Raw genomic sequence first — 288,358 nt, forward strand, 5'->3', positions numbered from 1 at the left:
AGCTGGGTGGCAGTATGAACTGTGAGGAGGATGCTATGAGAATGCAGGGTGACATGGACAGGTTGGGGGAGTGGGCAGATGCATGGCAGATGCAGTTTGATGTGGATAAATGTGAGGTTATCCACTTTGGTAGCAAAAACAGGAAGGCAGATTATTATCTAAATGGTGTCAAGTTGGGAAAAGGGGAAGTACAACGGGATCTGGGGACCCTTGTTCATCAGTCAATGAAAGGTGCAGGTGCAGGAGGCAGTGAAGAAAGCGAATGGCATGTTGGCCTTCATAACAAGAGGAGTTGAGTATAGGAGCAAAGAGGTCCTTCTGCAGTTGTACAGGGCCCTAGTGAGACCACACCTGAAGTATTGTTTGCAGTTTTGGTCCCCTAATTTGAGGAAGGACATTCTTGCTATTGAAGGAGTGCAGCATAGGTTTACAAGGTTAATTCCCGGGATGGTGGGACTGTCATATACTGAGAGAATGGAGCGGCTGGGCTTGTACATTCTGAAATTTAGAAGGATGAGAGGATATCTTATTGAAACATATGATTATTAAAGGGCCTGTCCCACTTTCCCGAGTTACTCACAAATTCTCCCGAGTTTTCCTCTTGCTTCAAACTTGGAGAATGTCCGTAGCGAGTCCGTAGGAGGCTGTAGGCGTCGTAGATATTTTGCAGCGGCTCGTAATGCCAGCCGTAGGTACTTGGGGCATCAGGTAAGTCGGGACGTTTTATCAGCATGTTGAAAAATGTCCACGAGTAAAATAAATAGCCCCGAGTACCTATGGCTGGCTATTGCCATAATTTTCCGAATTTGAATCAAGGGGAAAAATCGGGAGAATTCGTGAGTAACTCGGGAAAGTGGGACAGGGGCTTAAGGGTTTGGACAAGCTAGAGGCAGGAAACATGTTCCCGATGTTGGGGGAGTCCAGAACCAGGGGCCACAGTTTAAGAATAAGGGGTGAGCCATTTAGAACGGAGATGAGGAAACATTTTTTCACACAGAGTTGTGAGTCTGTGGAATTCTCTGCCTCAGAGGGTGGTGGAGGCCGGTTCTCTGGATACTTTCAAGAGAGAGCGAGATAGGGCTCTTAAAGATAGCGGGGTCAGGGAATATGGGGAGAAGGCAGGAACGGGGTACTGATTGGGGATGATCAGTCATGATCACATTGAATGGCGGTGCTTGCTCGAACGGCCGAATGGCCTACTCCTGCACCTATAGTCTATCTCGGAGAAACTCTACGCAATCACGGGGAGAACGTATAAACTCTGTACAGGCAGCCCCCGTAGTTGGGATTGAACCCGGGTCTCTGGCGCTGCAAGCGCTGTAATGCCCCTGTCTCACTTAGTAAACCTGAACGGAAACCTCTGGTGACCTTGCGCCCCACCCAAGGTTTCCATGAGTCGCCAGAGGTTTTGGTCACTTGCCTGGAAAGCCTCGACCGAAGCGTGAGCTGCATCTACTGACCAAAGATCCTACAGGATCTTTGCTACCGACTGCACACACACACACACATCGCAAAGGTGGGGGCCAGGGACAGCGGAGGAGCACTATCTGCACGATGAAGAGGAAGCCACAATGGCTGCCACAGAGCACGGTAAGTCCTTTAGAGAGCGCGGGAGGGAGGGAGAGAAGTGGAAAGAAGGGGAGAGAAGGACAGAGAAGGGGCGAGAGACGGGGAGAGAAGGGGAGAGGAGGGGGGAGAAGGAGAGAAGGGGAGAGAAGGGGGAGAGAAGGAGAGAAAAGGGGGGGGGAGAGAGAAGGAGTTGAGACAGTTTTAAGAAGTTTAATAAAGTTAGCGGGCATTTTACCTTCCGGCGGATCTTCTAGATCCTGAAAACCAAGGATCCTACAGGATCTTTGCTGAAAACTCCAATGAGCCAATCAAAATGGCCGGTCAGTGAAGGAGATTGCCTTAGACTGCCTGTAAGTAAATAGCGACCCCACTCCACTGGCTTCGACCAAACGGCAACCTATTTTAATTCGAGGCCGGTTTTGAATTTGTTGAAATAATCTCAGGAACAGAAGAAGCCTCGACTACGCGGAAACCATTTTCGACCATTAGGAAGAGTGACCAAATCCTCTGGGAACCTCACGGAAACCTTGGGTGGGGCGCAAGGTCACCAGAGGTTTCCGTTCAGGTTCCCTAAGTGGGACAGGGGCTTAAGGCAGCAACTCTACCGCTGCTCCACTTTGCCGCCCTTGTTAGGAGTGGACAAGAGGCAGCCATTCTAGAAAGGGCCCATTTCCTAATACATTCTGTTCATTCCTCTTAACACGTCTGATTTTTGGTTCAGTTAAATATTTGGAGTCGTGCAATGTAAGGATAAACTACTGCTCACGTTTCCTGCCTAATGCTCCTACACTTCATTCGCAAATTAAACTGTTCTTTTAAAAAAATTAATTATGCTGTTAAATTAATGATTGGAACAGAACATTCCTACTGAAGGATCTTCACATGTTCTGGTGCCCATCTCCGTCTCTCGTGCTACCTCAACCTTATGTTAGAACTTCTTTTTAGATTACGGATTGTAGTTAGTATATTCAGAGAATAATTATCACTGAAAGGAATTAGAATGGAGAGGCTGCAATTGCAACTTTAATTTAGATACTGGATCTTGTGGCCAAGTAAACTGCCTTGTATTGTAAATATAGAATGAAACTTGTAGTCATTCCAGAAATTCTGGGATAGTGATCCATCTTGGGTACCACGAAGTCTTGGAGCAACACAGCACAGAAACAGGCCATTCGACCCATCTTGTCCATGCTAACCAAATTGGCATACTAGTCAGTCTGATGAAGGGCCCGGACCCGAAGCGTCACCTATGCATGTTCTCCAGGGATGCTGCCTGACCCGCTGAGTTACTCCAGCAATTTGTGTCTATTTGGTAAGCCAGCATCTGCATTTCCTCATTTCTACAGACTGGTGTAGTCCCGTTTGTCTGCATTTGGCCCATAGCCCTCTAAACCTTTCCAATACGTATATCTGACCCAATGTCTTTTTAAAGTCGTAATTGTACCTGCTTCTATAACTTCCCCTGTCAGCTCATTTCAAAAATGCACTGAATTGCACCTGAGGTTCCTCTTAAATCCCTGCCTTCTCACCTTAAGCTAAACCCTCTAGTTTTAGACTTCTCTACTGTGGGGAAAAAACTGGGATCGTTCACTTTATCCGTGCCCTTTATGATCTTGTACACCTCAATAAAATTACCCCTCAGCCTATCCAACCTCTTCATACAACTCCAGGGCTGCCAACATTGGGTGAGAGTTGGGAGTGAGAAATTGCAAGAGACCAAGCCCAAGGGAGCATAGCGACCGGGGGGAGGAGGGTGTGGGAGGAGGGTGTCCCCCCTCCCATTGGTATAGAACTTTTGCATTGTTCAGCTAGAAATTGTGCAATATGGTATATACTGTGGCGAGTCTTTTAACTTACACTTGAATGCAATATATATGCTTTAAATTGGATTAGCTATGAACAAGGTTAGGCTAAATTACATTCCACAGTGGAGCCCAGGCTCTGATCAACTCGTGCAGCCCATGAATGATCCTAGTATATTCATGTATGGAAATCAGGTTATAATCAAACACTTGGCCCATGTTGACTAACCTGGGTATCACTGCACACCTGGTACTACTGGCCCTGACTCCAGCTGCATACCTTCTCTCATTCCTGACCCTGAGTCCAGCCTTACACCTGGCCCCCTATTCTACCCTGATCATAGCTGCTTACCTGCTTAGGTTCCCAGTGCTGAACACTCCCCTGGTCCCAGCTTTGACTTTACACCTAGTACTATTCCAGACCTTGACTCTGGATGCACACTTGGCCTTGCTCCTAGCCACTTTGCACTTTCTCTCCTCTCTCTCTCCTCCTCTCCCATCCTCTCTCTCCACTCTCTCTCCCCCATTTCTCCCTCCCACCTCACTCTCCCCCTTGCTCTCTCTCCCCTCTCTCTTTCTCATCTGTCTCTCTCCTCTTTCTCTTTGCCCCCACTCTCTCTCTTGTTCTCCCGTTTCTCCCATTCTCCCTCTCCCCCCTCTCTCCCTCGTCCCCCTCTCTATTTTACCACCCCTCTCTCTTCCCCCTCTCTTCCATTCTCTCCTACCCTCTCTCCTCCCTCTCCACCCCTCTCTTCCCCCTCTCTCTCTTCCCTCTTTCTTCCCTCTCTCTCCTCTCTCTCCTCTCTCTCTTCCTCTTTCCCCCTCTCTTCCCCCTCTCTCTCTCCCCTCTCTCCCACCTCACTCTTCCCCCCTCGCCTCTCTCTCTCTCCCCTCTCCCTATCTCTCTCCCCTACCTCTCTCTCCCCCTCTCTCCCCTACCTCTCTCCCCCCCTCTCCCTCTTCTCTTTCCCCATTCTCTCCCCCTCTGTCTCCCCTCTCTCTCCTCTCACCCCCTCTCTCTCTCTCCCCCCCTGTCTCCCTGTCTCCTTTCCCTCTTTCTGCCCCTCCTTCGGCACAGAGACTCTCACGGCAGCGGTGCAACGCTTCCGACATCTCCGACGGCCCGGGACCCTTGCATTGCTCCATGGCCGGAGCTGCAGCGAGCGACTCGCCAGCCCCGCAAACACTTGCCAGCCCCGTAAACACTCGCCAGCCCCGGCTCCCCGTCCACATCTGTCCCCGCCGCTGCTTCTGCTTCCATCCCTCCCTCAGCCCTGGCTCTCCAACACCTGCGGCCCATGCAGTTTATCTGAGTTTTGAAATTTTCGTTAATCACAGAATTTCTCACGATGGAGTGTGATCAGCGTGAGAGCGTGAGAATTTGTTCAAATGCGTGATTCTCACGCTCAAAGCGTGAAAGTTGGCAGCCCTGCAACTCAAACCCACAAGCCCAGATTACATACATCATGGTGAATCTCTTCTGCACCCATTCCAACTGAATGACATCCTTCTTATATGGTGCTGCCACCTAGCGAGGAAACAAGGGAAATGCGCAGGGCTGCAAGTCCCCAGCATACCATAGAAACATAGAAACATAGAAAATAGGTGCAGGAGTAGGCCATTCGGCCCTTCGAGCCTGCATCGCCATTCAATATGATCATGGCTGATCATCCAACTCAGTATCCCGTACCTGCCTTCTCTCCATACCCCCTGATCCCTTTAGCCACAAGGGCCACATCTAACTCCCTCTTAAATATAGCCAATGAACTGGCCTCAACTACCTTCTGCGGGAGAGAATTCCACAGATTCACCACTCTCTGTGTGAAAAAAGTTTTCCTCATCTCGGTCCTAAAAGATTTCCCCTTTATCCTTAAACTGTGACCCCTTGTTCTGGACTTCCCCAACATCGGGAACAATCTTCCTGCATCTAGCCTGTCCAACCCCTTAAGAATTTTGTAAGTTTCTATAAGATCCCCCCTCAATCTTCTAAATTCTAGCGAATACAAGCCGAGTCTATCCAGTCTTTCTTCATATGAAAGTCCTGACATCCCAGGAATCAGTCTGGTGAACCTTCTCTGTACTCCCTCTATGGCAAGAATGTCTTTCCTCAGATTAGGAGACCAAAACTGTACGCAATACTCCAGGTGTGGTCTCACCAAGACCCTGTACAACTGCAGTAGAACCTCCCTGCTCCTATTTAAAATGATGAGAGGGATAGACAGAGTTGATGTGGATCAGCTTTTCCCTTTGAGAAAAGGGAAGATTCAAACAAGAGGACATGACTTCAGAATTAAGGGACAGAAGTTTAGGGGTAACATGAGGGGGAACTTCTTTACTCAGAGAGTGGTAGCGGTGTGGAATGAGCTTCCAGTGGAAGTGGTGGAGGCAGGTTCGTTGGTATCATTTAAAAATAAATTGGATAGGCATATGGATGAGAAGGGAATGGAGGGTTATGGTATGAGTGCAGGCAGGTGGGACTAAGGGAAAAAAGTTGTTCGGCACGGACTTGTAGGGCCGAGATGGCCTGTTTCCGTGCTGTAATTGTTATATGGTTATATGGTTATACGCAAATCCTTTTGCTATGAATGCTAACATACCATTCGCCTTCTTCACTGCCTGCTGCACCTGCATGCCTACTTTTAATGACTGGTGTACCATGACACCCAGGTCTCGTTGCATCTCCCCCTTTCCTAATCGGCCACCATTCAGATAATAATCTACTTTCCTGTTTTTGCCACCAAAGTGGATAACCTCACATTTATCCACATTATACTGCATCTGCCATGCATTTGCCCACTCACCCAGCCTATCCAAGTCACCTTGCAGCCTCCTAGCATCCTCCTCACAGCTAACACTGCCCCCCAGCTTCGTGTCATCCGCAAACTTGGAGATGTTGCATTCAATTCCCTCGTCCAAATCATTAATATATATCGTAAATAGCTGGGGTCCCAGAACTGAGCCTTGCGGTACCCCACTAGTCACTGCCTGCCATTGTGAAAAGGACCCGTTTACTCCTACTCTTTGCTTCCTCTGCCAGCCAGTTCTCTGTCCACATCAATACTGAACCCCCAATACCGTGTGCTTTAAGTTTGTATACTAATCTCTTATGTGGGACCTTGTCGAAAGCCTTCTGAAAGTCCAGATATAACACATCCACTGGTTCTCCCTTATCCACTCTACTAGTTACATCCACTGGCTAATGTGCAGAATGTAGAGAACAGGCAAGATTAACTTAAAGTCAGTGACCTACCTTGCAGAACTGATAGACCGTTGTATGTTCAGTTTCACAGCGACATGGCTCACCCCTGATATACCTGACTGCCATCCATTCCGAGGGCGTCTCCCTTCACTGGATGGACCGCACGGTGTCCTCGGTCAAGGTTAAACACTGAGGTTGCACCAATTACAGCCTGGCAAGATAGACAAAAAAGGAAAGGGCAGTGAATTTAACATTTCAGAACAACAAGAGATAAAATAGAAATGCGGACAGTCAGGGTCGGAGTCGGAATAGTCGGAGGTTTCCCAGTTCTCTGACCAGTCTGTCGGTCCTCGTTTACATTTTACCTGTTTGCTTTGTTGTTACTTTCTCCTTGCTGCCCAGCGAGGCAGATGCCAAACTCTTGGTTTTTCATTACTGACGAGGATTTTCAAAGCTTTCCTGTGGTATTTCACACTCAACCCCACGTTTCCTGACCTATAAAACAGCTGCACTGAGTTGGTCTTGATTTTACATTTCTTATTCTTGTTATCAAATTTCTCCATGAGTTGAGACCTTCCTATTTCTGCAACTCCCACTGACACCACATCCTGCTGAAATCCCTGCACTATTCCCATTCTTATACATATCTCCAATTGTCATCATCACCATTATTTGTTATGCTTTGCAGCTCCAGTCTCTTAATCTCCCTCTTTGAATCACTTCTTTTCCAGCTCTCTCACCGTCTGTAAGAGCCTCCTTAAAATATAGCTGTGACCCAGTTTCAAGTCGCCTATCTAATATGCCTTTATATGTTGCTATGCCAAGTTTTGTTTGATGATGAGCTTAGTTTCATTTATCTTATCTTAACTTAGCTTAGTTTAGCATAGTTTAGTTTAGTTTACTTTAGTTTAGTTATACAGCATGGAAACAGGTGCCTTGAGATGTTTCAGTATGTTAAAGATTTTATATAATTACTTTCAATGAACTGCTTGTGTCTTACAGTAGCTTCCAACTTTCCTTTTGACTATCACTATTCTCTCAAATTTTCTTACACTGCAAATGTACAGGTACAACCCATGCTGGATGTCAACTCTCACTGTTCCTATAATAAATACATTTTTCATAAACATATATTAAAAACAACATGGCTGATCTGCTGAGAAATATTTTAGGAGCATGTATAATTTTCATACTAATTGACTTTTACGTGCTGCTAAAAATCAGGGTGTATTTTTGGTAACATGAAAATCCTGGTACTGTACTGATAATTATTAATGCAATGACAGTGAATCTCTTCAGAGATCAAAAATTACTTTGTGATGATTATTGTTTGAGCTCAGATGTCATTGGAGACAATGCAGGACTCCACAAACAGAATCTTCTCTGCAGGTGTATGTCGAACGAGCATCTGATATTTGCCTCATAAACAGAAAATGCTGCAAATACTCAGCAAGTCAAGTCACATCTTGAATTGGAAAGAAAAATAGTTAACATTTCAGGTCTTCAACTCTTCTGCACAACTAAAAAAATCAGACAAAATGTCATTTTTATTTACGCACTGTTGAATTCACTGCCACTTCTCTTTCGGGTCCAGCATTTGCAGTTTTTCTGATTTTCATTCACTGATGTTCACACCTTTCATAACACAGCCGGTACTACAAGTTCCAAGAGTGAAAATAAAACTATTGAGAATGCAAGTCTGAATAAAAGAGGATGTCAGAAATGTTGGTTTGATCAAACAATGTTTATGGAGAGAGAATCAGTTTTTAGTTGATGACCTTTCATTAAAAGTGTAAGAGAAAATTTAAGAAAAGGTGGAAGAGGACATTTAAGAAAAGGTGGAAGGAACAAGAAGGAACGGTCTGTGAGGGGTGGAAGGCCAAAGAGACTGAACAACAAAAACTCATGATGTTCGTACAGATTACTGTAACATTTTATCGCTTCCTCCAATCTTATGTTCTTACTGTTTCTCTCTCCATCAAATTTAATTAAATATCGCTCATCTCTCCACTTTCTATTTCTTTCTCATCTTTAAATCTCAATAATTAAAGTGCAACTACATTGCATACACCCCATTGACATCCTGGATGTCCTTTTGACCTCACCAAACTATTATTGTCGTGCATTCTCAGCAAGTTACGATGCAAGTTATTGCATTTAATTGTTTACTGCAGTTAGTGAGAAGAGAATGTTTACTCTCCAGTTTTAAAAGTTGAAATTACTGACGGTGTTTGCAAAAAAGTAGGGGTTCACATAAATGCTTGTAGCAATTCATCATGAACTGGTGTGAATGATGAACTCTTTTTACAGACACCAATCCTTTCGAAGTTGCAGCACACTAATGATTAAATAGGCCCTTATTCACCTTTCTCTCCCTCTCTCCCTCTCTCCCTCTCTCCCTCATCCCAACCCAAAATGTCACCTATCCATTTTGTCCAGAAATTCTGCCTGATCCATTGAGTTACTCCAGCATTTTGTACAGTGTCTATCTGGGATAAACCAGCATCTACAGTTCCTTTTCATCCGTTTCTGCTGAGATCTCCATAGCCACAGAACAGGCTATCGTTCCAGGGAATATCCCATTTGTGACACTGAAGAACTGTGTTTCAGAACTAGCTGTAGATATAACCAACTGTTCCAGTATAGTTACTACACTAGCATTTTACTTAATATTGGGAATTTTGTCCAGTTATGTCTTATTCAAAATGACTACCCTATCAGTCTGCTTTCGATCATCAGCAATGTAATGGTACGTACTTTCAAGTGGCACTAAATTCTGGAGTAACTCAGCAGGACAGGCAACATCTCTGGATAGAATGAATGGGTGACGTTTCTGGTCAAGACCAGTCTGAGGTTGAAGAAAACCTCAGTTTGAAGAAGAGTCTTGACCTGAAAAATCACCCAATGCTTCTTTCCAGTGATGCTGCCTGTTCCGTTGAGTTACTCCAGCATCTTGTGTCTATCTTCGGTGTAAACCAGCATCTGTAGTTCCTTCCTACAATTTCAAGTGGCATCTACTCACATAATCTATTTACCAGGGGGCAGACGGGCTTAGCTGAGCCCATGGAGCTCCAAACCTCATCACAGTTTTTGCCTAAAGATGGACCAGAGCGAAGAGTTACAAAAGTGAGCTAGAGTAACTGTCCTTGACATCAAGGCAGCATTTGTCCAGATGTGGCATCAAAAAAATGGGAAACCTATACTGTAGAAAACATTCCAATGGCTGTGGTCATAACTCATATAATGAACGATAGGTGTGGTTTTTGGAGATCAGAAACTCCGGCCCCAGGATGTCACTGTAGGCATTTGTTGGTATTCCCCTAACTGCATCTACTAAACTTGTGATCTCAACCACCAAGATGGGCAAGGGCAGCAGGCGTATTGGAGCAGCACAACCTGCCGGTTACACGTCTAGGCAGACATCATCCACACTTAGAAAAGTATAATTATTCCTTGATCATCACCGGCTCTAGATCTGGAACACTCTACTAAGTGTGGCAGCACTTTCACCTGAACGACTGCCGTGGTTCACGGAAGCAGCTCACCACCTCCATCTCAAGTTCAACATGATGGGGAATAAATGTGATAGATTTCCAAGCACACCCAGTATCAGAGCTCATTTAAACAAATGAGATGCTCAGAAATGATTCCTGTTTGAGCACCTTGCTGAAGGAAAATTACGTTCATAGAAATTGGTTGACAGATGAAATGGTAACAGTATTACAGGATCATTTTAAAAACGAGAATTACTTTCTCGTTTTCAAAATTGACAACATTTTAGAGGTGAATTGTCTTGAGATGTGGCAGCTTTCTAGCTTGATGAAGAAAGAATATTTGTTCTCAATCAGAATTATGGAAAGGCATTAATCATGGGAGTGGTATCCTATTTGTCAAGTATCAGGCCATCTTTCTAAAATGCCTATTAGGAAGAGTCTGGACCTCTCTGAAGATTAGGGTGGGTAGTATTGAGAAGATCTGAGCACATGTCCTCTTTATCTAGTGGGTCACTTGGATGGCCGAAGGAGTTTAATCCTATGCAATATCTAACTTAAAGAATAGCTGTGAAAATATTCGCCGTTTAATTAAATGTTCACTTCAACTTAATGGTAAAAAAAACAAGGACCACAATGAACAAGATGCAGTGATCTCCTCAGAGCTGGATTCTCAAATCATTCTGTCAAACTAGTGAACATTGAAAATTTTCATTAATTTGACAGAATAATTTGAGAATTCTGCTGAGATCATTGCATCCTGTTCATTGTGATCCTTGATTTTTTTTTACCATTAAGTTCAAAAGTCAGAATTGTCTCATAATCAAGAATATTAGATAGCAAGCTAACCTCCATTCCTGATTCCGTCACAATGGTAGGGCATCCTACGGCAAATTAATATTACAATTTTGTGATTTGTGCTGTACATAAATGTTTTGCACATTGCAAATTTTGTCCATACCTTTATTGGTGAGGTTATTTGCTTCTTTCCAGAGCTCGAGCTCCAGGAATGTTAATTGCTGTCTTGACCTAATCGTTACTCTTCATGAATGAGCCTCAGCAGAAGTTTGGCAGGTTTGGCAGGAGATTAAACCTAAAGCTAATAATTTATTGGCAGCAGGTATTGTCTTTCTAGGAAGTGAAACTTGATTGTGAACAGGCATGGGCGCTCTGTGCCTGATATTTCTGTAAAAGGATATGTGAATGCTAAAGCTAAATGTCAAATGCCTGGTATCAATCCAGATGAGATGAACCAATCTGGAAAAAGATCTATGCTCAGTTTAGATGTACATTGCCTTTACCAACTAAATGAAAAGAAAAGCAAGAAAAAAAGCAGTCAGAACTGGGGCGGCATGGTGGCGTAGTGGTAGAGTTGCTGCTATACAGCGTCAGAGACCCGGATTCGATCCTGACTACGGGCAATGTCTGTATGGAGTTTGAACGTTCTCCCTGCGACCACTTGGGTTTTTCCCCGGGTGGTCTGGTTTCCTCCCACACTCCTACACACTGGTTTGTAGGTTAATTGGCTTCGGTAACTATTGTAAATTGTCCCTAGTGTGTAGGGTAGTGTTAGTGTACAGGGAATGCCAGTCGGCGCTGACTCGGTGTGCTGAATGGCCTGTTTCCACTCGGTTCCTATATTAAACTAAACATGCTTAAATATTTATGTTATTCCCACAAGGTGGCGTGATTTGGGAGCATGTGTTCACATGATTCATATTTCCAAGAATTCTGGACAAACACTTTTCTATTCATATCCTTGATGATTCATCATTAATTGATTATTATTTTAACCATGTTAAGTACTGAATTAATTTTGAATAAATAATTCCCATTTCTTACCAAATTCACATTTGATCTGGAGGGCCAATATGTGCTGTTTTACTAATTATGGTGATTTCTTATTGCTGTAAGCTTGCTTGTTATATTTCTTAGGTGAAATGATTATACACTTAAATTCTGTGGGTTAATTAAATCAAACTATTGAAATTTCAATGGAAAGATCATTACAGAATTGCTCATATACATCCTTTAGACATTTGAGAATGCATGCCAAGTATCTGATGTGAAGAATTTAAAACAAAATGAAATGGTGGAAATGTACAGCAGATTTGTTGGATTTGCAAAATATGATAAATCAATGAGCTTTCCATATTTGCAAATGCTTCTAAAGGATTCTGGTTAATCTCTTTTCCATTGGCTGCTTGCAGTATCCTGAGAAGATTGTGATTCTTAAGTGGAAGTGGAGGTCATTTTCAGCATCTTTCTTCCTTTTTTTCACCCGACATACATAAAACCAGTTAAATAAGTTTATTTCAAATATTGGTGTATAGTGGTCTACTGTGGACCTCCATTGCCCCATCTGCATTGTTTTGGTGTTCAATGGGAGAAAGAAGACAATTTAATAGAGGTGGATCTATGAATAAAGAAAGTGAAAGTGAAAGTTTGAGCATCTGGAAAAGCGGCGGAAGGCTGTGAAGATTCCAAACCATTGATCATTTCCTGTGTGTTTTGCGACAAACACCTTTGCTGTTTTTAATCCTGAGTGTATTTTTCATGGTTACAAATCTCAACTCTGTTTTAATTGTAAGTGGAGCTCGCATGGCCAGTTTGAAAGACAATTTTCATTCGGATGAAGGAAACACAATGTGAAGAGAAACCCCAAAACTGCCGTTTTGCTATTTATGATAACAATTTCCGTGATATTAAGCATTTTCAACATCATAAACATCCCAAGATGTTTTAGAGGACTATCAGTAAATCGCTTTGAATCACATTATTAATATATTGAAAAAAATGTCAAGGTTGTGTTGACTCGCCAAAGTAAAATACCTCCAACGACCTCCTACGACTATGTCTATGACCTATGACTATGTCTACGACCTGCTATGATGTCTACGACCTCCAACAACCCCCCCCCCCCCCCCCGACCTCAGTCTTCCACACCTAAGACCAACTACGACTAGCTACAAGTGGAAATGATCACATGATAAAATGATGTAATGTTTGCATTTTATTCTTGGACCAGTTACCGACCTACGACTATCTACCACTACCTACGACTACTATCAAGACCTCCTATGACCTACCTATGACCTACCTATGAGTAAAAAGTATCAATTTTTTCCATGCCAACCTTTTTTTTACTCGTGGACATTTTTTATCAGGCTGGAAAAAACGCCGCAACCTACTTGAGGCCACGAGTATGCGGAGACCACTCACGAGCATGAGGAAGAGTTACGAAGACCTCCTACGACCTCCTAAGACCTCATGGCGACCATGCTGCGTGTATGAGTCAAGGGCAAACTCGGCAGAGGTCACCAATTAGGTCATGAAAGTGGGACAGGGGCTTAACCCAGCAGGACAGGTAGCATTGCTGTCTGACTCGCTGAGATACTCCAGCAGTTTTTGTCTATCTTCAGTGTAACCAGCATCTGCAGCTCCTTTCTACAAATTTAAAGACGGCATTGGAGCTGTGTCTGGCTGCACGGCCATTTAATAAGATAATGACAAAATATTGGAACTTTCGCATCAACAGCTCAACACACTTTTGGGCTTTAAAGGTAGGTGATGTAACATAAAGTGACATTTTACAGAATTTCAATTAGTTAAGATAATAAACAACAAAATAGAAAATGCTCGAAGCATTCAGCAAGTCAGGAAGCCTCTATGCAGAGCGAAAGTGAGTAAATATTTCAGCATTTCCAGTTTGGCGAGTCGAGACAGTCGGGTATAACAAAGTTCTTTATTTTAAACGAAAATAAAGCGATTACCCGAGTCGACATAGACAGCCAAAATAAACGATGCTCACTCCAACCGTGTGGAGCTCGAATGAATGGTTTTACAGAAAACCCGCTCCCCCGCTTGCGTGACCCGCGTTAGCCAATTGCGAGGGTTCGACATTACCAGGGCCACCACTAGGTGCCGCTACACCAGCACTTTTTGTTTCTATTTCAGATTTCCAGCATTTTCCTTTTGATTTTCAATATAATCGACTGCTATGTTCGAAAGAAACAACACCCAGCACAAACAATTTCTAACGGGTATGTTTGAGGTTCTGACAGGTTTCAGATTTTTTTAAATGGATGCTATTGATATTATAATGTATATGACACATATTGGAATAGAAAGAACAAGCTGATCTTGGTCAGACTGACACATTTTCTAAGGCATGCAAGGCAGATTAAATTATATTTTGATTCCAGTGATGAAGATAAATATTCAAGAGGTGTAGGAGTGGAATATTCATGTTAACATTAAAATATTTGGTACACAAAAATGCTGGAGAAACTCAGCGGGTGCAGCAGCATCTATGGAGCGAAGGAAATAGGTAACGTTTCGGGCCAAAAGCCTTCTTCAGACTGATAGGGGGTGGTGGGGAGAAGGAAGGAAAAAGGAGGAGGAGGAGCCCGAGGGCTGGGGGATGGGAGGAGACAGCCCGAGGGCTGAGGAAGGGGAGGAGACAGCAAGGGCTAACAAAATTGGGTGAATTCAATGTTCATGCCCGCAGGATGCAGACTCCCCAAGCGGAATATGAGGTGCTGTTCCTCCAATTTCCGGTGTTGCTTACTCTGGCAATGGAGGAGACCCAGGACAGAGAGGTCGGATTGGGAATGGGAGGGGGAGTTGAAGTGCTGAGCCACAAAAAATATTTGGTGTTGTTGTGTGGAAAATGTAGCTGAGCCATCATCGTAGACCATAGAAAAGTGCAGCATAGGAACAGGCCCTTCAGCCCACAATGTATGTGCTGAACATAATGCTACAATAAACTAAATTCATCTGTCTGCATTTGATCCATACCCCTCCTTTCCCTGCATATCTATGTGCCTATCGGAAAGCCCTTATTGCAACTATTGTATTTGCCTCCACCACCACCCCTGACAGTGAGTTCCAGACACCTGCCACCTCTCTGTGTAATATTCAAGTTGTTGATTTGTAATTCAAATTACATCATACAATTAAAATGATTAGGGACATGGTAAAAGGAGCAGGAGAAGAGCGGCACGGTGGCGTAGCGGTAGAGCTCCTGCCTTACAGCGCCAGAGACCCGGGTTCGATCCTGACTACGGGTGTTGTCTGTACGGAATTTGTAAGTTCTCCCTGTGACCTGCGTGGGCTTTCTCCGAGATCTTCACTTTCTTCCCACACTCCAAAGACATACAGGTTTATAGGTTAATTGGCTTGGTATAAATGCAAATTGTCCCTAGTGTGTGTAGGATAGTTAGTGTGTGGGGATCGCTGGTCGGTGCGGACTCGGTGGGCCAAAGGGCATGTTTCTGCACTGTATCCTAAACTAAACTAAGAAGGCCATTCAGTCCTTCAAACTTGCTGCCCTAATCAATGATCATCCAAGTTCAGTACCCATTCCCTGCTTCTTCCTCCTCCTCTCCATTGACTGGTTTCCCAGTGCTGTGCCAGGACAATTAAATTCTTGCTTGCTGCAGCACAACAGAATATGTAAACATAGTACATAACGGGAGAAAAAAAGTTCAGTGTGTATATTTAAAAATAAATTGGATAGGTATATGGACGGGAAAGGAATGGAGGGTTATGGTCTGAGTGCAGGTAGATGGGACTAGGGGAAAATAAGTGTTCGGCACGGACTTGAAGGGCCGAGATGGCCTGTTTTCCGTGCTGTAATTGTTATATGGTTATATATACACATGAACACATACTCAATAAATAAACAAATGTAGTGCAATAATAATAATAATAATAGTCTGTTGTAGTTCAGAGCTTATTCTTTGTCTTTATTTCTTAGTCTTTATTTCAGATTTCCAGCATCTGTATTAACGTCTTTTGAGATAATCAGTCAGAATGCATAGCCTTCATTCCTGTTCTTTCCTCACACTCTGCTGACTGTTGCAGCCTAAATCCACATCCGTGGCCTGCATATACTGAAGACTAGCTTATTACAATAACCACAGCACCTACGCATCTTGCATGGCCCTTACCATTTATTTATTGTTTCAACTTGCAATTCTTGGCATATGTACAGAAATACGGCTGGTTTTTTTTAGCGCGTATATTGCGGTCTAACAATTTTTTTCAAGAGTTTGTCACATGATTTACCATTGAGGCGCCTGTAGCTGGGCTAGCAAGTTCAATTTCAAGTTGTAAACCTGACAACCACTGTTATTTTTTGTGATTTTTATCATCAACTAATCGTACCTGTATTTGGTATGCATTTGAAAGTGCATGTCTCCATTCAAACTGAAGGTTGAAAGGTGCCAAGTGGAGACATAAGTGGTTGCCATCCATTTTCCCCTTCTCCTGCCCCCCACTTGACTCCATCTGCCTTCTTATTCCTCTTTCATTATATGTCATTACCTAACACCTTCCTTTCAGTTTGTTTTGAATTGAATTGAATTGAATATTTTATTGTCACATGGGACAACTCGCAGTGAAATTCTTTGCATGCATGTCCAAGGTATGCAAATAATCACCACATAAAGGGCGTTTACAAAGTTTCAAAGTGCTCCCACGCCAGGTCCCCCTTTGTTCTCCCCCCCCCCCTCCTCACGGTGCCCTCCCCATTGTCCATTGTTGCACCTGATTACTGCATCTGCAGTCGCTTGTGCCTCCAGATGCAGCTGCATGCCTCTCAGGAGATTTACTTCAGAAACTGACTGGGCAAACTCTTAAGTGTCCCACCCTCCCTCCATCCCCCTTCCCCTCTTCGATCCCAGCTGCAGTACTATCAGTACTATCATTACTGCTGAGAGAAAAACATCCTGAAAGAACTCACCTCCACTTATAACACGGGATTCAATGGGAAAGAGAGATTCACATTACTGAGAATCATGATATGGATGCTTTTCCTGTGTAATGTGGGGGTCACCTAGACCTTTATACTCACGTCTCTGATCTGGGACTTGTGACTTAGATTGAAACTACCAATTAATAATCTTATTATTTTTCTTAGCAATTGCTATCCCGGTTCTCCTTTCCTTCACGCTTTTTGGGCACGAGGTTGCCACACATTCTCTGGCCAGATGCTGCCTTGAGAGTTGGCTGGAAGTTGGACTGCAAAAGCCAACCTGTCCAAGTCCTGCTTTGTCCTCAGTTTTATTGCTGCAAACACACTACCACCACGCACCACTGGCAATCAGATGGGCATAGATATTGACCACCTTCTCCTTATCTATGGGCGGCCACAGTGGTGCAGCGGTAGAGTTGCTGCCTTGCAGCACCGGAGACCCGGGTTCGATCCCAAATACGGGTGCTGTCTGTACAGAGTTTGTACGGTCTACCCGTGACCGCATGGGTTTTCTCCGAGATCTTCGGTTTCCTCCCACACTCTAAAGACGTACAGGTATGTAGGTTAATTGGCATGGTGTATGTGCAAATTGTCCCTAGTTGTAGGATAGTGTTAAAGTGCGGGGATCGCTGGTCGGTGCGGACTCGGTGGGCTGAAAGGCCTGTTTCCGCGCTGTATCTCTAAACTGTACTAAACTAAACTAAACTAAACTAAAGCGAAAGCATTATAAGCCCTGCATTATTGCTGCACAGGATCACAAGAAAATACTAATAGGCCACCTCTGGAACATTGGAGGGTGAGGGGAGATTTGATAAAAGTACATTAAATTTCTTCGAGGCATAGATAGGGTGGGCTGTCAAATGTTCAACACCAGAGGGCATAGCTATAAGATGAGAAGAGGAACGTTTAGAGGAGAAGTGATTTTTACACTGAGATTGTGTACTGTAGATATCTGGAATGCACTACCAGGGCTGATGGTGGTGGCAGATATGACAGTGGCATTTAAGAGGTTTTTATGTAGGCACATGGACGTGCAAGGATTAGAGGGATATGAATCATGTACAGGCAGATGAGATTAATTTAACAATGCATCATGTTCGGCACAAATATTGTGGGCCGAAGGACCTGTTCCTATGCTGTGCTATTCAATGTTCCATGTTCTATCTGGTCCTTCAAGCTTGCCCTGCCATTCAGTTTGTTCATGGTTGATCTACCTTAGGCCTCAACTCCTTTCTGCCAGATCCCCATTGCCTCCAGTTCCCTGATTTAAAAACAATCTTCCTCCTCTTTAAATACTTCAAACCTTCTAACCTCCATTACTCCACTTGCAAAAATATTTTTTTACGCTCCTTGATTTTAAATTTGGCCCCTTCGCCTGAAACCTTGTCTCCTCATTCAAGATCCTCCCTTGTTGAAAACATCTGAACTTCTACCTCGTCATATGCCTTTACAATCTTATGAACTTCGCTCCATGGAACTCTATGGGTCTATGAGCATTGGACAGTACTGGGCCTCTACTCGCTGGAGTTTACAGGTTGAGAGGGGATCCTCATTGAAACGTACTGAATAATGAAAGGCATAGATAGAGTGGATGTGGAAAGGATGTTTCCACTGGTGGAAGAGTCTGTGACCAGAGGTCATAGCCTCAGAATTAAAGGGCGTGCTTTTAGAAAGGAGGTGAGGAGGAACTTCTTCAGTCAGAGGGTAGTTAATCTGTGAAACTCATTGCCACAGAGGGCTGTAGATTTCAAGTCATGGATATTTTAAGGCAGGGAGACAAATTCTTGATTAGAACGGGTGTCAAGGTTTACTGGGAGAAGGCAAGAAAATGGGATTAGGAGGCAGATCTGCAATGATTGAATGGCGGAGTAGACTCGATGGGCCGAATGGCCTAATTCTACTCCTAGAACCTGTGAACTGATGCACTACAATGTGCTACAATGCGCTATATTCTGCTTTGTATCTTCCCTTTGGTCTATCTATTGTAATTGAGTTTGAGTTGATTGTATTTATGTATGGTAAATATGATCTGTTCGGATAACATGCAAAATAAAGCTTTTCACTGTACCTCGGTACATGTGACAATAATAAACCTAAACCTAAGATCACTTCTCATTCTTCTAAACGTCAAGGAATGCAGGACCAACTTATTTAACATCTCATGACAGAGCAACTCTCTCGTCCCAGGAATTGGCTTGCTGATTGGTCTTTTGGATTGGTTTGACTGCTGCAGTATTCTTTCTTAGCCAAGGGGACCAATACTGTGCACCGTGTCGAAGATGAGACTCACCAACCACTTGTACTATAGTAATACATTCCACAGTAAAGGAGATAATGCATAATGGATTTGTCATTATTACATGATATTAATGTGCTAATAAAACATTAATTACACACAAGAGTAGGGGGAAGCTTTCACAAATGGTCTGTTATGTGCAATCTATAATGAAGTGTTGCCCAGAACTTTGTCTTATGAAAGTACAGCTTAGTTATCTCATGTAAAGAATGCACAGCTGGAACATTGGTTTCCTCACTACCCTGAATGTACTCGAAAAACCAAGTGTCAGTTCCTTTCACCTACTTAACGCTGCTGTTACAACATGTTTGAGGACATATTTTGAGGAGACTAAAATTCGTGCCTGAAAACTGTTCAAGTTGAGGTCAACTGACAACATTACAACATTCATGTCATCGTATTGCCAGTGTGTCGTTCTAAATATGGTTGGTACAGAGCTATGTGATGGCTGTTTATATTGTAGTTGGAATCCTACTCTGGTGAGAGGAGGAATAAAAGGAGAAAGGAGAATTCTGGTTGGAAGGGCAGCAAATGGTGGCAGGCTTGGATGTGAGGGACTCTCTTGTCAAGACCCTGATTCTCTGAGGATCAATGAAAGAAGATGACAAATAACCAGGAAGGTTTCAATAGTGGCTTGTTGGTCAAAGCTCTTTGAAGACACCATAATTTGGTGAGGTGGACACAAAATTCCGGAGTAACTCAGCGGAGCAGGCAGCATCTCTGGAGAGAAGGAATGGGTGACGCTTTGGGTCAAGACCCTTCTTCAGTCTGAAGAAGAGTCTCGACTCGAAGCGTCACCCATTCCTTCTCTCCGGAGATGTTGCCTGCCCCTCTTAGTTACTCCAGCATTTTGTGTCCACCTTCGATTTAAACCAGCATCTGCAGTTCTTTCCTACACATAATCTGGTGAGGGGTTGGTAGTGGTGAGGAAAGAGGGGGTTCCAGGAACCGATGCCAGGAATCCAATTCATGGCTGAAGATATCAAAGATTGGGCTCAGAGCATGGGATGGAATATCTTAATTTAACAAAGACAAGTGATGCCCTGGAGAGAGGTGAGGAGGGTGGGAGGCCTGGGAGGTAAATGGGCAAGTGATGAGCGGGCGGTCAATGGGGTTGCATCTATGGGGAGAGGCCCTGTGCAGTGGGGCAAAGGAGAAAGGTGCACAATGAAAATGGACACAGGGCAGAGTAATAGGACCACAGGTGTCCGAAGGCCATAAGTGATAGGAGCAGAATTGGGCTATTTGGCTCATAGAAACATAGAAAGTAGGTGCGAGAGTAGACCACCAGGTCCGTCGAGCCCGCACCGCCATTCGCTCATGGCTGAACACTAAACAGACACACTTACCCACAAACAGTAGACACAAGACACAGAACACAAGACACTACCCTCCCCTTTATACCGCTATCACCCCTCTCCACCCCAAGAACCTCGTGATCTCCTGGGGGAGGCAAAAAACCGGATAAAAACCCAGGTCCAATTCGGGAAAAAAATCCGGGAAATTCCTCTCCGACCCCAATCCAGGCGATCGACACTTGTCCAGGAGATCACTCAGGTCTTACTATACTAACCATACCTAGGTCCATATCCCTGCCCTCTCCCCGTAGCCCCTTATCCCCTTGGCAGCTAAAAAACCATCTATTTTAGTCTTAAATATATTTAAAGTTTCTGCTTCCACTGCTCCCTGGGGCAGTGAATTCCATAAATTAACCACCCTCTGGGTGAAGAAGTTCTTCCTCATCTCAGTTTTAAAAGAGCCACCCCTTATTCTGCAACTATGTCCCCTAGTTCTAGTTTCCCCGATCATTGGGAACATCCTCGGTGCATCCACCCGATCAAGGCCCCTCACGATCTTATATGTTTCAATGAGATCGCCTCTCATTCTTCTAAACTCCAAAGAGTAGAGTTCCAGCCTACTTAACCTTTCCTCATATGTCAATCCCCTCATTGCAGGAATTAATCTTGTAAACCTTCGCTGCACTGCCTCCAGGGCTAGTACATCCTTTCTTAAGTATGGACCCCAGAATTGTACACAGTATTCCAAATGTGGTCTCACTAATACTGTGTACAGCTGCAGCAAGACCTCCGTGTTTTTATACTCAATCCCCCTAGCAATAAAGGCCAAAACTCCATTGGCCTTCCTGATTGCTTGCTGCACCTGCATACTAACTTTTAGTGGTTCATGTACTAATACCCCTAGATCCCTTTGCGTTGCATTACAACGCAGCTCCTCCTCATTTAGAAAATAACTTGCCCTATCATTTTTTTTCCCAAAGTGAATGACTTCACATTTATTAGTATTAAATTTCATCTGCCAAGTTGTTGCCCACTCACCTAGCTTATCTATATCCTTTTGCAGACTCTTCCTATCCTCCTCATCCCCTACTTTTCCTCCCATTTTTGTATTGTCCGCAAATTTTGATATATTACACTTGGTTCCCTCCTCCAAATCATTTATATAAATTGTGAACAACTGGGGTCCCAGCACCGACCCTTGCGGAACCCCGCTAGTTACCGGTTGCCATCCGAGTATGAACCATTTATCCCCACTCTCTGCTTCCTATTTGTTAGCCAATCCTCTACCCATGCTAATATATTACCCCCAATCCCATAATTTTTTATTTTTAGCAATAGTCTCTTATGTGGCACCTTGTCAAAAGCCTTTTGGAAGTCCAAGTATACCACATCCACCGGTTCCCCTTTATCCACCCGGGTTGTTACTTCCTCAAAGAATTCGAGCAGATTCGTTAAACAGGACTTCCCCTTCACAAAACCATGCTGGTTCTGTCCGATGAAGTCATGTTTATCCAAGTGCCCCGTTAGTGTTTCTTTAATAATTGTCTCTAACATTTTACCCACCACCGATGTTAGACTAACCGGTCTATAGTTACCCGCCTTCTGTTTACTTCCTTTTTTAAATATAGGTGTTACATTGGCCATTTTCCAATCCACTGGGACCGTTCCTGCCTCCAGGGAGTTTTGGAAAATTATCACCAATGCATCCACAATCCCCACCGCTATCTCCCTCAAGACCCTTGGATGTAATCCATCAGGCCCAGGGGATTTATCCTCCTTCAGTCTCATTAATTTCCCTAATACCACCTCCTTGGTGATCTTAATAGTATTTAGCTCCTCCATTCCTACCGCCCCCTGTTTATCCAGCGTTGGAATATTTTTTGTGTCTTCTATGGTGAAGACTGATACAAAATACTCGTTTAATGCCTTTGCCATTTCCATGTTCCCCACCAACAACTCTCCAGTCTCACCCTCCAATGGACCAACGTTCACCTTAGCCACCCTTTTTCTTTTTATATAGCTATAAAAACTCTTACTATTAGTTTTTATGTTGTTCGCTAAATTCCTTTTATAGTCTATTTTCCCCGTCTTAATTAATCTCTTAGTTATTTTTTGCTGACCTTTAAATGCTTCCCAATCCTCTACCCTCCCACTATCTCTGGCTACCTTATATGCCCTTGCCTTCAGCCGAATACTATCCTTTATAGTTTTACTATATCTCATCATGGCTAATCTATCTTTCGCTCCTAACCCCATTCTCCTGTCTTCTCCCCGTAACCCATAACACCCATACTAATCAAGAATCTATCTATCTCTGCCTTAAAAATATACATTGACTTGACTTCCACAGCCTTCTGTGTGGCAAAGAATTTCACAGATTCACCACCTTCTGACTAAAGTCAGGTGTAGAGTGGGATATATACAGAGGAAGAAGGTGCACAAGGATGGGAGGTGGCTTGTTGGAAGGGGTGTGTAAATGTGCAACTGTGTTTATGGGGAAGGTGCACCTAGCTAGGACAGGGGATAAGGCACTAAAGGAAGGTGCACAGCGGAGGTGCACAGGGGAAGGGTACCTGATTGATGCAGAGATTCACAAAAAAGATGTATAGGAAGAGGGTGGACAGGTTAGTAAAGCCTGATTATGCTGCACAAATTTCAAATTTATCACTTTAATACATTTCTATATCGAGGTTTAGTGTTTCTAAATTATGCAGATAATGTGATGCTTGCTGAGGGATGCAATTTGAAATCAACTCTTTGGAGGACGAATGCAGAAATGGAATTTGGAATTGCAATGATTAATGTCAGGACATTTCAATGGTCCTGCATTGAATTTACTGTTAGCATCTGCAAGCAGAAGGAAGGGAATAAATCCTAATGGTGTCACGGCGAAGGTGTGGTGGGAATGGCTGTGGGGCTTATCAGTGTCCTTGCAATAAATGGCTGTGGAGCTTATCAGTGTACTTGCAATAAATGATTGGTTAGCCCTTAATGAAAATGAAATGAGTTGTTTGGCCTGGTCTGTGCTTGAAACTGCAATGGCAATGGAAAGGAAATGAAAATGCAATGAACTGTTTGGCTTGGCCTGCCCTGTGCTTGAAACTGCAATGGCAATGAAAATGTAATGAGCTGTTTGGCTTTGACTGCCCTTGCTTGAAACTGCAATGGCAATGGAAATGAAAATGCAATCAGCTGTTTGGCTTGGCCTGCCCTGTGCCTCAAACTGCAATGGAAATGAAATGAAAATGCAATCAGCTATTTGGCTTGGCCTACCCTGTGCTTGAACTTGCAATGGCAATGGAAATGAAAAAACATGCAATCAGCTGTTTGGCTTGGCCTGCCCCGTGCTTGAAACTGCAGTGGCAATGGAAATGAAATGAAAATGCAATGAGCTGTTTGGTTTGGCATGCCCTGTGCTTGAAACTGCAATGGCAATGGAAAGTAAATGAGAATACAATGAGCTGTTTGGCTTGGCCTGCCCTGCCCTGTGCTTGAAACTGCAATGGCAATGGAAAGGAAATTAAACTGCAATGAGCTGTTTGGCTTGGCCTGCCCTGTGCTTGTAACTGCAATGGAAATGAAAATGCAGTCAGCTGTTTATCTTGGCCTGCCCTGTGCTTGAAAGTGCAATGGCAATGGAAATGAAATGAAAATGCAATCAGCTGTTGGGCCTGCCTTGTGCTTGAAACTGCAATGGCAATGGAAATGAAATGAAAATGCGATCGGCTGTTTGGCTTGCCCTGTGCTTGAAACTGCAATGTGTGGAGTCAGAAAAGCCGGCTGTGTGGAGTCGGAAAAGCCGGCTGTGTGGAGTCGGAAAAGCCGGCTGTGTTGAGTCGGAAAAGCCGACTGTGTTGAGTCGGAAAAGCCGTCTGTGTGGAGTCTGGAAAGCCGCTGTGTGGAGTCAGGAAAGCCACTGCGTGAGGTCGGCAAAGCCGCTGTGTGGGGTCGGGAGGTGCTATGTGGAGTCGGGTAAGCAGCTGGTTGGAGTCGGGAGGTGCTGTGTGGTGCCAGGCCAGTGTCGCTGAGTGGAGTTACTTCACCCTCCCTCCACCCCCTCCAGGCATAGAGCATGCTTGCCTTCACCAGCCAAGGTACCGAATACAAGGGTTAGGATGTCGTGTTACAGTTTACAAAACATTGATTTGTCTGCACTTGGAGTATTGTGGGCGGTTCTGATTACCATACTACAGGAAGGATGTGATTATGGTAGAAAAGGTGAAGAGAAGATTCACAAGTATGTTGATGAGACTGAAGGGCTTGAGATGCACAGAGAGACCGGATTGACTAGGAAAGCGTCTTGCCTGGAGAGGAGGCACTGGACTAAGTTTTTCGAGGTTTATAAAGTCACAAGGGGCATAGATAAGATGGATTGACGCAGTCTTTTTCCCAGGATCGGGGAATCTAAAACTAGAGAGCATAGATTTAAGGTGAAAGGGGAAAGATTTAAAGGTGACCTGAGGGCAATCTTTTCATACAGAAGATGGTAGGCATATGGAATAAGCTGCACATCAGTCTGATGAAGGGTCTCGACCAGAAACGTCACCTATTCCTTCGATCCATAGATGCTGCCTAACCCGCTGAGTTTCTCTAGCATTTTTGTCTACCAAAGCACTTAATTCACTCACAAAATGGTAAATAAACACGCTGTTCTTTCTAAAATTACACTCATTGGGAAAAATGTCCTGCTATCTTCTCATTAATCAGAGGTCAGCTGAAAGATGACTTTTCCCAGGGGGACATTTTCCCTTTCCTCAAGGGCAGTGACCTGCAGGAAGATTTAATATCTCCGCTGAACAAAATAGGAAGAGGACAAGCCTTCTTCTTAATTAGAAAACATAAAATGCTAAACAAAACATTTCCTCTATTTCCTATCTAGTTCTCTGCATTGAATTATATACTGTGGTTTGTAGTTGTACTGTGTAGTATGTGGTTTCTCAAGAGTCTGGAAATATTTATTGCTTCAGTGAATTATGGTGAATAATGCAACCATTTGTATTCTCGTGAGACACGTTGATGAGTTATATTGTTACTATTATAAGTGGAATATAAACATTTTAACAGATGGCGATGAAGTATTACTTTAAAAAATAGATAAAATAAGGAAAGACTACTTGTCATTAGTAGGTTTCACATCATCCCCGAATGCTTTACAGCCAATGAAACAATTTTAAAGTGTGGGGGGATTGATGAAAAAAAAAATGTGCTCGCCAGATTGTGTACAGTGACTCCCACAAACAGCACCATGATAAGAGCTGGGTTAAACCCCTGTCCCACGGTACGAGTTCATTCCAAGAGTTCTCCCGAGTTTGCCCTGATTCGAACTCGGAGATTTACGATAATGGCCACTCATCGGTACTCGGGGCTCTCGTGGACATTTTTCATCATGCTGAAAAATCTTCACGAGTCTTCCCGTGCTTACCTGCCGTTAGCGAGTCTTCCCGAGTACCTGCCGTTAGCGAGTCTTCCCGAGTACCTGCCGTTAGCGCTAAGAGACGTCCCCGAGCTCCGACGTACCCGCTACGTTCATTCTCCGTGCTTACCACGAGCTTGATTTTTTTTTAACTCGGGAGAGCTCTTGGAATGAACTCGTACCGTGGGACAGGGCTATCACCATTAGAGATGTTAATTGATGGATTGATAAGGTACAAGCTCCCTGCTCTTAATCAATTAAGTTTTATAGGATCTTTGAAGTCCAACTGAGAACAGTCAAAATCTTAGCTTTGCATTTCATTTGAAAGACAGTAACTTGAACAGCAAAGTGCTTTCTCAGCAGGGTCGAATGTGTTGTGTTCAAGTTCCTGTGACTTGAAACAAAAACCTTCTGATTATGAGGAATGCTTTAGTCCAAATGTGGATGAACTAACAGTTCCTGTTTTCTTTTAAAATTATGTTTATATGATGATGCCTTGTCAAATGGAAAAGGGGGTTCATCTTAAGATGCATCAGAACAGATGCGGAGATTGAAAAAATAGAATGGATTCTCTGTAAGAAGCAGGAAGGAGGGGCATAGTCTAGATAGCTGTGGAAGTCTGACGGCTTGCAGTGGATATTAGTTACCAACATACTTGTCCCTTATAATGAAGCTAGAAAAATCAAGAGGAGAAAGGAACCTAACTACTACTCCCCAAATCATTGTGCACTTCAGAAAATACATCTTTTTAACTGTGGCTTTCGTCTCCTAATTGAATAATTTCCTCGCCATGCAGGTTCCTGATGTGTGAAGAAAATATGAAACACATTAGAGAAAAACCAATCACAATGGAAATTGAGGTAGTCTTTCTCCAGACTGTTAAACAACCAATCTGACTTCTTGAATGCCAAGGAAATGTAAAATAGATTGTGTGCTTAATAAAATTCTGATCCACCGAAGCAGACCTGATTGCAACTGCCAGCCGTACATGCGGACGATTATTTTGTGTAACTTGCTGCAAAAGGTGACTGTAGCTTAACCTTGAATCGTGGTGCAGTTGTGGTTAAACTCATATAATACAAGTCTTTTAGATACACTCTGTAGGCACTGATAAGTGACAACCTTCACCCGGGAACAGAGGATAAGTTAACAGTTAATTTAACTCCTGGTTTTCAGTTGGGAGATTGTTGGGATGCAGAGAATAGTTGTGCGGCCCAGAGTTTATTCACTAAGATAATGTGTATGAGTAGATTCATTGCTGAGGTAGTCCCACAAGGCTCTGAAATGGGGTTGGGAAGGTTGGGTGGATAGCTTGTATGGGGTGATCTTAGCTCAGAACACTGTTGGTCCCATGAGGAAAGTTGAAAAAGAGATAGTCACGGCATTCCTCCTTTTTTTATTGTTTAACCTATCGGGCTACCTAGGAGGAAACTAACAGCAGCTTCCTATTCAGGCTGCCTAGTTAAATCTGCCATGACAGTGCCTGGCAAGATCATCATAAACTGAAAAAATGGTGTTGGAAGGAACTGCAGATGCCGGTTTATACCAGAGAGGGACACAAAATGCTGGAGTAACTTAAAGGGTCATGCTGCATCTTTGGAGAAAAGAAATAGGTGACGTTTAGGGTCGAAACCCTTCTTCAGCTATCAAAATGGTGTTTCCTTGTTTGGGACAATCTCTGAAATCTCCAAGGTAGGTGAGCAATCAGTGTGAAGATAAGTTCCCAAACAAATGGGTTTTGTCCAGGGATGGTTTTTAAATTGTACCAGCAATTTGTATTTCATCTGATTAGCTGCATTATGAAAAATGTCATTTTATTTTTTCTCTCCATGATTCTAAAGGTATTTTGAAGTTGGATTTGATTATTATTTTGAGGATGCACTTTTGTCATGTTTACAAGAATCTGAAAATTATGAGAACAAACTGGAACAGTAATTATTTGATAAAAAATAATTGAAAACCATCTTTAAGCAAAATACAATAGACGGCATATTTTAATCAGTTCCTAACTCTAATATCTTTCAGTTTTGTCTTAGTGTCTCATAAACAGAACATCAACTGTAGTTCTTTTGGCAAATACCATTCGATGTCTTGAGTGTTTTCAAAGCTTTGTTATTAGATTTCACCGTCCTTCTTAGAATTTCCTTCATTTTACACCTTTTATTTTCCATCTAGGGAAGTAAATAAAGCCTAGTAACAAAAAAATAATTCATACCAGCGTCTTGGTAGTGGCCAAATTCTTATCCGCCTACTGTTAATGATTATTTTACAGTATCTGATATTGACTGCCTTTTATGGCAGCAAAATTAGCTGAAGATTTGTGAGAAAATGTGTGTCTATGGAGAAGTTAGATAATCTGAGTTAGATAATCTTCTTTGAACTCTTCTTGACTCAGTTAATTTGTGAAGAATACATGCTTGTGTGCATTTGTGAACAGGCAATATTTGCATTGTGGAGTCTTGTTTTCTGAACTCTCCTCATCAAAGAGTGGAACTTAAGTCACAAATGTAATTAACTTCTTGGAATTCCCAGAATTATAGCTAAGCTTTCCATATATATTCCATTTGTCAGGAATAAAACAGTTTAAAGCAACAGTTCACAACCTAGGGTGCCTAAGCCCATTACCCTGACAGAGATGGAGGTGGGTGGTAGATAAATGAGTGGTGGGGGAGGTAATTTAGTTAAAAGATTCACAGAATAGTAAAAATATCCGGCATGCAATTGCCATGGTGATGGGGCAGCTAGAAGTCTCTAGACACCCTTATCTCAGCCTCAACCCCATAAAAGGAGTATACTATGACCACATTAGACATTTATGGGGGTGGTACAAACTGAACATGGTACGAATATGAGCAGATTTCAATCAGATTTGTGGGGAACTGCTGATTTAAGATAAAGTGCCGAATATGAGTTGATTTCCAAGAATTGGCTTGTTTTGCTACAAACCAATGAGACATTAACAGACACTCTACATTAAATTTTAATTTTTATGGGCCACTTGTAGTCAAAATATAATTGTCTGCCAGATCGGGGATAAATGTGTCATTTATTTGTTGACCAAGCTTGGTGAGCTGTCCAGCTTTAAGAGACAGATTCATTTAACACATAATTTGCACTACCCATGCTCCACTCACTGCATTTTTCAGGGGAATTATCTCTCAGTAATTGGTAGAAATTACTGTAGTTTCTTTCTTTGTACTGAACATAGACGGTTTCTGAGTGAATTGTCTTTGAATTACAATAGATAATTTCTTGAGAGTTATATTGCCGTATTGTCAACAGTGCTCTGCTTGCTTAGTGACTTGTCCAGTGCATATGTGAATGTCAGACTATTTGAAGATTGTATGGAATGATTAGCCTGTTATTAGAATAAGTTTACGGAACAAAGATGTAACCATTTTGTTACTATATTCCTTTTTTTGGTATGCTGACTTTTTTCAAGTAATCTACTTTATTTTATTCAGCTATGGCAACTTTAAGGTACGTAAGGTGATGTTTGTTTCTCCTTATTGTTTAGTTTAGTTTAGAGATACAGCATGGAATCAGGCTCTTAGGCCCACCGTGTCCACACCGATCAGCGATTCCAGCACATTGACACTACCCTACACACACTAAGGACAATTTACACTTGTACCAAGCCAATTAACCTACATACCTGTACATCATTGGAGTGTGGGAGGAGGCAGTTGCCTGCAATCACAATGTTTACAAACATATGGACAGGGACATTGCAGGATATGATTAGAAGGAAATTGACCAAACGCAGTAAGGTGGACTAGCGCAGATGGGACATGTTGGTTGGCGTGGGCAAGTAGCATCAAAGGGCCTGTTTCTATGCCGTATGACTTTATGAATCTCTATGACTCTAAACAGGAAAAAAAACACAAGAAGTAAAAAGAATTGAGAAAAGAAATGCAAAACAAAACTTCTGCAGGACATCAGAATATACTCAAGACTGGCCCATTTTTGATTAAAGGCAAGCGTGTAGAGTAGACAGTAATAAGAAAATAATGACATTGAAAACTAGCATTGAGGATTTTCTTGGAAGTGATGATTTTCACTCCAGTGTGTAGGCGACAAGATTGTAGACGCCATAACTTTCAATGCTCTCTTCCTTCAACCAGCAAATACAACGTTATTGCTTAAGAAACGTTAGAGGGAAAACAGGTCATTAATGTGTGAGCTTTGTACTTTTTTTTAATGAGTAGGGTATTGGAAAATGCAATTGATGAGCAGGGAAAGACATATTTTTCATTGATTGGAAAGTTAAAGCAAGGTGACACAAGAGACTATGGACAGTGCAGATGACACCTGTAACATTTCCCCTTCAAAACAGTTACATCCTTTTGGATACTGTGGGGGTGGGATGAGCCATCAGGGGTGAGAAGCAATAGAAGTAAGGGCTGTGATAATGAGCCTGGCATCGAGGTGCAACAGAGAAGAGTAATAGCTACATAGCCATAGTGGTAGGAGACTCATTAGTTAGGGGGGGTTTGGAGACAGGAGATTCTGTGGCAGCGATTGAGGCTCTGGGATGGCGTATTGCCTCCATGGAGCCAGGGTCCAGGATGTCTCGGAGTGGCTGCAAGACATTCTCAAGGGAGAGGGTGAGCAACCTGAGATTGTTGACGGTGGTCGGAAAGGGATGATGTCCTGGTAAATGAAATAGGGTGACAAGCAATAGGTTAAAAAGCAGGATGTCCAGGATAGTGTTCTGCAGATCACTCCTGGTGCCACATACTAGTGATGGTGGGAACAGGAAGATAAGAGAGATGAATGTTTGGCTGAGGAGTTGGTGCAGGAGCAGAGATTCAGATTTTTGTTGACTTTTAGGCGAATGAACGGTAAATCAGCAGTGATCTAATTTAATGCCATAACAGCCAGGATGGGCTGAATGGCTTGGTATTGTACAAATGCTAAGAGTCGTGGCATCAAGGAGCTGTACAGCTTAGAGAAGACCCTTCTGCCCATCACAGCCATGCTGACCTTTTGTCCAATTACACTCATCAAATTTGCCCGCAGTAGGACCTTATCCTTCTATGTCTTGCTTGTTTAAATGTCTGTCAAAATGTCTCTTAAACAACGTAATTGTGTTTGATTCCTTTTTATCTCCTCTGGCAGTATGTTTCAGATATCAATCACATTCAATGAATACATTGTCAACTAGAAACAAAGTTTTGTCAATATTTTTTTTCTAAATATAAACTTTACTCAAATAAAATCTACAGTATGCAAAACAAAAACTGTGCAGAAACTCTATACGTTTTTAATGTCTATCCATTCAATAGTGTCATAGTTATATTCACATCTATCTTAAAGCACTAGATCCTGATCATTCTTGTGGACCCGGGGATGGCTTGCCTTGTTTTTCTGGTGTCCCTGACCCTCAATGTCCAGCAGCAGAAGGACCCTAGACTGTGGTCCTCCCCCACAGAGCCTTGGCGTTGGCTGAATCAAGCTTCAGTGCATCCCTCAGCACGTACTCCTGCAGTCGGAATGGCCCAGTCCTCCACATTCCCTGATGGACATCTTACTTTGCTGGGAGACCCATAGGTTTTGGGCAGACCAAATTGTGTTTTTCTCTGAGTTGATGTCTGTTCCAGCAGCTCTTAGTGTTCGTCCCTGAAGGTGTCCATAGGAACAGCTCATAAACCAGAGAGTCTTTGTTACTGAGCTGTTTGGGATGAACTTTGACAAGGACCCTTGCATCCTTCTCCAGATCCTCTTCGTAAGACTCTACAAGGTGGTGGGCAAACGTCTCCTCACCATAGCAGCTGTGCTGATGTCAGCATGTATCGGTAGTAAGACTCCGATGGTATAGGAAGGATCTGATTGGAAAGGTCCCTCCTACTGCTAGCCAAGTGCCATCTTGGTGTTCGCTGCTGAGTTCTGGTGAGTCATTTTACCAGAGACACTGGGCAGTCAGCTCATGGAACTGCATCAGAGGATCAATGAGTCCTTGTCCTGCAGTGCCTGCAGGATGTTCTGCGCTGGTCACTGCCTGATGGACATGATCAGCTCGGTCTGAAAGACCTTTTCCACAAAGGGCAGGCAGTGCAGCAATGTCCAGCTGAATGGCACATTGTGCGAGATTTGGTGCCAGGCACTTTCTTTTCAAAACTGGGGACAGGTAGAACCTAAGCAGGTAATGACACTTGGTGCCCATGTGTGCCGGTACTTTGTACAGCCTGATGAAACCACACACAAAGGTAGCCATCAGGATGAGGGTGACGTTGGGTGTGCTTTTGCCCCTTTGTCTGTGGACGTGCATCATGATGCATCCACCTTTGATCCACATGATCTGGAAGATGGCCCAGGTGATCGCAAGGACAGAAGAGTGGGTGATGGGCCACACCTGTGCCAGGCACAACAGCCCCAAGAGTATCTCACACTGGCTCACCAAATTCCTCCCGTTATCCAGTGGGACATTGCTTCCACATTCCCAATTTTGTTTGACCTTGTCTATCTAGCCTATTTTTGTGCCATACCTCAGCCCCTTCTGGACCTTCAGGTAGTCAGACCTGATAGTAAATGGGATGGAAGATGCGTTGGGGCCCGTTGCCAAAGAATCTCGTCAATGTTCTGAGAACTCTATAGGCAGGTTCTGCTCAATGTTCTGCCACAGACAACTTGTCCTGGCAGTTACTTCGCGTTTGTTACGGCTAAGGACGGGTGCGACTTTGGAACATCCTATCCTGACTCGAGTTCGGAGCAAACCACAGTCACAACAGCTATTAAACATGAATAGACTGTTAATATTTGTTATTACGCTGCATGATTCAGTAGTTTAGCTGCAAATCTTTCTCCATAAAACAAATTAGATAACATAAGATTATTTGCCAGCGAATCTGGCAGCAGGGATACAAAACCGACTGCGGTGTATGTACATTTGTTTCAGGCTCATGTATATTGGCTGTTAAATCCAAATAGTAATTTAATGTCAGTGATGTTAATTCTACCATGTGGATCTCATGAGGTTAACTATTGTAAAGTATGTAGCACACATCAGTTCAATTTTAAGTTGAATGCACAATAAACAGGTGAGTTTCCCTTGATGCTCCCAGTGTATATATGTTATTCTCAACTGTTAATGGAAGAAAATAAAAAACAATAAATGACATGTTCCAAGTTCAGACGTCAAATCTAACTTTGACTGGATTTATCAAGATTAACTTTGGATTTCAATTGATAACAAAATTAATGTCAGCAAATATTGATTAAGAGCATTGTACATAAGAGCCGTCGCTACACAATTAATAGTCACTTTATGGAAAGGTTAAACAAAAGACACCAAGCACAGGAATAACTCAGCGGGTCAGGCAGCATCTTTGGAGAACACGAATAGGCAACATTTCGGGTCAGGACTCTTGTTCGTCTCCTCCAGAGATGCCGTCTGACCCAATGAGTTACCCCAGCATTGAATGTATTTTTTTTATAAACTACAGTTTGCAGTCCCTTGTATCTACATTCTTTGGTAAGGTAAGGTATACCTGACACTTCTGACCATTGGTGATTCAGTGGCGGTCTAGGGAGATTTTGTTAGTTCACTCTCTGGTGGACAAATAATCTACTGCCAACAACACAACTTCATAAGAACATATAAAGACGGAGGACAGTGAAAGACCCAGTGGTCTATCTCAGCTGTTCTCCATATTTGTGATTCTAATTCCCTTTTGTCGAGAGACTCCTTACTCCATTAGCAGTGAGTGGAATCCCAGATTGGTTGAAGAATCACATCAGAAACAAAGTCAATTGAAGTGGCCTAAAGTGGTGGAAAGGAGTCATATTTTCCAAAAAATACGTCATTGATACAAGTAACCAGTAATCAGAGATGTTATCGATAACACAACATATAGCTCAGCTTGTCAATTGGATACTGGTTGTGTAGAAAGGGGCAAATGGTGATAGAAGGAGGTTGTTTTTCAGATTGGAGGCCTTGACCAGTGGTGTGTCACAGAGATCAGTGCTGAGTCTTTTCTTATTTTATCCTAAATATCAATAATTTGAATAAGAACGTGGAGTAGATGGCACGATTAGTACATTTGCAGATGGTAAACAACATTTGTGGTATAGTGGACAGTGAAGAAGTTTATCGGGTTACGATAGGATATATTACAACTGAGAAAGTGGTCAAGGGAATTGGCTGATGGAGTTTAATTCAGGCAAGTATAGGGCATGATGTACATAATGAATGACATGCCTCAAGGGATGTTGTTGAACTGGGAGATCGTTTGGTTCAAGCACATAGTTTCCTGAAAATAATAACAGAGGGCAAAGTATTCTTTCTGTCAAAGTATGCATCACTTCCCTGCATTAAATGTCACCTGCCATTTGCCTGCCCGGCAGTCTATGATTTGCAGTCAATTAATATTCTCCTCCATTTTTTAATCACACTTCCATATTTACTATTATCTGTTTTTAAGCAGACAATTACCATTTGAAAATAAGGTCCAAGAACTGCATGCATGGATTCACTTCTCTGAGAACTAGATGTTTTTTGAAACTCTCATGCTTGTTAACTGACAACAAGGATTTGTGTTAAACATTATTGTGGTAAAGGAGATTGTACTCTTGTGCATAATAACTACCTGGAACATGTCGAGTGGCGAGATGATGGTAATTAATGCTGATCTGAAGCCATTACTGGCAATTTGCAACTTCATACTTTAGCCAACTGAGCACGATTTTAAATGGAATGGGCAAGTTGCGCTGAACGGCTTGCTTCTGTGCGGCATAACGCGATCAATGAAGGGATACTACATAATTTATAAGAAATAAGGATTCTTGAACTGTTGCACAGATAGGAAAGATTTAGAGAGATATAGGCAAATGGGACTAGCGTAGGTGGGGCATTTTGGCCAGCATGGACAGATTGGGGAGAAGAGCCTGTTTCTGTCCTGTATTACTCTGTGACTCCAACAGTTTATTTGATAAATTCTTTCTATTTTCAGATTGCAGCTGTATTTGGTCAGCTATTCTTTTCTATTTTATAGCACAGATTATTTTCTGAAGGCCTCTCATATCTTGCAGCTATACTTTATCTCTCCCTGTGCTGTTGTGGAAATGAGAAGGCAGTATCAATTTACCACTTAGTAAAGAAGCATGACTTAATTAAATACTTTGGATCCTTACAAGATTTGTATGATTATCCAATTTAAATCTTTGTTACACAATTATAATAATGTAACCTGAGCTTGGACAGTTACTTCATAACAAGTTTTCATCCTTCCATAGAAAAATATTGGAAATTATAACAAAATGAAACAGGAAAATTAGCTGTTGATAACTAATTTGGCTGACATACCTGATCATCCTATGTATAACTAAACAATCCTGGAATTGTTTTAAATTAATGTGCATTTACATTTTTGCTGAAAAACAGTCAGTTCCAAAAATATATTTCTCTTTAAAAGAACCAAACCAGAAATAATGTGACCATGTCCCTTCCCACCCAAATCCCTGGTCAATTTGTCCCTTCCCACCCAAAACACCCCGTCCCCGGGTACTTTCCCCTGCAACCACAGGAAATGCAACACTTGTCCCTTTACCTCCCCCATCGACTCCATCCAAGGACCCAATCAGTCTTTCCAGGTGAGGCAGAGGTTCACCTGCACCTCCTCCAACCTCAACTACTGCATCCGCTGTTCCAGGTGTCAACTTCTCTACATCGGCGAGACCAAGAGCAGGCTCGGCGATCGCTTCGCCCAACACCTCCGCTCAGTCTGTCTTAACCAACCTGATCGCCCAGTTGTTCAGCACGTCAACTCCCCCTCCCATTCCGAATCTGACCTTTCTGTCCTGGGCCTCCTCCATTGCCAGAGTGAGACACAGTGCAAATTGGAGGAACAGCACCTCATATTTCGCTTGGGTAGTTTGCACCCCAGCTATATGAACATTTACTTCTCTAATTTTAGATAGCCCTTGCTATCTCCATCCTTCCCTCCCCCCCCCCCCTCCTTCCCAGTTCACCCATGTCCTACTGTCTCCGTCTACTTCCTTTCTTTTTCCCACACCCCCCCGACATCAGTCTGAAGAAGGGTCTCGGCCCAAAATGTAGCCAATTCCTCTCTCCATAGATGCTGCCTCACCCGCTTAGTTTCTCCAGGATTTTTTTTCTACCTTCGATTTTATCAGCATCTGCAGTTTCTTAACCATTGTGTGAATGGAAGCTGCATGTTTTGTAGCTCTGTAAAATGTTTCTGAAAGGTTTCAATACTTGGATATCCATTGGGAAAGAAGATTTTACTATTTTGATACTTTTTCAAGTGAAATGTAAGAATTAGTATTGGCACAGAAATATCTCATGTTCAGCTGGTAGATTCATTTAAGACAGACAAATCATTTTCCCATGCCTGTGTTTGTCACATTTCTTATGACTTTCAGTTCTCTGTACTTCTCAAAATATGCTTCCCATTAACCAAAGTAATTTGCTCTGCAGAATTGTAAATCAAGTTTCCGTGGAAGTCTATTTTATAATTCACTTAAAATCATTAATCATTAATCAAAATATTATTTCCTGAAAATATACACATGCTAAAATTAATGATGTTCAATTCTTCATTTGCATGTTTCCATTTTAAGGTGAATGGAATTAAAGTGACCAATTGAAACAAGTTATAAAATCGACTGTATTATCAAGTGCTGGCAAATTCAGTTAAATACTTGGATGTCTCTTGGTTCTTGAGAGAGAGAAACGTTGAAATTACATCCATTGTAATAAGGATATAAAATCCATTGCAATTTTTTGTTTCCAGGTTTCATTCCCTGTGGATCCATAAGAACATACCACAATTAATTACAATAGCGCTGTTATAATTGACTTGGTCTTAGATAGTTTGAGTGACTTTGCATCGCTATGGTGAGAGGTTGAGTAGATTTTGTGTTTACATTTTCTATCAGATTATTCCAAATTTGCCTCTTCTAATGCTGGTTTACACAAACCTCTCCAAATATTTTCTATATAATTTATGAATAATGTATGCTCTGTGTGCTGTCTGATTTTGAGGTGTAGTGATTCTCAACAACTAAACAAGGTGTTTAGGCTGGCACTGTATGCAAGCTGTGAATAGTAGCGGCGAGGCTTGCAGCAATGGGTGGAGTGTTCAATGTTGGGGAAAGTGCTGATAAATAGAGATTGCTGGGTGCTAAATCATGAGTATGCGGTACCTTGAGCAGGTTTTCAGCTCAATGTTGGAGGAGATGGTTGGCATTGTTTAAAGGTGTGATCTCAGCCACGCATAAGCCATGCCATTGGATTCCGACCCAGATCAGACAAGGACCATGTGGTGGCAGTCTGTGCGCCAGTCTCCTCACGTTAAGCAAAGTCACGCACAGGCGTCCACCATGAGAGGACTGTCATACTCGTTTTGAGTGACCGCCGATGATGATAACATATGAAATTATTGCATTCTCTTGCTCCATCCAAATCCTTGTGTCCTGAATGCTATTGATTACCTCCAGGATCCTACTGCCCCGTGTGTGGAGGCCTCCCTTGTCCATGCAGATACAGATATCCATCCTCTCAGCTTCTTCATCAGCACCAAAAATCCACAGGCTGCACCCTTGTTGTGTTCTTCTTAGCAATGTTTCCACATCAGCTTCAGCTGTAGGCTCCTCTCAGAAGATGTTCCTTTCATATTATGAGATGCAGTCTGGATTTAAGCAGCAATGCTAGCTGTTTAATGTAGCTACTTTCTGTTAAAGTGGCTAACTTATGAACAGGTCTAATGAATAGGAAAGATTAAAATGTGGTCAGAGTTCGAGAGCAGAAGGAATCATAGAGGGGGAATTTAAAACGTGGTCGTAGAGTTGGTATCTGAAGAAGGGTTTCAACCCGAAATGTCACCCATTCCTTCTCTCCAGAGATGCAGCCTGTCCCGCTGAGTTACTCCAGATTTTTGTGTTGATCAACAGGTCTAATGAGGTCACTGAACTTCAAGGTAATTAGACATGGCCAATATGGTAAAAACACAAAGTGCTGGAGGAACTCAGCGTGTCAGGAAGCATCTGTGGAGGCAATGGACAAACAACGTTTCAATGGACAATAGAAAATAGGTGCAGGAGTAGGCCATTCGGCCCTTCGAGCCAGCACTGCCATTCAATGTGATCATGGCTGATCATACACAATTAGTACCCCATTCCGGCCTTCTCTCCATATCCCTTAACTCCACTATCCCTAAGAGCTCAATCTAACTCTCTCTTGAAAGCATCCAGAAAACCAGCCTCCACTGCCCTCTGAGGCAGAGAATCCCACACACTCACAACTCTCTGTGTGAAAATGTTTTTCCTCATCTCCGTTCTAAATGGCTTACCACTTATTCTGAAACTATGGCCCCTGGTTCTGGACACCCCCAACATTGGGAACATATTTCCTGCCTCTAGTGTGTCCAAACCCTTAATAATCTAATATGTTTCAATAAGATGCCCTCTCATCCTTCTAAATTCCAGAGTATGCAAGCCCAGCCACTCCAATCTATCAACATATGAAAGTCCCGTCATCCCGGGAATTAACCTCGTGAACGTACGCTGCCTCAATAGCAAGAATGTCCTTCCTCAAGTTTGGAGACCAAAACTGCACACAATACTCCAGGTGTGGCCTCACTCGAGCCCTGTACAACTGCAGGAGGACCTCTTTGCTCCTATACTCAACTCCTCGTGTTATGAAGGCCAGCATGCCATTCGCTTTCTTCACTGCCTGCTGTACCTGCATGCCGATGTTTCAGTTTGGGACCCTTCCTGAGACTTATTGTAGTGTGTGGAGAAAGCTAGAAAAGGGAGGTGGGGGCGGGGGTGGGGGGGGGGGGGGGGGGGGGGGGGGCAAAGCCTGGCAAGTTGAGGGGGTTTGATTGGAAGATCGGTGGAGTAAGTGATGAAGAATAGAAATGCCTCCATGGTCAACGTGGTGTGAAAATAAAATTATGTTTGAGCAATATATTGAGGTAGCGGTAAGGTTGCTACCTTACATTGCCAAAGAACCAGGTTTGATCCTGACTGCAGATGCTGTTTGTGCAGAGTTTCTACAGTCTCCCTGTGATTGCATGGGTTTTCTCCGGGTGTTCTCCTGTTTCCTCCCACATTCCAAAGACATGCAGGGATGCAGGTTAATTGGCTTCTGTAAATTGTCTCTAATCTGTACGGGTGACTGTTGGCCGGCGCGGGATTGGTGAGCCGAAGGGCCTGATTCCATGCAGTATCTCTTAAAAATAAAAATAAAACTAAATGAAATGTAATGTGGATAAAGAAGACTCCAGTGGATATATTATACTTAAATTTCCAGAAGATATTTGAAAAGGTGGTGTATCAAAAGTTACTGCATAAGATAAAAGCTCATTGTTTAGGAGGTAGCTTATTGGCACCATTAGAGGATTAATTGGCTAACAGAAAACAGAGTCTTCTTCTGGTTGGCAAGATTCCACAAATTGTTCAGCGCTGAGATCTCAATGTTTTATAATTGATATAAACAATTTGGATGGAGGCATTGAAGGAAAGATTGCTAAACATTATGCAAAGGCAGTCAGGATGTTAAATTGTAAAGAGGGCATAAGGCTTCAATGAATATATGTATATACTGTATATATGTATATATAAGTTAAGAGAGTGGCCAAAGATCTGGCAAATGGAATATACAGCAAATTCTAAATTGAAACAAATGTTTATCTAGAGAAGAAAAGTAAAATAGCATATTATCTAAATGGAGATTGATACCAAACTCTGGGATGTAGAGGGACCCTGGTCATTTGCAAAGGGTTAAAGGGCTAGTATGCAGATAAGTAGTTAGGAAAGCTGAGAATATATTAATGTTAATCTATCGTGTATAGTGTTCTTTTTATATGTAGGGCTGTATGATAACTCAAATCTCATTGTACCAATTGGTGCATGTGACAATAAATGTAACTTGAACTTGAATATGGAATTAAGGTAACGGTCAGATCAGCCATGATCTTATTGGATAGTGGAGCCTTAACTGTGTCCCCCCTCCTCCTGATTCATATGCTTATATGATTTTATTTGAATTTGAGAATATGGACTCAGCAACATATTGCAGTAGGAGTCACAGAGATCAAGAATAGTTGAATGTCTTGGATGATCTTCAAGTGTCAAGAGACAAGAGCAAGAGTGTCTAATTGACACATAAACTGGGGACAGAACACTGACATTCTTACTTTCTGCTGCTTTGCAGGCACATTAAGACAACAACACAACAAATAAATATACAATAAACGATAAATTATCAAATTATACTATGTAACCAGACGATAACAGTGTAAGCTGAAGTACAAGCTGTAGTGCAATTCATAACATGTCTATAAACTGTAGTTAAGGTTGTGTAGTGTGGTTCAATAGCCTAATTGTTGATGGGAAGAAGCTGCCCGAGGTAATGGTTCTCAGACCTTTGCACCTTCTCCCTGTGGTTGTAGCAATCACAAACGATCAATGAAGGTCTTGATTGAAGTGATTATTTTTGAAAATCATTGATTCATCCATTATCCCCGCAGCCACCTCTTTAAAAACACTGGGATGCAAACTATCCAAGCCAGAGGATGTGACCATCTTCAGCCTTTTTTAATGTTGAGAGGATCTCTGTGCACTTCTCCCAGTAATACATCAGGCCATCGGTCTCAACTTAGACTGAAGTATACTCTGAAGTTACAAGGTCACACTTCTGTCATTGCTTACTGTAGTTACAGACACATTCCCAAGAATAAGTTAAATCTTTTAAATACTGTACATCTTACATTTTAACATGGAACGTTTGCCCGTAATTTTTACTTAGCTCTATTGAGGGAGTTTGTGGAATTTGTATAAATTAACTTGGTGCTTGGATTCTCAGTACAGTTTTATCTGTGTCTCCTCTTCAAATAATCATGACTTAAGTGGAAGTCAGATTAATTTTCAGTTAATTTTGGCTTCTAACCCAGACTCTATTATCCTGGTGGTGCCAGGATTTGAGTAGCTCAGTTGACGCCGTTAAGTTTAATGATACAGTGTACTTCTTTTTTTCATGGTTAGTCTTCCTCAACACTCTGCTAGAAGGTGGAAAGACCTTTGACATGGTAGATATTTGCAGGTGGTATCTCCTACAAGATAAAAGCAACGAGCTTAGTAAAGGTGTGGCTAAGATGCTGGAAGTAGGAGTGCAAACCTAAAACTGTGTCCATAGGCAGATTAAAACAAGCTAATAAACAGGAAAAGTGAACTAACTGCATGGGTTATACTCACTTTAATTCATGGACGTGACAGTTAGCTGCAGACTCCGCCCAGGACAGGAAGGCTCTGCAGGAACGGAAGGGACGTCACGATCGCGGTGCCACAGGTGCTGTCGCCGAGGGAGGACGGACGGAGCCGCGGCTCGAGAGACTCGAGAGACTAACAGAGACTAACAGAGGCAAAGAGGTTTGCCACGCACTGCAAGGGAGCAGTGGACCAGACAGGAAAGCGGAAGGAATTTAACTAGACAGCCAAACCAGTAGGTAATTTACAGCTGGGGTGAGTACTTTCCCATTTATAGGAGGTAGGATTATATAAATAAGGGGTGTATCAATACAGTAGGGGATTCTTAAATAGGACCAGTTAATTACTTATATAAGATGGGCGGTCAGGAGATGTGCCAATACTGCGAGATGTGGGAATTTGTCGACACCATTGATGTAGAAGATCCCTACAGCTGCAGTAAGTGTTTGAGGCTAGAGGAACTCCAGCTCCGCATTGATGAGCTGGAGACCCAACTTCATATGCTGCGGTACATCAGGGAGGGGGAGTATTACCTGGATGTTTTGTGCCAGGGGATGGTCACACCGACCAGTTTAACTAATTCAGTAGGCAGTGAGCAAGGAAAGGAAGGTGTGGCCATAAGCGAGGCAGGTAGGGGGAACCAGGAGGAGATGCGGCAGGAGCCACAGCCCTTGTCCCTGACGAGCATGACCGAGGCTCTTACTCAATGTAAGGACGGGATCAGGGGCTGTGGGAGGGATGAGCAACCTGGCTGCAGCACCGTGGATCAGGAGGCCATTCAAGAGGGGGGAGTTAGAAGAAATGCCGTAGTGATAGGGGATAGTATTATTCGGGGGGTAGATAAGGTTCTCTGCGGCCAGCAGAACATGTCCCGAAGGCTGTGTTGCCTACCCGGTGCTAGGGTTAAGGATATCTCTGCGATGCTGGAGAGAAATTTGCAGTGGGAGGGGGAGGATCCAGTGGTCGTGGTCCATGTGGGGACCAATGACATAGGAAGGACGAGGAAGGAGGATCTGCTGAAGGAGTTTGAGCAGTTAGGGAATAAATTAAAAAGCAGAACCTCGAGGGTACTGATCTCCGGATTGCTACCTGAGCCACGGGCCTAATCGGCGAGGGTACGTAAAATTAAAAAGCTAAATGCGTGGCTCAAAGACTGGTGTGGGAATAATGGGTTTGGTTTCTTGGGCCACTGGCACCAGTACTGGGACAGGGGGGATCTGTTCTGTAAGGACGGACTTCACCTGAACGGTGCTGGGACTGGGGTCCTGGCAAATCATATAACTAGGGCAGTAGAGAGGTCTTTAAACTAAGTAGCGGGGGGGAGGTATCAAGGGGGGTAATAACGGCAGGGGTAGAGGAAATAGAGCAGGGTATCAGTGGGGAAGCGGAAAGTCAAAATGAGACAGGAGACAGAATGTGTGAAGATAAAGCTCTAGATGTAAAAGGGGCAAAAACGGAAAGGAAGGGTAGTAAAAATCATCTGAAAGTGCTTTATCTAAATGCACGGAGTATTCGTAATAAGATAAATGAATTAACGGTGCAATTAAGTATATATAGTTATGATATCGTGGCCATTACGGAGACATGGCTGCAAGGGGATCAGGACTGGGAGTTAAATATAGAGGGGTACTCGACAATTAGGAAATATAGACAGGAAAGAAAGGGAGGAGGGGTGGCCCTTTTAACAAGGGAGGGAATAACGGCAATAGAGAGGAAGGATATTGCGTTGAAGGATCAGGATAGTGAAACAGTTTGGGTACAGATAGAGAATAATAAGGGGAAAAAAACACTAGTGGGTGTAATTTATAGACCTCCAAATAGCTGTGACGCTGTTAGTCAGAACATAAATCTGCAAATAGTTGACGCATGTAAAAAGGGAACTGCTGTAATCATGGGGGACTTCAATTTTCATATTAATTGGGCAAACCAAACTGGGCAGGGTAGACTAGAGGAAGAGTTTATAGAATGTATTAGAGACGGGTTCCTAGAACAGTATGTCACAGAACCGACAAGGGGAGAGGCAATCTTGGATCTGGTCCTGTGTAATGAAGCAGGATTAATTAAAAATGTCATAGTTAGGGACTCGTTGGGAACAAGTGACCACAATATGGTCGAATTCCATATTCAAATAGAAGGGGAGCAGGTTGAAACTCAGGCTAGGGTGCTTAGTCTAAATAAGGGGGATTATGAAGGTATGAGGACTGAGCTGATCAAAGTTGACTGGGATAGCAGACTCAAGAATAAGACGGTACATGAGCAGTGGTGTACGTTTAAGGGTATACTGTATAACCTTCAAGAAAAATTTATTCCTATGAAGAAAAAAAGGGGTAAGGGTAAGAACAGTCAGCCATGGCTCAGTAAAACTATAAAGGATAGTATTCGGCTGAAGGCAAGGGCATATAAGGTAGCCAGAGATAGTGGGAGGGTAGAGGATTGGGAAGCATTTAAAGGTCAGCAAAAAATAACTAAGAGATTAATTAAGACGGGGAAAATAGACTATGAAAGGAATTTAGCGAACAACATAAAAACTAATAGTAAGAGTTTTTATAGCTATATAAAAAGAAAAAGGGTGGCTAAGGTGAACGTTGGTCCAGTGGAGGGTGAGACTGGAGAGTTGTTGGTGGGGAACATGGAAATGGCAAAGGCATTAAACGAGTATTTTGTATCAGTCTTCACCATAGAAGACACAAAAAATATTCCAACGCTGGATAAACAGGGGGCGGTAGGAATGGAGGAGCTAAATACTATTAAGATCACCAAGGAGGTGGTATTAGGGAAATTAATGAGACTGAAGGAGGATAAATCCCCTGGGCCTGATGGATTACATCCAAGGGTCTTGAGGGAGATAGCGGTGGGGATTGTGGATGCATTGGTGATAATTTTCCAAAACTCCCTGGAGGCAGGAACGGTCCCAGTGGATTGGAAAATGGCCAATGTAACACCTATATTTAAAAAAGGAAGTAAACAGAAGGCGGGTAACTATAGACCGGTTAGTCTAACATCGGTGGTGGGTAAAATGTTAGAGACAATTATTAAAGAAACACTAACGGGGCACTTGGATAAACATGACTTCATCGGACAAAACCATGCTGGTTCTGTGAAGGGGAAGTCCTGTTTAACGAATCTGCTCGAATTCTTTGAGGAAGTAACAACCCGGGTGGATAAAGGGGAACCGGTGGATGTGGTATACTTGGACTTCCAAAAGGCTTTTGACAAGGTGCCACATAAGAGACTATTGCTAAAAATAAAAAATTATGGGATTGGGGGTAATATATTAGCATGGGTAGAGGATTGGCTAACAAATAGGAAGCAGAGAGTGGGGATAAATGGTTCATACTCGGGATGGCAACCGGTAACTAGCGGGGTTCCGCAAGGGTCGGTGCTGGGACCCCAGTTGTTCACAATTTATATAAATGATTTGGAGGAGGGAACCAAGTGTAATATATCAAAATTTGCGGACGATACAAAAATGGGAGGAAAAGTAGGGGATGAGGAGGATAGGAAGAGTCTGCAAAAGGATATAGATAAGCTAGGTGAGTGGGCAACAACTTGGCAGATGAAATTTAATACTAATAAATGTGAAGTCATTCACTTTGGGAAAAAAAATGATAGGGCAAGTTATTTTCTAAATGAGGAGGAGCTGCGTTGTAATGCAACGCAAAGGGATCTAGGGGTATTAGTACATGAATCACTAAAAGTTAGTATGCAGGTGCAGCAAGCAATCAGGAAGGCCAATGGAGTTTTGGCCTTTATTGCTAGGGGGATTGAGTATAAAAACACGGAGGTCTTGCTGCAGCTGTACACAGTATTAGTGAGACCACATTTGGAATACTGTGTACAGTTCTGGGGTCCATACTTAAGAAAGGATGTACTAGCCCTGGAGGCAGTGCAGCGAAGGTTTACAAGATTAATTCCTGCAATGAGGGGATTGACATATGAGGAAAGGTTAAGTAGGCTGGAACTCTACTCTTTGGAGTTTAGAAGAATGAGAGGCGATCTCATTGAAACATATAAGATCGTGAGGGGCCTTGATCGGGTGGATGCACCGAGGATGTTCCCAATGATCGGGGAAACTAGAACTAGGGGACATAGTTGCAGAATAAGGGGGGGCTCTTTTAAAACTGAGATGAGGAAGAACTTCTTCACCCAGAGGGTGGTTAATTTATGGAATTCACTGCCCCAGGGAGCAGTGGAAGCAGAAACTTTAAATATATTTAAGACTAAAATAGATGGTTTTTTAGCTGCCAAGGGGATAAGGGGCTACGGGGAGAGGGCAGGGATATGGACCTAGGTATGGTTAGTATAGTAAGACCTGAGTGATCTCCTGGACAAGTGTCGATCGCCTGGATTGGGGTCGGAGAGGAATTTCCCGGATTTTTTTCCCGAATTGGACCTGGGTTTTTATCCGTTTTTTTGCCTCCCCCAGGAGATCACGAGGTTCTTGGGGTGGAGAGGGGTGATAGCGGTATAAAGGGGAGGGTAGTGTCTTGTGTTCTGTGTCTTGTGTCTACTGTTTGTGGGTAAGTGTGTCTGTTTAGTGTTCAGCCATGAGCGAATGGCGGTGCGGGCTCGACGGACCTGGTGGTCTACTCTCGCACCTACTTTCTATGTTTCTATGTTTCTAATCCTCAGCCAATTTTCTGGAACCTCCATTGATCAGTACTTGTGACTCCATCCTGCTCACTTCAAGAGCCTCTGATAATTTAAAACCTTGTTCTGTAAAACAAAGGAAAAAGTGAACATTAATGTTTTGTGGCAATCTGATGGTTATTGTGAATTTGCATGTGCTTCTCTTTTGCAGAAGATACATCCCTCATATTTTCCTCCTGTAAAGTGGTAACCATGAGACAAGTTCACATCATCCTTTTCCAACCATCCATGCTTGATGTGTTTGTTTCCTTGACTTTACAGCTCTTCCAAGGTTTTTAGGTTGTAAGGCATAGTTGTGCTTTGATGAAACATGCACCTTCTCCTTCAGGTGTACCTATGCTTCCACTTTGTGAATGCTTTCCAATTCATTACGAAACACCTCAGGGTACTGGTTTAGCAAGCTAATTAAGGCAGAACAGCACAATCTTCATAGGGTGGCACATCGGTAGAGTTGCTGCCTTACGGCGCCAGAGATCCGGGTTTGATCCTGACTGAGGGTGATGTCTATACGGAGTTTGTACGTTCTCCCCCAAGACCTGCATGGGTTTTCCCCAGGAGCTCCAGTTTCCTCCCACACTCCAAAGGTTTGTAGGTTAATTTGCTTGGTAAAATTGTCCCTAGTGTGTGTAGGACAGTGGTAATGTACAGAGACCGATGGTCAGCACGGGCTCATTGGGACAAAGGGCCCATTTCCATGCTGTATCTCTAAACTGAACTAATCTCTCCCTGATTTGCTTGTATCTTTGGAAAGCCTGTCCTTGTCTAACAAATTTGATTCTTGATCTGGAACCATCAGAAGATGGAGTTTTGATTCCCTTTCACATTCTAACTTCACACATCCTTGTCACATTGATTCTTTCACCAGTGTAGTATGAAGGATGGGTTCAATGTAACATGTGGCCAAAGTTGCTTAAACGCCTGCTCACACATCACCTTTACTGCTTCATCAGTTTAGATTTCCATGAAAGACTGTCTTGTCTTCCATATACTTTCTAGGACACTAATTTCTTCATCTTGTTGTGCTCCTTACTATTTTTTCAAGCTGGCTTTGCATTGTGTTGTTGCTTAATGTTGCCATGGCCTTGATTTTCTTTCAAGCAAATTGTTGACAATGTCTCTTGATACGGCAAACAGACTCTGCGCATTAATATTTATAGTCTTAACACCTTTCCACATGATGCTCTTCCTTTTTCTTGAAGATATCATGGATCAAGACTCCGTTGTGTACATTCTGAGCCTGGCTGGGCAGGGTGGCAAAACTGGAGGTTGTTTTGGCTATTGGCTCTACTATCAAATGCCAGCTGGAAATTCATTCCTTCAAAAATGTGTTTTACAGATTCATCTCTGAAATTTTCCAAACATGTTGAAAATTCATATTTCTGTAATCTGTCCCAAATCTACTGCAAAACGTGCATTCATTTCAGGCAGATGCTGATTCAGGCTGGTAAAACTGTACTGATGTACTTTAGGATTTGAGGTAGGGCAGTCATTCTGTTCGACAAATTTTACCAACCATCCACATCTCTGGTTGCGTGGTTTGGTTGGAGCGTGGAAAATCTTCATCAACATCTGACTTAGCAACTACACCTGAGAGCTCGACAAAATTCTTTTTTTCCCCCTCCATAGTGTGACTTGCAGCAAAAATATGTCCCATCTTTTCCATATTCCACAACTTGATTGAAAAAATCTAAAGTAACAGTTGTGGTCATCTTGACATGTCGTATGCTACAGTTAAACTGATTAGACAACTCCAAGAAAAAAGTAGAAAGTACAGGGAGGGATCATCTGTTAGTACATATCCTACTTAAACCTTACCAACATGTTTTGGTTCTCATAGATTCCAGTATCTACAGTGGATAAGCATTTAAATTGTGTTATATTCAAGCTCTATTCTCTGTCTGTTACATGATGGAAGGCAACTGTAATTCAAATCAAAAGGTCCACCACAGACCCGATCACTGTGCAGACTGGGATCAAACAAAGTTGCAATATTGCTCTCAATCCTTGTCATTATAATAAAATGGGAAATTGTCATACCTATGTTCCCTCCATTCCAAAACCAAGGTTACTCCAATCTCAGACATTATGCTCCATATTGGAACTACTGCTTGCTTTATAAGCAAGCTCAGAAACTGAACTCTAACTCAGAATTGTTTGCTGAAGAATTTGAGAAAATAGGTCTTGCAAATAACCTCCTACAACCCACCACACTGTAAAACACTGCCCCCAACATAAAATGCCCTTGTTAAGACTTCAGAAAATTTGGGCCGATTTCCATTCCACAGGAACCACCTATCAACATAAACAAAACACAAAAGTCAATGGGTCAGACAGAATCATGGATAATCAATGTTTTGGGTCAGGACATTTCTTCATTGAACCAGGGTTCAGACCAAACACGTCACCAATTCATTCTCCCCACAGATGCTGTCTGAGCCTTGGGGAGTTACTCTAGCACTTTTGCTCAGGATTTCAGTATCTGTAGTTCCTGTGTCCCCTACCAACAAAGGTAGTTATTGATACTGAATGCACTATTGTATCCTGTGTACCCAATGGATGTTGATACAATCACCATTGTCTCCAGTGGGCCCAGTCATTGATGATGAAATCATCATGGTTTCAATGATCCTTGTAATCTCCAGATGATACAGTCATTGGTGATCCAGCCTCATTTGGGTCTGGTCATTGATGATAATAAAATCATCAATGACTAGATGATTGGTGCTGATGATAAAATCATTGTTATCTCCAGATTACTGGCATTGGCTTCCCAAGTTCCCAGTATCTAATGACGGTCCTGACCCAAACGCTACCTGTTCATATCCTCCTGAGATGCTGTCTGACCTGCTCAGTTACCCCTGCGTTTTGTGTCTTTTGTTGCAAACTAGCAACTGCAGTTTATTGTGTCAGCATCGATTTTAATTTGGGAAGCTTTCCTGGCGCCACTAATATGCTGGATGCCCCTGCCGCTTTCCACCTCATCTACAAGGAAACTCAGGTTGCAATTAATGAATAGTTAATTACTCCCTGTCCAATTGAACTTTCCTTGCAACGGATTGTAACACGATGATCTTAAAGCAACTTCCAGAAGCCACAGGCTTGAGTGGTTGAGATGACCTTTATGAATTGGAGCTTGGAGGTCAATTAGTACAAGGCATGGTTCTTGTGCTAAGAGGGGAAATGTGTTTGTCTACCAAGAAGGAATTCCTTTAGTCAGAAGGTGGTGAATCTGTGGAGTTAATTGTCACAGTCGCTGTGGAGGCCAAGTCAATGGTTATTTTTAAGGTGGAGATCGACAGATTTTTAATTTGTAAGGATATCAGGGGTTGTGGTGTGAAGGCAGAAGAATGGGGTTGAGAGGGAAAGATAGATCAGCCATGATTGAATGGCGGAGTAGACTTGATGGGCTGAATGGTCTAATTCTGCTCCTATCACATGATCTAATAAATAGTTATCTGCATGACACAGTTTAATGCAACTATTTAAGGGCAGTGGGATTCTTTACTTTCTCTAATTCAATGTGAAGCTGCAAGGCGTTCCAAAACTGAAATGCACATTTTCATCATATGAGAAAGCTATGTATTTATTATTACCAGAACAAAACTTTGTTTTTTTAAAGATTTTTCTGTCATGGTGGTACAAGCCAGAAGGAGATAAAAGGAAAATATTGGCATTGTAGCACATAACGCAAATTCTGATGTTAGGACTTAAATAGGCAAACTTAGAATGAGGAGAAAATAAAAAGTTGGATAAGGATAATCAGCTTTAGTCTATACTTTAATTCAATTTTTTTAAGTGCACTGTAATTTTGGACCAAACTTTAGATGTGTTTTCCTCTGTAGTGTTTGGGAAAATGGGCCTAAGACCTGTAAAATACTTGGACATTTTAGCTGTAATTTTATAGTACTTGTTGTCAAGAACGGAACTCACTATCAAAACATGGAGGGGACGGGGGACACAATTTTTTGGTGGCCGCGCGCGCATGCGCACACTCACACACGCGCGCGAGGCTTCGGAGGCTCAATCCAGCGCTAAATGCAGCCTAACTGCCTGTCTCACCGGGTTAACTACAGCCCTGTCTGGACTGACAGGACACCAGCGCTGCTTCTCCGCGCTGGCCATATTTCCCGCAAGCCCAGGCAGGTTAACCTGGCGGGGATGTCGCCCACCTCTCAAAACATGGGGGGGACGTGTCCCCTCTGGCCCCCCCGGGTTTTCCGCCCCTGCTTGTTGTTAACTATTGATCCAGAGAAAGGACTGACCTGAGTTTTCAGATCTCTATTAGTGCCCCATACATTCTGTTGAAGAATTGAACAAAGAAAAGAGAATATTTCAAATCATCAGCGCATTGAGGAAACTGACAACGAACCATCAAAAAACATTGTATCGGAACAATGTTAAAATACATGCACAATAGCAAATATTTTCTCAATAGATAGTTCAATCTCAATGAAGAATTTAACAGTGATTTCATCCTCACTGTAGATTGTGTGCTATGTTCATTTATTTTCCAATGCACAGCCACATTGCACTTTGTGCCTTTTTAAAAAAAATCATGAATTAGAATGCCTTTTATTGTCATTCAAACAGCTTGGTTTGAACAAAATTGCATTTTCTACAGTCTTAACAATTACACAAAAAACCAAGACCCACACCTAACACACTTTACACAGACATCCATCACAGTGAATCTCCAACACCTCCTCACAATTAGCTGTGATTCTGCATTTGCACTGACAGAAATACTGCTCTATCATTGCCACAGGTCCTTATTATTATCTTTATTATTAGTATTATTAGTTTTATTCATTCTCTTTGCACTCAGCGTTGGTTCCTCGTCTACTCTTTGGATGTATATAGTTGTACTTACAGTATGCAGTAAAATGTTGCCTACACTTCCATTGGGCTACAGTGTCAGAATGGGGACATGGTTCAAATACTAGTTGGCAGACAGTATCCCCACTGTCGATCAAAAAGGCAACCAGAAGCATTGGGGACCCACACCATCATGACCACACACTCACTCTCCTGTCATCAGAAAGAAGGCATACAAGCCTGAAAACGACAACATCCAGGTTCAGGAGTGGCTGGAATGGAGTTTGCCATGCAATGTTTGTCAGTGATAATCAAAGATCATAAAGTGGATGATCTTTGGTGATAATTGTGTGATGCTTTCACAGATCAATACACATTCAGATGTTTTGAGCTGCTGATAGGGATGAGTTTCTATATCAATGATTATTGATGTGTGGGGCTTTTTTCTGTGTAGGGATACTGAAAGAGCTGGGAATGTTCCCCTTTGAAAAGGTTAGTGACTTCGATACATGTGTTTGAATTATGTTAAGTGTTTTGTTAGAGTAAGAAGGAACAAACTATTTCCAATTACCTTTCTAAAAGTCGGTGCAAACAGATTCAACAATAGATTTCTATAAGAAACTGGATAAATGTTCGAAGATGAAAGATCTGAGTATGGAGCAGAAGACGGACTAATTGGATATCTTTTTCAAAGACTCAGCGCAGACAAAAGAGCTGAAGGCTCTCCTTTTGAAACAATCTTCTCCACAATAGCACATGCAGGCTAGCACAGATACATTTTCATCCTATCTTGGATCTCAATCAGTTACCATGTTTCTTGCAACAGGATTGTTTTATAATCATGCACTCTGTGAAGATATTTGTTCTGTGAAAATATTTATTTGTGGTTGGAGGAGCGAAAGAGATACAATTGTACAAAGATTGTAGAAAGAGCTATGACTTGTTCAGATACTTATCTGGTAATGATTTTGCAGGGTAGTTTCATCTTGCAGATATAGAACTATTTTCGGCCACTTACTGGAAGCGACTGGGCATTTACTGTTTTAGATTTCCCTGGAGCCCTTTGGCAGTTGTATATTCTGTTGCACCCATAGCCTTATGGCCAGTTCTCACGGTGCGACCTGAAGCAAGATGTCACCCGAGTGAAGTGGTCGTGGTCCAGCACGAGTTCCGCACGATAAAGAGTTCCCACGATAAAGAGTTCCCACGGTACTCGGCATTTCTGTTATTTGTGCGAGTGACTTGTCCGTCTCCCGATCTTTCCCGTTAATCTTGAATGAACATCGTGGACTGTAGTGTTGTTAATCACGTGGCACAAATGATGTTACTTTTTTTCGCACACTATATTGGTTTTTTTCACCCGAGCTCTTTAATGAGCTGAAGAATAATCTGTTTTTTTTTAGACAAATGTTGTTTGGTGTGATGCACCTTCTCTCAATATGTGCAAGAAGTCGTCTTTTTATTTTGTCAAATAGGAATAAAGACTGTGTCTCACATTGACCGTGATGATTGTCTTATTTTATTATCTACTGAGAGGTGAAACTTTCAGTCTGAAGAAGGCTCTCGACCCGAAACGCCACCCGTTCCTTCTCTCCAGAGATGCTGCCTGTCCCGCTGAGTTGCTCCAAGCAACTGGTGTCTATCTTCAAAGGACTGACCACCGGGCTGGATGTCGGAGCTGGCGTGTTGCGTTTCACAGACCGAACTGTCCAATTAATAGTAACAGATGGGCACTCCCTCTCAACCACATTCTCTTGCCTTCTCCCCATAATCTCCTGACAGCCACACTAATCAGGAATGTATCTATCTCTGCCCCTATTCTTCACCCTTTTGACAGTAGTTTTGTTTTATTGGAGACGCGGGAGACAGCGGATGCTGGAATACTGAGCAAAACACGAAGTGCTGGAGGAACTCGGTGCATTTGTGTTTAAGAAGGAACTGCAGATGCTGGAAAATCGAAGGTACACAATAATGCTGGAGAAACTCAGCGGGTGCAGCAGCATCTATGGAACGAAGGAACGTTCCATAGATGCTGCTGCACCCGCTGAATTTCTCCAGCATTTGTGTGTGGGGGTGAGAGTTGGGGGGAGGGGGGGGGGTGGAGAGAGATAAGGCAGCCTGAAGAAAGGGTCGCATGTCCATTTCCCTCCGTAGATGCTGCCTGGCCCGCAGAGTTCCTCCAGTCTTAGAAACTGCTTTAGACAAAAAGAGACACAAACTGCTGGAGTAAAATAGCTCAGCAAGTGAGGTACCTGAACACTCAAAAATGAAAAAGAATGAAAATGTGATTATTTCACCTCCCTTCAACTATTTTGTGTTTCAGCATGAGAGGGATTATAACATTAGAGACATTCATCTTGTAGTGATGTGTTAATGAAGAATTGCAGACATCAATCTGATAGTAAAAAATATATTTATTTAACAATGAGGTAAAACAAGCACTGACAATCAAACTGCTCAGTTACTCACCGTTCGCAGGAGTTCCCACGATACCCGCAAGAGTTATTATGGATATCGCACGGGCCACTGCGTTCATACAATGTTGCAACGCTCACCAAAAAGTGCTCAAGGCACTCTTGGAGAAATTCAAAAATGTTTGAATTTTCTCCCGACCTTACCAAGTCACACGACTACCTGCCGTTAGCGCCACGGAGGTCCTCGGTGGTCCACGAATGCCGTACTGCTATCGCAGAAGGTTCCCACGATGTTAAATCTTGTTAAGTCTTGCTTCAGGTCGCACAGTGAGAAAGCCCTTTGATCCTGACTTAACCCTGTCTGTCTGAGAACTCACACAAAAGCTACACTTTCCTTCAAGGTAGGGTCTGGATGAATGTGTGTATTAAATCCACACACACACAACGCTGAAACAATAAATTTTCATTGTGATTTTTTGTGAACCTCTTGGTGATCTATCGAGCTGTAATAATTAGGCTGTAAATTAGGTGCTAGCAAATTGAAAGGTCATTGAAACCAATGGAAAAGAAAAGCACCATTACCAGGTCTATTGCTCTCCAAATCAAATCATAGTTTCAAACGTTTCTCTCTGAAGACAAAGATATTGCGCCAGTAATAATCCAAACGGAGACACAAGAGACTTCAGGTGCTGGAATCCAACACAACAAATGATCTGCTGAAGGAACCGATGCATGGTTTTGACCTAAAACGTCAACATTTTTTTTCTCCTCAGCGATGCTGCTCGACCCAATGAATTCTTCCAGTAGTTTGTTAATTGTTTCATAATTTCAATGAGATCAGACAGGTATTCCTACCTTTTCCAAGCTGATGGTGGTCACATATTACCAAGTTACCTTCAACACCTTTTCTACCATGGGCATTACAAGTTATATATCGGTCCATATGCATCCTCTCCACTTTGACTCACTGAATGTTGGATAGACATTGGCACCCTGGTGGATTTTCCTTTGTCTTAATAATTATACTGAACAGGTATCATTCCACAGCTTGGTGCACCAGATATGATAATCATTGATAATCCACCAACTAGGCGGGGATTCCTAGGGTAAAATAAATCCCACCATTGGTCTCCCTCCCCATCTTGTTTTGCATCAATGTTTATTATTACAAAAGAATTGCTACCAGTTTAAAAGATAAATGTTATTAATTAAAATTATGTGGTCAGGCCCTTAAAAAGCTTAAGCAACTTATCAGATGCGATTCGCCATCGATACCAATAGGAGGGAATGATATGCATACAATTATCTTATTGTATACAAAAAAGAACTGATCCTGATTTTTTTTAAACTCACACATCTAAGAAAGTATTAAAAAAAAAGAAATAAAGAAAACTGTTAAATTAAACTTCTAGTTAAGTTCAATTATAAAATCACAAAACCTGAATCTGAAAAATAACTGAAAAATGAATCTGAAAAATATTACATAAGGTTTAAATTAAATTACTTAAGAAACTAATTAAAAGCATTGTTTTTACTTCTGAAGAAGGCTTTGCATATACTTTGGTGAAAATGAATTGTAAGGGCATATGTCTTCCTTGTTTTAAAGGCTTCATGTTGAACAGAAAAATAACAAGAATGTGAAGATGTGACAATTCATTTCATGGATTCAAATTCTTTTTTAGAAAGTTAATTAGCAATTTAGACAATTAAATTGCTTCTAGTTGTTGGAAACATCTTTGGCCATTGTAATATAAATAATATTGGGCAAGAATTACTTTCATCTGCTTCAGTTTTGGTGGTATAAAAAAAACGTTTGTTGACTGCAAAATTACTAGAAATTAACAAACTTCACAAGGGGAAGTACCTGGAGTCATGTTATCATTCTCATTAAACCATTGTTGTATGTCCTAATCTCTTCAGGGATTTTGCCATTGTAATTGTTTCTTGTTGGTGGTCTATCAATGATTCCAACTCAGGGTGAAGGAAATCTGAATAAAGAGAGAACTGGATATGTGGGGATAACAAATAGCAAGAAGTATTCTTTTTTTAGGAACTGATAAACTCTTTGTATCCCACAATAAGAGGCAATGTGAAATGCTGCAGCCAACAGATTCCAGTCTCCACTCTTCAATATATATTTTCATAAAAGCACTCAATTACCTTGGAAACTAGTTTCACTTCTTGGGTGGGTATAAAGAATGTGCAACTGCATGAGGACTATACAACTATATGAGTCTGATCGTGTCTGAAAGACCACTGTTACCAGGTAATGGTCAGAAATACAAAATGGTTGACTCTTTCATTCTTTAGCAAGGAATGGTGAAGCTGATAAATGTCCTTGCAGCCAGTCTGGCTTCGATCTCTTTATTCAGTACAAACCTGGGATTGCCCTGGTTATTATGATTCAATGTAACACCCAGCAACATAGCTACTGCTGCCTACTGTACATTCATTTATGCCCTCACTATCAGTGTCAAAACACTTTTTTTCTAATATCTAATCATTCATTGGCAAAATCATAAATCAAAATGGAATTCTAACAAGTTCCTTTTTGTTCCTAACACATGAAATGCTGCTGCAGTTATTTATGGTTGTTTATGCACAAGTCTGGTTGCATAAAGTCCAAGCAGTATAAACTGTCATCATTTCTTTATTGATGTACTTTGCGAAAATAGTTCAGAACTGGGTATCAAGATCAATGTCATGAAATTCAGAATCCTCAAACCTGACAATTTGATGTTATGGCTTAATTCACACGTAATATGTAGATAGACATCTTACCTGTACATTGTGGGTGTTAATGGTCCAGAATTTGCTGTTGTAATAAAAACAAAGTTAATATGAATTACCCTTTGACTTTATAAATTATCTAGCTATTTATGTAGGGAGAAGAACATCCTATGAATTGTAAACTCTTACAGGTTACTATTCAATTTGCACCCCTCCACCGTGACCAACTTGATAACAGCAGATTACTCCGAACCTCCTGTAAATTTCATGATATTCGTGCTCAATTTAATATCCATTTATTATCTATTATCAATTAAACGGGCAGCAGAAATTTAGTGCTCATCCTTAGCAGTGTAAGAGCCACTTGAGGAGCTTTAAGAGTCAAGTCAAGAGTGTTTTATTGTCATGTGTCCCAGATAGAACAATGACATTCTTACTTGCAGCAGCACAACAGAATATGTAAACACAATACTCTATAAACAATATAATAAACACGAAAAAAAAGTCCAGTGTGTGTTTATATACACATACCCACCCATGCATATATATATAATATACACACACACACACTCACATATATATATATTACACATATCAATACACATGTTAATGTTGAGTCTTTCGAATTAAAATGCTCAGTGCAATTCATACAGATAATATTTATTATCAGAGAATCATGTTTTTTTCCCCTTTTCCTTTCTGTCCTTTTGCTTTTCTCTGTATCTAATATTTCTTCCGGCCATATTGACTCTCTTTAATTACCTAATTTGATGGTAATTCACCAGTTATTAAATGTTTTCTGTTTGTTGAGTGGACAAGGCACAATACCAGCTGTGGACACAATGAACGGGCTCAATGTGACAGCATCTAATGTTGCCATTGACCAGAAATTACATTGGAAGAGGGGGTCAGTGGCTGGGTTTTCACTGGCAAGAGACTCACTGCTGTTACAGAGATTACATCAAATGCAAGTGCGACAGAATTTGCTTCACTTGCATGAGATACAGCTGCAATAACAGGTAAATAGCCTGACCTAATTCCAGGACAAATCAGCCTACCTGACTGGTACTATATACTCTCCATAAACAGGGATTGATCAGAGATTGTCAGCATTGTTAGTACATGGCAGATCATGTCTCATGAATTTGACTGAGTAACTAAGAGGATTATGAGGGTAGGACCATAGATATAATCTGTATGGATTCCAACAATGCCTTTGATCAGATTCTCCATGGTAGGTTGGTCTGGAAGGTTACATCGTATGGGATCCAGTGAGAGCTGGCTGACTGGATCCCATACGATCATACGAGAATTGGCTTAATGGTGGAAAGCAGAGGGTGGTGATGAAAGGTTGTTTTCATCACCACCCTCTGGAGGCCTGTGACTCACAGCAGTGCATCAGCGGTTGTTTTACTGGGCCCTTTGTTCTTTGCTCCACATCACCAATTTGGATGACAATGTATGAGGTGTGATTAGTAAGTTTGCAGATGACACTAAAATAGATGATGATGGTTATCAAGAATTAAGAATTTCCATCCAAAGCGGCATCTTGATCAGCTGGGCTAGTAAGCTGAGGAATGGCTAAGTTGAGAAAAGCTACAGAAAGTTTGGGAAGTCAAGCCAGAGCAGGACCTTTACAGTGAATGGTAGGGCCCTGGGGTGTGAAATGAAATGCCTAGATAACACAGCCTCAGAGTAAAAGGACGTGCCTTTAGAATGGAAATGAGGAGAAATTTCTTTAACCAGTGGATGGTGAATATGTGGAATTCATTGCCACAGACAGCTGTGGTAGTCAAGACATTAGATATTTTTGAAGTTAAGATTGATAGATTCTTCATTAGCAAGGGTGTCAAAGGTTATGGTGAGAAGGCAGGTGAATGCGGTTGAGAGGGAAAAATAGACCAGCCATGATCGAATGGCGAAACAGACTCGATGGGCCGAATAGTCAAATTCCGCTCCTATGTCTTATGGTCTTATGGTCTCACAGTCTTACACAACCAGAGGGGATAGGTTTGAGGTGAGCGGGGAAAGATTTAATAGGAAACTGAGGGGCACCCATTTCACAAAGTGGGTGGTTGGTATATGGAATGAGCTGCCAGAGGAAGTAATTGAATTAAATGATATTTGGACAGGTACATGAATAGGAAAGGTTTAGTTGCATATTTAGTTGCAGGAAAATACATAGATGGGCAAATCCCCCTAATGCATTCTTCAGTGCCTATCATTATTTTGCTTTTGCCTAATCTAGTGCTTCTACACAGTTCAGTCTTGCAGGGGAGAGGTGGTAGCTCATCCTCAAGCAGGTATGAATTAAGGAAAACAAGGGTGAGGATGGAGTAATGGGAACATGAATGCTTGCATCCTAAGTGAAGAAAGCAGATTTGTCATCCACTGAGCCCATTGTTCCTGACAGGGCACCTCCAGCATCCTGTCAGAGGAGAGTTTACCAGCCATGACAACAACCTGGGCTTGCTTGGCAGTGTCTACAGCAGCAGACAAGTGTAGCGTGACTTCTGCTTGCACCATGATGAAAGATGAAATTTTGTCTTTTAGAGACACATTTCCATGAACGATTGTGACCCATTCAGAACATTTAACCTTGTGGATATGCAGCAAAGCAATAAAGAGCAGGCTACTTTCTGTTATGAGCAATGAGATTATAGTATGAATTAGACTAAGTGGGACCCGTTGGGTGGTAGGTAGGATTTATAACGTGGTAGCGTTTTTACTAAAATCAATATAAAGCACAAACATGAAGTGGTCAAGATCAGACTTTTAATTATATAGAGGGCAAGGTAGCTCTAATAAGGCAAGGCAGCTCTAATTAGGCACGGCAGCTCTAATTGGGCACGGCAGCTATAATTAGGCATGGCAGCTCGCTTTAGCACTTTCAAAACCAAAGGCAAGGCAGCTTGCTTTACCACTTTCAAAACCAAAGGCAACACAGCTTGCTTTACCACTTTCAAAACCAAAGGCAAGGCAGCTCGCTTTAACACTTTCAAAACCAAAGGCAAGGCAGCTTGCTTTACCACTTTCAAAACCAAAGGCAACACAGCTTGCTTTACCACTTTCAAAACCAAAGGCAAAGCAGCTTGCTTTAGCACATTCAAAACCAAAGGCAACACAGCTTTAGCACTTGCAAACCAAAACACACTTTTGCATTTTCAAACTACATTTTCAAACCACATTGAGGGCATTGACAGGTCAGTAAAACCACTCACAGTTTAGTAGACATGTGTTCAGTGTTATTCACAGCTCAGACTGAGAATTTCTACCTCTCGCTCCCCCATCTTGCAGAGAACTGAGGCACCTCCACACTTCCGGGTTTTATAGGGGCGGGGCCTTCAGGAGAGAGAATCTCAACATTTTTAAAACACTAATAACTCTTTTATTTTTCATCTATGGGAAAAGTCCTCTTGTCCTGTGCAACAGAGGGAATCTCTGAGTAAGATGGCCAAAAATCACAGCCCTAAGTGGCAGCGTTTTTTCTAAAATCAATATACAGAACAACAGGAAGTGGTCAAAATCAGACTTTTAGTAATATAGATTTTGTACATGTGTCTTGCACCAGGGTATGTAGAAATAGGTTGAACACACAATGCTCCCTTTTAGCATTCTAAATGTGGTTATCGCTAAATATAGAGACGGACCAGGAATAAAAGTCAAATGAGGGGAAAGCAAATTTCATTAAAATACGACAGGACCTAGCAAAGGTAGACTGCCAGCATCTATTTGCAGGCTGGTCTACATATGCAAAATGGGGAGCATTTAAAAGAGATTCAGGACCGACAGGTTTCTGGTGGTGAAAACCAAGAGTAACGAGTGTAGGGAACAATGATGGTCGAGGATATTGTGCGTTAGATAATGATGAAAAAGAAAGCCAATGGCAGAATTAAAGAAGGAGGATGCCTGTAAAAAATATAAAAAGTGAAAGGTGGCACTTAAAAAGAAAATTAATGTCAAAGAGGGGTCTTGAAATATCATGAGTCATCTTGACAAGTTCAGTGCCGCTGGAAACCATAGGTTCCTATAGAACTGATGCCTGACCAAAACGTATGTTGAAAAATGAAAAGTACACAGCATCAACCTTCGTACGTGGCTTTACTAAGGTTGGTGGTAAGTGACCGGTTACCAGAAATCCAGGTCTCTCAGACTGATACCATATGCTATGAATTGTAGCTTTTATTTCATTCCTCTCTATTCAGGGTTTTATTTTCAGTTTTGTGAACATTGCAGATTGATCAGTAAAGCCGGATTAAAATCAACGAAATACCAAAATGGTATTTATAGGTGCTGATTCTGCTGCTGATATTACATTACATTGGGTAACAATGATAATTCCGCTAATTACACCCCTTAGTCCGTTCAGTGAAAACACCGACTAGAATACTTTAATTATCTTTAAGATTTCACCTAGGTGACCTTGCTTTTCTGCCTTGCTCTGGGAAGCTCTCCCAGTACAATCACGGAGAAACGTGTTCCCACAAATCTCCTTTGAACCTTACCTCTCTCACGTTAAAGCTATGCCATCTAGTATTTGATATTTGCATCCTTGGAAAGAAGGTTCTGATTATCTACACTACCTATGCTTCTCATGATTTTGTACACAATAAACCCTCGCTATTAAGGGACCACACAAGGGGGGAATAGTACCGATACCGATTGTCCAATATAACCAAATAAGGGGTTAATATGTGCAGTGCTATTGGTAAAAAAGCCAATCAACATACACTACACAATAAACAGTGAAGGACACAAAATACACAATGCCTTGGGACCACACAGCCGCGCTTCTGTAGAGTTGCTACCTTACAGTGTCAGAGACACTAGATCGACCCTGACCTCAGGTGCTCCCTGTGTCAGCGTGGGTTTCCTGTGGATGCTCTGGTTTTGTCCTTCATTGCGGACATGTGCAGATTTCTAATTTGCTGGCTTCTGTGGATTGAGCGGGTTGGGTGGGTTCTGTGGGTCACTGGTGTTGCCACTGCTTGCCAGGGGCCGGGTTTGATCCTGGGCTTGGGTGCCCCCTGTGGCTGCATGGGTTTCCTCTGGGTGCTCCGGTGCACTGGTTCAATGCTACACACTGTGAGTTGTCTCTAGTGGAGCTGGTGTGCCGGGGGTGGTGGGGGCTGGGGGAACACAGTCGCGGAGGCTGCCCGGGATTAGGATTGGGTCTCTGGCACTGTGGGGCATCAAATCCTTTTGTAATATGCAACTTTTCACTTTTTTTAAATAGCCTTTCTTCATCTTAGCTAACATCAGCTTCAATTGATCAGCCACAAAATAAATTATATTGAGCATGAAATATGCCAAACGAGCTTGCTCACATTAAATTTTCTATTTGTCGATCTGTTTCCTGACAATGAATTGAATTGAATTTTGAATTGATTTTTATTAGGGACAGTGCATATTAATAAACATTTGCATGTAATATGCAAGATTGTAGCCAGTAGCTAATTTCCATCTTTTGTCCCAACACAAGGTAAACACATCCCAAACAAGGTAAAAACAAAAGACAAAAACAAAAAACAAAACAAACAATAAAGTAAAAAAGTAGCAATTAAAAAGTACCATAGGTTATTTTTAATGTAGATTATGATTGCAATTTTGATTTTGCAGTAACCATGTTTTTAGATGTTTGGTAAATGAGGTAAGGGTTGGCAGATCCCGTATGACGCATGGTATCGCGTTCCAGGTCTGCGACGCTCGATATGAAAATACTGACTGCCCAAAGACACTTTTCCTAAACGGGACTATACAATCACCCCTGGGGGCTGCTCTTGTCGACCTATTTGTGTTTTTCTTTATGAAGTCCTTTAACGGAGGTGGGGCTAGTCCACGGAAGATTTTGTAAACCAAAATCGAGTCCGAATATTTTATTACGTTTTCCCAGCTCAGCAGATCAAATTTCTTCAGGATGTTACAGTGATGGTACATTCTGGGCTTTTTGTCAAGAGTTTTTAGGGCTTGTTTATAAGCAATTTCAACAGGCTTTAGTGTGGACTTACATGCCAGTGACCAAGTTGTTATACAGTAGGTCATGTATGGCACAATCATTGCATTAAAGTATAGTTTGGCTGAATCAATAGTTAAATTATTTCTAATATATCTAAAGTTGGACAAATTAAATTTTATTAAATTTACTGTTCCTTTCATGTAGAATGGTTTGAATTTTGAAATCCATAGTTGCATCTGCCCATAATATGTTTGAAAAGTTAATTATAACCATTTTCTTGAATTTTCAAAATTAACATTCGGATTCTGGTCCACAGCCACTGGTACCTTTTTCTGATGTTTTCCTCCTAATGCAAGGAACTGAGTTACTTGCATTACGTAATCAAAATATTGTGCAATCTGAAAATTTATAAATATAAGGTTAAAATGCTGGAAGTATTTAATAGGTCAGACAGCATCTGTACAGAGGAAGATCATTAGTATTTGAAGTCTTCTAACCTTTGTTTTATCACCAATCTATCTCCAGTTTTTCTAAGTTTTGATATAAGGTGACTGGCCTGAAATGCTAACTCTACTCCTTTCTCCATAGTTCCTGTATGAGCTACAAAATACTTACTGCATTCATTTGTATTATTGAAGCTGTCCTGACTTTTCTGTCATGAGTTAGAAAGGTATTCTAAACACAGGAGTTAAGGATTTATATTATTAGTTTTGTGATATTGCCAAGAATCATAAAGTCATACAGCTCAGAAACGGGCCCTTCAGTCCACCACATCAATGCCGATATTTTTACCCATCTGCACTATTCCCACTTGGAGTCATAGAGTCATAGAGTGATACAGTGTGGAAACAGGCCCTTCAACCCAAAGCCCACACCGGCCTACATGTCCCAGCTACACTAGTCCCATCTGCCTGCGCTAGGTCCGTATTCCTCCAAACCTGTTCTATCCATGCACTTGTCTAACTGTTCCTTAAACGTTGGGATTTTCCCAGCCTCAACTACCTCTTCTGGCAGCTTGTTCCATACACCTACCACTCTTTGTGTGAAAAAGTTACCCCTCAGATTCCTATTACATTTTTTCTCCTTCACCTTGAACCTATGTCCTCTGGTCCTCGATTCCCCTAATCTAGGCCAATCTATTCCTCTCATGATTATATACACTTGCCAGCATTAATGCCAGATCTTTTTATGTCTTGTCTATATAAGTGCCTGATTAAATACCTCTCTAATGTAGTCGTTGCAACTGAGTCTATCATCTCACTGCCAGCCAGTTCCAGATATCAACAATTCTCTGTGTAAAAAAAAACTTTATCCTCAGTTCCCCTTTTAAACTTCTTCTTAAAAGTTACACCTTCTTGTTTTTAATACGACAACTGTGGGAAAAATATATTGATTATTTGTGTGCTCTGTGTGCTCTCATAATGTTATAAACTTAATGTATACAAAAGTATAATATATAATGTATACATAAGTGCAATGTATACATAAGTATATAACATTATGCTCTCATAATGTTATATACTTAATGTTATTTGGTCATCCCTCAGTTTCCTCCAAGACCAGCCTGTCCAATCTCCCATCATAACCAAAGTCTCCCAACCCAGGCAATATTGTCTTGAATCCTCTGCATTCTTTTCAGGGCAATCACACCTTCCTATAGTGTAAGAAGTAGAAATACACCCAATCCTCTAATGATGGCTGAACCAGTGTTTTGTAATGCTGCAACATAACGTCCCCACTCTTATATTCTGCAATGTAAAATATATAAGCCTGCTCCATGAAGTAAAGTTCAGTTTAGAAGTTGAATAGCAAGTCCAATTAGAAAAAATGTAACTCTGACTTTATAGACATCTGTGAATGAAAACCTAAAAGACATTTCACCACCTTTCTTTCGACGATGATTTGGAAATATTGTGACATCTATTAATTTATTAATTTGAAGCCTACTTGGTTAGATTTCTTCAGTTGGACTTCTAAGATCCAACTTGTGATGGTGGTATGTTTTCATTCATGTATTACAGAGTTAAGAATTAGATTACGCGTGTTGGCTTGCTATATAGCTAACATTGTGACTGAAGTCACTAGAGTTCTGAAGTTGAAAAACATTGGAAATTGACATTGTGAATTTATGATGACACCTTTTCCTAATATTATGCAAATCACTAAAACGAGAGTTGGTTTGGATTTTATATCTTTTGTGAGCTGATTTCAGTTCACCAGTTAATTCAATCTCAAAGTTTCTCTCGTTTCCAATCAAATGGGGTTGACATTCTAAGAGAGAGGATAAGAATTCATGTCATCTTATTAACCAGTAGACCCAGAGTAGGTTAGTAAATTAGGCCATGTAATAAAAATTTGATGAAAGGCTATTGACCTGAAACATTAACCGCTTCTTTCTCCACAGAAACCGCCCAACCTCCAGTATTTCCAGCGTTATCTGCTTTATTTTAGATTTCCAGCAGTATTTTCCTGTACAAGCTGTACGGTTAACTAATGGTTTCTACAGACATGGACACCTGTAAAATGAATCATCCCATATTTTTAAAATGACATATTTTTCAACATAATTACATTTTTACCACGTACCAATGATTAATGCCAATTTTTGAGAAGTTTATATGAAGATTGTTAACTGTATAATCACAAACAAAAAAATCAGGTGACATGTTTAAATAATTAAAGACAAAATGTTAATGCTATAAGATTGTTCAATATTATAGAATTGAATTATCACTTCCGGTTGGCGCCACGATGTGAGTGGAATCGCGCCATTACAGCTCCGAAAAAAACTGCATTTAAAACGGGGGTAAAAGGGTCAAACAAACGCACTTACCACAGGAGATCGATTGCGAACGGCTCCGGCAGCGTTTAAAAGGTGCGTGACGTCATCAGGCGCGCGATTTAAGAAGAAATTATGACCCAGCGCTCCCCCACCCCCACCGCTGGAAAAAAAGCTACGAGAAAGGAAACTGGCCTCAGCTCGGGTGCAACTGCTGCTTCTCAAGAAGATGTCTCACAGAGGAAAGCTGAAATGGAGGAACTTAAGACTACCATTCTAGGTGAGATAAAGAAGCAGAGGAAGGAGTATATGGAGGAGATAAAGAAGCAGAGGAAGGAGTATATGGAGGAGATAAAAAGTTTAAAAGCGGATATGCTGGTGTCTCACGAGAAAAATAAAGAAGATAAAGAAGACTTAATAAAACAAGTTATAACGACGGTAAAAAGTATGATGGATGAGTGGAAGGAAAAGGCTAATGCCGAGTTACAAACTCAAATTGAGGATGTAAAGGAAATAGCTGCTGGGATGGAAAGAAAGCTGGATGACAAGATAGATCCTACTATAATTTCGCTAGACCAACAAGGCGAAGCAATTAAAGAGCTAACTAAAATTGCTGAAGTGAATACTAAGGAGACCGAAAAACTCCGTGCCGAGAACAAACGCCTCTTAGAATTATTACATAAAACAAACGAGAAATGTATTGATCTGGAGGGACGCCAACGCCGTAAAAATTTGCGTATAGTTGGTCTGAGCGAAGGTCGTGAGGGGAGTCAAGATCCTCGAAAATTTGTTGCAAAACTTTTAATGGATATTTTGAATTTGGATCATGAACCCCTGTTGAGCCGTGCACATAGGGCTCTAAGACGGGCCCCTGGGATAGGTTCATCGCCCAGACAAATGATTGTAAAAGTGGCCTTTGACCATGTCTTCGAAGACATGATGAAGATAATAATAAAAAAGAGAAACCTGAAATACGAAGGAGACAACATCAGTATTTTTAGAGACTTCCCAGCAGAAGTGGCCAAGAAAAGAGCACTATTTAAAGAAACAAAAGGTATCCTGAGGAATGTACAGAATACTAAGAATCTGAGATATGGCTTGATGTACCCAGCAATACTGAGAGTAACTTATGATGACAAGGAATATCGTTTCGTTAAGCATACTGAAGCATTGAAATTCGCCCGAGGCATACAGCAGAAGCCAGAAGATGAAGAGAGAGAAGATGCGGAGGAAGAACCCGAGGGAGAAGGAGAGGACTGAACTTTTATCATCGACCTGTGGTTATGAAATACTCACTTAGAAGGAAGTGGAATAATGGGCATTTAGTAGTAGTTCTGTATTAATTATTAGAAAATATTTAATTATTCCATGATAATAGTATTACATATTATAGTATTAAATACAATTGATATTAGTAATTAGCAAATAGTAATATGAATAATAGAAATAATTACTAAGTACTAAGTATATAAAGTTAGTACCCCACCCCAATATATATAGCATTTGAGATAGGAGCTGGTATAATCAACATCTTTTTTTAATTAAAAAACGGAAGTCTTTAGATTAATGGCCACGTTAGTGTGGCTTTCACCTTCACATACTACACACTATACAAGTGTAGTTTCTTCTTTTTCTGAGCACCCTATTAACACCCTTTACTTTTTTTTATTATTGATATTTCTTATTGTTTTTGTTTTTTATTGATCTTATATTATATATTATTTGAATGTAGATGTGAAGGATATTGTGTATTTAGTTTAAGAAGACATAGATGTGGATTAAGGTGGAAAGAAATTCTCATTGGATTGATGTCCGGGTGCAACGGGGAGCTGGGTGAGTCAAGAAGGCTACTCCAAAAAAAGCCGCCCTAATAGTAAAATGCATGATATAAAGGTGAAGACTGGGGGTGATGGAGTAACCTTCTGCAGTTGGAATGTAAAAGGAATTAATGAACCAATTAAAAGGGGAAAGGTGTTAGCTCAGTTGAACAGATTGAAGACAGATGTCATTTTCCTTCAAGAGACTCATCTTAAAAAAGATGCTCAACATAGATTAACAGCTAAATGGATTTCTAAGGTGTATCATTCTACATTTATTCATAAATCTAGAGGAGTTGCAATAATTATTCGCAAAGGTATACCTTTCATACAAAGTTCTATTATAGAGGATAAAGAAGGCAGATATGTAATAATTACAGGGGAATTATATTCAAAAAAGGTAATTTTAATGAATATATATGCCCCTAATTTTGATAATCCATTATTTTTTAAGAAAATATTTAATAATATTCCTATATCCACTCAACACAATTTAATAATTGGAGGTGATTTAAATTGTACTTTAGATAATTATCTAGATAGATCATCCGCAAAAAGGAAAGCTGCCTCGAAATCAAGTAAATTCATAAATGCTTTTATCAATACATCTAATATTAAAGACATCTGGAGGTTAGATAATCCATCCGGACGAGAATATTCTTTTTTCTCGCCCGTACATGGAACCTATTCGAGGATAGATTATTTTTTAATAGATTCTAAATTACTTCCTTTTACGTATGATGCAAAATATCATAATATTATCATCTCGGATCATGCGCCATTAACATTTAAGATAAAATTAAAAGATATATCTAATAAAACTACTACCTGGAGATTTAACCCTCAGATATTAAAGGACAATGACTGTTGTAAATATGTGATGGATCAGATTAAATTATTTTTTGAAACTAATGATAATCCTGAAACTTCTCCATCACTATTTTGGGACACATTTAAGGCATTCATGCGTGGCGCAATAATATCCGCACAAGCACATCTCAATAAAGAAAATCGAAAAATAGAACAAAATTTAGAAAATGAGATAAAACGTCTAGATAATGAAAATATAAAACAGCCTTCCAAAGAGTTAAGTAATAAAATTGCATCAGTAAAATATAGATTAAATAAAATATATTCTAATCAAGTGATTAAACTTTTTCAACAAACTAAGCAAGTGTATTTTGAATTTGGAGATAAGCCACAAAAATTACTAGCACGACAGCTTAGAAAATTAGAAGATGAGAAGATGATACACGGAATTAGATCTGAGTATGGAAATATATTAATTACTCCAAAAGATATTAATGATAGATTTTTACAATATTATAAAAATCTTTATTCGTCAAAACTAACAGGACAAACAGATAGTATGGAAATATTTTTACAAGAATGTCAAATCAATAGCTTAGATCAGGAAGGTAGAGAATTGTTAAATGCTGAAATAACAGTAAAAGATATTATAGAATCAATTAGTTCGCTAAAGAACGGAAAAGCAGCGGGCCCAGATGGCCTGAGTGCAGAATTTTATAAAAAATTTCAAGATCTGATTTCCCCAAGATTACAAATAATGTATAGATATGCATATGACCAAGGAAAATTACCAGAATCTTTAAATGAATCCACAATTACACTCATCCCTAAAGTAGATAAGGATTTGGAAGATCCTGGATCATATAGAGCGATTGCCCTTTTAAATACAGACCAAAAAATATTAACTAAGGTCTTATCTAGGAGATTAAGTTTAGTGATCTCTAAATTAATACATTATGATCAAACAGGTTTTATCCCAAAACGTTACTCATCCCATAATCTCAGACGTTTGTTTAATATTATATATTCAAAAAGAATACGAGATACGGAACTAGCGGTTATATCACTAGATGCAGAAAAAGCGTTTGATCAGGTGGAATGGATGTATTTATTTAATATAATGGAAAAGTTTCAATTGGGGGATAGATTTTGTAAATGGGTAAGAATTTTATACTCGAATCCTATGGCAAGAATTTTGACTAACCAAATTTTATCAGCCAAATTCAAACTCTCTAGGGGATGCAGACAGGGATGTCCGTTATCACCCTTATTGTTCGCATTGGTGATAGAACCATTGGCGGAAAAAATTAGATCTGAACCTGAAATATATGGCTATAATACTGATACAACAATTAATAAAATTTCTTTATATGCAGATGATGTTTTGATTTATATTACAAAACCGGAAATTAGTATTCCCAACCTGCTAAACATTATAACTAAGTTTGGTGCATTTTCTGGGTATAGGATTAATTGGGATAAAAGCGAGATTATGCCAATAACAGGAATAAATCTTAATACATTACAACAATACCCATTAAAAGTAGTTACAGACAAACTTAAATATTTAGGGATTAACGTAACTAAAACTCATAACTCATTAATAAAATCCAACTATCCTCAACTATTAGATAAACTTAGAAAAAATATTTTATATTGGAAAACACTGCCTATATCCATGATTGGTAGAATAAGTGCCATAAAGATGGTATTTCTACCGCAGTTGTTATATTTGTTTCAGGCTATTCCTTTTTTTCTTCCGAAAACTTTTTTTTAAAAAATTGATAATATTGTCAATAGCTTTATTTGGGATTATAAAAATCACAGAATAAATAAAAAACATCTATGCAAAGTTAAGATAAATGGAGGATTAGCACTTCCAAACTTTTTATATTATTTTTGGGCTGTTCAGATTAAGAATATGAATTTCTGGTGGGTAAATATGGATCATGAACCGACATGGTTAAATATAGAAAAGGAGGACTGTCTACCTTTCAATGTAGGTTCGATAATTTTTGCACCAACGGAAGTACAAAAAAAATATTATAAAGACAACCTAATAATATATAATAATAGACGTATTTGGAAACAAATAGTTAAGACTCTACACTTGGATAATCTCTCATTTAGATTACCAATTATGAATAATCCATCGTTTAAACCTGCTATATTAGATGGGGGGTTTAAACAATGGGATGATTTAGGAATTACAAGGATAGAACACCTGTATAGAAAAGGAAAATTTCTTTTATTCCAGGAGTTACAAGATATTTATGGATTGTCTCCACAACATTTGTTTAGGTATTTACAAATTAGAGATTATATTAAATCCAATACACAAGATTATAAAAATAAAGAAGCAGGATTGTTAGACGAACTGTTTAATTTATATCCAAATACAGAAAAATTAATAGCCTATATATATAACATCATTTTGGATAAGGAGAATCCAATAACGGAAGTATATCGTCAAGCATGGGAAAATGAAATGGGATTGGCTATAACAAAAGAAAACTGGGAAGAAAGTCTACAACGAATACACCGGTGTTCATTAAACGCCAGACATATACTGATACAATTTAAAGTATTATATAGGTTACATTATTCGAAAACTAAATTAAATAGTATTTTTCCGAATCTCTCCGCTATTTGTGATAAGTGCAAGAAAGCAGAGGCAAATTTAATACATAGTTTCGTTACATGTCCTAAATTGAATTATTACTGGACAGAAATTTTTAAAGTTATTTCTGAAGTCATCAAAGTTAAATTGGACCCTAACCCAAAGCTAATAATATTTGGAATTCCGGATTTACATCTATCACTTACAGTAAATCAAAGAAATTTCTTTGATTACTGTTTAATAATTGGAAAAAAAATCATATTGAAATTTTGGAAGGGAACATTATCCCCCACAACCAAAATGTGGGCAACAGAGATGATGGAGACGTTACATCTGGAAAGAATTAGATTTGTCCTATTGGACAAGTATAATTCTTTTGAACAGATATGGTCTCCATATATACAGTATTTAGAGAAGTAGCTGTTCTTGGCAACACAGCTCGGCGTGCACCCTGCGGGATTTGGTGAGAATAATTCATTTTTATATTGGAATTACATATATGTCTTTATTGATACTATCACTTGTAGTAGTGTTATTAATAATACATATTGTGGTTACTAAAAATTTTTTTTTTTTTTTTTTTTTTTTTTTTCGTTTCTCTTTTCTTTCTTATATATAATCAAATTATTATTTAATCACTCTCTTAATGATTTATAACTGTTCTATTCTTTCTCTATCATTATTTCTAAAAAAATAGTAGATAAGTATTACTAGTGTTTTACTTAATGCAAATTGAATTAATTTGATATAAAGTTGTTTGAAGCATTGTAATTGATTACCTTTAATAAAAAAATATATTAAAAAAAAAAAAGAATTGAATTATTAATAGTATTAATATTATTGGTCTGCAAGCACATTTCAAATCAAACATTTAAAACCATACTTATGGGCCTGTCCCACTAGGCGATTTTTCAACGGACTGCCGGCGACTGTCATGTTGCCGGCAGTCGCCTGAAAAACCGGCAACTGGAACGGCGACTGTCAGAGTGGAACACACACATACACACATAAACACATCGCTTCCTTCACCAGCCCATTATGCAGGCGGGGGACAGGACAAGCGGGGGGAGCGCTGTCTAAAAAATTCACACGGTGCAAAGCCAAGTTGATACAGAAACACACCGCGATGAACATGAAGGTTGGCGCCGTAATTAAGACACAGCGTATGGTAAATCCTTTAAAAGAGGGGGGGAGAGGGGGGAGAAGGTGGGAGAGAAGGAGTGGAGACAACTTTTAAGGATGTGAAGCTCGGCGGACATTTAACAGTAACTGTCGGTTATCCTTGGTTCTGAAAACTGCTGCTTACTTTTTTTTTACCTAATGAGCCAATTACATTTTTTACCTAATGAGCCGATCAGCACCAGCTACAACCTACGAAAACTTCCGAGAACCTTCGAACTCCTGGCAAACCATGAGGACCACCTGGTGACCCACCTACGGCTTGAGAATTCTGGCTACTCTCCATGGGGGCTTCATTCTAGTCGCCGCTAGTTTTTCAACATGTTGAAAAATTTGCGGCGACCATAAAGAGGCCGCGACTAGTTCCCAGAATGCGGGAACTCCTCACGACCATGAAGGCGACTCCCCGGCAACCACCCGCAAACATGTGGCGACCATGTGGCAACCATGTGGCGACTGCATAGTCTCCTGCAGTCGCATAAAACGTCACCTAAGTGGAACAGGCCCATTATGGAGAACATTTTAGAGAGATGAAAGTCCAATTTATAACATCTGAGAAAATCAAAGCGTAATGGTTACATGGCATCAAACTGAGATTTAAAATGGCATTGGAGTGAATGGAGCTGTTTGAGGATCAGAGCAGTGTCTGCTACCAGTGTGATTGTACCATATAATGAAGCCATTATCACACACTCTCCACTTTCCCCTGCAGACAAGGGGAATGTTTATTGGTTTGTTTTAGAGATGCAGCATACTTGGTTGAATAATGTATTATGCAGCTATTGAGATGTGAATACTGTGCTTGGAGCAGAATTAAGTGTGCGAAAGTTAGGTGAAGCAAATGAATATTAGGAAAATGGAGGGTGCGTGGATGCGGTGAATGAGGAATTCCTGGGCCCGTTGGTACGGTTAGTGGAGGAAGACATTTGAAGATGCATTCACTGACCTTGCCTGCTCATGTGACATCATTGAACTTTCCTTAGTACCAATTCCAGATCCTGACATTCAGATTCCACAAAAGGGTGTCGACCCGAAACCTCACCCATTCCGTCTATGCTGCCTGTTTCGCTGAGTTACAGCATTTTCTGTCTATCTTCAGTGTAAAACCGCATCTGCATATTCAGATTCCACTCCCTGTTTGATTTACCTTTGGAGATACTGCTGCTCGCTATGCAAAATATATATCATTCCTTAACATCTCATAGCAATGCGGAGGAGCAGCATAGGCTCAATGGGTCAAATAGCATTCTTTTATGTCATAAGAATCTATAACTATATGTGGAGCTTTGGATAAATAGAGAACTAAACATTGATATTCATGTATGGTCTCAGTGCTTCAGCACAACACCATTATTATAAGCAGTAGGATGTTCAATATTTGCTCTATCATTCATTATTTATTTTAAGAGAAATAATAGTTTATTAAATGTAATGTAGATACAGTAGGTACTGCTGAACCGTCATTCTTTGAAAGTTGACTTGCTAAAAATGAACAATTAACATTTACCTTTAACAATGTGGGAACCATCACAACCATTGCGAAGGTACCCACATTGTTAAAGTTAGGTCCCATTCTCACACGGGAGGCCTGGTCGCCCAACGCAATATTCCACCACTCACCCATAGCCCCCAACTGCGCAGGCGCGGCTGACAGGTTCACGTTGTGACGCTCTTGATCCCCTCTCACCTCACCCCCACTCCGCCCCTTGCCATCCCCCCCACCCCCCCCCCCCCACCACACGCACTCACTCCAACCCCCTCAACCCTCCCCATCCACTTTTAGCGGCTCTCCGGCGCGTTCCCGCCCATTGGGTTCCCATTGTGTCGTAGAATACGCAGGCAATACTGCGCAGGCACAGGTCACGGGCATGGCAAGTGGAAAAGGGATTTATTAAAGCTTAATATGTGAATAACTCTAAAAATATAACATAATTTAAATGTTAAAGATGAGATTTATTCCGTTCAGTTCTTTCTTGTTGTGTCTTTTCTTGCGTTCTGCTGCTCACTGCCTCTTGATGTTTTTTTGCTGCTGATGAAATAAAAGACACACAATTTTAATATAGTGACATTATTGAATGGTCAAATTTTAACTTGAAGAAAATCAGAGAATTTACCTCTGAAGTCATCGTTCAACCAAGCACGCGTTTAATGACAACATTTTTGGTTGATTTTCCATCATTCAGGAAAACTTTAACATTTTCCTTCATCTTTCCTCGGCTACGAGCCACATATAGTTGTCCATGAAACAGTAAGTGATAAGCAGTAGAATGTTCAATCTTTGCTCTATCATACATTATTTATTTTAAGCGAAATAATAGTTTATTAAATATAATTTAATAAACTAGTATCTGCCCTTTGATACTGTGGGCTCTCATCTTCCTATGCATTCAACGTGTGACACCTTGTCAAAGGCTTTCTGAAAATCTAAGTACGTAACATCTACTGACTCTCCTTTGTCTGTCCTGCTATTTACTTCTTCAAAGAATTCCAGCAAATTTGTCAAGCAAGACCTCCGCTTCACAAAGCCAAGCTGACTTCGGCCTATTTTATCGTGAACTTAGACCTCATACTTTATAATGGACTAAAATCTTACCAACCACCGTAGTCAGACTAACCGGCCCATAGTTCCCACTATTCTGCCTTGCTCCCTTTTTGTGCAGCGGGGTAATATTGGCAATTTTCCAATCATCTGGGACCTCTCCTTTCGATAGTGATTCCTGAAATATCATTGTCAATGCCTCCACAATATCTAAAGCCACTTCTTTCAGAACCATAGGGTGCAGTCCATCCGGCCCAGGTGACTTATCCATCTTCAGCCCTTTCAGCTTCCCAAGCATCTTCTCCCTCGTAATAGCCACTCCACTAACTTCCAACCCCCAACTCTTCAATTTCAGGCACATTGCTGGTGTCTTCCACGTTGAAGACGGATACAAAAATGTAATTCAACTCCTCTGCCATTTCTTTATTCCCCATTATCACTTCTCCTGCACCATTCTCCAGCAGTGAACATGTCTCATGGTTAGCACTTTACAGGAGAAAAATATCAGGGCAGTATCCTTTGCAAAAGAGAAGCACATGCGGACACACACAAATTCACAATAACCATCATTTCGCCACAAAACTTTAATGTTGACTTTTTCCTTGTTTTACAGAACAAGGTTGTAAATGAACAGAGGCTCTTGAAGTGAGCAGGATGGAGTCACAAGAACTGATCAATGGAGGTTCCAGAAAATTGGCTGAGGATTAAAGTGAGCATAACCCATGCAGTTAGTTCACTTTTCCTGTTTATTAGCTTGTTTTAATCTGCCTATGGACACAGTTTTAGGTTTGCACTCTTACTTCCAACATCTTAGTCACACCTTTACTAAGCTCTTTGCTTTTATCTTGTAGAGATATGCAAATATCTACCATGTCGAAGGTCTTTCCACCTTCTAGCGGAGTGTTGAGGAAGACAAAGCATGAAAAAAAGAAGTGCAATGTATCATTAAACTTAACGGTGTCAACTGAGCTACTCAGATCCTGGCACCACCAGGATAATAGAGTCTGGGTTAGCAGCCAAAATTAATTGAAAATTAATCTGACACGTTATGATTATACAAAGAAAAGACATAGATAAATCTGTACTGAGAATCCAATAACCGTTAATTTATACACATTCCACAAACTCCCTCAATAGAGCTAAGTAAAAATGACTGGCAAACGTTCCATGTTGAAATGTAAGATGTATTTAAAAGGTTGAACTTATTCTTGGGAATGTGTCTGTAACTGCAGTAAGCAATGACAGAAGCGTGACCTTGTAACTTCAGAGTATACTTCAGTCTAAGTAGAGACCGATGGCCTAATGTAATACTGGGAGAAGTGTACAGAGATCCTCTCAACATTAAAAAGGCTGAAGATGGTCACATCCTCTGGCTTGGATAGTTTGCATCCCAGTGCTTTAAAAGAGGTGGTTGCAGGGATAATGGATGAATCAATGATTTTCAAAAATAATCACATCCATCAGGACCTTCATTGCTCGTTTGTGATTGCTACAACCACAGGGAGAAGGTGCAAGGGTCTGAGAACCATTACCTTCAGGTGTCACGAACAGCTTCTTCCCATCAACAATTACAAGAATGATCCCAGGAATGAGTGGGTTGGCCTATGATGAGCTTTTGTCAGCACTTGACCTGTACTCGCTGGAGTTTAGAAGAATGAGGGGGGACCACATTGAAACATACAGAACAGTGAAAGGCTTGGATAGTGTGGATGTGGAGAGGATGTTTCCACTAGGACTAGATGTCATCGCCTCAGGATTAAAGGACGTTCTTTTAGGAAGGAGACGAGGAAAAATGTCTTTAATCAGAGGGTGGTGAATCTGTGGAACTTTTTGCCACAGAAGGCTGTAGAGGCCAAGTAAGTGGATACTTTTAAGGCAGAGATGGTTAGATTCCTGATTAGTACAGGTGTCAGAGGTTATGGGGAAAACGCACGAGAATGGGTTTAGGAGGGAGCGATATCAGCCATGATTGAATGGCGGAGTAAACTCAATGGGCCGAATGGCTTAATTCTAAACACCAAACGTGTGTGGCCTTATCAAAGGCTTTCTGAAAATCTAAGTAAACAACATCTACTGACTCTCCTTTGTCTGTCCTGCTATTTTGATTCTTCAAAGAATTCCAACAAATTTTTCATGCAAGATCCCCCCTTCACAAAACCATGCTGACTTCTGCCTATTTATTGTCGTGAATAACAAGTAATTAGTGGAATTGCTATGCCATATTGTACAGAATGTCACTTCATGACATTGCACGTGGGAAGAAGTGACAATTTTGCCACACATAAATGGACATCTAAACTTGCTCGGAAATCCAGCTGCTGATTTCCTTTGAAGGTATTTAAACGGGACTCATAGAGTCATACGGCTTAGAAAACAGGCCCTCAGCCCAACTTGTCCATGCTGACCAACCTGCCCATCTAACCTAGTCCCATTTGTCTATGTTTGGCCTGTATCCCTTTCAACATTTATTATCCATGTACTGTCTATTAAATGCTGTTGTCGTACCTGCCTCAACTACCTCCTCTGACAGCTTGTTCCATGTCCCCACTACTCTCTGAATTAATAAATTGCCCCTTAGGCTTCTATTAAAACTTGTCCCTCTCACCCATGTTTTTGACTTCTTGATTCTCTTATACTGGGCAAAAGGTGTGCATTCACCCTATCTGTTCCCTCATAATTTTATACATCTCAAAAAGATCACCTTTCAGCCTCCAGTGCTCCAAGGAATAAGGTCCTAGTCTGCTGAAAACCTTTCCTATAGGTCAGGCCTTCGAGGCATGGAAACATCCTTGTAAATCACTGCACCTTTTCCAGATGAAAGACATCCTGGGAACCATTCAGGGAACATTTATTATGTTGATTTGTCTTCGAAAAACAGTACAGTACAGTACAAGAACAGACTCTTTACCCAGGATTTCTGTGCCAACCATGATGCCACTTTAAATTTAAATCTGTCTACACATGTTGAATATCTCTCCATTCCCTGCCTGTCCATTTATTTTGCTGACACTATTCGCAGGCTTTATGCAATTTCCCCTTTATCCTTTCATTTGTTTTATTAAGCTCCATAAAGGGAAGTGGAAGGTAGACACAAAATGCTGGAGTAACTCTGCGGAACAGGCAGCATCTCTGGAGAGAAGGAATGGGTGACGTTTCGGGTCGAGACCCTTCTTCAGACTCTATCAGTCGGTATTTATAAATGTTATCTTTGGAGGAAGTAAAGAATGATCAACAGATGGATGTTGGACAAATGTATGCTCACGACTGATATTCCCACAGTTATATTTGTTACGCATTCCTTGCTTTGACAACTAATTCCATGTCCAAAGGAGTTCAGAGATTGTGTATTGGATTGTAGGCAGATATCAGGGGGATTCAGTTTCAGGAATTCAGCTCCATTAATCTTTATCCATTCATTTGCATGGATTCTATGTCCCTGCCCAAAATTCCCAGTAAGTATTTCCAGCAGGAGAAGCACTTATCCGGAAATACAAAATTGCTAAACAATCTCCAATTTCTTTCTCAGGGTCTCTAAATGTACGTAATTGCTTGTATATCCCCAGAAATGACAAAATGTTAACATTTGAGTTCACAGCATTGCGTCAAACCGTATCAAAATGAACACTTAAGTACTTGATCAATTACATGAAATGAGGAGACACATAATGTTCCTTGCAAGCGTATAAAGTGCAGATTGATACATTATCCTATACCCAGCTGTGGTACGTGTCTGCAGGTATTTACGCATTTAAGTTTTAAACCCCACAATACCGAGAATAACTTTTCTTCTGTCGTTACATTTTGAAAAGATAAAGAACATAGTAAATTGTCGAAGACATGAAATTATCTGGAGTTAAAGAACTTGTGTAAGCTTCCTAGACTGAATATGAGTATAATTTTGTGAATCTGAACAAAGTTTATGTGGATTGAAATTGTATAGAAGATATCGATAATTTTACATTTATTAAGCTTTCCCGTGACTTTCAAATGTCCTTAACTTCAAACTATCACACTCCTAGCATATTCAAAAGTGTTTCTTCTCTTTATATTCCTCGAATAATATGTTGGTCCCTAGATAAGCCAATCCACAACATGTGGCATAGTTGAAAACTGAACTGTGAGTTATTTGATCAGAGCATGCAGTGATATCATCATATTTTTCTTGGCCAATAATATTCTTGAGCGGGAAGTTAGTTTTGAAAATGTATATACCTTGAAAGCTACAATGAAGGGATTCAGGAAAGAGAAATCACTCTACTCTCGTTCACTCTAGTTCAAGTGGACTAGAAACTTGCCAACTTAGGAACATCTCAGAAAGCTTCATCAATCTTGTTTGCTGAAGCAGGTCAGATATTGGAAGAATATTTCAACTACCAGTAATTTGACGTAGTGCAGAGTTGATAACGTTGATGGGACTGTGGAGAGAAAATGGATTGGGGTAGGATTAGTATAAAATGGATGCTTTCGGGTCAGTGTGGATTTTGTTTTCATGCTGAATCTCTATACTATAGACAATGGATACAATAGAATTCTGTATAGATAATGGGGGACCCGGCGCAGGGGGACCACCATGATGAACAAAGGGGGACCCGGTGTGGGGGAGGGGGGGGGACACTTTAATTTTAGAATCCTCTTCCCAGGGAATAAGCCTGTTTTTGTTTGTTCGTTTGTTTGTTTGTTCCGGTTTAGGCGCTGTGCACACGGCAGCCAGCCAACAGTCACTTGTTTTTTTCTTTTCTTTTTCCACTTTTAATTTCAAGTTTTTGGGTACCTTGTGTGTTGTCACTGTTGGTAGACCAATTTCCCTCCGGGGATGAATAAAGTTTTATTGTATCGTATCGTATCGTATTGTAAGTGTTGTAATTTTAGGAAGGTTTTAGTTTGTACATGCTGAGACAATGTGTGAAAGATGCAAGAATCTAATCAAAAAATATTAGGCACAAAAAGTTTTATATTTTTTGGCATGTATTATTGTGACCTCCATGGAGATGGCTGCCAAGAATACCAGGCCATGCCAGTCACATTGTAATGGCAGTCAATGTCAACATTTAACCTTACATGGGTTAACATTTAGTCATTAGCCGGAAGACTAAATGACTAAAACCAGTGCAATTTAATGACAACTTTGTGCAGGTTAGTAGCCAACCAATGTCTAGGGTTACCTGCAATGATTCTGTAAGGACTTAATGCTTTCTAGATTTGGTTAGTTAGTTTAGTTTATTGTCACGTGTATTGAGGTACAGTGAAAAGCTTTTGTTGCATGCTATCCAGTCAGCGGAAAGTAATACATGATTACAATCAAGCCATCCAGATACAGTGTGCAGATACAAAGGAAATTACGTGAATAATGTTTAGTGCAAGATAAAGCCAGTAAAGTCTGATCAAAGAAAGTCCAAGGGTCTCCGATGAGGGAGATAGGAGTTCTGGACTGTTCTCTTGTTGTGGAGGATGGTTCACTTGCCTGATAACAGCTAGGAAGAAACTGTCCCTGAATCTGTAGATGTGAGTTTTCACACTTTTATAACTTTTGCCCGATGGGAGAGGGGTGAAGAGGGAGTGGCCAGGGTGCGACCCATCCTTGATTATGCTGCTGGTCTTATCGAGGCAGTGTGAGGTATAAATGGAGTCAATGGAATGGAGGTTGGTGTGTGTGACGGTCTGGGCTGCGTCCATAATTCTCTGCAGTTTATTGCGGTCTTGGGTGGAGCTGTTCCCAAACCAAGCTGTGATGCATCCTGATACAATGCTTTCTGCGGCGCATCTGTAGAAATTGGTGAGAGTTGTTGGTATTAATACCTAACTCTTTTACTCACAGTTGAATTGTCATCCCTTTAAGTTTGCGTAGACTTTTAAAATCCCATGCTGACGCCCGACTTACCTTCTCCTAATTGGCGAGCTACTAGTAAAGGGCATGACATGTGGTAGAAGTACAAGTGCACAGGACTAATGAGGGATGACCCACAACTGGATCAGATTAATTGCTTCTTCAGGTAGTTTCTCTTTGTACTCTCCTGCCTCACTCACTCTCCAGTCCTCCACTCCCTGTATCCATCTGCACTGATGTTTTGCCAGCAGACAAAGATATGACTCTGTGGCAACACTCTCTGGTTTGAACAGTTGTTGTTGTATAACACTTTAGCCTGCTGAAAATTGATGTAAATATGCAATATAAATCTTCCCGTAATTACATTTCTTGAGGGTAATCTCCTTTATTTATTCTTTCCAAATAAAAAATATATAGTTGACATTAATGCTAATAGCCCTCAGTCACAGAGCACAGTATTGTGAATAAATTGTAATTGAAATTCACATAAAATAGCACATCATTTCATGATAGCGCATAGATTAATTGAGAGGTATAGCATGGAAACAAGCCCTTCGGCCACCAGGCCCATACGGACCACCAACCACCCATTTTCATTATCTTGGTATCAAGACAGCAAGGTGAGAAAGATGCAGCATCACCAAAAATGTCATCAGCGCAAATGCTGAAGAGCAGTCTTCTACATATTTGTTTGTCTTGCTTGCTTATTTGATTCACTTACTTGTTCAAAAAATAAAAGCAAACATAATATGAATTGTCAGATTATAGAATGTGAAGAGCAAAATGGTTGAAAATAACTTCTTATTTGTTGAAACAATATGAAGTAATGAAAGGTACGAGATGATGTCAGTGACTTGTGTGGGTAATTTATAAAGGCATAATCATATTCCAATTAGGAGCATTATCCTCTCGTACCTAATATAATTATCCATATCAAGATTTTATCGTATGATCAAGCATACATTAAGCAGCTACTTGTACATTAGCAGGAGAAAGTTGTGTCTTCTGAACAGGGCTAAAGAATAAATAAATTCACCAGGAAAGAACAGAGCACCATCTATCTATATTACTAAAAGTCTGTTCTTGACCGGTTTTGGCCATCTGTGCTGCAATTTCCGAGAGAACGCCGCCACCTACGGCTGTCATTTTGGGCCACCTTGCTCAGAGCCCCCCTCCACCATATGTGTGCCGAGGATTTATCCCGTCGATGAAAAATGACAGAGATATTAATGTTTTTACAAAATTCCCCATTCTCTCTGCTGCCCCTGCTGGTGGCAGGGGGGAGGGACTATAAAACCAGGAGGTGGTGTGCCTCAATCAGTGTCTGCAAGCTGGAGGAAGGCAGAGGGTCACGTTTCTCTGAGCTGTGAATAACACTGAACACATGTCTACTCAAATGTAAGTGTCCTTAGTGGTTCTAAAACGCTTGCAGAATGTGTCTATTGGTTCTAAAAAGTTTGCAAAAAGTATTTATTGGTTCTAAAAAGTTTGCAAAAAGTGTCTCTTTTGGTTCTACAATGCTTGCAGAATGTGTCTTTTTTGGTTCTAAAATGTTTTTTTAGGTTCTCCCCCCCTTTCCTCTCCCCCCCTTTCCTCTTCCCCCCCGCTCTCATCTCCCCCCCCTCTCCTCTCCCCCCTCTCCTCTCCCCCCTCTCCCATCCCCCCCTCTCATCTCCCCCCCTCTCCTCTCCCCCCCTCTCCTCTCCCCCCCACTCTCCCCCCCTCTCCTCTCCCCCCTTTCCTCTCGCCCCCCATCTCCTCTCCCCCTCTCTTCCCTCCTCTCCTCACCCCTCCTCTCCCCCACTCTTCTCTCCCCCTCTCTCTCCCCTCTTGTTCTCCCCCCCTCCCCTCCCTCCCCTCCCCCACCATTCCTCCCCTAAACCCCCTCCCCTCCACACACCCCTACCCCCTTCCCTCCACCCTCACTCCCCCTCCCTGCTCTCCACCTCTCCCCCTCCCCTCTCAGCACACCCTCTCTCTCCCCCTCTTTCCCCTCTTTCCCCTCTCTCCCCCCTCTCTCTCCCCCTCCCCCTCTCTACCCCTCTCTACCCCTCCCTCCCCTCCCCCTCTCTCCCCCTCCCCCTCTCTCCCCTCCCCCACCCTCCCTCCCTCCCCTAAACCCCCTCCACACCCCCTACCCTCCTCCCTCCACCCTCCCCCCTCCCTCCCCCTCCCTGCTCCCCATCTCACCCCCCTCTCAGCACCCCCTCTCTCTCCCCCTCACTCTCATCCTCTCTCTCTCCTCCCCTCCTCCCCCACCTTTCCCCCCTCACCCACCCTCCCTCTTATCCTCCTCTCCTCCTCTCCACCCCCCTATCCCTCTTGCCCCTCTCTTTGTGTCTCTGTCTCTCTCTCTGTCTCTGCCCCTTCTCTCTCTGCCCTCACTCTCTACCCCCACCCGCCCCCCGCCTCTCTCTAGATGTGACTGCAAGTTGGGGGCTATGCATCAGTAGATAGGGTGGTTATGGGGTAAAAGGAGCTAATTAATAATATTAACATAATATCAAGGGGGTAATTAGCGTGAGTGCGGGGGGGGGGAGGTAGTTAGTGTGTGTGACGCTGTGTGCCGCCTCCCCCCCACAGCTGCACGTTGGGGGAACAGACCCAACGGGTCTGCACTTGGTCTAGTTTATTACTACATTTCTCTCATTCATCAAACATTGATATAAATTGATGAAAGTATCTGAAAATGTGTTAATATTTTATTAAGCCAAGTCACTGAGGCCAAGTCACTGGATGGATTTAAGAGAAAGTTAGAGCTCTAGGGGCTAGTGGAGTCAAGGGATATGGGGAGAAGGCAGGCACGGTTATTGATAGGGGACGATCAGCCATGATCACAATGAATGACCTCCTCTTGCACCTATTTTCTATGTTTCTATACAAATTTGGTGGTAGATTGGGGAATAAAATGATTTTATATCCAGCACTTTAACCCTGGTATAAATATTCCTTTTGCAGTTTATTTTTGCAACTTTACCCCAGAAAGGGATCCAAAATCCAGTCAGTGGTCCTCATTCCCATTGTCATATTACAGCACAGAGCATATTACATAGAAACATAGAAACATAGAAATTAAGTGCAGGAGTAGGCCATTTGGCCCTTCGAGCCTGCACCGCCATTCAATATGATCATGGCTGATCATCCAACTCAGTAGCCCGTACCTGCCTTCTCTCCATACCCTCTGATCCCCTTAGCCACAAGGGCCACATCTAACTCCCTCTTAAATATAGCCAATGAACTGGCCTCGACTACTCTCTGTGGCAGGGAGTTCCAGAGATTCACCACTCTCTGTGTGAAAAAAGTTCTTCTCATCTCGGTTTTAAAGGATTTCCCCCTTATCCTTAAGCTGTGACCCCTTGTCCTGGACTTCCCCAACATCGGGAACAATCTTCCTGCATCTAGCCTGTCCAACCCCTTAAGAATTTTGTAAGTTTCTATAAGATCCCCTCTCAATCTCCTAAATTCTAGAGAGTATAAACCAAGTCTATCCAGTCTTTCTTCATAAGACAGTCCTGACATCCCAGGATTCAGTCTGGTGAACCTTCTCTGCACTCCCTCTATGGCAATAATGTCCTTCCTCAGATTTGGAGACCAAAACTGTACGCAATACTCCAGGTGTGGTCTCACCAAGACCCTGTACAACTGCAGTAGAACCTCCCTGCTCCTATACTCAAATCCTTTTGCTATGAAAGCTAACATACCATTCGCTTTCTTCACTGCCTGCTGCACCTGCATGCCCACTTTCAATGACTGGTGTACCATGACACCCAGGTCTCGCTGCATCTCCCCTTTTCCTAGTCGGCCACCTATTAAACTGAGAGGGTGAAATGGACTCATTTACAGGAATATAATACACCGCATTCATCAGTTTTTTTGGGTTGATAATACATGCCAGTCGAATGATAACTTATTAAAAATTTTCTTCATCAACATAAACTAAAAGTGCTAATCAAGAACATTTTATTATCAGAAATAAAGTATTAAAAAAGTGCACGCTTTCATCAACACACAATCTCTTTATATTGTATTTGTACCCAGATTTACCTTTAGCCTCGAATGACAGATTGTCAGAGATTATCCCCAGAGATTACACAAAATGCTGGAGTAACTAAATGGGTCAGACAACATCTGGGGGAAATAGGTGACGTTTCAGGTCTGGACCCAACTTCAGAATACATAGATTATCCCCATTTGCTTTCATTCTACAGGGTTGAAAAAATGCTAATATTTTTCGAATTGGCATCCACGTGTCTGCACTCTACAGACATATTGATTTATGGAGGAACATCAGAAAATGGTGGAAACATTCAACAGATTAGGCATCTGTGAAAATGACATAGAGTTAATAGGACTCATTTATCAGGGCAACCCCTGATTTTAAAGAACTAGATGATACATCAAAACTAAGAATAATCCTTGGTGAAGGAAATACGGCACATCTTGGTGCACAATACGTAATAGCATGCCATAACCTGAGAGACGGTGAATGACCAATATGCACATATGTACGCACACACTAATTGACATTAACTGACACTAAGAAATTAATATTGAATTGCTAAACTTGCTATTCTGTTGTACTGCTTACAGCTGCAAGAACGTGTAGCAACCAACAAAGGGCTATAGGCCTATTGCGAGTTTATCAAAACTAAGAATAATCCTTGGTGAAGGAAATACGGCACATCTTGGTGCACAATACGTAATAGCATGCCATAACCTGAGAGACGGTGAATGACCAATATGCACATATGTACGCACACACTAATTGACATTAACTGACACTAAGAAATTAATATTGAATTGCTAAACTTGCTATTCTGTTGTACTGCTTACAGCTGCAAGAACGTGTAGCAACCAACAAAGGGCTATAGGCCTATTGCGAGTTTATGTACAGGGACATATCTATCCATGCATACTTGTATTTATATTTATGCATTTTAAACATGTATGTCATGTTTTATACTTTGGCAATATAACAATGTATTTTTTATCATGCCAATAAAGTTTTTAAATTGAATTGAAAATTTTGAATTGATTAATACCTCAGGTTGAACACTCTTTGTGGGAACTGAGAATGGGTCTCTGTGTGATGGGGTAAAGCCCAGTCGAATGGGTGCCTGGGGGTAGTTTGATGGAAATTATTTTTCTCTCGTGTGTGTTATATGTTGATTATAGCAGGGCTGTGGGACATGTCCAGCAGTTCAGGTTACACTAATGGAGAGAGACAAACTGATCCAAATTCACAGATGGATGATTTACAACAGAAATTGCCCTTTCTGCTTCAGACACAGAATGGGAGTTTCCTAATAAAGGGCCTGTCCCACTTGGGCGACCTAAGCTGAGAGTTTAGAAGAGTTTGCCCTGGACTCAAACTCGCTGCATGGTCGACACGAGGTCCTAGGAGGTCGTATGAGGTGGTTGGAGCTCTCCTTCATTCTCGAGGGAGGTTCCCGCCTACTTGCGGAAAAGTTTTCAGCATGTTGAAAAATGTTCTGCGAGTAAATTTTGGTCGGCATGGGTCTTTTTCACTCGTGGTGCAGTGGAGTGGGGTCACAATTTACTTACATACACTCGAAGGCAGCCGTAGGCCATCTCCTTCGCTGATCGGCCATTTTGATTGGCTCATTGGAGTTTCACGACCTAGGAAGACCTACCGGTAGGTAAAATGCCCGCTAACTTTATTAAATTTCTTAAAAATGTCTCCACTTCTTTTCTCCCTGCTTCTCTCCCCTTCTCTCCCCTTCTCCCCACTTCTATCCCCCTCCTGTCCCCTTCCGTCTCCCTTCTCTCTCCCTTCTCTCTCCTTCTCTCCCCTTCTCTCCCCCCCCCTTCCCCCACTCTTACGCTACTTACGGTATTCTGTGGCAGCCGTTTACCTTCATCTTCATCGTGCAGACAGCGCTACGCTGTCCCTGGCCCACACCTTTTCGATGTGTGTGTGTGTGTGTGTGTGTGTGTGTGCGTGCGTGCGTGCGTGTGTGTGTGTGTGTGTGTGTGTGTGTGTGCGTGCGTGCGTGAGTGAGTGCGTGCGTGCGTGTGTGTGTGTGTGTGCGCGTGTGCGCGTGTGTGTGCGTGCGTGCGTGCGTGCGTGCGTGCGTGTGTGTGTGTGTGTGTGTGTGTGTGTGTGTGCGGTCGGTAGATGCAGCCCGCGGTCGGTCGATCCAGCTCACAGTTTCAACGCGACCGGTTGATCCAGCTCGAGGCTTTCCAGGCGAATCCCCTCGAGCTTGAAGGTCGAAGGCACTCTTCTGGACTCGCAGATTAGGTCTCTCAAGTGGGACAGGCCCTCTAGGCTGAGAATTGGATATTGAGTTTGGAAGGCTGCAATGTTGTAATCACAAGGTCTTTGATTATAGCACTACCGTCACAGGAGAACACGAGATAACTTATAAATGCCAAGGCCGCCATACTAGGTTGTTTTTTTCATTTAACATTAATGGGATTAATTTTTTCTTTTATAGTGGACCACTTTGGGTCATGTACTGTAGCAGCCTACATTCTCATACACGTTTAGCTTGTAAGCACCATCTGTTTCAACCCTGATGGATTCCGCTTTGCTATTTTTAGAAAGTATCACCATATTTATGTTCACATAAAGTCGTGAAAGATGCAAGAGAACAAATAACACACCTACATCTGGTCAATAAGGACCTGCCGGACAACCCACTTCTACCCATCAAAACCTTGAGAAATGTGAGGCAATGAACTAAAGCAGATTTCTTTACCCTCAACATCTGTGTCTGTATCCATCTGACCAGACAAGTGGAGGCACAAATCTATTAGATGTGTGAATTTCATATGAATTTATCTTGGTGAAATTCAACGTAGTATCCTCTGGGTCAGAAGTGCATAATCTATATTAATATAAAACTCTGATCTTGGATGTTTACATTTGTTTGTTTACTCGAGTCTTTTTCTTTGATTTACATCTCCTCGAAAACCTGACGCGCTAATGGTGACATTTTTACATATTCCGGTAGGGATTTACCTCATTATCTCGAAAATCGCCTCATCTGAAAGTTCGATTCATTATTTTCCGAGTTTTTAACTAAAATTGTTCACCAATCTGAGATCTTTTTTAAATCTAACGTGCTGAAACGAGCTGATGACGACACAATGGCTCTCTCCTCGCGGCCAGCTGTGCAGAGTTTTCAATGCTGCGAATTACATGCCCATCTCTCTGTCTCTGCCCCTCTTTCTCTGTCTCTGCCACTCTCTCTCCGTCTCTGCCCCTCATTCTCTGCCCTCACTCTCTCACCCCCTCTCTAGACGCTCTTGCAAGTTGGGGGCTATGCGTCAGTGGATAGGGCGGTTATGGTGTAAAAGGAGCAAATGAATAATATTAATATAATATCAAGGGGCGTAGTTAGTGTGTGTGTGAGGGGGGTAGTTAGTTTGTGTGTGGGGAGTGGTCAGTGTGTGTGTGATGCTGCATGCCAACCAACCCCCCCCCCCCCGCCGCAACCGTGCGTTGAGGGGACGGGACCCAACGGGTCCCCCTTGGTCTAATTACTAATACAATTAATTTGTGGTTGTTAAGACAATATTGATAATGGTTGTTGGGAGAACTGGAAAACAATCATGTCAAGGGTTGTAATGCATTTATCCTTCAATCTTTGTCCAAAGTGAATAGGATATGAGCAGATGTTTGGCTCAGCTGCTGGTTTGTCACGCATGCCCAAATGCTTCAGTAATGTCCTAAAGGGAAGGAAATCTACAGTCCTTAGGTGGTCTGGCTATCATTGACCTAGATCTTGATAAACATGGTTAACTTAACTGTTCTCTGAAACGGCTGAGCAGGGCATTCCTTTTTACCCAAGCTGTTCCACAGCAAAGATCTCTTGATTTCTTCTTAATTATTTTCTAGTTGTTCTTCTGCACGAATTTCTTGGTCATTGCTTGTTTATAACATGCACCAATTGCCAATCAGTACTCCTACAGGTTAATAACTTCCCTACATTGAACACTTTGTGACTTTGTTGGAGCCCTGTATGTGATGACTCTTTGCATGCTTTGTGTACGGTGTGCAAAATAAAGAATGTCACTGTTTAGCTGTCACATGTGATAATAAAATATCAATCAATCAATCAACTTTCTAATTCTATTCTTCCAGAAATATAGCCTAGTATGTTTGCTGCATTATGGCCTCGCTATCATATGGCATGAGCTTTAGATCTACTGCGCCACACAGACTCACATTGTCCAAGTCATAGATTACCTTTCAATTCTTCCCACCCAAAGACCTTGTATTTATTTGTGATGAACATCATTTACCAATTAGTTGACCATTTTTCTGTTATTAATGCCTGCAAGTTATTTGATTCTTCCTCAGTATTGACTATCCATCACAATTTGGTATTTTCCAGAAATCTAGAAATTATGTTTTTGGTCAGAATCTAGATCATGTATGATAATTTAGAACAGTAATAATTTAGAATAGATAGTTGTGAAACACCGGGATGAGGACGGCGCTCCTACAAAATGGGACAAGTCACAAATTTTTATAATGTAAAATGTTGTCATCAGTAAGTATTAAGAAACACAAATTGAAAAAAAACCGAGTTGCTTGATTCAATTTTTTCACATAAACTTCAAGTGAATGAATTTCACTTTTTACTTGATACCTCAAATATTTGGTTAGTAATTTGTGAATTCTGTAAGAGCAAATTTCTGTAACCTGAATGGCTATTGCATGGCAATTATTTGTAATCCACCTTCTCCTCTTCTGAGTAGATACCTTGTAGTCCTACTCTGCTTTTTGTCCTGACGTCAGTTAACATTCCATTCTGGAAAAAAAAAGGAAGTTGTACAGAGAATGTATTATGTTAACATAATTTTGGGAACCTGTAAAAAGGTACCACTGTATTGTACTTACTTCTAATAAATTAAAAAAAAACAAAAAAAAACATTCCATTCTGCTGGTACACAAAAATGCTGGAGAAACTCAGCAGGTGCAGCAGCATCTATGGAGCGAAGGAAATAGGCAACGTTTCGGGCCGAAACTCTTCTTCAGACTGATGGGGGGTGGGGAGAAGGAAGGAAAAAGGGAGGAGGAGGAGCCCGAGGGCAGGGGGATGGGAGGAGACAGCTCGAGGGTTAAGGAAGGGGAGGAGACAGCAAGGGCTAGCAAAAGGGCTATCAACTTTCTAATTCTATTCTTCCAGAAATATAGCCTGGTATGTTTGCTGCATTTTGGCCTCGCTATCATATGGCATGAGCTTTAGATCTACTGCTCCACACAGACTCACATTGTCCAAGTCATAGATTACCTTTCAATTCTTCCCACTCAAAGACCTCGTATTTATTTGTGATGAACATCATTTACCATTCTGCTATTTGATTCCATATTCACTGACCTTTTTCAATAAGCTATAACGCAGTACCTCTTCAAAGACCTTTTGATAGCACAGCACACATTTCTCCGACCATCGCCAACACCTTGCTCCTTATCCCTCCTCCTTAAGTTCATCTCCCACTCCTCCCATCTCTGAGTCCCCTATTCCCCTATTCCCCTTTTATCCCCAACTCTTTCTCCTCCCCCTGTTCCCGGTCTTTCCATATCCCTCCATCTGGCATTACTTATTCCTCCTTTTCTTTCATTATCAGGTACCCTTTTACCTCCTTTTCACCTCTACCCTTTGGCACTATCTCCACCATTCTGATGATTATTCTCCCCCATCCCTGCCTCACCTGTATCCACCCATCACTTGCAAAGCTTTGCCAGATTGCTACCTCTCTTAACCAGCTTTCTCTTCCCAACTCCATCAGTCTGACAAAGGATCCCAACCCGAAAACGTTGTCTGTTCATTTCCCTCCACAGCTGCTGCCTGATCCGCTGAGGTTTCCGAGCATTTTGTTATTTGCTCCCCGCTCTGAAATCTCTTATGTCTCCCGCCATGAATTAGATTCTGTGAATCAATTAAAAAAGGAAATAATCCAATTATGTGTTTTAACCACCTCATCTACAGAACCCATCTAATATCATCAGTGGGCTACAAATCCTAGATCACTATGTTCTTCCGTATTTTGCAATATCCTCCCATTTATTGAATATTCCCCCACCTTGTTGCATCTCTCCCAAAGTTACCAGTTCACATTTCTCTGGATTCAATTCCAATAGCCAGTTTTCTTACCCAACTGACCAACCTATCCATATTTTGCAGATTATGGGGAGAAAGCAGGAATGGGGTACTGATTTTGGATGATCAGTCATGATCATATTGAATGGCAGTGCTGGTTTGAAGGGCTGAATGGCCTACTCCTGCACCTATTTTCTATGTTTCTATGGTTCTATTCAAGCCTTCCTCCTCGCTCTCAGCCACATGGCCAAACTTCTGTCGTATTTGCAATCTCTTCAGCACATCCCCATATTCAAGTGTTAACCATTAACTTATTCAAAAAGGAGAAAGTGATGGTTACTCGGCCCGTGATACTTCACTGAGAACAGCCTTCCTATTGCAAAGAAACCCAACACTCAGTGGGTGTCAGCTTCTTCCTGACACTGAATAATTTCAGGATCCAACTTGCTTCTCTCCCTTTGATCACACGTGGATTTTTTTTTTTGACCAATCCACCTTACACGTAGTGAATGGTTTCCCTGAAAAATCACAATGAAGATAATTAGATGTCTGTTAAAGACAATGTACTGGGATCCTGTGAGGATATGACTAACTAAATATAACCATGGAAACAAGGAACTGCATAAGCTGGTTTGCACAAAAGGGACACAAAATGCTGGAGTAACTCAGCTGGTCAGGCAGCATCTCTGAAGAACATGGATAGATAACGTTTCAGGCTGGGAACTCAATGCCACCTACCCATGTTCTCCATAGATGCTGTCTGATCTGCTGAGTTATTCCAGCACTTTATGTCATTTCATTATAATATAACTGCAAGAGGTTTCCTTTGTCCTATTTTTAATCAAGGCCATCCACCCTGAGGATGACATATGACATATGGATAAGCTGGGCTGAAGGGCATGTTTCCATGCCATGTGACTCTATAGGTCTATCACATGATAACAATGTCTTGGCTTGTAGTATCAAATTTACCACAACGGAAAATTGTAATGTCATTTCATCGCTGTTTGCTCACATGTTGTCAAACATATGAAAGGCAAATTAGCACCTTCAAAAGTGTCAGACTTGCTATTTGCTGTGTTAATCAACTTAATAGAAAATTATGTAAGCCTTTTCCACTGAATTTGAGTTGTTGATGAGGTAAGTCAACAGTGCATTACATTTTAGTTTGCTCACTGTTCAATTCCAGGCAATCTTTATAACAATCCAGTAATCAACCATGATTTTCCGGTTCAGCTGATAACAGTCAATTCTTAACAAGCTCCATATATGGACAATCACACGTGGTTTAACTATTACTGTCCATACAATTTCCTGGCAGAGAGACTGGCTTGCAAAGCAGAAGGTATGACAGCTAGAACAGCGTTCTGTGCATTCTATCAGAGATGTGATGTTTTAAGGAGTGATTTTGAATATGATGGCTCTTTTCGAAGTTCAATAGAACATAAACGGTTTACAAGAGGTTTGCATCAGCAAACTATTCTAGCAGTGGGAAATAAGAATTGGCAAGACACCACCTTGGCGAAAAGTAAAGAGAATCTGGAACAGAACACAAACTGCTGGAGGAACTCAGCAACTCAGGCAGCTTAGACCCCAGCTGTATGAACATTGACGTCTCTAACTTCAAGTAACCCTTGCTTTCCCTCTCTCTTCATCACCTCCCCCTTCCCAGTTCTCTGACCCGTCTTACTGTCTCCGACTACATTTTATCTCTCTTTGCTTTATTGTCACCTTCTCCCAACAAACAATGATCTATTCTACATTTTCCTTGATCTCCATTCCCTTGGTCCTGTTTTCACACCTTACACTTCTTTATCTATGTACCTCCTACTCCCCTGATTTCAGTCTGAAGAAGGATCTCGACCCAAAATGTCTCCCATTCCTTCTCTCCAGAGATGCTGCCCGTCCTGCTGAGTTACTCCAGCATTTTGTATCCATCTCTGGAGGGAATGGACAGGCGACATCTTGGGCCCGAACTCATCTTCAGACATCAGATCCAAAATTTGTCTGTTCATTCTCTCCATGGATGCTGCCTGACCCTCAGATTTTCCAGCATTTTGTGTCTTGCTCAATATTCCAGCATCTGCGGTTCCGTGTATTCCCATAATCTGAAACATAACTTCAGCATTGTACATGAGTTTTACTCTGAATATTTCAGTTAACTGTTTCTTGATAGGAAATCTTGAATTAAATTAGCTGCAAATGTGGAAATTCAGAGGGAGAATGAGGTGGATTAGCCTCTGGCTGGAGATTGTTCTAAATATTTACTTCCCAACACCCCCCTCCCCCACACCCCCCACACCCACCTCGACCTCTCCACTTCTTTCTAGACACAATACTTCAGCAAGTGCTGCTGCAGCAAGAATATATTTAACTCAGTGAAAATGCACATCAAATGGATGGTAAAAGCAATTTAAAATTAAATCTGAATGGCACTCCAGCACGCCATGAAGAACTAACAGAACTTTTACATGATCTTTTATAACAGGTTGCGAACTCCTGGAAGAAGTCAACGCATCAAGCAGCATCTGTGGAGGCAAAGGGACAGACGACGTTTTGAGTCAAGACTACATCAGGACTGAGAATGTGATGGGAAGAAAGCCAATGTATAGAAGGGAGAGGGAGGGGTGAGGCTGGTAGGTGAAACGTGGAACGAGAGGAGAGGAGGGGGTAGGGTGTTGATGGGCAGAGAGATCTAAATGGGGGAGTGGAGAGGAAAGATGAACCAACAGAGAAGCTATTTGGGAGATGAGCAGATGGAACCAGGTTGGGAAGGGTGATGAGTCCAGATATTGACGGGGGTAGGAATGGAAATGGTGACCAAAAGGACAGGAAAATGTGTAAGAAGGACCTGCAGATGCTGGTTTAAACTGTAGTGAGACACAAAAAGCTGGGGTAACTCAGCGTGACAGGCAGCATCGCTGGAGAGAAGGAATGGGTGACTTTTTGGGTTGGGACCCTTCATCAGACTGCATAGGGATAAGGGAAATGAGAGATATATCTTCTCATTCCTTCTCTCCAGCGATGCTGCCTGTCCCGCTGAGTTACTCCAGCTTTTTGTGTCTAATAAGGACAGAGAAACTGGGCGGATGCTAGGGGTGGGAAAGAGACGCATGCGATGTGAGTTACCTGAGATTGCAAAATTTAATGGTCATCTCATTGTGTTGTTGGCTATCCAAGCGGAATTTGAGGTGCTGTTCTAGTTTGCATTCTAGAATGGACAGGTTGGCTGGGAAGGCGAAGAACTTGACAAGTTCTACATAAGTGCAGGAGCAGCATTAATGGAGTCATCAAAGTTGTAGAGAAAGAGTTAGGGAGGGGTTGCCGGAGTACGTTTAGAACAAGTACTGTTCCACCTAGCCAGGAGAAAGATAGGCGTAGCTGGGGCCCATGTGAGTGCTCATGGTTACACCTTTGATTTGTAGAAAGTGGGAAGGAATCAAAAGAGAATTTGTTGAGGGTGAGAGCAAGTTCTGCCAGGTGGATGAGTGGATTGGTTGGGGGGAACAGGTTCATGTTTGTTCTGGAAAGAAGCAGAGGGTCCAAAGATCTTCCTCATGGGTAATGGAGATAAATAGAAATTGAACATTCATGTGACAAGTCACAGTGAAATAATGGGCAAATAGTTGCACATAAAGGGAGCTTACAAAGTTCCAGAGTACTCCCGCGCCATGGTCCCCCTCCATCCCCCCCCCCCCCTCCCCCCCTCCTCCTCACGGCAGTCTTCCAACGCCAGCTCCTCCTTTGTTCCTTCCACGGGCAGCAGCGTCCTCACTTCCACGTGTCTGTCCTCATCCGTCCGTCAGCGCCATCATTGACCGCCACACCGACCTCTCCACTATCGCGGCCGGGTCCTCTCCGGATGCTTCTGTGGCGCCGACCCAGGCCCCAGCCGTGGACACCGCAGACCCAGGGGCCATTGGATGTACTTACAGAAGAAGGGAGGGGAGATGAAGGTCACCTACCTGCAGAGGAGGGGAGGGGAGGGGAGGGGCGATGAGTGCCACGTACCTACAGAGTATGTGAAGGGAGTGCCACCTTCCTAAAGAGGAGCAGAGGGAAGGGGAGGGAAGGGGCAGCTACCTACGGAGGAGGGCAATAAAGGGTCACCTATCTACTGAGGAAGGGTCACTTACTGCAGATGAGGGGAGGGGAGGTGAAGATCAACTACCTCCAGATGAGGGGAGGGGAGGTGAAGATCAACTACCTCCAGATGAGGGGAGGGGAGGTGAGTGCCGCTTACCTACAGAGGAGAGGAGAGGAAGGGGGGAGGGTCAGCTATTTACAGAGGAGGGGAAGTGGGGTGAGTGTCACCTCCCTACTTAGCACGAAGGGGGTAGGTGAGTGTCACCTGCCTATAGAGGGTGGGAGATGTGGTGAGGATGAGCTGCCTCTAGAGGAAGTGATTTGAGGAGAGGAGACAGTCACCCACTTAGAGATGAAGGGAGGGGAGGGTCACCAAACTCTGCCCCTCAATCTACCTTCACAACGTGTGCCATGATAATCCCTCTCGCATCCATACATTTTCCAAGCCTGGTTTTCCTTTCCCTTCCTCCAAAGGCACTCGTCTTCATCTTATGCAATGTAATATCTCTCCCTTAAAGGCACCTTCACCAAATGCAGTACACTCATCGAGTGAACCCATGCCAATGCACTCATACACCAGTCTCATCATTCCCTAGAGGAGGAGAAGACTACAAAGAGATGTGTGAAAGGGTGTGAATGGAAGGTGTTGCACCCATCACAAGCATCTGGTAATTGAGCAGTGGGCAGGGGGCAGGTGCTGGAAATCCATGACGTTTCTTTGTGTCTGCATCATGAAGCTATGGAGATGGAAAGCTGATTTTTTGGGACAAAACTACATAAAACACAAAATGTAATGCAGCACTCAGTTCTGTTAATTTAACTTCAGCAGCTAGTGAAATATGCCAAGTTGTAACTTAATTTTACCTTGGAATCTTGAAAGTGTTATGTCTGCTCAGGCTTTCTTGCCTGTCCGAGACATCGCTGTAAGTCACTGCCGGTGCCTCCTCTGAGGAGCCTTGACACTGGACTTGTACAGACCATGTCCCCGCAACTTGCGTGGGAACCAAAGGCAGATGGTTGGGTTTACACTTGGTGACTCACATTTTACAAGTGAACAAGAACAGATGGTGCCGTCACAATCTCAGTGGAAAGTTCCGATAAAGGTCACAGTCCTCTCCAAGTGCTGATCAATTGTACACAGGCATGTGCTCTGGGTCAAATAACACAGACAAGTAACGATCTGGAGGAGGTGTAAACAGAAGAAAGTGACTCCTTTTCTGAAATTGTTGAATTGATTGTTAAGCCTGTAAATCTGTAACGCGTCAACAGCATGTTGTCTGAGGTGGATTGGAACTGCGTAGGTTGGAGATATCTTTATGTGTGAAGGACGAGATAATGCTCCACACCTGGATACAAAAAAGTGATCGCACTCTTTAATTTTAGACCTTCAATCGAGCACTCTGTCAACTGTGTATGTTTAGCTGGTTCTGCTCCGATGGGGAGACGGTTAGAAACTTGGTTCTCTGCTCATCCCTATGAAACTGGATCCTTCTTCAGCGGTAGATCACAATCAGTACGAGCTCGCAACAACTTCCACAACCATCAGCCCACAATGTCTGCGTTGAACATGATGCCAGTTTAAACTAATCTTTACCCGCACATGATCCACATCCCTCCATTCCCGACATATCCACATGCTTAACTGAAAGCCGCCTAAATGCCACCTCTAGTCCTTGACCCAGTCAATCAATAAGATCAATATTAAACTAATGCATCAACTGTATTTTCCCACCCTTCCTCTATAATACCTCAATTCCTTTATGCCCAATGGTCTGTCAATATTCCCATCGCAAGTAATAATTGACTGAGAAATTCTGACTCTCTGGAGGTGGAAATTCCAAAAATCTGGAGCTTTGTAACTAAAGAAACTACTCTTCATCTTGAAACTGTGGCGCCTAATTCTCAACTAGCCTGGGAAACAACCTTTCTCCACTCATGCAGTCAATCCACCTTGGTATTTTTTACATGTAAATGGGATAACCTTCCACTCACCTTCTCCTCATTGGATCCTCTCGCATTCCAACAATCATTCTACTAACCTTTTTTGCCCTGCTCCCTATGGCATGAATTTTCATCTTTGGGTAGGATGATAAAACTTGATATGGTATGATATGGATGATAGAACATCCAGTTCTCCAGGCATAGCCTTTCCAAAACCCTGTAAACTTGTACCAAAACTTTCTTGCCTGTATATACCAAACCTATGCAACAAATGCAAACATCTTGTTTGCCGACAAATGCTTTTTATACTTGCATGTTAACTTTCTGTGATTCATACACAACGCCCCTCAAACTTCAATGGAGCAGCTCCTTCATTTTCTTGAATTGTTGACTGTGACCCATCAAATAAAATCCCTTCATCCCTCACTTCTATTCTACCTCCTTAATCTGCTTATCTCTACCAACACTAGCTTTACCATTTTTAAATTTAATTCTCAACATGATATTCTGTTTGCTGGACCTCCACATGCACCCTATTGGAAATAGACTTAATCACCCCTCCAGCCCCTCTCCCAACCCCCATTCATTTCAAAGTATATTTCTAAGTATCTTTACTTGGTTACTAGGCAGGCATTGTAGTCTCTGCCATGGCTGCAGATGATACAGGCTAGTTTGCTGATTTCACCCTGGCACATTAATTCTGATGCACATTCCACAGATGCTGGCTGATCTGCACTTGCTGTTTTTACTATGGTATGTTCTGGCTTTTATCTTTTTTGGGAAACACAGTGGTGCAGTTGGTGGAGCCACTGCCTCATTATGTCAGAGTCCAATTCCTGACCCAGACCTCTGCCTATGTGAAATTTGCATTTTCTCCTTGTGACCTCGTGGGCTTTCTCCTATATCCTGAAATCATGCAGGTTGGAGGATTAATTGGCCATTGGAAAATGTTCCTGGTGCAGATGGGTGTTGAGTTGGTGAGAAGGTAGAGTTGATGTAGGATTAGTATAAAATAGTGGTTGATTGTAGCTATGGACTTGGTTGGCGATAAGGACAGTTTGCATTTTGTATTTAAGAATATTTCTCAGTGACTCCAACGAAAACCTCATTGTAACAACCATTCCACTCTTCTGCTCTTCTATGCACTTTTTCCACTACAACAAGACACTATTCCTTAGATCGCCTCTTGCTGGAACCTATATTGCTGGCATTCTGATAATCAGACTTCAAAATGCTCTTCAAAATCAATGTATATGCACTCTTGGATAGAGCCAGTGTCCATGACAGGTGTCTCCTCCTCATTCAATAAGCCACAAGGCAGAGACATATGATACAGATCCATCAGTTAGGATTGTCACAAGTGCAGTTTCTTATATTTATTTACTGAGTAATTGAGAACCATTTCATTCCTGAATTTATTGGATTACTTCAGGTCTAAATTATATTTAACTGATGAATCTGACCAGATTTTAAATGAATTTGCAATTAATGGCTGAATATTTACTAGCTTATTTTTTATTTCACTATTTTTAGTTTGTATATCATCATTTAGTTCAAGTTAGAGTGTGTTTACATATCATATAAATTATTATCAGATGATAAATTAAGCTTAAATTCTCCAGGATCTGCTCCTCTTTACTCTGCAATGGTTAAACCTCACTCTCACAGATTTATTTCTGAATCTGTGGGACAATAGACAATAGACAATAGACAATAGGTGCAGGAGTCACCTATCCACAGTCTCCAGAGATGCTGCCTGACCTGCTGAGTTACTCCAGCACTTTGTACCTTTTAAAAAAAAAAATCAGCACCTGCAGTTATTTGTTGCTGCTTTTTAGAGCATGAGTTCTTCAGACTGTTCTTTTCCACCCAGTCCCAGGTTGCTCTGATCCTTCGGGATGACTTTCCCATTCCCTCTCCACCACTTTAGCACTCATTCATACAGCACCAATGCTCAGCTGTGGCGGAAAGGTGTTGTTTATATTTTGACACTTCCTTTCAAGAGCTTTTGCAAAGATCACACTCGCTGGGCTAAATGCTGACAATTGTGAGAGGTTGCAATACATCTCCAGTGATCACTGTTTTTTCGAACTCAGTGGTTTAAAAAATGAGAGTTCATATTTACTTACAAAAGTAGTACATTTTACTAACTCAAATTCCTGTATAGCTGTGTTTTTTTTTTACAGCATTAACAGTCAAAGTGCATCCTTTGTCCTGACTAACAGCTCTGACCATCCCTGTAAAAAGCCCACCATTTAATGGGGGAAATTAACTTTTCCAATGGGTGCCAAGATACCCTGTTGCTCTACTCAGGCCCAAGTCAATGTTTAACAGTGCACCACCCTCTCATCGCAGTCCAGTAGTTTCCATTTGCTTACAGTTGTATCTATCCCTGCTGATGCCTTCGATAAATTCAATTCCATGGCTTTAAGAGTGAGTTTTTCGATTAGGCGAATGGGATTTGGGAAGCATTTCCACAATGGTTACCCCTCACATTTATAATTCTCTTCTAGGATCGCATCACTTGGTTCCAAGAAAACGCATAATTCCACATCTCTGAGAAAAAAAACCATGCAAAATTATGGAAAGCTGAGCAAGAAAGATCTGTTTTGGGGACCCAAAGGCTTGACCTTCACGATTATCCAATGTCTCCAGCAACAGAAGCACAGTTCAATTGGGAAGTTCTCATGGTCCTGGTATTGATAATGCACAAAATCTATCCTCAGAAAGTCCTTGCATGGTGCTGGGACCCCAGCTATTTACAATAAATATTAACAATTTAGACGAGGGAATTTAATGGGAAACTGAAGGGAGCGACAATCAATTGCCACGGATACAAATAATGTCATACACGAGAAAGGCAGATGCTGGTTGACAAAAAGTGAACACACAGTGCTGGAGTAACACAAAGACGCAGCAGAATTTTGGAAACGTCATCCCGTCAAACGTCAAACTCACGGGCTACTACGTTCTTACAACGAGTTTAAAAGTTTAACATTTTTGCTTCAAGAGTAAATTTGACTCGTGGAAATCTTTCATCATGTTGAAAGATTCTTACGAGTTAACAAGTTTCTCGAGTACCTGCCGTTAGCATTACGAGTTCCCGCTACGTTAATTCTATGTGATTACCACGAATTTGATTTGTTTTAAACTCATGATCACTCGTGGGTGGGCTCGCACCGTGAGACAGGGCCATTAGGAACTTTGGTTTCTGCAGCCATACAACAAAAAGAAACAATTTTACAAGACACACATCCAACTCAATTCACACAGACATCCATCATAGTGAATCTCCTCCTCACTGTGATGGAAGGCAAAGTCTTGTCTCTCCCCTGCTCTCCATTCTCTCCCGATGTTAAAGCCCCCGGCGGGCGATGGCACATCCCGCGGCCGTTAAAGCTATGCCAGGCGATGTCAGGCCCCGCTCCGGGTCATTTTCAGCCCCGCAACTCGGGCGGGAGAAGCTGCTGCCGCGGGAGCTCCGAATAGCGGTCTCACACCAGGGACCCGCGAGCTTCCGATGTCACCGTCCACAGGCCTGCAGCTGGAGCCTCCGAAGCCCCGAAGTCCGGTCACAGCCACGCACCACCACAGCTCCACACGCTCCGAGGCCGGCCAGCCCCACGATGGCAAGTCCGCAGGCTCCGCGACTGGAACCCCCAGATCGTTCTGGCTGGAGGCCGCTCCACGGTGCTAGGCCCCAACGACAACTGTGAATTCTTAAAGGATTGGACAGGCTCAATGCAGAAAACATATTCCCGATGTTGGGGGAGTCGAGAACCAGGGGTCACAGTTTAAGAATAAGGGGTAGGCCATTTAGGACTAAGATGAGGAAAAACATTTTCACCCAGAGAGTTGTGAATCTGTGGAATTCTCTGCCACAGAAGGCAGTGGAGGCCAATTCACTGGATGTTTTCTGGAGAGAGTTAGACATAACTCTTAGGGCTAAAGGAATCAAGGGATATGGAGGAAAAAGCAGGAACGGGTTATTGATTTTGGATGATCAGCCATGATCATATTGGATGTGGCGCTGGCTCGAAGGGCCGAATAGCCTACTCCTGCACCTATTTTACTATGTTTCTGTTTCCCCTTCCAGTAGCTGCAAGAATTATCCACCAAATGTTCTCTGATTTACTCTGAAGTAAGATAAAGCTAGTCAATTTACTTTAAGTAGCAGCATTGAAAACATTTTGGGGCATCGTTGGCAAAGACAGTGTGTTTGTTCAATTTCTGTGGTATTCTTTGACATTAGTATTAATTTATTACAGTCACAGGTACTGAGATATAGTGATATTAATATATCTGAGTTATATCAGTGAAATACAAATATCTTTGATTGTGTTTTATCCAGTCAAGTTATACTGTACATGAGTACCATTGTGCCATAGACAAGTACAACAGATAGTGCAAAGTGAAAAATACCAGTGCAGAATGTTATACCTTTACAACATTTTATAATTGTGCCTGGAAATAATCAACATTATTTAATATTTAAGGCTTAAACCTAGTTTACTAACTTCATCAAATACTGCAAAGATCTTCTTAATTCAAAAGATCTTATATTTAACACCATTGTTTATTTGGTTCAGTTCCTGAAATGAATTCCTTATTTTGAAGCCATATCTTTTTTTTTTACAATAATTGTGACCAAAATTAACATGCACATATCTATCTTAATTTAGCCTTCAGCTGATTGCCAAAACCATGACAAGGATGACATTTACAGTATTTCAGCAAGTGATTCATGTTAATCTGTGTTGTGCAGATGGATTGCATTTAGCTTGTCTAACGCTTCAAAGCACATGACTTAGAGACCCATTTGTCAGTTCCTTAAATGGAGTTTATAAACAGCTTTTACATTCCAGCACAATAATGAACATTGTTCATAATTGCCAATTGAAGCTAGTTACATTTTAAATTATTTTTTTTCATCGGAAAAGCAAATCCGTTGTAAAATATAAATGCCATCCAAATATACAAGTGGAATTCGAGGTAGCCAAGCGATTAGTTGTTTATTAAAATTTAATGTTGTATGAGAGAATTAACCAAGAATGTAAGTAGACTCTTGAGGAATTATTGATGCAGTAACTAATTTGGGATGTATAATACCCTTCATAGACCAGTTTGCCACTTCATTTATTAGTCACTTTATTTCCAATTGACAAAGTCAAGTCAATATTGTATTCAATTTAATCATCAGTAAGCAGCAATGAAGATTTGAACCTATGTATTTCCTGAGGATGGTTTGAAATAACCAAATATGAAACATATATTTCTAGAAAAACATAACAGTTTGATCTAAATTTATCCCTAGATTAACAACAATAGAATACCATCTTTAAATGTCTTCCAGTCAGATATCTCTCGCTTTTAATATAAACATTAATCTTTCCAACAGTAATTTTTATATCTTCAAAACACATTCCAGTGGGTAGTGCCTTTTCAAATACCCATAATAATGTTATTAAGCAGAAAATTCTTGTTATACGAAAATACAATAACATAAAATTCTGGCAATACTCAGCAGATCAGATAAGTGCCTAGCATGAGAAAAAATGTATTGCTTCAGACTGATGACCATTCATTGTGATCATTGTTGTTTTAGAGAGGTTTACAGCAAATTCCCTTAAATAGTTATTAAAAATTATATCATCTCTGTTTCAGTAAAGCTGTTTGAGGGATCAACATTAGTCAGGATAATTCCTTTCTTATCCTTCAGGGTCATAGAGAGATACAGCATGGAAACATGCCATTTGGCCCACCATTCATTCTGACCATCAACCACACCTTTACACTAAGCATATATTAATATTAATCCTACTGTTCCCCATGCTCTCATCAACTCTCCAGATTCCAACATTCACCTCCATGCGATGGACAATTTACAATGGACAATTAACTTGTCAGCCTGCACATCTTTGAGATGTGAGAGGAAACTGGAGCACCCAGATGAAAGCCACACTGGGCACAGGTAGAACATCCACAAAGAGAGCATCTGAGGGCAGGATTGAACCCAGGTCTCTGGCAAAATGAAGCAGCTACTATGCAATTTCAACTTCAGCTGAAAGGGTAGACGGGGGTCTGTGTTTAATATTTCAATTGAAAGGCAATACTTTCTGGTACAGGAGCACACCTTCAAATGGGGATGGGATTCTAATCCACAATCTCCTAATTTTGAGACAAAATGACTACCATTTGAGGCCCAGCTCCAGTAGACAACCTGCACATATCAGGGTGGAATGCCAACGACAAATACTTTGCTACATTATAAATTATTTGGATGAATCTGGGGAAATGCACTGTATTCTTCAGATTCAGATGGTCTGTAGTATAATATGCAGTCTTGCCGTGATGATGCTCAGCCCTCACTACTATTAGTGCACAGCAGTACGGTGGTACAGCGCTAGATTTGCTGCCTTACAGCGCTAGATACCCAGGTTCGATACTGACTATGGGTGCTGCTGAACAGAGTTTGTACGTTCTTCCTGTGACAGCTTGGATTTTCTCCGGGTGCTCCGGTTTCCCCCCACACTCAAAAGAGGCACAGGTTTGTAGATTAATTGTCTTCAGGAAAATTGTAAATTGTCCCACGTGTGTTAGATAGTGCTAGTGTATGGTGTGATCGCTGGTCGGTGTGGACTCGCTAGGCCGTAGGGCCTGTTTCCGTGCTGTATCTCGAAAGTCTAAAGTTTAAACCTACACAGCAGGATATGGAAGAGGAGCATGAGGTGGAAGGAAAAGGAAAGGGACGCACTATCTGTGACCAACTAGTCCTATTTGGATTCTGGGAGACACACTAGAAACCCCTTCCCGCCAGGCCCCTGATAGTTGCCTCTATCACATAGCCACAAGGCCAAGTTAAAGCTACCGTAAAACAAGTGTGCTGTATCAAGGCAAATATACAACAAACCGTGTTTTGTTACTAACCCAGCGATGGTACTTCACTAATTTGTGAACATTGTTTCATTGCAGTTTGCTAGTCTGCCATGACACCCTACATACTTCTCTGAACATGTAGAGAGATCCAGCTGGTGGCTGTCTGAATCTGCCAATGTAGCTTCTGTTTGTGCTGCATTGGAAGCCAAGATTTCTGGATGTGGCCTTGGTCAACACTGCTCAAGTTAATTTCCCATGTAAGTAAATGATGCAGGATTGGGACAATCCGTGCGATCTCTGATTTTGGCAGCAATTAAATGCCACCCGAAACGACACGAGAGTAAGTGGTATGTGTGATGCGGCTGTTATTGTTGAACAGTTAGCAGTTTGTGCGGTCCGTGAAATGCACTTGTACTACTCCTGGCAGTGGATAGGTGCAGAATATTGTTTGAATGTTAGTATCTGAAAAGAATCCTTGATTGATTAATGGTGAATATGCGGGTGATGAAGCTGGGGTACAGTTTGTAGAAAATGTTTTTGAAGATACATTCACTCACCTGGCTTACAAACAAAATGTCCTTCAACTTTTTGTGCCACATGCCTCTAAACATTCACCTTGTGAGCTCTCTCCTCTCACTGTCTTTGAGGTTATGTGTTGGGGGGCATTTTTGGCACTGTCAAATGAGAATATCACCTCTGCTCTCTAACTCCCTAATCTTGCTCCCTTTTCAAAAGCAACAATGGAAAGTAGTGGAAACTGCTCTCTCTGCTTGAACAAGTCACATTTGCTGGAACACTCACACACCATCCTTGAACTACTCCCTTCACGAGATGTAGCATGGCTTAGGTGGTGTAGAAAGGAACTGCAGATGCTGTTTTAAACTGAAGATAGACGCAAAGTGCTGGAGTGACTCAGCGGGTCACAAAGCATCTCTGGAGAAAAAGGATGGGTGACGTTTCAGGTCGGAACCCTTCTTCAGACAGTATTGAAGACTTCCACTGATTCCTGAAACTGGCTCCATTTTGAAATTCAAATCCGTTTGACAGCATAGTTAGAGTTAACTAATGATGAACAGGTAGTACATAGCTTCCATGCTGCCAACCGGCCAGTTGGTGATGTGGTAACTGCATGTCATAATCCTTGTATCCATTTCCTCAACTTCTCAAGCTATCCAATATTATTTATGTTGCCTTATTTTAACGTTATTGACAAAAGATTAACCTGATTTGTCTGTTACAGTTATATTATTAATTTGCTAAAGATGTAATGACAAGTTAACTATTAGACTCATCACCTTCCCAACCTGGTTCCATCTGCTCATCTCCCAAATAGCTTGCAAAGTGTATTCTGCTTATCGATCTTTATTGTGTGCACATTTAGATAGCCTCATTATCTGAGATGTTCATGCAATCACTAGTAAACAGCCCCATTTATAACGGCATGCTGGAGACTTTTGAATAAGTAATTGAGGATAGTTGAGGGAACTGGGCAGTGATATCTTGGGCTCATATTACCTGTTTCCAACTAGCAACACTATGTTTTTTTAAGCTTGATATAACCACAGCCAGTGTTGCTTTCACCCCTTGATCCTATTGCCTGGCATTTTGATGTGTTCAATGATATCAGTGGAGTGAAACAAGTTGCCAAGACTAAAGGGCCTGTCCCACTTTCACGACTTAATTCAAAACCTCTGCCGAATTTAAAGGACCTAAAAAAATAATCAAGATCGTGGTAATCTACGAACTCCTACGACCCTCCATGACTATATTCGCAAATTCCTACAAACTCCTACGAGTATGTCTACGAATTCCCACGACTATTTCGATGCCCTTCTTATCAGTAAAAAGTTGCAATTTCTTTCATCCCAACCATTTTTTTACTCGTGGCCATTTTTTTATCAGGCTGGAAAAAACATCCCGACTTACCTGATGTCACGAGTACCTACGGCTAGCATAACGGGTCACTACGATATATCTACAAACTCCTACAACCTCCTACGGACTCATTATGAACATTCTGCGAGTTTGAATCAAGGGGAAAACTCGGGAGAATTCGTGAATTACTCGTGAAAGTGGGACAAGCCCTTAAATTGTAATGGTGGAGACCTTGTGGAGGCTGCAAAGGGTCATAGAAACATAGACAATAGGTGCAGGAGAAGGCCATTCAGCCCTTTGAGCCAGCACCGCTATTCAATATGATCATGGCTGATCATCCAAAATCAGTACCCCGATCCTGCTTTTCCCCCATATTCCTTGATATGGGCATGTCATAGGGAGATCTTGTGGAGAATGGCACAAGATCTCCATCATTGGGGATATATGAATCTTCATAGAACCACATCCTCCTGGTGCTTAACTGGCCTCCAACAGCAGAGAAGTGACAGAGCCGGGATGCTTTGAATCGATCTATGAAAACCATGAGCTTTATTTTGAAATACTCAATAGCCACGTACTTAACATGGCTCAACCGGAACCGTAGATGTTGGACTTTTGCGCAGAACACCAAGATTATAACACCGCAGAACACCAAGATTGTGCAGTTATGGCTGCACAAGTTTGTTTGTGATTGATCATAATTCATCATGTCTTGGTAAACAAGCACCAAATATTAATGACAAGACCACCAGGATGTGGGAATGTGTTAAATTAATGTATCATTTCAGTGTTAGATTGATTTAACCTCATGGAAAATTGCAATCGTAAAATATGCTTTAATCAAATGAAACGATTAATTAACTATTAACTCTCTGACGTTAGACTAACTCCAGCCCTTTGTGTCTATCTTCAGGCTGCTTTATTTGTTCACCCTCCAGCCTCCCGTTCGTGTGAAGTCTCTGCTCTGACATGATCTGCGCCTTGTCAGTCAGTCAGTGCATTCTTGGTGTCAGTCCAGGTCCACACCAGCCTCAAACAGTGAGAGTCGTAGGAGACGTTTCGGACAAGAAAGTGTCCGCTCCACAAAGATATGTAAAATCTGACGCAGCCGGAGCGTCATTTGAGGACGACGCCAAATCACGGGCTGACTGGGATATAATTTGCTTGGCGAAAACGGTTCAAATCTAATAAATAGCCAGCCACAGGAGTGCGAGGAGATGGGCGAGAGGACGCCGAGGCTCTTTGCGAACAATCCGGCGACCTTTGCCAACTCAGCCCGCGGCAGAGACGATTACAGTCAAATGGACACAGCTTCCCATCGAGGCTACTACACACAGTATGGTCACTGTCCCTCGTAAGTATACAAACACGTGCCAATTTCCCCACCGATCAGATGTTTAATGCACTCTATCACCAGTTTCCAGCACTAAACTGAAGTTATCCTACAGAAGTAGCTTACCACCACCGAGTGTGACTGAGGAGTGAATGCATAATGCGATGTAAAGCGCCTTGAGTATTAGAAAGGCGCTATATAAATCCCATCCATTATTATTATTATTATCCTTGACGTGTGCGGTGGTTTATGAAGGTATCGAAATCTTTAGAGCATTGTTGCAGACTGTTTTGTGTACGTCTTATAGTCATAGAGTGATAGTGTGGAAACAGGCCCTTCGGCCCAACTTGCCCTCACCGGCCAACATGTCCCAGCTACCCTAGTCCCACCTGCCTGCGTTTGGACCATATCCCTTCAAACCTGTCCTATCCATGTACCTGTCCAGCTGTTTCTTAAGCGTTGGGGTAGTCCCAGCCTCAACTACCTCCTCTGGCAGCTTGTTCCATACACCCACCACCTATTTCTGTGAACAAGTTACCCCTCAGATTCCTATCAAATCTTTTCCCCTTCATCTTAAACCTATGTCTTCTGGTCCTCGATTCGTCTACACTGGGCTAGAGACTCTGTGCATCTAAATGTTTTCTGACCTCAAAAATGTTAATGTTGATATGCTAACGTTCCATATTGGGTGTGTGTTGTGTTACATAGAAACATAGAAAATAGGTGCAGGAGTAGGCCATTCGGCCCTTCGAGCCAGCACCACCATTCAATATGATCACAGCTGATCATCCAAAATCAGTTCCCCGTTCCTGCTTTTCCCCCATATCCCAAAGAACTATATCTAACTTTCTCTTGAATACATTGTATTGGTTGATTGTATTGGTTGATTAGTGGCATTATATCACCAATGTACCGGAACTATTTGGAGGGAGGGTTGCTTTTCTTCATCGAAATAACGAACAAGGCGTATTTTACACCTTCCGTCACCAGTGACAGATTGAAATGATTGGGGCCATAACCAGTAACATTCTCCAGTTTCTCCGGAACAGTTCATAATAGGCATGTTTTTTGTTCAATCGGAGTTTTAAGTATATATTTTGTTTAAACTCCTTTATGGTGACTATCTGTAAATATTCCAATATTGTTACTTCTGAAACCGCCGTCATGAACTTAGAAACAACCGATTTATAATCAGCCAAACCCAACGTGCTGGAGGAACTCAACTCAGTCCAGGCAGCATCGGGGTTGGGGATGGACAGACAACTTCCCCAAGTCTGAAGAAGGGTCCCGATCCGCCACGTTGCCTGCCCATTTTCCTCCCCAGATGCCGCATGACCCGCTTGAGTTCCTCCAGCACTTTGTGCCTTGTCTAGATTCCAACGCCTGCAGTTTCGTTTGACTCCAGCCGATTTATAATTGTTGGTTCGGAATTACTTGTCAGAGTCGTTGTGAGGCTGATCCTTCTTGGCTGTTATTTATGAACTAATAATCAATTCAGAGTCGTGAATTTGCGATACTGGTAACCAAGGGACTGTCAGCGGCGGCTATTAGAGTGAGGCTGACAGTTGCTCTCTGGAGTCAGGCTGCGCATGAATATAGCGTGCAAGCCCTGAATTGCTGATATTCAGCTTCTCACTTAACTGCACTTGTGTGGTCCTCCACGGTGCACAGAAATCGCTGCTATGGTGTGAATTTAACCAAATCGGTCACAAATCTAAACCAATTGAGCAATGTCGACGTCAGGAAAATGCACCTGTGCACGGCAGCCCAGTGGTCAGGCTGGAGTCCAGGATTGTAGCTATGTTTTCCCAATCAGGGATCCCATGTGACCCCTGCCTCTAGTAAAACAAAGCTTGAACATTTTACTTCGTTTTACTTCCCCTGCATGAAACGAAGATGAGCTTTCAATGGCTCGATATACCGAAACTAACAGAAACATCAGTGGTTATAGATCACCGATTTGATATGTGGATTATAATTCCTTCAAATAAAAAATTCAGGATATAATGGATCTTATTTTTGTGCCTTTCAACTTGTTTCTTATGATGGCTCGACTTTATCTCAACTGTAACTGAGTTTTTAATCCCTAATGAAGAAAACTCTCTGGCACTGACGAATTAAGTTAGCAATAAAGTCTTATTTAGACTTTAAGACTTAGAAAAACTTGTACATGCCTTTATTACTAGTAGGCTAGATTATTGTAACGGTCTCCTTGCAGGTCTTCCCGAAAAAAACTGTCAGCCAGCTACAGCTTGTCCAGAACGCTGTTGCTAGAGTTCTAACAAAGACCAAAAAATTTGAACACATTACACCAATTCTTAAATCCTTACATTGGCTCCCTGTATGTCAGATAATTGATTTCAAAATCCTGCTGCTCACCTATAAATCACTACATGGTTTAGGACCAAAGTATATCACTGACATGCTTCCACTATATAAGCCTTCTAGACCGCTAAGATCTTCTGAAACCAATCTGTTAGTGATTCCCAGAGTAAATACAAAACATGGGAAAGCAGAATTTAGTTACTATGCAACAAATAGCTGGAATAAACTTCCTGAAGATTTAAGACTTGCCTCAACTTTGAACACTTTTAAAACAAGACTGAAAACTTTTATGTTTACTTTAGCTTTCAGCTAAATCTTAACTACATTGCACTTATAACTTTTGCACTTTTTATAATACATTTTTAATTTTGCTTTTCTTTTCTTTTAATTCTTCTATTTTATTTCATTTTATAATTTCATTTTATTGTATGACATGTTTTTATGTGAAGCACTTTGAGTCTGCCTCGTGTATGAAATGTGATATACAAATAAAGTTGCCTTGCCTTGCCTTGCCTTATTTCAGAAAAAAAAAAAAATGCAGGTAAACAAAAAGAAAATTCATGGAAATTACACAAATTTATGGAACAACAGGCCATTTCGCACACAAAATTAATGTAGTTTGTTCAAGGAGGGCTTTTTGAACTATTCCTGCTCTGTGGTGGGTTTCTGCCTCAGTCTGGCAGTGAGTTCCAGATCCCTTCTCAATTCCCAACAAATTAATTTTGTTTTTTCTCACTATCCTCCAATCCTTCCATTAAAATCCATCCTGCCCCAACCCTCCCACCTCCTATTATTTATCTCTCTGGTATGGTCTTGATTTATTGTCACGTGTACAGAGTTATAGTGAAAAGTTTTTGTTTGTGTGCTTTCATATCATATGATTCACGAGTACATATGATGCACGAGTACAATCAAGCCACACACAGGTGCAACATGTAGTGCAAAGAGAGAAAGTCCAATGTCCACAATGAGGTAGGTTGGAAGATTGGGACTATAACCTAACTTATGCTCAGCAGTCTGATTACAGTGGAAAAGCAGCTGTTCCCAAGTCTGGTGGTACGTGTTCTCAAGCTTTTGTAACTTCTGCTTGTCAGGAGAGGGGAGAAGAGGGAATGACCAGGGTGAAATTCGTCCAGCCGTGTTGGCTGCTTTCCTGAAGCAACATGAAGTGTGGATGGAGTTGATAGTGATTTTCTGTTCTTTGTGATGGACTGGGTTATACACTTGACTCATTGCTATTTCTAGCAGTCTTGGACAGAGCTGTTCCTAAGCCTAGCTATGATGCAAGCTGATAGTATATGCTTTTTACAGTGCATCCATCGAAGTTGGTAAGTTACATTGGAAGCATGCTAAATATCCTTAGTTCCCTGCTGTGCCAGCTTCCTTGTAGGAGCCAGAACCAAAGCTTGTGAACCTTTCATATCTAGCTCCAGCTGCTGAAGGATTAAGATTACAAACATAGTTACCTTGCAAGTGTACTGGATAATGACATCCAAACCTTTAACACATGGCATTATTGCCCTCTGTTGAATTGCAAAAGACTTTTCAATGCCATAAGCTTAGATTCCTCTTAGCGAGTGTCTCTCTCAGGTTCATGTCCTCAAAATTGCCAACAAGTTTATTCCAGTTACTCTTGATAACACCATCTAGTTCCATCCCACATGGGCCATGAGGTTTGCTGCTGTCATCAGCAGAGCCACATGACATCTTCACCAACTGCTCCTCCTCACGCTCTTTAACTAAAAGAGGGAAATAGGACCTACTTGTTCACCATGTACTTTTATTCATCTCAGTTAAATCTCTGATTAGCCCTCTTTGGTTTAAAGAAAAGTGCCTCAACACGGGCAATCTTTTCTCATAATTAAACGTTTCCATCCTTGGAATTATCCTCCCATCCATAACATTGTGGCATCGCTGGGCCCTCATTCTACTGCTACTGTCAGGCCAGCAAATCACTACTGGTCCAGTGAGGAGAACTGATGGGCATGCTTGGAACACTAATTGGTATATCTCAAGTTGAAAGTTACACCACTGTACTATATATACATCTACGACAGATCAAAGTGGTCCCACAACCACTGGGTGAGATTGAAATCTGCAATCCTGCCACATGTAATTATGAATGATGGTCATTCATTTAGCTGCTAAGGGTTGGAGGGGCAAAAGCTCCAATAATGAATTGAATTGAATTTCCTTTATTGTCATTCAAACAAGTTTGAACGAAATTTCATACCATGCAGTCATGACAGAAAAAAGCAACAATTAACATAATTTACCACAAACATCCATCACAGTGAATCTCCAGGCACCTGTTCACTGTGATGGAAGGCAAATAGTCTTATCTCTTCCTTGCTTGTTCTCCCGCTGTCAGGCAGTCAAACTGTTGTGTCGAGGCGATCGAGGCTCTCGATGTTGGGTGATGATATATCCTGAGGCCGATTTTAAGCCCCGCGAACGGGCTGATTCAAACTCCGTAATTCGGGGCGGATGAAACTGCTGTTGCGGGAGCCCCCGAAAATCGGTCACCAACCAGGGACCTGCGAGCTCCCGATGTTACCGTCCACAGGACTCGTGGTCAAAGCCTCCGAAGCTCCAAAGTCGGGTCGCAGCTATAGCGCCACCACAGCCTCCAAAGTCAGCCATCTCCGTGATGGTGAGTCCACAGGCTCTGCCACCAGAGCCCCCAAAGTCGTTTCCAGTTGGAGGCCGCCAGCTCCACGATATTATACCTCAGCGCAGATGGAGACGGAGATACGACAAGGAAAAGGTCTCACCCCCGCTGAAGGAAGAGATTAAAAAAATGTTTCCCCCACCCCCCACATATCTACTGTATATTACTAAAAGTCTGATCTTGACCACTTCCTGTTGTTCTGTATATTGATTTTAGAAAGAACGCTGCCACTTTTGGCCATCTTAATCAGAATCCCACTCTGCTGCGCAGGACAAGAGGATTTTTCTCAATGATGAAAAATAAAAGCATTATTAGTGTTTAAAAAATGTTGAGATTCTTTCTCCTGAAGGCTACGCCCCTTCCGGAGGGACTATAAAACCCAGAAGTGTTGAGTGCCTCAGTCAGTCTCTGCAAGATGGTGGAGTGAGAGGATCATGTCTCTCAGTCTGAGTTGTGAATAACACTGAACACATGTCTACTAAACTGTGAGTGGTTTTACTGACCTGTCAGTGCCCTTAATGTGGTTTGAAAATATAGTTTGGAAATGCCAACGCTGTGTTGCCCTTGGTTTGGAAATTCTAAAGCTGTGTTGCTTTTGGTTTGGGAATGCTAAAGCTGTGTTGCCTTTGGTTTGGAAATGCTAATGCTGTGTTGCTTTTGGTTTTTAAATGCTAAAGCTGTGTTGCCTTTGGTTTGGAAATGCTAAAGCTGTGTTGCCTAATTAAACTTGCCTTGCCTAATTAAAGTTGCCTTACCTAATTAAAGTTGCCTTGCCTAATTAAAGTTGCCTCGCCTAATTAAAGTTGCCTTCTATATAATTAAAAGTCTAATCTTGACCACTTTCTGTTTGCGCTTTATATTGATTTTAGAAAAAATGCTACCACGTACGGCTGTGATTTTTAGCCATCTCAGAGTCCTCCTCCGTTCATCAGGTGCTGAGGATTTTTCCCATCGATGAAAAATAAAAGAGTTATTAGTGTTAAAAAATGTTGAGATTCTCTCTCCTGTCAATCACGCCATGAAGGCCACACCCTTTCTGGTGGGAGGGGGCGAGGGACTATAAAACCAGAAGTGCGGGCATGGCTCAGTCTCTGCAAGATGGAGGAGGGAGAGGTCACGACTCACTCTCTTTAGTGGCCTTGCACCCTGCTTGAAATGGTATGAAACTGCACTTGAATTTGGTGGTCTTGCACCCTGCTGGAAGTGGTAAGAAACTGCACTTGAATTTGATGGCCTTGCACCCTGCTTGAAATGGAATTTCAAGGAATAACCGTGAGTCAACTGCCAGCCCACCAGCCATGAGTGAGTTTAACATCAGAGGATAGTTGGAATCTGTTTGAGCATGAACTCTCACAGCAGTTAAGATGAGAACTTGATTTGCTAAGGAATAGAAACCTATGGACCAAATGTTGGTAAATGGGATTAACATAGATAGGTACTTGATGGTTTACATGGATATATTTGGATGAAGGGCCTGTTTCCTTACCGCATGATTCTATGAATTTCTGACTCCATGATTAGAATAATCTTGCAAATTGTAGTGCAGTGGTAGTGTTGCTGCCTTACAGCACCAGAGACCCCGGTTCGATCCTGACCTCGGGTGCAGTCCGTACAGTTTGTACGTTCTCTCCGTGACCGCAAGGGTTTTCGCCGGGTGCTCCGGTTTCCTCCCACACTCCAAAGACGTACAGGGCTGTATGTTAATTGGCTTTGGCAAATTGTTCCCAGTGTATAGGATAGTGCTAGTGCATGGGGATCACTGGTCGCAGCAAGCTCAATGGGCCAACGGGTCTGTTTCCGCACTGTATCTCTAAACTAAACTAAATTCATTTGTTTTATGTTGTTCATTATATGATAACTGTCAACCAGGAAAATAGAGGAACTTGACTGCCAGTTCTTTGTATTACACCAACTGTTTCATAATGGCATGTTGGTGCTGCAGATTATTGGTTCAATGTTCCAGTGACTCAAGGATTGGTCCCAACCTCAGTATATCTGTGTAGAGTTTGCACATTCTCCCTGTGACTGTTAGGGTTTCCCACCAAGTTCTCTGGTTACTTCCACATCCCAAATATTTCCTGGTAGATTGATTGAAGACAGCAAATTACTCCTGAGTGTAAGACAAATAGCTGGTAAAATGATGTTGATGAGCACGCAAAAGAGAATAAAGTAGCAATGTTACAAAATGTTGAGATTTTAAAAATCAAGTCTGTAATTTATCCCATCAGATAAAGCATAAAAAGGAAGTTTAATTTGACACCTAATTCACTTTCATATCTCATGTATTTAAAAAGTTATGGCCATTTTCATACTCGGAAATTAGCATCTTGTTCCCTATTGATTTTCTATGGACGTAACAAAAAAGCTGTGATCGTGGACAGTCAAAAGCCCATAACTTTCTTAAAAATTAAGAGAACTGAATGAAATTTTCAGTTATCATAGATTGAACCATTCTGAAACAAATATAAAATAATCTTACTTGGATGACCTGAAATTAAAGCATATAATTAGTTAGTTACCCAATTGTAGCTAATTTCAAACTTCAATTACTAGATCTAAACATCTATCCATTTCTTAATAAATGATTAACATTTTTAAATAGCCTAAGTGTGCAAATAATATTCATAAATAATTCACAATAAAACATGATTTTTAAATCTAATTTACATTAATTTATAGGCCAAATGGAAGGAATTTAGTGTTTAATTGCTGTAAATTAAAGTCCATTTTAAATCAGCTTTCTAGTGGGATCCTGTGAACGCGCTGGTTTAGAACGTTCACATTGCGGTAGATTTGTGCCCTCAAATGCCCAGAAAAATACTGCGGGATATAATGGGCCCAAAATGAGCTACTCGCAATATTAAACTTTGTATAAAGGGATCTTAAGAAGCCCTTTTTAATGTAAAAATAAGCTACATACCTTCTGTGGTTTGCTCTATGGGACCCTGACGGCTGTCGGTGGTCGCGGGTTTAGAGATTGATTTTTAAACTACTATAACTATTATCCAAGGCCTTTAAAACTAATAATAGCTTTTGCGACGGGGTCTTCCAGCGATTTTTCGTTAATAATTAACAAGGCTGAACATCTTCGATTTGAACAGCCTAGAGAAAATCGTGTTTTAAACCCGCCCCCCTCTACACGGCGCCAAAATTGCGCACACCCGCAGCGACAGATTTTCAGCGACGCTTCAGGTAGGCTTTGCAACATACCTAAATAAAGGGCCTGTCCCACGGCGATTTTTTCGGCGACTGCCGGCGTCATATCAGTGTCGCCAAAAGATTTTGAACATTTCACGCCGCGTCACTGCCACAAATTTTTCAGTGACCTGATACGTCAGTCAATGATGCCGGCAGTCATCGAAAAAAATCGCCAAGTGGGACAGGCCCTTTCGTTATTGGATTGTCGGGAAATCAGAAGAGGGGAATGGGACTTCTAGATATGCTCTTCTGAAAGTTGACCTGGACCCTGTGGGCCTCATGGTCTTTTCAGTGTGATAATTAAGCTCAGAAGAGACAACATTTAATCGTGGAAATTGCTTGGAGCTGACCTCTCGATGTGTAGTCAACTTCCATCTACTCACGCCCAAACCCAAATTTGAGGATGCAAGGGTTGTTATTGTTACTGATTCTGGATCAAGGACTCAGACAAGTGTCACACCATGGTTCCTACATGTACTGTAGGTAAACAGAATAGATTGAGCCACTCGGCCAAATCAGTTTCATAAAATAAATTCTGATTTAGTCCTTCAGTATAATTATCATTTAGCAATTGTTCAGTGCAAGCTGTGCTAGTCTGATAAACAGTAAGCTCATCTTTAATTTGTATCTGCATCATGATGTGAATTCAATACCCTTGCATAGTGTACCTCACATCTGCTTCCTGTCCTTGTAGACCATTATGTTTTCATATTTACTGATTTGGTGTAATTAGTTATGGTTTAAAATAATTTAGAATACTGTATAACAGTTCAAATAGTTTTAAATGCAAAATGTGATTAAACCTTCATGCCTGTCAATAATAATCAGTAATGCCTGCAAATGCTTGTATTCAAAGATGATGATTAATTTTGATTTTAATCTTTAAGGATCGTGGGTTCTTTGCAGTCCAGTGTCAATCATGTGTTGTGTCATTTGTTTTTCTAATAGCTGCTCTTTCATGTTATCCAACATTAAGCTAGCCACGAACCAACAATGTAAGCAACAAACAGAAGAAATAGACACAAAAAGCTGGAGTAACTCAGCGGGACAGGCAGCATCTCTGGAGAGAAGGAATGGGTGACGTTTCGGGTCTCGAGAGATGCACCTCCAGGAGATGCTGCCTGTCCCGCTGAGCTACTCTAGCTTTTTGTGTCTATCTTCGGTTTAAACCAGCATCTGCAGATCCTTCTTACACAGAAAAGAAATGAAACCAGATTCCATAAAAGGACACCATAGAATTTGATCTGCCACTCTGGACTATTATTGTTATTATTGCACTATTTTTTGTTTGTTTTTTATGTGTACGTATGTGTGTGTGTGTGCATATATACAGTATATGTATGTATACATGTATATATGTCCCAGCTCCTCCAAAGACTACAGACCAGTGGCTCTGACTTCCCACATCATGAAGTCCCTAGAGAGGCTGGTGCTCACTCACCTGCAGCCCCTGGTTAAACCCTGCCTGGACCCCCTGCAGTGTGCTTACCAAACAAAGATGGGGGTTGAGGACGCCATCATCCACCTGCTCCATCTTTCCTATGTTCACCTGGATAAGCCGGGAAGCTCTGTGAGAGTCATGCTTTTTGACTTCTCCGGTGCTTTTAACACCACCTGGCCTGCACTGCTAGGAAGCAAACTGACGAAGATGCGGGTGGATGCTCCAATGGTGTACTGGATCACCAACTACCTGACTGGACGACCACAGTATTTCAGGCTACAGAACTGTGTCTCAGACATGGCAGTGAGCAACACAGGGGTCCCTCAAGGGACGGTCCTCTCTCCCTTCCCGTTCCCCATCTACACCACGGATTCAGATATAATTCGGACTCCTGCCACATGCAGATGTTTTCGGATGACTGCAGTTGTGGGCTGCATCAGTGAGAGTATGGAAGCTGAATACAGAGGTGTAGTCAACGACTTTGATAAGTGGTGTGGGCTGAATCACCTTCTGGGGTAAATACAGTTCTATTGTATTGTATTGTAATGTGTTGTATTGTATTGTATGTATGTATATATGTATACTAGACCATTGGGTCCCTGTCACATGGGAGGCCTGGTCCCCAATGCAATATTCCACCACTCTCCCATAGCCCCCATGGGAGGCCTGGTCCCCCAACACAACCCGTTCCTCAACACAAGATTCCACCACTCACCCGTTCCCCCAACGCAACCCATTCCCCCAACACAATATTCCAGCACTTACCCATAGCCCCCAACTGCGCAGGGCAGCTCATTTCCCCTTATTCACTCTCCCTAATTAAACTTTTAAAAAAATCTTGCTGCCAGGTATATACTTGCTGCCAGGAAAATTAAAAAAAGGGATTGCAACTTTGTAGCTTGCAATTGCACTTGCTAGTGCTGGCAGGACTGAGTGTCCCTGGATTGCGCATTGTAGCGGGTAGAGGGCTGTCCCACTGCGGCAACCTAATTCGCGATTTAGGAGAGTTTGATAAAATGCCATGTTGAAGACCTCCTTCGACTATGTAGAAGACCTCCTTTGACCTCTTTCTACTATGTTGAAGACTAGCTATGACTAGCTTTGGGAAAATTGGACTCCGAATAGTGGAGAGTGAAGACGACCTCCTTCGATCTCCTTCGACCTCCCTTCGACCTCCCTTCGACTATGTTGAAAACTATCTACGACTACCTTCGACTATCTTCGACTACCCTCGATTACCTACGTATAACATGCCGACCTACTACGACCTACTTCGACTAAACCTATGAGTTAAAAAAGTATTAATTTTTTCCATGGCGACCTTTTATTACTCGCGGGCATTTTTCAACGTTGAAAAATACGCTGAGGCCTCGAGTATGTGGGGACTACCCTCGAGCATGAAGGAGAGATACAAAGACCTCCTAGGACCTCGTGTTTGGGAGCTCCCCCGACCACGGGAGGACAACAGAGGAGGACGACTGAATTTTTGGAGCCTTCCCTCACAGTGGGAATTTGATCCCGCTGTGTGGGGATGTCTGTGTTAAAAAAAAAAATGATTGTGTCCTGTGCTCTTTATTATTTATTTGTATGGCTGTATGGCGACCACACATTTCACTGTACCAATTGGTACATGTGATAAATAAATGTATCTCGTTGACCATGCTGCGAGTATGAGTCGAGGGCAAACTCACCAGAACTCGCGGATTAGGTCGCTGCAGTGAGACAGCCTCTTAGGGTTACAATCCTATTGTGAAGTCATAGCTGCCGAGGGAAGAATTTTTTCTCAAATTTGTTGTTTTTTTTTCATTTGAAAATGTGAATAACTTGTGAACTATACCATCAATCTGAACGATCACCACAAACCACCACAGAACAATGGTGAGTAAGGTGGTGCAAAAATATTAGCGTTGTCGTGTACTGTTTTGGCGTAGTTCCGAGATCATATTTACAGACACACACACGTACGCATAGAAACAAACAAGATGAGAGTTTTAGTAATATACATAGATATATGTGTATGTATGGGTGGGTACGTGTACATATATGGACATTGTATTCTCGTTTATTATATTGTTTAGAGTGTGCTATGTTTACTTATTCTGTTGTGCTGCAGCAAGTAAGAATTTAATTGTTCTATCTGGGACATATGACAATAAAACACTCTTGACTCTTGGACCACTCAGTCTTGCTTCTTAGGTCCTTATTAACAGTGGGCACAGATTTGAAGGCCTAATGGGAAAACTGATTGAAGACACGGTGGCCAAGTAAGCATAACGCTTTGTTTGTGAAGACAGAATTTGGCAGGGTGAGAGGTGAACAGCCCAAACTAGCAACATGTTTGAATAAAATGTAACATGGCTTTGTTTCATAACAAATTGTGAGAAATTCACAGCAGCCAAATTGCTCAAGAAATAGGTAAATAATAGTAAATTATTATACTTAAAATATTCTTGAATTTAAATCTAATTTGTTTAAATTGGTAAAGTGCCTGTCCCACTTTCACGACCTAATTCACGACCTTTTTTACTCGTGGACATTTTTCATCAGGCTAGAAAAACGCCCCGACCTACTTGATCCCACGAGTGCCTACTAATAGCAACACAACCTATCTACGACCTCCTACGACCTCGTGACGACCATGCTGCGAGACACGAGTCAAGGGCAAACTCGGCAGAGGTCGTGAATTAGGTCGTGAAAGTGGGACTTGCCCTTAAGGCTTCAGTATTGTCAATGTTTCCATGCTGTATATCAAAACTAAGCTAATATTTAAGTCTAAAAATAAGCTTAAACTTAAGGATTGATCAATTGAATTACTATAATGGAATTCAGTTTAATCTTTAAACCGTATAGACTTAAATTTATGCAAAAGAATCAATAGCTTTCTAATAGTCTGTCTTTTCAACTTTAGTTAGCAATCTGTTTTTTAATCAAATTTTTACTTAACAAGATTATTACATATGTGAATAATTTTGCTGTTAAAGTGACTTAATAATTTGCTGTGCAATTATCAGATCAGTGAGACTGCCTAATAATATTTTGAGCACCTCAGAAATGCATTAGCCATGAAAAAGTGGGAAAAAAGGTATGTGGTGCATTCTTTAATTGCACCACATTGGGGGGTGCACAAAACACTCATGTAACAGCTCCAGTTGCCATCAATTGATCGAGAGTGCATATTCTCTTGTGGAAATAAACTTATACCAACATGCCTATGGCTTGTGCACCTGATACACTCTCGATCAATTGATGGCAACTGGAGCAGTTACACAAGTGTTTTGTGCGCTCCAAATAGGCCTGGAGTCAGGTGAATGAAAATCAAGCCACAGCTCCCACTCCTAATCTCTACTGCTGTCTGAACCACAATGCAAGGAGGTACTGAGAAGGTCAAGCTAGGCCATCGTGTTCTCCACTGCCACACTTGATTTTTAGATTCACTCATGAAGAAAGAAGTCAGGAAAGGGTTAGACTGTACATCAGTGCAAGACTTGTGAAGAGAGGCGACGACAAGAGAAGACAAAAGAAAAATGTGAGGATAACATGTTGTCAATAATAGCACTCTGGTGCCAAGCTGCATGCAATTACGTGTAGGAAGGAACTGCAGATGCTGGTTTACACGGAAAATAGACATAAAATGCTGGAGTAACTTAGCGGGACAGGCAGCATCTCTGGAGAAAAGGAATGGGTGACATTTCAGGTCGAGACTGAAGAAGGGTCTCGACCCGAAACATCACCCATTCCTTCTCTCCAGAGATGCTGCCTGTCTCACTGAGTTACTCCAGCATTTTTTGTCTGTCTGCAATTACGTGTTCTGTAATTTGAACATCAATCTAAACTCATCAGCTAGTTATACAGCGAATTGTTATTGTGAGCACCGCAGCTTCCTTATCCCTTACAAGGGTACTCCCAGTGCCAGTCAACACGAACTCATGTTAAAAGACATAGAAAGATGTAAGGTAAGAAAATGACTGAATGTTTATTTTGTGATGCTGTTGTTCCACTGTCCAATGGGGAGTTACCATTTAAATCACAACAAATAGCTTTCCACTGAAAATATAGTATTTCATCATTTGAACATAGCAAAATGAATAATTAAAAAAAACCCTAAACTTGTTGGGTATAGCATGGATTTTATGCACAGTTGTTGGACTTCATATTCACAATTACTCATAATTGTGTTATCATGGATTGGATTCCATGTGTCATTTTTCATACACTTTTATTTTCTGTCACTGAGAGAATTTCAGAACCAATTTCCACTGTTTCTTGGATCCCATGGGTCATTAATGCTTTCCACAGTCTGCAATGTCAGACATTGTCAAATGTTTTGCAAATATCCATGTTTTTTAGTTTTTCGTTTTATAGGGATACAGTGCGGAAATAGGCCCTTCGGCCGACCGGGTCCGCGCCGACCAGCAATCCCCGCACATTAACACTATCCTATACATACTAGGGACAATTTTTTACACATACTCTAAGCCAATTAACCTACCTTACATACCTGTACGTCTTTGGAGCGTAGGAGGAAATTGAAGATCTCGGAGAAAACCCACGCGGTCATGGAGAACGTACAAACTCCGAACAAACTCCAAACAGCAGGCAGTGAAGAAAGTGAATGGCATGTTGGCCTTTATAACAAGAGGAATAGAATATTGGAGCAAAGAGGTCATTCTGCAGTTGTACAGAGCCCTAGTGAGACAACACCTGAAGTATTGTGTATAGTTTTGGTCCCCTAATTTGAGGAAGGACATTCTTGCTATTGAGGGAGTGCAGCGTAGGTTTACAAGGTTAATTCCCGGGATGGCCGGACTGTCATATGCTGAGAGAATGGAGCAGCTGGGCTTGTACACTCTGGAGTTTAGAAGGATGAGAGGGCATCTCATTGAAACATATAAGATTGTTAAGGGTTTGGACATGCTATAGGCAGGAAACATGTTCCTGATGTTGGGGGAGTCCAGAACCAGGGGCCACAGTTTAGGAAAAAGGGGTAAACCCATTTAGAATGGAGACGAGGAAACACTTTTTCTCACAGAGAGTGGTGAGTCTGTGGAATTCTCTGCCTCAGAGGGCGGTGGAGGCAGGTTCTCTGGATACTTTCAAGAGAGTGCTAGATAGGGCTCTTAAAAATAGCGGAGTCAGGGGATATGGGGAGAAGGCAGGAACGGGGTACTGATTGGGGATGATCAGCCATGATCACATTGAATCGCGGTGCTGACTCGAAGGGCCAAATGGCCTACTCCTGCACCTATTGTCTATTGTCTATTGTCTATTGACTGCACCCGTAGTAGTGATTGAACTTGGGTCTCTGGTGCTGCACGCACTGTAAGGCAGCAACTAGCGCTGCGCCACCGTGTTGTTACTTTAAACACTGATTTTTCCTAAATGAATCCATGTTGAATGTTTCTTGATTAAACTCTGTCATTTAAAATGAATGTACTGTATCTTAAGGCTTTTGAATTGATTTTCATAACTTACCACCACTGCAATTAAATTAACTGGGCTGAAATTGCTTGATTCGTCCCTTCCACCATTTTCAAACAATGGTATAAAATTTATAGTCCTCTAATCCTATGACACTACTTGCTTTGTTCTGTTAACAGCCTGGGATAAATTTCATGTGGGTAAGGCAAACTCCACGTAAAGTTGCCAAACCCTATAAAACGTCCACTATTACCATTTTTTATTGTCATTCAATATTTTGTCTTGGATTGCTTAAGTACAATATCAACATAATCCCCTCCTGCCCCTGACCATTTATGATCACTACATGTTTTTTATTTCCTCATTTATCCTTGGGCTCTTTGGAATATTGAAAACTTTGGATTTTCTTTGATGTTACTTGCAATATCTTTCATGTTATCATTTTACTTTTGTGAGGCAGATAGAAAGGCTTGATGGTACACAAAATAATTCCCATGGCTAGGCAAGAGGGCATAGGTTTATAGGTAGGGAAGGTTCATAGAGAATTTGAGAGAACATGTTTGCACACAGAGTGTGGTTGGAGTATGGAAGATGCTGCCTGAAGAGGTGGTCGGGGTAGAAACACCCACATTGAAGATCCACCTCGATAACTATATCGCCAAAGCAAGGAGGTCTACTGACCTAAAGCACGTGGATGGCATTAGAGTTCATAGGCACAGTGGGTGACATGGACATGGTGGGCTAAAACACCTGTTTCTGTGTTGTAGGGCTCTGTTCATCTATGACTATTTGTATTCACCTCACAATTTACAAGCGCGCCCATATTTGTGACATTGACAGTTCAATCTCACCATCAGGATGATTATTGTTCTCACTATTTTCCCTCTAATCCTACTACCAAATATGTTAAATCCATATCCCCTCTGCTAAGTTTTAGGTTTTCTTTGATATTTATCCATCCTAGCACCTAGTTATTTCAGCCTTCTCCTTTCCATTGAACACAACCCAGCCTATGCCGTTTTTCCTCAGCTGATATTTTCCAGTGCTGGCACAATCCTCGTAAATTTAATCCACACCCTCTCCAGTGCAGTAACATCTTTCTAAATTGTGCCCATTACTCAGGCTGTGTTCCAACCAGTGCTTTGTACAACTTGAGCATTACTTCTCTGCTTTAATGTTCTATGCTTTGACTAATAAAACCCCCATTACCTTGAAGGCTCTGTGGACTTGCCAATCCTCAGTATTCACCCATTCATTGTGTAGTCTTTACCTTGTTGCATCTCCTTGAAAGTATAACCTCAAACTCCATTGGATTTATTATTTATATTTTTTGCTGTGCACTGTTCATTTCAATCATCTATTGAGCTTAGGTTAGAAACCCAGAATAGAAAGAGGCCTTTCGGCCCACCGCATTCATGCCAATCATCGATCATCTGTTCTATATCATCACAATTTCTCATCCACATCCCACACATTAGGACCAATTTTTCAAAGAGCAATAAAACTACAAGCCTGCATATCATGGAATGTGGGAAGAAACTTGATCACTGTGAGAAAACCCACACGGTCATAGGGAGAACATGCAAACTCCAGACAGACAGCACCTGATGTCATGAATAAACTTTATTCTCTGGCACTGTGAGGTAGAAGCTCGACCTGTTGAGCCTTTGAACCACCCATTTACACTACTAAGTATCTTGATGGTTTATTCTTAGGTTTTATTGTTCATTGGCTGGTCAGGCCTGTGCTGTATATGGATGACAGCTGGGGACATTGTGCTTTTCAATGAAATGATATAAAAACACATATAATTTTATAACTTGCAAGATACTATTTGAATATTATTGACAACATTGTACAGAGTGTAAATCATGAACAAAAGATTTTTGGTTTCATAAGGCCATAAGGTCATAAGTGTAGGAATAGAATTAGGCCATTCGGCACATCAAGTCTACTCCGCCATTCAATCGTGGCTGATCTATCTCTCCCTCCTAACCGCATTCTCTTGCCTTCTCGCAATAACCTATGACATCTGTACTAATCAAGAATCTATCTATCTCTGCTTTGAAAATATCCACAGACTTGGCCCCCACAGCCTTCTGTGGCAAAGAATTCCACTGATTCACTACCCTCTGACTAAAGAAATTTCTCCTCATCTCCTTCCTAAAAGAAAGTCCTTTAATTCTGAGGCTATGACCTCTAGTCCTCGACTCTCCCACTAGTGTAAACGTCCTCTCCACATCCACTCTATCCAAGCCTTTCACTATACTGCAAGTTTCAATGAGGTCCCCCCTCATTCTTCTGAACTCCAGTGAGTACAGGCCCAGTGCCGACAAAAGCTCATCAAAGGTAAACCTACTAATTCCTGGGATAATTCTTGTAAACCTCCTCTGGACCCTCTCCAGAGCCAGCACATCCTTCCTCAGATATGGTGCCCAAAATTGCTCACAATATTCCAAATGCAGCCTTAACAGCGCCTTATAGATCCTCAGCATTACATCCCTATTTTTGTATACAAGCCCTCTTGAAATAAATGCTAGCATTGAGTTTGCTTTCTTTACTACCGATTCGACATGCAGATTAACTTTTTGGGAATCCTGAACCAGAACTCCCAAGTCCCTTTGCATCTCCGATTTCTGGATTCTCTCCCTATTTAGAAAAGGTTCTACGCCTTTATTCCTACTACCAAAATGCATGAATCCACACTTTGCTACACTATATTCCATCTGCCATTTCTCTGTCCACTCTCCCAATCTGTCCAAGTCCTTCTGCAGAGTCCCTGGTTACTCTACACTACCTGCTCTTCCACCTATTTTCGTATAATCCAAAAACCTGGCCACAAAGCCTTCAATCTCCTCGTCCAAATCATTAAGAAATGACGTGAGGAGTAGTGGCCTCAGCACCGACCCATGTGAAGTAAAATCAGTACTAATACTATTTGAGATGGTGCGCAATGTACTAGTCAAAAATAGTCTTAGAATCTTTTTCATAACGAAGGCAACATACCATCCTGGTCTCATTTGCTGTCGTAGAATGTCCTGTCTATGCCTCTAACTAAAGTCTCCTATCACTGTGGGACTGTCGGACCTTTTCCTTCCCTGCTGCGCCTAAGAGCCAGGCCCAAGAGCACAGGCTGGACCACAGCTGCTGCCCTCCCCTTTGCTCCACCACAACAATATCCACAACAATAGGTTGTGTATGAAAACCCACCACCCGTTGCTTCAAACAAAGCCTCCTTATAATCGAAACACAACTTTCTCTCCACTGAATTTGCAAATATGCCCTCTCTCCTCAAAATGGTTGCTAACCGCGCTCTCCAGATGTTTCTGCACTGCAGTATGTGTTTTCTTGATGAGATAATGTCAGCAAATTCAACCAGGGTCATGTCATAATTGCTCATTACAACTAGTAGTTGGTGACATTCAGTTGGGAGAGCAGACACTCAGTCCCCACACAGCTTTGGTCTGAGCATGAAGCATAATCACAGGATAGAAAGTGACGAAAATAAAAAATCATCACACCAAACTGAGCTGCTGATTAGCAATGGGAATAGACTGGAATAAAACAGCCTTACTCTGAATCGATAAACATGCAAAGTGCTTCTGAATGTTCAACATCACCTTCAATCCTAAAAGTGAACTTCCTCACCTTGAATTGCATGCAAAACAAATGCCTGATTATAGGAACATAGAAGCATAGAAAATAGGTGCAGGAGGAGGCCATTTGGCCCTTCGAGCTTGCACCGCCATTCATTGTGATCATGGCTGATCATCCACAATCAGTAACCCGTGCCTGCCTTCTCTCCATATCCCTTGATTCCGCTAGCCCCTAGAGCTCTATCTAACTTTCTTTTAAATTCATCCAGCGAATTGACCTCCACGGACCTTGTGGCAGAGAATTCCACAAATTCACAACTCTCTGGGTAAGAAAGTTTTTTTCTCATCTCAGTTTTAAATGGCCTCCCCTTTGAAGACTGGCAAAAGCAAGAAATATCTGCTGATATCAAACAAGGCTTTAATGCTATCTTAATAGCCTCGTGTAAACCAAAATAGACAAGCATCATTTGAAGTAATGAAAAGCATTGTTCCTTTTAGCAATGAGAATTCTTTTTGGAAGTGGCTGTGAATGCTTTTCAGCAAAGATTGGAAAAATGCTGTCGAAATGGGGGTAATTTTAGTGCAAATCAAGGATGTGGAGGATCAGCATTGATATCAAAAGAAATAGAAAATGGATGAGATGCAAAACTGGCTGCTGGTTTTCTAACTTATTTTATAATATTGCATGAAGACAAACTTACCTCTCATCCATCTACACTAGTCAGAAGAAGTATTCATTATGTTGAAATAATTTTGAGGAACTGGTCACTCATTAATTATCACCATATGAATGGATTAAAGGCTGGAGACAGTTCCCCATGGAATATGCCCTGTCCCACTGTACACGGTAATTCAAGGGCTCTTCTGAGTTTAAAAAAAAGATCAAACTCGTGGTAAGCATGGAGAATGAACGTAGCGGGTACGTCAGAGCTCGTGGACGTCTCTTAGCGGCTCGTAACGCTAACGGCAGGTACTCGGGAAATGCGGTAAGCTCGGGAAGACTCGTGAAGATTTTTCAACATGTTGAAAAATGTCCACGAGAGCCCCGAGTACCGACGAGTGGCCATTACCGTAAATCTCCGAGTTCGAATCAGAGCACTTCTTCAGTGCACTTTAATGAAAGTTTATCGTAATTACTGTAAACAGTACCTGGGAACAAGCTAATTTCTTTGAGGTAGCAGGGTATTTTTTTAGCCAAGGCAATCCACTGGAGGACTTCAGCGGGTCGAGCAGGATCCATGAAGGGAAAGGAACCATATTTTACTCCGAGATCCTGCATCAGGGGGGAGAATGGAGAGGGAAAATAAGGAGGAGAGGGGGAGTGATGAGACAGAGGGAGGGATGGGGACACAGCAGGAATGAAATATGATGTGCAGACGGAGTCAAGTGGATGAGGAGGGGGGATTGCAATGATATACAGAAACAGGTGGATGATAGGTGGAAAAAAGAAAGGCAGATTGTATAGTCAAGAACTGCAGATGCTGTTTTTTACGAAAGATAGACACAATGTTTTGGAATAACTCAGCGGGTCAGGCAGCGGGTCAGGCAGCATCTCTGGAGAAAAAGGGTAGGTGATGTTTCGTATGGGACCCTTCAGACTGAAAGCGGTGGGTGGGGGTGGGGGTGGAGGGGAAGGGTGGGGGATGGGCGGGGGGTGGCGGAAGAACTGGAGACGACAAAAGACCAGGCCAAATCAGGGTCAATATGTTTAGTTTAGTTTAGTTTGATTTAGTTTATCCTAGTCACGTGTTCTCAGGTACAGTGAAAAGTTTTTGTTTGCATGCGATCCAGTGAAAGAAAATAATATGATAGTGCTGTCCACAGTGCACAGATAAAGGATAAAGGGTACAACATTTAGTGCAAAATCATGTAGGATAAAGTCTGTTTAAAGATAGTTGAAAGGTCGCCAATGCGATAGATGGGAGGTCAGGATCACACACGAGGGCCATTCAGTTGCCTGATAACGGCTGGGAAAAAACTATCCCTGAATCAGGAGGTATGCATTTTCAAACCTGTACCTCTTGTCTGTTGCGAGAAGGGAGAAGAAGGAGACACTTGTACTTGATTATGCTGATGGCCTTGCAGAGGCACTGTGAAGTGTAGATGGAGTCAATGGAAGAGAGATTGGTTTGCACGCTGGTCTGGGGTGACGTCCACAATCCTCTGCAATTTCTTGCAGTCTTGGATGGTGCTATTCCCAAACTAGGCAGTGATGCATCCCGATTGAATGCTTTCTACAGCGTATCTGTACAAGTTGGTGAGAATTTCCTAAGCCTTTTAAGGAAGTTGAAGCATTGGTGGGCTCTCTTGGCCATTACTTCAATGTGGCTAGTCCAAGACAAATTGCTGGTGATAGACATTCCTAGGGACTTGAATCTTTCGACCATCTCTACTTCAGTGTCATCAATGTATGTGTACTGTGTGTGTGTGTGTGTGTGTGTGTACTGCTTCATTTCCTGAAGTCAATCACAATCTCCTTTGTCTTGCCGACAGAGAGGGAGAAGTTGTTGTCTTAACACCAAGTTACAAGGTTCTCAATCTCCTTTCTGTACTCTACAGTATACTTCTATACTATTACTTGATATCCAGCCCAATACAGTGGTGTCATCTGCGAACTTGTAAATTGAGTTGTATTTGTGTTTGTAGGTATGTTGCAAAGCCTACCTGAAGCGTCGTTGAAGATCTGCTGCTGAGGGTGTGCGCGATTTTGGCGCCGTTTAGAGGGGGCGGGTTTAAAACGCGATTTTCTCTAAGCTGTTCCAATCGAAAATGTTCAGCCTAGTTAATTATTAACGAAAAATCGCTGGAAGACCCCGTCGCAAAAGCTATTATTAGGTTTAAAGGCCTTGAATAATAGTTATAGTAGTTTAAAAATCAATCTCTAAACCCGCGACCGCCAGCAACCGCAGGGTCTCATAAAGCAAATAGCAGAAGTTAGGTTGTATATTTTTACATTAAAAAGGGCTTCTAAAGATCCCTTTATACTAAGTTTAATATTGCGAGTAGCTCAATTTGGGCCCATTATATCGCGCAGTATTTTTCTCGGCATTTGGGGCACAAATCTACCGCAATGTGAACGTTCTAAACCAGCGCGTTCCACAGGGACCCACTGGAAAGCTGATTTAAAATGGGCATTTATTTACAGCAATTAAACACTAAATTCCTTCCATTTGGCCTATAAATTAATGTAAATGAGATTTAAAAATCATGTTTTATTGTGAATTATTTGTGAATATTATTTGGACATTTAGGCTATTTAAAAATGTTAATCATTTATTAAGAAATGGATAGATGTTTAGATCTAGTAATTGAAGTCTGAAATTAGCTACAATTAGGTAACTAACTAATTATATACTTTAATTTCAGGTCATCTAAGTAAGATTATTTTATATTTGTTTCAGAATGCTTCAATCTATGATAACTGAAAATTTCATTCAGTTCTCTTAATTTTTAAGAAAGTTATGGACTTTTGACTGTTCACGATCACAGCTTTTTTGTTATGTCCATAGAAAATCAATAGGGAACAAGATGCTCATTTCCCAGTATGAAAATGGCCATAACATTTTAAATACTTGAGATATGAAAGTGAATTAGGTGTCAAATTAAACTTATTTTTATGCTTTATCTGATGGGATAAATTACAGACTTGATTTTTAAAATCTCAAAATTTTGTAACATTGCTAGTGTTTGTCTCCAAAGTCGTGGAGTATAGATGGGGGCAGAGAAAGCATCCTTGTGAGGCATCAGTATTGAGAATTATTATGGAAGATGATTTGTCACCTATACTCACTGTTTGTGATCTGTTGGGCAGGAAGTCGAGGATCCAGTTGCCGTGCTGACTCCAAATTCCATGGGTTTGGAGATAAGCTTGGTTGGGAGAAAGGCATTGAAAGCAGAGAGATAGTCGATGAATTTGAGTCGGAAATTGGTGTCTGAAGAAGGGTCTCTATCTGAAACAGCACCCATTCCTTCTCTCCAGACAGGCTGCCTGTCCCGCTGAGTTTCTCCAGCATTTTGTGTCTGTCTGCTGTTCTAGTTTGATGAAGGGTCTCGACCCGAAACGTCACCTATTCCTTTTCTCCAGAGATGCTGCCTGACCTGCTGGAGTTACTCCAGCATTTTGTGTCTATCTTTGCTGTTCAAGCATTTTCTGTTTTCATTTTCAGCTTTCCAGCATCAACTGTTTAAAAAATATATTTTTTTACTTACTATTAATGCCTGCACTTTGGAGAGAAAGGAGTTTGGTGCTGAAATATACCAATTAGGAAATGTTTATTTAATTATAGAACGTGCTGCAGCTACTCAGCAGGCCAGGCAACATCAGTGTAGTGTGAGAAATAGTTCATGCTTCAGGTTGATGAATTTTAAGGCAGAGATAGACAAGTTCTTGATTAGAATGGGTGTCAAGGGTTATGGGGAGAAGGCAGGAAGATGGGATTAGGTGGCAGAGATCAGGCATGATTGAATGGCAGAGTAGCCTCGATGGACCGAATTGCCTAATTCTACTCCTATAACTTGTGAATTTTCATCGGGATTGATTTATAGTTGTTATTTTAGATATGCACTATCTTCAGTTATTTTGCCCTTTAACTACAGAAAAGCAATTGAAGATGCAAGGAAGGTTCAGTCTCAAGACTGAAGAGTGTGTGTATTAAGCAGTGGGGCTACAGATTGCAATGGTGTGGTTTGTATTTTCAGTCTGATTGAGCCTTTTAACCAGCTTGACTTCCAGGAGAAATTGCTAATTTGTATGATCTTGAATAACAGGCATCTGGACAGGTATGTGGAATAGTCAATGTTTGTGGATAAAGAGTGCCCAACATTGTCAAAATGAAATAATACAATACAGTACAGGTAATAATTCAGAACTGGTCATATGAACATTGATAATATGACGACAATTTGACATCTCTTTGGTATTAATAATATTTCAAGGAGAAATATCAATTTATTGTGGAGTTATCATTTGTTAATGTTGAGTGGACATGGAGAGACAACTAATGTTTTTTTTCCTTTGTATTTAAACAGTAATTTCATGGAGGAGCGGCCCAAACATCAGACGCTGCAGAAAGGCAGAAGACAGGCTTTCCGTGGGCCAGCGTACATGTTTAACGACAGGTCCACAAGCCTGACACCTGAAGAGGAAAGGTTTCTAGATGCAGCCGAGTATGGCAATGTCCCTGTAGTCAGAAGGATGCTAGAGGAATCGGAGACACTCAACGTGAATTGTGTTGATTACATGGGTCAGAATGCGTTGCAGTTGGCTGTAGCCAATGAACATTTGGAGGTCATAGAACTCCTGCTGAAAGTCGACAATCTCTCTCGTGTTGGTGATGGTTTATTATTGGCCATCAGTAAGGGATATGTGCGAATAGTAGAGGCCATCTTGAACCATCATTTATTTGCTACTAAACAAATGCTGGCTGTGATCCCAGAGCAAAATCAACCAGAGTACATTGATTTTTACGCCTATGATGAAGACGGTACCAGGTTTTCTCAGGATGTCACTCCTATTATCCTGGCTGCCCACTGCCAAGATTATGAGATAGTTCACATCCTATTGAGGAGGGGGGCCCGGATTAATCGGCCACACGATTATTTTTGCAAATGCAAAGTGTGTACTGAGAACCAGCTGAATGACTCCTTCAGCCACTCTAGGTCTCGAATAAATGCCTACAAGGGCCTGGCAAGTCCTGCCTACCTGTCCCTCTCCAGTGAAGACCCTGTGCTTACGGCTCTGGAGCTCAGCAATGAGCTTGGTGTGCTGGCCAATATCGAGAAGGAATTTAAGGTGAGTGAAAGTTTCATATTTTCTACTATTGACATAAACTCAATAGTGATCGGAAGTCTTAACATCATGATCAATTTTGCAATGTAGAACACACAATGGTACAGCACAAGATTAGGCCCTTTGACCCATGAAGTCTGCGATAACCCACGGTGCCAATTTAAACTACATATATGGTCAATATTCTGCAGGTTACTGCAATGGTTCCTGTGGTGGACATATCCCTTTCAGGCCCAGTTCCTATGAGGACAGTATCACTGGTAAGTGCCTATGCATTTCGGAATTACAGTTGTGTAATGTACAGTGAACCAGGGAAACTATACCATTTCACAGGGAAGCTTGACAAAATGATCATGTTGAACTTTTGAAAAGATCATGAGCACGTCCATTTGCTGTTTTAACCCTCCTGAATAAGAGAGGTACTTGTAGGCCTTTGTGTCTTCCTCACAGCTCACTTTCCCACCTAGTTTTGCGCCATCAGCAAACTTGGATATGTTACATTCTGTCTTTTCATCTGTCATTTATGTGAATTGTCAACAGCTGAACGCACCAGATACCTGTTAGGGGTTATATATTCAAAAAGCTTGATGACATTTGTCAAGTATGATTCGAAACATTCTGATGCTTCTTTCTCATATCATGTTCTAAGTTCCCGGTTATTACATCCTTCCAGCATTTTACCAGGGCAAGGGCAGGGCAAGAGGATTTTATATCAAAGTCACGTGAGTGACTACGTGAAGAGCCCGCCAGTCCGCATGTGCGTCAATACGCAAGACGCAATGCGGCGAGTCGGAGCAGTTCGCAACTGCTCTGGCAGGTAAGTAATTTTACTTACAGCGGGCCGCTGCGACAGCGGTCCCGGAGCAGCTGATGGAGGCGGCCGCTCATGGCGGCTGCCGCCGTTGCAGCTCCGAACGGGAGCACGCGGCCGAATTTGGAGGCCACCGTGGAAGCTCCATAGGAGCTCGGTTTCATTATTGCCTGCCGGCTTTGGGCTCTATACGGGAGCAGGCGGCTGGTTTTTAAGCCACCGTGGAAACTCCATTAGGAGTTGGGGCTGCCGGTGCGGCTAGGGAGCTCACTGCTAAGATTAGCAGCAGATGGTGTTTAAATATAGCCACGGTTAGGTTTCGAATCGCTGCTAAGATAACAGCGGCTGGTGTTAGCCGCGGCCAGGGCAGCGAACGCTAGGTAAGCTCAGCTGCCATAGCGCCTATAAATTTTTAAACATAGAAATGCTGCTGAGGCAGCATATGCTGGAGACCAGCATATAGTGTGTGCTCTATTCGCAGGGACATTTCGATATACTACACATAGTTCTTTAATTGGTCAAAATCTGAAGAACTGATTAAGGTAGTTAAAAATAGAGCTGGCAGTTTTAATAGCGGTTGCTGTTTCGGTCACGTTTGTGACTATCGCAGCAGATAGGACATTTATTATCATACACCATATGGTGTAGTAAATTGTGACTTGCCATTACGACACAGAATGGGGCTCCACTGGAGCGGGCGGCTGTTCGGAGGAACTCCATTGAGGCTCCAGAAAAGAGCTCATGGCTTGGGAAGCCTTTTTTCAGCTGTGTCTATTAGACACCTGTGGAGCAATACCTAGTGCAGGGTTGCGTCATGATAATTTCCGCTCAGTAGGGGGGATTGTTGGAGATCTTTCATAAGAGACCCCAACCATGTGGATATCGACAAAGCAATCGAATCTTTGATCCAAAGGGGCTATGCTTCTGTTTAAATCATATGAACTGTGACAACGCCTGGCAGGGTTGCAGTATTTCTTCCACTCTGTCTAGCGGACTATCGGGAAGAGGTGACTCCGATTATAATGCCGGCTCATCCGAGTCATGTGGGGACCAGAGCTGAAATACTCCATTGAGGCTCCAGAAGGGAGTAAGGACTCGGTCACTAGCAGGTGCAACCTGTCTGGTAAGTATAATGATGATACCGACAGAGCACCGATCCGCACAGCTAGTCCTGGTTCTGATCTGTATTTAAAAGTGATATAGCTCTGTATGAGCCCGGATCTTCTAAATCTTTATCTTTTTTTGGAATAAGCGTAATAGTTGATTCTGTTAGTGTTTCAGGTAGTTTGTTTTCTTTAAAAGCATGGGAGTATAAATTAAATAAATAAGGGGTCGTTATCTCATGAATTATTTTATAAAATTCATTACTAAAACCATCTGCTCCCAGTGTCTTACCATTTTTCAACGATTTTATTGTTTCACCTATTTCTTTGATTGTAATTTGAGCTCCAAGTTCCTCTTGTTCCAAAAGGTCCAGTTTTGGAAGATTACAGTTATCTAAAATTTTTTTATTTTACTATCTTCTATTTTAATTTTAGATGTATATAAGTTTTGGTAAAATTGAGCAAATCTATTATTAATATCTTTAGGTAGTATTAGTAATTCACCTTTCTCTGATTTATTTTACTTTGGAGTCACGTGAGTGACTACGTGAAGAACCCGCTCAGTGCGCAGGCGCGGCATTACGGCAGCAGTGCAACAGCGGCTGCAACGGGACTTAGGCGCTCCCGCTACAGAATGAAACGGACCGTCAGGTGAGTACCCTGAGGTCGGGTTTCTTTTACAGGGGAGCCTTTATCTGCTTGTGTTTTACAGGCAGAGAGAAAAAGGCTCTGGAACAAAACTGTCCCCCGTTCGAGGAGGAACGGTTTCCGTCGGGGAGGGGGGCAGCAACAGGCGGTAGGAGCATTTACCCGGTGTTCCGCTATTCCCCGACACCGTGCCAAGCCCAGCCCGCTAGTACCTGAGCAGCGGGCTGGATGCATAGCCACCCGAAGAGGCATCCGGCAGGTGTTTCCCGATTTCGGACGGGACGTCTCTCCACCCGCACGGGGGGAGAGAGAGCCGCCTGAGCCGCTGGAGCGGCTCTCGGAGCAGGTGCCTGCGAGACGCGCTGCTTGAGGGGCGCTCTCGCTACTACAAGGCACAAAAGCTCTAGAAGAAGGCGGTAGGAACAATTACCGGGCGCTCCGCTATCCCCATCACCGCGCCGAGCCCAGTCCCGCTAGTGCCTGAGCTGCGGGCTGGATGTTTATCCATCTGAAGAGGCATCCGGCCGGTGGCTTCCGACTTGTCGGAGGGGACGTCTCTCCACCCGCAGGGAGAGAGACAGCCGCCTGAGCCGCTGGAGCGGCTCCAGGAGCAGGAGCTCCTGCGAGACACGCTATGTGAGGGGCAGTCTCGCTGGGGGTTCAGGCATACCCTCCACAGTGCCTAGGCACTGCCCATCGCTTCCTCCTTAGTGTGGTTAGCTTTGGGGTGACCAAGGGCTGGGCTGGTCATGAAGAGGGGGTCACTGGCTGAACAACATCGGGAGTATGCTTGAGGTATAGGATCAGGAAGAGCTGCTGGGTGTGGCCGCTATGTGGCTCCACCACTAGCGAGATGGCTTTTCAGTCTCAACTGATGGCCAGCTTACTACCTGTTCTTTCAAAAATCTCCAAGACAGGTAGTCATGAGGCGTTGGATTTCATCACGCTTCCCCTAAATTGCATTTACTCAAAGTGGCCACCATTATTGGAGGGTACATTGAGCATCGCTTTAAAACAGCCAAAATATCAAAAAATGAATTTGATATCCCTGACGTCGGCTATCATTTTCGCATGCTCTTTCAGAGGGTCACGGTAGTATGGCAAAACACCTGACCCACTGTTCGCAGTGCTCCGCAACTTCTCAGGAAGTTACAAAACCTGCCCTCAAAGAACGCCGACCTCACAAAAACTGGACGAAGTGTCCAAAATATCGGCGCAAGAAGGCAGGGTCTGGAATGAGCACCACACGTAAACCAGTCAGCAGTACCTCTAACGCGTCCACCAGGAGGGTCCACCTCATGGTACTGGTGAAAGCTCGGGGCCTGCATGCCAAACCCATAAGCCTTTCAGGCCAAGGCCCAGAGCAGGCCCCATGGAAAATGTGCCACTCCCCAACACCACCACCACGTCAGACAATGTGCAAGACTCGTTGGACCGGCAGGAAACAGAAGAATACCCATAACCATGGAGGTAGGTGGGTCTGGTTCCTACCAACGTATACAAAATAGGGGCTTAATACTAGCAGGGGAGATTACACCTGTTTTAAGAAGCACGGGAGTCTATCACAAGTGATCAGTATATACTCAATGGCTTAGTGGATACAAAATACAATTCATACTAGAAAAATTGCCACCAGTTCAACATTTACCCCAGAGAGTATTTTCCCTCTCCGTTAAAGAAACGAGAGGGACAAGCTGTACTGGTGAGACTAATTACAAAGGGTATCATGGGAAACATGAACCCTTGGAATTCGTATCAAATATTCGTCACTAAACCGAAAAAGATGGTGGATGTCGCATCATCATTGACTTAACTTCACTAAATATGGTTGTTAAGTATATACATTTCAAAATGGAAACGGTTGTTACTGCCAAACAACTAATTTCCAAAGGATACTTCATGGCAAGCATTGATCTTAAAGATGTTTACTATTTTAGTACCATTCACAAGGATCATCGCAGATACCTGAAATTTACCTGGATGGGGCAGCTATGGCAATTTAAAGCGTTACCCAATGGGGAAAATAGGCAAGACCATGGAATTGACTATGTTAGCTGTATCAGCTACCAAACAGTTATTCAAAACCCTGGGATTGTCTTACATCCAGATAAATCTAGGATGAAGCCATCCACAATCATGGACTACTTGGGCTTCACAATTAATTCAGTCTACGTGACTGTAACTTTGCCAAGAGACAAAACAATTGAATTGGCACAATCATGCAACAATTAATGGTCCACGTACTCCCAACTATTCGACAAGTAACAGAGTAATTAGGAATATGGTAGCAGCATTTCCGGCTACACAATTCAGACCTTTGCACTGTCAAAACTTACAGAGCAAAGATACAGGCACCAAAACGACATACAGGTCATTTTGATCGTGTCATAGAAGTCACCCACTGAAGCAATATCATAACTACAGTGGTGGGCAAAAAATGTTTGGCATAATTTTATGGTTTAAAAGCATATGCACAAATATGCATCACTTGCATGTACGGTCACAAATAGATAATACTACGGTGGCAGCCTACGTTAACCATATGGGCGGCATAAAATCGGTATCATGCGACAAGTTGGTCAACACAATTTGGCAATGGTGTGTCGAAAGACATATTTGGCTATCAGTAACTTACCTGCCAGGTAAGCTAAATACAGTGGCAGACACCAGGTCACGTAAATTTAATGACAATGGATGTTAAACCCCAAATAATTTGCAAAGTTATCATGCAATATGGCACGCCAGATATCGATTTATTTGCATCAAGGCTAAATCACCAGATACCTATGTATGTCGCTTGGGAACCAGACCCTGAGGCAGCAGTGGTAGATGCGTTCGCGCTGGATTGGGGAAATTCTTCTTCTATGCATTTCCTCCCTTCTGCCTCATCAGTTGGGGACTACACACAATACAAATGGACTCTGCTTCAGGTATTTTGATAGTACCCGACTGGCCTACACAGCCATGGTTCCCAAAACTCCATGACATGGTTGTTGAAACTCCGATGGTATCCCCAGGAACCCAGAGTTATTTACACCCAGTGTCGGGCACAAGCCACCCGTGCCATGAAAATCAAACTCCTGGGTTGCAGATTCTGCACAAACCACTTCTGGGACTGGGATTATCAGAACAAACCATCGACACCATGTCAGCATCCCTTCGAACATCCACTGAAAAACAGCACTTGTCCAGCATCAAGAAATGGGAGAAGTACTGCTTGGATAAATGGACCACCTACTCAACCGCTACAGTTACCAACGTACTGGAATTCCTGGCGAACCTTCACCACGATGAAGGACTCAGCTACAGAGCCATCAACACGGCTAGAAGAGCCATGCCTGTCTATTTAAAACCAGCTCCAGGACAACAGGCAATGGGGTCCCATCTGCTGGTGGTCAAACTAATAAAGGGTATTTACAACTCTAACCCCTAGACCAAGGTACACCCATACATGGGATGTCAGTGTGGTCCTGACATACCTCAGGGGATGGCCACCAGCCAGACCCCTTAACCTGGGACAATCTATGCTCGAAACACTCAAGTTGATGGCACTTGTATCTGCACAGAGGGTCCAGTCACTACACCTATTGCGACTGGACAACATGATCACAGCTCCAGACCAGATCTGTCGTTATCCAGCGACTGATCAAACAGAGCAGACCAGGAACACCTAATCCAGTCGTGGAATTCCGGGCTTACCCGCCAGAACCACGGTTATGTGCCATGACCCACCTACTATCCTACATAGACACAACCAAAATATTCGAGGGAGATGAAAAGTCTTGTGGGTCAGTCATAAAAACCTTATGGTCGGGTGATGAGCCAAACCATTGCGAGATGGCTCAAGCAGGTGCCAAAAACAGCTGGGATAAACACTAACATGTACAAATTTTATTCCACCAGGGCAGCATCCATGTCGACGGCTAAAAGAATGGACATGCCTATAGACCACATCCTGGCTACAGCAGGATGGTGGGGGGAAAAGACCGTTCAGAAATTTTATAATAAGCCATTGGCAAAACCTGTTTTATTTGCAGTAAAGATTACGGACTGCAAATATTTAATTTAAGCCCAGGGGAGCAATTTAATTCTTTGTTGTTATTGTTTAAAAATACCATTGTGTTTTTCTACAAATAGGTTTATTGGTTGATTACGATAACACTTCCTCCCTCAAGAACTTCGGCAGTGAGTGAAATAAAACTGTTACACGGTTTGAAATCACAGAGCTTTGAAGTCTTCACGTAGTCACTCACGTGACTCCGAAGTAAAATAGTAAGATTAAACGAGAACTTACCAGTTTGAAGTTTGATCTGTATTTTATGAGGAGTTACGATGAGGGATTACGTGCCCTCCGCTCCCACCCTCATTATATGGATCAAACTAATAAATTGATGTCTCCTTATCTTTACTATGTTTACTTCAAATAACTGTGTATATCTGTGATTCCACACCGCTGCTTGGAAGTATGCCGCGCCTGCGCACTGAGCGGGTTCTTCACGTAATCCCTCATCGTAACTCCTCATAAAATACAGATCAAACTTCAAACTGGTAAGTTCTCGTTTAATCTTACTAATTTTGGTTATAGTATTTTCCTTTTCTTGTTTTTTCAATTGGCGAGCTAAAAGCTTATGTGGTTTGTCACCAAACTCAAAATGTTCCTGTTTTGTAATCTGGAATAGTCTTATTACTCTTGCCGATAAAATAGCCGTACCCCTAGGTTAAGAAGTAAATGAGGAGTAGTATGTTTGGCCTATCCACTTCGCCTTAAATCTCATTTGTGTTTGTTGTTTCATGTGTGTTTCCTGCAAAAACATTATGTCGCTTTTCAAAGATTTTAGTTGGGCAAAAAATGTGATTGAGGTTATCATACTGCTCAATAGAATGAAGTAGTTGAAGTCTTCCTCAACACATGATTTATTTTCTCCTCAGTTAGTAGAGTTACCGGTTCATTGGAATCATCTTTGCCATCCTCTCTGGGATAGACAGCTACCAGCAGGAAGCTGGTCTGGCATATAGCTTTTTTATCTGACCTACAGGTTCATGTTATGAATCAACAATGTATTGATAATAATCCGTAGGCTCTCAATACCAGTATTCCTGGTTGAGTGGCGGGTCGAGGAGATTGTGTTGTGCACTCTGGCGACTCTGCCAAGTGGTTTCGGTCAGAGGACTGCGAGGCAATTCCTGATTCAGTCTTGCATTATGCTAAAAATCCACTGAGGAAGAACGTTGAGAATTCGGGCTGACTCTTATAGTCAAGAGTTGACAGGGAACTCGTATTCCCACATCAAAGGGAGACTGTTTTCAGCTCTAGACATAAGGTACTGATTATATGTTATCAGCGAAATGTATGAATAACTAGATAATGCATCTTCCGCGGCAAGAGGAACCAAATATTTTCTCTCCGTATGGTCAATAGAGGAACGGTGGTTCCGAGTGGAATCAGTGACATCTTATTGGAGGATGACTGGTCTGGCCAAGAACAAGAGGGGTATATTTCTTCTTTTCTGTAGTTCCTTCCTAAACACAGGGATATATTTCTGATACTTCTCAAGATTACAGAAACATGGAGCATGCCAAATCAGGTTAGCATTTGGTAAATCTGATCATGTGTTTAGTTACCCAGTTTAAGATGGAAGATTGCTTTTCAGCAGTTTAACTGATTCAGAGAATCGATCTTGGAGATGCATACTTTGCCATATCTATACACATGAGGCACAGATTATCTGGTGTTTGATAACAAAGCCAGTGGTGGAAGCCAATGCTGCCCTACTCAGATCAAAGGGCATTATTACATCCAGTTTAGATATGCAAAATTTGCAGCTGATGAAACTTAGGGGTTATCAGTAGATACCTCTTGCGATATTAAAAATGAGGCAACATCAAATTTAATAGTGCCAATTTTGCCTATTCATTCATGACATGGTAAGGCGGCTGAAGCAACTCCTATTTACTCGGTCACAAGTGATGGCTGGGGCAGCCTGTCTTCTTGGGCAGCTAGCTCTGCAAGATTGTATGGGAAGCTTGTGAACAAAATATGTGAGTTACTATTAAACGGAAGTAACAGAGGTTTGTGTGGCTTTCAGTTTGAGCCTAGAGAAGTGTTTATGTGATAGCACAATTGACACTGTTTGTGCTGCTTTGTCATTCTCTATAGTACCATAAGTGGGACCATAAATGATTGGTTATTCACCTGCTGTTCACTAACGTTATGCAGGGTGTCTTTTTATATGACCATTGTAATAGCCTACACTCATTGTAGTGTGTGATGTATATCAGTAAATTATTATGCTAATATTCTTCTACTGTATTCCTAATGGGAGCAGCATTTTTAAGATGATTATGCTTTCAGCAACTGATCTCAGCACAAATAACACAGTCTTTACTCAATCTCTGGCTTGGTCTCTGGGTTATACCTGACATTAGGGTAGCTTGTTATGGAAATGATCTCATAAGCAAAATGGGCATGATTGAGTACATTTGAAGTTGATAGGATACCCACCAGAGCAGAGATTGGGGGTGTCATTAGGTATACAAGTGCACTGAGCTTGCTAGTACCTATGAGATGAAAAATACTTTCTTTAGTGTTATTCAATAGTCTCAAGATATTGCTGATGGCTCATTAGCAGCCAATAGAATGGATATTTCCCTTTCATCATACAGCAAGAGGCTTACATAGTGCATGTTAATAAATTAAGAAAATTGGTTGAATATGTCTGGATATTTGCAGATAGAATTCTGCACAGTGTTGCATGAGTTATTGTCTAACTCAAAGTCAATTGGGACTATGGTCCGGTTAAGAACAATGGCCATGTATGCAAGTTAGCATCATGGTATTAATAACCCATGTTTTATCTACCATTAATGGTTTATCTGTTTAAGTGTTTCACACACAGATTGGGTCACTGTATGAAACCACAGAGCTTTGAAGTCTTCACGTAGTCACTCACGTGACTTCAATATAAAATAGAAAGATTAAACGAGAACGTACTGTTTGAAGTTTGATCGTTATTTTATGAGAAGTTGTGAGGGAATACGTGCCCTCCACTCTCAACCCTACTCCTCATAAAGATCATTCAGTAGTTCTAAGGTCGTTAATCTTTCTATAGCTTAGGTCAGCAACTATTCTGTGGTTTCATACAGCTGCATTAAAGATCGACGCGCACGCGGACTGGCGGGCTCTTCACGTATTCCCTCACTTCAACTTCTTTTAAAATAAAGATCAAACTTCAAACGGTAAGTTCTCATTTAATCTTTCTATTATTGTTCCCTCTTTTGGCTGAGCTTGTTTTATTTGCATTCTGAGCTGGCGAAGGAGATCCTGGCAAGGATTGGGTGGGGGAGCAATGACAGGGTGCTTTCTTCCAGTAATCTCCTTCTCCGCATTATGTCCAGGTTGCAACACTGAATATTAAATAAAGCTGTAGTTATATATAAAATTCCATGATCATACTTAAGCATATTATCCCTGTAAATTGCAGCCAAAAGAGCTTACCTGTGTACTTGTGTTAACAATGTCTCCCTGGGGATATATACATTAATATAACTTTGATAAAAATTTCAAAAAAAACCTCTCCCTAATTTGCGGAGGTGATACAGAACCTTAGCACATTGATGTAACAATGCAGACCGATGTCTATGTCAGGATATAGAATGTTACTGGTTCTTTAAACTCAAATGTTTGGTAGCAGTCAGTGTGAGTGGAATTTTCAACAGCAGTCCTCCACAGCAATAAATGATATTACTTGTGATAGCAAAATTGTCTTGGTGGTAGAATAGGTGTTTGCAAACTCCAGGTTGTTTTGTTTCACGAACTAGTTTGTCATTGAGTCGTCCAGCAGTTGGTATCCTTGCAGCACTTGTGTCATGGCACTATTTTTACACCCCCCCCCCACCACACCGCCCCCCCCCTACCCCCCACCCCCGCATCATTGTAGGCTCTGTCAAGGTCCTGTAATCTTTTGTCGCATCTCCAGAGTTTGCATAGAAACATAGAAAATAAGTGCAAGAGCAGGCCATTTGGCCCTCCAAGCCAGCACCGCCATTAATTGTGATCATGGCTAATCTTCCACAATCAGTAACCCTTGCCTGCCTTCTCCCCATATCCCTTGATTCTGCTAGCCCCAAGAGCTTTATCTAACTCTCTTTTAAATTCATCTAGTGAATTGGCCTCCACTGCATTCTGTGGCAGAAAATTCCACAACTCTCTGGGTGAAAAGGTTTTTTCTCCTCTCAGTTTTAAATGACCTCCCCTTTATTCTTGGACTATGGCCCTTGGTTCTGGACTCCCCCAACATTGGGAACATTTTTCCTGCATCTAGCTTGTCCAGTCCTTTTATAATTTTATATGTTTTTATAAGATATCCTCTCATCCTTCTAAACTCCAGTGAATACAAGCTCAGTCTTTCCAATCTTTCCTCATATGACAGTCTTGTCATCCCCAGGGAACCTTGTGCACTCCCTCAATAACAAGGATGTCCTTCCTCAAATTAGGAGACCAAAACTGCAAACAATGCTCCAAATGTGGTCTCACCAGGGCCCTGTACAACTGCAGAACGACCTCTTTACTCATATACTCAAATCCTCTCATTATGAAGGCCAACATGCCATTTGCTTTCTTCACTGCCTGCCGTAACTGCATGTTTACTTTCAGTGACTGGTATACAAGGCCACCCAGGTCTCGTTGCACTTCCCTTTTTCCTAATCTGACACCATTGAGAATAGTCTGCCTCCTTGTTCTTGTCGCCAAAGTGGATAGCCTCACATTTATCTACTTTATACTGCATCTGCCATGCATCTGCCCACTCAATCAACATGTCCGTCACCCTGCAACCTCCTAGCATCTTCTTCGCAATTCACACTGCCACCCAGCTTTGTGTCATCTGCAAATTTGCTAGTGTTACTTTTAATTCCATCGTCTAAATCATTAATATATATTGTAAATAGTTGTGGCCCCAGCACCGAGCCTTGCGGCACTCCACTCATCACTGCCTGCCATTCTGACAGGGACCCGTTTATTCCTACTTTTTGTTTCTTGTCTGACAACCAATTTCCCACCCATGTCAATACCCTACCACCAATACCATGTGCTCTAATTTTGCCCAATAATCTCCTATGTGGGACCTTATCAAAGGCTTTCTGAAAGTCCAGGTACACTACATCCACTGGCTCTCCCTTGTCTATTTTACTTGTCACATCCTCAAAAAATTCCAGAAGCTTAGTCAAGCAGGATTTCCCCTTCATAAATCCATGCTGACTTGGAGTAATCCTTTTACTGCTATACAAATGGGCCGTTATTACTTTTTAATAATTGACTCCACCGATATCAGGCTAACTGCTCTATAATTCCCCATTTTCTCTCTCGCTCCTTTCTTGAAAAGTGGAATAACATTAGCTACCCTCCAGTCCACAGGAACTGATCCTGAGTCTATAGAACATTGGAAAATGATCACCAATGCATCCACAATTTCTAGAGCCCCTTCCTTGAGTACCATGGGAGCGGTTCCTTTACCTTGAGTTCCCTTATTAAATCTGGTTCATTGGACAACACTAAATCCAGAAATGTCTTCTCTCTGATAGGCTCCAGTACAAGCTGCTCTAAGTCCATCTCGGAGGCATTCTACAAACTCCCTTTCTTGGAGTCCAGAACCAACCTGATTTTTCCCAGTCTACCTGTATATTGAAATCTCCCATAACCACAGTGGCATTACCTTTCTTACATGCCAATTTTAACTCCAGCTGCTGTTTGGGGGCCTTTAGATAATTAGTGTCTTCTTACCTTTACAATTCCTCAATTCTATCCACAGTGACCCTGCATCGTCAGTCCCTATGTCACCCCTCGCAAGGGACAAAATTTAATCCCTCACCAACAGAGCTACCCCACCTTTTCTGCTCACATGCCTGTCCTTTCTATAGGACATACAACCCTGAATATTCAGGTCCCAGCCCCGATCCTCCTGCAGCCATGTCTCTGTAATCCCCACAATGACATATCTACCAATCTCAAACTGAGCCTCAAGATCATTCACTTTACTGCTTATACTCTGTGCATTCATATATAACACTTTCAATCCATTCTCACCTTTCACATCGATTCCTATTTAACTTGACCATACTCTCCTATCCCTTCGTGAGCTTTCTGCCGTTAATTCTGGTGTCTTTCTTAACTTTTCCTCCAATCTCTTTCCCTTTAACTCCATCCTTGTATTTCCAATTTGCCCCCCCCCCCCCCCACTATTTAGTTTAAACCCACCCATGCAGCATTGACAAACCTGCCTGCAAGAATGCTGGTCCCTTTTGTACAATTCACCCTTACCCCAAACCAGATCCCAGTGGTCTAAGAATCTAAATCCCTGCCCCCTGCACCAGCTCCTCAGCCACACATTCATATCCCCTATCTCCCTGTTTCTGCCCTCACCAGCACAAGTTACTGGAAGTAAACCGGAGACAACCACCCGGAGGCCCTGCTTTTCAGCCTTCTTCACGTCACGCTGCAGAACCTCTTTCCTCTTCTTTTCCTCTTCTTTCCGACGTCATTTGTGCCGACATGCGCAACCACTTCTGCCTGCTCACCTTCACCCTTGAGGATGCCCTGTAATCGGTCCGTGACATCCTGGAACCTGGCACCAGGGAGGCAACACACCATCCTCGAATCCCGCCTATTGCCGCAGAAACCCCTGTCTGTACCTCTCACTTTCGAGTCCTACCACGTGGATTACTACTACGGCTTCGCCTGACGTCTGTCTCTTCGACTTCGCTTCAGTGCCACGTTTTGACTCGCAGACCTGTCCCCCCATCAGAATGGCAGTGTCTTCTGTCCCGACAGCTTCCAAGAACCTGTTTTCAAGAGGTACATCCCCTGGGGTCTCTTGTACACCAAGCTTCCTTCCCTTCCTCATCGTCATCCAACTTCTTTCTTCCGGTATTTTCGGTGTAACGATCCCGCTGTAGGTCCTGTCCAGGAAACTCTCCTTTTCCCGGATGATCCTGAGGTCATCCAGTTGCCTCTCCAGAGCCCCAACACGGTCCTTCAGGAGCTGAACCTGGACACACTTACCTCAGTTGTAGCAGCCAGAGGCACCAGCAGCCAGAGGTCCCTGGCCTCCCACATCCTGCAAGCATCACACTGAATCAGCTTACCCGTCATATCTTCACTGCGTCTCACCCTCTCCATAGTTTCCTCCCTCAGCCTCCTCGCCGAAGACTCACACTTTTCTCACAAGACTCATGAGCCAAAGACTCATACTTTTCTCACAAGGCACTTCCCTCGACAAGCCCGCTCCCCGACAATCCATTGCATTGCTGTGTGGCCATCCTTCCCCTCATTTTTCTCCCCCCTCCCCATCCTAATGAAATGTATACACCAGTGGACTGCTAAACACTTTAAAGTAGGAAGAGGCCCCACCAGCTTTACAGAGAATGAAGCCATCACAATGAGAGTAGATGCAAAGGATCAAGAGGCATAGCCCACAATTATGATAACCATTGTTAATCATTTCTAAACATTTATCCTCATGGTTACCCAGAAATGGCTCAAAATGTGGGCCTTAGTTTTGTACTTGATAAAGGTCAGATCCAGATGGAGTTTTTTATTATTTTTTATTTTTTTAAATAATGTTTATTAGAAGTACAATAATGTAGTACATAAGTACCTAATACATAATGAGATAATACAGTTCATGTACAACTTCTTGTTTCAAATTTAACAGTTGTTCACAATTTATATAAATGATTTGGAGGAGGGAACCAAGTGTAATATATCAAAATTTGCGGACGATACAAAAATGGGAGGAAAAGTAGGGGATGAGGAGGATAGGAAGAGTCTGCAAAAGGATATAGATAAGCTAGGTGAGTGGGCAACAACTTGGCAGATGAAATTTAATACTAATAAATGTGAAGTCATTCACTTTGGGGAAAAAAATGATAGGGCAAGTTATTTTCTAAATGAGGAGGAGCTGCGTTGTAATGCAACGCAAAGGGATCTAGGGGTATTAGTACATGAATCACTAAAAGTTAGTATGCAGGTGCAGCAAGCAATCAGGAAGGCCAATGGAGTTTTGGCCTTTATTGCTAGGGGGATTGAGTATAAAAACACGGAGGTCTTGCTGCAGCTGTACACAGTATTAGTGAGACCACATTTGGAATACTGTGTACAGTTCTGGGGTCCATACTTAAGAAAGGATGTACTAGCCCTGGAGGCAGTGCAGCGAAGGTTTACAAGATTAATTCCTGCAATGAGGGGATTGACATATGAGGAAAGGTTAAGTAGGCTGGAACTCTACTCTTTGGAGTTTAGAAGAATGAGAGGCGATCTCATTGAAACATATAAGATCGTGAGGGGCCTTGATCGGGTGGATGCACCGAGGATGTTCCCAATGATCGGGGAAACTAGAACTAGAGGACATAGTTGCAGAATAAGGGGGGGCTCTTTTAAAACTGAGATGAGGAAGAACTTCTTCACCCAGAGGGTGGTTAATTTATGGAATTCACTGCCCCAGGGAGCAGTGGAAGCAGAAACTTTAAATATATTTAAGACTAAAATAGATGTTTTTTTAGCTGCCAAGGGGATAAGGGGCTACGGGGAGAGGGCAGGGATATGGACCTAGGTATGGTTAGTATAGTAAGACCTGAGTGATCTCCTGGACAAGTGTCGATCGCCTGGATTGGGGTCGGAGAGGAATTTCCCGGATTTTTTTCCCGAATTGGACCTGGGTTTTTATCCGGTTTTTTGCCTCCCCCAGGAGATCACGAGGTTCTTGGGGTGGAGAGGGGTGATAGCGGTATAAAGGGGAGGGTAGTGTCTTGTGTTCTGTGTCTTGTGTCTACTGTTTGTGGGTAAGTGTGTCTGTTTAGTGTTCAGCCATGAGCGAATGGCGGTGCGGGCTCGACGGACCTGGTGGTCTACTCTCGCACCTACTTTCTATGTTTCTATGTTTCTAATAGACCAGAAAATGAGACAAGCCAAGATAGAGAAGAAAAGAATATCATAAGCCGTGATGATAGTGTTAGATCGTGAAAGGCCGATGAAAAGGTAGAAGGGGAAAAAAGAGAAGAGAAAAAAAGAGATAGAGAGAAAGAAAGGAAATAAAATAAAGAGATTGAAAGAGATATACCTATTTAATATCTTTATCCATCCTTCACCCGGTTCTGAAACGTTTAATTTCTAAGGTTATGTTGCACCATATATTTGTAAAAAGTCAATAAAAGAAGACCAAATCATTAAGAATTGTTCTGCTTTGCCTGAAAGGAGGAGTCTCATTCTTCAAGATGTAACATTTCAAACATATTTGTAATCCACATTTTGAGCGTTGGTGTGGCTGCATTTTTCCAAAATTTAAGTATGTTGTTTTGCCGTTATTAAGCCATAGTAGGGAGATATTATTAAGCCAGATGGAGTTTGTGAAATAAAGAAACATCACATTAATATACTTTGTCAATTTGAAATCTACTGACATCAATCACCCCATCCTCAAACTGAACTCCCAATCAACATTACATGTCATGAGAAACAGGATCAGCCACTGAAAGGATGCCCATAACAAGGGATCTGCCTAACTTCATAATTCAAAGACATTTGGACCGGAATATCGATACGATATGGGCAGGAGGGATTAGCATAGATAGGGCACCTTGGTCAACATGAAGTTGTGTTAAAGGGCCCATTTCTGTAATCAAGGGAAGCACTTAGAACATATAGAACAGTGCCCCACAAAGCCTGTGCTGAACATGATGCCAGACAAGCTAATCTCCTCTGTAGAAACAAAATTGGTTATGTACGGAAGGATAGGCACAAAATGCTGGAGTGACTCAGTGGGACAGGCAGCATCTCCTGTGATGCTCCCTGTGGAGAAGGGCTTTGGGTGAGAAAATGAAGCTGCTGAATTAGTTGGGATGATGTTGACTCTCCAGTAGTAGTCGTTGCTGTGTTGGTGTGTGTGGAGCATTGTATAAATCAGGAAATGAGAGCTGAAAGCACCAAAGCTGATAGAGTCACCATACTGGACTTTAATCTTCATGTGAATAGGGCAAATCAGGTTTACAGTAATATTCCACTTTCAAGCTAGTTTTCAAGATCTGGATGTCAAGAAACCAACAAAGAATTTAGGTATTGTTAAAACACGATGTAATTAGTTAATTAATAACCTTGCAGATAAGCCTTCGAGCAAGTATCAAAATAGGACTGGATTTTATACTGAGCCCGACTTTGTTAAGATGAATATAGGGTCCAAAACCTGGAAAAAGTAAACAATTTGGCATGAACGCAAGTTGTTTTGTAAGATGCAATGATAGACTGTATGGCAAATGAAATTCCTCGTATATTGCAAAACATACTTGGCTAATAAAGTATTATTATGATTATGATTATGATAGATACAGTACATAATTTCAAACATTGAAAGGAATACTTGGTATTCAAAATAAATATAAATACTTTTAAGGGCTTAAAATGCACATGGAAGTGATCCAACTATGGTTAACCTGGCAAGTTAGACTCCTTTCTTAAAAACTGGATTTTAACCTTATATGGCGTACTAAACACATGCTGCATGTAGAGCTAATGCTCAATTGAATGACCCAAAGAAAACAACAAAATTGGACAGCCTTGCTAAAACAATCATTGCGTTTTTACACAAACTCTTGCATTAAAGCTTACACTCCCAGCTTCCATTGCCACAGAACTGCTGCCAAGGAGGCTTCCTTGGAAGTGAGAGGATAAAAGTAGAGCAATCATTTCCATCCGATACAAATCATTAATAATGTGCTGTGGCATGGGTGGCCTAAGGTCACTTAAAGGCATGGGCTTTCCTGTCTGGAATACTTTGCAGCATTTTGCATTATGAAGTGGAACATGAAAAGCCATTTTCATCAAAGTAATGCATTGGCATAAATACTGAGGAATGATCAGCCAGAGGCAGATATTACATTGATGAAATGATCCTATGGGAATCTTTGCCAATAAATTGTCGTCAACGTTGGCAGCCTCGCCAACGGTCGGTCTGTCTTTTCGTCTTTTTTGTTCTTTTTAGTGTGTTTTATAAAGTATGTGCTAATGTTCTTTGGTTTTGTTTTATGTGGTGGGGGGGGTGAGGGTCGGGGAAAACTTTTTTCAATCTCCTGCCATACCGGAGATGCGATTGTTTTCCGGACATCTTTTTACCTAACATCATGGAGCTGATGGCCTTGCTCGAGACTGACTTTGAGCCCCACCGTGGGACCGTGGACCTACCATCAGAGCCTGTGATCCCTTGCCTGGGATCGACGCTCCAACCACGGCCTGCGGATTTCACCATCGAGGAGCTCGCAGTCTCGGGTAAAGACTGATGCTGGGAAGCTCCAGTCACAAGAGGTTCGACCAGCCCCGACTCGGGGTCCGATCGCCTGGCGCAAGGGAGCTGAGATCCCCCTGATGCGGGAGCTTGATCGCCCCGAAGTGGAGGGCCTGACCGCCGGCGACAGGTGCCAAGATCGTCCCGTCAACAGTAGGCTCGAGGCCCCCGACCACAGGAGGACAAGGCAAGGCAAGGCAAGGCAACTTTATTTATATAGCACATTTCATACACGAGGCAGACTCAAAGTGCTTCACATAAAAACATGTCATACAATAAAATAAAATGAAATAATAAAATGAAATAAAATTGAAGAATTAAAATAAAATAAAAGCAAAATTAAAAATGCATTATAAAAAGTGCAAAAGTTAAAAGTGCAATGTAGTTAAGATTTAGCTGAAAGTTAAAGTAAACATAAAAGTTTTCAGTCTTATTTTAAAAGTGGTCAAAGTTGAGGCAAGTCTTAAATCTTCAGGAAGTTTATTCCAGACAAAGAAGGGAAGTGATTGAACTTTTTTTTTGTCTTCCATCACAGTGAGGAATGTGGAGGAGTCACTGTGGTGGATGTTTATGTTAAAATATATTTTGTGTGTTTTGTTGCTTTTTATTGGTGTGACTGTATGGCAAATCAAATTCCTCGTATTTTGCAAAACACACTTGGATAATAAAGTATGATTATGAATATGATTATGATGATTATGATTATATGGTTTGATTCTTAGTTTTTGCGATTGGCAAGCAAATGGCACAGATTGCACCTTTAAGCAGCTGTTTCTGATGGTAATCACAGTAACATATGCGATGCATGTGTTTGTGCCAGCAGCTATATGATTAATGCTTGGCAAGTGTGAGTTGTGCTAAGTGAAACACATTCAGAAGTCCCTGGCGAAGCATCCCAATGCACTGAAAAATAATTACCAACTCAATTTAATCTGCAGAAAATTGTTACATTTTATTTGCAAATAATAAAAAAATAGTTCCACTTTCTAGCCAAGTACTTTTTGGATTTCAGCAAAGAATAATCAAGAAATTAATAAACAGAGAGAAACTACCAGTAAAAAAAAAAGGAAACAGAAATATTATTAAAATGTTTAATGTATTTATAATTTAGGCATTAGGATCACCAATACCTGCTTGATGTACTATATATTCAAGAAGGAACTGCAGATGCTGGAAAATCGAAGGTAGACAAAAGTGCTGGAGAAACTCAGCGGGTGAGGCAGCATCTATGGAGCAAAGGAAATAGGCCAAGTTTCTATTTGATTGTGGCACTGATCATATAGCTGCTGGCACAAACACATGCATCACATATGTTACTGTGATTGCCATCAGAACATTGCCTATTTCCTTCGCTCACTAGATGCTGCCACACCCGCTGAGTTTCTCCAGCATTGATGCACTATATGGATGGACCAAAAATTACACCATTTACCCCAGATGTATGCTCATGGATCACGATCAAAATACTTCACTATTTGCTTTGTGTGAGTTGAATAATAAAATGTATAATCCAAAGATTGAATAAACTAGACTTTACAGGATATATGAAATGTTTAAATTAAATCTACTTCTGTAACATTAAAAAAAATGTGACCACAACACATCAGGTCAATCCATCACCAGTCCAAATAACTTCTAATTACATTTTTACTATGATTATATAACTTGTCTGGGGGAAACCAGTTTTACAGATGTAAGGCTGAGCCCTTCAGGAGTGGTACTAAACTATCAAACTCCTGGAATTCTAAAACAGTGCGCAGTTCACAAGAGGACTACACTATTTGCTGCCAAGTTTTGTGGAAGTTGTATCTGACAGTGAGTTGTAGCTATGGTCCCACAATTCATGTTCTATCAAGTTACAGAAACACACTCCATGCGTGGCTGACCCAGAATCAAATCAGTAATGATCAAAAATAATAAGATTAAACGAGAACTTACCAGTTTGAAGTTTGATCTGTATTTTATGAGGAGTTACGTGAAGAAGAGCCCGCTTAGCACGCATGCACGGCATACTTCAAAGCAACGGTGTGGAATCACAGATAGACACAGTTATTGAAATAAACAAAGTAAAGAAAAAGAGAAATCAGTTATCAGTTTGACCCATATTATTGAGGGTGGGAGCGGAGGGCACGTAATCCCTCATCGTAACTCCTCATAAAATACAGATCAAACTTCAAACTGGTAAGTTCTCGTTTAATCTTACTATTTTACTTCGGAGTCACGTGAGTGACTACGTGAAGATTTTAAAGCTCTGTGATTTCAAACCGTGTAACAGTTATTACTTCACTCACTGCCGAAGTCCTTGAGGGAGGAAGTGTGTTATCGTAATCAACCAATGAATCTGTTTGTAGAAAAACACAATGGTATTTTTTAACAATAACAACAAAGAAATTAAATTGCTCCCCTGGGCTTAAATTAAATATTTGCAGTCTGTAAAAATCTTTTTAAAAAAATCTATTTATTTATTTATTTATTTATTGGCAAATAAAGCAGGTTTTGCCAACGGCTTATTATAAAAAATTCTGAACGGTCTTTCCCCCGACCATCCTGCTGTAGCCAGGATATGGTCTATAGGCACGTCCATTCTTTTGGCCGTCGACGTGGATGCTGCCCTGGTGGAGTGAGATTTGTACATGTAAGTGTTTATCCCAGCAGCTTTTAGTACCTGCTTGAGCCATCTCAAAATGGTTTGGCTCGTCACCCGACCATAAGGTTTTTTATGACTGACCCACAAGGCTTTTCCACTCCCTTGAATATTTTTGGTTGTGTCTATGTAGGACAGTAGGTGGGTCATGGCACATAACCGTGGTTCTGGCGGGTAAGCCCGGAATTCCACGACTGGATTAGGTGTTCCTGGTCTGCTCTGTTTGATCAGTCCCTGGATAATGACAGAGATCTGGTCTGGAGCTGTGAGCATGCTGTCCAGTCGCAATAGGTGTAGTGACTGGACCCTCTGTGCAGATACAAGTGCCACGAACATGAGTGTTTTGAGCATAGATTGTTCCAGGTTGAGGGATCTGGCAGTTGGCCATCCCCTGAGGTATGTCAGGACCACACTGACATCCCATATATGGGTGTACCTTGGTCTAGGGGGTTAGAGTTGTAAATACCCTTCATTAGTTTGACCACCAGCGGGTGGGACCCCATGGCCTGTTGTCCTGGAGCTTGTTCGAAATAGACAGACAGGGCACTTCTAGCTGTGTTGATGGCTCTGTAGCTGAGTACTTCATCATGGTGAAGGTTCGCCAGGAATTCCAGTACGTTGGTAACTGTAGCGGTTGAGTAGGTGGTCCCTGTATCCAAGCAGTACTTCTCCCATTTTTTTGATGCTGGACAAGTACTGTTTTTTAGTGGATGTTCGGAGGGATGCTGACATGGTGTCGACGGTTTGTTCTGATAATCCCAGTCCCAGAAGTGGTCTGTGCAGAATCTGCAACCCAGGAGTTTGATTTTTTCATGGCACGGGTGGCTTATGCCCGACACTGGGTGTTAATAACTCTGGGTCACTGGGGAATACCATCGGAGTTTCAACAACCATGTCATGGAGTATTGGGAACCATGGCTGCATAGGCCAGTCGGGTACTATAAAAATACCTGAAGCAGAGTCCATTTGTATTTTGCGTAGTACCCGACTGATGAGGCAAAAGGGAGGAAGTGCATAGAAGAAGAATTTCCCCAATCCAGCGCGAAATACTGCTGCTGCCTCAGGGTCTGGTTCCCAAGCGACATACATAGGTACCTGGTGATTTAGCCTTGATGCAAATAAATCGATATCTGGCGTGCCATATTGCTTGATAACTTTTGCAATTTTTTTGGGGTTTAACATCCATTCGATGTTGCCATATAGATACAAATGGGAAATTGAAATAGGTCACCCTATAACGAAAGATATGTGGGACGAAAGTTTACAACAAATACATCAATGTTCATTAAATGCCAGACATACTTTAATACAATTCAAGGTCTTACATAGACTACACTACTCTAAAATAAAACTAAATAGAATCTTCCCACAAATCTCTCCTATTTGTGATAAATGTCTACGTCTAGAGGCAAATTTAACACATACTTTTGCAAACTGTATAAAACTTAAACATTTCTGGACTGATATTTTTGAAATAATTTCAGAAGTGATTAATACAAAACTGGACCCAAACACAAAATTAATAATACTTGGAATATCAGAACAAAGTTTAACACTCACAACAAACCAAAGAAATTTCCTCGACTACAGTATAATAATCGGGAAAAAATTAATATTAACATTTTGGAAAGGCCCTACAACCCCCACAATTAATATGTGGATTACGGAAATGTCGGAGACCCTATACTTAGAAAGAATTAGACTTGTCATAATGGACAAACAAGATATTTTCGATAAAATCTGGGCTCCATTCATTAACTATCTGAAGGAATAGATTGGCACAGCACGAGGACCCAACTGAAACTTGAACTCAGGATCAGATGAAAAGCTATACTTTATAATCTACGAACCTATCTCCATTGACGTATTACAGGTAACCCATTCCACCTCCTCTGTTTTTCTGTTTTTTAAAATTTGTAACTTTCTACCCTCTCTTTCTCTCTCTTTCTATAAAAAATAAAAACACTAGAATCAGAAGTAATTGATAATTGAAAATTTTAATAATGTATGACTGATATATATGAAAAATCTTTTTACTATAATATGTAACTATACTTTATAATATGTCTACTAATAAAAATATATTAAAAAAAATAATGCTTTTTTTTTTTTTTACGTGACCTGGTGTCTGCCACTGTATTTAGCTTACCTGGCAGGTAAGTTGCTGATAGCCAAATATGTCTTTCGACACACCATTGCCAAATTGTGTTGACCAACTTGTCGCATGTTAACAATTTTATGCCGCCCATATGGTTAATGTAGGCCACCACCGTAGTATTATCTATTTGTAACCGTACATGCAAGTGATGCATATTTGATGCATATGCTTTTAAACCATAAAAGGCACCCAACATCTCTAGATAATTAATGCCCAGTGTAAGTGGTAATGATGACTGGGTTAGTCCATCTACCACCTGTGCTGGATATGGAGTTAGTTGCTCCCCAGCCTTGAGCACTGGCATCTGTTTGGATAACTAACGTAGGGTTAGTGATGATAATAGGGCTGAAACTATGCCAAACGTTTTTTGCCCACCACTGTAGTTCTGATATTGCTTCAGTGGGTAACTTCATGACACGATCATAATGACCTGCATGTCGTTTTGGTGCCTGTACCTTTGCTCTTTGTAAGTTTTGATAGTGCAAAGGTCCGAATTGTGTAGCCGGAAATGCTGCTACCATTTTCCCAATTACTCTGCTACTTGTCGAATAGTTGGTTGTTCGTTGACCATTAAATTGTTGCATGATTGTGCCAATTCAACTGTTTTGTCTCTTGGCAATGTTACAGTCACGTAGACTGAATTAATTGTGAAGCCCAAGTAGTCCATGATTGTGGATGGCTTCAACTTAGATTTATCTGGATGTAAGACAATCCCAGGGTTTCGAACAACTGTATCGTTTGGTAGCTGATACAGCTGACATAGTCAATTCCATGGTCTTGCCTACTATTAAGATATCATCAAGATATGCCATGACAATATATTTTTGTCTTCTTAATATTGCCAGAGCTGGTTTTAGTATCTTGGTGAATAATCTTGGGCTGATGTTAAGCCATTGGGTAACGCTTTAAACTGCCATAGCTGCCCCATCCAGGTAAATTTCAGGTATCTGCGATGATCCTTGTGAATGGTACTGAATAGTAAACATCTTTAAGATCAATGCTTGCCATGAAGTATCCTTTGGAAATTAGTTGTTTGGCAGTAACAAACGTTTCCATTTTGAAATGTATATACTTAACAAACATATTTAGTGAAGTTAAGTCAATGATGATGCAACATCCACCATCTTTTTTGGTTTTAGTGAATATATTTGATACGAATTCCAAGGGTTCATGTTTTGTTTTTCCAATGATACCCTTTGTAATTAGTCTCACCAGTTCAGCTTGTCCCTCTCGTTTTTCTTTAACTGAGAGGGAAAATACCCTCTGGGGTGAATGTTGAACTGGTGGCAATTTTTCTAGTGTGAATTGTATTTTGTATCCACTAATGTCATTGAGTATATACTGATCACTCGTGATAGACTCCCATGCTTCTTTAAACAGGTGTAATCTCCCCCCTGTTAGTATTAAGCCCCTACTTTCTATACGCTGGTAGGAACCAGACTCACCTACCTCCATGGTTATGGGTATTTCTTCTGTTTCCTGCCGGTCCAACTAGTCTTGCGCGTTGTCTGACGTGGCGGTGATGTTGGGGGGTGGCGCATTTTCCATGGGGTCTGCTCTGGGCCATGGTCTAAAGAAGACTTCTGGTGATAGAATGCGGACCCCGAGCTTTCACCAGTCCCATATGGTAGACGTCGACTGGTGGACGCGATGGGGTGCTGCTGCTTGGGAATTATTGTTTTTGGTTTGCTCGTCCCAGGGCCTGCCCTCATGAGACCGAAAGTATTTTAAGGCCTCTTCCATATCCTTCATATGCTTTGTGAGATTTTTGCCAAAGAGCAGTGGGTCTGGCTCAGTGGCTGGGGTTTTGCACAACCCCACAAATTTAGGATTTTATGGCAGGTCTTATGATTTGTTTACGAAGGTTGTGGTCATCTCCGTATTGTCCACGGAACGAGCAAACGATGTGATGGCTGACGTCAGGAGCCTGAGGATCTGCTGCAGTTTTAGCTCCTGGTTCCGAATATTTGCCCCAACATGCCCCCAGTTTTGGCTGTTTACAGCCGGCACTTTAAGGGACTCACAGTTCTCTGGAGCTGTATACGTTTCTAAGGCCTCATTGACCACCTCTCCTGTAGGGGCCTGTTGGAGAGGTGGTTAATGCTGGCCGCTAGTTTGGCCTCTAACGGCCTCCTGCACATAGGGCTGCCACGTAGCGGTCCACCACACCCAGCAGCTCTTCCTGTTCCTGCACCCCTTGCATACTCCCGACATCTTCAGCCAGCGTCCCCTCTTCTTGACCAGCCCAGTCCTGGTCACCAAAGCTACCCTCGGGTAAGGAGGAAGCAATGGACAGTGCACAAGACACTGTGGAGGGAGTGCCTGAACTCCCCCTGCGAGAGCGCCCCTCATGAAGCGCGTCTCGCTGGAGCTCCTGCTCCAGGAGCCGCTCCGTGCGGCTCAGGCGGCTGTCTCTCCCCCATGCGGGTGGAGAGACGTCCCCGTCCGACAAGTCAGAAGCCACCTGCCTGACGCTTCTTCGGTAGCTTTACTTCCAGCCCGCTGCTCAGGCGCTAGCGGGACTGGGCTCGGCACGGTGTCGGGGATGGCGGAGCGCCCGGTAAGCGGTCCTACCGCCTTGTTGCTGCCCCCCCCAGATGGAACGCTCCTCCGTTGGAGTCGAGCGGGGGACAGGTTTGTCCAAGAGCCTTTGTTCTCTGCCTGAAATAAAGCAGAAGGCTCTCCTGTGAAAGAAAACCCGACCTCAGGGCACTTACCTGACGGTCCGTTCTTTCACCCTATAGCGGGAGCGCCTGACTCCCGATGCGGCTGCTGTTGCACTGCTGAACGCAATGCCGCGCATGCATGCTGAGCGGGCTCTTCTTCACATAGTCACTCACGTGACTGCGAAGTAAAATCCTTCTGTAGGTACCCATTTATTTTTAGTGATTGGTTTTCTGATAAAATGTGATTGCATCGCGCAAATAAATATAGTATTCCTTATTAGAAATTCTTGCAAATAGACAGGGGGTTAAGAAAATGGGTTGCCCATTGCAAATTTTCTCTGCACCCTAAGGTGAAAGTCCACTAAGTTACAATGCAAAACATTGTATGTTTTTGATGCAAAATGCAACATCTGGTAATTTAGATATTTTGGGAATGGGATGTTCACATACATACCAGAGAGAGAATAGGCATTTGGGAATGGGTAACGTTTTGGCTCGAGTACCTTCTTCAGACTGAGGAAGGGTCACCTCAGTCTGACAAGGGTCTCGACCCAAAACGTCACCCATTCCTTGTATCCAGAGATGCTGCCTGTCCCCCTGTGTTACTCCACCATTTTGTGTCTATCTTCGGTGCATCTGTGGTTCATTCCCATACAGAGAATAGGCATTTGCTGACTTCTATACTTGTGCAATCCTGATTTGAGATGAGCCATCCAAAAACATGGCCAATTTGGGTTGTGTCAAGGAACACGCTCATTATGTTAACTAGACAAGTGAAGCAGGAAGAAACCACTATCTATTCCACATCATTCCACATCCACTCCTCCACCATCTGTGCTATTTTGAATTACTTGTAGCCTTGTTGAGCATTGAGTTGGAGTTATGTAGAGGTATCAACCTTGTCTCATGTTAGGTAAATATGCTACAAGAGGGAGCAAGAGGGGAAAGGTTAAAGGAGTCATGAACCCATCTGAATTGTTGAGATGCTCGTTAAGCCCCTGTCCCACTTAGAATACCTGAACGGAAACCTCTGGTGACCTTGCGCCCCCACCCAAGGTTTCCATGAGTTGCCAGAGGTTTTGGTCACTTGCCTGGAAAGCCTCGACCGAAGCGTGAGCTGCATCTACTGACTAAAGATCCTACAGGATCTTTGCAACCGACCAAAGACAGAGAAGGCGTTCTGTCAGCAGTTCACTTATCTGTACTTAACTGAAGAGCAGTGACCCAGGAGACCACTCTTTACTAAGAAGGTGACCAGAGCGTTCTCCTACACGCTGCCATCTCAGCTGAAACCACAGACAAGTCCATTCACCCTGCCAGTTACACAGTATCCTACACTTTCTTTGCATCGTTGATCCATCAAAGAAATCACAGACACACTGTTGATTGGGGAGAGTATTTTGAAGGGAGGAGTGGAAACCTATGCATGGGCATAAGTTCCACCAAGGTTTACAGAGCAAAAATCTTAATGTATAACTGCTGTAGTCATCTGCTTTGATCCAGATGTAACTCTATTGCCCAATTGACCTACAGCTACATTCAGAGGTTGAAGATGCCAATGTGAAGAACCCAGGGAGCTGGTGTGACAACTTCCACAGTCAACTTGTTGTTCTCCCAATATGTTTCCTCCACCATGCCACCCAGAGTAAAGCCCCTGTCCACCGGTGACCTTGCGCCCCACCCAAGGTTTCCGTGAGTTTCCGTGAGCTTCCCGGAGGTTTTGGTCACTCTCCCTAATGGTCGAAAGTAGTTTCCATTTAGTCGAGGCTTCTTCTATGTTCCTGCGATTATTTCAACAAAATCAAAACCGGCCTTGACTAAAAATAGGTTGCCGTTTGGTCGAAGCCAGTGGAGTGGGGTCGCTATTTACTTACAGGCAGTCGAAGGCAATCTCCTTCACTGACCGGCCATTTTGATTGGCTCATTGGAGTTTTCAGCAAAGATCCTATAGGATCGTTGGTTTTCAGATCCGCCGGAAGGTAAAATGCCCGTTAACTTTATTAAACTTCTTAAAACTGTCTCACTCCTTCTCCCCCCCTTCTCTCCCCTTCTCCCCCCTTCTCCTCCCCCCTTTTCTATCCCCTTCTCTCCCCTTCTCTTCCCTTTCTCTCTGCCCTTCTTTTCTTTTCTCTCCCTCCTTCCCGCGCTCTCTAAAGGATTTACAGTGCTCTGTGGCAGCCGTTTACCTTCCTCTTCATCGCGCAGACAGCGTTCCTCCGCTGTCCCTGGCCCCCACCTTCTGTGTGTGTGCGTGTGTGTGCGCGCTCGCGCGTGCGTGTGTGTGTGCGGTCGGTTGCAAAGATCCTGTAGGATCTTTGATCAGTAGATGCAGCTCACGCTTCGGTCGAGGCTTTCCAGGCGAGTGACCAAAACCTCTGGCGACTCATGGAAACCTTGGGTTGGGGCGCAAGGTCACCAGAGGTTTCCGTTCAGGTTTCCTAAGTGGGACAGGGGCTTAACGAGCATCTCAACAATTCAGAGACATGAATCAAATACCCATAATTGCAAATTTGTAAGGCAAGTGCCGCAAGTAAAACAGGTGTAGAAGTGAATGGGAAAAGTGTGTATTTTGTGGATTGGAAAATCATTTTGACAAATAGTGCGCATTATAAATGACACCAAAAGTTGAGGATGCGAGGTGAACCTGTCGGTTGTGGTACAGGGTTGGATTCAGTGTACTAGTGGCAACAATGTACCTGGATGGTGATCAAGGTCAATTCTGTTGAAGGAACAACCACTCCATGTATTTACACAAGGGCAAAATAACTTTTCAATTTGGCATTGGAGGATCAAACAATGCAACAAACCATCAATATCAGAGAAACCATCTATTGCTGTGTTGTCAATGTGCCACAAGACTACACTGAGTTCTGCTGGACGATCCCTTCTGAGTTGTTGGTCCGAAAGAACCAAGAGACAAAAGAAACAGATTTCATTTCCAGGAAATGAAATCCATTTCCTAAAGGGTTTGTCCCACGAGCATGCGACTGCATGCGGCAAGCGCGACCTAAGCGACTCCATGCGGCAAGCGCGACCTAACGCGAAAAACTGACCGTGTTCAAAAATTCAGCGCGGCAATGGCCTGCCGGCCCGCAGCCGCCTCGACGCCGTACGCACCGCCTCAACGGCGCACGTCACGCGCGAACTTCCCGCGGACTTCGCTCAAACTTCATGTCACTCACTCGACCTCCGCACGGCCCCCACTTCTGGTTTGGTCGCGCTTGCCGCATGCAGTCGCATGCTCGTGGGACGGGCCCTTTAGGTCGCGCTTGCCGCATGGAGTCGCATGCTCGTGGGACAGGCCCTTTACAGTGCACTAGCAATAGGCAATTACTACAATCAAAGGTAGGCAAAAAATGCTGGAGTAACTCAGCGGGACAGGCAGCATCAATGGAGAGAAGGAATGGGGGAATGTCTCTCCAGAGATGCTGCCTGTCCCGCTGAGTTACTCCTGCATTTTGTGCCTACCTTCGATTTAAACCAGCATTTGCAGTTCCTTCCTACACAATTACTACAATCATGCTGATAGAAAATGACCTGTGAGCATAAACCTTCTATGTGACATTCACTGCAGCATCCTGTGGTGGACTAATTGCCCATTATGCATCCTACGCTTGTTCGCTCGTCCTATCTAATTTTGCCCCCAATATCTTTCGAAGCACTTACTGAGATATATCTCCAACAGTAACTGAGTTTTATAATAAGTGTATATTGAATGTGAAAACTGACAACTCAAACCACAAACAACTTCCTTCTTAAACCGTATCAAGGATGGTAAGGTCATTGAATAAATGCCTTTGTTATAGCATTTTTAAATATATGCGCACAATAGGTTACGTTAAATTGCTGTACTCTTCACTGTTGCTGGAATAAAGTACAGCTTGTGTCATCTCCTCTACAGCAGGGTGCGTTCCTTGGTACCTCTACACCTAGTCTCCGCTGAAGCTGCTCATTTAACTGTGTGCAGTGGTCCTCACCACCAAAGGGTTGACTCCTTCTTTCACTAGTTACTCATTGTTTCCCTTTTTTATTCTCAAATGGTTTATCACAGTATATGTATATTCAATTGTTTTAGTTTGCTCAACTTTTTTAATTTGTTCAGGTTACTTTGCTTTTAAAAATTGTTTATTTGTAAGTAATCTAACGCTGACATGTTGAAGGCCAGGCTGTTAATGTGGAATGGAACAAATTAGCACCAACTAACTTGCTCAGAACATTGTTATCGGCTGCTTCATCAATTACCTTCTTTCAAACATGAGGCCAGTTCTCCCAGATCTTTCCTGAGAGCTGGTCGGCACGGACTCGATGGGCCAAAAGACCTGTCTCCGCATTGTATCTCTGAACTAAACTAAACTAAACTAAACTAAACTAAACTAAAGCATACTCCTGGCAAACATCCAAGGTATTGAAAACATACTGATGAACCATACCAGACCCATCTAAGGGAACTGTGAAATTCTATCAGTTACTCTCTAGAGTTATGAAGCTGTTCAGCAGGACACCTCTAAATGTAACATGTTTAATATTTGATGAAATGTATGCAATCATTCTGTTATAGAGGTGGAGTCATGGAGGTATACAGCATGAAAACAGGCCATTTGTCAATGCTGAACAAAATGTCTATCTGAGCGTGTTCCATACACCCATCGTCTTCTGTCCAATAAAGTTGCCCCTCTCTTTTAAATCGTTCTTCATGTTAAAGTTACGCCCTCTAACTTAATTCACCCCTATGTCTCTAAGCAGAAGCAGTCTGTGACTTAGAACCTGCAGGTAGTGGTGTTTCCATGCAAATATTATTTGATTGGTGTGTATTACCACCATAGTTACTGTATGCAAGTCAATCAATCATTCTAGGTAGACACAAAATACTGGAGTAATTTAGTGGGTCAGGCAGGATCTCTGGAGAGAAGGAATGGGTGACTTTGCGGGTTGAGACCCTTCTTCTGACCAGTCAGGGGAAAGGGAAACGAGAGGTTTAGATGGTGATATAGAGAGATATAGAACAAATGAATGAAAGATATGCAAAAAAGTAATGATAATAAAGGAAACAGGCCATTGTTAGCAGTTTGCTAGGTGAGAATGGGAAGGTGGTGTGACTTGGGTGAGGGAGGCATGGAGAGAGAGTGGGAATGCTGGGGTTACTTGAAGTTAGAGAAATCAATACATATCAATGGGCTGTAAGCTGCTCAAGCGAAATATGAGATGCTGTTCCTCCAATTTGCATTTAGCCTCACTTTGACAATGGAGGAGGCCTAGGACAGAAAGGTTAGTGTGGGAATGGGAAGGGGAATTAAAGTGTTTGGCATCCAGGAGATCATGTAGTCCAGGCGGACTGAGCGAAGGTGTGCAGCGAAACAATCCACACAATGTACATTTTATGACGTGAACATATCGAAAGAATGTTCTGCCAAACGCTCCTGAGCCTTTATAAGTCTGTGTTGGTTTAATTTACCAAAATACAATACCTCATACTTATGTGTGTTAAATGCATCTGCCATTCCTTGACCCACTTCTCTAGTTCATCCAGATTCTTTTGTAAGCTTAGCTAACCTTCTCCAATGTCCACTACACAGTCAATTTACCTGTCACCTGCTAACTTATTGACCATGTTAACAACATTGTCATCTAAATCATTAACATAGATAACAAGCAACAATGGACCCAGCACCAGTCCCTTCAGCACACCTTTGGTCACATGCTTCCAATCGGAATAACAACCCTCCACTACCACCTTCTCATTGCCCCACCAAGCCAATTTTATATCTAATTGGCAAGCTCATCCTGGGTTGGATTTGCCTTTCACGCGGTTCCTTGTTGAAGTCCATGTATAATATCTACCACCCTGCATGGACAATCCTCTTTGTCATCTCTTCAAAATTTATAAGGCACAATTTCCCATGAACAAAGCCTCGTTGACCATCCCTAATATTCCTTGCTTTTCTAGATGTAGGTAGATCCTGTCTCCCAGAACTCTGTCCAGTAACTTTCCCACCACTGATCTCAGGCTCACTGGCCAGTAGTTCCCAGGTTGCTGCTCTTCTTAGATAACGACACTCCTCCAGTCTCTGGTACCTGACAATAGATGATGCAAACTTCTCTATAATCCCTGAGTCCCTGTAATTACTTCCCTAGCTTTTCACAATGTCTTCAGTGAAAAGTTTTGTTTTGCATGCTATACAATCAAATCAGATATTGTTATCTTATCTTATCTATCTATATTACTAAAACTCTGTTCTTGACCGGTTTTGGCTTTCTGTGCTGCGGTTTCCGAGAGTACGCCGCTACCTACGGCCGTCATTTTTGGCCGTCATTTTTCCCCCTCCATCTCCTCTGCCCCCCTCTCCTCCCCTCTCCCCCCTCCCTCTCCTCTCTCCCCCTCTCCTCTCCCCCCCTCTCCTCCCCCTCTCCTCCCTCCCCTCTCCCCCCCTCTCCTCTCCCCCTCCCTCTCCTCTCCCCCTCCCTCTCCTCTCCCCCTCCCTCTCCTCTCCCCCCTCTCCACTCCCCCCCTCCCTCTCCTCTCCCCCCTCTCCTCTCCCCCCTCTCCTCTCCTCCCCCTCCCCTCCTCTCCTCTCCCCCCTCTCCTCACCCCCTCTCCTCTCCTCCCCCTCTCCTCCCTCCCCCTCTCCTCCCCCCCTCTCCTCTCCCCCCTCCTCTCCTCCCTCCTCTCCTCCTCTCCTCCTCTACCCCCCCTCTCCCCCCCTCTTCTCCCGCCCCCTCTTCCCCCCCTCTCCCCCTCCCCCCCCTCTTCCCCCCCCACTTCCTTCCCCCCCTCTTCTCCCCCCCTCTTCTCCCCCCCCCTCTCCTCTCCCCCCCCCTCCCCCCCTCTCTCTCTCTCTTTTTCTCCCCCTCCTCCCCTCCATCCCCTCCCACACCGTCCCTCCCCTGAACCCCCCTCCCATCCACACACGCCTACTCCCTCCCTGCTCCCCACCTCTCCCCCGCCCCTCATCTCACCCCCCCTCTCTCCCCCCCTCTCCCCCCTCTCCCTCTCCCCCCCTCTCCCACCTCTCCCCCTCTCTCTCCCCCCTCTCTCTCCCCCCCCTCCCCCCTCTCTCTCCCCCCCCTCCCCCCTCTCTCTCCCCCCCCTCTCTTCCCCCCCTCTTCTCCTCCCCCCTCTTCTCCTCCCCCCCTCTTCCCCCCCCTCTTCCCCCCCCTCTTCTCCCTCCTCCCCCTCTCCTCTCCCCCCCTCCCCCCCTCTCTCTCTCCTCTTTTTCTCCTCCTCCTCCCCTCCATCCCCTCCCACACCATCCCCCCCCTGACCCCCCCTCCCATCCACACACCCCTACTCCCTCCCTGCTCCCCACCTCTCCCACGCCCCTCATCTCACCCCCCCTCTCTCCCCCCCTCTCCCTCTCCCACCTCTCCCCCCCTCTCTCTCCACCCTCTCCCCCCTCTGCCCCCTCTATTAACCCCCCTCCCCCTCTCTCTCCCCCCCTCTCTTCCCCCCCCTCTTCTCCTCCCCCCCCCTCTTCTCCTCCCCCCCCTCTTCTCCTCCCCACCTCTTCTCCTCCCCACCTCTTCTCCTCCCCCTCTTCTCCTCCCCCCCTCTCTCTCCTCTTTTTCTCCCCCTCCTCCCCTCGATCCCCTCCCCCACCGTCCCTCCCCTGAACCCCCCTCCCATCCACACACCCCTGCTCCCCACCTCTCTCCCCACCTCTCCCCTCCCCCCTCTCCCCCCCTCTCTCTCCTCCCCTCTCTCTTCCATCCCTCTCTCCTCCCCCCCCTCTCTCCACCCCCCTCTCTCCCCCCCCTCTCTCCTCACCCCCCTCTCTCTCTCACTCTCCCCCCTCCTCCCCCCCATTAGCGTGAGTGCGGGAGGGGGGGGTAGTTAGTGTGTGACGCTGCATGCTGCCACCCCACCCCCACAACCGCACGTTGGGGGAACAGACCCAACGGGTCTGCACTTGCTCTAGTATCTTCTATCTATCTTCTATCTTCTATATTACTAAAAGTCTGTTCTTGACCGGTTTTGGCCATCTGTGCTGCGATTTCCAAGAGAACGCCGCCACCTACGGCCGTCATTTTTGGCCAACTTGCCCAGAGCCCCCCTCCGCCGCAGGTGTGCCGAGGATGTTTCCCGTCTATTAAAAATGACAGAGATATTAATGTTTTTACAAAATTCCCCATTCTCTCTGCTGCCCCCGCTGGCGGCAGGGGGGAGGGACTATAAAACCAGGAAGTGGTGTGCCTCACTCACTCTTCAAGATGGAGGAAGGCAGAGGGTCACATTTCTCTGAGCTGTGAATAACACTGACCACATGTCTACTCAAATGTAAGTGCCCTTAGTGGTTCTAAAATGCTTGCAGAATGTGTCTATTGGTTCTAAAGCTTGCAAAAAGTGTCTATTGGTTCTAAAGCTTGCAAAAAGTGTCTATTGGTTCTAAAGCTTGCAACAAACTGCCTATTGGTTCTAAAGCTTTCAAAAAATGTCTATTGGTTCTAAAGCTTGCAAAACGTGTCTATTGGTTCTAAAGCTTGCAAAAAAATGTCTATTGGTTCTAAAGCTTGCAAAAAGTGTCTATATTGGTTCTAAAGCTTGCAAAAAAATGTCTATTGGTTCTAAAGCTTGCAAAAAAATGTATCTATTGGTTCTAAGCTTGCAAAATATATCTATTGGTTCTAAAGCTGGCAAAAATATCTATATTGGTTCTAAAGCTTGCAAACAAATTGTCTATTGGTTCTAAAGCTTGCAAAAAATTGTCTATTGGTTCTAAAGCTTGCAAACAAATTGTCTATTGGTTCTAAAGCTTGCAAAAAAATTGTCTATTGGTTCTAAAGCTTGCAAAAAGTGTCTCTATTGGTTCTAAAGCTTGCAAAAAGATGACCATTGGTTCTAAAGCTTGCAAAAAATGACCATTGGTTCTAAAGCTTGCAAAAAAATGACTATTGGTTCTAAAGTACTTGCAAAAAAATGTCTATAGGTTCTAAAATGCTTGCAAAAAAATGTCTATTGGTTCTAAAGCTTGCAAAAAATGTCTATTGGTTCTAAAGCTTGCAAAAAAAGACTATTGGTTCTAAAGCTTGCAAAAAATGTCTATTGGTTCTAAAGCTTGCAAAAAATGTCTATTGGTTCTAAAATGATTCATACCAGCGCTCCAGAAAGCCCCCCCACCCCATGGTTGGCTTGGGTGTGTCTTGAAATTGAAAGACACTACTTATTGCAAATGGTGGCATGAAGTTGAAAGGCACTACTTACTGAAAATGGGGGGCGTGGGTGCATTGGCTTGAATTTGAAAGGCACTACTTACTGCAAATTGTGGCTTGAGTTGGAAGGCACTACTAACTGCAAATGGTGGCATGAAGTTGAAAGACAGTACTTACTGCAAATGGTGGCTTGGGTGTTTTGGCTTGAAGTTGTAAGGCACTATTACTGCAAATGGTGGCTTGGGTGTTTTGGCTTGAAGTTGAAAGGCACTATTACTGCAAATGGTGGCTTGGTTGCTTTGGCTTGAAGTTGAAAGGCACTACTTACTGCAAACGGTGGCTTGGGTGTGGCTTGAAGTTGAAAGACACCACTTACTGCAAATGATGGCTTGGGTGTGGCTTGAAGTTGAAAGACACCACTTACTGCAATGGTGGCATGAAGTTGAAAGGCACTACTTACTGCAAATGGTAGATTGGTTGCTTTGGCTTGAAGTTGAAAGGCACTACTTACTGCAAATGGTGGCTTGGGAGCTTTGGCTTGAAGTTGAAAGGCACTATTACTGTAAATGGTGGCTTGGTTGCTTTGGCTTGAAGTTGAAAGGCACTACTTACTGCAAATGATGGCTTGGGTGCGGCTTGAAGTTGAAAGGCACTACTTACTGCAAATGATGGCTTGGGTGTGGCTTGGGTGTGGCATGAAGTTGAAAGACACCACTTACTGCAAATGGTGGCTTGGGAGCTTTGAAGTTGAAAGGCACTACTTACTGCAAATGATGGCTTGGGTGTGGCTTAGGTATGGCTTGAAGTTGAGAGACACCACACTGCCAATGATGGCATGAAGTTGAAAGGCACTACTTACTGCAAATGGTGGCTTGGGAGCTTTGACTTGAAGTTGAAAGGTACTACTTACCGCAAATGGAGGCTTGGGAGCTTTGGCTTGAAGTTGAAAGGCACTATTACTGCGAATGGTGGCTTGGTTACTTTGGCTTGAAGTTGAAAGGCACTACTTACTGCAAATGGTGGCATGAAGTTGAAAGGCACTACTTACTGCAAATGGTGGCTTGGGTGCTTTGGCTTGAATTTGAAAGGCACTACTTACTGCAAATTGTGGCTTGAGTTGGAAGGCACTACTAACTGCAAATGGTGGCATGAAGTTGAAAGACAGTACTTACTGCAAATGGTGGCTTGGGTGTTTTGGCTTGAAGTTGTAAGGCACTATTACTGCAAATGGTGGCTTGGGTGTTTTGGCTTGAAGTTGAAAGGCACTATTACTGCAAATGGTGGCTTGGTTGCTTTGGCTTGAAGTTGAAAGGCACTACTTACTGCAAACGGTGGCTTGGGTGTGGCTTGAAGTTGAAAGACACCACTTACTGCAAATGATGGCTTGGGTGTGGCTTGAAGTTGAAAGACACCACTTACTGCAATGGTGGCATGAAGTTGAAAGGCACTACTTACTGCAAATGGTAGATTGGTTGCTTTGGCTTGAAGTTGAAAGGCACTACTTACTGCAAATGGTGGCTTGGGAGCTTTGGCTTGAAGTTGAAAGGCACTATTACTGTAAATGGTGGCTTGGTTGCTTTGGCTTGAAGTTGAAAGGCACTACTTACTGCAAATGATGGCTTGGGTGCGGCTTGAAGTTGAAAGGCACTACTTACTGCAAATGATGGCTTGGGTGTGGCTTGGGTGTGGCATGAAGTTGAAAGACACCACTTACTGCAAATGGTGGCTTGGGAGCTTTGAAGTTGAAAGGCACTACTTACTGCAAATGATGGCTTGGGTGTGGCTTAGGTATGGCTTGAAGTTGAGAGACACCACACTGCCAATGATGGCATGAAGTTGAAAGGCACTACTTACTGCAAATGGTGGCTTGGGAGCTTTGACTTGAAGTTGAAAGGTACTACTTACCGCAAATGGAGGCTTGGGAGCTTTGGCTTGAAGTTGAAAGGCACTATTACTGCGAATGGTGGCTTGGTTACTTTGGCTTGAAGTTGAAAGGCACTACTTACTGCAAATGGTGGCATGAAGTTGAAAGGCACTACTTACTGCAAATGGTGGCTTGGGTGCTTTGGCTTGAATTTAAAGGCACTACTGTAAATGCAATGTGTCTCTGCCCCTTCTCTCTCTGCCCTCACTCTCTATCCCCCCTCTCTAGATGTGACTGCAAGTTGGGGGCTATGCATCAGTAGATAGGGTGGTTATGGGGTAAAAGGAGCAAATTAATAATATTAATATAATATCAAGGGGGGTAATTAGCGTGAGTGCTGGGGGGGGGGGGGGATAGTTAGTGTGTGTGACGCTGCATGCCGCCTCCCCCCCCACAACTGCACTTTGGGGGAACAGACCCAATGGGTCTGCACTTGGTCTAGTACTTAAATACAATCAAGCAAATCTCAAGTAAAATAGATAGAGTGAAAGGATTGGATTGGATTGGATTCAATTTATTGTCATTGTCTCATAAGAGACACAAATGGATTTTCCTTACAGTCATAAAAAAAAAAAAAAAGCACACACAGAAGTCCACGACACAACATCCCCACAGCGGCACCAAAGTTAGGGAAGGAACCAAAGTCCAGCCAGCCTCCCCGCCGATCTTGCCAGATGTTCACCCGTGGTCGGGGCCTCCCGAGCACCCTGCAGTCGCCGCCACGGGCGGCCCGATGCTCAGGCCCTCTCGCCGGGAACGATAGAACCCCGACGCCGAACCCCGACGGAGAACATCCTCAGCGGCCCGGACCTCCAAATCAGCTACCTCCCACCGGAGTCCGTGGCTCCCGAAGTCCACAGGCAGAGCCGAGCGGAGACCCACGCTGGCGACCCCCGACAAAGGGTCGCAGGACTCCGCAATGTTGATCAGCGCCGCCCATGTTGGGAGCTCCGCGATGTCGGTGCAGCAGGCCCAGCAATCCGGAGCTCCAAACGGTGATCCCCGGTAAGGCATCGCCCGCCCCGCGATGTATCCAGTGCTGCGCCACCGCTGCTGGAGCTCTGGTCGGTCCCGGCAGGAAAGGCCGCGCCAATCCAGTAGGTAGGCCGCGGGGGAGGGGGTGAGGACGCGGCTCGAACAATAGTCGCATCCTCTCCAGGAAGCGACTGAAGGACAGTATCCCCCTTACCGTACCCTCTTCCCCCCACATAAAAGACAGAAAAAACCCCAAAAAACGCACTTCAAACATAACAAAAAACAAAAACGATACCGGACTGAACATCAAAACATAGAAACATAGAAAATAGGTGCAGGAGTAGGCCATTCGGCCCTTCGAACCTGCACCGCCATTCAATATGATCATGGCAGATCATTCAACTCAGTATCCTGTACCTGCCTTCTCTCCATACCCCCTGATCCCTTTAGCCACAAGGGCCACATCTAACTCCCTCTTAAATATAGCCAATGACTGGCCTCAACTACCTTCTGTGGCAGAGAGTTCCAGAGATTCACCACTCTCTGTGTGAAAAATGTTTTTCTCATCTCGGTCCTAAAGGATTTCCCCTTTATCCTTAAACTGTGACCCCCTTGTCCTGGACTTCCCCAACATCGGGAACACTCTTCCTGCATCTAGCCTGTCCAACACCTTAAGAATTTTGTAAGTTTCTATAAGATCCCCCCTCAATCTTCTAAATTCTAGCGAGTACAAGCCGAGTCTATCCAGTCTTTCTTCATATGAAAGTCCTGACATCCCAGGAATCAGTCTGGTGAACCTTCTCTGAGTCTTTCCTCAGATTTGGAGACCAAAACTGTACGCAATACTCCAGGTGTGGTCTCACCAAGACCCTGTACAAATGGAGTAGAACCTCCCTGCTCCTATACTCAAATCCTTTTGCTATGAATGCTAACATACCATTCGCTTTCTTCACTGCATGCCTACTTTCAATGACTGGTGTACCATGACACCCAGGTCTCGTTGCATCTTCCCTTTTCCGAATCGGCCACCATTTAGATAACAGTCTACTTTCCTGTTTTTGCCACCAAAATGGATAACTTCACATTTATCCACATTATACTGCATCTGCCCACTCACCCAGCCTATCCAAGTCACCTTGCAGCCTCCTAGCATCCTCCTCACAGCTAACACTGTTAACAGGTGGAGGCAGCCATGACAACGCCACCGGATGTCCCAAAAAGAAAAGATATAGAGTGCAGTATATAGGTTTCAGCATTGTAGTACAACAGTTCCAGTGGCAAAGTCCAATGTGTGCAATGAGGTGGAAGATAATTTGATTGTATCATAGCTTATGGAAGGACCATTCAGAAGCCTGTTAACCGAGGGGAAGAATCTATTCCTGAATCTGGTGGTCCGATGGGAGCATCCGACAGATGTAGTGATTGGGTTGGGATATCTTTGACTATGTTGGCTGCTTTCACAAGGTGATGTGAAGTGCAGATGGAGTCATTGGTCTGTGTGCTGGACTGGGCTACATCTACAACTCTCTGCAATTTCTTGAAGTTTTGGGCAAAACTGTTCCCAAACCAAGTTGTGATATACGACCTGACAGTATGCTTTCTAAGATGCATCTATAGAAGTTTATGTGTCATTGGAGGCATGCTGAATTTCCAGTCTCCTGAGGAATCAGAGCCATTGATATGTCATTTTGGCGGTCACACCAATGTGTTTAGTCAATGACAGGCTGTAGGTAATGCTAAGGAACTTGAAGATCCCAACCATTTCTACTTCGGTGCCATTGGTGCTGATTGAGCAATGTACTCCACCACACTTCCTGTGGTTGATAACTAGCTCCCTCATCGTGATGACTTTGAGGGTGATGTTGTTGTCCAGACACCATTCTAAGTTCTAAGTCAGAGGTCGGCAACCTACGGCCCCCGGGCCGAATGTGGCCCGTAACCCGAAATGGGGGCGGGGTCCATGTGTACACGAGATAAATGTGGCCCGCCATCCGCTCACAGACATGCATCCTGGCCCCTATGCGGAACAGGTTGCCGACCCCTGTTCTAAGTTCTCCTACTATATCTCCTGTCCATCTTGTCATTGTTTGCAATCTGCCCATCACAGTGGTGTCACCTGCAAAATTGGAGATGGAGCTAGAGCTAAATTTGGCTGCACAGTGGTGAGTTATAGTTAGAGTAGGGGACTGAGAATATGTCCTTGCGGGGCACCTGGTGTTGAGAATTATTGCAGAGGAGGTGTTGTCACCTCTCTTCATTGATTGTGGTCCATGGGTCAGAAAGTTGAGGATGCAATGGCAGTGGGCGCTGCCGACTCCTTGATCTTCCACTTATATTGAATTCTCTCATCCTTAACCATTTAAATGCTAAATGTAAACTTAATTTTGTATTTGTGTACATTATACATTCATTGTTCCTTGGTGTAGATCTGAAGTTTCAATCTTAAGGGCCTGTCCCACTTAGGCTTATTAGGCGACTGCCGGCGACTGTCATAGTCGTAGCAGGATGCCGAAAAACCAACGACTGGACCCCCCTTTGACGTAAAATTTGAACTAGAATCATTACTTTAACAACAACAAAAAAGCGAAGTCAGCACTGGTGACAACCTACATCACCTGGTAACTACCTACGTTAACCTGGTAACAACCTATGTTAACCTGGCGATATTACGACTGCACGTACATCAGGAGAAGTCAAGCTACGCTTATTGGCGTCAAACCCACTGTTGCCGATTGTCTCAAAAACTTTTTCAACATGTTGAAAATCCAGCGGCGACCACAAAGGCGCTTCGACTCTTTGGGCGACTGAGGAGACTACTCACGACCATACAGGCGACACCCCGGCGACCATGTGGCGACAGCCTAGTCCTCTTTAGTTGCCTAAAAAGTAGCCTAAGTGTGACAGGCCCTTTAGGCATACTAATTTGTTTGACTTGTTTCTATTGAATCATCTTCAGCATAGTTTCTATGTAAGGAAGGTGATACGTTTCTAAGGTATGGTGGAGCCAGTTTAACTGAGCCTAAATTATGGCAATTGATTTGATGTAACATTAAACAGTATGGTTCAGTTTGCTGTGTACAATATTCTCATTACATAATTATTTTGATGTTCACGTAACACAGATAGTGTACTTTGTCTGATTGATTGACCTGCGTACAGGAACTATAGAATGAAAACACACCAATTAAATAATATTTGCTTGGAAACACCACCACCTGCAGGTTCTAAGTGACAGACTGCCTCAGCTTAGAAACATAATCCACTTTCATCGTTGCTTCTGGATCCTAGAATTGCCGACTCAATTAATCTAAGGGACTGTAGTAGTTTATCGAGATGGCTCATTACTGCCTTCTCAAAGCCAATCAGGGCAATAACTTCCAGACTTGCCACCAATGCTCACATCTAGTAAATGAATAGCGAAAATAAACCAGTTTTCCTCTTATTGTTTAATCACCAATTTACAGTGTTGCCACATATGTGTTATGAGGATACGATAACTGTAATCATGTGCTTAATGTGGTCGATTGTTGTTACTCTTTGCTGATCAATCATCATCTCCCATCATCAGGATTCCCATTCACTCGTGTCACTATGGACGGCAAATTAAAGATAACCTGCGTTAACTGGCATCCCCTCTGAGGAACGTAGCGTGACGCTGTGTTTGGGTTCATATAGGAAGAGAGGAGCTGCAGAAAGTGTCTTGATGGGTAAAGCAAGCTAGGGCAAAGCAATTCTATAATGGAAGTTGAAATCTTTTCTCGTACTCCACAAGGTGCAGCAAGAACTACACAGGGAATGAAAAGACTCCTCAGCTGAATGTTTTCCTAATCCCTAGCGACCATCCATTCGCTATTGTTTAAGAAAGAACTACAGATGCTGGAAAATTTGAAGGTAGACAAAAAAGCTGGAGAAACTCAGCAGGTGAAGCAGCATCTATGGAGCGAAGGAATAAGCTTTCAGGTCGAGACCCTTCTTCAGACTGATGTCGGGGGGAGGGGCGGTTGGGAAAAAGAAAGGAAGAGGCGGAGACAGTAGGCTGTGGAAGAACTCGGAAGGGGAGGGGAGGGAAGGAGAAAGCAAGGACTACCTGAGATTGGAAAAGTCAATGTTTATACTGCTGGGGTGTAAACTACCCAAGCGAAATATGAGGTGCAGTTCCTCCAATTTGCAGTGGGACTCACTCTGGCCATGGAGGAGGCCCAGGACAGAAAGGTCGGATTTGGAATGGGAGGGGGAGTTGAAGCGCTGAGCCACCAGGAGATCAGGTTGGTTATTGCGAACTGAGCGGAGGTGTTGGGCAGAGCGATCACCAAGTCTGCGCTTGGTCTCATCGATATAGAGCAGTTGACAACTGGAACAGCGGATGCAATAGATGAGGTTGGAGGAGGTGCAGGTGAACCTCTGCCTCACCTGGAAAGACCGCTTGGGTCCTTGGATGGAGTCGAGGGGGGAAGTAAAGTGACAAGTGTAGCATTTCCTGCGGTCGCAAGGGAAAGTACCAGGGGAGGGGGTGGTTTGGGTGGGAAGGAACGAATTGACCAGGGAGTTATGGAGGGAACTGTCTCTGCGGAACTCAGAAAGGGGAGGAGATGGGGAGATGTGGCCGGTGGTGGGATTCCGTTGGAGGTGGGGAAAATGTCGGAGGATTATGTGTTGTATGTGATGGCTGGTAGGGTAGAAGGTGAGGTCAAGGGGGACTCTGTCCTTGTTATGAGTGGGGAGATCCATCTCTATCTGTGCCCCATTCTATTGTGAAATTCAACCAGAAATGTCTTGCACACCCACCCTGCTTTACAATGGACGTGGCCAGCGCTGATATTCGTCCTTGGCAGACTGTTTACCATGGCCATTAACAGAAAGATGGCAGCTTCTTCCATGGTCTGGCTGCCAAGCTGACAGGCCTTAGGAAGGTAAAGTAAGAATTTAAAAATTTGAGTCTTGGAATATTCAGGATAGTGATTAATTGATTTTTGGAAATTAAGTGAACCAAAGGATGGGGGTTACTGCAGGAAAGTGGTGCTGAAATAAAAGATTAGCTCTGAACTTCTTAAATGGTGGAGCAGGCATGAGGACCTGAACAGCCTTCTCTTCATTGTATTTCTCATGTTTTAATGCTCTCTGGGCCCACTCACTGTCTCCTGCACTCATCTTATCACATTCCCAAAATATGAGGGCAGAAGGCTAATTGGCCTCTGTGAACTACCTGCAGTGTGTAGGGTGGATGTGAAAGTGGGATAACATAGAACAAGTGTGAACGGGTGATCGATGGTCAGTTTGCACTTGGTGGGCCGAAGGGCCTGTTTCTAAGCTCTTTAAAAAAAGATCGCATTTGCCTTACTATTAACCTGGCCTATACATATAAACCATTAATATTCTTTATGAAATAAATAAGTTACACAAAATGACAACATTTCCGAAATATCAACCATAAACCTAAAACAGAACCGACAATATTTGTTTAACTGAGGTGATCAGATGTTGGAGACGCAGGTTGTAATGTTTGAATGCAACTAGGTGCTTCCCAGTAACCTTGTACATGTCAGCGGGTTAGGGCTGGTAGGTCCTGGTAAATGGACACACCAAACCCATCTGGGATTGAGCGCTGTGAAGTTCCACAACCGACAATTCTAACATGTGTATCGGTAAAAATATACATGTACTTGTGCATTAAAGTCGGGTCATCCAATAGTTTAATTGTTTTAAATTTGTGTTTTCCAGAATGATTACAAAAAATTATCTATGCAATGCAAAGATTTTGTTGTTGGACTTCTAGACTTGTGCCGAATTACTGAAGAAGTAGAAGCCATTTTAAATGGAACTGTGGAGACTAATCCCAACGGTAACGAACAATTTAGACTGACCCTCAGTCGGCTAAAATTAGCCATTAAGTGTGAAGTCAAAAAGGTAAGATGCATTGCAGTGCAGTAGAAGCCACAACAAAATATTTCCTTACAACAGCTTCTACACTTCTCCTGAATTTAATAGTTTTCTATATTGTAAATTCTTACTTAATCTCAAATTTGTAACTATTGCACAATGTAGAGTCGCCGTAATATTGCACCCCAGTTACCTCAAAAATCCTGAAAAACATTTGATTAATAAAATCAGAGATAATATTTAAAAAGTTAACTGATCATTGTTTAATGCTTGTGATGCTTCAACAAGCTCAATCTAGAAACAGCAACCATGGTTTAGCAATGAAAAATGTAATAATGATAAACAAAGCTATTGATGAGTATTGATATATTAGTGGCATCTTTATGAGAGGTTGAGTGGGCCATTTTCCACAGCAAACCTCAATGCATACAATTTTCATCTTGGGCCTAGTTAGTGGATAGTAGGTGTTATAGTGGGCATATTAACAGTGGGCAGTGTACTTTGCAAAGGCGTACAGTTAGTGAGCTTTCCATCGGACATGTGGTGGCCACTAGGTGTTGCAGTGAGCAAACAAGTGAATAGTCAACGCAGTAGTGATATATAAAGAGTAGTCAATGGATATTGATGGGGCATGCAGAGGACAACTGGCATAAATAGTCCATGTTGGATAGTGGTGTTGCAGTGCCAAACATGAATAGTCAATGGATATTGCAACAACACATAGTGGATGCTGCATTGTGTCCATTGTAAGCTACTGATATTATAAGGGGCACACCAGGGAAGGGATTTTGCAGAGTACACATAGTTAATGGCCTGCCAGTATTGCAGTTTCATCATCCATTTGGTGGTGTGAGTGAGAGGGACTTTTTTTCCCTATTGAATTGGACTGGCAACTGAGTTGCAGGCTTTACATCCACTAGTGCTCACAAAATCAAGTCTGGATCCTAAATCAGCCAAAGACATAGATACACTTTTTTGAGATCAGCAACAATAATACCCTCCAATGTTCAGCCCGCTACAAATGGCAGCTTTCAGAACCAGGGAGCAGGTCATGCCCTGTGATTTGGAAAGGAAAACCTTCCATTGGATGTTGTGCTATAAACTGGGACTTGATTCAGTGGTCCCAGCTCTCAGTTCTCAAGTAGTGCATGGGAACAGGAAACCCGCGATGGGGGCCCACAATGTTTTTGTTCAGCTTACCGTGACAGAAAAGAAGCAGCTTGTTGAAGATGATATACTGTAAACTCTGGCAATGCCTGATCCTTCCCTGTCTGCATTGCATGAAAAATATTAACATAATAAAAATAAGCGCAGTAGTTGTGCATGTTTTAGATTATCTGCTTGTTATATACTCTTCATTTCCTGTATACTTAGTACCCCACTATTACTTGCAGGAGAAAGTATTAATTTTAAGAGCATAGTTGTCATTTCTAAGAACCCTCCAACTCCTTATTCCCTCCTCTCTTTTGAAAACTACTTTCATCTTGATTATTGATTAATTGTTTGGTGTATTGAGATACCTTGAGAGTTAGCTGAAATTTTGGATCTAAGGCAGAGGCAAGGAACATGGATGTATTGCCGAATATTGCCGTAGACATAAAGTTATCCATCTGCATTTCCAAATGCAGTTTAGAATCCGGTCGAAATGTCAAAAGTTTAATTAGATTCTCAAAAATTGATTTTCTTTATATGTCACAAAAGCATCACTTAAAGAGGTTGTAAACTTAAAAAATCCTCATCAACGAAAGTTTGCTGAAGTAAAATGTTTTTTTTCAATTAAAATTTCTGACACTTTTATGATTTTATAAGATTACTAGACTAAGTGGGACCCGTTGGGCCCACCATCACACAGGAGGGCTGGTCGTTCAACGCAATATTCTACCTCTCCACAAATTCTAATATTGGTGGCCAGTTGGGGGCGGGGGGGGGGCTTTCTGGAGTGCTAGTATGGGTGTTGTGGGCTGAAGGGACTGGTTTCCAGAGGGATAGTATGCAAATTGTGCGGCAAATGGATTCTTGGGCTGGCGGCTCAGTCAATCAAGCCTGTTGTGCTGGCAACTCACTCACTCACGGCTGGTGGGCTGGTAATTGACTCACGGCTAATCCTTGAAATTCTATTTCAAGCAGGGTATATGGCCACCAAATTCAAGTGCAGTTTCTTACCACTTCTAGCAGGGTGCAAGGCCACCAAATTCAAGTGCAGTTTCATACCATTTGAAGTAGGGTGCAAAGCCACTAAAGACAGCGAGTCATGACCTCTCCCTCCTCCATCTTGCAGAGACTGAGCCACACCCACATTTCCGGGTTTTATAGCAACCAAGCCACCATTTGTAGTAATAGTGCCTTTCAACTTCAAACCAAAGCTCCCAAGCCATCATTTGCAGTAAGTAGTGATTTCAACTTCAACAATTTTTGCAAGCTTTAGAACCAATAGACATTTTTATGCAAGCTTTAGAACCAATAGACATTTATTTGCAAGCTTTAGAACCAATAAAAACACTTTTTTGCAAGCTTTAGAACCAATAGACATTTTTTTGCAAGCTTTAGAATCAATAGACACTTTCTGCAAGCATTTTAGAACCACTAAGGGCACTTACATTTGTGTAGACATGTGTTCGGTGTTATTCACCATGGCATGGGGGGGGGGGGAGGGGCTAGTATGAATCATTTTAGAAACAATAGACATTTATATTGCAAGCTTTAGAACCAATAGACATTTTTTGCAAGCTTTAGAACCAATGGTCTTTTTTTTGCAAGCTTTAGAACCAATAGACACACTTATTGCAAGCTTTAGAACCAATAGACACACTTTTTTGCAAGCTTTAGAACCAATAGACACACTTTTTGCAAGCTTTAGAACCAATAGACACACTTTTTGCAAGCTTTAGAACCAATAGACACACTTTTTGCAAGCTTTAGAACCAATAGACACACTTTTTGCAAGCTTTAGAACCAATAGACACACTTTTTGCCAGCTTTAGAACCAATAGACACACTTTTTGCAAGCTTTAGAACCAATAGACATTTTCTTGCCAGCTTTAGAACCTATAGACATATTTTTGCCAGCTTTAGAACCAATAGAGATATTTTTGCAAGCTTTAGAATCAATAGACATTTTTTTGCCAGCTTTAGAACCAATAGACATTTTTTTGCCAGCTTTAGAACCAATCGACATTTTTTTGCCAGCTTTAGAACCTATAGACATTTTTTTGCCAGCTTTAGAACCTATAGAGATATTTTTGCCAGCTTTAGAACCTATAGAGATATTTTTGCCAGCTTTAGAACCATTAGACATACTTTTGCAAGCTTAGAACCAATAGAGACATTTGTGTGCACGCTTTAGAACCAATAGACTTTTTTGCAAGCTTTAGAACCAATAGACATTTTTTGCAAGCTTTAGAACCAATAGAGACACTTTTTGCAAGCTTTAGAACCAATAGACATTTTTTGCAAGCTTTAGAGCAAATAGACATTTTTTTGCAAGCTTTAGAACCAATAGAGACACTTTTTGCAAGCTTTAGAACCAATAGACATTTTTATGCAAGCTTTAGAACCAATAAACATTTTTTTGCAAGCTTTAGAACCAATAGAGACATTTTTTGCAAGCTTTAGAACCAATAGACATTTTTTTGCAAGCTTTAGAATCAATAGACACTTTCTGCAAGCATTTTAGAACCACTAAGGGCACTTACATTTGAGTAGACATGTGTTCGGTGTTATTCACAGCTCAGAGAAACGTGACCCTCTGCCTTCCTCCATCTTGAAGAGTGAGTGAGGAACACCACTTCCTGGTTTTATAGTCCCTCCCCCCTGCCGCCAGCGGGGGCAGCAGAGAGAATGGGGAATTTTGTAAAAACATTAATATCTCTGTCATTTTAAATCGACGGGAAAAATCCTCGGCACGCATGCGGCGGAGGGGGGCTCTGAGCAAGGTGGCCAAAAATGACGGCCGTAGGTGGCGGCGTTCTCTTGAAAATCGCAGCACAGATGGCCAAAACCGGTCAAGAACAGACTTTTAGTAATATAGATATAGATAGATATCACTGACACATTTATCAACACATTGTTTTGTGAAAGAGTAAGAATATTACATTAAAACTACATCATATTTAAAAGATTAAACATATTTTAGTGTCATTAACTATCTTCACTTTGATTTCTAACATCATATTGTTGTGTTTCTTTTTTAAGTTTGTAGCTCATCCAAACTGTCAACAACAGCTTCTCTCTATCTGGTATGACAACCTCTCAGGATTACGTCAACAACCAATAGCAACCAAGTTTCTGATAGTGCTTGCTGTAGCCTTTGGGCTGCCATTCATGGCCTTGTGCTATTGGATTGCTCCCTACAGCAAGGTTAGTCATCTTCAACTTCTAAAGCTCTCTCACATCAGTAGAGGGGAAGGGGTAGGGGGAAGGGGAGGGGGAGGGGGAGGGGGAGGGGGAGGGGGAGGGGGAGGGGGAGGGGGGGAGTAGGAGGGAGAGGTGGAGGGGGGGAGCAAACCCACCCAGCTGAGGATAAATATCCTGGATTTATTGTCAACTAATGGTGTCCTTGGAACCCTAACAAGTGATCCTACCCCCTTTGTACTTTCATGGTTTGCTGCTGATGGTTCCTACTGGAATCCAGTACTGTCTATAATATTCTTTATGTACCTTCTCCTCTATTTCTTAGAGCACATTTCCTCCATTTAAATATTTCAATATGTGCCAGTGCATTTCGTAGGAAGCTGTGCATTTTATGTGTCTGGACTCACTGACTGAGAACTAATTGCTGCAGCCCTCAGTGACTGATTTTACCCACTCTTTCCTGACTGTCCAACATCCATGTTTCCGTTGTCTATTGTGAGCACTTAGAAAACAGGGGGAAAAAAACGCATTGTTGCTGGCACTGCTTTGCTTTTGTTGTACAAAGGCTTTATCTCAGGCAATTGTTGATTGTCGCATTGTTTCCACCTATTGCAAACTGTGATGTATCCTTCCTTGTACCATAACATTTGTTTACTGATATCTTATGCTCATGTTTATTCCTCAAGCCCAATTATTACCGGGGAGGGAATATCGCAAACTCTCCAATCTATTGATCTGCGCACATTCACTTATAATTCTAAATAAATTATAGTGGATCAGTGGGCAAAAGTCATACGTTAACATATCTCCGTGTAAGACATTCCAGAGTATTCAGTAAAAGAGGTCTGAGGAGTTCACCAACCGAAAGGTTGAATAAACAGAATGAATTGCTCATAAAAGTGAAATGTTTTGCATGGTTTAATGAGTCAAATCAATATCCAATGATACATAATAATAATGACATCCAATTACTGTGAGATATCATTCCCTGTACAACAGTGTTTGTTTGCTGATGTTTAACGCTTGTGTATTATCTGAAACTCTAATATATTCTAAGGGGGGAATCTCTGAAAGTCCTTATCATTTAACTTGGATTTATTTCATTGAAATCTTCTGGGTTTCCTTTTATGGCTCATGTTTTTTTCCTGGTAAAGTGAAGGATGGGTGTAAACTCAAAATCTCTCTGTTGTATTGTAGCTGGGGAAGATCTTGCGAGCGCCATTTATGAAATTTGTGGCCCACGGAGTTTCTTTCACGATATTCCTTGGCTTGTTGATCATGAATGCAGCTGACCGGTTTGAAGGCACCAAACAGCTGCCCAATGAGTCCATTACAGATGACCCGAGACAAATCTTCAGAGTGAAAACTACCAGATTCACGTGGATGGAACTTCTGATTGTTGCCTGGGTTATAGGTAGGGAATTCATTTTCAATTTTATCACACCAGACCCTCCCATTGAATTGGGTCAGGCAGCATCTCTGGAGGAAAGGAGAAAAGGAGAAAAATATTCCTTTTCTCCAGAGATGCTGATCTATTCCTTTTCTCCAGAGATGCTGCCTAATGTGTTGATTTACTCCAGACCTGTGTGTCTATTTTTGGTATAAACCAGCATCTGCCTTGCCTTCCAACACTTCCCATTTAATTTCCATGGCACCATTCTTGAAACCTAGAGAGTTTAAACCACAATAGCTTTGGTACAGAAACAATGTTGATGAACAGTCAATGTGCGATGGTGGCACAGTTAAGGGCCTGCCCCACTTACGCAACTTTTTCAGCGACTGCCGGCACCTGTCATAGGTCGTTACAGGTCGCTGATAATTTTCAACATGTTGAAAATCCAGCGGCGACTAGAACAAGGTACAACTCTTTGGGCGACTACTCACGACCATATAGGTTTCACCCCACGACATGTCGCCAGGATGTCGCCTGTATAGTCGTGAATAGTCTCCTCAGTCACCCCAAGAGTTGTAGCGTCTTTCTGGTCACCGCTAGAATTTTCAAAGTTGAAAATTTTTGGCGACCTATGACTGGTGCCGGCAGTTGCCGAAAAAGTTGCGTAAGTGGTACAGGCCCTTTAATGAATTGCTGATCTACAGTATGAACACTTTAGTTTAGCTTAAAAATACAGCGCGGAAACAGGCCCTTCGACCCACTGAGTCCGCACTGACCAGCGATCCCCGCACATTGACACTATCCTACACACACTAGGGACAATTTACATTTATACCAAGCCAATTAACCAACACTGTACGTCTTTGGAATGTGGGGAGAATCCGAAGATCCCGGAGAAAACCCACACAGGTTATGGGGAGAACGTACAAATTTTGCACAGACAGCACCCATAGTCAGGATCGAGCCTGGGTCTCAGGCGCTGTAAGCCAGCAACTCTACTGCTGCTTTACTTGAGAGGCCAGAGTTCAAATTCGATTCTGGTAACTGCAATTTAAATGTAGTTAATAATCCAAATTCTATTTTGTACTGGGGGTGATCACAGCATTATCAATTTATCATAAAAATACATTTAAAGTTCACTAATGTGACTCCAACTGCACCAATGTAGTTTACTCTGAAACAGCATAGCAAATCATTCAGCTTACTGGCAATGAATATTGGCCTCACCATTGATTCTGAAATATGAATAAAAACCATTTTTGATTTCTTAACTAATAGCCATCCTAGGAAGGTTACATTTAATGTGACATTTGAAAAGGAGAAACAACAAAAAGCTACTGTGATTCTCGGTAATCCTAAGGTTGACTATTCGCAATGTGTTAAAAGCCAAGTCAATTTATGAATGAACTGAATAACGATCTGTCAGAGGGGTTCAATGTGGAATTAATGTTGTACACAACCTGCTTACATCCAGAAAGGGTGAGAAAAGAAATAGTCATGGATGACTGAAGCGGAAAGAAGTATAAAATTTAGAGAAACAGCATTCAAAAAGCAAGAAATAGCACAGTTCCTGGTGACTATTTTATAATTATATTGAGGGAAAATGAGAATAGTTAGATCCAGTGCAGGCTTCTTCAAAATTAATAATAGTGACATTATTAATGAAAATGAAGGAATGACAGACGTTGAAAAATTAATTTGCAGTCGTGTTTATTGTAGAGGAAGAGGATAGTAGGAAAGAACTCCAGATGCTGGTTTAAATTGAAGACAGACACAAAATGCTGGAGTATCTCAACAGGACAGGCAGCATCTCTGGAAAGAAGGAATGGGTGACGTTTTGGGTCGAGACCGTTCTTCAGACTGATGTCATGGGCGAGTGGGGTACAGAGATAAAATGCGGTCAGAGACAGTAAGACTGGTAGGAGAACTGGGAAGGGGAGGAGATGGGGAGAGAGGGAAAGCAAGGGCTACTTGAAGTTAGAGGTCAATGTTCATGCCGCTGGGGTGTAAGCTGCCCAAGCGAAATATGAGGTGCTGTTGCTCCAATTTGCGCTGGGCCTGACTCTGACAATGGAGGAGGCCTAGGACAGAAAGGTCAGTTTGGGAATGGGAGGGGGGGGTTAATGTGTTGAGCAAGAGGATAGTATGTTAGACTTCCAAAGAAAACTGATATTGAATTAGGAAGAAGGACACATGTGATATAAACAAAAAACAGTAATAAAAAAGTAGCAAGAATGAGCAAAAGATCTCTGACACTGGATCAGTTCCATCCCTGGCTTCTAAAGGAGGTAGATAAGTCATGGCTGATTTCCAAACTGTAACTTACAATGTTCTTTAAGATGTGATGGAAAGAAAATGAGATTTGAAAACTCTTCTCAGCAGAATCATTCATGGAAACATAGAACATAGAAAAATAGGTGCAGGAGTAGTCCATTCGGTCCTTCGAGCCAGCACCACCATTCATTATGATTATGGCTGATCATCTAAAATCAGTATCCCGTTCCTGCTTTTCTCCCCACATCCCTTGATTCCTTTAGCCCTCAGAGTTAAATCTAACTTGAAAACAGTGGTGATCTTTGACCCCGAGTCTCCAGACAGAGGTCTCTACACTTGTTTAGTGAATTGTCCAAATTTCTCATTGTGTGTTTGTTTGTGTGCGCGTGTGTGTGTGCGTGTGCGTGTGCATGTGTGTGTCTGGGTCTGTGTCGGTGTGTCCCTGTGCGTGTGTGTGCATGTGTGCTTATGAGAGGGGGACTGTTGGAGGAGAGTAATAAAGGGATGTTGTTGTTAATGGGCAAGAAGAAGAAAATAGGTTACAGGCAAATGTGGGAGATTAGATTGGTGGAATTGCTCTTAAAACTGGCATAGATGTGATGGGCTGAATAGCCTCCTTCTATGCTGTAAGGCAATGTGCAATATGAGACAGCAAAGACAAGTTCCCGTGATGATATTAGATGTAGTATAACCACATATTAAGCTAAAATATTCCAGTGTTTACCCCAAGTAATTCACATATTTTAGGAGGAGGGGTGTGAATAGGATCGGGGTTCCCATTGACATGAATGTTAACTCGGTCAACCATATCAGTAGATAGGAACTTGTATATCAGTGCCTTTAACATTTATAGAGCTGGAGACAGGAGGGTAATAAAATAATCATTATTCACCTGTTGACTGTAGTCGTCAGACGTGAAACTTTTTCACTCCCATCCATGACAAAGTAAGTGCTGATTAACGACGCAGTAGCAGGCTCAATATTCAGTCATTTACGATCAAAGTGCCTACTGTATGAATCATAATTCTGCTGTCTTTCCACAAGATTGCAGAAGGAAACCACAAACTGAAGTTGACATGTGTTGCACACCGACTTGCTGCATAGAGCCCATTCAAGGTTAGATTTCAGCAAATATCAGACATCCAAACCCTCTCAAGAAGAAATATTTAAAGTTATGAAGTGTCTTTCATATCCCTTCCAGAACATTCCAATGTATTATACAGCCAATGATGTGATTTTGCATGATTTCCAAAGATGGGACAAATATGAAACATTCCACAGGGATTTCTATCTAAAACTAAACTTGGATAGTCCCTGATATTCGAGTTTAACTCTTTTAGTTGGTAAGTTATTGAATGGAGCTCTTTTAATTCAGTTTCAAATTTATCTTTCAGTAATTTAAATTTAATTTTGCTGAGAATAATGGAACGTTTAAGGGAATCTTTTCCCCAATTTATGATCTTAAATATCTAAAGACTTATGGGCCTGTCCCACTTGGCGATTTTTTAGGCAACTGCCGGCGACTGTCATAGTCATAGCAGTTCGCCGAAAAACCGGCAACAACCTACGACATCACTTACGTCAGGAGAAATCAAGCTACGCTCATTGGCGTCAAAACCCCTGTCCCCGAAAATGTTTCAACATGTTGAAAATTTAGCGGCGACAAGAAAGACGCTACGACTTTTTGCACGACTGAGGAGACTACTCCTGGCGACCATGTGGCGACAAACTAGTCGCCTGTAGTTGCCTAAAAAATCGCCTAAGTGGGACAGGCCCAGCAATTTGCCACATTGTGACTGGTGGCATCTTGTGAGATTTCTGTGAGTCAGAAAGTGGCAGGTTCACAAGATGCACCAACTTTTTCAGGGAAAACGTAGGCTGACATCCCAGTGCAAGATTGAGGGAGTGTGAGAATATTATAGACACTGCCTTTTAAATGGAAGTCCAGTTTCCCTCAAATACAGTACTTAAAACCAATACCAATGTAGCATTTCGCAGAAAACCAGTGGTTATCCCTGATGTTTGAGCAATAAATCATTTCCAATTTCAGATTATGTGCTCATTATTATTTTACTGTTTGATGGAGCCTGCTTTGGTCTGCGTGCTATCCAGACAGATCAGCCCATATGTGAGTGCATTGGCGCCCAAGTGGGATAGCCCTTTAGTCGTACATTTTGTTTTGGGCTTTGTGTCTTCTACCCAGCAGGGGTGAGGGGATGATTCAGGTGTGAATGGTCCTTGATTGTGTTGGCTGCTTTCCTGGGGTGGAGTGTGTATGAGTGGAACTGATGGGCAGAGGACAGTGGGGTGGGAAGGGGACTAGTCGGTGGGCTACATTCACGCTGCTCTGAGGTTCCTTGCGGTCTAGGACAGTGTTGCCGTGTCAGGCTGTGATGCATCCGGATGGGGAGTATTCTGTGGTGCCTCTGTGGAGGTTGGGGGGAGAATATGTGGGGAAGGGTCGAGTATCCTTGACCTTCCGGGGCCATCATGTGCTTTCTTCCCTAGTGTGCGGAGATCACTGGCCGGTGCTGTCCTGGTGGGCCGAAGGGCCTGCTTCCGCACTGTATCTCTAAACTCTAAACTAAATTAAACTAGGTGTTGATATGATTGGACTGGTACAAACTTGGGGCTATGGAACATCTACACTTTGGCATCATTTATACAGACTGGGGCATGTGCTTCTCCCTGCTTCCTCAGATCGCTGACCAATTCCTTCCATTTTCTGGCATTGGACAGGAGATTGTGGTCTTTCAGCCATTCTACTAGGCTCTCTATTAGGAAGTGTTTATGAGCCAGATGCTCTGGGATATTGAGGATTAAGGGCCAAATGCAGGCAATTATGTCTCGTCCAGAATGCCAAATTGATTGGCATGGACAGATTGGGCCAAAGAGCATTTTCCATGCTGTATAACACTATAACTCTATAACTAATCTGCCATACTTCCTTTATTACAACAATGACCTCTTCAAAATTCTGACATTGGCTCTGTAACACTTTGGAATGTTCTGGAAGTGATGCAAAACACACTTTATAAATTGAAGTATTTCTTCTTTAGAGTCGGTTCCTTGATATTTGCTGGATTCTGGCCCTGAATGGAGTTTAATCAGCAAGTATGTGTCAGTCTTGGTTTCTTGATTCCCTTTTCTGCAATCCTTAATTACTTTTGAGTTCCTTGATCTCAGGTAGATCAGCTGTAAGACTGATGGAGTTGACTTCAATGCCTCTGGGGGAGGAAGGAGAAAATTCATCTGTTTTCCCAACGACATCACTAAAACTGGGAATGGCTGTGCAGGGACCTGAGTGGCAACCTCAATGTTAGGGAATTTGTGTATCTGCTGTTACTTGTGGCAATTTGTGTTACTTGTGGCAATATCACACCACCAGGTAATGTGATTTGGGTTTTGAATGGAAGCAGAAGCCAACATCATTTCTACCATGAGTCAACTAAATGGAGATTGCAATATCAGCAATCTGCTATAGCTCCCTCTAAATATTCAGTAACCATTATGGAGTGAGGTACTAAGGGTATGATGGCTAACTTTACAATGTGTGTTTAGTGCTACTAACCAACTTCATGGAAGCAAAGGCAGAGTGAAAACAGGGCACGCAGAAAAATAGGTTAAATTGTTGTTCTTCCTCATTATAGAACATAGAAAAGTGCAGTACAGGGGCAGGCCCTTTGACCCGTTATGTCTGTGGCGAATATAATACCAAGATAAACTCATCTCATCTGCCAGCACATGATCCATATCTTTCCATCCCCAGCATATCCATGTGCCTATCTAAAAGCCTCTTAAACACCACTATCAGACCTGCCTCCACCACCACCCATGGCAGAACATTTCAAGCTCCCAGCACCCTCAGTGTAAAAAAACGTGCCCCGCACATCCATTTTATATTTTGCCCCTCTCACCTTAAAGATATTCCCCCTAATCTTTGACATTTCCACCCTTGGAACAGACGTTCTGACAGTCATCAAAATCTATTTTTCCATCTAATGGCCAGTAAGACAAAATGTGACTAAACAGCTGAAGTTTTTAGTTCTGATAAAATGTTGGGCATACTGGAAAGGGTACAGAGAAGATTTACTTGGATGTTGCCAGGACTCGGGGATCTGAGCTATAGGGGGAGGTTGAGCAGGCTGGGACTCTATTCCCTGAAGCGCAGGAGGATGAGGGGTGTCATCTTATAGAGGTGTATAAAATTATGAGAGGAATAGATTGGGTAGATGCACACAGTAGGTGAATTAAGGACCAGAGGACACAGATTTAAGGCAAAGGGGAAAATATTTAATAGGAATCTGAGGGGTAACTGTTTCACACAAATGGTGGTGAAGAAAGCTGCCAGAGGAGGTAGTTGAGGCTGCGACTATCCCAACGTTTAAGAAATAGTTAAACAGGTACATGGATAGGATAGATTTGGATGGATATGGGCCAAGTGCAGGCAGGTGGAACTAGTGCAGTGTGGACATGTCGGCAGGTGTGGGAAAGGGCCTGTTTCCACGCTGTATGACTCTATACGAAACAAAGAGCATCAAAATGCAACACACTCCAGGCTGTCCTTCTGCTAAAGTCCAGTTAGTGGCAGTGGTGTGCTGTTAGATATCACTGTTCTCACCAATAATCCCACCAACAACTTAATGATATTTCAAGTTTATCCATTACATTTAATTTGTGAGATACAATCAATAGCTAGGAATTTACTTAAATTTGCAAACCATGAAGCTCAATTGTCCTGAAAATTGGAGGGTCCAGAAGTACTGTATTCTGAAACAAAAGTTAACTCAGAGTGTTGTTGCTGCATTTAGTTTATTTTTGATTCAGAGAAGCCATATTGATTACCAGTTGAAGCCTCCTTGTTTGCAATTGTTTGTTGAATATTAGTTAACAGATTTCAGATTAACAGCAGATTGTGTTCGATTTGTGTACTGGTCTCGGGATTTCCTGCTATTGCTCATTTACATGACTAATCTGGCATAATTGGGAGCTAATAAACTTAAACATATCTTGTCATCTTTATAATGTAAACTGTGAATAGTGTATTATGTGCTGATCATTAAGAAGCAGCATTTATAAAGGGCCATACCTCTCTGACGACTGTAACAAAAGATTGGAGGAATATATATTGGAGGAATATATATATATATCCTTGGCTGTTTGACAGCATTTCTGGATGGCTTAGGAGTACTTTTTAGAAGCAGTCAATTGGAAAATACAATACATAGCACTATAAAAGCAGCAGGACATGGCACATGCGCACATTACGTCACAGGAAATTCAACAAAGGGAAATGCTACTGGCAGTCTGTGAGACATAATTGCAAAATATCATCTTATGCAACCCGTTACCTGAAGAATCAATTCATTGTGACAATTTGTATGGAGCCTTATTTTGAGGAGTCAGATTCTGTGTATGTTGCCACATTTCATTTGGAACAGTACAAGGCACTTCTGTTGAGGACGTTGGGTGGTTGAGGTGAGAGCTCACAAATCAATGAGAGTTCCACTTACTGCTCCCTGCACCCTGGCAAAGGCAGCAACCTAATGATGCCAGAAGGTCCCATGTAGTTCTTCATGAGGGACTCAATTGTCCACGATGAATGCACAATGAGGCCAGATGACATGATTTGTAGTTTATCATGCAATAAATGGCGGGAACCGTGGTTGCGTTCTCAAAACCTGTGTGGACCTGTGTGGCCTACTCCTGCACCTATTATCTATTGTCTATTGTCTAGACCAACTGGCTGGAGTTTTCAAGGACATCTTCACCTCTCCCTACTGTGCTCCAAAGTCCCCGCCTGCTTTCAAAGGACATCCATAATACTTGTGCATGAGAAGAGCAAAGTTACGTGCTTCAATGACTACTGAACGGCGCACTCATGTTCATTGCGGTGATGCCCTTGAGAGGTTGATTATTTAATTGAATGGCGCCAGAAAAACAATCTTGCTCTTAATGTTAAAAAGACCAAGGAGCTGATTGTTGACCAGGAAGAGAAAGCAGATGATCCATGAACCTGGCTTCATTGGTGGGATAACTTCAAGTTCCTGACCATGCACATCTTTGAAGATTGTTCCATTGCCGGTCCATATGACAACTAAGCCCTTATAAACCCTCATAAAACTTGAACCCTCAGTCTGTTGATGATGAATATACTTAAGGTAACACAATTTTCACTGGCAATTTCTTATTTGACCACCTTATTTTGTCTACCTTCTTATTTGACCAAATTGGCCTTCTGTGCCACCATTGCCCCCTCTTCATGGACTGTTCTGATGTGTGGCTTCAGTCATCCTGGAGGTCCCAATCCAATCAAAAAAAAAAATAAAACTGGCTTAAATAGTCAAATAAAGTTACATTGTAAAAATAACTATACTAAGTGGGACCCGTTGGGTCCCAGCATCACACAGGAGGGATGGTCATCCAACGCAATATTCCACCTCTCCACCAATTCTAATATTGGTGGCCAGTTGGGGGGGGGGGGGGGCTTTCTGGAGCGCTAGTATGGGTGTTGTGGGCTGAAGGGACTGGTTTCCAGAGGGCTAGTATGCAAATTGTGCGCCAAATGGATTATTGGGCTGGCGTCTCAGTCAATCAAGCCTGTTGTGCTGGCAACTCACTCACTCACGGCTGGTGGGCTGGTAATTGACTCACGGCTAATCCTTGAAATTCTTTTTCAAGCAGGGTATATGGCCACCAAATTCAAGTGCAGTTTCTTACCACTTCTAGCAGGGTGCAAGGCCACCAAATAACCCCTTCCCCCCCCCCCCCCCCCCCCCCACCGGAAAAGGTGTGGCTTTCATGGAGTGATTGACAGGAGAGAGATTCTCAACATTTAAAAAAAACCTGATAACATTTATTTTTCATTGATGGGACGAATTCTCTGCATCTGCTCAGCGGAGGGGGACTGAGTAAGATGGCCAAAAATCACAGCCGTAAGTGGTAGCGTTTTATCTAAAATCAATATACAGTGCAAACAGGAAGTAAGTGCATTTACAGTAGTGCCTTTTAACTTCAAGCCAAAGCACGCAAGCCACCATTTGCAGTAAGTAGTGCCTTTCAACTTCATGCCACCATTTGCAGTAAGTGGTGCCTTTCAACTTCAAGCCACACCCAAGTTACTATTTGCAGTAAGTAGTGCCTTTCAACTTCAAGCCAAAGCAACCAAGCCACCATTCGCAGTAATAGTGCCTTTCAACTTCAAGCCAAAGCTCCCAAGCCTCCATTTGCAGTAAGTAGTGCCTTTCAACTTCGTCAAAGCTCCCAAGCCACCATTTGCAGTAAGTAGTGCCTTTCAACTTCATGCCATCATTTGCAGTAAGTGGTGTCTTTCAACTTCAAGCCACACCCAAGCCATCATTTGCAGTAAGTAGTGCCTTTCAACTTCAAAGCTCCCAAGCCACCATTTGCAGTAAGTGGTGTCTTTCAACTTCAAGCCACACCCAAGCCACCATTTGCAGTAAGTAGTGCCTTTCAACTTCAAGCCAAAGCAACCAAGCCACCATTTGTAGTAATAGTGCCTTTCAACTTCAAACCAAAGCTCCCAAGCCACCATTTGCAGTAAATAGTGCTTTCAACTTCATGCCACCATTTGCAGTAAGTAGTGCCTTTCAACTTCAAGCCACAATTTGCAGTAAGTAGTGCCTTTCAACTTCATGCCAATGCACCCACGCGCCCCATTTGCAGTAAGTGGTGTCTTTCAACTTCAAGCCACACCCAAGGCACCATTTGCAGTAAGTAGTGCCTTTCAACTTCAAGCCAAAGCAACCAATCCACCATTTGCTGTAAGTAGTGCCTTTCAACTTCATGCCACACCCAAGCCACACCCAAGCCATCATTTGCAGTAAGTGGTGTCTTTCAACTTCAAGCCACACCCAAGCCATCATTTGCAGTAAGTAGTGCCTTTCAACTTCAAAGCTCCCAAGCCACCATTTGCAGTAAGTGGTGTCTTTCAACTTCAAGCCACACCCAAGCCATCATTTGCAGTAAGTGGTGTCTTTCAACTTCAAGCCACACCCAAGCCACCATTTGCAGTAAGTAGTGCCTTTCAACTTCAAGCCACCATTTGCAGTAAGTAGTGCATTTCAACTTCAAGCCACAATTTGCAGTAAGTAGTGCCTTTCAACTTCAGGCCAATGCACCCACGCCCCCCCCATTTGCAGTAAGTGGTGCCTTTCAACTTCAAGCCACAATTTGCAGTAAGTAGTGCCTTTCAACTTCAGGCCAATGCACCCACGCCCCCCATTTGCAGTAGTTTGCAAAGCCACTAATGACAGTGAGTCTTGACTTCTCCCTCCTCCATCTTGCAGAGACTGAGCCACACCCACATTTCCGGGTTTTATAGCAACCAAGCCACCATTTGTAGTAATAGTGCCTTTCAACTTCAAACCAAAGCTCCAAAGCCACCATTTGCAGTAAGTAGTGCTTTCAACTTCAAGCCAAAACCCCCAAGCCACCATTTGCAGTAAGTAGTGTGTTTCAACTTCAAGCCACAATTTGCAGTAAGTAGTGCATTCATCTTCAGGCCAATTCACCCACGCACCCCATTTGCAGTAAGTGGTGTCTTTCAACTTCAAGCCACACCCACACCACCATTTGCAGTAAGTAGTGCCTTTCAACTCAAGCCAAAGCAACCAATCCACCATTTGCAGTAAGTAGTGCCTTTCAACTTCATGCCACCATTTGCAGTAATTGGTGGCATGAATGACAACATGGTATGGGGGTGGGGGGGCTTTCTGTAGCACTAATTTGAATCATTTTTTGCAAGCTTTAGAACCAATAGACATTTTTTGCAAACTTTAGAACCAATGGTCTTTTTTGTTGTTGCAAGCTTTAGAACCAATAGACACACTTTTTGCAAGCTTTAGAACCAATAGACACACTTTTTGCAAGCTTTAGAACCAATAGACACACTTTTTGCAAGCTTTAGAACCAATAGACACACCTTTTGCAAGCTTTAGAACCAATAGACACACTTTTTGCAAGCTTTAGAACCAATAGACACACTTTTTGCAAGCTTTAGAACCAATAGACACACTTTTTGCAAGCTTTAGAACCAATAGACACACTTTTTGCAAGCTTTAGAACCAATAGACATTCTTTTTGCAAGCTTTAGAACCAATAGACATTCCTTTTGCAAGCTTTATAACCAATAGACATTTTTATGCCAGCTTTAGAACCAATAGACATTTTTTTGCCAGATTTAAAACCAATAGACATTTTTTGCCAGCTTTAGAACCTATAGACATATTTTTGCCAGCTTTAGAACCAATAGAGATATTTTTGCCAGCTTTAGAACCAATAGACATATTTTTGCAAGCTTTAGAACCAATAGAGACACTTTTTGCAAGCTTTAGAACCAATAGACATTTTTTTGCAAGCTTTAGAACCAATAGACACTTTCTGCAAGCATTTTAGAACCACTAAGGGCACTTACATTTGAGTAAACATGTGTTCAGTGTTATTCACAGCTCAGATAAACGTGACCCTCTGCCTTCCTCCATCTTGAAGAGTGAGTGAGGCACACCACTTCCTGGTTTTATAGTCCCTCCCCCCTGCCGCCAGCGGGGGCACCAGAGAGAATGGTGAATTTTGTAAAAACATTAATATATCGGTCATTTTTAATCGACGGGAAAAATTCTCTGCACACATGCGGCGGAGGGGGGCTCTGAGCAAGGTGGCCAAAAATGACGGCCATAGGTGGCGGCGTTCTCTTGGAAATTGCAGCACAGATGGCCAAAAGCAGTCAAGAACAGACTTTTAGTAATATAGATGCTATTATTGTAAAAATAAGTAATACATTATTACCTGTTAAAACTGAGAAATAATGATTAAATATTAAAATTAAGTGAGCATTAATAAATTGGACTTTGTAACATGGTATGGGTTTATTGCTATAACGTGTATCGAGAAACAGTAAAAAAGCACTTTGTGTACTATCCAGGCAAATCATACCATGAATGATTATATCGGGTGGTGCAAAATAGTACGGAATATAGATTTAGTTATACTCTGCACTCTATTTGTTACCAAGATCATATTACAAAGTCCAACTAATTATCTTGTATTTATTTTTGTTGATTTTAATGTTTGTAATTTTTACCCTCTTGACCCGACCTTTGACTTCAGCGAAGGCACCGTTGCTTTGCAGATTACAGAGAGAGACAGGTAGAGAGTAATGCCCCTGTCCCACTTAGGAAACCTGAACGGAAACCTCTGGAGACTTTGTGCCCCACCCAAGGTTTCGTGCGGTTCCTGGAGGTATTTTACAGTCTCCCTACCTGCTTCCACTACCTGCAACCTCCAGCAACCACCTGCAACCTCCGGGAACAGCACGGAAACCTTGGGTGAGGCGCAAAGTCTCCAGACGTTTCCGTTCAGGTTTCCTAAGTGGGACTGCGGCATTCCAGACTACGTGTAAGACCTTTGATCTATTTCAAGCAGATGTGCCAATACCCGATCATGATGTTGTGCATACCCATCAACCTTCATCTGTAGACTGCTTATAGAGTCCTCACTTAAATCAGGTGGAACAGAAAGGGGGGGGGGGGGGGGGGGGGTGGGGGGGGGGGGGGGTGCCACTTCTAAGTGCCAGTTTACAGAAGTAGAGAAACATTGCTCCCGATGTTGGGGAAGTCCAGGACAAGGGGTCACAGCTTAAGGATAAGGGGGAAATCCTTTAAAACCGAGATGAGAAGAACTTTTTTCACACAGAGAGTGGTGAATCTCTGGAACTCCCTGCCACAGAGGGTAGTCGAGGCCAGTTCATTGGCTATATTTAAGAGGGAGTTAGATGTGGCCCTTGTGGCTAAGGGGATCAGAGGGTATGGAGAGAAGGCAGGTACGGGATACTGAGTTGGATGATCAGCCATGATCATATTGAATGGCGGTGCAGGCTCGAAGGGCCGAATGGCCTACTCCTGCACCTAATTTCTATGTTTCTATGTCTGTGTTTCTATATACTGTGCCATTTTCTCAAGAATACTGAGGGATGCTTATTAAACACTGACCTCCCAGAAATGTCTCATGATTAGTTTAAAAAATGAATTCAACCATAGTTCTCACTTCCCCTATTACCAATCACAATTGCTTGACCACAATTGGTGAATGTGTGGTCAAACTAACTTACCATCTGACTATGATAAAACCCCAAATAATCCTTGAGGCACAGTCTATAAATACTCACACCTGCTTTTGCATCTATTTTTATCAGTTATAATTTCAGTTCAGTTAAATTTATTGTCACGTGTACCGAGGTATAGTGAAAAACTTATGTTGCATGCTAACCAGCCAGTGGAAGACCAATACATGATTACAATTGAGCCATTCACAGTTTATAAATACATGAGAAGGGAATAACGTTTAATGCATGGTAAATCCTATAAGGTCCGATCAAAGATAAACCGAGGGTCACAGAAGAGATAGATGTTAGTACAGGATTGCTCCCTGGTTGCGGTAGGCTGGTTCAGTTATCTGATAACAGCTGGGAAGAAACTGTCCCTGAATCTGAAAGCGTGTGTTTTCACACAGGCATGCACTGCTCCCAGTGCTTTTTTGCAGCATAGTCGTTTCAACTTATTCTACAATGACAAGTGTAGTCATCAGATGTTACATGATGGCTGTGCCCACAGGTATTGAAATTATGTTGGTCTATGCTTGCACTCTGGGAAGGATAATAATAATAATGGATGGGATTTATATAGCGCCTTTCTAGAATACTCAAGGCGCTTTACATCGCATTATTCATACATTCCTCAGTCACACTCGGTGGTGGTGAGCTACTTCTGTAGCCACAGCTGCCCTGGGGCAGACTGACGGAAGCGTGGCTGCTAATCTGCGCCTACGGCCCCTCCGACCACCACCAATCACTCACACACATTCACACACAGGCAAAGGTGGGTGAAGTGTCTTTCCCAAGGACACAACGACAGTATGCACTCCAAGCGGGATTCCAACCGGCTACATTCCGGTCGCCAGCCGAACACTTAGCCCATTGTGCCATCTGGTTACAGACTACGCAAAAGACCTTTCATTTATCTCAAGCAAATATTCCAATCATTATGTTGGGTATACCCATCACCTTTTACCTGTAGACTGCTTATAGTCTCACTTAAATCAGATAGAACAGAAGGAGAGGGAAATGGTTTCTCTTTATCTTACCTACGACCCTCCCTCACCATTCTACCCACTGTACTTCTGCCCCAAACATCGCTAAAGACCACTTATATCCTGTAACCAATTCAGCTGGAGTTCAGTTTGTAAAAGTGGTAAGCAATTGGAATGTGATTACTTGTAAAAAATTGCAATGGAAAGAACCACAAATGCCAAGACAGCTGAGTAAAAACTGAGAAACACCAAGATCTTTTTGTTCTATGAACTTGACTGTAATGATAGCCTTTTTTTAAATCTTGGAACAACTTCTGTCAAAAAGTATTGGAAAAGCTCATCATTTGTGGAAAGGGAAAGGGGATTGACGTTTCAGGTTGAAGACCTTTTATCAGAACATTAAGCTTTTATATGTATATATATAATTCCCCTCACCCGATGTACGTATCTCATGGTAAATATAAAGGTACTGTAAATGCAGAAGGCGCACAGGGTTAAAAGGAGAGCCATGGTAAGTTTAGAATGGAAATTGCTGAGATTTTAAATGCCATGTTTTCTGTTTACAAAATACAGCCAGTGAGCTGGTTTAAAATCTGGCAGAATTGTATTAAGGTTCAGGAAATTAAATATAAATTTCTATAAGGTAGAGTATAGTTATCAAATGAAGGTCAACTGATGGCAGGGGAGAAAGGTTGGATAGAAACCTGGCAGAGCATGTATTTGTATCAATCTTTGATTTAAACCATCATCTACACTTCTGTCTGACACATGTATTCAGCATTGTCAGGCAAGAGCAGATAGTTTGGGGTGAAGCTGCTGAGAAATTTGAAAACTTTGATAACATGGAATAAGGATCAATATTCTGACAAGAACAATTATCAAGAGCATTAGATCACTCATTAAGCACTCAATCATACAATTTGGAATACATTGTAGCAGCACCTAGTGGCTAAACTGAGTATGCAGAACTCTCGTCATAGGTTGGGTCTGTCATGTGACGGGGTTTGTTCGCGGGCTTTTCAGTGTGTTCAGTAGCTAGTGCTCTTCACGACGACAAGAGCTAAAAACGTTTTCTCTCGACTAAGTGCTCGTGTAGTTCAAGTGTTGTTTCGACAATAAAAACCATTTTGCTCGACCTGCTTGGTCTCGCTACAACATCAACCAGTTACTAGTAGATAGACACAAAAAGCTGGAGTAGCTCAGCGCGACAGGCAGCATCTCTGGAGAGATGAAATGGGTGACATTTGGGTTGAGACCTTGTTACTAGTGCCAAATTTTGCTTGCTGAGCCGCTTTGCACAATCCCGACTGAATTACATTAGTATTCACACAATTATCTTCTAACTACGATTCACACAAGTTATTGAGCCAAACTGCAGAAAATGTAGAATATCTTTAAATTCAATTGAAAAATCTTCATACTACTTGCAAACAGTGAAAGTTGCACTGAAAATATCAGCAATAAGATTTTCTGTGTTTGGTTGGTTGCTGTCAGGAGAGGGCACTGAATGATATATTATCTACCATGATGACATATAATCTATAATGCAAGTAACTTTATTCTCCTCCAAATCCTCAGTAAATCTCTTGGCATACTTCAACCCTTGTCAAGGTAGCTTGTTGTACTACAGTAATTAACTAAACCAACATTGCGTGTAAAAACTACTGTGGTCACCTGTTCACAATCAGGGACATTCAAACAAATGACTTCCACTGACACTGGACTCATAAGTTAATTCATGTTAGGAGAAGAATTAGGCCATTCGGCTCATCGAGTCTACTCCGCCATTCAATCGTGGCTGATCTACCTTTCACTCTCAACCCCATTCTCCTGAATTCTCCACATAAGCTTTGACACCCTTACTAATCAAGAAAGTAGATTAGTCAAAAGTCTCCCAGATTCCGCACCAGATGTGTTCATGAAATAGAGGATAGAGATTTTACAGTGAATCACATTCAGTTTGATCCTGGTTTTGATATAACTAATTGTACATTGTAGACCATAACAACTTCCCTGAAGCCCTGCTCAGATTTCACTCTGGAGCCACAGGCCTGATGATAAACAAAGAGGTGGTATTCCTCTGTGTGCCCAAATTATTCTTTACCTTTTTAGAATGTGGAATGTGGCGTGATTTTCCATTCACCTATCTTTCATAACATATATTCGCATAAAACCAGCCTCTTTCAGAGTTGGAGGATGATATGCATGCAGAATTTGATGGCTCATCTTTGGTTCTATTTTCATGGGAAGATGAGGACATTAATTGTGGTTTAATGTAAAGCATGTTGACACTATGTCATTACTGACAATCAGTTTCATTCAGGCTGTTGTATGTGTGGTAGATAATGTCATTCATAGTCTGTCAACTAACCATGTCACTGGTCTGTTCCAGTGACTCCACATAACCGGACACTAGGTACTTCTACAATCTAAATGTGGATGTGAAAATATCAAAAATAATTAAAATGTAAAAATCTGAAGTGAAATGATGGCCATTCCTAGTTAGCCTACATTCACACATGACCTGTATCCAAGAAACCATGAGTCTCCTGCAACTCCATTCCATTTGTCTATATATCCGCCAAGTAAATGTTTAGGAATTATTAAATGAGCAGAGTTAACCTTTTTGTTTTTTTCTTCCCACAGGAATGATCTGGTCGGAATGCAAAACAATGTGGTCCCAAGGCCCAGGAGAATATTTACTGGAACTATGGAATTTATTAGACTTTGGAATGTTGGCCATCTTTGCAGCGTCTTTTATAGCACGATTCATGGCATTTTGGCATGCTTCCAAGGCACAGAGTTTTGTGGATGAAAAAATCAAAATGGATTTAGATAATGTGACACTTCCAACAGAAATAAATTACTACACCTTTGGTCAGTTTTTCCTGTCAGTCCTTGTTATGCTGATCAATTTGTTTACCAGTTATAAAATCCAAATAGTTTGGTATTTTATTGTTTAATTAAATCCTTTTACTTGAAGGGTTAATTGAATATTCCTTCCTACTTTATGAACTATGTGAGAATTATTTAATGTGAATGGCAGTTCAACCAGCTTGATGACACCACATCAGCTGTTACCAGGGATGCCTTTACCAGGAGTCCAGGTCAATGGATATTTTTAAGGTAGAGATAGATAGATTCTTGATTAGTACGGGTGTCAGGGGTTATGGGGAGACGGCTGGAGAATGGGGTGAGGAGGGAGAGATAGATTGGCCATGATTAAACGGTGGAGTAAAGTTGATGAGCAGAATGACCTAATTCTACTACTATCACTTAAGACCCTATGCCTTATTACCTAATGGCTGACAACAGCAGTGTTCAGAACAGTCGCAGAACCCACTGTAGAAGTTACTATATCTTCTTGAGATGCTTTCTTCAAACTCTGTTGCTTTACTGATTAGTGCAGGGTCTGACTGTCAAGCAGTCTGAAGAAAGGTCTCAACCCCAAAACGTAACCTATTCATTCTCTCTAGACATGCTGCATATCCCGTTGAGTTACTCCAACACCTTGTGCCCATCTTAGGCAGAATACTATGCAGGGTAAATATTGAGTAACATCTACCTAGACACCATACTGTTTCCTTGATTCTTTGAATTCATGAATGCCCTCACCAAGTTTGGGCATTATGGAAAAGACCTAAAATAGCAGAGTATTATATAAAATACAAGAAATATTTTACATTTTTTTGAGAGTTGTTTTATCTACCACTATACGATAAATCCTTTTTGGAATATTGAGTTAATAAATTTTACATTTCTGAAAAATAGGTGGGCCCAATTAACAAACCCCCTAGCAACTTCCAGAGAGAGCTCAAAGCATTAACATTTCTCTCCCGATTTCCAGATTTTTGCTTTCATCCACTCACTCCTTGTGTTGGGAGGAGCCAAAACTCATTTTTTCTCTCCAGTGTTTGTTGTAAATTATCGTTGAATGCAGTACAAGTGAAAAGTCATTTGGAGTTCAGTGTCTTGAATGAAAAACGACATCAAAGTACAAGAGCATCTGGTTAATTAAGACCAGACTAGGAGGGAGGGTAGATTCTTTCCATAACATGTAATACCATTGATTTTATGAGCCGCTTTACAATGTTATTCACAACAACACAGAGGGGAGAGCTATTCTCAGGAACAATTGGTGTAATAGCTGAAATTTCAAAAAGGTTGAAGGAGGTCATCATGGGTATTTGTGGTTTGGTTGCTTATTATACGCTGTGTACAATATTCCCCTTTATTGACTTCAATGAACCATGGAGCCAGTTGCCCTCCTCTTGTCCAGATTAATAAGGACAACTAACAAAGTCTGAAGAAGGGTCCCAACCTGAAATGTCGATTATCCATGTTCTCCTGACAGGCTGCCTGAGCCGTTGTGTTACTCCAGTACTTTGTGTCTTTTTTTGTAAATCAGCAAATGCAGTTCCGTTTGTCAACATTTAATTTGTTGCCTGCAGATAATTAAATTTGAGGGTCTTGAGCTGGGACAACTCCTTCAGCTTCCTTTTCTATTAAAGATCAGCAAAGGTATCATAGCATTGACCACGTTTACTTCACTATGAGAACTTAGATTGTTTAGAAGTTCAGCTTCCTGGTTTCCCCAGACACCTTCACACCACTTGACTGAGACTCCTTTGGTGAGACTTCTTCAGGCATATTACTGCCATCTACTGGGGAAATGTGGTAATTCTGCACATGAACATTGATTGTGGTGCTTTAACCTGCTAAATGACTTTGATTCTTATTTATGTTGCTGGCCTGTTTCCCCCAGTAATACATAATACAATTTTGAAAGCCTTCAAACACACTTTGTATTGTGCCTCACTTTGTATTGTGACGTTTTTGTGATAGTGTTGTGCCTATGTCATTTGAGTGAGACAATTAATAAAAGGCTGGCAGTATCATCAAAGACCCACACCATCCTGGCCACACACTCATCTCCCTGCTACCTTCAGGTAGAAGGTACAGGAGCCTGAAGACTGCAACAACCAGGTTCAGGAATAGCTACTTCCCCACAGCCATCAGGCTATTAAACCTGGCTCGGCCAAAACTAAGATTATTAATAACCCATTATCTGTTATTTGCACTTTATCAGTTTATTTATTCATGTGTGTATATATTTATATTATGGTATATGGACACACTGATCTGTTTTGTAGTAAATGCCTGCTATGTTCTGTGTGTTGAAGCAAAGCAAGAATTTCATTGTCCTATCAGGGACACATGACAATAAACAATAAACTCACTTAAACTCAAACTCAAATAAGTTATAGTCACTCGTAGCTCGAGAATTTCAAGTAAGCTAGGTAAACAGAGGACATTTTAAACTAATTGACATAAGTTTAGTTTAGAGATACAGCATGGAAAAAGCCCTTTGGCCCACCGACTGCCGATCCCTGTACACTAACACCAACCTACACACTAGGGACAACTTTCAATCTTTACTGAAGCAAATTAACTTACAAACCTGCATGTCTTTGGAGTGTGGGAGGAAACTGGAGCACCTGGGGAAAACTCATGGGGTCACGGGGAGAATGTACAAACTCTGTACAGACAGTACCCATAGTCAGGATCGAACCCGGGTCTCTGGCGCTGTGAAGCTGCGCCACCGTGCTACCCCTCTGGATTACCAGAGAGGAGATGAGAAAAATCCTTTTAGGCAATGCAATGCGCTCCCATGCATTGAAAGCATTTCCAGAAAGGGAGAAGATATTGGACGCAATAATAATTTTGAAAAGGCTGCAGAACTGTAGTAAATGAACAAAGACATGGGTTCAATTAGATAGTTCCATTAAAGAAGTGTCCGTTATGCCTTTACAATTTTATGACTCAGTGGGAGAACTCTGGTTTCTGAGATAGCATCCTCAAAGATGACCAATAAATTGCAAATTGTGGGCCACCTCTAAATGGGAATTGTTCCCTTTTCTTACATTTTATTCTACTCGGACAAAGAAAACACAGTCTGCAGATGTAAACTTATAAAACATCTATAACAGTAAGCTTATTGATTCTGTGCTTGGTCATACTCAGCAAGAACACTGTGTGACAGTATTGTGGCCATTACTTCCAACCCATGTATCTCTTGAGAGGCTTTATACAATCCAACCAATTATGCCAAACTAGTAACAGACGCATGCCTATTTATCTGCCAATAACTTAACCTTCCTCCAACATCTAGGCACAATTTGCTTTAACGTACTATTTTTTGTGTGTTATGCTATAGTTTCAAAATAAAACAGACAGGTTGCCTCACCAAAAGTAAAAGATGTATTTTGAACATAGAAGAAAAGATTTTAAGATTTATTTTAATATGCTTTACATGAACGAGACCTGTAGCAGAATTGATGATCTGTATTTTCAATATTTCTTCCAGCTCGAATAAAATGGCTTCCATCTGATCCTCAACTGATCTCAGAAGGCCTCTATGCAATAGCAGTTGTGATGAGCTTCTCCAGAATTGCTTACATTCTTCCAGCTAATGAAAGCTTTGGGCCTTTACAGATATCGCTGGGAAGAACAGTGAAAGACATTTTCAAGTTCATGGTTATATTCATCATGGTTTTCGTGGCCTTCATGATTGGAATGTTTAATCTTTATTCACACTACCTTGGAGCAAAGAAGAACAATGCATTTACAACGTAAGTACCGGCTCACAATTTGGTGCTTTTAACGTAATCCTACAAAAAAAAAGGCTAATGAAAACTTGACCGTTAATAGGAAAGTTAACTTGTGGCCAGAGCAATTGGTGGGAACTATTCAGAAACAATCCTGATCTGGGAAGTATCTAGCACTGTAATATTTTAGAACCCAGTTTCACCATTGTTGGTTGACACAAAATGCTGGAGTAACTCAACGGGACAGGCAGCATCTCTGGATAGAAGGAATGGGTGACATTTTGGGTTGAGACCCTTCTTCAGACTGTGTCAAGTGAGAGGGAGTTAAAGAGATAAAGAGATCAAAAGAGATGCAGATCAAGGGAAATGTAGTATAGACCATTGTTAGCTGGGAGAAGGTGACAACAAAGCAAACAGAGGTAGAAAGTAATCAGAGGGACAGTCAGACTGGTTGGAGAACTGGGAAAGCGGTGGGATGGAGAGAGAGAGAAAGCAAGGGTTACTTGAAGTTAGAAAATGCAATATTCATACTGCTGGAGTGTAAGCTGCCCAAGCGAAATATGAGGTGTTGTTCCTCCAATTTATGCTGGGCCTCACTCTGACAATGGAGGCCCAGGACAGAAAGGTCAGTGTGGGAATGGGAGGGGGAGTTAAAGTGTTTAGCAACCGGAAGATCAGGTAGGTTTAGTGAACTGAGCGGGGGTGTTCAGCGAACCGTTTGGTCTCAACAATAGGTTGGTTTGGTGCACTTTCAGATCCAATGGGGCTGGATGGCTTGTGCATTGCAATCTTTATACCATTTTATTACTCCAGCGTCCTCTGAGAAAAAAATAGCTGGCTCAAATCTGACTAATGACATGCCTGGCCTTGGAAGGTAATGATGAATGACCTCCTGCGTTTCAAGTTGAGTTGGCGACTGGGATGGTGGGTAGATCTGAGGAGTAGAAGGGAAGAAGAAGATTGCAGAGATGATCGATGGATGTGGGAAGAGATTAGTAGGAGAGATTGGTAGGAGAGAAAGCAAAAGTGGAAGAAGGATCAGGATGGAGATCAGGGGGTCAGAGAGGTGGTCGAGGGTCACTGAAAAGAAGATTAGCTTTAGAAAATGGCGCACGAGGACAGCGAGCAGAGATAAAATACAAGGTAAGATAATCACTCAGAATCAGATGAATAGGCAGGAACCTACCTAAAGGAAGTCTACACACCATGCCAAACAAGTAGTTAGCATGTTCAACAGAAGAGAGTCTAACCTTTTGAAATTCAGCACCATCAACATCAATTTGGTCTATTTCACTAAGCAGAAACTTAATTTGATCAGTCATTCTATTAATGAGTTTCATGGCTTCAAGAATATGTCAGAGGTGGGGTGCTTATTCACAATGTGGTGACTTAATTCATTTTTTTCAACTGTCTTCGCATTATTGACAAAGCTCAAGCTAGGAGTGTGATGAAATGCCATCCATTTTCTTTATTGGAACTGCATTCATAAGCATTAAGATCACCTGGGAAAAGCCAGACCAGTTTCTTGCCACTCCGTCCACTACCGTATCATCACCCATGATGCCGATGAATTGTTATTCACCCAACAACGAGGCAGAGCACAGGAGGGCAATTGAAAATCTAAGATTGAATGGTGTCAGAATAGAGCAATCGTGCTGTCCATGTTAGCAACACCAAGGAGTTGATTCTTGACTTCAGGAGAGGAAAATTAAGGATCCATGAAACAGTCTTCATCAATAATGTGGCAGTGGAGAGAGTCAACAGATTTAAGTTTCTGGGCATGCATATCTCTGAAGATCTGTCCTGGGCTAGCACATTGATGCATCACGAAGAAAGCTCTTCAGTGCCTCAACTTGCATGGAAGAATGGGGAGTATGTCACCGGGTCACGTCATAGAGTCACACAAAGTGGAAACAGGCCCCTTGGCCTAACTCTCACTTCTTTGTATTAATCTCCATCAACATCTCCATCTCAGCCCATCTGCTCAACCGATCAAGATCCTGTAGAAATTTCTGACAACCACCTTCACTATCTACAATGCAGCCTACTTTCATGTCATCTGCAAACTTACTAATCATACCTTGTATGTTCTAATCCAAATCATTGGTATAGATGACAAACAGCAATAGAATACATTATCAAATTTCTATTGATGTAGAAAGCATACTGACTGGTTGCATTATGGCTTGGTTTGGTACATATGGCAATTAAACACTCTTGACGTATTACTCCACCATCAGAATGTGTGCTCCGTTCCAGCAAGAACAGGTAGAGTTGCCAGTCACCAAGATTCCACTGACAACATCTGCAAGGGCTGATACCATGAAAGAAAGCAAGTAAGCTCACGGCAATATCTCCACCTGCAAGTACATTTCCAAATTATACAGCACCCAACCCTGGAAATGTATATGGGCCTCTCTCTTATCATTGGTTAAAATCCCTGAGCTTCCATTTTAACAGGCATAATGACAACAGCGGGTTGACAAGGCAGCTCGTCAGTCTGTATCAGACTAGAGTTGGCTCGCTGCCCTAATGTGGTGCTCACACATCTGCATCAACCTGATCCAGATCTGATATGGAGGACCTGCCCAGAAAAGCCTCCCATAAAGGGAAATAGGTGACATTGTCTCAGATCGCACACAAGTATCAAAGATCGTTAATAATTGGAGACATTTAGAAACAGTTCAAAGAGAGCGGAACAATTAAAAATGATAAGTGATTAGTAAATTTAATTTAGAATTGCTTAAAGTCCTGTAAAATTAATTAATATCAATAAGGTAAATTAAAATAAAGACCAAGATCATCTGTCTCACTTTAACTTTGGGGTTAGCTACTCCATTCAAATGAGTGGAGCTTTCCCTGAGGTGCTTGGTGCACTGGGTATCCAGGCCCCCTGCTCAGCACACTGGGATCAGTGGAAGGTTCAGCAGTAGGTTGGATGTGCTGATATCTGACCTTTCGTCTTTGGTTCATGCACTTCAATGCACGAGGTGCAAATGTCAGAGGTGAGGTAACCTGGGAGAGGTGAGCATGTTCCAACCCCGCACTGTCTTCTCGAGAGTCAAGAAGAGATGACCAGACGATATAGCGTAATAGAGTCATACAGCGTGGAAACAGGCCCTCCGGCCCAACTTGCCCACACCGGCCAACATGTCCCAGCTGCACTAGTCCCACCTGCCTGTGTTTGGCCCATATGCCTCCAAACCCGTCCTATCCATGCACCTGTCTAACTGTTTCTTAAACGTTGGGATAGTCCCTGCCTCAACTACTTCCCCAGGCAGCTCGTTCCATACCCCCACCACCCTTTGTGTGAAACAGTTACCCCTCGGATTCCTATTAAATCTTTTCCCATTCACCTATGTCCTCTGGTCCACGATTCACCTACTCTGGGCAAGAGAATCTGTGCATCTACCCGATCTATTCCGCTCATGATTTTATACCCAAATGCTTTACTTAATTATTCAGCTGTCTGTAGGCAGTGTTCTGGGAAAAGAAAAAATGGGAATTAATATCCATACACAATAGGCAATAGACAATAGACAATAGGTGCAGGAGTAGGACATTTGGCCCTTTGAGCCAGCACCGCCATTCAATGTGATCATGGCTGATCATCCCCAATCAGTACCCCGTTCCTGCCTTCTCCCCATATCCCCTGACTCCGCTATTTTTAAGAGCCCTATCTAGCTCCCTCTTGAAAGCATCCAGAGAACCTGCCTCCACCGCCCTCTGAGGCAGAGAACTCCACACCAAACTGAAAAGGAAACTATTTATTCCCTAGAATGGTTCTGACGCAGGAATCTTACCCACACATTTCATTTTCCTCTTAAGCAGGCATTTTTTATTGAAGTTACTTCAGAAAAAGTTTCCAGTTATTTCTACAAATGTTGTTATAATTACATGTTGGATGTTGTCCAAGATAAATGGACGGGTTTGTGGCATAACAGATGTGCACACAAAATAGAGAGGTGGCAAATTTTAAGTTGGTAAAAGGCAGCCAGACTGTATATGCCAAAACTTGGTCAATAATATCTATTACATTAAATGTGATGGTGGAAATCCTGGTATGGAACATGTTGTACCCAGATGCAGCAACACATCTGTGTTCAACATCAAGCAGCCAACATTTAATCATCTACCGCTCTCATTTATGCCTTTTTCCTGATTCATTAATTTCTCGTTAAACAAAGTCTGCTTGATTAAAACAGAGAAACTCTATTCATCCTCAATCTTTTCTGCCATCGTTAGATTAGTGAAAGGGTGAATTCAGGATTGCTGAGCACTGGATCCTATTACAATTTAATCTGTCAAGTGATAACATTGTGAAAAACAGATTAAAACTCATTTTTCCCTACTGTGCAATGCGCTGATTTTTCCAAAGTAATGACCAATAATTATTTGAGTTATATTAGTTTGAGTTACAGTTAGATCATGCCTCGATAGGAATAATTTGGCAGTACATCAGAAAACACAATAACGTAACAAATTGCAGTACTGAGGAATTGTACCTTCCTCACCTTACTGTCTGTAACTACGTCATTAACCTAATTGCTTTCAGCAAGAATACATTTTGGAGACAAATAGCTATATTTGAAGCTCTGTTTCCTGAAAGTTTACCATCCATATTTGCTGATTATCTACTTTTTGATGTCCTTCTACAGTCTGCTTGCAGGTGAAATTTTTAGTTAGCGATCGTTCCTTGGGCATCTCACTGTATAGCCACATTAGGAACAACTTCCACTTTCGTCTTTAGGAATTTTACAGCCCCAAATGTGAAGATCATGGTTCCTAAAACATCACTTCATTCAGCTATTCATTTTACACAGCAATTTCTGATTTTCCAACATGATTTATCACCAGGAAAATACTCAAATAACAAAATCATGATTAAGCATGCGGGGTAAATTATAATGTAAAATCGCTCTGATTAACCTGGACATGGTTACTGTAAAATAGAGTAAATCCATAACAATATACACGTTCAAAGGTTCAAAGGTCTTTTATTGTCATGTGTCCCAATTAAGGTATAGTGATATTCATATTACCATGCAGCCATACTAAAAAAAGCAACGACACACCACTACATAAAAGTTAACATAAACATCCACCACAGCGGATTCCCCACATTCCTCACTGTGATGGAAGGCAATAAAGTCTAATCTTCTTCCCTCATTTTCTCCCGGGGCAGTTGAACCATCATTGGGGCGATCGAAGCTCCCCCAACCGGTGGTCGAAGCCCCCACAACGGGGCATTTGAAGCTCCCACGTCGGGGTGGTTGAAGCTCCCACGTTTGTATCTTCCAGAAATATTTTAATGTATTACATGAAAATAGGAAGTGCTGTAGAAGTAGCTGAATCAAGTTGCTGTCATGTATTGTTAGTGTTAATATTGGCCAAATTAGAGGTATTATAAAATGGAGGATCTTTGCATTTGCAGGGCCTGTTTGGCTTCTTTCTGTGAGAAGCTATAAACTGTAAATTGGTGCCAGATAATCTGGAGCCCAGATTGATATGCAGGATAAGGTCAGATCCAGATGTCCTTCCTTTGTTAAAATTCATGAGGACTTTGCAGAGGAGCTCAGAGGTGTTGCAAATGCAGAGTAAGGATTGGCCAAATATGGGGGAGTGTAAATACTGTTAATAATGTTGCAAGGTGTTTGTGCTACTCTTTGATGATTGGCTGAGGTGTGAAACTTTGTTTGAATTGTTTATACAACCTGGGAGAATGTTGCATTACCTCGGTTGACTGACTTCCTTCCAGAACCTTCTGTAGAAACATTGTACTTTGTAATTGTGTTAGGGAACTGTCAATAACAGTATAATGTAATCGATATTTATGATTGGTTTGTAGGGGCTGCCACCCCCTCTAGTTTCACGCCACAGGGTCCGATAACCTATAAAGAGCGAACCGCACAAGGATCGAAGTCGATCTTTTGAAGGGGCGCTTTGAACTGCGTAACCGTTTGGAGGTGTTTGCTTGCATGAGGCTGAAGGGCTTGAACGAGCAGAGACAAGGATCGGGCCCGTGGTGGTTAGGTGTTGTATAGTAAGTTTGTTGTTGTTGGAAAGAATAAAGTTTAGTGATCCGGTGCTTGACTCAGTGTTTTACTGAACTACACTAAGGGGGCTAGGCTCTAGGAGCATAATTACATTAGAAGGGGCTACTGAGACAAATCCTGGGTGAAGTGAATGGACATTTAGAGCATTGGATGGTGATGCTAATCAAGCTGCTCTGCTGTGGATGGTGTCAGGGGTTTTAGGAGTGACAAGATGTGGAGAATGCACTTTGTCATGGAATAACTATGGGATGTGAGGAGGTAGGATTATTAATCATAAGAGCTGTGAACTGATAGTAGTGATGAAAACAAAAAGAGAAACTAGAACATGAGATACTAAAAAAAAAGGGTCATTATCAAATGTATTAGTTTTAGAGGAATTGTACTAATGTGGCTCATTGTCTCAAAAGCAATTCTCAGATAGGTTGTGAATAGGTGTTAGAGAGCCAGAAGAACCTAAGCATCTTGAAATTAGAGGCACTTACAGTACATTTAGAATGGGAGAGAGATAACAATTCCCACATAGCATCTTTATCCATAGGGACAAGTTGAAGCCATACCATAACAGGTAATAAAGAGAATTTTAAAACCAAATAGTCTCATGATAGCATATATGTCTGAAGAAGGGCCTCGTCCAGAAACATCACCCATTCCTTCTCTCCAGAGATGCTGCCTGTCCCGCTGAGTTACTCCAGCATTTGTATCTACTTTATATCATATATAAAATTTGATATGAATTTAAGAGGTGTATTTTGAATTGATACATAGAATGGATGTAATGTTATTTACTATTTCTCTTGCAGTGTTGAAGAAAGCTTTAAAACGTTGTTTTGGGCTATATTTGGATTATCGGCAGTCAAGTCTGTGGTCATCAATTATGACCACAAATTTATTGAAAATATTGGCTATGTTTTATATGGTGTATACCATGTGACAATGGTCATTGTGCTTCTGAATATGTTGATTGCGATGATTAACAGTTCCTTTCAGGAAATTGAGGTAAAATTTTAATTTTTTTAAATTGCTCTGTTTTTAATGTTATGACTGGTAAAAATAGGGTCCCGATCCAAAGTGTCATCCATCCATGTTTACCAGAAATGCTGTGTTACTCCAGTGCTTTGTGTTGTTTTTGTAAACTGGCATCTGCAGTTCCTTGCTTCTAAAAATAGGCAATTGACTGTTATTGAAAAATTAAAATATGACATAAAAAACTGTTCTCTGTTACGTCTTATAAATAGAATTTGGTAAAGTGCTCATTTCCATATTACAGGATATGACTATGACTTTATGATTCAATTCATTACAGACAACAGAGATCAAAATTTTATGTCATAATATTTTATTTTTTCAGTAATCAAATTCGAAACATAATGACAGAGCATGGGTAATGGGCACTATGACCTAACATGCCGATGAAGATGCCCCATCCAAGCTGGTCCCATATGCTTCACCTGGCCCATATTCTTCTCTCAATCCTTCAAATCCATGTATCTGAATAAATGTCATTTAAATGTTGTTATTGTACCTGTCTTAACTGCTTCATCTGGCAGCTTATTTCATATACCCACACCCTCTGTATGGAAAATGTTCCCCTCAGGTTTCTATTAAATCTTTGCTCTCTCACCTTGAACCTGTGCCAGTTACTCATTCTCTTACCTTGGGAGAAAGACTCTGCATTTACCCTATTTCTCTCATAATTTTATATACCTCTATACGATCACTCCTCAGCTTCAAGGAGCGAAGTCCCACTTGTTCAGCTTTGTCCTATACTATAGCTCAGGTTTGTTATCTCTCTCCCATTCTAAATCACCCCAAGTCCTTGGAACAACTTCTTAAAGCTTCTCTGCTTCATTCTTTGCAGCTTAATAGCATTATTCCTACAGCAAGGTGACCAAAAGTGAACCCAATATTCCATCGCTCCATACTCCTTCGCTCCATAGATGCTGCTGCACCCGCTGAGGTTCTCCAGCATTTTTGTGTACCTCCAATAATCCAAATGTGGCCCCGCCATTGTCTTGTACAATTATAACATAATGTCCCGATTTTTATACGCAAATCCCTGACTGATGATGGTCTGCCTGCCAAAAACCTTCTTGACCGCCCTATCTACATGAGATACCATTTTAGAGAACAATGTACCTGCACTTCAAGATCTCTCTGCTCTACAACACTCCCCAGTACCTGACCATTTACTGTGAAGGTCCTGCCCTGATTTGACCTCCAAAAATACAACACCTCACACTTCACGGAATTAAACTACATTTGCCATTCCTTGGGCCACTTGCCCAGTTGACCAAGATCCCACAGTAATTCTTGATGAACATCGTCATTGTCAACAATAGCACCTATTTTAGTTTCTTCTGCAAACTTGTAATCATGGCTTGTACATTCTTATACAAGTTATTGATATTGATGATAGACAGCAATGAGCCCAGCAACGATGGCTGAGGCACACCACTAGTCACCGGCTTTCGGTCTGAAAAACAACCTTCTTGCTGGGCCACCCTAGTTCCACCACCACCCTCTGCTTCCAACCATGAAGCCAAGTCTCTAATCAGTTAGCTAGCTCTCTCTGAATCCCATGTGATAGAAACATAGAAACATAGAAAATAGGTGCAGGAGTAGGCCATTCGGCCCTTCGAGCCTGCACCGCCATTCAATATGATCATGGCTGATCATCCAACTCAGTATCCTGTACCTGCCTTCTCTCCATTACCCCTTTAGCCACAAGGGCCACATCTAACTCCCTCTTAAATATAGCCAATGAACTGGCCTCAACTACCTTCTGTGGCAGAGAATTCCAGAGATTCACCACTCTCTGTGTGAAAAATGTTTTTCTCATCTCGGTCCTAAAAGATTTCCCCCTTATCCTTAAACTGTGGCCCCTTGTTCTGGACTTCCCCAACATCGGGAACATCGTGATCTAACCTTCCAGAGCATGGAATCTTTACCAAAACCTTATTGAAGTCCATATAGACAATGTTTAGAGCCCTGCCCTTCAACCTTCAATACACTCAATCAATTTCAAGAGACATGATCAATTACACATAAAACCACGCTGACTATTCCGAATCCATATGATAATGAACAATAAAGTACAGAAAGTCCACATTATTCATGAGGCATAGGGGCATTGGCTTTGGCAGATATGAAAAAATCATGGAAACCATGAAGACCACTGGCAATTACACGAATATTCCAATAATGTACATGCTGAATGCTCTGAGGAACATAACAACTTGTAGGTAAATTTCAGCTTCTTTTTCAGTTTTGTTTCAGCTTATACGTATCCTCGGTGTTCTCAATCATCAACTTCAGTCGTAAACTTTCTCACATTTCTGACTACCCCACACACGACCCCCCCCCCCCCCCCCCCCGTGTTCCTGAAGTCCAATTTATGAGCACACTGACCCACAGATGATAAGTCAGCAGATATTGGGGACATGCGTGTTGCAAAGGGCAAGACACTCCACTTACAGTATTTGTTTCCGCTGACTTCAATTCAACCAATCATAATGGTTCTGAAATTATGTTTGAAAGTTTACTGAAATTAAATACTTATTCTATGACAATACCTTCCCTGACTGTAGCCTAATAGCAAGTTCCGTTGTATTATACTCACTGTCAGTGCAATGGTTTCTTACTGTTAGATTATTAATTAATTCTGGTCCATTACCCACCATTAAATCTAATGTGGCTTGTTGGTTTGAAGATGGATAGTTGTGAGGAGCTGTCTCAAATATGTTATAGAAATACATTTGGCATAAAATGTTAGCTGTTTTCTCATACGAATATGTATGGAAATTAAAATTTCTTGTAATTGTCATCTACCTTTTAGACTCCCAAATAAAGATAAGTAGGTCCTATAATATTCCAAAAGCAATATGAAGCCTTGATAGACACATTGAATCATTTAAAGATCTAACAGGAAGCAATATTATTTAACTAAACAATATTAAAAAAAGCATAAATTACTCATACCTTTAATGATAATCTTGAATGCGCTATATATCATCTTGAGGAGAAGTACTGTGACTCTCAGACCCTGCTCATTTGGTGGTGGGGTTGAGGGAATGGCTCACTCCTCCTCTGGGCAAACTAGGAGACGAAGGTTGGAAGAAAGAGGCAGGAAGATGAGAGTGAAGATGAGAGGCACAAGGTTGCGATGCTTCTCGCGGTCTTGTGGCTCGCATAACTTTTGTAAAGGACACTCGCTCAAGAAAAGCACCTGTACACACTTCTTCTCTTTCAATGGCATTGTGTTATGACTCAAAGTCTCTGAAAAAGAATTGGAAATAGTCCTGGGACTGACCTTATGAGTGTGGGTATCCATGGGGAGCAATCAGTGGATAATGGGGACTGAATGCATTGGATTGTTGGGGCTTGTACCATGGAATAAAAGCAATTTGATTCCACAGTTTAACATGCCTTGGTGGTGAGGTAATACAATTAGATTGCACTTTGCTGTGTTTTAATCAGCAGATCTCAGTATTAGAATCATAGAGTCCTACAGTGCCGATCAACAAGCCCCATCTACACGTCCCACCTGCCTGCATTTGGCCCATATCCCATAACATTGCGGTAATACCTGCCGCAACTACCTGCTCCGGCAGATCGTTTCTGCCGGGGTCTTGCGTCAGCCGTGGGTGACCGGCTCAGCTGCCACACCATGTTGGCCGCGGAACTCTGCGAGATTCTCCTAAATCAAACTAAATCACACCATAGATTTTCCATCACTTCATCCATTGCAAAAAGTTATCTCAGAACATCTCAAGCTGAAATGCCCAAAACTTAACTTCCTATTCTATTCCCATTTAAGGTGAAGGGGAAAAGATTGGTTCTTTTAAAAGATTAGACCAGTTGGTCTGCACAGGTTTAAAGAACACAACCAGGTATATCATCGGGTCCAGATGGGTTCACCCTCCTGAAGGATCTTCTTCTATGTCTCAGTGACTGGGGAATGGGGACCCAGGATGGTACATCAGTGCTCTCCCTATCAAATTGTGCATTGAATGCATTCAGCTTGTCTGGGAGTGATGCTTCGCTGTTGCTTCAGTTGCCCCCTGATTTCGCCTTGCAGGGATTGATGGCGTGCATGTCCTGCCACAGCAGCCGAACATCCGCCTCATCCTCCAATTTAGAGTGAAGATCCGTTTTAGCCTTTGTGATGGCTCTATTAAAGTCATATCTGGACTTCTTGTATGACTCTGCCTCGCAAGACTTGAATGGCGAGATCTGGTCCTCAGTGAATGTGGACCTTCTGGTTCATCCATAGTTTCATGTTGGGGAAAACGCTGATGTTTATTTTGGAAACACACACTTCGTTATGAAGTCAGTAACTACTGTGACGTATCCATTCAGGTCTGTTGCCGAGTCCTTTCTTTTGCTAAGCAACTGGACCAGCAATCTAAAAACAAACCTTGCTAATGTTGGAAATCTGAAATAAAAACAAGAATTGCAGGAAACACTGAATGCCTACGGAGAGAAAAAGAGTCAACATTTTAGGTTAATGACCTCTTATAAAATATAAGAAAAATTTGAAGTGAAATGCGTTAACTGAGAAAGGGAGAGGGGATGAAAGAGCAAAGAGAGAGGTTAGTCTAAAATAAACTGAAGGAAACAAATAGTGATGGTTCATTCAGCTCATCTGTCTGTAAGAGGGTGATGAAGACATCATTCAGCTCATCTGCCTGGAAGAGATGCAAATAGAAAGAGGACCAGAGAGAAGAAGGAGGGGGGGAAATAATTTTGTGGCTGGGATTTGCAGACAGGAGAAGCAAAGCTCTGCTCATGCTGGGGGACCGGGTAAAAAGAGAGAATGTTGGTAAAACACCACATTAGCGGAGGGAGAAACAAAGCTAACAATTTATATTCATGATGTTTTGAACCAGTCGGCTCTAATGCAATAAAGAAAAGCTAGTTACCTGAAATAGTTAAATTCAATGTTGAACCCTGAGTCATAGAGTCATACAGCACAGAAACAGACCCTTTGGCCCAACTTTTATGGGGCGTCTATTGCATACCTTGGGTATGCAAGCAAATAACTTCACTGTGATTTATCACATGTGATAATAAAGTATTTATTCAATAAAGTATTCATTCAACTTGTCCAAACCGCCCACATGCCCCATCTAAGCTAGTCTCATTTGCCCATGTTCCGCCCATAAACTTTCCTATCTATGTACCTGTTCTTTTAAATGTTGTTGTTAAAATAACTGTTTCACAACATGCCAGCTGCTTTCATCCTGGTTGTCAGTCTGACCCTGAGATAGGCTAACAATTATGTATCTGTTCCAAATCAAGATCCCCTGCTTCCTCCTGTGTGACCACCCTCTGATTCCAGCGTGGCTCGGCTCGGCTCAGCTGCCATTGAAACTCTTATGCATGTCTTAATTACTTCAGGCATGGCTACTCCGAGGCACTCCTGGCGGCCACTCTGCTTCCAGTGTGGATAAACTTGAGGCGGTTGAAAACTTTTCAGTATTCAGATTTCTTCTTTCATGTTTTATTAGCATCACCCACAGTCTGCTCGCCGCTCTGACAATTTTCCTTTGGATAGTAAGCAGCAGTGGCGGTTTTAGCAGCCTGTACCAACACTAGCTGGGCTTATTAGAAGGCAGCTGGTGAGGAGGACTGGACGGAAGTGTCTGTATCCGGCAGACGGGCCAAGTCACGCCAGTTATTTGTGGAAGCAGTTGTTGTATGGAGCAGGTGTAGTTAATCTCAGCAGCTTTCTGGAACAGAGTCTTGCAGAGTCTGGAGCCCTTACTTTGTTAGTGGCTGTGAATGTCGTCAGTGCAACCCTTTCCGTCCTGATGTCCTTCAGTCTTTTCAGAACATGTCAAAGCCGACTGTGTTGACAGTGCGAATCATTGCACCACCTTCTCTGCCCCCTCTTTAGTCTTCAGGTGGGGTGAGTGTGGAGTTGGTAACATTATAGGAAATACTAGACTGTGGGACATGTTGGGTCCCATGTTCACACGGGAGGGCTGGTCCCCCAACTCAATATTTCACCTCTCCACCAATTCCAATATTGGTGGCCAGTGTGGGTGGGCAGCTTTCTGGAGTGCTAGTATGGGTGTTGTTGGCTGAAGGGATTGGTTTCCAGAGGGCTAGTATGGACATTGTGGGCCGAATGGATTATTGGGCTGGCAGCTCAGTCACTCAAGCCTGGTGTGCTGGCAGCTCACTCACGGCTGGTGGGCTGGCAGTTGAGTCACGGAATTTGAATTCCATTTCAAGCAGGGTGCAAGGCTACCAAATTCAAGTGCAGTTTCGTACCACTTCAAGCAGGGTGCAAGGCCACCAAATTCAAGTGCAGTTTCGTACCATTTCAAGCAGGGTGCAAGGCCACCAAATTCAAATGCAGTTTCATACCACTTCAAACAGGTTGCAAGGCCACCAAACTCAAATGCAGTTTCATACCACTTCAAGCAGGGTGCAAGGCCACCAAATTCAAATGCAGTTTCATACCATTTCAAGCAGGGTGCAAGGTGCAGATCAGCTCAATCAATTTATTGGCTAAGGATGTACACATACAAGGATTTTGCATGTGGTAAAAACACAATGCACAGCAGACAATCATAAAAAAATTATAAGTAAAAAAATGTAAATTAAGTGCAAGCGTAAAGGGGCAGTTTTGCTATATATTGCACATGTAGATATCTAAAGTGCACTTGGAAAGCTTATGTGTTCGGTTTACAGATCAGAATGTTTAGTTGTGTAGTGTGGCTGTTAAGTAGAGCTACCGCTCGTGGGACGAAGCTGTTCTTGTGTCTGGATGTGGAGGTTTACTGAGGGGAGGAATTCAAAGAGTTTGTGGCCAGGGTGAGAGGGGTCAGAGATGATCTTACCCGCTCGCCTCTTGGCCGCTGCAGCGTACAGTTTGTCGATGGTGGGGAAGGTTGCAGCCGACAACCTTCTCAGCTGAGCAGATGTGCTGCAGTCTCTGGGAGTCATGTTTTGGTGGCTAAGCTGAACCAGACCATGATGGAGGAGGTGAGGACAGACACCATGATGGCACTGCAAGACTGGGCCATCATTGCCTGTGGAAGTATAAGACTGGACCATCATAAAACAGTGCAGCCTGAATAGGTCCTTCGGCCCACCATATCTGTGCCAAACATGATACCAAGATAATTAATCTCATCTGCCTGCAGTTCATCCATATTCTGCAATTCTCTACATGTCCCTGCATCTATCTAAAAGCCTCTAGATGTCACTATCTGATCTGAATCTGCCACTAACCTTGGCAGCAGTTTCCAAGCACCCACCATCATCTCTGTGTAAAAAAAAACTTGTATCTGTGCCTCTCCTTTAAACATTGTCCCTCTAACCTTGGAGCCCTTTAGTTTTATAACATTTCCACCCTGGAAAAAAGGTTCTGACTGTCTCCTATATCCATGTATCTCCTACATTCATATACTCTGTTAGGTCTCTCCTCAACCAGCAGAACTCCAGAGAAATCAATCCAAGTCCATCCAACCTTCTCCTTGTAGCTCATACCTTTCTATCCAGGCAGCGTTCTGGTAAACCTCTTCTACTCCCGCTCCAGACCCATCATCCTTCCTGCATGGGGTGACCAGAACTGTAGCAAAACTCCAACAGTTTGTTGCTCTGCTTTTCCTGCTGAATTCTGCTGTGTCGTCCGCATTCGAGCAGTTGGACTCTGATGGCTCTCCATTGGCAACACATTTTGTGGTCCTGGTGACAATCCCCACACAAATGCAGAGCGTTCCCATATTGAAAGCCATAGCCTTCACTCAAAATCTGACCAAGCATTGATCTTGAAGTGTACGGAAGACCCAAGCAGAATAGGCTGTGAAAATCTGTGTGGAAATTGGCAGCAACGTTGATGACATTTTCTATGCAAGAATGATACAAGGGAGGAAAACTGTTACAATGTATTGGGAAAAATAGCAAGCATAGGAAGCATTGTAGATTTGAGCAAAGAATATATCCCATGAAAAGCAAAGTTAGGAGCCAAGTTAGGAATTGCGTTTTTTTTTGGCAGAGAGAGATTAATCAAATGACAATGTGTTTAAGGTGGGACCAAGTTCAGCAGAGATATGCCCCTGTCCCACTTAGGAAACCTGAACGGAAACCTCTGGAGACTTTGCGCCCCACCCAAGGTTTCCGTGCGGTTCCCGGAGGTTTTTGTCAGTCTCCCTACCTGCTTCCACTACCTGCAACCTCCGGCAACCACCTGCAACCTCCGGGAACCGCACGGAAACCTTGGGTGGGGCGCAAAGTCTCCAGAGGTTTCCGTTCAGGTTTCCTAAGTGGGACAGGGGCATAAGGTAGTGGGAGGTGGAACTAATTTAACATCTATTCAAAGAGAAGCAGAGGTCCTACAGCCATTCTGTTTGAGGGTGGAGATGCAGAGGTGTTGATGAAAATGAAATGGGAGCTGGAACCTGGCCATGGAAAGGCCAGATGTACCTCTGATGACACTGGACCAGTAGAGAAAAAGTAGTAAACATCATGTTTTCTTGATTTTGTAGAATGATGCCGATGTGGAATGGAAGTTTGCCAGAGCTAAGTTATGGATTTCCTACTTTGAAGAAGGGCAGACACTTGCCGTGCCTTTTAACTTGGTGCCAAGTCCCAAGGCCTTCTTTTATCTTCTTTTGAGAATCAAGAAGTTTCTGCCTAATCTTCGGCGATGTAGCAAAGGACAGTGCCAGGAAAATGCAGAGATGACAAAGGTAATGGTTTGATAATTAAAGCATTCACTGGATATTCTCCGCAAACAATTCTTGAATAACATGCTTAATAACAGTGAGGCAAGGAGCTATCATCCATTGTATGCATATAAACTAATATACTGTAAGAGGATAAATATGCAAAACTAATTAGAGAACACAAACTGAGACAACAAAAGGTGACAAATGAAAGCAAGAGCTACAATAAATCAGACCTAAAAGAAACTTGGGATATGAAAAGCAACAAAGCATGTTTTTACAATTATATTAGGAAAATATAATTTCCTAATATAAATGATTTCATTTATTTATAAACGATTTCATTTATTTATAGATATTGTTTATGACACTTTATAAATATTTTTGTTTTGTTTTTTGTATGCTGTTTCACATTTGCTTTTTATTCTTTTATTCTGTCCGAAATAAATAACTAATAAATAAATAAAAAATAAAATAAAAGATATTGAATAACTGAGCATAGAAACATTTTACAAGAAAAAGGAAATTATGGGCATGTTAAATAACTATATTGTATTGGTGTTTGGAGTAGAGAAAAGGAAAATGATGTTGGGACAAACAAAAGACTAACATTTAATTAGGGTAGCTTCTCATTAAAATCAATAAATTGGACAAAGCATTTGTGAGCATCCTTAGATTCTTATATATCACTATTTAATTAGGTCAGGTATCATGGTTGCCACTTCTGTACAAACATTTTTTTTGATAGTAAACAGTGCTTAATTAGCGACAGAGAATGGTGGAAATAATCAGCAGGTCAGGCAGCATTTGTGGAGGGAGAAACACAATTAACATTCCAGGCTCTTGGCGTTTCAACCGAATTGAGAACATTTAGAAAGTAAAGCATGTTTAAAGTTGCAGAGCTGATGGAGGGACGGAGAGGACAGAGGGAATGTTTGTGATAGGATGGATACCAAACGAAGTTCAGTGTAGACTAGAAGAAACTTGTTAATAGAAACTAACCTCCATTTTTTTATTTCTCTCTTCATCTGCTCTTTTTTACACGTCTTCCGGAAATTATTAAACCTTCAACAATGTCTCCTATTTGTTAACAATTGATATTAATATATTTATATACACAAGTTTTTACAAACAATTAAATATTTGAAAACCATGTATATACATAGATAGGAATGATAATCTATACATAACTAAAACCCTGATCTTGTTATCTTCCGGATAATCTGGTCTTTCTATTTGCACAAAAACAGTTCACTATAGCACTACAATTTTTTGCCAGTTCACTCACCGTTCTCCTGTGCTGCGATTGCACCAAGTTTCGTTCCGATCGGCTGAATGTTGTAAAAGTTAGCGAGGTTTAAAAATCTTAAAAACCGCGCGTGCGCAGATCGATCTCTTCTCCTGCTGGTCGGCACCGCATGGATTGGTCTTTTCGCCTTCACAGTCCGCTCCTTCCTGCGCCATCATGTCTTTACTGTAGCTGAAGATGGCTGGCAGAGGTTTCCAACCAGACAATTTTTGCAGTGACCCGAAGCGGCCCTGCCCCAAGCAGCCCAGCCCCAAGCAGCCCGGCCACAAGCAGCCCGGCCCCAAGCAGCCCAGCCCCAAGCAGCCCAGTCCCAAGCAGAACAGCATTGGAGATCCGACTCAGCCCAGCGTGGGAGACCCAGCCCAGCATCAGGAACCCAGCCTAGCCCAGAGTCCGAGGCCCAGCCCAGCCCAGAGTCAGAGACACAGCCCAGAGTCGGAGACCCAGCCCAGCCCAGCCCGAGATGGAATTGTCGCCAAACAGAAAGCGGAGACTCTGACCCCGGCAAAGTAGAACGACCAGTGACCGGCGCCCGCTGTGAGTCCCCATCGCACCGCCAATTCCAGCCACTACCCCTCTGGTCTGCCTCGCTGGCTCGGACCATATGTCCCTGCTTTTAATTCCTGCATATGTCCCCCTCAGGAAAACCGCTCCTACCATCACAAAGACCATCACAACCTGGCCTGATGGTGCATCTCAGCAGCTGCAAGGCTGCTTCGACAGGACCAACTGGGATGTGTTTGAACACCGGGACCTGGAGGTGTTACATTAAAAACTGCATGGACATGGTCACAGTGGACAAACACATCCGGGTCTACCCCAACCAGAAGCCCTGGATGACCCGGGAGGTCCAGCGGCTGTTAAAAGAGAGGAATACCGCTTTTAGGTCTGGCGATAGGGCTTTATACAGCACGGCCCGAGCTAACCTGAAGAGAGGCATCAGAGAGGCCAAATCAGACTACAGGAGGAAGATAGAGGACCACCTGGACAGTAACAACAGCAGGCAGGTATGGCAGGGGATCCAGTATCTCACCAACTACAAGACCAACCTTGGAGCTGCTGAAGGTGACGCCTCGTTGGCAGTGGAGCTGAACCTCTTCTTTGCTCGCTTTGAAGTGGAGCCACCCGAGACAGCCACATCACACCACATGGCCCACAGCAGCCTAACCCTCAAGATAGAGGAGCATGAGGTGAGGCGCACGCTGCGGGCCATCAATCCAAGGAAGGCTACTGGACCTGACGGCGTCTCTGGACGCGTGTTGAAGGACTGCGCAGACCAGCTGGCTGGAGTCTGTACGAGGATTTTCAACCAGTCTCTGGCCCAGTCCACTGTCCCACCCTGTCTGAAGTCCTCCACCATAGTCCCCTTGCCCAAAAAAACCAACATCTCCAGCCTCAACGACTACCGGCCAGTCGCACTCACACCAGTGGTGATGAAGTGTTTTGAAAAACTGGTCCGGGGTCACATCACATCACTCCTGCCCCGAAGCTTTGACCCCCACCAGTTTGCGTACAGAGCGAATAGATCTACAGAGGACGCTGTAGCCACAGCTCTCCATGCTGCACTGTTCCACCTGGAGCAGCGGGGGAGCTACGTGCGGATGCTCTTTGTGGACTACAGCTATGCTTTTAATACCATCCTTCCCCACAAACTGGTGGACAAACTGGGGGACTTGGGACTTCCACACTCCACCTGCATGTGGATAAATAGCTTCCTGTCGGGTCGCAGCCAGAGAGTCAGAGTGGGCCATCACACATCCACGGCCCTCAGCCTCAGTACCGGCTCTCCACAGGGCTGCGTGCTGAGCCCCCTGCTCTACACCATCTACACACATGACTGCACCCCCGCCCACCACAGCAACACCATTGTCAAATTTGCGGATGACACTACGGTGGTGGGACTCATCTCCGGGGGGGACGAGTACGCCTACCGGGATGAGGCGGAGCAGCTGACAGTGTGGTGTGGAGAAAATAACCTGGTCCTCAACACCTTAAAGACAAAGGAAATAATAATAGACTTCAGGAAGAATAAAACGGACATGGTACCATTAATTATCAGAGGGGACTGTGTGGAGAGGGTGGCGGATTTCCGCTTCCTGGGAATCCATATTGAGGAGGACCTGACGTGGAGCGTGAACATCTCTGCGCTGCTGAAAAAGGTCCAGCAGAGACTGCACTTCCTGAGGGTGCTCAGGAAGAATAACATCACTCAGAGACTGCTGCTGTCCTTTTATTGGTGCTCAATTGAGAGCATCCTAACGTACTGTGTATGTGTATGGTACACCAGCTGCACAGCGGCTCAGAGGAAAGCGCTCCAGAGGGCCATTGACAACGCCCAGAGGATTGTCGGCTGCCCTCTCCTTACCTTGGAGGACTTACACAGTTCCCGCTGCATCAAAAATCCCAGAGTATTATAAAGGACATTTCCCACCCCGGACACTCCCTGTTTGAACTGTTGCCATCAGGCAGACGGTACAGATCTACAAGGACAAGGACAAACAGACTTAAAAACAGTTTTTACCCCACTGCTATAAAGGCACTAAATGTAGCCGCCAAGGAACGCAGGGGCGATACATACTAAGGGACTGTGGTACACTGTGAAATCGACAGAAGGATGTAGGGTTGGGTGTTTATGCGTGCTATTTTCATGATATTTATTTTAGTTTATCTTTTTTAATATTTTACCTTGTATGTATCGTTAGCTTTTAGAAATGTTTGAATGGTGCACTGACTGGCTGACATTTTTTAATTTTGTTGTACATGGTTCATGTTACAATGACAATAAAGAAACTATTCTATATACTATTCTATTCTTCCCCCTCCCCCGTGATGCCCCCCTCTCCCCCATGGCTCTTCCCCTGTCTTTTCTCCGAGCTCACTCCCCCAGCCCACACACCCTTCTCCCCCCCCACACAACCGCCCCACCCACACACCCCTCCCCCGCAAGCCCCCCCGCTCACACACAACCCCCGCCCACACACACCCACCCCCCTGCCCACAATTCCCCCTCGCCCACACCTCCCCTGCCCCCACATCCCTCCCGCCCCCACACCCCACCCACCCCCACAATCCCCCGCCCCACAACGCCCCCAAACCCCCCGCCCCCACACACCCCCCGCCCCCACATCAATAATAGTTAAAAGACACGGGGTGATTCCACAAGCTGAGGTTTAGTTCCCTGGAGACAGTAATTCAATCAACACTTTCAACATATTGAGGAAAACCGATGGGGTAATAATTGAGAATTAATTGCCACAGATTTAGAAGTATAGGATGAGAAGGCATAATTTAAAGTTATAACTAAATACATCAGGCATGATTATAGAAACATAGAAACATAGAAACATAGAAAATAGGTGCAGGAGTAGGCCATTCGGCCCTTCGAGCCTGCACCACCATTCAATATGATCATGGCTGATCATCCAACTCAGTATCCTGTACCTGCCTTCTCTCCATACCCCCTGATCCCTCTAGCCACAAGGGCCACATCCAACTCCCTCTTAAATATAGCCAAAGAACTGGCCTCAACTACCTTCTGTGGCAGAGAATTCCAGAGATTCACCACTCTCTGTGTGAAAAATGTTTTTCTCATCTCGGTCCTAAAAGAACTCCCCCTAATCCTTAAACTGTGACCCCTTGTTCTGGACTTCCCCAACATCGGGAACAATTTTCATGCATCTAGCCTGTCCAACCCCTTAAGAATTTTGTACGTTTCCATAAGATCCCCCCTCAATCTTCTAAACTCTAGCGAGTACAAGCCGAGTCTTTCCAGTCTTTCTTCATATGAAAATCCTGACATCCCAGGAAATAGCCTGGTGAACCTTCTCTGCAGTCCCTCTATGGCAAGAATGCCTTTCCTCAGATTAGGAGACCAAAACTGTACGCAATACTCCAGGTGTGATCTCACCAAGGCCCTGTACAACTGTAGTAGAACCTCCCTGCTCCTATATATACTCAAATCCTTTTGCTATGAATGCTAACATACCATTCGCTTTCTTCATTGCCTGCTACACCTGCATGCCTACTTTCAATGACTGGTGTACCATGACACCCAGGTCTCGTTGCATCTCCCCTTTTCCTAATCGGCCACCATTCAGATAATAGTCTACTTTCCTGTTTTTGCCACCAAAGTGGATAACCTCACATTTATCCACATGATACTGCATCTGCCATGCATTTGCCCACTCACCCAGCCTATCCAAGTCACCTTGCAGCCTCCTAGCATCCTCTTCACAGCTAACACTGCCCCCCAGCTTCGTGTCATCCGCAAACTTGGAGATGTTGCATTCAATTCCCTCGTCTTAATCATTAATATATATTGTAAATAGCTGGGGTCCCTGCACTGAGCCTTGCGGTACCCCACTAGTCACTGCCTGCCATTCTGAAAAGGACCCGTTTACTCCTACTATTTGCTACCTGTCTGCCAGCCAGATCTCTATCCACATCAATACTGAACCCCCAATACCATGTGCTTTAAGTTTGTATACTAATCTCTGTGTATTTCATGTATGTTTATAAAAAACATACATGGACAATGTATTTTTCATTTTTCATTTTTTCATCACAGGAACAATGGCTTGGCATTCCCTAAAAACATTATTATTGGACCATGTTGACTCATAGGCCTTATTACTGGCATTTGAAGATAAACACCCCTTTGTTGGTGTCAATTGCATCCCAGGATGAAACAAAATAAATGAGTGAAATGTTTTAATCTTAATATTGGACGACAGAACTCCACTACCAGATCTTTTGGGATAATTAGAATTTATTTTGAAAAATAATAATACATCCGTTCTGTTTTGAGTTATTAAATGTTGAACTTGGGTTCCAGATTCCAGAAGGTCCAGTTTCTCTGCAAACATTGCACTATATTTGACTTCTCTCATTTTTCTTCTCAGCTCAAACACAGCAAACGTTCAAGTGTTCAAAGTACTGAAAACAACAATTTACATAGTGTCAGAAATCCACCAACACAGTACCAGGTAGGTACAGTTATGAACATTATGAACCTTGTACTAACCTGCAAAGTGATTCGGATTTAAGGAATTCTGATGGCCTCAAATTCTGGGTACGAAAGTTATTTGCATGTTCAGACAGGTGCCGAGCAGTGTCAGCATTTCAAGAGCAGTCACGCTGTATACAAATCGATTTATGAATTGTGCCTAATGGCTCGTTGGGGAAGGAGAGATAGTAAGCCAGCTGTGTAGTAAAAGACAGTGTTGGATCCAGCTGTTTTGGCTTCTCTCCATTGCTGGGGTAGCCTCATATTCACATTGGAATCAGTTGTTTGAGAAATGATTGCAATGCGAATATGGCTTTGCAAACCTGAGTACAACAATCATGGCCACTTAATGTACTATTTGTTGCTGGCAGGACGTGTTGTATCTGACAGATTTTTCATTTGGGACTCCAGGCAACCAAAGAAAAAAGGTCTTGCCTGCCTTCTTTGATAAGAGTTGAAAATGTTGTAAGAATTGGTTTATTTTACCATTTATTTGTTTATAATAACTACATGGGGGTAATGAAGAGTTAATTGTTAATAAATAAGCACACCTAGGAATATACGGCAAGTAGCCAAATGACTGTAAAAGCATTGAAATCTAACCTTCATATCTGCCCTCAACAGAACATACACATGGCCACATAAATCAATGTGACAGTAATATCAAATATTGCACTGAATATTTCTCATATCTAGCCTGTACAGTTTAATACATACATCTATACATTTGATAATATTAATTAATATGTTTTAATTGTTACATATTAGCAATATTGCTTTGACACTTAAGTGATGGTGATAACACGCAATGAAGATTCCACTCAACCATTTCACACAGATTAATGTACTGAACACTAATTCAGAGCAGTTAACCCACAAGCAACATGCAATAACTATTCTTAATTACATATATAATGATGCCAGGAATGAGGTAATTATTTCTGAAGGTAGATTAAAAGTTGTGTTGGGGAGCCACAGTAGGGAAAGTGAGTGCTCTTTCCTAAGAATTCTGCTTAAACCACAGCATAACATTCAGTAGTAATAGGATCATTCTGCCTCCAGAGGGACTTATTTTACTGATCACATAAAGAAACACAGATCATAGCAGCAAGACGTCTTATGAAATGTCTCAATTAGCTAAATCTTGAAAGAGTACTATTCAAATCAGTACATTTTTCTACATAAGAATCCCATCCCACATTAAACTGGTAGGTTGTATAATTAATGTACATTGCTGTCTGTACAGAATGAAAATCATTCACAGCTCTAAAATAATTCTTCAATTACTTGCTATAGATAGTGTGAATTTCTGAGTGACAATACCTAAAGTATGTATTAATTGAAGCTATTCACATACATCCGTGTTTGCAGTGTGGTATCATGTATACATATGACCTGCTTAAAGCTCACCTTAATTAAACTTTCTTCATTATTTATATATGTACAAATAAAAATGAGTTTTTCAGTAGGTTTGCTATGTTCAGCAAATTAAAGGAGAAAGAAAACTATGCATTTATATAATGCCTTTCTAGAGTTTAAGTTATTTCAAAATTCTTTACAACCAATTAAGCTTTTATAACCAATTGAAGTCTAGTCATTGTTGCGGTAAGATAATATCAATCAGCCCATTGATCTTCTGCAGGCTCTTTGAACAAACTGTCTAATTAGTCTCCTCTTTTATTCTTCCTCCTGAAAGTGGTTATCCTTTGGGTATGCTTTTAATTCTCTTTCAAAGCTTATTGCTCAATTGGTTTCTACCATTCTTTCAAGCAGTACATCCTTATAGCCTTGTACGTATATCATGATGGCTAACTTGCACAGCATGATCTCCAAAGTAGAAAAGGAATAAATGACCAAATAATCTTGAATAAGTAGAATGGAACAATCATATTTTATGAGATGCTATTTGAACTTATACTGATGCAATGTATCCAGTCAGGAAAAGCTCTCTCCATCCTTCCCCCATTCTAGTTCTCAGACTAGTTTGACTGTTCTCTTGATTAGATTTTACTTTGTGCGCTTCATTGTCACCTTCCCCAGCTAACAATGATCTATTCTACATTTTCCTTGTCCTTTGTCTCCTTTGATCTTGGTTTCACTCCTTATCCTTCCATATCTTTAGTTTCCCTCTCATCGTGAAGAAGGGTCACGAGCCAAAATGTCACCTATTGCTTCTTTCCAGAGATGCTGCCTGTCCTGCTGAGTTATTCCAGCATTTTGTGTCTTATCTGTCTGGTTACTGGATTTGCAGATAATGTTACTTGGGTGATAAATTTTGGTTAAGGTATACCCAGGTGGTGACCAGCACCTTCCTTGATTACCTGAAAAAGCTGAAAGAGCATCAAATTAATCAATGAAAAGGTATTGATTAAAGAAATGCTCAGTAATATCAGGTATTTTATATGGTTTGAGCAGTTTAATAGAGCATTTATAAATACTACATAATTAGCTATGCATTGAAATTGGATTAAATTGACACAAAAGAAACTTTAATAGCTTCCAATAAATAACCACGGAAGTTTGGTTTTTCAATTAGTGGATTCCAGGTTGTAAGAAACATTCCAGGTTGAAATTGTTGCTCGCGATGTAATTTTAATCTCAAAATTGAAGTCAACATGCCTCATTTCTAGTATGAATACTGGTTAGGTATTGTGCTCCATAGATTGAGCAATTGATCAACTCCAGGAGGTAGGTCAATCGTTCATCACTGGAGAGCACACTCCCAGTTTCATCATGGGTAGCCATTGAAATCGACAAATATCGATCACAGTTATGCTATGATGATTAAACAATGTAACATTTGTGCCTTTAATATCTTTAGTTTGCATTAACTAAAATAAACTTTCAGCTATTGAAAGAAAATCTCTGAAAATAGACACAAAGTGCGGGAGTAACTCAGCGAGTCAGGCAACATCTCTGGAAAAAAAAGTAATGGGTGACATTTGGGATCGGATCCCTTCTTCGACCTGAAGATCTGAAATGCTGTGGGAAAAATAACTTTGTTACTGCTAGTCTTAAATTTTGAAGCCCTCACCCCCTTTATCACATTAACACAACTGTATAACACAATTTTGTATAAAGCTAGGTTGCTTAGGAACACAACTGTCACGTTATAGCAAATCTATCTGCAAGTTCTTGAGATGATACGATATGACACGATACGATAAAACTTTCATCATCCCTGGAGGGAAATTGGTCTGCCAAACAGTCACAACACACAACAAGGTACACAAAAACTTGAAATTAAAAGTGAAACAAAAAGTAAAAGTCAAGCGACTGTTGGCTGGCTGCTGTGTGCACAGCGCTTTCACCGAAACAAATGAACAGGCAAATAAACGAACACAGACTTATTCCCTGGGCAGAGGATTCTAAACGACAGCACCCCCCCTTTATTCTCCCACCATCCCTCACAGCAGTCCCCCCATGTCGGGTCTCCATTGCCTTCCCCTCCCCCCGCAGACCAGCAGTGCATTCTGTTATGTACTGACTGCTAAACATTTTACTATGGTCTGGATAGGTTCTGCTGTCCGCAATGTAAACAAGTGTAAGATTTTCTCTGCTATTGTTAAATACCTCCTGCAGAGTAAATAGCATGTGTTCTGGACGCCCGACAAGCCCCGGAGATGGCATAGCTGCTTCTATTAGATGGTGATCTGTGAGAAGTCTGTGTGACCTTGCTGCAAAGTGAACATGCTAGGTTAGTGTGATCTGCTGCATAATTGGGTAACCAGATGGAAAGTGGGTTTACTTCAAAGTGAGAATTGAAAAATAAATGAGAAAGACAGCAGACCTTTCCCAATTTAATGATTTGAGAACACCTTTTGACTGTACAAAACTATAACGTAATTAATTTCAAAGTCTTTTCAAATTTACAGTACTTGTAGTTAGATCACACTTTTGTGAAAGTTTTCCCAGAGCTCTTCCCTTTTGTTCTCTTTTAAACTCTTGCCTATAAGTTGGATTTCAGCTGTTTGTGGCATGATAAACTGATGTGTTTTGTACTTGGGCACCTACAACTCCCACCCTAAGGCCATGAAATTGGTCAAACATTACTACGCTGTAGGTGCTAGCTGGTTTACACCTAGTTATATGCACTAGACTGAGGCCATTGCTGCCAATGGGATCAAACTAAATTGGATACAACTTCTGACAATTGATTTAATCAATCTGAGAAGGGTGTAAATCCTTGATGGGCCCCCCTACCACAACAACATATACTAGAGATGCTACGGAGCAGAAAATGGTGAGAGAGATAATCTTTCTATTCTTTCTGATATATGTGTGGTGACACACTGGTCAACCTGAGGAGTAACTCCAGCAACAGACTGGTTCCACCAAGATGCAGAACAGAATGCCATGGGAAATTCTTCCTCCCTGTGGCTCTCAAACTGTACAACCCCTCCCCCTTCCGTCCTGAGGTAGACTGCGACTGACTCCCCTCCCCCACCCCTCCCCAATCTTTACACATTCCCAATCCTTTCCACTCGTCACTTTAATTTCTTGTTCCATGTATTTTGTGTTGTAACGACTGTTGGCAGATCAATTTCCCTCCTGGGATAAATAAAGTTCTATCGTATCCTATTGTATCATTATCGATATGGCCTCGTGCACATCGGTGAGACCATGCGTAGACTCGGTGATGGTTTCACCGAACACTTGGGTATGCTCAGCCAAGGCCTACTGGATCTTTCATCATCATCATTTAAAACATTAGCGAGGTAGTGGTTCTGGTTTCCAACGGGAACGGTGACGGACGCACCACACATCTCTGTCCTCCAGTTCCTGCGGACTTCCTCTGCTAGAAGTATAGGATTATGGTGTGTGTGCTTTATCATCAATTTCTTACAATGCTATGTACGACAGTGATCACAACTATGGAACTGGTGATGGCCGTTGGCTTGCTAGAAGGTCATACGCCCTTTGACAGGTCTTGTTTTTGGTCCTGCTGGGGGTCCACAGCCCCCTCCTCACCTGGCAAACCAGATGGGGGAGACAATTTAGTTGCTGACTATCCGACCATGGAGCAGATAGCACGGGATTACATGGTACCCGTGGCGGGGGAACTCTTTGTTGCTAACTATTTTCATTTCCCTTCCCACTCCCAGACTGACCTTGCTGTCTGGACTTCCTCCAATTGCCAGACTGAGGCCATTCACAAACTAGATGCACAGCACCTCTTAATGAGCTTGGTTGGCTTACAACCAACCCTTTCTTCCTCTCTCTCCCCTGTGCCCCACCTGGACTTGCACCTATTTCTCTCCTCCTACTAACTACGTTCCTTCCTCTGGCTTCACAATCCACAACTCTCCAATTCTTTTGTCTCATACCTCTGACTGGCTTTTGTCCAAACATCTGCCAATCAAAGGCTTCCTCCATCTGTATCCACCTACCACTTGCCTGGCTTTGATTTGCCCCTCTTCTCTTCCAGCTTTCTTCCTTTCCTCCCCTCACCACAATCAGTTTGAAGAAAGGTTCCGAGCTGAAACGTTAGCTATCCATGTTCTTCAGGGATTCTTCCTGACCTGCTGAGTTACTCCAGCACTTTGTCTTATTTAGAATCTGGTTACAGATGTGAATGACCTGCTGGGTATTGGTTCTATGCTCTGACATTGCTCTATGTATTACATGCCAGTTGTTGTGTGCCCAGTAACAGTCTTCTTATTTCTTTCTGACCTGCAGAAAATAATGAAGCGTCTTATAAAGAGATACGTACTAAAAGCACAAATGGACAGGGAGAAAGATGATGTCAATGAAGGTATGGTAAAGGCACAGCCATGTAATGGGAATCGTCAATAAATTTGATACTTTTTATGTGGACCACAATTCTGATCAACTTGGCAATCAATTCTACTCAATTTTCCACTTAGCAAAAATGCAACTCAATCTCAAGAGAGAGCTAGATAGGGCTCTTGAAGAAAGCGGAGTCAGGGGATATGGGGAGAAGGCAGGAACTGGGTACTGATTGTGGATAATCAGCCATGATCACATTGAATGGCGGTGCTGGCTTGAAGGGCCGAATGACCTACTCCTGCACCTATTGTCTATTGTCTATTATCACATTTCAGGTTTCAACAAATTGAACAGAGAACATAGAACAGTACAGCACAGGAACAGGCCTATTGGCCAGGTAATCTGTACTGAACAAGATGGCAAGTTAATCTCCTCTGCCTGCTTGTGATCCATATCCTTTCATTCCCTGCATATCTACATGCCTAACTAAAAGCCTCTTAAATGCCACCATTGTAGCTGATTCCACCACCTCCCATGGTAGTGCACAATCATGTTTCTTAACATTATTGAACTGAACAAAAAACTTCAGAATGATAACCAACCCAAAAGGTTGCAATGTAGCCCATGATCTGTTAGATTGTTGCTAAGAAAAACCCTATATTTTATTAATCTGAGTATAATTTTGTCCCTTTCAACTTGGTTTCCCGTTAAATCATGACTATTGGTGGAACATGAATTTCTCATCTGGTAAAATAGAACAGATTAAATTTATCCACAATAAACATTGGGGTATAGAGGATGGAATGATAATTTGCATGGGTAAATTCCGGTGTCATTTAATGTGGGGGTGTAGGATTCAATAGGAACCCGAGGGACAACTTTTTTTACACATAGCGTGGTGGGTTTATGGGATGAGCTGCTGGAGGAGGTAGTTGAGACAGGTACTATCACTATGTTTAAAAAACATTTGGACACGTACTGTATGTTTAGAGGAATATGGTCCAAACGCACGCAGATGGGATTTGTGTAGATGGGGCGTGTTGGTCAGTGTGGGCATGTTGGGCCGAAGGACCTGTTTCCACATGGTATGATCTATGACTCTGAAATATCTTGTTCATATATTCATTTGATATACTTTAAGGTATTTATAGATCCCTCCATGAAAGATCAAGCCATGTTTCCACTCTCTTGATAGCCAATGGTACTGCTGAACAATCTCAGGTCAAGTGCAGGATAAGCAGATGCGGAGTGAGGCAGTCTTGATCTCTGTTCAGTTGTAACAAGATGTTTAAATACTGGATTCAAGAGAACTGCTTCATCAGTGTGACATTCAGAGTCCTAACATTTATCTATCTCAATCAAATTACCTGCACGATGAACACTGGTGACTGAGTCAGAGTGAAATTAAGAGGAATTCTATGTTGTGGATCTGCTCTCACTAACGTGAGACATTGCACAGAATAATTCTGTACATGTCCTGTCAAATTATCATGGGGGGCGAACTTAGACATCCTCAGATTGGTCTTGGTTTCAAAGAAGAGAAGGGACACTCTGGTGTTGCATTACATCACCCATTCAGCCAGGGAACTATCTTTGTGAAGGTTGAATATGGGGATTGGGTATGACAATCTCTCATCACGTTAACTGGCCACTATCAGGTCAGGTAAGTTACAGGCAGAAATCTTGCTTCACTCAACAACAACTATAACTTGTATTTTACAGAATCTCAGTATGTATAATATGTCAGGAGTTTGGTAATACAATGAGTCAGTAAGGAAACCCTGGGGAGGACAAGGGGATGGGTATTAATGACCACGATCCAGTGTTAACACTGGAGCACCATAAATACAAGTTCTAGTTTTAGAAGCTAAGGACATGAACAGGCCCTGCTTTACTTATAGAATGCCAGGTCTGATGAAGTGAATGTTCTCCCTCCCTGATATCCTTCCCTGATAATTCAACAGGCCATATGCAAAATTATTTTGTTCAAACTCAATCAGTGGAAGCAGATCCACAGCATAGCATTGCTCTTCACTCAGCTCTGAACCAATCGCTGTTCAGGGGTGAATATAGTGGGGCTCTGATAAAGAGGCAACTTCATCCAGATGCAGGTATTCTGCTGAATGACAGTTTTTGTTGAAAGAACTGAGTTGAGTGAACACACTCCTGGGCTCTTTGTCCTTTCAAACAGAGGATGGGGTGCCCATAGCAAAAATAATCTTGCAGATTGGTTTCAGAGGAATCAAAACCATGGCTGGAGTGGTAAGTAGAGCATTACATTGGTTTGCAATCCTGAGCTTATTCAGAGTTTAGGATTTAGTTTGCATTTTACATGGCGTGCAGAGGTCATAGAAAGCGTTTATCACCTACCTCTAACTGCTCTTGTTGACAGTGCATTTGTTCTGGTTAATATATTCCTGTGGAATAGGAAGCTCAAGATTTCAACCCAGTAGCAATGAAATAATGGTGCTATGTTTTCAACCATCTGACTTGGAAGCAGACCTGCAAGTGGCACCAGTCCCATGTATTCCTGTCCATGCCATCCTTACTGGTTATGGCCACATGTTTCAGAGGTGATGCCAAAAATGGCCTTGGCTCATTACTGCCAGACATCTTGCAAATGGTACACACTGCAGTCATGGTGGCAAAGGGAGCAAATGTTGAGAATAGTTGATGCCATGTCAGTCTACACTGTGCTTTGTCTTTAATTGTGTCGAGCTTCTTAAGTGCTGTTGCAGCTGGTTCAATCTAGGAGATGAGAGTGATTTTTAACCTGCATCAAATGGAATGATAACTGATGTGGGTGTATGTAATGCCAATTTTAAAAATCCTGTTTTCAAAATTTCATCACAAAGTATAAATTCAAGCAAAATTTTAAACAGTGGATTTAATTAATGCAACAAATTTGATACGAGAAAGCTCCTTCAGAAACAAATGTTAAGGGAATAGCAGACAATATAAATACCATTCTTCATGTTGATATCTCTTTTGGGAGGGGGAGAATTCATGGGTGCTAAACTTTTAATTTTATGGTATCTACTATACCAAAAGAACAAATAAGTAAAATAATTAATAGATTAGTCTAAAGGGGATAGTCAAGCAGATTGTATATGATTGCAATGTTTTGTATTTTGTTTTACCAGAGTACAATTAGCTTTTTGAGCAATTTTTTTAATCAATCTTTAGTTTCTTGAATGTTTGCGAATTTTAGTCCTAAACAGAGATTATTTTTCCTCAATAAAGTAATATCTTGTGTTCTTGTTATTGTAATTCCAAGCCTTCTTTCAAGATAATTCTGTTGCATGGCTTCTCTTTATCTCTGTGGTTTAATCATTTGTTTGCTTGGTATTTTCAAGGTGAACTCAAGGAAATCAAACAAGATATTTCAAGTCTCCGATATGAACTGCTTGAAGAAAAGTCTCATAACACAGATGATCTTGCTGATTTGATCAGACAGCTTGGAGAAAAAATGGGACCCTAGTGCTTCAACAAAGCATCCAATTATCTGGTTACCTTATCTTAAGCAATTCTTCATCAAACCACCAACAACAATATTTGACTTTGCATCTTAATTTCAATAGTGCCAAATGTAATTTAGATTTGAATATTTCAAGAGGAATTAAATGCTTACTCACAGCAGTAGTTATGCAATAATTTGTACAATAATAGAAGTTTTTACTGTTGTATTGGAAAATATTACTTGACTGACGAATACACTCCTCAGTATTAAAATTTTTATAAATCAATGGAAATGTGTCTAAATTATGTTTTCTTTACAATAAAGGGGAGCTTTTTTTATGTTCATACATTCTAGAAGCAGAATTAGGTCATTTGGCCCAGCAAGTCTACTCCGCCATTCAATTCTGGCTGACCTATCTTTCCCTTTCAACCCCATTCTCCTGCCTTCTCCCCATAACACCCGTACTAATAAAAAATCTATCATTCTCCACTTTAAAAATATCTATTGACTTGGCCGCCACAGCCTTCTGTGGCAATGAATTCTGCAGAATCCCCACCCTCTGACCAAAGAATATTCTCCTCATCTCCTTCCTGAAGGTACATACTTTTATTCTGAAGCTCTGGCCTCTGGTACTAAACTCTCCCACGAGTAGAAACATCCTCCCCACATCCACACAAGGCATTTCACTATTTCAATACCTCCAGCTAGAAGGTCTTGCATCTTCTCTGCACTAACCTCAGCATTGAAGAACAAATTATATTCTGGTATCCCCATTCATTTCATGGGATATTAATATGGAAAGTGGTTTGGAACTAGTGGAACGGAACAGCAAATTCAAATCATGATGTCTTCTGGCATGCAATGGCTGATGTATTGAGAGGGTGGGGGGAGAGAGGATGTTGGAATAAACAATGCATGGGTGACTTTTTACAATTCAGTTTACATCTTCTCTGTAGTGGTTTTGGTTTGCATACAAGCTCACTGTTTGCCAACTCTTGGACTCCTCAGTTTTGTACAGAATACTCCCATGCGCTATGCTCGGTTGAGAGGCTAGTTAACAGCTGACGAGAGAGCGTTGAATAGCACAAGGATTTGTCTTTGTAAAGGGTGGAGCTGCCAGTTTATAACTTGAAGTTTAGTTTGGAGGTACAGCACGGATCAGGCCCTTCAGCCCACCGAGTCTACTCCGACCAGTGGTCTCCGCACATTACCACTATCCTACATACACTAGGGAGAATGTACATTTAGAACAAACCAATATACCTCTTTGGAGTATGGGAGGAAACCGAAGATCTTGGAGAAAACCCACACGGTCACAGGGAGAACCTACAAACTACGTACAGACAGCACCTGTAGTCAGGATTGAATCTGGGTCTCCGGCGCTGCACGCGCTGTACGGCAGCAACTCTACTGCTGCGCCACCATGCCACCCCGTTTTGCCCTGTTATAAAGTGACTTCATGGAGTGTGCTCAGGATTTTCACGAGCTCTCTTTCATCTGGTTGTAAATTTATGATCATTAATGTAGGAACTAAAAAGAGTGCAATCTCCTTGTGGTAAATCTTGAGCTTGAATGTCGGTATAAACTGGAATTAAGGCAAAATGGGAGCTTATTTTCAACCTCTGCTACTATTTCAAGGGCTGACATCAAGAAATCTCTTCTCAATCTTCCACAAGTAAGGGCTTTGTGTTTTTACAACCATGATGGAAAGCCCTGAAGAATAATCTTTTCGAGTAGATATTAACACTAAATATCAAGTTATGGGCAATCTATACTTATTTTATGGCTTAACTGTGATGAATGCAGAGCACGAATGTATGAAGAAAGGAAACTTGATTAAATATCCCCAGCTTCTCCTTATTTATCTTTGCACCTGATCTTGCTCAAAATTTCATGATCTAATTGGATTAATTTTGAAAAAGATTCTGTGAAGAGAGTAGAAATGAATCCCCCCGCCAAAAAAATCTTACATTTCCTTTCCTGTCTAAGCACTGTCTACAATTTGGCTTTAACCCATTCCGAATGGGCCACAGTGGAGCCTTTATGCAGGATGATTTAAAGAAGATCACATAACCACTGAGAAGATTAAACTTCGAAGCATCCAGCAGTTGGATGAGAGAGCAATCCTACATAAAGTGGAAGGTAATTTACAGACAGAAAATTAGGGACGTGTTGATTATCCACTGCTGGAAAATGGATGGAGCACTATATACCTCACATTGTTAATGCTTTTCATCTGCTTCAAAATAATGGAGTTCAAATGTCTCAGAAGTAGTTACAGAGCTCATCTCATTTCATAGAATCCTTCCCCCAAGGGTGGTATGATCCTTTTGAAATCTTGCCAACAAAAGCCGATAAGAGGCAGCACTGATTGCTGAGTAATAGATTTGAGAAAAGAGCAGAGACATTCTCACAGAATACTTCCACATTTTACAGAAAAGAAAGGGGATGCATTTCCTTCCTCTTGGAAGTAGTTACGTTTTAAGGAAACGTGTAATTAGGGAGGAGCTGGTGACTTCATTTTTATTGTGGCTGTTGGTCATTGAAAGCAATGACTTGGGGGTTAGTAAATGGAGGTACTGCGCAACAAAACATCTCCAGATTCAGATTAATTGTTCACTGTGGGTCAATTTCATTATCAGAACCGGTGAAGATAGCAAGTGAGGAATTGAAGATCATCACACTTGAACAGTAAGAAGTAGCACTAGACCCTTAGAATCCTGCAATATGGAAATAGTATATTTGACCCAAATCATCCACATCTGTGTGAACACCCTTCCTTGTTAACACACTGTCTACTGTATCTTCTTAGGCCCCCTTTGGTCATGGCTGGCCATGGGTGTCTCCAAGGTGCTATTGGAGGATGCCTGTGCATGTCTTTGTTTAATGTGGGGAGACTGGTGCACAGACAGCCACCACACAGTCCTTGACAGATCTGGGCCAGGATCCAGTGGCATGGAGTCCAAGACGACCGGAAACCCTTTTCTGCTGCAGCCTTCATCCGCCTTCCCAGCCGTTGTGACGCTCCACTAAGGTCAGCCATCATCCTCCACCTGTTCCACTGTTGAGGTCTTAGTTGGATTGCTCTTTGTCAGAGACCTCCCCCTCGACCTTACCGCCATGGGTGGCCCTACCAGGAGCATCGCTCTCAGGATCTCAGGTCCACACAAGCTTCTCCACCATGACAAGGTGACAATCCACGGAGATATCTACTGTATATCATAATCATAATCATAATCATATTTTATTATTAGCCAAGTATGTTTCGCAACATATGAGGAATTTGATTTGCCGTACAGTCATACTAATAAAAAGCGACAGGACACACAAAATAAATGTTAACATAAACATCCACCACAGTGTTGGAAGGCGAAATAAAATTCAATCTCTTCCCTTCTTTGTCCTCCAGCGGTTGGGGGCTTCTAACCTTCTGTTGACGGGACGATCATGGCTCTCATAGCCGGCAGCGGGCCTCCTCGTCGGGGCGATCAAGCTCCTGCATCTGGGGGAGGGGGGGGGGATCTCAGCTCCCCCGCACCGGGCGATCTACCCCGGGTCAGGGTAGATGTCGTGCGGCTTTTGAAGCTTCCCGACGTTGGTCTCTTACCCGAGACTGCAAGCTTCTTGATGTTAAAGTCCGCAGGCCGTGGTTGAAGCTTTGATCCCAGGCAAGGAATCAGCTCCAATGGTAAGTCCACACTCCGTGTTGGGGCTCAAAGTCACTCCTGTGCAAGGCCTCCAGATGTTAGGCCGCAGAGCGACCGGAGATACGATCCAAAAACCAATCACATCTTCGGCAAGGTAATAGATTGCAAAAAAAGTTTCCCCCTCCCCCCTCCCCCCGCCCAATCCCCACGTAAAACAAACCAGAGAACATTAACACATACTTTTTAAACACACTATAAATAACAAAAAAAAAGACGAAAAGGATAGACAAACTGCAGGCAGGGCTGCTAAACAATTAAAGTGTTCATCTAGGCATGTCTTGAATGCCGCTGAGACTTTATTCTCTATAAATGAAGCTTTATATTGCACCTGATTAGTGTTCAGCACTAAGTAAGAGGTGTTTCATTCTCACATTTAAAATGAAATGTCTTAGGGAGCAAACAAGTAACAATGACTGGGCTTTATCTGGCTACGTTAGAGCAAGGTTTATGACACAGGCTGTAACTTGTAACTGGGACTGAATTAGTTGATCATAGTTTATGGTGCAGGTGGTGAGGGTTGGAGGGTGAGATGTCGTAATGGAGAGGTTCATGTGTTTGGGGTTGCAGTTGTCAGGGAAAGATAGTGAGGGAAGTCATGGGACATTTTTAGTGAAGGGTGAATTTTTAATTTCAATAATACTTATCACAGGCTGGACTCCGTGATCTGAAACCTGCTCAGGCAGTTTCCTTTCAAGTAAAAGTAAAGCCCACTTTCCACTTTCACGACCTAATTGGCGACCTCTGCCGAGTTTGCCCTTGACTCATACTCGCAGCATGGTCCTCATAGAAAAAATGTCCACGAGTAAATAAAAGGTCGTCATGGAAAAAATTGATACTTTTTACTTGTAGGTAGGTCATAGGTAGGTCGTAGTAGGTCATGATGGTAGTCGAAAGCAGTCGTAGATAGTCGTAGGTAGTCGTAGGTCAGTAACTGGCCCGAGAAATAAAATGCAAACATGACATCATTTTATCATGTGATCATTTTCCACTCATAGCTAGTCGTAGTTGGTCTTGGTGTGGAAGACTCTGGTCGAGGGGGGTCATAGACATAGTCGTAGGAGGTCATAGACATAGTCGTAGGAGGTCGTAGGAGGTCTTTTACTTCGGCAAGTCAACACGACCTTGACATTTTTTTCAACTCGTCTAGGGTCTTCTAAACTCGTGGATTAGGTCGTCTAAGTGGGACAGGCCCTTCAAGCTGGGCTTATATTCACCATGAACATTTGATTTTATGGAGGAGATCTTTCCACCTGAGGTCCAATTGAATTTCTTGGAATCAATATCCAAATATAAGCTAATGTTGGACATAAAGTGTTGGAGTAACTCAGTGGATCAGGCAGCATTGCTAAAGAATAGGGATAGGTGACGCTTCAGGTTGAGACCTTGAAGAAGACCCTGAAGAACATCTTAAATCGACAAAATAAACAAGCATGGCCCCTTTGATTTAAATCAAAGCTGAAATCAGGAAATGCTAGGAATCTGCTTGGGCCTCTATCTTCAGGTGCGAATGGGGGCGACTCGGTCGCGCTGCCGTAGAATTGCTGCCATACAGTTCAAGTTCAAGTTCAAGTGAGTTTATTGTCATGTGTCCCTGATAGGACAATGAAATTCTTGCTTTGCTTAGCACACAGAACATAGTAGGCATTTACTACAAAACAGATCAATGTGTCCATATACCACAATATAAACACATAAACGAATAAACTGGTAAAGTGCAAATAGCAGATAATGGGCCACCAATAATCAGAGTTTTGTCTGAGCCAGGTTTAATAGCCTGATGGCTGTGGGGAAGTAGCTATTCCTGAACCTGGTTGTTGCAGTCTTCAGGCTCCTGTACCTTCTACCTGAAGGTAGCAGGGAGATGAGTGTGTGGCCAGGATGGTGTGGGTCTCTGATGATACTGCCAGCCTTTTTGAGGCAGCAACTGCGATAAATCCCCTCGATGGAAGGAAGGTCAGAGCCGATGATGGACAGCGCCAGAGGCCCGGCATTGATCCTGATTACGGGTTCCGATTTCACAGAGCTTGTACGTTTTTCCTGTGACCTGTGGGTTTTCTACAGGTGCTCCGCTTTCCTGCCATCTTTCAAAGACGTACAGAATTGTCTGTCTTTTCACCGTTTTATTTTTATTTTTAGTTAGTTAAAGTGTTTTGTTTGGAGGTCTAGACTTTTTTATGTGGGGGGTAGGGGGGGGGGAGGGGAAACTACCTTTCAGGGTCCCTACCTGGTCGGAGAGGCAGCTTTTCTCCGGGCTGCAGCTTCGACCCGTCCTCGCGGCCTACCAGCGGGCCTGGAGCGGCGTTTCCTGTCGGGGACCGCCCAGAACCTCGGCTTCGGCGGCGGCACAGCGCTGGAGCGCTATCGTGGAGCGGGCGATGCCTTGCCTGGGTCGCCGCACTCGAGCTCCGGTGAGCTGAGACCGCCGGTCTGAGGAGCGGCCAGCTGCGGGCGGCGGCGCCGAACTTTACACCGGGAGCCTGGGATCTCGCGACGAGATCGGCAGTTGTGGAGCTCCAACCGGCGCGGCCTTGTCGGCTTCGGAAGCCGCGGCCTCCATTACGGAGGCGGCTGTTCCAGGGTTCCCAAGCCGCTGTGAGGACTCTCCCGACGCCGGAGCACCACCGCCCGGCGAGAACGGCCAGGAACATCGGGCCTCCATAGAGGCAACTGTGGAGGCCTCAATAGGCCCAACTATGGGTGAACTGGGGTTGGGGACTGGACTTTGTGCCTTCCCTCATGGTGGGAGCCATTGTGGGGGGATGTTCTTTGTGTTTAAGACTCTCATTGGTGTTATGTCTGTATTCTTTTGTGTACTGCAAAATGGCAAAAAGCATTTCACTTCACTACACCTCGGTGTATGTGAATGTGACTAATAAAATACCTTTGATACCTTTGATACCTTTGAATTGTAGGTTAACTAGCTTTGGTAAAGTTGTAAAATTGTTCTTAGTGCATAGGATAGTTCTAGAGTACGGGAATCGTTGGTTCGTTGCTGAGACAGTGGGCCAAATGGCTTTTTTCTGTGCTATATCTCTAAACTAAACTAAACTAAACTTGTTCCTTGCACTTATTATACATATTTATAACTCAATGTACTTATTGCAAGTTTTTTCTAAATATCATATATGCTTCTGTAGTGGGTCACTATGCTTTTCACCATCAGCCACGCTCTCTGGGTTTGTGTCGTTTGCTTCTCTGCCCATGACAAGATAACTTATATGAATTAAAGGTCATAAATGTCCTAAAACTAACCTCAAATGATATTGCTATTGCTTTTGGAAAAATAACTGTAAACAGTTAATCTTTGTTTCCTACATTTTCATTATTTTAACTTCCATTTAACATGCACATTAACTTTTATTGACAAAAGCCGTGTAGACCTTGCAAAATGCCTGTTCAAAATCAATACAGATGACATTCACTGCATTTCCTCCAATCAATACACGTTATTATTTTGTCAATGAACTCAATTAAGTTTGACAAAATTTATTTGCATTTTAATATTCTGCCTCTTTAATGAATTGATATATTTCTGGGACAATATTAATTTTATCCTGCTTTATAATCTCAGGAACTGACTGCTCTATAGTTACTTTTTTATTACCCTATTCAATTTTGGTTATCAATGTTAAATTCCTTCATCTATTCTACCATCTAAGTGATTTTCATATGTTGAAAATGATGGTCAAATTCTCACATATTTTCTAAATCGGCATGTGTTCAGGATTTCAAATTATAAATATAAATATAATTGTGAAATATTATGTCAGGCTATTGCTTGACTTTTCTTAGGGTCTATTCTCCAAACTGAAGCATCCTTCCAATAGATTGGTGAGGAATGTGCCAGTAAATGGACTGGGATTTTTGGAACTGAGTGATAGACCCAAAACCACCTGGCGTCGAACTGTAGAGCAGGAAATGAAAACAATGGACTTGACCTGGGGTAGTGTCCAGAAGCCAGCCCAGAACAGACAGGAGTGGAGGACCTTCGTCGCTGCCCTACATGCCAGGAGGCATAATAGGCAGTAAGTAAGTAAGTAAGTAAGTATCACGGTGTGGATATAGAGATAATACATTAAATCTCTGAGGCAAATATTTCGGGGTGCCTCACTGACTTTTAAACAAAATAAAATATATTGAGAAAATATATCGCATTTTTCCCTTGTCCCCTTTTTCAATCGCTTACATGTGTCCAGTGAGATTTCTCCTGTTGGGAATACACCTGCAGAATGTGTAGGAAGGAGCTGCAGATGCTGGTTTATTCTGAAGAAAGTCGAGCAACACCTGTAGAGAAAAGGAATAGGTGACATTTTGCGTCAAAATCCTACCTCAGACTGAAGAAGGGTCTTGACCCGAAATGTCACCTATTCCTTTTCTCCAGAGATGCTGCCTGCGTTACTCCAGCATTTTGTGTCCATCTGTAGAATTTGCTCTGACATGCAATTTAAAGCTGCAAATGTTTGTGAGGTTTGTGTTCACTGGGGAACACTCTTTTAACATTAATATATCTTGTTCAAAATGTTGTAATTCATTGGTTAGACAAGCCCTTAGCTGCAGAGTGGATGATTCCCTGGCCTAAGGGCAATGAGCTATATCATAGTTCAATCCCAATTTTCTTCTTGTACTCATTCATCACTACTGCTATAATATCAAACGGGAAATGTTAGTTGATCTGAATGTTGACCTCTCTGATCCTTCACAAGATCAGTGTCTTTTATACAATTAATTTACCTAAGCTTTTATTTAATATTTTCACATCTTTATTTGTGAATTATTTTACTATACTTCTGGTAGGCTTTTCTCGTGGTCAACAATAACTTCATGATTCCTATTTTTTATATTTTCCTTTAAAACTAAATCTTCGGTTTAATCTACCTTTAAGTTACCAAAACATTTTTTTTTAACAGAAGGGAAGAATATTTTAATGTTCTTTATTTTAATATCATACAATTATGCAGTATTGAAGTAAGGCATTGTGTCTGTCTGGTCCTTGAAAGAAACCCACTCCCTTCTCTATTAATTGTAATGTTCTTCTTTTCAAACATGTATTGAATTCCCTTTTGAAAAATGCCTCAGTATCTCCTTCCACTCCCTCCTTAGAAAAATCTCTCAATGTCATTGCATTACAGACTCTCATCTCCATTTACCCCACTCCCACTTCACCCCATCGTCCCAATAACTGGGTTCTTTTCTTTTCCAATTCCCTTAAATCTGTTCTCTCTGGTTACAATCTCTTTACTATGGGAGAAAGTTTCCATTGCTGAAATATCTCTGAATTTTGGATAATAAAAGCCCAAACTGCTGGCAACAATCAGCAGGTCAAGCAGCATTACCGGAAAGAGAAACTGTTTGTGTTTCAGGTTGAAGACCCTTTATTAGAACTTTACAAGAGAAAAATTCTTTACCTTCTGATATACTTTCTTAAAGAACATTTTGTTTATTTCCTTTAGCTTTTTCTACCTGAATCAGAACTTCAATTTCTCTGCATATAACACCCAAATGTTGTTTCCATTTCTTCTGCACGTTCCCCAAGGTGCTGACCTCTTATTATGTGGTGGCCAGAGGCAGATGCCATGACACAGAAGAAATCTAAATAATGATCTCTAATTTAATGAACACATTTTCCTTTGTCCTTTATACCTCTATTTAAAGAGTCTAAAGATTCCATTTATCAATCTTATTTAGTTGCTCAATCTTGTGCATGTGATATTCTCTGTGCCTGTAACCTCTATCCATTAGTATAATTTGGTTTACACTGAGTTTCTCATTCTTCCTTTCAAATTACACAAGTACCTTATTTGAAATTGTTGAAGCTGGTTAGGTGGACAGTTAACAGGTTTTGGGGGTATGCTATAGCTATTGACATTTTGATTTTTAAAGTTGCATTTTAATTCCTGACATAAATTTACAACATACATTTTAGCTGGGTATCTGTTGTATAGCAATTGAAGAAAAGGGAACTATATAAACAAGGATAAAGCTTATGTTACCCAACTCAAACAAGTCAAGTCAAGTCAAGTCACATTTATTTATATAGCACATTTAAAAAACAACTCTTGTTGGCCAAAGTGCTTTACATTTGTTATAAGAATAGTATAAACAAACAAACTACATACATATATACATATAACCCTCGCTCAGTGGACGTCAGGACAGGCTTGGGAGTTGTAGGCAGGCAAACAGACTTCCTTTTCATTCAGTTCTTTGGTTTAATAATTTCAGACATTTAAAAATGGTTAATACTAAAAAAGCAGATCTCCATGAGGCGGCATTGGACAAACCAGTGCTAGTTTACAGCAGTCACAATTCTGCGGCCTATTACGCGAGTTTCAAAACTTTGGTCATCAATGGCTAATTTTGGGGGATTGAGAAATGTGTCTTTATATCCCCTTTACTAATTTTGGAATTCTCCTCGATAAAGGTCTTGGATCTATAATGCTAATATAGTTTTGTATTTTCTGTGTAGAAAAACATATTAACCTGGAATTATTTGCTGGAGTGACATTTAGTGATCATGGTGAGTGTTAGAAACACAACTTAATGTTTGATAGAAATGTGCAGAAGGTGTGTAGCACAGACCTTTCCAAATGGTTATGGGAAAATGTGAATAAGGTCATACCTTTGCCGTAAGCAGAGTCTCATTGTTTCAGGCTGGGATGGAGGACGTCTGAGTCATCTGCGAACTGCATCTGGGGGGCCTTGGTTGGCTCCATGGAGGGATTGATGATGTCGGGTTCAGCCAGGCCCAGTGACAGGGTACTGCCTCCTTCCGCCACTGCTCCGTGTAGCTGTTGCAGACAGCGCTCGATCCACATACTCACCCACCTGCTGTAGGGCATCTGGCAGCCGCCTCTACCTTCACCACGAATCGTGACTACCCCAACCACACTGCCTGTCGCCTCTTCCGTTTCCCGAACTGACCTGGAAACGACAGGGCGAAAGTGCCTAAGAAAGTTTAGGGCATGGGTGGTGAGCTCACAGACTGTTCACAGCCACTAACTTCCTTCCCCTTCACCTTCCACCACCATCATCCTGCCCATCCTCACTCCCGTTCTGTTGGCTGCCCTCTGTGGTCTTACAACATGTCTTTAGGGATACGTATGCATGCTGCACATTATTATAACCCAACTGATCTGAGTGAGGCAGTATTGATTAATGAGTCACAATTGTTGTAGTGCCACCTCAACCAAACGGCTTCTGAGTGATTTGTGGCACACAGACAAATGAAACTATGTTGGTTAGAGCTGCAGAACACTTCAAGGAAACAGAATCATCTGTAAGAATTAATTTCACTAGTCATTAGCAGAAGAAAATATTTCATACTGAGGACTAGTTGAATGTGGCATAATGAATAGCAATAAGGATATTAGCGGCTACATAGAAATACATTACAATCCTTGTTTCCTTGTTAAAGGAAAAAGTGCAGGATCAATTCAATTCAATTCAATTCAATTCAACTTTAATGTCATTGCACAAATACTGAGTATGGGTACAACGAAATGCAGTTTTGCGTCAGTCCGTAGTAGTAGTGCAATATAGAAATTTAAAAAAAAATAGAGGATACAGAATAACCAAAAATACAGAATAATTAAACAATGGGGACGGAGGGACCGGAGGAATCTATCGGCGGGACTCCGAGTTCAGCAATGCGACGGTATAATTGTAGAAGCTGTTCCTCATCCTACTGGTACGAGACCTGGGGCTCCTGTACCGCCTCCCTGATGGGAGGAGGGCAAACAGTCCATGGTTGGGGTGGGAGGGGTCTTTAATGATCTTCCCAGCCCGTTTCAGACACCGTTTTCGGTGGAGGGCATCCATGGCAGGGAGCGGGGCACCGATGATGTGCTGCGCGGTTTTCACCACCCGTTGTAGTGCCTTCCTGTCCGCAACAGTGCAGCTGCTGTACCATACCGTGAAGCAGGTGGTCAGGATGCTCTCGATGGTACACCGGTAGAAGTTGGTCAGGATCTGGGGGGACAGGTGGGCTTTCTTGAGCCTCCTCAGGAAGTAAAGGCACTGCTGTGCCTTTTTGATCAGCTTGGAGGTGTTGAGGGACCAGGACAAATCCTCCGAGATGTGTACCCCGAGGAATTTGTAGCTGGAGACGCGCTCCACCTCAGTCCCGTTTATATGGATGGGGGTATGTCTGCCCCCTCTGACCTTCCTGAAGTCGACAATAATTTCCTTCGTCTTCTTGGAGTTGAGGACGAGGTTATTGTTGGCACACCAGGTTGTCAGGTGCTGGACCTCCTCTCTGTAGGCTGACTCATCGTTGTCACTGATCAGTCCTACCACCGTGGTGTCGTCAGCAAACTTAATGATGGCGTTGGATCCGTACTTAGGGATGCAGTCGTGGGTGAAGAGGGAGTAGAGGAGAGGGCTGAGCACACAGCCCTGTGGCACACCGGTGTTCAGTGTTATAGTGGAGGAGGTGAGGTTGTTGACCCTAACAGACTGTGGTCTGTTGGTGAGGAAATCCAGTGTCCAGTTGCAGAGGGAGGTGGAGATGCCAAGCCCGCTGAGTTTGGTGATCAAGCTGGCGGGGATGACAGTGTTAAAAGCAGAGCTGAAATCAATGAACAGCAACCTGATGTAGGAGTTGTTGTTGTCCAGGTGGGTCAGGGCAGAGTGTAGGGCCGCCGATATGGCGTCCTCTGTAGACCTGTTGGCCCGGTAGGCAAACTGATGGTGGTCCAGTGTGGGGGGGAGGCTGGCTTTGAGGTGAGCCAAGATCAGCCGCTCAAAGCACTTAGCAATGACAGGGGTGAGTGCCACTGGGCGGAAATCGTTGAGGCTCCCTGTGGCTGACTGTTTGGGCACTGGCACAATGGTTGATGTCTTGAGGCAAGTGGGGACAACACCCTGGGCCAGTGAGAGATTGAACATGTCGGTAAAGACTGGGGATAGTTGTCCAGCACATGCCCTAAATTCCATATGAAAAAATCACCTGCTTTTAGTAAGGTGTTTGTACTCAGATCCCAGGGGTTAGGAAGGGAAGTGGCTATCAGCTGTTGTAGACAGAACCTCTGGAATTACAGCTACCCCTGATCACACTCCTGTCTTCGATACAGAGCACATGAAGGCGTCGTGTTGGAAACTATTTTCATATATGTAAGTACTGGCATCGTGCTTGACTGCAGTCTCCTTGTGAATTGAATGTGTTAATGTACTAACGGAGCTTGAACCCTGCATCCATTCTTTGCAGATTGTGTGGGCTTCCTGGCCCAGAAGAACACTTCTTATTCTTTATCTATTCACATAATAACAAATAACATCAGTAATCAGGGGACTTATGAGCAGCAAAGTTGGCAGAAGAAAGTCCCAAACGAGGAGCAGATAGATTATGTCGTAGAAGTGAGGAGTCAGTGATCATAAGAGCTGGGCAAAGCATCTGCTCTGTGGAATCATTCTGTGGGCGGCACAGTGGCATAAGGGGTAGCATAGTGGCATAGCGGTAGAGCTGCTGCCTTACAGTGCCAGAGATCCGGGTTCGATCCTGACTATGGGTGCTGTCTGTACAGAGTTTGTACATTCTCCCAGTGACCCCATGGGTTTTCTCTGGGTGCTCTGGTTTCCTCCTACATTCCAATGACATACAGGTTTGTAGGATAATTAGCTTCGGTGAAAATTGTAAATTGAGATAGACACAGTGTTGGGGTGATTGGAGGTCAGCGTAGACTCAGTTGGCCGAAGGTCCTGTTTCCACGCTGTATCTCTAAAGTCTAAAGATGTCAAATGGGAAAGAGGATGATGAGGTGGTAACTATATGGAGGTTAACGAGGTTGTTGACCAGAGAGGGATCTGTGTTTGCTGCGAGCATAGGAATTCTGAAAGTGATTGGGTGTTCTGTAAATAGTTTCTCAAACTGTCAAAACCCTCCTACTCCTCTCTGCCCAGAGCTCTGCATTTAAAATACCTTAAGGAACAGATCCTTTTCATCTCCTCCAAATTGGAAACTTTTCCAAAATATTCAAAGCTCAACAGGCAGAAGCTGGAAATAGAAACTTTACAAGGATTGTGGTGCTGAACCAGGCCATGATCCAACCTGGATCTACTTTATCTAGGATATACCATTCAGCTCTTATTTGAAAGCAAATTTACAATGGTGGGCGGCACGGTGGTGCAGCGGTAGAGTTCCTGCCTTACAGCCCTAGTAGACCCAAGTTCAACCCTGACCACGGGTGCTGTCTGTACAGAGTTTGTACGTCCTCCCCGTGAACGCGTGGGTTTTCTGCGAGATCTTCGGTTTTCTCCCACATTCCAAAGATGTAAAAGTTCGTAGGTTAATTGGCTTGGTATAAGTGTAAATTGTCCCTAGTGTGTGTAGGATAGTGTTAATGTGTGTGGATTGTGGGTCGGTGCGGACTCGGTAGGCCGAAGGGCCTTTAGTTTAGTTTAGTTTATAGACGCACTGTGTCTATAAACTAAACTAAACCCATGCAATTGTAGACTAATGGTAAACTGTTCTCCATTATGGATTGGCAGGAAGTTATTTTATCGAAAGAAGAGATATGGATGAGAAAGAAAACAGAAAGAAACACATAAGTTTCAAAGTTTGGTGTTTACAGATGTATTCCTTTTTAATTATTCCAGCCAGCCTTTATGTAAAATGCAATAGCTCCAATCTACCACACAGAGGCAAAAGCTGCACATAAATTCACCATTACAGATTTACAGATTTGATGTGTTACCTTTCATTTTAAGTACAATAAATAAAACTAAGATTTAAACAAATGGCAGCGCAAATTACGCCATTCTTTAGAAACAATGAGCTGTGTAACATCTAGTTATCCATCAAGCCGTCCTACTTCTGAATATCATTGTAATGGCTATGCTTAGAGTATGAATATTATGTCTGGATAATTCCTTTGTTTGATTCTCTGGCTCAAGAATCAAGAGCGTTTAATTGTCGTATGTACTGACAATGGAACAATGACATTCTTACCTGCAGCAGCATAACCAGCATATAAACACAATACTCACAGATAATATATAATAAACCAAAAAAAATCTAATAAATGAATAATCTGAATACTAGTGCAAATAGCCCAAAGTCCTTCGTTCACCCAATACAGTCCATAGTTCATAGTTTAGTTGTGTTTAGTTGTGTTCAAGAGCATGGTAATTATTGGGAAGAAGCAGTTCTTGAACTTGGAGGTCACAGTTTGCACACTCTTACACCTTCTCCCCGATGGTAGGAGTGAAATAAGAGCATGGCCAAGGTGGTGTGGGTCTGGTGATGGTGACTGGCTTTTTAGAGGCAGCTCCTCCTTTAGATCACTCCAATGGCGGGGAGATCAATGCCCGTGATGGACAGGGTGGTGTCCACCACATTTTGTAATCTCCTTTGCTCCTGGGCCTTTGAGTTTCTGAACCAGTCATGATGCAACCAGTCAACATGCGCTATACTGTGCACCTGAGGATATTTGTGACGTACTGAATCTCCTCAATCTTCTGTGGAAGTAGAGGTGGTGATGTGCTCTCTTTATAATTGCATCAATGTGGTAGGCCCATGATAGATCTTCAGAGATATACACACCCAGGATCTGAACCATCTCGGGAGTGAGATTGCACGCTCATATCAATAAAACTGGCACAATCCAACATAGTTAGATCAAAGGAGGGAGATTGATAAACTGATGGTATGGTGCCAGAACAACAACCTTGCTCTCAATGTCAGCAAAACTAAGGAGCTGATTGTTGACTTCAGAAGAGGGTACCCAAAGATCCACGGGTCGTTGATGAAGGAATTGAAGCTGCTGACTCTCTCCACCGATGACCCGTATGATCGTACAATATCACTTCCTAATTCATTGATCAGGTTGAATCATACAACGAATGGTAGAATCTTCCAGTTTAAAAGGAGACCCTTTAGTCTGTTGTGGTTGTATCGGTTCTAACAATGAACTTGGTTCCGCCCCCAGACTCTTTTAATGACACTGCAAATGAGTCTGTCGCATGCGCATCCAATTGACTTTGCAGTTTACTAAACCGTCTAATTCTAAATTCTTATCAGAGAGTATGCTTTACATATTAACAGCTGACAAGATCAGTTCGTAACACACTTGTTTCTGAATTAGCAGAACATTGAACAGTGAGGGAGGAGGTGTAGGAACAGCTGTTACATCTGCGGTTACAGGAGAAAGTGCCTGGGAAGGGGATGGTCAGTGTGAAAAGGGATGAGTGAACAAAGGAATTGCGGAGGGTAGGAGGGTTCTCCCAGAAGTGGAAAAGATGTAAGGGGAAGATGTAAGCATTTAAAATATGGAAAGATGTGACTGGTAGTGGGATTATGTTGCAGGTGGCGGAAATGCCAGAAAAGTATATGTTGGAAGCAGAAGCTGTTGGGGTGAAAGGTAAGGACCAAGGAAACTCTATCCTTGTTCCATCTGGAGTGAGGGAGAGATAGAGCAGAACAAAATGACACAGAGGCATCAGTGAGGGACCCATCAACTACAACAGGGGGTAAACCACATCTACTAGAGAGAGAGGACATCTCGGACCTCTACAGTTACATTCAAGTCAAGTCACATTTATTTATATAGCACATTTAAAAAACAAATCTCGTTGGCCAAAGTGCTTTACATTTGTTATAAGAATAGTATAAACAAACATAAACTACATACATATATACATATAGCCCTCGCTCAGTGAACATCAGGAAAGGCTTGGGAGTATAGATAAGTTTTTAGTCTTGACTTAAAGGAGTCGATGGAGGGGGCAGTTCTGATGGGAAGGGGATGCTGTTCCACAGTCTAGGAACTGCAACCGCAAAGGCGCGGTCGCCCCTAAGCTTATGACTAGACCGCGGGATATTCAGCAGCCCCAAGTCGGCCGTTCTGAGGGACCTGGAGGTGGAGTGGTGCGTGCGAAGACTATAGAGTGGAACTTGATGTCCGAGTTGCAAATGCCTGTAGCATTTCCCTAAGTATTAAAGTACCAACAAATCAAACACATTATTTAATTAGCTGTAAAAGCACTTGGAATATTGTGATGTCACATGCAAACTTTTCCATTCTCCTTATTTTCCCCTCTGGTATTATTGACAATTAATTTCTTAATTTGCTAATACATTTAAATCTATCCCTTAACAATGACAGAGAAACGTTTGAGCCTAGAAATTGAATCAATTTGTGCAGATTATTCAGCAAATCAAGAAATTAGCCCAGACATGCATGATTCAGCCTGGCGTGGCTGATTTTCATGTTGTGCAGCTAATGACAAACAGATCACACAACATGTACAGAAATGAATGATTTTGTGTGCGAAAAGAGACCTTTGCTGTTTACTTAAGCAAAATCTTCCATTTTATATAATATTTTAAGTTTCTAGATGTTTTTCTATTACATCATATTTATCACTGACTTTTTAAATTAATTAGTCTGGAGATGCCTGAGGTTGTTCTGTCTCCATTTTCATACATAAAAATCACTAATTAACTATTAACACATGTAATAGTGTCTCTCATATCTCATTAATTCTCATTACATAAACTGATACAATCTATCTAGACCAATTGTTTTTTTTAATTTCAGTTTGATCAGTTTACAATGTTTCCGTCTTTCTATCTTAAACGTCTCAATCTCTATTTCTGATCTTTTCTGATGTCATTCAAATTCATCATATTAATTTCCCTGGCAAATTTATTATTTACCAAATTTGCCAGTTGATGCAAACTGATCACATCACTCCCTTCCCATCTATATCCCCAAAGTGACTTTTTATTTGTTATTATCTACTGTGGAATATTTTACAATTCCTATTTTAATTATCCCTGCCAAGTAAGTGCTATGCTTAGAAATTCCGGTGGTGTAATAGAATGATGTCGCTGTGTTGGGACAGACATCTACAGTACGGTAGGGTTGGAGACAAGGGGTGCACAGTTGAAGAGAGTACCACTTGGATCAGTAACCCACCTGCAAAGAAACATAGAAAATAGGTGCAAGAATAGGCCATTCGACCCTTCGAACCAGCACTGCCATTCAATATGATCATGGCTGATCATCCAAAATCAGTACCCCATTCCTGCTTTCTCCCCATATCCCTTGATTCCATTAGCCCTAAGAGCTATATCTAACTCTCTCTTGAATACATGGAGGAATACTTTGCTGAGTCATGGGGAAACTACCAGTAGCCTTCACTACATGGTATGAGTGGTGGGAGGAAGTTTAGTTTAGTTTAGTTTAGAGATACAGCGTGGAAACAGGCCCTTCGGCCCACCGAGTCCACGCTGACTAGCAATCACCCCGTGCGCTAACACTGCACGACAAACAAGGGACAATTTCCAATTTTTACCAAAGCCAATTATCCTTGCCAAGTAAGTGCTACAACCCTGAACGTCTTTGGAGGGAAGGGACTGGAGTGGAATTTGTGTAATGGAGCATGTAGGAGGCTGTCGATGGGTGTTGGGGTTGGTGGCGGATGCTGGGCATCTAATATCACTGTAAAGGGGCCATGGATGCATTTAGTAGCCTAGTCGTCAGTGCAATGTTGGGAGTTTGAGGGGAGACATCATTGAGATTGGCATTCCGGCAGTTGGGATGAAGGAGTCAAGATATATATTTCAGGGGGATGTTGGAAAATCCAGCAGTGCAGCGTGAAGGGTGTTCAGAGATATTTTGGGGAGTTAGGTGGGTAATGGTGAGGAAGGCCAGTTATATACCAGGGAGAGGAGTGAACTGTAGATTGAGGGTCAGGGCTAGATTGTTAAGCAGGGGGATGTGAAGGTTGGTGCTGTGGGGTGAAGTAAAGTTATTTTAAGGGAAGTAGTAAGTAATTTATTTTTCTTGAGGTTCTCTGGTGCATCACTGGAGGATTAAACCAACGTGGCCCCTGAAGTACCGAATAGTAGTTATTGTTGAGATAACATAGAATCATAGATTCATAGAGGAAACCCAATTCGCCAAACCAGCCAAGATGCTCGTTTAAGCTCGTTCCACTTGCTCACATTTATCCCATATCCTGCAAAACACTTCCAATCCCAGCAGCTGTCCAAATGTTATTTAAATGTTGTTATTTTACCAGGTTATGCATATGTTTTTGCCTTTTACGTCCAATTTGTAAGATTGAAAAGGGAAAGGGAGGGAGAAAATAAACGGAAGAAAAAAACACCAAAGTGTTCAGAAAAGGAATGAATAAAAAGGGAAGAAATGTGATAAACACAACTCCTGACATCGCAACAGGTGAAATGGCATTTCCGCAGTTATCATAGAGTGCAGATGGACAATTGAGAGCTAAAGTCTCCTTGTAATGTTGGGCAGAACTGAAAGAAAAGCTTTAAGCCTGAATAAGTCAATTAGTGGATAAATGGTGTCTGATAAATTATAGTTTGATTTTCATTCATTATTAATTAACTCAAGCCTTTGCGCTATTTCATGATTTACTCAAGTATATAATTTATTATTTAATAAAATTTGCTGCTTGATTAATTAATCAGGCCTCAGAAGATAAAATTAAAGTCAACTCAATAAAATATAGTAACCTAATAAGATTTACATAAATAAAATTACTCTTGAGGAAACAAAATAACAGACACAATCAACCAAAACACGAGGCCAATTAGTGATAAATAAAACTGGTCAAGTTAAAGGCAAGTATCTAATTATTATATTACTAATATTACTGTATTACTAATATAGGTCTAAAATAACTGTAATACATAATTTTATTTCATAATATCTGCACAGATTATGTGTCAAGTCTCTGACACTTGGGCACATGTTTGAAGTGAGGTTGTTCTGGGTTGTCACTGGGCATTACTAAGTCTGGAGTTCAATAACCTAGAGGAGGGAATGGTGACTATTAGAGGTAGACACAAAATGCTGGAGTAACTCAGCGGGACAGGCAGCATCTCTGTAGAGAAGGAATGGGTGACGTTTTGGGTTGAGACCCTTCTTCAGACTATCTGAGCGTCTATCACAGGGTTTTTGATGAGAGTTCTCAGATAGGTACCATCTCACACTCAATTTTTTCCACTAACAATTTATTTTGTTTTACAAGGTGCAGATGGTGCAATCGTTTATTCCTTACATCTACCTTTCATTTGGCAACAACTCCTTCCGTCCAGGCAATGGCTACACGGCTACAAGACAGCAGAAAGGAAGATGCCCATCACTCAATTTAATGCTCGATTGATTGAACACTGAACCTGACGATGATATATCGTCAGGCATGAGTGGCCAGGAGCCACAGCAGGGGCTAGAGCAGCCTATGTTCCCGCTTCCAGAGGGTAAGCCTGGATTGCCTTCTGTTGCTGGTGGCTCAGACTATACATTTAATGGGAGAGGGGTCATGGGGCCCAGCTCCTTACTTGGGCAAGACTTTGGCTGCATCTCTAGCCAGCAGCCCAATCTCTCTAGCACAGTAATGCTTTTCAGTTATATTGAAATCCTCTGAAGCTATCAGTCATGTCATGGGATTTCTGTGCATCTATCGCACTGCCCCCCTGTCTCCCAATGCATGGGAGATGCAATGGGGACTGACATCTGGCACATAGACTGCTGCCCCAGAGTTCTGGATGCAGGTGTTCAAAGACGCTTGCAGGATATCACAGCAGTCCAGCTAATTGCTCACCAACATATTATTCGGACTGTTTAGTGCCAACGAGAACTGCATTGTAATGATTCAGCCTCTTGCATAGTCAGTTCCAACATCCCTCCACTGTTTCTATGCCAGTAGGCCTGCAATTGTTACATAGAAAGCCATTTCATACTCCTGGCACAAACTGAAGATGGACTATCTAAGTGCCTCTGGCCATGTGTTAAAGCCACCTGCGTACTTCCTATTTTCAGTCAGCAGCTTTGCTGTAGGTATGGTGTGACCACTGGGAAGCCACTTCAAAGAAATAGGATGAAACATTTTAAAAAGTATATGCCCAAGACCAATGACCTGGAATGTTAACTGTTTCACACTCCACATATGCTACCTGTGTTTTTGAGTATTGCCAAGAATTCTGTCCTTATGCCCAAGTGTGATTAGTTCTGATTTCTGTGGCTTTGCTCTTGATTTGGCATATCTGTGGGGAAGGGGATATCAGTTTGTCTGGGACCTGTATTTGTGGTTTGTGGCCAGGTGCATCTTGAGATTATCTCCAGAGGATGAAAGATGAGAATTTTTCCATTTGGCATTGTAAAATATTCCAAATGGCAGGCATAAAATAATTCCCTAACATTTTGTTCACGTATAGGATGCCATGCTGTTGCCTTGCAGGATTTTATGACGGCCATGGAGGAGATTGTAATAAATCTCCTTTATCGGTTGCCATCCTTATGTTGAGGGTACTCCCACTGTGCTGTTGGCCTATGATCCAGTGACTATAAAAGTAAGATCTATTTCCTGGTTGGGAGGATGCTTGGCATGCGAGCATGTTTGATGCTGATGTTGATTCGTTGTGAATGCTGCATTGTACTTTAAGGAGGTGTGACAACGCCCCCTTAAAGGGAAGAGGGACAAGGGAATAGGGAAGTGGGAAGATGGAAGTGGGAAGAGAGAAGACCTCCCTGTTAGTTGTGTTCTGTTGTTGTAGGTTTGAGGAAGACTGAGACACTGGGACAAACCTGGGACCACCAACGCCAGTGTGTGTTCAAGACTGGGCTGCCAGGATGAAGCCCTGGGCAGCGAGGCCTCTACTGATGTTCAGGCTGAGTGGTCAGGGCAAGCTTGAGATGCCAGTGCCTCTTCCCGCTCATGAACAATGAGGGACTGCACCATCACATAGAGGCAAAGATTGAGTTGCCAGGATAATCCAGAGATAACCAGCATTGTCTCTTCAAGCCCCAAAGCTGAGCTGCCATGATAAGCCTGGGACTGCCAGTGCCTCCTCTTGATGTAAAGGTGAACTGCAGGAGAAGCCTGTGATTGCCTCTTCCTCTTCCCCTTCATTTGAGACCAGGACTGAGCTGCTGGGACAAGCCTGAGATTGGCAGTTTCACTGCACATGTGCCCAGATGGTGAAGGATGGCGCCCCCATGTGGTGCTGGACATTCTTGTCACTGTAAATAAAACATACAGTATCACATGAGTTCACCCTTCTGCGAGTGTCGGTGTGGTCATTGCTGAACCCGGCGTCATCCCCAATCCCACAGTGGCAAAAGCTGTTTTTCTTTTGAATGCTAGTGAGTGGGTATGGCATTTGTAATGATGGATTTTGTAGATGATAAACCTTGCAGCTGTTGTGCTCTGAGGATGAAGGGAACAAAGCTCAGGATTAACTATCAAATGGGTGGCTTTGTCTTGAATGTTGTTGGCCGTGTTGGAACATTGCTGGAGCAATATTAATGCCCTGTCTAGTACTTTGTAGTTAGGGGAGAAGAGTTGAGGCGACATTGCTGAATACCTGGTGGTGTACGTTGCGCCTTGACTGGCCTGAATGATTCTCTGGTAGAAGTTCATAGCCAGGTATTAATGGAAGTGTCAGGGATGTATGGTTACAGTCTCTTCAACTGGAGATAGCCATTGCCCAGCACCTGTGATAGGAGAATATTATATCCCTCCAATCAGTCATGTTTTCAATGTCATCCAGGTGTGAGCCTGGATTGCTTAGTTTTCTCCTGTCGGCATCACTCCAGCATATTTTTTTGTAACCTCGCAACTTGCAATTCCTTGTTTCTGCATGTATCAATTTCCAAATCATTCTATTTCCTATAAAAGCACATTTTTGTGTCTTGATCCAACAATTTTATCCATGTCAATTTTAACAGCTGTCCTGAATACATCAGACTGAGTTTAATTGCCAAAAATAGGGTAAATCATCATTGTTTTGCCATGGATTTAGTGGCTTTAATTTTGATATTTGGGAACAAGGCAATGGAGGACTTTGCAAAAATTGGTAGAAACATAGAAACTGCAATGATTTTGTTAATCATTTCATGATACTTTAGCTGATCTTATGGAATACTCAGACTTGCCTGATGTAACAAACTCAATAGGTACAGAGTTTACAAAGGGGAAGGCAGGAAGGATTTATTTTGTTTTGTTTAATCATTCAACAAAATTAACAACATGATCTTATAGATGGGCATATTTGCACAATGTGACCACTGAAGACCAGCGATGATCTTGCTGCTCATGTCCCTGATCAGGGCTGTTCACTTTTGAGTGGGTCACTTGTAGTCCCTTTAATAAGCACTATTTGGCCCTCAATTGGAAGTCTACTATTCATTAAGTCTACTTAATTAATAGTAGACCATTAAGTATTAATAGTAGATTTCATTAATGAATACTTAATGAGGTTTACTTCATTAAGTAGGCGTTTGAATACTTAATTTTAAAAGTCTATCCTTTGAAGATAACTATTATGATTACATCTCTACATCAAACTTACAGTTCATGTTGTAAGCTTAAGGTGCAAAACGTGTGCAAGCGAATTAGCCATATTGCCTTCAAGATCATGAGACATGGGTTGAAAAATAGCCTCAAAGTGATGAAATTTTTCTTTGTTTGGTTGTGAAAGCAGGAAATTATCCTCTGAGTAGTAGCCCATAAATATCTTCTTCTTGAACCTGACACTGACCATCAGTTGCACTGGCTCAAAATTCCTGTCCCACGACAACATTGTGAAGCATCTGCAGTTCATCAGCTGTGAACAAGGAAGGCTTGGGTCTTAAAGGGACTTGGTCCTCACAATTGGAGCAACTGATGGACAGTAGTCCAATTCCATCTCTACAGAGTTGATCAAATGGATCCTCCTGAGTGTAAGAAATGTTGGTCACCTATTCAACTGTTGTTTAAATACTTAGATATACAATACAATACAATACAATACAATACAATACAATACAATACAATACAATACAATAATACTTTATTAGCCAAGTATATTTTGCAACATATGAGGAATTTATTTTGCCAAGTCAGTCATACAAATAAAAGGCAACGGAACACACAAAATATATTTTAACATAAACATCCACCACAGTGACTCCTCCACATTCCTCACTGTGATTGAAGGCGAAAACAAAGTTCAATCTCTTCCCTTCTTTGTTTTTCCGTGGTCGGGGGCCTCGCGCCCTCCATTGACAGGACGATCTTGGCTCCCGTAGACGGCGTCGTTTGGGCCCTCTGCGTCGGGGCGATCAGCTGTCAGTGTCTCATTTCTTGTTGAATACATGCGGGAAGCTAAGATAAAACAAATTGCTCCAAATCAAACTTCTTTACCACTTGTGGGTACAACACTAACTATGCTTTAATTTCAGTATTTGAGAAACACAGCAGATGGAAGAGTTTGCAGACACTTGCATATTTCTGAATGCAAAGCCAGTTGTTGTACTATAATGCAGGGTTGTCATTTTGACGCTCTAATCCTTTTGTCTCACACATCCTTGTGTGTGTTCATCTCTGGCCTTTGTACAACCATCTATCTATCAATCCTCCCCCCCCCCCCCCCCCCCCCCCCCCGCCCATGTTCACCTGCAACCCACCATATTTTGTCCTGCCCCATCGCTCTTGAAGCTTTCTTCCCCCCACTCCTGCTGTTAGTCTGAAGAAGGGTCCAAACATAAAATGCCACCTATCCATGTTCTCCAGGGATGCTGCCTGACACGCTGATTTACTCCAGCATTTTGTTTTTCCTTATCGTCCTGCAGTAATCTTATTCCCAGATAATTTAGCACCTAATCTCCCACCTCCAAACACCTCGCCCAGTTAAACAGCCTTCTGCTTACAAATGTTTTATAACCAAATAACTACAAATTTGTTTACAGTAAGTGAAACAACAGTTGCTTGAATGCAATGATTTCTCCTGTGTTGCTTAACGTATATTCCTGTATATTGGAGTATAATTCCAGGAGATTTTAATAATGTTAAAAGCTTTGCCACATAGGGGTGAAAGATAATTGTCAATTATCAGAAATAAAATGAGAAAATGCTGAAAATAAGACAGCATCTATGTATAAAGAAAGAGTTAATGTTTCAAGTTGAAGGCCCTTTGTGAGAACTCTGAGAGAGAATTAGTTAGAGGTTGGGGGATGGATGGGGAGGACATAGGGAATATCTCTGATACAGCGAGGCCAGGATCGTCATTTTTATAAGCTGGTGAAGAAGTTATCTGGTTGCTAGTTTTGGGAAAGAGAAAACAATCAAAGAAATGTGTAATAAGAAGTAAAATGCAGATAAAAGCTGTAAGAAATGTTTAGCGCAGCTGACAGTTTTAGTGGAGATAGGAAAGCAGAATTAATATATTGTAGAAGATGGATATTGTACAATATTGCTCGCCGGTGTCATTACAAAGAGTTGCAGTGACTTACCTGGAACTGTGAATTCAATATTGAGTCTGTATGGCTACAACTTAATCGGATAAAAGGTGAGATATTATTCCTCATTAGAACAGTCCAGGAAGACACAGAGAGGTGTTGCCTAACCACAATAATAAGGACCCTGAAGAAGACCTGTCCATTATATCCTAATCCGCTGAGTTCCTCTAGCACCTTGTCTTGTTCAACGTTCAATCCATGTTCAACTTTCCAGCATTTGCAGTTCTTGGTGTCTCCATAATAAAATTACAGTCTCCATCTTCCCCTTCCTTCGATATCCTAATTTTCCTTCTTTTCACAATATTGAGTGTTCAGTTGGGAAATACTTTTCTTCCTTGCAAAACAGAAAGCAGATTCAAATAAAATTAGTTGGTAGTATCCCATGAGAAGCTCTCAAAAAGCTAGAGACCTCAATTTATCAACAAAATAACATTAGCTTTCATTGACAATACACCAACCAGCCTCCTAAACCTGCTCAGATTCTCTTTTTTTCCTTCCGAAGCACTGTCAATTTTCTTTGAGGAGGAAGATAACTGATGGGCCTGTCCCACTTCGGCAATTTCAGGCGACTACCGGTGACACATCGCTTCCTTCACCAGCCCGTTATGCAGGCGGGGGACAGGGCAAGTGGGGGAAGCGCTGTCCGAGTGAAATTCACACGGTGCAAAGCCAATGTGATACAGACACACACCACGATGAACAGGAAGGTTGGCGCTGTAATTAAGACGGTGAAAGCACAGTGTATGGAAAGGGTCACGTAAGTCTTTTTAAAGAGGGGTGGGGGGGGGAGATGGGGGGAGAAGGGAGGAGAAGGAGTGGAGACAACTTTTAAAAAGCCAGAGATACACAGCTGTGAAGCTCGGCGGACATTAACATTACCGGCCGGTTATCCTTGGTTCTGAAAACTACTGCTTACATTTTTTTTTCCCCAATGAACCAATGAAATTCACTGGTCAGCACCGGCTGCAACCTAGGAGAACCTTCGACCTCCTGGCAACCCACTAGGACGTCCTGGCGACCTACCTACGGCACGAGAATTCTCGCTACTCTCCATGGCGGCTTCATTCTGGTCGCCGCTAATTTTTCAACATGTTGAAAAATTTGCGGTGACAATAATGAGGCCGCGACTAGCTCCCAGAATGCGGGAACTCCTCACGACCATGAAGGCGACTACCTGGCAACTACCCGCAAACATGTGGTGACCATGTGGCGACCGCATAGTCTCCTGCAGTCGCCTAAAGTCGCCTGTGGGACAGGCCTGTAAGATACAATTTGGTAGGAATGGTTTAGAAATGGTAACAAATCGCTTTAACTAGGTTTAATAAATCTAATCGCAAAAAAAGGCAACATTTTGGTGGGAAATTTCAGGATGCATTCATTATGATCTAATAGAGTTCCCGATTCTTCTGTATCCTTCGGTGACATGAAGCACAGTTAAAACATCAATGACAGCTTCGATATGACAACCTGGTGCTGCTGGATTCCAATGGCAAAGCTTGAATGGAAAATGTTACAAATGGGATGGAAAAGGTGGGATAACCTTTTCTTAAACTAAGCGATTTTTCAATTTGGTGACTTGTTCTTAGAAACAAAGAAAGATTCATAAATCATTCTGGCTATCTATCCGAAACATCACCCATTCCTTCTCTCCAGAGATGCTGCCTGTCCCGCTAAGTTACTCCAGCTTTGTGTGTCTATCTATCATGCAGATAATTCCATCTTACCAATACATCTCCAGCCACCTACTACGTTCTAAATAATGTACACTGAAGAAAATGTACTCACTAATTCTTTGAATTTGTTGCCTGTACTCTTGTGGCATGTCCATCTGAGCCTTATCCCTTTAAAACTATGAAATAACTATTGTGTTATGTACAGAACACAATCCATAAGGCAGAGCTACTCCCAGGGTATCTGCCTTCCACTAACATAACGGGAAAACAAACTTTAAAACAGCTAGAACATTCATTACATGTCATAGACAATAAGTGATCTTATAGCTATCATTTCATTTTAGGGTTTCTTCTGACATTTATAAATTGTAAGTGCTTCACTTTTGTGGTTTATAGCATTATTATCAGAACCCTATGATTGAATGATAGCCTCGTAATTCACTGCCAACTATCTATTACCTTCCAGACTTGGCTTAATATATCCCTTGGGTGTAACACTGCTTTCTACCAGTTAAGCTCAGACATTTATGACACAATTAATGCAAGTGGAGAAGATCTACTGCCCTGTTTCTAATAGCAAGGAGTCAAACCAGTTCAGGTGATCTTCAGGTATAGCTGAACTTTGACAAGAATGTAATAAAACAATTGGCAAAAATACAAAGGAGAGTGTTCTTAAATGTCTTGTTATCATGTAATCTTTTAATGTTCCATCACATGAAATGGAGAAGAAAATTGGTTGTTGACTGACTGAACATTTCAACATGAAAGTAAAAAATAACGCAGAATGGAGGCCAGTAATTCCAGACTAAAAGCAAAACATATTCAGGACACTATGCAGGTTAGGTAACATTGATGACACAATAATAGCTTTAACATATAATTAGTTGGTATTCCACATAAACTCAATGAGCTGAAGGCCAGAAGGGCCTGTTTCTGTGCTTTCTGCTCAATGTATTTTTTATCTCAGAACTGGATTAGAAAGTGCTTTTGAGAGAGGGTAAATGTGGTTCTAGATAACACCTAAAAATTCTCAGTGTCTCTGAATGCATTTGCAATGCAAATCATCCATGTGTTCTATCAGATTGCATGAGTAAATGCATCCTTCAGTTTGCAAGCACATCAATGATGACTCTCTCTGTCGCCATTGACGTACCAAATATACTTTTGTGGTCTAAAAAGTAGAAAGGAATATGAAGTAGTGAATATGAACCATTACATGCCCAGTATGAAGAGTGCAAACATTGGATGAAACTGTCGAAAGGACATACATTCCAACCTTTCTTGTTTACCTGAGTATTGGCTTCTTTACATTGGCAAATTATTGGCTTAGGACATCATTAATTTTAACTTGCTTGTTCAGGCGGGCTGAATCATTAACTGGAGGAGAGAGTAGCCAGTAGACTATTTTAATGTGGGAACGGGACGTTTCTCCTGTCCTCTCATAGCCTTTGAGCTTGACATTCAACTCCTCACTAACCTTGACTCTAATTCTTCCAATACCTCCTTTCCACCTCACTTAGTGTAATAGAATCAATGATTCTTGCAAGACAGAAACAGGCCCTTAAGCACCTCCCCGTCTCATCCCATTTCCATACTGACTATCATGTATTTTTTTTTACTAATCTCACCAGCTCTTCGTCAGCCTCCGAAATGTTTTGCGATTCAGTGTTCATCTAGATGGTTCTTAAATATCGTGAAAGCACCTGTCTCCACCATTGGGGAGCCCGTTACAGATTCCAACATTTTCTGGATGAAACCTCTCATTCTTCACCCTTAACCTATACTCTCTAGTTTAAGTCATCTATGTTATGGGAAAATGTTTCGAGTTATCTACCCTATCCATGTGGACCTCAATCAATCTGCCCATCAGCCTACTCTGCTCCATGGAAAACAACACATCTTATCCAGTTTCTTCTCTAAACTGAGACCCATCACCCCAAGCCATCTTCTGGTGAATGTACTTTGCATCCTCTCCAATGCAAAAACCTCTTTGCTACAGTGCGATGACCAGAAATGTACACAGTCATCCAGCTGTGGCCTAACCAATGTTTTTTTTAAGTTGTACTCTCATGCACCTGCTCGCCTATTCTGTACCCTGGTTGATAAAGGCAAGTATCCCATATGCTCCCTTTATCAACCTTCAGCGATTCTTGGCCTTAGACCCCACTTTTTCTCCATTCTTCAGCTCTATCCAGGACCCTAATATTCATTGTCTATGTCTTACCCTTATTAGTTATTCCAAATTGCATTGCCTTACACTTACCATAACTAAATTCCCTCTGCCATTCCTCTGCCCATTTTACCAACTAATCAATCTCATCTTGTAGTCTTTGACTATCCTCCTCACTCTTAACAACACTACTGATTTCTTGTGTCATTTGCAAACTTACTAATCATTCATATCCATATTATTAGTGTCTGTAATAATCAATGAGTTCCCATTCTTTGAGGCACACCATTGGTTATAGGTTATCAGTTATGATAACAACCCTCTACTATTATTCTTCTGCCTCCTTTCACCAAGCCAATTTTGCAATCATTTTACCAGTTTACCTGGATTCCAGTGGCTCTAACCCTCTGGACTAGTTCCTGTGGAACATTGTCAAAGGCCTTATTGAATTCCATGTAGCCCCACCAAACACACTGCCTTCAGCAATAAATCTTGTTACTTCCTTAAAAAAGTCAATACAATTGGTAATCCATGTGAACTATCTTTGATTAATCCCATCCTTTCCCTATGCAGATTAATCCTATACCAAATATTTTTACATTTATTTCCTTACCACTGTCCGGTAGCTACCTGGCCAACACTAACCTAACTGTGCAGTCCTTGTTGAATAAAGGTCCCAGACCCACTGTCTCCAGTTATCTGGTACCCCATTTGTGGCCATGGTGATTTACAAATCTTTGTCAGGGCCCAGTGATTACCTCCCCTGTCTCCAAAAACAGCTTGGGATAATCTCATCTACCTTTAAGCCCGCCAACACATCTAAATCCTCTATATTTTTAATGATAACATGTTCTCGAATTTCACCACCATCTTCCAGTAGTATCCAAGTACAATGTTACTTCCCTAATAAAACCAGGTAAGAAGTCTTCATTTACGATCTCATCTATGTCCTCTGGCTGCATATACAGATTACCATTTTTGTTCCTATTGGGCTTTGCTCTTTATTCGGATACTCTTTGCTCTTTCTTTTGACCTTAATATACTTAATATATTTATGAAAAGCTTGGTCCTGTAACTGTGTGTCTCTGGCTGCATCTATCACTGATATTTCACTGTGTAGGAAGGAATTGGAGATGCTGCTTTAAACCGAAGATAGACACAAAAAGCCGGAGTAACAACGGGGGCGCTGACCTGTGCGCGGCTGCCCAGCCAGCAGCTGTCTGTCTTTTCATCTTTTTTTTATTTTTAGTTAGTTAAAGTGTTTTTGTTTCTGGAGTTCTAGACTTTTTTATGTGGGGGGTGGTGGGGGGAAGGGGGAAACTACCTTTCAGGGTCCCTACCTGGTCGGAGAGGCAGCTTTTCTCCGGGCTGCAGTTTCGACCCGTCCTCGCGGCCTACCAGCGGGCCTGGAGCGGCGTTTCCTGTCGGGGACCGCCCAGAACCACGGCTTCGGCAGCGGCACAGCGCTGGAGCGCTATCGTGGAGCGGGCGATGCCTTGCCTGGGTCGCCGCGCTGGAGCTCCGGTGAGCTGAAGACCGCCGGGAACAACATCGTGGAGCTGCGGGTCTGAGGAGCGGCCAGCTGCGGGCGGCGGTGCCGAACTTTACACCGGGAGCCTGGGATCTCGCGACGAGATCGCCAGTAGTGGAGCTCCAACCGGCGCGGCCTTGTCGGCTTTGGAAGCCGCGGCCTCCAGTACGGAAGCGGCCGTTCCAGGTGTCCCAAGCCGCTGTGAGGATTCTCCCGACGCCGGAGCACCATCACCCGGCGAGAACGGCCAGGAACATCGGGCCTCCGTAGAGGCAACTGTGGAGGCCTCAATTGGCTCGACTATGGGTGAACTGGGGTTGGGGACTGGACTTTGTGCCTTCCCTCATGGTGGGAGCCATTGTGGGGGGATGTTCTTTATGTTTAAATCTCTTATTAATGTTATGTCTGTATTCTTTCTTTATGTGCTGCATTGGCAAGAAGCATTTCACTACACCTGGGTGTATGTGACCAATAAATAACCTTTGAACTTTGAACCCTCTACTATTATTCTTCTGCCTCCTTTCACCAAGCCAATTTTGCAATCATTTTACCAGTTTACCTGGATTCCAGTGGCTCTAACCCTCTGGACTAGTTCCTGTGGAACATTGTCAAAGGCCTTATTGAATTCCATGTAGCCCCACCAAACACACTGCCTTCAGCAATAAATCTTGTTATTTCCTTAAAAAAGTCAATACAATTGGTAATCCATGTGAACTATCTTTGATTAATCCCATCCTTTGCCTATGCAGATTAATCCTATACCAAATATTTTTACATTTATTTCCTTACCACTGTCCGGTAGCTACCTGGCCAACACTAACCTAACTGTGCAGTCCTTGTTGAATAAAGGTCCCAGACCCACTGTCTCCAGTTATTTGGTACCCCATTTGTGGCCATGGTGATTTACAAATCTTTGTCAGGGCCCAGTGATTACCTCCCCTATCTCCAAAAACAGCTTGGGATAATCTCATCTACCTTTAAGCCCGCCAACACATCTAAATCCTCTATATTTTTAATGATAACATGTTCTCGAATTTCACCACCATCTTCCAGTAGTATCCAAGTACAATGTTACTTCCCTAATAAAACCAGGTAAGAAGTCTTCATTTACGATCTCATCTATGTCCTCTGGCTGCATATTCAGATTACCATTTTTGTTCCTATTGGGCTTTGCTCTTTATTCGGATACTCTTTGCTCTTTCTTTTGACCTTAATATACTTAATATATTTATGAAAAGCTTGGTCCTGTAACTGTGTGTCTCTGGCTGCATCTATCACTGATATTTCACTGTGTAGGAAGGAATTGCAGATGCTGGTTTAAACCGAAGATAGACACAAAAAGCCGGAGTAACTCAGTGGAAAATGCAGCATCTCTGGAGAGAAGGAATGGGTGACGTTTCGGGTTGAGACCCTGCTTCAGACTGATATTTTGCTCCTGCTTGTCAGGGTCCTCATTCCCATTCACCTCATGTGGGAATCAGCATTACAAATTGCTAATGAATCCTGGAGGTTTAGATATATGCATCTGTATTCAGACTGATCACAACCTCTTTCTGACTTACTTTTGATTGTGGAATTTGTGTATTTTTAAAATGGAACGAATAACTTAAAATCTAATGCCATCTGTGGCTCAACAGATGTCAGCCAACTCGCATCATTTTGTTTCAGCATTTAAACATTCAGCTCATACCATAATGCAAATAATAATAGAGCTAAAATATACCTCATACCAACTGAAATGAAGTTTTACAACAAAGGCATGCACAATTATTGAATGCCTAATATTGTACATAGGAAAAAAAAGTGCCTTTAGTAAGATGCTGCAGGATGAAAGCTGGCATAGGAATACTTTGCTACTCCGTACTGTTCTCCTGCAAAGTACGTGGAGCGGGTTTCAAACTGTAGCACATAAAAAGTGCTGTAAAGTTGTTGAGGAAGAAAAGGTTTTAAAGCTTGCCCTTGTGAACTGGAATGTAGCCAGAAAATACTTAGCACAACCACCTGGCCATGTTCAAACTTTTAAGTGTTGCTGTTTCATCGGTCAATCATAATGGCTCTGCAACCCAACAACGCAAAGGAAGAAACGGCACAATAACTCTTGAAGCTTCAAGATACCAAGACTTTTCCTGCTTTAAAGTAAAAGTTAATTACAAAAGCAGTTAGAAGAAGCAAAAGGTGGTAAACCAAACAGGATTGCAAAGTTCTAAGACATTACCTCAGGTATGAGGTGTAACATTTATCTGAATGCTGCACATCAATACAAAGTAAAATATCTATTCTTTACTGGCAAGAATGTAGCTATGCCATCTGGTGATTTATAGGAATTCTTATTTTCCATGTCTTGGTTCCAAATAAGAATACCTATAACCTCATGAGATTTTATTTTCAGTTTCCTCGCACGCTATTACTCAATTTCACGATATTATAATTATCTAAGCTGACTCACTACACAATGGCTTATGGTGACACATTGCATTAATATGACATACCTTGATATTACAGTGTAATTTATTTGACTGTTTCATTGTGCACTTTCCTTTTGGATAATGAGCGATGAACAAAGCAGGGCCGATATAAATGCTTGATTTTATTCAGGGCCAGAAGTGCAGCATTCAGAGAAGCGTTACACCTGAGGTAATGTCTTAGAACTTTGCAATCCTGTTTGGTTTACCACCTTTTGCTTCCTCTAACTGCTTTTGTAATAAACCTTGGTCTACAGGCAATAGAAAAACATTACAGAAAGTATATTTATTACTCCTCTTTCTTTCAGCTGTGGAAGGTGAGTGGTAAGTCCATAATTGCCTGCAGATCCATTACTTCTTCTTCCTCTCTGCTGCGATCTGTTCAGCAAACAAGTTGTTGAAAACTGCCCTGAAGTAGAGAGAAGGTCCTTGTCTTCTTGTTGCCATACATCAAGTATAGCAAAGTGCAATACTTTATTCCGTCAAACTCTTTCTGTGTTGAATTAAAGAGAAAGTATAAGGTTTTTTTCCTCCTTCTCCTATTGGGTGTATTTTATTTTGCATGCCCAGCTTTCATTTTCTTTTTTTTACCTTCTTTGCATTTCAAATCCAGGATTTTTTGCCACATAAAAATGAAGCGCTGAATATGGGACTCATTCATTTTTTACTAGTTTCTATCCTCAGTTGTGGAACTCTTTCACTTTAACAGATTTATAAAAAACGATTGAAGAAATACCATGTGGAGTGCAACTCAATTTTGAGCAAACGTGTTTTATTCTGCTGATAGCGGATGCAGTACATAAGTACAGAACTCTTGGGTTGTTTCCCTTTAGGCTTATGGAATAAAAGTTTCAAGGAGACAGTAGTGCATGTGAAAAGGCAAATGTTACTGCAGGGACACGCAAGGTAGCGGGCAAATGGTGTTCAACATTTGACAGACAAGATGGGTGGTCATGTAGACATGCTTTAAAAAAAGGCCGATTTAAAGCTTGTCTGAGTGCAACCAAATGCTAGTTGCTGGAATAGTACTCTTGCAAAAGCTATAATTTTACATACTGCCTGTAGTAGCCATTTAGCTTAACTCGGTATGTTATAACTGATCTCTTCAATCACAGTGATTAAAGAATCCTTGAAGCAATATGAAAATCTGACACTATACTGCCTTTGGCTGTTTCCCCTTTCACATTTATTTTGGCAAATAAAATCTCTGCACAGGATTTAGCGAACAAAATCATTGTTCTTGATCAGGGTATGGCTTGATATTGTACTGTGCTCTGAAATTCTAGTGCTTTGACATGAATGAAAATCATCGGAAATTATGGAATGGGAGTACAGCTTGTACATGCTACTTCATTGTACACTTAGTGCAAATGACCGAGGGCATATTCTCACTCCAACTTGGACGTGGCGAAAGTCTCAGAGATGGTCCATTTTCAAAATTGATACAGAAGTATTGCTGGTCCTCCGTGAAGGCTACTGCACTCTCTGTAAAAAGAAACGTCACATTTCCATTTTCCATCTCCAAGATGGAAGTGAAAATCTCAGTGAGTGCATGTTTTGTAATGGCACAGTTGGTAGTTTCTCTGCCTCATAGCTATGGCAACCCTGGTTCAATCCTGAGCTTGTATGCTGCCTGTGCGGAGTTTGCACCTTCCCCCTGTGACCATGTGGTTTCTAACGGGCGCTTTAGTTTCCTTCCACTTCCAAAGTGCGGCTTGGTAGGTCAACATGCAACGGTAAAGTGTGTGGATGACAGGCAAAACCTGGAGTTGGGATGTGAGGGCCAGGAACAGTTGTGGAGAGTACAATGGGATTAGTGTAGGACTGATGCAAATGGGTGTTGGATGTCTGTACAAACCCAAAAGACCTGTTTCAATGCTGAATAGTTCTGTGAACTCAATCTGACCCAAGGTAGTAACTTGGGGAACTGAGCGGGTTCATACTATTCAATAGAAGTACAGGCAGTCCTCAAACACCCACTCTCATGGAGCAACATTTTAGTCCAAAATATTTAAATAGTTTGAAATTGAAACTGTAAGTGAAATATGGTGATGCTCTGTGCAGTGCTGATTTTATTCCTAATATTGCTTATTAATAAATTTGATTGATGCGCCATTTACTGTTAGTCAGAGAAATTAATTACTCTTTATACCACTTCCAGTGAAGTCTTCATTGCTGAATAGGTTCCTTGATTATATCTGTTATTTCATTCCAAAACTATATTTAAATTCAAGGAGACTGGTGGCCTGCTACAGAGTGAAGCAGCTGTAGCGATTGACAACTGGATCAAATACATCCTCCTACATGCACACCAGCTAATTCTAAACTCCATCAGCAACTCAAGCTGATCCACCCATTAGCCTTGCCTTCTATTATCACGGGACTAGGTTAACCGTGTCGTTCATGGGAATTAAAGAGGGTGTTGCGGTAATCAATTTAGTGGTTCCCCCTTTTTGCTTATCATTCATTTTAATTTTTATCTTTGAACAAATTAATAGCCATGTCACTTAATTATCTCCCCACTTTTGTTTGCTGCTCACTTCCCTTCTGAGCAGACCAAGGTGTACTCACTGTGCTTAACGGAACAATCTACTTTTGGTGTGGCGTTGAAACCTTGTGGCCATGAGTTTCCCTCACATTAATTTTAACAAGGATTGGTATTAACAATGTTATATTTTGCCTAGTGCCCACTGTTTCTTCAGTGTGTCCTGTGCCTGAATTGGGCAAACTATATGATGGTCCATATGATAGATGTGAAATGTGTAGGAAGAAGAAGGGTCTCGACCCAAAACGTCACCCATTCCTTCTATCCAGAGATGCTGCCTGTCCCGCTGAGTTACTCCAGCATTTTGTGTGTATCTTTGAAAACTGTTCTATTGAACAGTGTGATTCTACTTTTACACTTGTCAATCCACCCTGCCCATCCACCAACCACCTCCACTCACCCCCCCCCCCCCCCCCCCCCCCCTCCACAAACCAACTCTCCACCAAGTTACAATCTATCTTGGAGCAGATCAAATTGGGCATTCGGAACAAGCTCTCACAGCTATTGTCCTTCTCTATATGGAGCTCGCATTTAAGATGTGGAAAATGGTGCAGCTACATGCGGCAGGCCATGAATTATTTGTAAGCATGCAGTTGGAAACTGACAGGCAAACAAAAACTACCTGAGGTTTTCATAACAGTTCCAAAAGCATGCCCTAAAGGGCCTGTCCCACGAGCATGCAACTTGCATGCGGCAAGCGCGACCAAACCAGAAGCGGGGGCTGCGCTGAGGTCGAGTGAGTGACGTGAAGTTCGAGCGAAGTCCGCTGGAAGTACGCCCGTGATGTTCGGCGTCAAGATGCTGCGTACAGCATCAAGACGCTGCGTATGGTGTCGAGACGCTGTGCACGCCCTTCGAGGCGGTGCGTACGGCGTCGAGGCGGCTACGGGCCGGCAGGACGTTGCTCGTGGGACAGGCCCTTAAGTCATTTGCATGAAATATGGAATATAACGACATGTACCATTCCATTCCATTCAACGCCTGTCATATTGCTAGCTCTTGCCGAGTTTAGTGGTGGTCTTACTGAACAAAGTCTGAAACCAGTTGAGGCTACCTTGAACATTATCATAGTTTACAATTTGAATCCCCAATATCAGAAAGGCACAGTGAGATTTACATTGCCCTCCATAATGTTTGGGACACAGACCCATCATTTATTTATTTGCCTCTCCACAATTTGAGATTGTAATAGAAAAAATCACATGTGGTTAAAGTGCACATTATCAGATTTTAATAAAGGCCATTTTTTTACATTTTGGTTTCACCATGTAGAAATTACAGCAGTGTTTATACATAGTCCCTCCATTTCAGGGCCTCATAATGTTTGGGACACAGCAATGTCATGACAATTAAAATAGTCATGTTTAGTATTTTGTTGCTTATCCTTTGCATCCAATGACTGCTTGAAATCTGCAATTCATTGACATCACCAGTTGCTGGGTATCCCTTCTGGCGATGCTCTGCCAAGCCTGTATTCCAGCCATTTTTAGCTTATGCTTGTTTCGGAGGCTAGTCCACTTCAGTTTCCTCTTCAGCATATAAAAGGCATGCTCAATTGGGTTCAGATCGGGTGAGTGACTTGGCCACTCAAGAATTTACCATTTTTTAGCTTTGAAAAACTCCTATGTTGCTTTAGGTGTATGTTTGGGATCATTGTCTTGCTGTAGAATGAACCACCGGCCAATGAGTTTTGAGGAATTTGTTTGAACTTGAGCAGATAGGATGTCTATACACTTCAGAATTAATTATGCTACTACCATCAGCAGTTGTATCATCAATGACTATAAGTGAGCCAGTATCTTCAGCAGCCACACATGCCCAGGCAATAACACCCCCACCACCGTGTTTCACAGATGAGGTGGTATGCTTTGGATCTTGGGCAGTTCCTTCTCTCCTCCATACTTTGCTCTTGCCATCACTCTGATATGTTAATCTTCGTCTTATCTGTCCACAAGACATTTTTCCAGAACTGTGGTTGCTCTTTTCAGTATTTTTTGGCAAACTGTAACATAGCCATCCTATTTTTGCAGCTAACCGGTGGTTTGCATCTTGCAGTGTAGCTTCTGTATTTCTGTTCATGAAGTCTTCTGCGGACAATGGTCATTGACAGATCCACACCTGACTCCTGAAGAGTGTTTCTGATCTCTCAGACAGGTGCTTGGAATTTTTTCTTTATTATAGAGAGAATTCTTCTGTCATCAGCTGTGGAGGTCTTCCTTGGCCTGCCAGTCCATTTGCGATTAGTAAGCTCACCAGTGCTCTCTTTTTTCTTAATGATGTTCCAAACTGTTGATTTTGGTAAGCCTAAGGTTTGGCTGATGTCTCTAACAGTGTTATTCCTGTTTCTCATTCTCATAATGGCTTCTTTGTCTTTCATTGGCACAACTTTGGTCCTCGTGTTGATAAATAGCAATAAATGTTTCCAAAGGTGATGGAAAGACTGGAGGAAAGACTAGGCGCTGAGAGCTCTCTTATACCTGCATTAAGGAGGCAATTAAACACACCTGAGCAATTACAAACGCCTGTGAAGCCATGTGTCCCAAATATTATGGTGCCCTGAAATGGGGGAACTATGTATAAACTCAGCTGTAATTTCTACATGGTGAAACCAAAATGTATAAAAATTGCCTTTTTATAAATCTGACAATGTGCACTTTAACCACATGTGATTTTTTTCTATTACAAATCTCAAATTGTGGAGTACAGAGGCAAATAAATAAATGATGGGTCTATGTGTCAAACATTATGGAGGGCACTGGGTACAATTGTTAGCATAATTATTATCTCACCAGAATGTTGGCGTTTAAACCAGACCTCCATGTCTATGGCACAAATTTATAAGCTGCAGCAGCTGAATCTCAATATTCTGTACGGTTAGTGTACAGAGTTGGGAGGATAGAAAACTCTTGAGAAAATTTTAACTTGGATGTTTAAATCTCAGTACAATTTTGGGGTGTTTCTCTGTTTACCGATGGCTAACCCTATACATCTTGACTAGTAACTCTCTATTAATAGTTGCCTCTGGCTTATTTTTGCTACAACATTACACAAAACAACAATGATCCTGGGTGCTTTTTAATCCTTCAGTAAAAGGATTGCAGCCGTTAAAGAAGACCACTTCCCACCAGCCTCAGCGGGGTGAACAATAAATGCTAATCAGGCTTGCAGTGTTGATGTGTTAAGGTTTTAATAAATCATCGCTGTGCCGGGTTGTCAAATATACACAATATACAATACTAGTTTAGTTTAGTTTAGAGATACAGATATATATTCACAAATGTTCAATTAATGTAAGACATAATCTAATTTAATTTAAAATTGTACCTAGATTATATTATTCAAAAACAAGATTGAACAAATTTTATCCAAATATATCCGCCACTTGTGATAAATGTCTAGCCCAAAAGGCAACTATAACACACTCCTTAGTTTCCTGCATAAAACTTTATAGATTTTGGAATGATATTTTTGAAATATTTACAAAATTATTCAAGACAAGAATGGAACCTAATACTGAAACGATTATATTTGGTGTAATGGAAGATGGGAATAAATTGAACACATCTCAAAATCTATTCCTTAACTATGGTTTAATAATAGCAAAATAATTAATACTTAAATTTTGGAAGGGTACATCAATATCAACGCTTAAAATGTGGATTGCAAGTATGTTGGACACCGCTCATCTTGAGGAAATGCGATTCCTCCTAATGGATAAATCAGACCAAATCATAACGAGTTGGTCTCCATTCGTCATTTTTTTGGAATCATATGGTGCAACACAATTGTAAAAAATAACTGTTTCAGGACTGGACGAGGGTTGGTCAAGATTATAAATGATGATCTCCTTTTCTTTTTTATTTTATTTTATTTTCTCTATTTTCTCTCTTAACTTTCTTCATTTACTCATTTTCTTTTTTCACACACTATATATTTCACATCTTTCTATCCTTTACTATCTAACTTCTTTTTCTTATTCTAATCTTTTTTCAATGTAACAAAAAAAAAAAAAAAGAAGTTGTACATAAAATGTATTATGAAAATATATATTAGGCACTTTGGTGCCATATGACTGTACTTACTTCTAATAAAATAAAATATTAAAAAAAAAAAAGAGATACAGCGCAGAAACAGGCCATTCGGCCCACCGAGTCCACGCCGACCAGCAATCCCCACACATTAAAACTACCCTACACACGCTGGGAACAATTTGCATTTATACCAAGCCAATTAACTTACAAACCTGTACGTATTTGGAGTGTGGGAGGAAACTGAAGATCCCGACATCGGAATCAAACCCAGGTCTCTGGCGCTATTATCGCTGTAAGGCAGCAACTCTACCGCTGCCCCACAGATAACACAACAGTCAAAAAACCAAGTTTGCCATTTATACGAAGAATGTTGGCATGAGTATTAGCACTGATGCAACCACTGATAGATATGATTGGAAAGGCGAATGTCAACACTGCGACAGATGGATTTCAACAGAGTTGAGTGTGAAGTAAATAGATGAAAGAGGGCTCGAAACAAGTAATTTTTAATGTGCCGACTTGCTAGGAAGATCAATATTCCAAAGCTGATAAAGAGTCCACAGATACTTAAATATCTTGTTCAGGGTTAAAAGTATGAGGAGCTACTGGAAAGTACACAACTTATCTCATGGACTAGAACACAAAAAGGAGCAAATTATGCTGTGACTATGTAAAGTCAGCTCAGGCTACATCTGGACCCTGAAATTTGGGATGGTTGCCATAGAAGGTGTGCTTTGTAGGTTCACTAGATAGCTGGCACCAGGTTTAGACTAGTGTTGAGATTACATAGGCTGTGTTCCTTCAATTATAGAAGGCTTTGATTAAGGATGCTTAAAAGTGTTTATTGGATTGATAGGCAAAACCTCTTCCCATAATGGAAGAATCTAGGGGGGCAGTGGGAAGCTTGGTTAAGTACCAAGCCATTCGTGAGGGAGGAATGTTTAAATCTATTCAGGAATGCAGAAACAAGGTTTACACAAAAGGACACAAAATTCTGGAGTAACTCAGGAGGTCAGGCAGTGTCTCTGGAGAACATGGAAGGTTCAATGCGTCCAAAGAAAGGCCCTGACCTGAAATGTCACCTATTCTGAAGTAGGGTCTTGACCCGAAACATCACCTATTCCTTCGCTCCATAGATGCTGCCTCACCCACTGAGTTTCTCCAGCATTTTTGTCTACCTCTGAAACTTCACCTATCCGTGTTCTCCACTTGGGATCTTCTTGGGATCACAAAAACCCTTCTTGGGGTCCCTAGCCAACAATCGGCCTATCGGAACCAGCCTGCCTGATGTTATCTGTTGCTGTGCCCTGATTTGTCCTGCTCTTTTCTTGCTTCCTGTTCCTCCCCCACTACAATCAGTCTGAAGAAGGGTCCCGACCCAAATCATCATCTATCCATTTTCTCCAGAGATGCTGCCTGACTTGCTGAGTTACTCCAGCACTGTGTGTCCTTTTATTCAGGAGTGAGGTTAGTGCATTATTCTTCACGCTAAAAATGGGAGAAGTGTGAAATATCTCCCTCCAAATGGAATAGACCTCTGCTCAACTGATAATTTTAAATTTGGGATTTAATTATTTTGCCTGGTAAAGGACCTTGTGGAGTATGACGCCCTGTGTGAAAGAAGGGTGGTGTGTCAAATAAAACTATTGAATGGCTGAATAACCTACTTCTGAGAGTCTATTGTTACCACAATCCCAAACTGAGTTTCTTGGATTTGGTCCAGTGGGATCATTTGTACAATTGTAGATTAGTGTTTTACTCCTGACCAGTGAGAATATAATTTAGATCAATATTTCAATGCTACATGTTGAAAGCTCCATCTTCCAGAAAGGATGTGAGCTGAAGACTACCTCTGTCCTCTTAGATTCTCTGGTATCATTTGTATAAATAAATCTGCAGAGTTCTGGAGTTATAGCCAAACTTTGTTTTTTAACATAGATGTCTCGGATAGAAATCTGACCATTTATCTTATTCATACGCAAATTTCCTATGCATAAACTGAGTGGGAGTTTCCCTTTTTTAAAAGAGATCACCTTTCAAAGATTCTCACTGTGGAATGAATGCAGTGATTATATTTGGTACATCTATACAGGTTCTTTCTTCCTGTTTATGTTCTGAAGTGATTATATTTGGTATCTATACAAATTCAAATTTGGTATCTATATCAAATACAAATTCCTTCTTCCTTTTTATGTTCTGAAGTGATTATATTTGGTATCTATACATTCTTTCTTCTTTTTTTAGTAAAGCAAAACTCAAATGCAGCATTCTGAATAGTTTTTATTTGTGATTATAAAGTGGGAAAACCATAGAAGTTAACTTCCGGGGGGAACAAGGGGTGAAGAGAGCCATGCATGGAATAGGACATTGGATCGCGGGATGACTGGAATATTGCCGATGGCTGCAATGAGCTTTGTGACTCTAAAATGGCGCCAAAATTACGCCTCAAGCACATGGAGCCAGTGGGTTGTTCTGTGCATACTGTACTAACCGGGGTGATTGTGCTTATGTACTGGGACAGTCTTGTTGAGATGGATGCAAAAAAGGTATTTTCCTGTTCCTGGTACACGTGACAATAAAGAAACCATTGACCATTGAATTCTTCTGGCTGTTTGAATTGATTGAAAATGGAACCTGCACGTGAATCATTACAAATGATCGACGTAGTAATTTGAGGTATTGGAAAGACCTGGTACAGCACTGTCTGCGATATCCTCGTGGGCAAGATTATGAGGGAGTGCACAACATTAAAGTGCGCAATCCAAAGGAGTAACAAAAGCAATGTTACTTGAAGGAGCAGTTTGTTCCACAATCACACTGTGTTATAACATCAGTGCATGCGTCAATTTGTGTTTACAAGGTTATGTGTGAGGTCAAAGCTGGGTGAACATAATACAGTAGCATTGGGAGCAAGCAATTAAGTAAACTATGTAGCTATTGACCTTCATAAGTAGTATTTCAAAGTAGCATTGGATTCATGTAACATTGCAAGAATGCTTAACTAATTTAACTAGTTTAAAGTAATTGAATGGCAAATTTCGAAGGTTTTTTATGCATCAAGGCATTCATGGTTTAAACTCGCTACTTCAACCTAAAATGGAATTGGTGTTGTTTCATGGTAATTTCCAGGGTATCAAAATAATTTCAAAGCAGAAGTTAACTAATATTATACTCAGCTGTACTTTATAAGAAATTCATATCTAACAGCTATTTACACATTGAACCAACCCAGACAGTTGTAGTGCTCAAAGTGTTTCTTTCTGTCCAGCTCACTTTTTCCATTTGAAGGACTGGTACACACAGTTAAAGTCGAACAATATCTTATTTAGCTATGGAGACTTACAATTACCTCCTGGCCGCAGACTGACTGGAGATCTGGAGAACAGTCGCATCTCCGGCAGGGTAAGAGATTGAAAAAAGGGTTCCCCTGACCCCCTCCCCCTCCCCCACATAAAACAAACCAGAGAACATTTACACAAACTTTTAAAACACACTAAAATAACAAAAAAAGACCCAAAAAAAGGCAGATTGTTGGCGAGGCTGCCACTTGTGCGGCGCCCCTTATTTTGTGTCTATCTTTGGTGTAAACCAGCATCTACAGTTCTTCACTAGTTGTGTGCTGACATGTTACATACACGGAGACCTTTACTTTTTGTTACACAGTTCAACACCTTCACAGTGCTGGGTTAAATTGGCAATATATTTTTGCACTGCCACCTCACTTGTTAAAAACAAGGTAATGGTAAGGATGAAAAAGTCAGTCCTTTTGAACATAAGGTAGCAGCTGAATAGCTCTTATTGCTCTGCAAGCATTGCTGCTGTTGCACCATAAATCCTTGCTTTCTCCAGCTCAATTGCAATCTTCATGCCTGTGAGTGTGTCTGCAATTGAGCAGACTTGACAACTCACATTAATTGAAGACAAAGCTATGTTTATTTTTATTTGGAGAGATTAAACACGTTTTGTTATTAAGTTCCACTGTTTTCCGAAGGTGAGGGTGTTTAGTCAGTGTAATGTTCGAGGACCTAAAGGCATTATATGGATGGGCTGAATGTTAGCCAAAAATAAAATTAATCAGATAATTTGCCTCCAAAAGCATTGGCATCAGAGCCATTGAAACTATTTTATCCTCTATTCCCAATTGCACACTTTATGGAACACAGAAGGTTATCAATGAGCGCCAGAGATATTAGCTATACTTATCAAAAACTATTTAATACCAGCTGTCGGCTTGCTGAATACATGTATCTAAAACGATAAAATCCATGACTAGTCAATAAAAATGTAAAGGTAGGGTACTCTGTTTGCAATAGCTGCAATGGCATATACTCCAATGTATAGATATTAAACATATGTAAATGCCTGTACTTAGAGTAACCAAATCCAGAGCTGGCACAAGAAAGCTGATCAACAGGACTGCTTGTGAGTTGAAGGGCTTTATTTCTATTACATTACTAAGGAAATGTGTATCACCTGCCCAAAAGTCACCAAAAACAAAGTTTAATGGCAGGAGAAGTAATCATGCTCCTCTTTACCTGCCTCTGTGGGCAAAAATATACATTATTAGGGGGTCAAACTTGGCTGTTTCCAGTGCCAACTTGCTGATGTTGAGATTGCCTCTGTAGAATTGTGCCAGGCATGTGTTACTATATGTAATTATGCTCTGCAGAGCTGAATTTGTCAGGAAGTCAAGTCAACTAATTTTCGAACAGATTGGCAAATCTCCACTGCAGTTTCCATGTGAAACAGGAGTAATGAGCTGGGAGTGTTTGGCCAGGTTGGGTGGCATCTTTAAATAGCCAAATTGAAATGAAAATGGCAGGGAGCAGGAGAGTAGGAAAATATTTGGCTTACTAAATTCATTGTCAGCAGCTGCACTGCTTGGCTCTTGTATGTTATTTGCCAAATTAAATCCACAGCAGAGAATATGGCCCAGACCATGAAGTAAGGGGCAACAACATTTCAGAGACAAAAGGAAGAAGCACGCAGTCTTTTGGAAAGATGGACCTTGAGGAACTCTTCCTAGAGTACTGAAAACAGGTGCTTCGGATGGCTGGAACTGAATGAGAAGCAATCAGAACAGGAAAATCATCATCTCCAGGCACAAACTTCAAATGACTGTAGTAGGACCAACAGCAGAAAAACATTTCATTTAAAAATCATGATGTTAAAGTCAGAAGCCTGCATTTTAAAGATGGTTTCGCGACATAATAATTGAATAAGATTTATATCATGCAATCCCATGAAGAACCAATAATACTTTAAATTGAACTTTTAGAGTCATGCGTCTAACAGCATGGAAACAGGTCCTTCAGCTCAACCTGTCCGTGACGACCAAAATGCCCCATCTAAGCTAATCCCATTTGCTTGCATTTGTCCATATCCCTCTAAACCACATCAGGTGAGTTCACCCTACTGCAAGTATCCAGAGATGCTGCTTGTCCCACTGAGTTACTCCAGCATTTTGTGTCTATCTTCAGTGTTAACCAGCATCTACAGTTTCTTCCTACTCATGCAGACTGAACCTCTTCTCTTTGTTGTTTGAGTCATGATACTCGCATTCTCACCCTTTCCTCTCCTCTAACGTTCCCCTTACCTAGCGTTTCATTAGATGTACAGTAGATCTTGTGGAATGAGAAGTGGTTCCATAGGTTGGAAGGGATACTGCAAGCTGACAATTCTTGTGTTGTTTGATTAATGATACGATACGATATGATAGAACTTTATTTATCCAAGGAGGGAAATTGGTCTGCCAACAGTCATAAAACACAAGATCTATGAAACATGAAAATAAAATGACGAGCGGAAAGGAATGTAGATGTGTGAAGATTGGGGAGAGAGGGGGGGTGGGGGTCAGTCAGTCTACCCCATGACAGAAGGGGGAGGAGTTGCACAGGTTGATGGCCACAGGGAAGAAGGATCTCCTTGGGCGCTCTGTGCTGCACCTTGGTGGAACCAGTTTGTTGCTGAAGGTACTGTGTTCCTTCTGTCACTTGTCAATTACAATCTATTTCCTTTTCCATGTGAGCTGGGCTTTCTGCTACCCCTCTGATGATAAAGAGGGAGAATCCGATGATGAGAAGGGAGAAACAGTACTTCATTCCATTATTCTTTATAAATCGGTTCAAGTGGAAGGATCTGAACCGTCGTCTGACGTGACTACTGCAGGCAGATAGTGTGCTTCATTTTCTCAATCATGCATTCTGTAATACTGCATGAGACTGCATACTTGTTTTTGATCTGAGAAAGGCTGTTCAAAAGAGACCCCTATCTGAAGTTGTACACAAATCTTTTCCATAATCATCTTCAGCCATGCTTTTAGTATCAATAATAATATGTCTCCATTTTATACATACCTGCTTGGTAGGTGATTCATACCATCTTCGGTAAAATGGCTTGAACTGGTCCTGTATGTGAACCTGTCCGTCCACTGAGGGCATACTTACCTGCTTCAGAACTGGAATCTTTTTATGTACCTCCAGTACTCTCTCTGATGTAATGGCATATGTAGAGCAAAAACATTGTTCCCTATGTTTCTCCTGGTTTCTTCATAAGTTAGTCTCAACAAGGCAGCCACTGTGGCATTTTGATACTTTAGATTGGTCCCAGTGAGAGATCAGTAGGGCCTGCACCTGGGTCTGGGATCTCACCATGGTTTGCGATGGATTTCCTAAATTTGTGATGAGTACCAAATGTAAATGGTTTTCTCAGAGAGACTTAACGAAGCTTTATAACTCTAAATTTAATCACCAATGGTCCCATATCTATTTGCACATAGTTCTTTTCATTTTTGGTTGTGTTCACGGGTTATGGGGAGAAGGCAGGAGAATGAGGTTACGAGGGAGAGCACCTTGATGGGCCGAATTACCTAATTCTGGTCCTATCACTTATGACCTTTTTCAATTGTCCCCAAGGTTCCACCTTCCTGAATACGACGAAAAACTGCTCCAAACATCTTTGTTGCAAGTGTTACAAATTAGTTTGAAAACCCAGTTATGGCACTGAGAGCAATACATTGTTGAGGTTCCTTTTGTACAGGTTTCACTGCCCCTTACTCCAACACCATGGCTTGTTTTTGTTTAGTGGTGTCATTAATGTGACAAGGCCAGATAGGAACCCAAAGTAATACTGAATTGCATTTAAAAAGCAAACCGTGCTCATTAATATTCTTGGGTTTATTGCTTATGAAATCAATTTCCTCTTTCATTGATCGCAGTCCATTTTCATCTCCTTCCGGATCTTAGTAAATTTCCTCCTTCTGGATGAAGGCACATTTGCTCTGTTTAAGCTGAACAGGGTGTGAGGATGGCATATAGCATGCTGGACTTCACAGATCGGATCAAAGAATATAAACGTTGGGATGTCGTTATATCTTTATAAAATACTGGAATATTGTGTACAGTTCTGGTCGCTGCACGATAGGAAGAATGTGATTTCACTGGAGAGAATGCAGAGATGAATCCCCAGGTTATTGCTTAGATTAGAGTACTTGAGTCATGGGGAGAAAATGGATGAGCTGGGTTTGTTCACTCTGCAGCGAAGGAGGCTGAGGGGTGACCTGATGAAGCATACAAGGTAAATGAGGTACTGTATATATAAGGTAGAACCACAAATTCCTTTTTTCTATGTTCGGGATATAAAAAACAAGATGGCATGGGTTTAAGTTGAGAGGATGGAGTTTTAAAGAGATTTGAACGGAGTGTTTTTATTTATAGAATGGTTGATATTTGGAATTCGATACCAGAAGAAGTGGTATCACTATGTTTAACAGATATTTAGATGGGAATTTCACTAGACACGACATAGAATTGGCATTAGATGTGGGCCTAATGCTGTAAAATGGGATTACTGTAGAGGGGCAAAATGTTGGGCAAGGATGTGATGGGCCTCAGACCCCATTTCTCTGCTGAACAATTTTATGACTATAACGCTGATGCAAACATCCAAACGCTTCCTCAAATATTCACAAGCTCTCTACCTGTTATTGTTGTTATTAAAATCCATGGGCACTTAGAATATACTTGCCAGTCCTTGTCCAATGGTTATTTGCTATTCAAGTACAACCTGTGGAAGATGTTATTGTCAAGGAATGATTGCTTTCATGACGAAATTAAGCTGTGCATCAGAATGAGAGAGGTCCAGTTTTTAATCAAAAATATTTAAATCAAATAATTTTCCTCATGCCAATCCTGCTTATAAAGGTTAGAATGCAAACATAAGGTTTTTCTTATCTCCACTGTTCTGATTTGGGTTACATTAACAAAACAATGGGTTTGTTCATCCTGTTGTCCACTACAATGCACCAACCACTCACTCGGATCTACTTTCAACATTACCACATGCCACTCAAGTTGGCTTTATTTTTCTATTGATACTTTTAATGCACATGGCACTAAGTATTTGCCATTTGATTTTATATACATCGATGAACTTGGCGCTTGCATAAGGATTCTGAAGCTTGATGGAATCTAGTAGTGAGGTATTCGCATTAAAAAGGTTTTACCAATCTGTGCTTAACTCATTTAACTAATCTCTTTTTAGCAAGATAATTCTGCATATACATATAATTAATCAATATTGTTGGTATCATGACTTTTTGCACAGTTATGTTCACAGTCTCATTAGAGTATGTTTTTAATTCCAAAAAGGCATCTCACCAATGCCATCTGACTAAACCTTTGGTGAATATGCAACTCTTCACTAGACAGAATAGTCTGTGGCTATGTAAATATGCATTTCAATCTCTTGCTTATTGATTCTTACATTAATTCTAAAATGGCCGCTGTTTGATTTTCACGGCTAGTATGTTTATAGTATTCAAACTACATCCCTCACATCCATCTCAATATCCCTTCCATGGTTTTCTATTACCACTGTTTCCCCTCCATTGGGATTTATCTTCACTGTCACTAATCTGATTCACTATGTTCTGTCTGACTTTGCATTATGAATTATGTGCACTTATTTGTAAGCTAATGCATTTTGTAGCTCTAAACCAACAAAATTGAGCAGTAGTTCTCATTACAACAAGAGCAGGATTTCCTGCCAAAGCCATTTTGTAAGCCACATGCTCGATGTTGAAGCTACTGCCAATTTTCCAGCTACTGATCCTTTGACTGTAGTTACATTAACATACTGCACTGTCTGCTACTCTATCAGATTATTAAAGATCATGTCCTTAGATATGACTGTTCTGCATGCCTATTCAAATACCAGATCTTGTTTGTTTGGTGACTTGGATTGTACATGTTTGTTTAGAAGTTTTTAGGCAAAAAGTCCCTCAATGTCAGCATGACGAAGGAACTGGTTATTGACTTCAGGAAGCATGGTGGAGTACATGCCGCAAACAGCATCGATGGTGCAGAAGTGGAAATAATTGAGAGCTTCAAGTATATCGGCATTAATATTACCATGGTGGATGTGACAATCGAGAAGACACACCAATGCCTCTACTTCCTCAGGAGATTGAAGAAATTCAGCATGTCCTCAGTAACATACAAACTTCTATAGATGCACCATAGAAAACCTACTATCAGGTTGCATCACAGCTTGGTTTGGGAACAACTTTGCCCGAGACCACAAGACATAGCAGAGAGCTGTAGATGTAGCCCAGTCTACCACACAGATCAGGCATCCCATCATTTACTCCAACTGCTATATTCATCACCTCCAATATGATCCCACCACCAGTCACATCTTCCCATCCCCACCCCTTTCCACCTTCTGCAGAGACCGCATCCTCTGCAACTCCATAGTTCACTTATCACTTCCCTCCCAAACCACTCCCTCCCCAGGTACTTTCCCTTGCAACTGCAGGAGATGCAACAACCTTCCGTATTCCTCCTCCCTCAACTCCATCCAGGGACCCAAACAGTCCTTCCAGGTGAGACAGAGATTCACATGCACCTCTAACGTCATCTACTACATTTGGTGTTCTTGATAGGCGATTTGGTATACATCGGCAAGGCCACAGCGTACACAGTGTGACCATTTTGCCAAACACTTGCGTTCGATCTGCCAAGACCTACTGGATCTCCTGTTTGCTAACTTTTTTAACTCCTCTTCGCATTCACATACTGACCTTTCAGTCCAGGTGCTGCGTCAGTTGTCAGAGTGAGACCATACACAAATTGGAGGAACAACACCTCATATTCCACTTGGGTGGTCTACATCATTGAATTCTACAATTTAGGGTAACTACTAAATTCCCCCCCCCCCCCCACCCCCCCTCTCTCCTGTGCACCACCCGGACTCACAGCTATTTCGCCCTCCCTCACCCACTCCACCTATATTTCTTCATCTAGGTTCACAATTCATGATGAGTCAATCCTTTTATCTCACGCCTTTTGTCTTTTCATCTCTGTCCTTTGTCCAACCATTTGCCTACTCCCCCTCCCCCCACCTGTAACTACATATTACTTGTTAGGCATTCTCCTGCCCCTTCTCTCTTACAGATTTCTTCCCTCCTACCACCCTCTCCACTACAATCAGTCTGAAGAAGGGTTCCGACTCGAAAAGTAATCTATTCATGTTTTCCATGATGCTGAGTGACCTGCTGAGTTGCTCCAGCATTTTGCGCCTTTTTTATCACCTAGCAGCCTTTGGTTTCAACACCGCACTCACCTTCCCCTGCCTGGCTCCGTCTGCTTAGGCGGACCTTTACATAAGTCAGAACCTTTATCTCAGGGTGGAAGTGTCAAATACCAGAGGACATAAATTTATGGTTGAGTTTAAAGGTTAAAGGAGATGTGCTGGGCAAGGTTGTTTTTACATAGTGAGTGGTAGGTACCTGGAAGACACTCCAGGAATGTGAGAAATTTTAGATAGGCACATGAATATGGATGGAAATGAGGAAGAGGATTAGTTTATCATGTATCATTAGATCATGTATCAAAGGATTAGTTTAACTTGGCATTTTATTCAGCATCGTCATGCTGTTATGTGATCTAAGGTATATTATTATTGTCCCTAGATGCCCCTTTGTCAATGTTTTTAGTGTAGATTCTTTCCAGTTTTGAAAAAATGATGGGATTCACCACGAGGGAATAGAACTAAATGAATGAATGAATGAATGAATGAATAAATGAATAAGTTTATTGGCCAAGTATTCACATACAAGGAATTTGCCTTGATGCTCCACCTGCAAGTGACAACATGACACACAGTAACAGTTAGGAATGACACAAAACATTAAACACTAATAATAAAACATTATCGATTAAATAAATAATGGAAGCCTGAATAGAAGGATTCAGGTTGTTAAGAATCACGGAGCACCAACAGTTTTATCTGAACTTGATGAGGGGAAAGTAGGACAGGAGAAGATGAGGCAGTGGATGAAAAAGTTAAAGAACAAGGAGATAGATGGAAACTGGGCAAAAAAGAAAAGGCAGCGAACTGTATTGAGGAAAACTGGAAAATATCTTGTTTGATGGTCCATCTCACAGCTAAAAACAGTGTATCTGGCAGTTAATTTCATTTCGTCTCCTGGTAATACATTTGAACTGATGGTCCTTGATTTCAAAAATCTCTGTCCCTTTCTTAATAAGACCACATTTAGGAAATTCAGACTGCATTAGAAGTTTGCTGCAAACCTCAATGTGTATATTGTGCATCTGTTATCAGATGTGGGGTGGAGGGAGGGGTGGGGGTTTGGTGGCTGTTGTCAAACTAGTAGCATTTCAGTTCATTATATTGGAGTACGATTGCCATGTTGGCAGTCTATGGGATATATTACCATGGATCTTGATCATATTCTCATCTTATGCACACATTTACTCAGGCTAACTCTTCTCTGCCTCACCCAGTAAAGCTGAAGCCAGCACCCTACAGCTCCCTTAATTGAGATCAACTAATGTATCGCATCCAGATATTAGTTCTGGAACTGCCAGCTCCATTTGATGGATCGCCATATTCTGCATCACTTACAGAAGAGGTGAGGCTACTTTGTTTTAAGATGTATTTACCTCGATATGCAGTAAGGTTTTAGAAAACTGACGCTCAAAAAAAAGTCAGATGCTGGAAATCTGAATTAAAATTAGAAAATGCTGGGAACACTCAGCAGGTCAGGTAGTGTCTCGGTAAGGAATTCAAAGGTTAATGCATCGGGTTGAAGTCCTTTCATTAGAACTGTGAAAGGGCAAAAGCACTGCATTAGCATTCTGCATGTAGATCAGATGCAGCGCTCTGTATGTCCACACCCACTGCCCAGGTCTTCTTCCATCTTAGTGTTGTACTGGGCTGCTAACTTGTGATTAGCCCAACAATGGAAACATTCAACAATTCAAAGATGGGACAACAGTGGGCGAGTCTAGGACTAGAGGTCATAGCTTCAGAAGTAAAGGACGCTCTTTTAGGAAGAAGATGAGGGGAAATTTCTTTAGTCAGAGTGTGGTGAATCTGTGGAATTCTTTGCTGTGGAGGCCAAGTCAGTGGATATTTTTAAGGCAGAGATAGATATATTCTTGATTAGTACAGGTATCAGAGGTTATGGGGAGAAGGCAGGAGAATGGGGTTAGGAGGGAGAGATAGATCAGCCATGATTGAATGGCAGAGTAGACTTGTATTCCTTATTACCTTATGACCTTATGAACATGTTCAGATTTTCTTTCAGATTTGCAACAGCTGCCATGTTTTTCTGAGCCTATTTTCCTACGGTTAAGATTTGAGGCAGAATGTCTTAGTGAGGAGTAGGCCTTCATGCAATAAACCCAGCATTTCACACAATGTAAGGTAACACATTTACTTGAGTTGATTTGGTTTGGCCTCACCTTACACCTTCCAACCTTGTGGGTGGTAGAGTTCCTGGTCCAGGTCCACTGGTCACTTTTTGCAAGACCTTTATAAATGGAACTCTGAGAAGGTTGAGGTAGCAGGACCATCACTTCCGCTTCCATCTTTAAATGCACCAGAAACTATAAATGTACTTTATGCTTTTAAGACACCATATGTCTTTTTTTTTTAAAGCAAGGAAACTCTGCAATGATAAAAATATGTGAAAAACATCTTTAAAGATGCATGAATGGTTACATTTCTAAGCTGGATTCATTATTATTGAAAATGAGTCAGTGCAATATTTTCATAGTAATGTATTTTGCCAGATAATTGCAGTGACTCACACAATATGTTATTCAAAGAAAACTTCTATTTTGAAACCTATTAGAACTGAAAAATTATTTGTTACTCTTAGGCAGGAATAAAGCAGCCTTAATAGACCATTTATGGAATTAAGGATGAAGTACTTAAATGATGTGAATGAGTTGAAGCAACAGTGTTTAGTTTAGAGGTACAGCATGGAAACATGCCCTTCGGCCCACCGAGTCCATGCCGACCGATGATCACCTGTACACTAGTTCTATCCTACACACCAGGAGTAATTTCCAGAAGCCGATTAACCTACAAACTTCCTCGTTTTTAGTATGTGGGAGGAAATCGGAGCAACAGGAGAAAACCCACATGGTCCCAGGGTGAATGTACAAACTCCATACAGACAGCACCTGTAGTCAGGATCGAACCCAGGTCTCTGGCGCTGTAAGGCAGCAACTTTACTGCTGCGCCACTGTGCCGCCCTGTGGAAGGAGCGAATGAGCTGTCCATTAAAACAGTGGACTTGTTACAGCAAATTTGTAATACAATAACGTTAAAAGAGCTTTACCATCAGGCAACATTTCTTATAAACTTACCATGTTTAAAAGATTTATATATAACTGCGTGGAAATACAATGACATACTCTTCCTCATCTGTGTTAGACAAGTGAAAATAGTTTCTTCTCTCTCTCTCAGGTGAAGCACAATACTGACTAATCCTTGACATTTTCTGTGAAGCAAAATATTCAGCAGAGGTCACAAATGATGTTTTTATTCTCTTTATGCATTGCAGGGGAACTTGGAGCTATTGCCCCAGGACCATGTATGTCCCTGTCTCTACACACACCCCTCAAATGGCTCGATAACAAGAACACCCACATCAGACTCCTATTTAGACACAAAATCCTGGAGTAACTCAGCGAGATAGAGGGCATCTCTGGAGAGAAGGAATGAGTGACATTCGGATCAAGACACTTCTTCAGACTGATGTCAGGGGAGAGGGAGAGATACAGAGATATGGAAGTATAAGGTGCAAAAGCAGGATCAAGGAAAATGTAGAATAGACCATTGTTAGCTGGGAGAAGGTTACAACAAAGCAAACAGAGATAAAATGTAGCAAGAGACAGTAAGACTGAAACTTCCTACTCAGACTCCTATTTATTGACACTAACTCCACTTTCACAGGCACTTCCACTCATCCACAGAAGGCAGTGGAGTCCAATTCATTGGATGTTTTCAAGAGAGAGTTAGATTTAGCTCTCATGGCTAAAGAAATCAAGGGCTTTGGGGAGAAAGCAGGAACGGAGTACTGATTTTAGATGATCAGCCATGATCATATTGAATCATAGTTCTGGCTCGAAGGGCCAAATGGCCTGCTCTGGATCTATTGTTCTATGTTTTGTGTTTCCAACACCATAATCCCTAACTCCTGGTCCAAGGACACAACAACCTCAATAGGAGGAAGGCTGGTCTGCGTGATGTACTTGTCCAAATCTCAGTGCTTTCTTGCATTTTGGGCAGGTCAGTTGCTAAACCAAGGTGTTAAGATGCTTTCTGTGGTACATCTATAGAAATTGCTAAGAATCATTCAGGACATGCCAGCTGACGTGTCACCATGATTGTGATGTGACTGACCTATTTAGTCCTCGCCTGCCACTGCCAAAATCTTGTGTGAGGCCTCCAGCTTACCACCAACGCCTGTCCACATTGTCAATATCCGTACCATCACATGCTCACTTCACCAGCGCACTCACTATTGTGTCTACCTGACCCCACCATTAACTGTCCGACCTCACAAGAATCCTGCCCTCATCTTCCTCATCATCAGAAGCCATACCCATCTTTCTGAGCTTCATCATAATTTCTTAGAACCCACCAGACTCCACCATAATTTCATACCGGATCCACCATCATCTTTCAACCCCCACTAGTCCACCACCATCACCTGTCCAACCTGACCAAATCCCATCCTCACCTCTCAGAGTCCACCACATCCCATGTTATAATTTTCTCATTCTTTCCCCTCACCCACAAGCTCAATTACTTTGAATCTTCATCAATTTCCAAATGATAAAATTCATGTTAACAAACCGACAAACCAGAAGCTCCTTTGCCCGATTACATTCAAAACTGGACTGATTTCCCTATCAAGTTAGCAATGTATCAAGAATTCTGTCAGAGTACTGGAGCTCAGTCTGCAAAACACTATCTTGGATGGCCAATGGAATCAGCATTAGCCGGGCAGGAGTCCAGTACACATGGAACATGGATCAGTATAGGCCAGGAACAGGCCCTTCAGCCCACAATGACTGTGCCTAGCATGATACCACAATAAACTAATCTCCTCTGCCTGCAAATGATCCATATCCCTCTAGTCCAGGTGGCACAGCAGTAGAATTGCTTCCTTTCAGCACCAGAACCCTGGGTCCTTGGTTCGATCCTGGCTACGGGTGCTGTCTGTACGGAGTTTGTATGTTCTCTGCATGATCTGCATGGGTTTTCGGTTTTTGGTGTGTGAGGAAGCCGAAGATCTCCAAAGACGTGCAGGTTTGTAAGTTAATTACTTGGTATAAGTGTAAATTGTCCATAATGTGTGTAGATAGTGTTAATGTGTGGGGATCGCTGGTCGGTGCGGACTCGATGTGGCGAACGGCCTGTTTCTGTGCTATATCTATAAACTAAACTAAGCAGTCCCGGGTTCCTATCAAAAAGCTTCTTAAATGCTATTATTGCATCTGCCTCCACCACAAAAGAGTGAAGCCAACCTTTCTAGTACCTCCCCATTCTTCATTCTTTGCCCGAACAGTATCACAATTACATTTTTTCCTGAGATTAGCATAGCATCTTCCTCTTACTCCAATGCAAAGTATTCATTTAGAACCCCTAACATGTCCTGTTGAATAGATTTATTTTTTGAGGGTCTTAAAAGGAAAGATGGTAATGGAATTCCCTTAAATAAAAGGGACCCCCCCCCCCCCCCCCACCATCATTCCATTTATAGAGAGAGTGTCACAGATGCTACGTAGGTCGAATTCTGTACAGATGCAATACACCATATGAATCACAATAAAAGTATTTTCTATGAGAAAATCCAAGCACCTGCAGATGGTGAAATCTGGAGCAACAAGCAAACAAGTGGAGGAATTCAACAGGTCAGACAGCATCTATGAAGGGAAATTAATCCTCTCTGAAGTAGGGTGCTGGCCTCAAAATGTGTCTGTTTATTTCTGTCCACCAATGTTGCCTTATCTGCTGAGTTCCTCCAGCTGTTTGTCTTTTTTTCCCATGATATTGTTAACAAATGTTTAAATGGATGTGAATAGTAATCCTACTGGAAGAAGTACCTTTGGAAGAAGCAATTCTATTGTCTTCAACCCTCTTTGGAGGTGGGACTCACTCAAACTTGAAAGCAAAAGAACCAGATCATGAAAAGAAAATGCCTTCTCTTCTATTACATTCACTGTTCAATTTAATGCATTTAACATATTGAAACAACATTTGAGACCCCTTATTTGCCTCCCAAGTTTTTATTTATTTGAGGAGTGCAGATTCATGTATGGTTTCCTTGGGAGATGATTGCTCTGACACAGATACCTTTGTTGCTTGCAATAAACAAACACCTGATTTAACCATAATTTTGCTCAGAACTGGATTCCTATGGCCTTTCCCCGCTGTTCCTCATCCGACATGCTTGGCAAATTTAGCTATAGTTAAGCAAAGTTAACACATCTATCACAATCTTCTGCAACTCAACTTGTATTCAGCCTGCCTATCTTGAGAAAATGGTAAGCCCAGTAACTACCATTTATCTTTGATCAAAGTGCATATCTGTCAATGATGTTACCTCAGAAGTACCTAAAAAGGTTATATTTTACTCCTTTTTAATGAGGCAATTTAACAAGTTTTTTTTACTATAGTTGATTTTTTTAAACCATTGATAGGATTTCAAATATTCCCTTATCCCATGCACCAGCAAGAAGAAAATGCAGCATTAGCACGAACGTAAATGCCTTGGTACCGTTTTCTATTCCTTGTCTGCCTATAATGTCAGATACCAGTGCTGAAACATAAAATCACATCAGAATGAAGGCAAACTGAAATTGAATATGTATCCTAAAATTAGATTAATGTCATTGTAACTCAGCGGGATAGGCAGCATCTCTGGAGAGAAGAAATGGATGACATTTCAGGTCGAGACCCTTCTTCAGACTAAGAATCAGAGGAGAGGGAGACTGAGATATGGAAGGATAAGATGTGAAAATGACAGATCAAAGCAGACAGTGATCAAGGAAATGTAGGTTCATTGATAGCTGAGGGGAAGGTGACAATGAGGCATACGATCAGTAAAATTAATCAGGAGGACAGTGAAAGTAGTCGGAGAACTAGGGTGGGGGAAGGACAGAGAGAGAGGGAAAGCAAGAGTTATTTGAAGTTAGAGAAATCAAATAACTTAAAGATAGCGGAGTCAAGGGATATGGGGAGAAGGCAGGAACGGGGTACTGATTGTGGATGATCAGCCATGATCGCAGTGAATGGCGGTGCTGGCTCGAAAGGGCCGAATGGCCTACTCCTGCACCTATTGTCTATTGTCAAATATTCTCAATAAATCAATAGTCTCTTATGACTGTCTGGTAAGTGGAGCTTAAGTAGCCAAGTCATATGGTATGTTTAAGAAGGAACTGCAGATGCTGGAAAATCGAAGGTAGACAAAAATGCTGGAGAAACTCAGCGGGTGAGGAAGCATCTATGGAGCGAAGGAAATAGGCAACGTTTCGGGTCAAGACCCTTCTTCATATGGTATGGTGTACAGGCACAATGAATATCTTGCTTGTAACGGCAT

General features: G+C 42.1%; 1 protein-coding gene across 1 annotated transcript; it reads left to right on the forward strand.

Moving 5' to 3' along the window:
* The first annotated feature begins 105,149 nt into the window (after positions 1-105,149).
* trpc6 (transient receptor potential cation channel subfamily C member 6) lies at positions 105,150-231,351 on the forward strand. The gene is made up of 12 exons (XM_033022362.1): positions 105,150-105,403; positions 129,060-129,822; positions 172,937-173,122; positions 177,287-177,451; positions 178,643-178,859; positions 195,864-196,094; positions 199,585-199,849; positions 206,682-206,877; positions 215,382-215,585; positions 221,772-221,855; positions 227,555-227,630; positions 230,962-231,351. Exons 1-12 carry the CDS (start codon positions 105,267-105,269, stop codon positions 231,084-231,086), a joined length of 2,649 nt encoding a protein of 882 aa, XP_032878253.1. The 5' UTR covers positions 105,150-105,266; the 3' UTR covers positions 231,087-231,351.
* Positions 231,352-288,358: the final 57,007 nt, after the last annotated feature.

The sequence above is a fragment of the Amblyraja radiata genome, chromosome 6 (assembly GCF_010909765.2).
Source record: "Amblyraja radiata isolate CabotCenter1 chromosome 6, sAmbRad1.1.pri, whole genome shotgun sequence".
Classification (NCBI taxonomy): Eukaryota; Metazoa; Chordata; class Chondrichthyes; order Rajiformes; family Rajidae; genus Amblyraja; species Amblyraja radiata.

Excerpts from the sequence above, each read along its gene's own strand:
- trpc6 (XM_033022362.1), top strand. The coding sequence starts at position 105,267 with ATGGGCGAGAGGACGCCGAGGCTCTTTGCGAACAATCCGGCGACCTTT. Across the intron at positions 196,095-199,584 it reads AATAAATTACTACACCTTTG|CTCGAATAAAATGGCTTCCA; the intron begins GTCAGTTTTTCC and ends TATTTCTTCCAG. Across the intron at positions 199,850-206,681 it reads AAGAACAATGCATTTACAAC|TGTTGAAGAAAGCTTTAAAA; the intron begins GTAAGTACCGGC and ends TTTCTCTTGCAG.